The sequence below is a fragment of the Crocodylus siamensis genome, chromosome 2, assembly GCF_052110815.1.
Source record: "Crocodylus siamensis isolate JL-2025a chromosome 2, ASM5211081v1, whole genome shotgun sequence".
Taxonomy (NCBI): domain Eukaryota; kingdom Metazoa; phylum Chordata; order Crocodylia; family Crocodylidae; genus Crocodylus; species Crocodylus siamensis.
The window spans coordinates 267127881-267416238 of record NC_143396.1 but is presented as its reverse complement, the minus strand read 5'-3'; the positions used below and the strand labels follow the sequence as shown (position 1 = coordinate 267416238).

Here is a 288358-nt window from a genome sequence, read left to right as displayed (position 1 = left end):
TGCCTCTCCCACAGGTGGGGAGCAAGCTGCTGAGCTGCGGGTGACACCAGTCCTTCCTTCTCTGGTGATGGCACACAACCCTCCCCCCCCCACCCTCACCAGACAGCATGCAAGTGCTGCCTGGAGGGCACTGCCACCACAGAGGGAAGGCAAGGTCTGGAAGAAAAAAAAGACCCCTTGCCACTTTTTTCTTAGTGGATCCTGCCTGCATGAGCTGTCCCTGGGTCTCACAGTCTCTGAGCTGCACACGGCTTGGTGCTTCTCTCCATGGTAGTGCCCACCACCCCCTGGGACTGGTAGAGTGGGGTGCAAGAAGGCAGGTGCCCACTAGGGGGCACCACCACCATGGAGGGAAGGTCTGGGGTTCTCCACAGCTCAGGGGCCACTTGGCCCCCCAGCAGCTTGCCCCCAGCTGTGGGAGATGCAGGTAGGGATTTTAAAAAAAAACCCAACCCTGTTCATCATTGGACTTATAATCACGGTGACCTGACAAGTTATTTTTCTCTAACTTCTGAGAGATGCCCTGACTCTCATAGTTTAGTAAGCTGACTAAGTGTTGACCACCTCCTTTCCTTTTCATAAGCCTCTGAGAATTATTTGAGAACTTAAAGAAAACCGCAGAAAAGAGACCTCTCTACTCTCTCAAATATAGACAAGGTGAACAACAGGAACCTCCTGCCACTGAAAAATTATCATAAATCTTATAACTGTCACGTAAACATGGGAAAGGATGACCGATGTTCATTACACTACTCTCTAGACACAATGACTACTTTGTTCTCTCTTCACAGAATAGTGCCAAAGGAAGATGAAGCCCACCCTCTATGTATTTATATTAATTATTGCACTTCATGCTGTTGTCCACTGCAGTCACCAACCCGACCACCATGATGATGATCAGAAAGATACTGAGACCCAAGAGCCTTCTCCCCCGGTTGAAGACCATGAAAGTAAGGCCATGCCCTGTCACAAGATAGCCCCTAGCAATGCTGACTTTGCATTCAGATTCTATAGGCAAGCTGCATCAGAGGCAGCTGACAAGAACATTTTCTTCTCACCTGTGAGCATCTCCACTGCCTTTGCAATGCTGGCCCTTGGGGCTAGATCAACCACGCTGGCTCAGATTTTGGAAGGTCTCACCTTTAACCTGACAGAGCTTGAGGAGAAGGAGATCCATGATGATTTTCATCATCTCATCCACATGCTGAACAGTCCTGACAGCAAGATTCAGCTGAGTATGGGAAATGCAGTTTTCATGGATGAGAAACTGAAGCCACTCCAGAAGTTTTTGGATGACATCAAAAGCTTGTATGAAGCAGAAAGCTCTTCTAGTAACTTCCAGAACTCCTCAGAAGCTGTGAAACAGATCAATGATTACATCGAGAGGAAAACCCATGGCAAAATTGTTCACTTAGTCAAGGGTCTTGATGCAAATACTTTAATGATTCTTGTCAACTACATTTACTTTAAAGGTAAAGTGTGTTATGCAGATTTATATTCATTATAAAAAAACTTTCTGAATGTGATTGTGACCTGATCAAGATACATACAAGATGATGAAGATTAGAATGTTATTTTTCAAAGGATTGATGTATTCAACATTATCAAGCATATGAAATCCACTGCATTAAAAATGATCAGATCCAGAATTTTTTTCCAAAACAGGCTTCTGAAGTCCTTAGGCTTCCTAATAAGAATCCACACTATTAGAAATTCTAAGATTTCCCTTTGAAATTAATAGAAACTACAAGTGGTCAGCACATCTAAAATCTGGCTACCCATAGTTGATGCCTAAATATGGATGTGGGGAAATAGCTGTATGTGCCAGTGTTTGAAAAGGAAAATATTTTGCAATATATTTAGGGTAGAATGGAAATAAGCAGAACAATAAGTAATGAAGTTCAGATCCTCAAAGATATTTTAGACTCCTAACTAAATGGAACTTAGACAGAGGAAATGTTGTTGAGCAGCTAGGTCTAAGTCTCCCAGCAAACTGTTGTAACCATGTGCACGTCTGTGACATCGTAGCAAAAAACTGAGCTTGGTCATTTTTGTTTATATATTGGTATCTTGTATTGCCACATAATAGAAGACAGCAGTAAATAAATCTATTATTTGCAAAACCTGAAAGAAAATGGGGACAATTTCTTTAAAATTTTGGAGAATCTGGAACACCTACTGATGAGCAGCACTATAATCATTGCATGCTCTGGCAAGCTGTATGTCTCAGGGGCTATAAGCCAGCTGCAGATGGTAAGAAAGTAATTATAGGCCTGCTTAGGAAGACTGGGCCAGCTGATGAAGATAACTGGCTGGCCTAGGGGAAGTTAAAAGCTCCCTGGGAAGAGACCCAAGGGAGAGAATAGGCAGTGAGGCAGAGGCTGCAGCACTGAATCAGAGCAGTCTCTCAGGGTCTGGGGAAGGACTGCAGGGTATGAGTTAGCCCTTTATGGTTGCTGTCTCTGTTTGTTTGATGATTAATGTTTTTTGTTCTATCCTGTGGGGCAAGTTTTCCCCAGGAAATTAAAGACTGTGTTGTGCAAATGGACAACTTACTACAGTTGCCTATATTAAACAGACAACGCCATGCTTCATGTTCCAAAAATAGTATTCAGAACATATGAATGAATCATGATTTTAAGGCCTGGAAAACAACCTGTTGCAAACAAAATCTATTCAGTGGAGAAGTAATCACATCACAGCTATGAAAGCTGAATACAAACTGGCATCTTAGGCATCCTGTATGAAGTGTGGAGCAATTCTCCCTATAGCATTGATTGACATAAATGGAGACCTGGTGGCAATTTACTAGAAATTAGAAACAAGTGTAATCTATTTTAGTATAGTCCTCTAAACAAAATTAAACAAGACTGTGAATCACAGACATTGCCCTTATTTTTAGCCAAATTCATTGCCTAATGCAAATTAGGAAGTAAATGAAAAATGGCTAACTCAGAAGTTCTGACTCCAGCTTTGGTATAAACCTGATGCATGTCCTATAGCTTGTCTCATTACTTTATTGTGCATTAGTTTCTAACTCTGGACTGTGATATTCTTTCAGAAAGTATTCTGAAATTTAGTCTGCTGTTCTTTTTAAAGATTTTTCAAGTTCTTAAATCTACAGAATCCCCAAAACTTCTAGAAACCAAATGAGAGAAATCATCTTAACAGCTAATTTATTTATGGAGAAATTGACGCTATAAAATGTCAACTTACTTCCTTTCTTTTAAAGGACATGAAGAAAAAAACAATTATTCTGCTTTCCATAACATTGAGCATTTACACAAAAAATTAATTTAGTAATGAGATTATTTGTTCCTGTACAGTATCAAACCTATATATTTTTTATAAGTTGTTGTAAACAACAAAAATAATATGGTCTAGTTCTGAGGTATACAGGGCACATCTATATGTTTCGATATGGTGATGTTGCTATGGCATTGTGCTTTAGTATTGCCTTTTGAAAGTACTAAAGCTTGGCACAGTATGGGCTGTTACTGCACCATGCACGTGGCCCATGGTTAGATTTCACTGCAGCAGCGCACTATACTGGGGGAATATGCTGCTATGACAACATAGCTGGTGATCACATGCAGACCCACATGATCTACATGTCACTGTAGGGTGACATGTAGATGCTCCCACATTGTATTAATATTAGCCAGAGATCAATAGCAAAACATAGTTAATGTAAAGGGCTTTCTTAATAAATTCTGTAAAAAAATAAAAATAAAAATAAATCAAGCAATAAAAATATTATAAATAATAATTATAAGAACATAAACAAGGCAAATAACAATCATTATGTCAGCTTTCTGATGATATTGCTTGTGAAAAAGGAAACTCAGCCTATCATTCATATCTAGGGGGAATTCTGAGATTTGCAGTTGTTACATTCTATTATTTATTTATTTTTACAATTTTGTTTCATTTGAATCCATAATATACTAGAGAGTCTATTTTTTAAGAACTTGTGCCTATCCTACACAATCTCATTGGGAGCTAGATGCTCCTTATTTTATTCACCTGAAGCCACAGAAAGAAAGCAAATAAAACATGAGGAAAATCTCAAATGAGATACCATTGAAAAGGAGACATCTCTTGACCATTAGAAGCATGATCCATTAATTTTAATGGTGTTTGGATCAAGCCCTTAATACTGGCATGTTCTTCTACATAAAATTTTCCTTGGTGAAGCAATATTATCAAAAAAGGAGCAATCAGATGTAGAGCTTCCTTTACAAAGAATAATCAAATTGGGCTCCTATACACATGCATCAAGGCTATTCTGACATGCTGTATTTACAGTGTAATGGAGCATAATCAATTAATCGAGTCAACTGAAGCACAGTAATTACCGCGCTCCAGCAGACTCGAGAGTCACGTGTATTAGCATCCCTAAACTTAAAAATGGTGGCGGGGTGCTTTAACTGAAGCTTGCTCAACGAGCTTTAGTTAAAGCGCTCCCACCACCATTTTTCAGCACAGGGATGCTGATACATGTGACGCTCTAGGCACTTTAATAACAGCAGCTCTTGGAGCCAATCTAATTAAAGTGCCTGCACCCCGCTCTTGGAGCATGTCTTTAGTAATCAAGTGACTTTTATTTTTAAGAAACTAGACTAAAAATCTCAGGATGATTTCTTTCCCTTTATACAATTGTCATCAAGACTTCAAACAATCCATAACATTTTCAGCCAGAGATGGCTATTACATTATTGAAACAAAATAGCAAACAGGAAAGGAAACAAATCCCATTAGAAAAATAAGCTTTGAGTACTCGTTAATTTCCAAATGTGGCATTATTATACTTGAATCACTCTGGTTTATAATAATACATTCTCCTTCATAAAATAATGCATTACATTCTTTCTTTTGATCATCAGCCTACTGGGAAAAACCTTTTAATTTTTGACTGACACGGGAAGATGACTTTTTTATGGATGAGAACACAACAATTAAAGTGAATATGATGACCCGAGATAGTTGGTATAAAATTCACGATGATAAGGAGCTATCTTGTAAAGTGGTACAAATTCCTTACAGTGGAGATGCCGTAGCACTATTTATCCTGCCCGATGAAGGAAAAATGAAGCAGGTAGAAGATGCTCTTGTAAAAGAAACAATTTCTAAATGGGAAGCAGCACTTAAAGGAAGGTAACTGTTAACTTCTGCTTTGATTTCCTATTGTTTATACAGGAATCCACATTTGGGACAAAATTATTAATAATAATACCAGACAAATATTGTAATATAGCCCTCTGTAAAACAGAGATAATCAGGGACAGTTTAGTTTCTCCTTACTGTGGTGTAAAAGTGTGCATATATGCAGTTGCCAGAGAACAGATGAGAAATGGTGAAGTCCTTTTTCCATAACCACCATGATAAATTATTACCATACCCACACCGTTTCTGAGATGGGTCTTCTAATTAATTTTGAGCTCTAATATTGACACTGATAGAATAACTACTTTAAAATGGAGTTCATGGTATTTGCCTACTTCATAAAGACAGTAAGATGGAAGTCACTGATATTTGTAAAACAATGGTCACCAACCCAGGGATCCCAATCTACAGTTAAATCCTGGAGCCTCTTTTGGTAGATCCTGGGCTGGGGAGAGAGCTGGGCACATGTGCATGCAGACACCCACTATCCACAGCCCCAGAAGGGTCAATCTGTAGGGGAGGGAAGGGACTGGGGCCAGATCGAGGCCTCAGCAGTAAGTGCGACCCAGCCAGGATCAGGGGAAAGTAAGTGGGGACCCACCCTGGCCAGGTGGTGGGAGGATTGGAGCCCAGGGGTTTCTTCCAAGGGTGCAGGGGGCTCCCTCCCTATCTCTGCTCAGTTCAGTAGCGCGGACTCATGTGGGGGCAGCCCTGGCCCAGATGGGCCTGAGGAGATCTGGTCATCCAAGGGCACATGGGGAATGGCTCCCACCACTGGGTGCAGCCTGGCAGATGCACTGGGGGCCTGTACCCCACCACCTGTGTTTGGGGTGGAGTGGGCAGTCTGCAGTAGCAGCCACCTCATCCTGAGTACAGCTGGGGGGCCATGGGCCCCTGGGGCCTCCGCCAGGCTGCACCTAAGAGTGGGAGCCCCCCCCCCGCCAACCTCGTGCCCCTGGACTGTGGAGACTTCTAGACCTGGCTGGGCCGGGGCCCAGCGTCACATTCATCTGGCTGCCATGCACACAGCTCAATGCAGCTATGGCACAGAAGTGGGATCGGGCCCCAGCCTAGCTGGGTCTGGAAGACTCCACGGTCCGGGGGTGCATAGGATGGAGGGCAGGGTGGGGCAGGTGAGGTGGGGCACAGTAGATCCTGGGGTGACCTTTAGTTTCAAAAAGTGACCTTCACCATAAAAAGGTTGGAGACAACTGTTGTAAAGCTTTTGTAACTTGGATGGATTGCACCTTTTTCTGCAACACAACCCAGTGAAAGACAGAATAGTTTGGATTCTGATCTCATAGCAATTTTACACTAATGCCACTCCCTTAATATCAGTAGAGTAATCCCTGACTTTCCTGGGTCTTTGTGAGATATTACAAGGGGAATAAATAACACAACAGTCCCTTACAGTATAACAGAAGGTAGGACAGTGTGGTAAACTTAGACACTAAATAGTATGAAGAAGGAGGAGCTCTCTAAGGATACAGAATATAGAGGAATTTAAAAACAAAAGAAAAGGACATGGAGAGGGACACTGCTCAGAGAGGCATAAAGTGGACTGAAAAGATCAATTTTGCATTCAGGTTGTTTTTTTAAGTTTTTTTATTTACTAAGGTCCAGGACAGTTAAAGTGCCCAGGGTTTTTGTGCATTGCTGAAAATGGTTTTCAAATTGTTGTCCATTCCTTCTTTTACATGGGGATTATCCCACATAGCCAATACAGACAACAGAGGGGCAATGTAAGCAGGTGATAGCATATGTGATGTTGCTAGAGAAGCAATGGATCCTGGATATTATAGTTTATGTGTTTTGGACCAATGATGCATAGTCTGTGTTAATGAGGGGGCACAGCTTGCATCTGGGTCTGTAGCAGGGTCTGTTGAGTTGGTGAGTCAGAGTTCAACAGTATGTTACTGGAGAGACAATGTTAGAGGCTGGAGGCTACCAGTGAGCCAGGATGCAGTATTGAGACCGTATCTATAGCAGGGGTGGGCAAAATGCAGACCGGGGGCCGGATGCGTGGGGCCCCTAAAAAATTTAGAAAATTAATATTTATCTGCCCTAAGCTGCCTGTCATGCAGCCCTTGATGGCTTGCCAAAACTCAGTAAGCGGTCCCTGATCTATAGCAAAACATAGTTTAGTTCTTAGTACTGCAAGAAATAGGTGGGCAAACCCAGGAAAATCAGAGAAACCAAAAAATATATAGTAATTGGAAAAAATAGTTTGATGAGGAATGTATAACTATATATAGTGTACCCAGAGGATGACTTAAGTTGACAGAATTTGTGTATGAAGATTTTCATGGGAATATATCTATCAAGCTGGACCCAGATTTGACTGCCTCACCTTTTCTCCTGTTCCTGATGTCAACATGTTTTGCGCACATCCAAGGATCTTTTGCTCTGAACAAGAAGGGCCCAGGGCTTTGAAAAGCCAGTAGGTAACACTGAGAGGGTAGTTATCACCAAGCAGAGATGGGAATTGCTTAGTGTGACAGTATTTGATCATGCACCATTGAAGTCACAGCAAGCTTTGCCATTCATTTCAATGGTTGCAAGACAACGTTTGTAATGGACTGTAACTAAGATTGACAGGTATGTAACTAAGCAAAGGAATATGCAAGCTAAATGTCATGGCATAATACTTTATCTAACAATGAGCAACATTGATCCATTCAAGAATCTCCCCAAGGACATAGTGGAATTAAAAGTATTTGACCTGGATTGGATTAAGAGGTCAATGGGCATTAACCTGCATTGTCACAGACTAATACAGGGGAAACAGAAAAGATGGCCAAAGGCATTTTGCCATATCAATTTTCTTTGTTTCATTGCCATGAAGTGTGATAGACTGCAAATAATATACTCCCCATGGAACAGAAATGATGTTTTGGAAGGGAAGGATCTCCTCAACTGCACCTCAGCACAGAGGGGATTGAATAAATGAATTGGGGAAAAAATCATTTGTTCCATAGATGCGTGGTCTTTAATCCACCATATTGTTCAAAATGGGGAAAACACAGAAGTTACCATCTCTTGTTCAGCAACTGTAGAGGCTGAGCAGACAAGCAGGGAATAGGCGGTTATACTTTTCCCTTCATTATCCTGGAGCTGTTCCAAAGAGACTGTGTTCAGGCCAATGGTAGAAGTGGCCTCACTTATGTGGCTGGCCAACAGGAAGGAAGAAGACAATTTCAGCATCAAAAATCCCTGCATCCCATCCTTAGCACCTCCAGGACCACCAGGTTTCGCAGTGCCCTACTCTGAAGTGAATTTGCACTAAGACATGTTCCTTTCTGTAAAAGCTATCTGTGGTAGGGCCCTCCCAAGTCAACCTCACATTTCTCAGGAAATGTCCAGCTGAGAGGGTTTTAGACAGTTAGTTGGGGGTAGCTGTGCTGCCAAAAAAATCATCTAAATTAAGTGATTCCTGAATCTTTTCAGCCACCACGTTCTTGTCGGCATGCTTGGATGTTGTCTGACTGCAGTACTTCCCCATCACTTTGTGTTGTATTCAACAGAAGGGTCATTCTGCACATTCCAAGAGTGTCTGTTTCGGGCACCTATGACCTAAGTGTGATCTTCAAACGCCTGGGCGTGACCAATGTATTCAGTGACCATGGAGATTTGTCTGGAATCACTGGAAAGCCTGAGCTGAAGGTTTCTAAAGTAAGTTTATAATCAGAACCGTTGACCAGAGGATATCTCTGCAAGTAAATAGCAATGGCTTTGGACAGCATATGAGAATGGTCTATACAACTTGCAGTGGATTCACAGTATCCCTCATGGTATTTTTTTATGACCCCCAACAAACCTGGCATCGCATCTTATATCTGGCTACCTAAACCACCCACAAACCCTTGTAACAGCCAAGGACCATTATCCATAAAAGGCACTTTGACCTAATGGCACAGAATGGAAGGAGGTGTAAGAACTTCTACAGATGCTGTACACCAGCTGGAATTCACCAGTCAGATGTATAAGCGACCATTATGACTGACTTGCTGCACTAGAGTTGGCATGCAAAGAGATCTTTTTTTTTCTTTAAATATATATTCCAGCATTTTAAATGCCCTGATCCTGCCCCCATTGAAATCATTGTCAAGATTCCCAGGTTTATGGATTTAGGCAGGATCAGATATGAGAAAAACAATCTGTCTTGAATGAAGCAATATTTACACCTTCCTGATAGCAATCACTCATTTGGTGGCAAATCTGTAGTAACTTCATAATGGTTTTACAAATATTCTGAAGAGACTCAAATATAAAGAAAGCTATTTTATGCATTTCTGATTACTAAAATACTAGAATTAAACAGAAATACCCTGTACCAATAATCCCCACATTAAATAAACTTTGGCCAAAATTTACCGTGGGTGCCATTTGGACAATACTTCAACTCCAAAAATGTGGGGAAAACCAGCTAATGTTAAAATAAGAACTAGTTACAGTCTGAGTAATCTAAGAAGCCCTGTTACCAGGTTCCTTTCCCCCTGACATTGTTTAAGCTCATTTAATTATCAGAATTTTTTTTTGCTGTAAACTTACACTTCACGATAACAATTAACTAAAGTTTAGTTTCATATTTTGAAACCATTCTTCCACAGTAAGAAATGGTAAATAGGGGAGCACATGTTCATAAGGTCAGAGCAAGTGTGATCTGAAGAATGAAGCTCAAGCTTCTAAAGTTTTTGTTCCTGTTCCTCCAGCGCTTGCTTAATGCAGCCAGGCTCCCAATGAACATACTAAAAATGCTGTCCATATTTTCCCCATTGGTAGATGACTTCTCAGTTCATCTTCTCAAGAGTCCTGGGTTAAAGATACATTTCCATTTACTGCCCCCTGTGCTAAACCCACACCATAATGTTTGCTTCCTTTCCTTGCAGGCTGTTCACAAGGCTCTGCTGAATGTTCATGAGAACGGCACTGAGGCTGCAGCAACTACTGTGGTCGAAATAGTTCTTACTTCTCTTCCTCCTACTCTTAAATTCAGCAGGCCCTTCTTGTTGTTGATTGTTGATAAATATACGCACAGCATCCTTTTCATGGGAAAAATTGTAAATCCTACTGAAAATTAACTGTTCAGCTGGTGTACATGATGGTTAAATCCTCAAGTATTTTGCATGCCAGTTGGTCTTCATATCTATATCAAACCTTTAATTAACATTAATTTCCAAATAAATGCACCTGAATTTGATAACTCCTAGCCACAGACAGCTTGTTATTCCATAAGCCACTAAAAAGCAATTTGTGCAAAATATTATTGCTAACACCAAATTGTGTACTGGTTTGGAATTACTATTTTTAAGTGTCAGACAAGGTTCTTTGGGTAAATGTGATATCTTTTATTAGATCAACTATATTTTAAGTATGTAACTAACTTGCCCACCCTTGAAAAAACAGGGTAAATAAATACATCAAATAAACAAACTGAAGATTGTTGTGCCTGAATAACATGGAAAACTGTACTTTGGTAAGCTCTGATAATATAACTGTCTCAGACGTCAAGCTACTTAATCAAAGGACTATGAACTCAATTTAATGCTAAGCTTAAAGAGTTAATGGGATCATCAGAGATGTTAACAGTGTAATATTGAGGAGGAGGAGGATATTATATCTATATATTATCGACAGAGATCTGAGTTTTCCATTTCCCATGGAAAAACGGGGAAAAAGTGGATTTTCTCTTTTAACTGGGAAAAACATTGATTTTAACAGAGAAACACAGATTTTCCACTTTTGCAAAGAGCTCTCTGTAGGTTGGCACAGTTCCAGGTGGGGTAAGTGGGAGAAGGGCAGTTATGCACAGAGTGCCATGTGTATGTGATCACATAAGCATACAAATCATATGGGTGCCAGGCAGCCTGGAAAGCAGCTCCAATAGATAAGTCTGGCAGAAGGGGGAGGAGAACAGGGATTGAGGCCCCCATAGGTAGAAAGGAAAGGAGTTGGGAAGGCTTGGGAGTGGGGCTGCAGCCCAGCCGGGGCAGTGCATGGGGCTTGGGGCCCAGGCCCAGAATGCACAGCTGCAGGGCCTGGGGGGCAAGTAGGTTGGGGCCATGGACAGCTTGTTCAAGGGTGGGGGTTGTTTTCCCACTGCTTTGCACACTCCCAGGGAGGTATGGGGGGGCATGTGCCTCCCAGATTTATGCACAGGGCAGATGCAGGCTGTCTGTTGCAGGTTCCTGCTCCCATCCCTGCTGCCCTCCCCCCTGGGTCCTCTGAAGCCCAGCAAGAGGGACCCGGTGTGGCAGGGTAGAGCAGGCCTGGGCAGGGAAGCTCCTTGCAGCTGTGAGCCCCATGCCACCCTGGCAACACGAAACCTGCCCACTCAGCAGCAGTGGCTTGGTGGTACAGAGTTGTGTCCATTGCTGCTGCAGGGCAGAGAGGGAGCACCTCTCCAGGGCAATGTGGAGCTCCCAGCAGCAGCAAGGAACTTCCCTGCAGGAACCCACTCTGCCCTGTTGCACTGTCCCACCCACTGGGCCACAAAGGCCCTAGGGGGAAGGCTATAGGGCAGGGAGCTCAAACCCACAACGGACAGCCTTCTCCCACCATAGGGGATGGGAACCAGGCTCCGACCTCCACTCTGCTTCACTGCAGCAGCTCCCACCTTTCACAGGTGGCAGCCAGGGCTTGGGGATGGGAGCTGCGGGTCCCTGGTAGCTGGGTCCCCCTCTGGCATGACTGGCAGGAATAGGCTGTATTTCACTGCCAGTTAGTCTTTGAAGATGAGCATAATTTTTTCCAAAACACAGCAAATCCATTTATGCATTCATCATTCAGATGAACATATCTGCTACATACAAAGATCTTGTATTTTTTAAATATAAGAATTCTAGTCACAACTACCCAACGTTTTTGGAAGATGTCAAAAGTTTTTATGAGTCAGAAGCTTTTTGGGGTAACTTTCAGAATCCTCCTGAGGCTGAGAAGCAGATCAATGATTACACAGAGAAGAAAACTGAGGGGAAAATTGCCAACTTAGTAAAGGATATGGATCCAGAAGTTTTAATGGTTCTGGTCAACTATATTTTCTTTAAAGGAAAGTTGTGTTACAGAGATGCATATCCTCTACAAACAGAAGGTAGGAATATAGGTGTATGATCTAAAAAAAGAGCCTCTAATAAAGCTGCATGATAAACCATTTTAATGCCAATGAGAGTGCTGAACCTAAAAATACTTCCTTCTTTAGTTATGCTAAATCTTTCACTATATCATTACTGGTCAGTATTTATGTATCTAAGCATGTAGCATTAGACACTTGCCTAAGAAACATGGCTTCATCAGGAACACTGTCTCATACTTCATATTAGTATGAAATGAATTAGAACCAAAGGTGCAAGGTCATCTTATTTTTACTGCATAAGTAGGGAGGTAAAAAGGATAAAATCCACAATTCCATGCATATTCTTAGTTGCAGAGACATTTTTTGCAAGTGGAGTTGTGCAGTGCCCAGTGAATAGATGCTTGCATGTTTGGGTAATTTTCCAACTGTGTAAGTGCCACTACCCATGCAGTAAGCATCCATGCAGCTACTGAACGTGTGTCATAGCCTCCAAACTAGCAAGGAAGGTGTGTGGCTCCAGACCCAAATGTAAGTCTTGAAAAATGAGGGGGACCCATCCAGACTTCAGTTCTAATAGTTGAGTGAGGAATGTATTATTGACCAAGTGGGCAAGTAACCCAGATTTAAGGGTGCTTCCCCCTGCCCCGCCACCCAAAAAAAGTGTTTGAACCTGCTTCAGTAGCTAACTTATGAGTGTAGTACAGTAACCACCAGACAATAGCTTATCCCAGGGGTGGGCAAAATACAGCCCACAGGCCAGCTCTGGCCCACCAAGGGGCTTTGCCCAGTCCACAACGGGTCCCTCAAACCAGGCAGCATCCAGCTGTGGTGCATTCTGCTGGCCCCCGGACACACAGAGTGCCTGGGGTGGCTCCACAGCTAGACTGCCTTTCTAGGCAACACAGGCAGTGGCGGCTCCTTCCGCCTGCTGCTGCTGCTGGCCCCAACCCCTCAGCACCAGTGGGACCTGCACTGAACAACCCTGACCCAGCCTGCCCTGCCCCATGCCTGCTCCAGACTCACCTTCCCAGGCTCAGCAGCAGTGGTGTCAGGCAGAAACTGTTTCTCAGCATAGGGGAAAAGCAGGCTGGGGTGGGCTGGGGGCAGAGCTGTGTGCACAGGTTCTGCCTGATCTGCTCTGGCAGGGGTGAATCCAGAGTGGGCACGGGGCAGGGATAGGGCTGTGCGCTGTTGGCAGTGGCAGGGAGGCACTGCAGGGCACACAGGCTCCAGGCTGGGTGCGGGTGCTGACCGCCTCAGCAGGATGCATGCAGGAGGGCTCCCATGCATACCTCACCATACCCACAAGCCCATCCCCACAAACTCCACAACCACACACTCCCCCACATATAATCACACACCCCACAAACACCGCCCCCCACAAACATCATACCTCTGCCCACACACACACTTGTGTGCATTTGGGTGGACCCCCGCTCACTGCTATACACACATACCCCACCATGGCACAGACTCACACCCCACACACACAACCCTCCACACATACACCCCCAGCCATCCTCCCCCTCCACACGCCCTACATCCCCCAACACACCTCCACATATACAGCCCCAGCCATCCTCCCCGCCATAAGGCCCATACCCACATACACACCCCATACCCACCCACATCCACACATACACACACTCACAGCCCTCCACAAACCCCTTACCCACCCGTACCTCCCACACCCTCACAATATACAAGAGTAAGACTTCATTTTGAGCTATTACACAATCACCTATATATACACCACACAAATAAGGACAAGAATCATTTTTTTTAATAACATTAAAATATATTAAAGTCACTGTTTGATTTTTAGTATATAATTTGGGGGGGGTTCATTTCCAAGATAGCAAACCCCCTTCCCAAAATAAGTACTTCTGAGGGCAAGGGGGGGGACTTCCAGTGGCAAAGGTCAGGGGGTTAGGGGGAAGGATTTCTGGTCCCAAGATGGTGACTAGGAGGCAGGGCATCTCTCAAGGGGATTGACAGCTCACCAAAACTCATTAAGTGGCCCTCCAGCCAAAATAATTGCCTGCCCCTGGCTTATCCTTTGCAGTGCTTGGAACTGAAATATTGAGCCTTGCATTTAATTGCATAAAGTTGACAGAAGCCATGGAGAGATTCCTGCTCCATTGGATCCCAGGCCTTAGACAAAAACCCACAACCTTTCACAGCAGCATCCATCTCGCTTAGTCACAGATCCTCTAACTTCTTCACCTTCTCCTTGGCCCATATAGCTCCCTCTCTCAGCTGCCAGGTTCCAAATGAGGGTCACAAGAACATCTACAAAATGCATAGCCTGTGGTCTGGAGATTTAAATATCATGTAATGAAGTTGGAGAGATGTAGTGAATGAGGTGGACTAAAATATGGGAAATCTGTTACTCATGGTTTGTGCCACATAAAATTTCCTTTATACAAAAGAAGTCAAGGAAAGTTTTGCTATTGTTCAGATATAAAATAGTATCATATTTCATGACTCCTTCACTTAAAAGAATCTGGCTTATGTATGGGAATGGACTTAGACTAGCAGAGTTGGGAGATATCTTATTGCAAAATTTCATAGATTTCATAGACATTTAGGGCTGGAAGGGACCTCAGAAGATCATCGAGTCCAGCTTCCTGCCTCAGGGGCAGGAAGTCAGGAGGGGTCATAGGCTCCCAGCAAGATAAACATCCAAATGTCTCTTGAAGGAGTTTGAAGTAGGTGCTTGAACCACCTCTGGCGGCAGTCTATTCCAGACCTTAGAATCATAGAATCATAGAATCAATGAGTGGGGAGGGACCTAGACAGATCATCTAGTCTGACCCCCTTCCATGGGCAGGAAGGAGCACTGGGGGTGTCAGGAGTAATAAGGCCCCAGCCAGGTGCCTATCCAGTCTCCTCTTGAAGATTTCCAGGGAAAGTGAAAGCACCACCTCTCTGGGAAGCCTATTCCAGGCTCTGGCCACCCTTACCATGAAGTAGTTCTTCCTAATATCTAACCTAAACCTATCCTCCCTCAGCTTGTGTTCCTGGTGACTCCAAGGGAGGCCCTGGTGAACAGACTTTCCCCAAGTCCCTGCTGGTGGCCCCTGATAAAGTTGTAGACAGCCACAAGATCCCCCCTCAGTCTCCTCTTGCGGAGACTGAAGAGATTCAGATCCCTCAGCCTCTCCTCATACGGCTGGCCACAGAGGCCCTCAACCATACAAGTGGCCCTCCTCTGGACCCTCTCCAGGTTCTCCACATCCTTCTTGAAGTGCGGCAACTAGAACTGGACACAGTAATCCAGCTGCGGCCTGACCAGAGCCGCATAGAGGGGGAGCAAGACCTCTCGGGACCTGTTAGTGATGCCCCTGTTGATGTATGACAGGGTGCAGTTGGCTCTGCCTATTGCTTCATTGCATTGAGGACTCATATTCATCCCGGAGTCAATCCTGACTCCAAGATCCCTCTCTGCCTCTGTGCTGCTGAGAGGGTCAGCCCCTAACCTATAACCATAATGCTGGTTCCCTCTCCCCAGATGCAGCACCCTGCACTTGTCCTTGTTGAACTGCATCCTGTTCAGATCCGCCCAGTTCTCTAACCTATCCAGGTCTGCCTGGATGTGGTCCCTGCCTGCCGGTGTATTCACATTACCCCACAGCTTGGTGTCATCAGCGAACTTGAACAGGGTGATCTCCACACCCTCGTCCAGGTTGCTAATGAAGATGTTTAACGATTTCTTTGCCTCCTTCTTCCTAAGTAGGGACCAGAACAGCGACCTCCCTGCTGGGCCCCGGGGGAGGCACACCTGGGCCATGGGTTAGCGAGGATTTAGTTAGGGAGCTTCTGGAGGGGTTGGACGTATTCAAGTCAGCCAGCCTGGATGATCTCCACCCTAGAGTTCTAAAGTAATTGGCCGAGGTCACTGCAAGTCCCCTGGCACAACTTTACGAGCACTTGTGGTGCTCTGGTGAGGTACCGGAGGACTGGAAGAGGGCCAACGTGGTCCCCATCTTCAAAAAAGGGAGAAAGGAGGACCCAGGAAACTATAGGCCAGTTAGTCTTACCTTGATCCTAGGCAAGCTGTTCGAGAAAATTAAGCTGGTACACATCCAGGAGGGGCCAGCAGGGGACTGCATGCTTAGGGGCAACCAAAAGGGGCATCAGTGGCAGGTCCTGTCAGACCAACCTGGTGGCCTTTTACGATCAGATCACCAGATCATTAGACGCAGGGGTAGCAATGGATATAGTCTTCCTGGACTTCTGGAAGGCTTTTGACACTGTCTCTCACCCTGTTCTCATTAAGAAACTGGAGGGCTGTGGCGTAGACACCCACACAGTCAAATGGGTCGCCAACTGGGTGGTGGGCCGCACCCAGAGGGTGGTGGTGGATGGGTCCTTCTCAACCTGGAAGGACATGGGCAGTGGGGCTCCGCAGGGCTCGGTCCTCGGGCCCGCACTGTTCAACATCTTCATTAGCGATTTGGATGAGGGGGTAAAAAGCACCCTGTTCAAATTTGCTGATGACACTAAGATGTGGGGGGACGTGAGCACATTGGAAGGATGCAACAGGCTACAATCAGACCTAGACAGGTTACAAGGGTGGACGGACGAGAATAGGATGGGTTTCAACCCAGACGAGTGCAAGGTGATGCACCTCGGGAGGAACAACCAGCACCATACCTACAGGTTAGGGAACTCCCCTCTTGCCAGCACGGAGGCGGAAAGGGATCTGGGGGTCATCATTGACTCCAAGATGAACATGGGCCGGCAGTGTGGGGAGGCAGTCAGGAAGGCCAACTGCACTTTGTCATGCATCCACAGATGCATCTCGAGTAGGTCCAAAGAGGTGATCCTTCCCCCTCTATGCGGCACTGGTCAGGCCGCAGCTGGAGTATTGTGTCCAGTTTTGGGCGCCACACTTCAAGAGGGATGTCGACAGCATGGAGAGGGTCCAGAGGAGGGCCACTCATATGATCAGGGGACAACAGGGCAGGCCCTATGAGGAGAGGCTACGGGACCTGAACCTGTTCAGCCTCCAAAAGAGAAGGCTGAGGGGGGATCTCGTGGCCTGTTATAAACTAGACAGGGGGGATCAGCAGGCATTGGGGGAGTCACTGTTCCCCGGAGCACCACCAGGAGTGACCAGGAATAACGGTCACAAGCTGGCAGAGGGTAGGTTTAGGTTAGATATCAGGAGGCGCGACTTCACAGTCAGGGTGGCTAGGGTTTGGAACCAGCTTCCAAGAGAAGTGGTGCAGGCTCCTACCCTGGGGGTGTTTAAGAGGAGGCTAGATGAACACCTTGCTGGGGTCATTTGACCCCAGTACTATTTCCTGCCATGGCAGGGGTCGGACTAGATGATCTGCTCAGGTCCCTTCCGACCCTAGAAACTATGAAACTATGTTGAACAGCACTGGCCCAAGGACCGAGCCCTGGGGGACTCCGCTGCCCACACCCTCCCAGGTCAACATCAACCCATACACCACCACCCTCTGGGTGCGCCCCTGGAGCCAGTTTGCCACCCATGTGACCGTGCATTCATCAGTGCCGCAGTCCCTTAGCTTGCCCACCAGAATTGGGTGTGATACTGTGTTGAAAGCCTTCTGGAAGTCCAAGATGACATCGACTTCCTCCTTCCCATCTAAGCTCTTTGTTACCTGGTCATAGAAAGAGACCAGGTTAGTCAGGCAGAATTGGCCTTGCACCAACCCATGCTGATTACCCCCAACATCACTTCCCCTGCAGGGCTCCCACAAATGTGGCCCTTGATAATTTTTTCAAAGACCTTCCCCAGGATAGAAGTGAGGCTGACTGGCCTGTAGTTACCAGGCTCTTCCTTCCTCCCCTTCTTGAAAACATCCCTGTTTGAAAACATCCCCTTCTTGAAAACATCCCACATTGGCCCTTTTCCAGTCCTCAGGGACTTGGCCCAAGCACCAGGAGTCCTCAAACAGCCGTGCCAATGGCTCCACAATGACACCAGCCAATTCCCTCAGCACTCGCAGATGAAGGTCATCCAGGCCCACTGACTTGGACACATCTAAGCTCTCCAGGTAGTCCATAACTAGGTCTGAACTAACAGTCGGGGGACTCGCATCTGTCCTGGGCCTCTCTATGCTGTCACCTGAGAGCACCACATTGTCAGCAGACAGGAACACGGAGGCAAAGAACTTGTTGAAGAGTTCTGCCTTCTCTCGCGCGTCCGTCACCAACTGCCCTGCCCTGCCCTGCCCTGCCCTGCCCTGCCCTGCCCTGCCCTGCCCTGCCTCGTAGGGATCCAATGTTACCCCGAGACTTCTCTTTCTACCTATATACTTGAAAAAGGACTTTTTGTTATCCTTAATCCCAGAAGTTAATCTAAGCTCCAGTGCTGCTTTAGCCTTGCTCACCAAATCCCTACAAGCTCGGGTCAGGGAGGTGTACTCCTCCTTTGTCCCTGCCTCCTGTTTCCACCGCCAGTACACTTTTTTCTTTGCCCTCAGGCCAGCCTGGATATCCACACTCAGCCACAAAGGTTTCTTGGACCCTTTTCCTGCCTTCCTGTGCACAGGAATTGCGTCCTGCTGCATCCCAAGGATAGCCTCCTTGAGGAAGGACCACCTTTTCTGGACCCCCAATACTAGCCACCCCCTGGGCTCCAAGTGCCTCCCTGACTACTGCCCTGAGCACATCAAAGTTGGCTTTCCTAAAGTCAAGCATTTGCGCTGTGCTAGTTATCCTCCCCACCTTTCTCTGAATAGCAAACTGGATCATTTCATGATCACTGTCCCCTAGCCTCCCTTGTACTAGCACCTTCCCCACCAGGTTGTCCCCAGAGGCTAACACCAGATGCAGTATGGTTTTTTCCCTAGTGGGGACGAGTACCTCCTGCACAAAGTGTAGGTCCTGTATGCATGTCAGGAACCTTCGTGAGTGGCTAGACCTGGCCGACTGCTCCTCCCAGTTGATGTCAGGGTAATTCATATCACCCATGACCACAACATCCTTTGCATGCACAGCCTCCCCAAGCTGCCTCGAGAATTCCAGATCCAGCTCTTCCTCCTGATGTGGTGGCCTGTAGTAAATCCCTACCACCAGATCCCTCTCCCCCTGCTCTCCTTGGAGCTTGACCCACAGGGTCTCAGTTAAGCCTGCCTCTGGTCCCATTTGGAAGGTAGAACTGGTATACTGTTCCCTAACATAGAGTGCAACTCCCCCACTTTTTTCCCCTTGGGGGCTTGAACTGTAAACAAGTTATTCCTTATGTCCAGCCTGAAAGATTTTGTGACCGTTTAACCTTGTCATCCCCTGGGGTGCTCTGGTGAACAGATGTTCCCCAGATCCTGGTGGTCACCCCTGATAAACTTATAGGTGGCCATCAGGTCACCCCTGAGCCTGCGCTTTTCCAGGCTAAAGAGCCCCATGGCTCTCAGCCTGTCGTCGTAAGGTCTGTTTTCCTGACCTCTGATCACACGTGTGGCTCTCCTCTGGACTCTCTCAAGCTTCTCCACATCCTTTTTGAATTGTGAAGCCCAAAACTGGATGCAATACTCCAGCTGCAGTCTCACCAAGGCTGAGTACAGGGGGAGAATGATGTCCTGGGATTTGCTTGAGAAGCATCTATGGATGCAAGCCAGCATTTTGCTTGCTTTACTAGCCACAGCATCACATTGCAGGCTCATGTTCATCTTGTGGTCAATCATGACCCCCAAGCCTCTTTCTTCTGTAGTATTAGCCAGCATAGCACTGCTGAGCCTATAAGGATGCTGCAGGTTTTTCCTCCCAAGGTGGAGAACCTTGCATTTTTCAGTGTTAAACACCACCAGATTCTAAAATTTAAAAACTACAAAACTAGCCGTTTAAAAAGCAACTAATCTTCAGCTTGCCTACATCTTTCCTTTCCACACTCTTCTCACTGCTAAGTCTCATTCCCCACACCTTCATTTCAAGACAGCCACATAAGGAAAGTGGGTATAAAACCCTGGAGGGCCACAGTTCAACAGCAGGAACAGTGTGATAGCTTTGCTTTGCTCACCAGGATGCCTTTAAAGACAATAGCAGCCCTGTTTCATCCTTATTAGCAGGGACCCTGGTTTTCTCTTTAAAAAATATCTAACCAAAAATCCCAAAATCCATGTTTTTCCACTGATGAAAACATGGATTTTGGGATTTTGATAGATGAAACACCACTATATATATATATATATAGGTATCAATTTAACACAATGTTTTATTGATATATTTCCAATTTTAAAGAAACTTGGAAGCCTACCAGTGCCTCAGTCATTATAATAAAATAAATTCTAATACCTTTATATCTTGGTGTTTGATTTTAGTTTATATTACCATGGAAAAAACAAAATTCCCTTCCCCCTTTGCTCACCACAATGCGGGTCCAGCTGCGGCTATCCCTCTGCAGCTTTGAGGCACTGAACAACCCTGATATGCCAGTGCCCTGGCCCTGGCCCTAGCTATATCATTGCCCCTTATTCCCAAGCCACAGCCCCCTGGCACTGCTAGCACCACTCACTCCTGATCAACAGCCTCCTCCCCACACCCAGGCCCTACTGATGTCCCTCACTCCTAACCCACAGCCCATAATCCCTGCTGGTGCCCCTCATTCCTGATCTGCAGCCTCTTATCCCCACCAGTGCTCCCAAGCCACAGCCCACCTAGCCCTACCAGTGCCCCTCACTCCCAACATGCAGACCCCTTCCCCCCAGCCATGCCAGAGGGGGCCCATAGCTGTGCCCACCCCACCCTACAGGACTACAGGATGGTGGTCTGTGGGGATACGGTGGAGATGGTCTCCAGCATGTGATACAAGCAGGGCACCACCTCACACAGAATCACAGGCAGCAGCTGGAGCACCACATGCTGCCCTGAACCACCGACTGGGGCTGGGTCACAGTGGGGAGGACCAGTGCCATGCTCCACAGCAGCAGTCCACAGCCACCACACTCCATCCCACCGGGGCTACAGCAACTGAAGATCATGCTGGTGGCAGAGGAGCAAGTTCAGCCCTGGCATTGGCTAAAAGGAGACGGAAAGGAGGCCTGTGATACACTCTGCCCTGGGCTAGGGCTCCCTCACCATGCCAGGCCGGCTGGCCATGGGTATCGCTGGGTAGCATATCCCAGGCACTCTGCCCCTGGGAGTACAGGTACCGGACCCAGTGCCACCAGCCCAGCCACACAGCTCCCTGCCGCCCCTGAAAGACCCTTCCACTCCCTTCCCCCACTGGAGGGGCAGGTGCCACCAAGCACACCCTGCTGGCACCACTGTGGATCTGGATCACAAGCAGCCCTAAGCGCTGCCTTAGAACCCTGCCCTGATGAAGCCTCAGCACCCAGACACTTCACCAAGCACCAGCAGTCACCCAATCCCCTTTCTCACACACGAATACACACACAGGCCCCACACTTCTCCCCAAACCACCTGGACAGTCCCCAAGCCCTGTTCTTCCAACCCCTGCCCCCCGTAAACTTACCTACATCCAACTGCCGGGGCTGCTCCCACCACCTGACTTGGCTATATGCCAGCCACATGTATGTATGCACACACCAGCGCCTCCCCACTCCTCCCAGCCTCAAGCAGCTCCATACAAGCTGGAAGGCAGCAAAGCTGAAACAAAAACTCATGGTTTCCTGTGGCTTTCTCACCTGAAAAAGAAAATCTGCATTTTTCTCCTTCAAATGAGAAAATCCATAGTTTTTCCACAGCAAATACAGAACTTGGATCTCTGTTCATTAGGGCTGTTAACACTTCATACAACATGTCAACTCATCAGAAAAGCTGGACAGGACAAATATCTCGTGATGACTGAAATGCATTAGTGATTGACTCCAGATTACAACCTGGCATGTTACATTTAAATTGATCTGATAAAATATTAATAATTCTTTTCCCAATACATTCAATTAAATTCGTCTTTTTTTTGTCACATGGAAAAATCCTTTCCATACGGAGATGACTGAGGAAGATTATATTTTTGTGAATAGCAAAACATCTGTCAAGTAAAAATGATGCTTCAAAAACATGTCTTTGGTGTTTACCCTGATGAGACCCTATCTTGTTGGGTAGTTGAAAAGCCCTACAATGGAAATGTGGGTGCATTATTTATTCTGCCAAATGAAGGAAAAATGAAGCAGGTAGAAGATGCTCTGTTGAAAGAAACTGTGCATAAATGGGAACAAGCACTGGAGCAAAGGTAAACCTTTAACTGGTGTTATGGTCGTGTCCATTTTACTTAGATATAAGCTAAAACCCCTCACTAAGTTATTCTCCATGCTAAATTAAACAGTCCTTTCAGTTGTTTTCCAGAAACAGCTAATTGGTCATATGTAGCTAGTTTAAAATACAGCTGGTAAAAGTGTAACTTTTTAGCGCCTCCAGTAATGCAGCTAATAGAAAAATACTTTCCCATTATATCTGGGCAATAAGAGATCAAAATTATCAATGCTTGGTAACTTCAGTGAACCAGATGTATAAAAATATAGCAATAAATATATATATACACATATACATACATACACACATACATACACACACACTCATACCTAGTGCCCTGGTAATAATTTGCTGGTATTTTGTATTTCTTTTTAAACAGACAAATAGATCTGTACCTTCCAAAGTTCTCTGTCTCTGGCACCTATGAGATGACAGCCCTGTTGCAGAACATGGGTGTGATCGATGTATTCTCTGACTGGGTCAATCTGTCAGGAGTCACTGGGAATCCTGATCTCAAGGTCTCAAAAGTAAGTTTTTCCAACTTAGTGGATGCTCAGTGGATTTGCCTCTTCCCAGGTTTCATCTTTGTACGCATCCCCTGGATCATGCTAGGGAATGCTACAGTTGATCACAGAACTATTAGGTACAAGCTATCCAATAAAGTATGCGCTCATGAAGCAGAAATACATTAGGTTTCTCAGCTTTGCTTCTTGGCCTGTGCCCAGCACCACTTGACAGAAGCCTATGTTATATATGTTTTGCAATTTAGCGTGTGGAGCAGGGAAGACATGATTTACTAAAGGACACGCTCATATAACCCAATTCTGTTTCCACAGAAGAAATATCTCACTGAGAGAAATAAAGTCAGGAGGGTTGCAAATCATAATATGCTTGTTCCCATAGGAATAAATACTCACAGGAAGGGGCACAGAACAAAAAGAAGAAAATAATATATTTTCACCAATTTCTAAGATAAAATAATGAACTTTTAAATACAGAGCCTTGCTGTATTATTGGTACATATGTCAACCCATTATTGCAGTACATGAGCACCTTACAATCCTCTTTGATTTATACCCACAGCACCTTCCTCAGGTAGGGATTATTCTCATTGTACAAATGGGGAACTGATACAAGACAGCTCTAGTGACTGGCCAATTCACAGAAGAGATCTATGGCTCCATGGATGGATTTTGAAAAAGGGGTGTAGAGGATGTAGTGCATGAAAACATATAACACAACAACATTACTCTCCAGTTTAAAGGAAACCAGAAACTTTACTAAGAGCTAAGGGCCTAAGGCTGTATTATTTAGTTTAAGATTGAAGCAAAAAAAATTATGGGAATGTACATTTATTTGCTATATTATTTATTATGTATAAAACAAAAAATAAGCAAAAAATCAAAAGTTGGTGTTTTGTCCTATGTCTTTAGAATTAAGTGTTCATCTTTTTCAGATTCATAAAACAAAATCAAATCTTCCTAAGCATCTTGACAGTGCACCCAATGCTTCACTGAAAATTATTTCCATACCTAAGCTGACGTTCACCTGAGTAAATGTTTCCACACCTGAGCTAATATTTTAGCCACGGTTAAAAACTCGGCAGTAGGAACTAGATTAAGAGGAGCAGCTGACAAGCAGCAGAATTGCAAAAGAAAGAATAGCTTGAACTATTGTCTATGATGGTGAGACAACAAAGAATCAGGCAGTTTTCTTTGTGGTGTGAGGCTATCAGAAATCTGAATTATGCAGCTCAGCTCAGCCTGACCCCGCTACATATGAAGAGGAAGAGCTCTCTTCGAGTTAGGAGAATACTGGGAGCACAGGGCAGAAGTAACATTTTATACTATTGATTCAGTCCTCGCTCTGCTTGCTCTTTAAGGCTAAGTACACACAGTCAAAAATGGCAAGGCTGAATTGATTCAGTCTTTCCAGGTTACTCTAAGCTGCAGAGATTCAACTGAAACAGAAGTGAACAGACATTTACCTTTAATTCAGGAAATGTAGCCACATGCCCTGAGTGGCTCAGGCCAGAAGGTAGGGGACACTATAGCACAGCTCCCTGACACAGCCAACATGGGCTAGGTGTTCACTTCCTCCTCCTACTGCTCCTGAGGTTTCTGGGATTTGCAGTCCAAAAGCACAGCAATGGGACTCTGCAGGATTGCTTATTACTTCCTCTTCCTGCTTCCAGGTACCTCTAGGATTTGTAGTCCACAGTTGCTGCCAACAGTAATTTTGAGCTGGGGTTTGCCTGGGGTGGGGCAGTCCATCCTCACCTTGCAGACTGGGCTGTGTCCCCAGCTGGGCTTGCCCCACCCAATCCCCTCTGGAGCAGACAGTGCAGCCCAGCCCAGGGCTGAAAAACATGCTGGGATGCTATGATTTAAGTTGAACCAGAAAGGGGTCTGGGACAGAATTTTTATAACTGGTTTGGCCCAAATCACTTAAGTCTGCTATTACATTCAACCAGGTTTATCTTAAGCCAGTTTCAGCCATTTTGAAACTGATTTATGTGCACTGACTTCTGTTCTGTTACAGACTTATACCAGTTTCTGAACATATAAGGAGTTTCAGGCAGCCTAGAAACCAGCAAGGGTAGCTGGTGCTTGGAACAATGGGGGAGGTTGCAGATCACAACATACATTTCCACCAACCTCCTTCATTTACTGTCTGATTAATTGTATTTTGAAAGCAAAGAAGTATGACAATGAGGAAGGGATTTTTAAGAGAACACATGAAATAAAAAACTGGCAAAGCCTGTTGCAAAGGGCAGGATTGTAGAATAATGAATTATCTTTGGTGACTTACTCATTGGTCTCTCCTTGTTGAAATCTCTCCAGTACCAGCCTAGCTTTCTCCCCACCACACAATGACCTCCTCCAAAGACAAACCCCACCCATTAACTGACTAGTTAATTTTATTTTCCTTTGTAACAGGGTGGCTAGTTTTCTCTGCTTAAAAAAAAAATCACAAATTCTCTGATTAAAAACCCCAAATCCACATTTTTCAGCGATTCAAATGAAATGCCTTGTATGTATAGGTATCAATTATTTAGAACAAATTCATTTCCAGTATTGACAAGATGATTATTTTGGAAGCCTACTAGTGCCTCAATCACTATAATAACATAAAATCTAAATACCTATACATTCTGATAACTATGGGTTTTTTATCATGGAAAATCAGAGCTCCCTCTACCCCCTTCACTCACCAGGATGCAGGTCAAGATGCAGCTGTGCCCCCCACTCCCTACTGTTTTGTGGCACTGAGCAGCCCTGAAATGCTGATGCCCATTGTATGTCACTTCAAAGCCACAGTCCCCCAGCCCTGCTGGAGAGGCCCCACACCTACCAGAGCTATGGGGCCAGGGACCCAGGTGTGCAGCTCCCTGCACGCACCAAGCCCCAGCTGCTGCTCATGGGGGGTGGCAACTGCTGTGGCCTGAACAGAGTGCAAAGCCTGGCTTCCTTTCCCCCGTGGTGGCACAGATCCCTGCCCTGCTGCCCTCCTCCCAGGGGCCTCTGCAGCTCAGAGGGCAGGCCCTGGTGCAGCAGGACAGAGTGGGGTGGGGAGGCTCAGTGCCAGGAGCCCAGCAGCAGTGAGGGGCACAACTCCACGCCACCACCTCCATTACTGCCAAGTGCCTCTGAGATGCCTTAGCTCACCCGATCCGGCGCTTCGGGGTCGATCTGCTGGCGTTCCGGCTATCACTCCTCCTCTCCTTTAGGATACATTGCCCCACTTTCTAAGAGCTTTTGAAGGCACCTCTCAAGCACACCTCCCTCACCTGAACCCATTCTATGAGTGCCATCCTTGGAAATGCCACCACTCTGCCACTGCTCTTGACTATGCCTGAATCTGAGAGTGTGATAGCAGCGAGGAAGGCCGCTCACGTATTTGCTCATTCCTGTGTATGGCCCAGGAGCAGATGGGTGCGCCCCCAGGCAGAGGTGGGGAAGCAGTATTAATATACCCTTATGGAGCATATTCCATTGGAAGTATTAGAAGAAGGTTAGAGCATGATTTGATTATAGTTGTTGACGTAAGTACCCAGGTACTGTAGAAGGCCATTAACCAAAGAGACAGCAGCAAAACACAGCCCACTGTCTGAAAGTTGAAGGCAGAAGTTCAAACTGGAACCAAGGCACAGTTATTAAACAGACTATAAATAACTGGAATGATTTAATAAATGGGTGGATGCAAGAGCCCTGAGTGAAATTCTCTGGCTTTGGTTGTGGAAGACAACAGGCTGATGAATACAGTAATCCATAAATTATAGGGAAGCAGAGGAAATATAGCTCCAGGAGAAGCAGAATTTGCTAGCTGTAATTTTGAGTCTCCCTCAGTGAACAGGGTCCCTCTTCTCCCCCTCCCCACCACCCCATTATGAATTGAGAGGGAAGCAAAAGCAGAGAGGGAGACTGGTAAATGAAACAGTGATGAAGACCCAGCTGCCAACTCAGCAGCTTTAGTAGTTGCCTCACCCTGTACAGTTGAAGAATGATCATGGCTTATTCTTCAGGTAGGGACTTGCAGACTTCTGACCAGAAGCGTGAGTGCATGGGCCAGGGCCAAAATTGTGTGACCAGAAACTGGGAGCTCTTTTCTATAATGATGGGCCACCATGTTTTGGACAGATGCAAAAGTACATATGGAGCAAGAAAAAATCAAGCTGCACTGTGGCACCCCTATGGAACACAAAGGGGAAACTCACAACTGACCCCCAGGAAAAGGCAGAGCTCCTCAGCAATTACTTTGCATCAGTATCCCTAAAACCAGGTGAGAACTGGTCACCAGACTGGGGGCACAGAGAACACAGCAATGATAGTGGTCCTCATAAAATCAGTCCAGAACAGGTGAAGATACTCTTAGATCAATTGGACACTTTCAAGTTAGCTGGTCCAGGCGACCTTCACCAAAGAGTGCTGAAAGAGCTGGCTGAGCTCATAGCAGTGCCTCTGGCAAGGCTGTTCAAGGAATCATGGAACTCAGGAGTTGTCCCTAATGACTGGAAGAAGGTGAACGTGGCACCCATCTTTAAGAAGGGAAACAGGGATGACCCTGCCAACTATACACCAGTCAGTCTGACTTTGGTCCTGGGGAAGATTTTTGAAAAAATTGTCAAGGAGAACATCACCCACAAGCTCACATCTGGTGGGGTACTGAGAAGCAATCAGCATGGCTTTGTAGGGGGGAGGTCATGCCTGACAAATCTGGTGTCCTTTTATGACCAGGTAACTAACCACCTGGACATGGGACAAGAGGCGGATGATATCTACCTAGATTTGATACTTAGTATCAAGCCCTTTGATACTGTTTCCCATGAAATCCTCTGAGTTAAGTTGGAGAGTATTGGTCTAGATTAGGCTACAGTGAGGTGGGTTGGGAACTGGCTCTGCAGCCGATCCCACCAACTCGTAATTGATGGGATGGTCTCATCCTGGAAGGCTGTCTCCAGTGGTGTACCCCAAGGATCAGTGCTTGGGCCCATGCTTTTTAATATCTTTATTAATGACTTGGACAAGGGAGTGAAAAGTGCAAGGACAGTGAGGGTTTTAATAAGAGCACCAAGAATGCTGTGAGGAAGGCCTTGGCAGACTGGTATTATGGGCTGAACAAAACCAGATGAGGTTCAATAGGGACAAATGCTGGGTCCTTCATTTGAGTAGGAAGAGCTCTCTCCATATCTATACAATGGGTGGTGGTCCGCTGGCTGGCACTGCATCTGAAAGGGACCTAGGGGTGACAATTGACCAGAAGATGAATGTGAGCCACCAATGTGAGGAAGTCACCAGCAGAGCAAAAAGAACTCTGGCGTGCATCAGCAGATGTGCCACCAACAGAACCAGAGAGGTGCTCCTCCCCCTCTATTCAGCATTGGTGAGACCACAGCTGGAGTACTGCATTCAGTTCTGGTCACCACACTTCAAGAAGGATGTGGACAAGCTCAAAAGGGTGCAGATAAGGGCCATCCACATGATCAAGGGCCAGGGGGATAGGCCCTATGAGGAGAGATTTTGGGATAGTTTCATAGTTGGTAGTGTCGGAAGGGACCTGAGCAGATCATCAAGTCCGACCCCCTGCCATGGGCATGAAAGAATGCTGGGGTCAAACGACCCTGGTTAGGTGATTGTCTAGCCTCTTTTTGAAGAACCCCTGGGTAGGAGCAAGCACCACCTCTCTTGGAAGTTGGTTCCTGATCCTAGCTACCCTTACTGTGAAGTAGTGCCTCCTGGGCTTTTGTTTTAGACCAGTGGGGAAGCTGATAGAGATATCCCTGGCTAGTTGGTATCAGGGGTGGATTTGGGTCAGTGCAGTGGTCTATCTGCATCCTCCCCCACACTTTTCTTCTTAGTCCACCCAAACTATAAAGCCAACTGTTTGGCAGTGACAGTAGCATTTCTATTCAAGCAGTAATGAGGGAGTCAGTTGACTAAAGGGCTCATTATCGTCTGCCTGAGTGCTTATAGACCTGCTGGGAGACTGCTCTGACATGCTCTAGTTACACTCTGGTGTGCAGACTCGATTGGAACAGTCTTGATTAATCAAGTCTGCTGGACTCTGGAGTGTGCTAATTAACTCACTCCAGCCAGACTCTGCTTCTTGTGTATCAGTGTTCCTGTGCTTCAAAATGGCTGCAGGGACACTTTAACAAAAGCTTGCTCAAGAAGACACTGAGGGGGATGAGACTGTCTGAGTTGCTCTACTTAAAGCCCACCCATCACCCCAACCGCTGGAGCATATGCAAAAATGCCCCCTGAGTCCTGCTAATTTCTCTTTATACCACAAGTGTTAATGACTGTGGCAGGCCACCTTTGGGTGCCTGCTTGCAGCAGGGTATCTGTGGTACCTGCCACTCAAAGGGCCTGAGTAGGCAGCAGAGGCAGCCTGCAGGTGGCTGCACTCCCCAGTCAGGAGTCACATGGCCAGCAGGAGACTGCCTGATTGGGGAAGAGGGCTCAGCTGCTATAAGAGCAGGCTTGAGCAGCAAAGCCAGCAGCAGCTGCTGCAAGCAGTGGGAGGTAGAACATCTCTCAGTTGGAGCTGCTGCTCAGGACCATCCAGAGAACAGGGAAAGAACTATGGGGATGGCAGGAGGTTCCTGGTTTTGGGGAATGACTTAATACTACACTCTGCTGGGGCTGGATGGTATGGTGGGGCGGCTTGTGGCAGGGCAGCTTCCAGGCAATACAACACCTATGCCTCCCCAGAGAAGGGTGAGTATGGGGCACCAGAAAGCCTCTGCTCCTGCTACCTTGTGGGTTACCCTGTGGAGGGGAAAGGCCAGGGGAGTACACCCTGGGAGAAAGCACAGGGGCTCAGGTCCATTGAGTGGGGCCTATAGCAGGGTCCAGGTATGTCGACAGACCCCTGAGGCGCCATAGGCTAAGTTATGGGGACCCAGGTGTGACTGCTGAAAATTATGTCTGTGTGATAAAGGTGCCTGCTGAAGGCTCTATGAAGATTGGACCAAGTGTTTTTCTGTCACTTGTTCAGCTATTAAGCTATATGTTGTTGCTAAGAGCCTAATTCAAGTCTAAGATGTAGTAAGGCCTAGTAAATTTAGCAAAGCCTTATAGAAGTGATGGTAGGCCCTGTGGCGTAGTGAAAATTAACCTTATCAGAAGAAGGCAAGGCTTGTACTGCTATTGGTCAGTCTAAGGACAGTTGAAGTAAAAAGAATCTGAATGGCTGTAAGTTATCAGCATAGCTCAGAAGTTATAAATTGGATGGCACATCTGGAAATCATTTAGAAGGAAGATGAAGCTTTGTGAAAGGGACTAATTAGCTGCTGACCTGAATCAGTGGGCCCATGGGTCTCGAGGAGCCCAAGGACTGAATACCAGGGTCCTTCCTAAGACCCCTTGGACAGCACTGATCGGGGATGTCTGACTTGGCTGAGCTTTGCAGAAGAGAAACTTGTACATCAGGCATCAGAGGGGACTGCCGATAAGTTGCCAATGTGAATTATTATCGTCTGTCATTATCTGTCTTAGTATATTACACCTAGTTGTGTTGTTGTTAAGTCAATCAACCTTTCTTACCTTTCTACCCCCTGACCACACTCTCAATCCTGAACCCTCCGCAGGCGGCTGGGACACCAGGTAAGTCATCAGACTCCTGAGGCTCAGAGGCCCCAGTGACGGGGCAGACTGCTAGTGACCTGATGGCCATGTAGAGTAGGTCCTTAAGAGAGTTTGAAGGGCTGCACATGGGTTTACTAGACTAGCTTCAGCTGGCAGCGGTGTAGGGTAGGGTCTTAAGATGGCCTGAAGGACTGTGCACAAACTGAGTGGTATAGCTGGAGTGGACACCCTGGTAAGGGGGCGTGAGTTAAGGCCCAGGCAAGTCCGAGGATACTTGAAGCCTAGTTGGGCCAGAGCCCAGGTCATCTCAGTAAAGGGCCGGGGAGAGAGAGAGTAGAATTTGGATGCCATCTGCAAGGCACAGGACATGGTATAAGGGGAGGTTTGGAGTCGTGTAATATGCCCTTGGCATTGGGCTTTAAAATGGGCAGCCTCCTGCCTTACAACAACCTATTGTTTACTTCAAGACATGTCAGGAACGTGTAGGCGGGCAGGATGCCCAGACCGGGAGGTGGGATGGCATGGTGATCAACCCTGATAGTTACCTTGTTACAGTGACCCTCTCTCCTTCTTAATGGTCTCAGTTTCCACTATTCTAGTTAGACTTTTTTTTTTTCTGCAGTTTAGCTGTGTATTAGCTATTCTTTGTAATGTCTCATGTTTCACAGCCCTGCAGGCTAAAAGCCTTAACTCGGGTATGGTAATATTGGCTCAGGTGCAGTAATGACTGACTCTGCAGCCTGTAGGCACCTACACGACACTCTACAAGGCAAAACTGTGTTTTATGTGGTTGAAAGATGGACACTTAACTACAAGGACTAATGAAACATCTTTTGACTTTTTGCCTAGTTTGATGTGGCTTTTATACTTAATATATAATTTAGCAAATTAATGCACACTCCAATCAATTTAGATTAGTTTTGCTTTGGTCTTAAGCTAAATAATATTAGCAAAGCATCTCGTTTGGGATTTATGGATTTATATTTTAAGGCCTGCAGAGACGATCAGTCTCATCATCCTGTCTTCCTGTCCAACCAAAGCCATAGCATTTTACCCAAGCATCAAACTAAATCATTTGGTAAACTGTTCTACTCTGGTAAGTAAGCTGTGCCTTGATTCTAGTTTTGAATTTGACTGGCTTCAACTTTCAGACACTAGGCTGTATTTTGCTGCTGTCTCTGGTTCCAGGCCTTCTGTGTTCCCCATGTGGTACTTCAAAGCTGTAATCAAGTTACCTCTTAACCTTTTTAATACTTTAAATAAAAGAGGCCCCATAAGGGTATATTCAAACTGCTTCCCTACCTCTCCAAGAGGACGCTCTTGAGCATACTCACCTACCTGGTCCAGTAAGGTAAGTCAGAACACCTCATCCGCCATAATTGCATATGCATTTAAATGGGGCTTTCGAAGTGGTAATTACCAGGGATCCTGGCTTTCCCTGTTTTCTAAAAAAAACCCCATAATTTCTCTCTTTTAAACCCTAAAATCCACTATTAAAATGAAAGGCCCTTCTCTTCCCACCCCCAGCCCTGCTGGAGGAAGCCCCCAGCTGCCAGGGCTATAGAGGCAGGGACCTGGGTCTGTAGCCACCTTCCCCTTGCAGGAGGCAGTGGCTGCTGCAGTGGAGCAGAGCCCCCCGCTGCCTGCTGCCTGCCTGCTGCAGGCTCAGGTATAGAGGCAGGTCTACATCAGTGCGAACACTCCCGGAGCAGCAGTAGGGACCTTTGCTCCCCAAATATGTGCACAAGGTGAGGGCAGGCACAGAGCAGACGGCCTGCTGCAAGATCAGACTCCTGACCCTGCTGCCTTCCCCTGGGGCCTCCACAGCCCAGAAGGTATAACCTAGTGCTGCAGGGGAAAAGCAGGGCTGCACAGGGATCTCCTTACCTCTGCAAGCTCCATACTGCCCTGGCAAGGCATCCCCGCACGTGCAGCAGCAGTGAGAGGCACAGCCCATGCTACCACCCCTGCTGCTACTGTGCACACAGGGATTGCCTCACCAGGGTGGCTCAGAGCTTGCAGAGGCAAGGAGATCCCCGCATGGCCCTGCTGTTCCCTGCAGCGCCAGGTCACACCCAGGGGAGGGCAGCAGGCTGGATGCACAAACCTGCAGCAGGCCCCTGTCAGAACCAGAGGCCCCCGAAAGCCCCCTCCCCCATACAGTCCTGTGCAAGCTATGGGGAGTGAGTAACACCTGCCCCTGCATTGCAGCAATGGTGGCTCCAGCCCCTGGCCCCCAGCTCTGGCCCCAACCACCGGCTCTGGTCCCTGGCTCCCAGCTCCAGCCCCTGGCCCCTGGTCCCAGCCCCTGACTCCCACCTTCCGGCTTCAGCCTCCGGCCCCAGCTCCAGCCCCTGGCCCTTCAGTAAGTGTCCCATGCCGGACCGAGGTGACCCGCTAATGGACCGCTGCTCCTTAGAGGAAACATTGGTCCCCAGTCATGCAGCTGTCATCACGTGTATTTTTGGGGGTCATCATCCCAATGTTCTCATAATCACCGTGATCCAAAGCCTCCAGCTCCTCCTACTCCCCTGTAGTGCCAAATGTTTTGGTTGCCTGGAAAACCTTCTCTTTGGACAGTATTTGTGACAGCTCCTCATAAAATGAATATTTGCCTTTTTGCTCAGGCTCTCTTGTTGGCATCTTTCATCCGGTAAAAGTCACACTTCATCACCTTGATCTTCAGCAGCGCTGCTTAAGGTCTCCATTGTGGCCATGAAGCTGCATCTGCTCTGCAAGGTGCTTTTGTTGTAGTGACCTTTTCTCCAGCAGGCACTGGATTTGCTCTTCTCCCCATATGTCCAAGAGGTCTCTGCTCTGCTTTGTCCCAGTTGGGTCCCCAGGGGTTTGACTGAGGAGCAAAGGCAGTCTGTACCTTCCCTGAATGGCACGGATGCCTGCCTGTTCTTGGCTTCCATGGCTGATTGAAGGAAGGTCTGGCTTTAGTCAGGCTTGAAGGTTAATGCTCGCCTCACAAAACGGTGACTGTAGGACCTTATTCTGCCAATGGCAATAACCACCTTACCCTAGCCTTGGTGAGAATCTGAATTTTTGCAATGCAATAGAGTCAGCCAGCTGCACCCCACGCACATTAACAAAGCCTGAAAGCTGAATTGAGAGCCAGAAGTTGTGCTCCCCATGGTGGGGGTCTCCCCCTTCTTCACTAGAGAAGCAAACTGAAGCTATGTAAAGGGAAAACCTCAGGCACAGGAAGAGAAATTCTGTCTCGGGGCTTGAGACCTCTGTCCTTTCCCCTCTTACTTCTGTTTTTGTTTTTTCTGGGTTTTGAAAAAGATGATGCCATAAGGAGGGTATCAATCCCTGCAGCAGACTAGCCCAGGTTGGAGCCTGGCAGTTTTGCTGGTGTGCTCTGGGCCAGGGCTGAGAGGCTGGCATATTTTAGTTGCTGTTGCAGGTTCTTTTGGGTTCAGCACAGCTGTGTCACTGAAACCCAACTACATGTCTTACTGGCAGTTTTGACCACATAGGCCTTGAATGGGATGGTACCATGAGTGTATTCTTCCCTAGTACAGCTGAGCAGGAATAGGGTCCTAGCCACTGCTGGTCCCCTGTGTTGGGGACTGTAGTGTCTCAGAATGGATCCCCAGCCTATAGCCATAAGCCCAGGCCCTTCCTGCTGTTTCACAGCTGTTGCATTTCAGCCTAGCTGTGTGGGGCTGAACTCCAGCCATATGTTAACTGGCAGATTTGGGACAGGAGGAAGGTGGCAGGTGCTCAGGAGAAGGGTTACACATAAAAAGTTAATTACATGAATAAAGTTTGTTAATTTACAGTGGCAGCTGATGAGGGTGTAGGAACACACTTCTCCCAAGTGTACATGGCACCCTGGGGGGAGCTTGTGGGTCCCTTGGGCTTCAGAGGCTGTTATGTGGGGATTTCCCACCATCGCTGCTATGGGTGGAGGGGCAGGTATGTTACCCACTCCCCATGGTGCACATGGGACTGTGTGGAAGGGCTTTTGGAGGTCTCTGGTTCTGACAGGAGCATGGAGCTGCACCAAGACAGAAGCCACAGTCCCAGCTCTTCGCCTGACAGCAGCAGTGGTGGTAGGGAGCCTGCCCCTGGAGCACATATGGCGGGGCAGTTCCCCTCCTACAATGCTCCTGTGTCTTCTACTCTCCAGCACAGCTCCAGATGTGCTTACTGGGATGACACACTGGGGATCATGCCATCTGCATCCCCTGCCTCCATTGCTCACTCACTCCCTTCCTCCTTCCCTTCTTCCATGAAGGATGTTGTGAAAATGATAAAAAAAACACTGACCAAGTTGATTTTATTCTGTTCCTTTATTTTATTTTTCTTTATAACAAAGGACATGGCATACCCCACTTACTTGCATGCAACAGCGCCATTAGATTATGCAGCCTGGCACCCCCTGCTACCTACTCCACAGAACTACAGCAACGCATGAAACTCTTATGAAGCCACAGCATGCATATTCATTTTTAAAACACTTACCAAAAAGCACTAAAGTTAAAGCACCTTTGTATATGCATGTGTATAGATGCCCTAAGGTGCCTAGAAGCTTGTCTAACTAGGTGCTGAATGACCTACTGCCACTTAGGTAGCATAGAGGTGAAATGGGGTTGGGACATAAACTGCTTTAAACTTCGCTTCCCAATCAGCTACCTTCAGCATTAGACTATTGCCTGACATTCTTGTTTCCTTTCTCTGAAACCCAACAGGAGTACAGCAGGTTCCCATTCTTATTTTCCTTCCTTAAATTGCTGTCTGATTGGAGACTGGTTGAATGGAGATGGAAGTGAGAGTTAAGGGAAAGGGAGAGAAACAGGAGAAGTGTTAGGAGTCCAGGGGAAAGACCTTTCCTGTATCCTGGTATATCAGTAGAAGTACAGCTAGACAACAGTAAAAGTTAAAACCTACAATGCAAACATTCATACTTATACTCTGTAATGAAAGATAAATAATTTTGTAACATTATTCTGTAAACCTAATGGTTGCTCTACTGTTTTGTTTTGTTTTTAACAGAATAATCCAAAACCAGAATGAAGTTCACCTTTTTTTGTGTCTGTTGCTTGTTGGCCCTTCTATCCATTGTCAACACGTGCTTGGGCAAGAAGATGAAGTTAATGGTCAGAAAAAGACAAATCCCCCAGAGCAACATTTCCAGGCCAAAGGCAATGCAACAAGTGAAAACACGGCCTGTCACAACATAGCCCCAAGCAATGCTGACTTTGCATTCAGATTCTACAGGCAGGCTGCAGCACAGGAAGACGGCAAGAACGTTTGCTTCTCTCCTGTGAGCATCTCCACTGCCTTTGCAATGCTCATGCTAGGTGCCAAGAACACCACACTGAGCCAAACTCTGGAAGCCTTCGCTTTTAACCTGACAGAGATTGAGGAGAAAGAGATCCATGATGGTTTTCAGCATCTACTTCACATGCTAAACCAACCAGAGAGTGGGGTCCAGCTGAGCATGGGAAATGCCCTGTTTATAAAAGATGGGCTGAACCTACTCCCAAAGTTTTTGGAGGATGTCAAAAACTTTTATGAGTCGGAAGCTTTTTTGGGTAACTTTCAGAATCCTCCTGAGGCTGAGAAGCAGATCAATGATTACATAGAGAAGAAAACTGAGGGGAAAATTGCCAACTTAGTAAAGGATATGGATCCAGAAGTTTTAATGGTTCTGGTCAACTATATTTTCTTTAAAGGTAAGTTGTGTTACAGAAATGTATACATTCTACACATAGAAGGTAGGAAAATAGGAGTACAATGTAAAAAAAGAACATCTTTATTAAGGAAACTGCATGATCAACCATTTTTACACCAAAGAGGGTACTGAACCTGAAAGCAGTTCTTTCACTATATCACTTCTAATCAATATTTATGTATCTAAGTGTGTAGTATTAGGCACTTACCTGAGAAACATGACTTCATCAGGAGCACGCTTCAACACTTCATATTAAAATAAACCAAAGGTGCAGGTCATCTTAATGCTACTGCAAAAGTAGGGAGCTAAAAAAGAAATCCACAATTCCATGCATATTCTTAGGTGTAGTGGCATTTTTATGTGTAGAGTTGTGCAGTGCCCCATGACCGGATTTTTGCACACTAGGGCAATTTTCCAGCTGTATAAGTGACATTCCCCATGTAATGTGGACAGTAAAGCATCCACACAGTTACTGAACGTGTCATAGCCAGCAAATTAGCAAAGAAGGTCCATGGCCCTGGACCCAAATACAAATCCTAAAAAAGGAGGAAGCGGATCCATCCAGATTTCAGTTCCAATAGTTGAGTGAGGACTGAATTCACCATGGAAGCCAGAAACCCAGGTTCAAAGTAGCCCCCTTTCCCCGCAAAGGGGTCTGAGCCTGCATCACTCTCTGATTTCTGAGTATAGGGCTCTAAACACCAGCCACAGCTTATCCAATGCAGCCCTTGGAATTGAACCATTGAGCCTGGCCTTTAATTGCATGAAGTAGACAGAAAGCCAGACATTTCTACTCCACTGGTCCCAAGGTCAAGACAAAAACCCAAGGACCTTTCACAGCAGCATCCATATCGCTGAGTCACGCAATCCGGTCATGGGGCACTGCACAGCTCTACACATAAAAATGCCACTACACCTAAGAATATGCATGGAATTGTGGATTTCTTTTTTAGCTCCCTACTTTTGCAGTAGCATTAAGATGACCTGCACCTTTGGTTTATTTTAATATGAAGTGTTGAACCGTGCTCCTGATGAAGTCATATTGAGCAGAAAAAAGCATATGCACTCCGGCACAGGAGCATATAAGCACTTTCCAAAGTACTTATTTCCCACATAAGAGAAGTCAAGGGAAGTTTTGCCATTGTTCAGAGATAAAATAGGATCATTTTTCATGACCTAGGCACTTAAAAAAGAATTTTACTCATGTCTTACACATGGGAATGGACTGAGACTGGCAGAGGTAGAGGAAGTCTTACCACAAAGTTTAACAACTACTAAACCAACTGTTTAAAAAGCAGCTATTTTTCAGCTTGTCTGAATCTTTTCTTTCCACACCATTCTCACTGTTGAGTCACATTCCCCAAAACAACAGCCACATAAGCAAACTAGGTGTTAATAGCTTGGAGAGCTTCAGTTTAATACCAGCAATAACATGGTACCTTTGCCTTCCTCAGAGGGATACCTGTCAAGACAACAATATCTTTCCACTTCATCTTGTTAGGGCTGTTAACCCTTCAAACAACATGTCAATGTATCAGAAATGCTGCACAGGACAAATATATCATGACTGAAATGCACTAGCAACTGACTTCACACTCCAACCAGGCATGTTACATTTAAATTGGTCTGATAAAACATTAATCATTCCTTTCCCAATACATTCAATCATATTCTCTCTCTCTTTGTCCTAAGCCTTGGGAAAATCCTTTCTTTTAGCACACGACCCAGGAAGATCATTTTTTTGTGGATAGCAAAACATCAGTCAAAGTAAAAATGATACATCAAAAAAGTTTCTTTGGTGTTTACCGTGATGAGACCCTGCCTTGTTGGGTAGTTGAAATGCTCTACAAAGGAAATGCAGCTGCATTATTTATTCTGCCAGATGAAGGAAAAATGAAGCAGGTAGAAGATGCTCTGTTGAAAGAAACTGTGCATAAATGGGAACAAGCACTGGAGCAAAGGTAAATGTTTAACTGGTGTTATGGTCATGTCCATTTTACTTAGATATAAGCTAAAACCCCACACTAAGTTATTCTCCATGCTAAATTAAACAGTCCTTTCAGTTGTTTTCCAGAACTAGCTAATTGGTCACATGTAGGGACCTAACTAATTCAGGGTGACTGTCTCCTGATTTTGCGGTCCTGGGGTAGAACTGGGTGCCATTTTTGTAGGTGCCTCTGGCCAATGGACAGGGGAAATCCCACCCTTCAAAAAGATTGACAGATGGCCCAAAATGGAGGGTTGCTTACTAACGCAGCAATTTGAGCACGCTGGGGAGCCCCCCCCGCTTCTATGGGATGCTCCATCTGCTCCAGCATCTCAGCATTCACGAGCCACCTGCTATCTTAAGGTATATAGAAAAAACATTTAAACCTGTGCCTATATCCAAATCACCCAATCTTTCCGAATCTCTCCAAATCAGTTCAGAGGGTTCTGATTCAATTTGGTGAGATTAAATGGTCATCTGATTCTGTTTGGATTCAGAGATTCGGCCGCCAAATCAGGTCAAATCTCCACCAAATTGAATCAGGGGCCGAAGCTTCGCACAGCCCTACTTAATAATACAGTGGCAATTAATGACTTTCCTGGCATTAATCCCCTGTGAAAGCCATTAATTGCCACATTATTATTAAGCAGTATAAGCACTTAAGGACATTATTTAAAAGATTTTACTGTAACTGAATGCTAACCTTAAGACAGACAGTTCAGGCTGTGTATTAAATGCAAGCATGCTGCACTCAACCACAATGACTGGAGACGTTCTTTACCTCTGGGGTGAACACTTGTTCATACATTGGAGATGGCACATTCAGCTTCCACCGAGTTCATTGGAATGGTGAAGCAGTATCTTGCCAGGGCATAAAGATAAGGAACCCAGTCACAGACAGTCGCAGCATGCGGGCATGGACACAGGCATCTGGAACTCTGATAAAGTTTACACAAGCAGCACACTCATTGTCATTCTGTTTCCCCATCCCAGGTTTGTTTTCAGTAGCTGAGGGTCACAAATCAGTAGAGACACCTGGTTGAGGTTCAAAATGCAAATAACAGCACTAAGGAACAGGCAGCCAGCTCTCTGAACCACGGTGGCAGTGACAGGCATACCTGTAGTAATGGTTCAGCTTCCCAACTAGTGCCTAGAACAGCTCCCTTGTGCACTGGTTTTCACAAGGGAAGCCTGACAGTGCTTGTGATGCTTTGCCTTTGACCCCACTTATCCAGTCCACCACCTTGTTCCTGTGTGTGGTGGATCACAGGCCTTCAAACAAGGTCAGGAGCTCCATGAGCTCGGTGGCGCTGTCAGCCACAAATGTCACTTGATCTTGAATGCTCCTAGGAGATTTCAAAGCTTGAAAATGTACTTTGTGCTGGGTGTGATTTCCAGCTCCTAGCTCACAAACTCCTGATAATGCTGCACGTGCTTGGCTTGGTAACAGACCACATTTAACCACAAATTCCACTGAGTGAGCTCAAGCTCTGGTGCCAGTGGTGCAGGGGCAAATGAGTCCCCACTTTGACTGGTGATGGACTCCCTGTACCAGACCTCACAACCTGGATAAGACTCAAAGGCTTTATTGAAGGAAGACACCAGGCTATCCACCTCAGGGAACTGCATGCACTATATGTCACTTACTAGGGACACGATGTGTGCATTGCAAGTGACGGGAACAGTGTTGGGCAGCATTCATTGGAACACATCAAAAAAAGCCTTGCACACGTACATGGCATTGTCAGACAGGAATGCTGAGATCTTGTTAGAGCCTACACCATAGCTGACTGTGAAGGGGTCAAGGACGTGCGGGGCGGGAGCGACGCCGAGGGCGGCGGAAACCGGCCCGACTTCTGGGTCCGGGCAAGGAAACTGGCCCTGAGGTCTTCCCCTTCCAGGAACCCGGACACATCCGGGTTGAGACCTACCCGGGGCAATAAATGGAGCGCCGCAGATCCAGAGAGGGTGGCGGCAGCAGATCCGGAGGCAGCGGAGCTGGGAGCTGTGGATCCGGAGGCAGCAGAACCGGGAGCTGCGGAGCAGGAGGCAGCGGAGCCGGCGGATCCGGAGGCACGAGCGGCGGGTCCAAAAGCAGCGGATCTGGAGGCCGCGGAGCCAGAGGTGAGCAGGAAAAGTGCCGGCGGCAGGGGATCCATCCTGAGGCGGGTGCAAGCCGTCTGGCCATGAGGCAAGACCTTCTGGGGCGGAGGTAAGCCCCAACGCGACCAGAGAACACGATCGACGGGCGGCGGGGGAACGAGGACTCGAACACCGCAGGAGTCAGCGGGACCCGGCCGGAGCCGGGTACCGTAAGTACTATAATATAGGGCCCATCTCAGGCGGGGCAAACCCACCATGCCTGGGGTCTTTGAGTGGACTTAGGGGTGGACAGTCCCCAGGGCTAAGGGCAGGAGATCCCAGCCCAGAATCCGGAAAGGGCAACCGAGGAGTCAGGTAAACTCCGGCCCAGGGACATTGGGCCCAGAATTTTGCGTTGGACGACTATTTTTTATTCCTTGTTTTGCCTTTACGAACATTACAGGGGCTAACGCCCTGTAGGGTGGTCCGCCCAGGGAGGCGGCCATTCCCGGAGGACCAGGCAAGGGTGTAGGGGAAGAGGAGCCCTCAGGACCCCCTGGAGTTACTGAAGTTGAGGTGCCACTTCCGGACTGGACGTGCCACAAAAGGGTGAACCCCAATTTTCCATCAAGTCATGGCAGGCGAGATTGGCAGAGATGCAGTGCAGGCAGCTGACTCTTCTCTTCTCCAGGGGCTCCCTGTGAGGCGGGCGGCCGACGAAAAGGTAGCCCCCTCACACTGACAATTACCTTCACAATTGCTTGGGACTTAGTGGAAGAGCTGACAGAGGTGAGGTGGACTGGCTGAGTTTGAAACAGAGGCAGGTTCCAGTAGGTCCAGCCCCCACAGTACAAATAAAATATGCAGCATATAGTTGTCCTGAGGGTCAGTGGCTTCATCAGCCACAATGAAAAAGGAATGATACTCTGCCAAGGCAACCTTTGTAGACTCTACATGTAAAGCAATCACTGCAGGAAGCAATCCTGACAAAGCTTGTTGGCACACAGAAAACTGCCAGCATTGGGCACGTTTTGTTTCAGCTACTCCCTTATAGCTTGGGGTGATCATGTTTCTCCAGTGGGATGTTGGCCACCACATAAGCCTCCACAAGAGAAAATGCTGCCTCTCATGGTGCCAAGCTGCTTTCTGTGGTCCATTTAAACAGGGAGGATATGATTGCTTGCTTCTTACTCTGACCTTCAGCCACTGCAGCAGCCTTCCTCTTCATTTAAAAATACAGCTGCTAGAATTGTAACTTTTCAGTGCCTCCAGTACTGCAGCTAATACAAAAACATTTACCTATTATAACTAGGCAATAAGAAATCAAAATGATCAATACTTGGTAACTTCAGTGAAACAGGTGTATAAAAATACAGCCAATTTAAGTACCTAGTGCCCTGGTGATAATTTCCTGGCATTTTGTATTTCTTTTTGAACAGAAACATAGATCTTCACCTTCCAAAATTCTCTGTCTCTGGCACCTATGATAACCCTGCTGCAGAACGTGGGTGTGATCGATGTATTCTCTAGGAGGGCTGATCTGTCAGGAATCACTGGGAATCCTGATCTCAAGGTCTCAAAAGTAAGTTTTGCCGATGTAGTGGATGCTCAGTGTATTTGTTTCTTCCCATGATGTGTAGGTTTCATCTTTCTAAGCTCCCCCTGGACCATGCTTTGAAATGCCTCAGTGAAGCATGAGATACTTACGTATACAGATATTTTTTAAGTGTGGAGTTGTGCAGTACCCAATGAATGGATATTTTCTTTGCATGTTAGGGCAACTTTCCAACTGTGTAAGTGCCACAACTAACCAGGGAGTGAAGTGTGTGTTCAGCAAGCATCAATACATTCATTGTCTCAGGCTTCCTTATTAGTACATGCCCTGCACCACTGTAAGCTACACAATGAAGCATATATAATACAACATCAGTTAATTCATCCTCTCAGATTTACTGATTTATGTGTTTATAGATCCTTTCAGGGAATGGAGTGTGCAGATTAGGCAAGAAGTAATGAAGAACTTGCTAGCAGAGTCCTTTGATGGGGAAGATACCTTCTAAATAGTCCAGTCTTGCTTCCAGTGAGATAATTGGTGACTGATTGGCTGTGGCTATGGGGTAGCTGGAAGCCACGGGTTTTGCTCTTAACATCATCAGAATCTGTAGGATCACAATTAGGACAAGTTGGGCCCAGTGACAGAACCAGCGTTTGAAGGGACTGGAGCCCCAGAAAGAGACCAGTGGTATTGGGGTCCAGGTAAGGACGGCACTAGGAGAATCACTCCAGGCCTTGGGGGGAGGAGGAAGAGGGGGCACCTCCCAACCTAACAGAACATTTACATCAAGACATGGCAGGTGAGAAACCAGAGGGACATTCCAAGGAACTGGAGTGGGGCAAGATTTATCACAGCCTCACTCAGGGCCCAGTCCTATCACAAATGAGGAGATAAAATAATTGAATGGTAAAATGTAGGGAAAGTTTGCAAAGGTGAAGTCCGGCCCTATTTTCAGTATATTTGTAAACCTGTTACTGCAGTAAGTGACCGTCTCATAATGTGCTATTGCATTTATATTCACAACAGCCTCTTGAAGTAGGCAGGGAACTGATGCAGAGACAGGTCATGTGAATGCCAACTCACAGAGAAGATCCATGGCTCCATCCTTCCTCATATGCAGCAACACCTTCACCCATGAGCATCCTTCTGGGCAGAGTAGTATAGTGCCACTAATGCAAGTAAGGGTAACGCATCTCACTGTAAGTCTCAAGCAAATTCCCGCTCAAGGTGTCATTGGGATGAATGAAAAGGAATTTTCCTATAGCTCTAAATTGAAGAGTTAATGTTTGGACTATGAAATAAATAGAAAAATCTTTGAAATAGAATAGATTATGAAATTGAAGTAGGAAGCTGTATTAGACCAAGCCTTACTGGCGGGTCACTTACTTTGCACCTTTCCCTGCAATGTGGTTTCCAATATCCATATTGAACTCTCTTTGCTATTATCTGCTTGTTACATCTAAAGTTCCTTTGTGAGGTTGAAACCATGCTGAATGGGGGGGGATCTTCCTTTTTGGGGATGAGATGATAAGAGATATGAGGTGTGCATCTAAGGATATAGAAGTGTGGTAATGGAAAGAACAAAATCACCTCCAGTGGGGCATACTGCCCCATTGCTTTGCACATCATTTTATACTCTGCTATGATCTATGCTTCATTTCCTTGTAGGCTACTCACAAGGCTGTGGTGGATGTTGACGAGAATGGCACCGAGGCTGCAGCAGCAACTGTCGTTGAAATTACGGTAGGCGCCTCCAAGTACGATTCTCCTGCCATCAAGTTCAACAGACCCTTCCTAATGTTGATTGTTGAGAAAACAACCTCCACCATCCTCTTCATGAGCAAAATTGTGGATGCCAAAGTTGCATAGTTCAGAGGAAATCGTTGGATAAATACCAAAAAGGATGTACTCATCTTACAGTCTTCTTTATGCTAATGACTGCAAAAAAGCCATAATTTTTTAACATGCATTCAAAAGAAATAAAGCAGTAATGTGGTAAATCCTCACCTCCAAACATCCTAGTATTTGTGTGAATAGGGCACATGTGTTATAAGAAATTTTGGTTAGACCAGGCAGAGTGCAGGGGTAATGGCTGCTCATAATAACGTGTGAGGTTATAGATCACAAGATATAATTTTCTCAAATCCCCTGCATCCCACTGAAGATTGATCATATTTTTAAACAAAGAAATATGACAACAACTAGGGAATGTAAGGATGATACATGGACATATTTTTGGAAGACTGATGGAAAAAGGAAAGAAAAAAAAGAGTTATTTTGTCTCTTCTGTGACGTTCCATTTTTTGCAGTGAAAAAAAATGGGAAATTCCATGGCAACATGCAAGATGAGAGAATACTGAATTCATCTGTTGGTGATGTACTTTCTAGTTTCAATCTATACAACTCCAGTCCAGGTTTTTCCTACCAAACAGTGACCTCCTTCACCCACAGGCAAATGCCCTCCCACCAAATCAGTAGCCAATTCCAGTTTCCCTTGCACTTAATGACAACCTAACACCTACCCCAGATCCCGCCATCCAAACACCTGGCTCAGAATTATTTACAGAACATTTTACTGCATTTTACTTGATTCTAAGGCTTTGTTTTCTTCCTGTTGAAAAGAAGGAAAAAACCCTCATCTTGAAATTGAGTAAATATGGTAGTTGGCCAGCTAGTCTATATGCTGGTTAAATCTCCAGGTAGTGTCTATAACTTCCTGCTCACAAATAGTTTATTTCATTACCCACTACAAAGCAATCTATGTAAAGAGATTATTCCCAAACCCAAACTGTGATGGTCTAGAATTAAGATGTTTAAATAGGAAATCAACTTGTCTATCCCTGAAAAACAAGAGAAATAACCTGTTCCAGGAAGCCTATTTAATATATTTACATAAAGGTATCAAATAAACAAGCTGAGGTTTGTCATGCCCAAAGACTACAAAGACTAACAAAGAACCTGTGTCATACCAAAGAGATGGATAACTGTATTTTGGCAAACACTGTAGCATAAGACTCTTGGAAGTCCTGCTGTACAACCAAATGGCTTTGAGCTTCCACTGCAACAAGGTTAAATGTTAATTTGATCACTAGATCACACTGATAACACAGTTAAATCACAGAGTTCCTGGAGGTTGATATGGTCTCTGTGAATGTTATGAATGAGACCAATATGTCAGAGGTTCGAAAGAGTACTGGCAAGGGTTCTGAAAAGAACAGTAAAATGACATGAGATCTGAACATCATGCCTCATGATGAGCAATTTAGGGGATGTCTGCAGCTGTCATGTACCAAGGCACAGGCCGTCTGGCCGATGGTTTGCACAAGCTGTTAGCCAAGGTCCAAGGGATAGCCAGGATCCAAGCCAGAACAGTAGACAGAGCAAGGTCAGGGAGCAAGCCAGATCACATACCTGAGAGAGGTGAGCTCCAATAATCAGAGATATGAGGCAGAGACAAAGGTCAAAGTCTGAGCAGGGTCAGCAACAGGTGGTCAGATGTACAGCCAGGGCACAAAGGCAGGAAAACAGCGGAGCATCCCAAAGACAAAAGAAACCTTGTTGTCCAGACAGTTTCCCCAGGAAACAGGAAGCCTTATATAGACAGGAGGATACATTCGGGGACCGGGAGCCCCAAGCCAATCAGGGGCCAGTGGTGAAATGTGTTTTCCCAGTGGGGGACCCCTTTCCTTGCCACTCCACCTCTTGTCATGGACTATGGCCTGATAAGGGACTGAGCTGGTGCTTGGTCCCAGAGCCCCAGGGTTGATGGTCTGGGATGGGGTCCTAATAGCAGCACTCAAGCACACTTCACTCAGCTGCTTCTTGCTCTGCAGCTGCCAAATCTGGAAATTAAGCACTTTGAAGACAGCCTTCACCATGACTCTCAATCATGCTTTCATCTAAGATCTTGAGAGCAGTGATGAAAACCCCTTAAGCACAGCTGTAGTTCCTCATTTCTGAGACTCGCACATGGGGAATGGGACCAGGTAGGTGAGTGTGCTCAAGAGTGTGCCCTCTTGGAGAGGAGGGGAAGCAGTTTGAATATACCCTTATGGAGCCTCTTCTATTTAAAGTATTAAAAGGTTAAAAGGCGACTTGATTACAGCTTTGAAGTACCACATGGGGAACACAGAAGGCCTGGAACCAGAGACAGCAGCAAAACACAGCCTAGTGTCTGAAAGTTGAAGCCAGTCAAATTCAAAACTAGAATCAAGGCACAGCTTACTTACCAGAGTAGAACAGTTTACCAAATGATTTACTTTGATGCCTTGGTAAAATGCTATGGCTTTGGTTGGACAGGAAGACAGGATGATGAGACTGATCCTCTCTGCAGGCCTTAAAATATAAATCCATAAATCCCAATCGAGATGCTTTGCTAATATACCAGGGGCATTGGGCTATATTATTTAGCTTAAGACCAAAGCAAAAACTAATCTAAATTGATTAGAATGTCCATTAATTTGCTAGATTATATATTAAGTATAAAAACCACAACAAACTAGGCAAAAAAAAGTCAAAAGATGTTTCATTAGTCCTTGTAGTTAAATGTCCATCTTTCAACCACATAAAACACAATTTTGCCTTCTAGGGTGTCGTGTAGGTGCCTCCAGGCTGCAGAGTCAGTCATGACTGCACCTGAGCTAATATTACCACACCTGAGTTAAGGCTTTTAAACAGCTAAATTGCAGAAAATAATAAACAGCTAAATTGCAGAAAAAAGTCTAGCTTGAATAGTGGAAACTGAGACCATTAAGAAGGAGAGAGGGTCATTGTAACAAGGTAACTATCAGGGTTGATCATCATGCCATCCCACCTCCCTGTCTGGGCATCCTGCCCGCCTACACGTTCCTGCCATGTCTTGATGTAAACAATAAGTTGTTTTTTGTAAGGCAGGAGGCTGCCCATTTTAAAGCCCAAAGCCAAGGCCAGATTGACTTTTATTAGTAGATGTTTTGGATGGGGAATCCAGGAAAAAGATGACAAAGCTGAGATAGATCCACACATACCCATTACAGTGGTCCGCAATGTTGGAGGAAGTGGCTCGTAAAGAGCGTCTCAGTCCATAAAGTTCGATCATGGGGGGTCCTCTTTGGGTGGGGCGGGGTCGTCCGTGGCGGCGAAATCCTCTCGAAGTGAAGTGAAGCGGGGGAGGCAGCTCATGCAGCGGTGTTCTCCGGGTCCAGTCCGGCAGCAGCTCGTCTGGAGGGGTTGGTGTACTGGCGGTGGCCCGTGATATGCTCCACGTAGATGTCGCGGGACCAGCAGATGGTGTCGGACACCGTGAGGCAGCGCATCAGCTTGGCGTAGCGGCGGGAGACGCGGCAGGCGCGGAGGACGCTCTCGTTGCTGGGGTCCCAGCCTCCGAGCATCCCCATGATGAGCACGTCCACCGTCACATCGTAGCTGCGGCCCCTCAGGGTGTCGGCCAGCGGGGTGTACTTCTCCCTCCTACAAGCCCGGGCGTCGGTGAAGGCTTGGTGCCGGTTCTCGAAGGGGATGGTGACGTCCACGATCACGATCTTCTTGGCCTCGTGGTCCGTGATGACCAAGTCGGGGCACAGCTGGCTCTCGCAGCCCGGGACGCTGCGGTTCACAGAGATCTCCCCGCCCCGGCCGCGATGGCCCGCACCAGGTGGTCCTGAACAGCGTTGTGGCGCAGCTGCCAGGCTCTGGCATGCGGCTTGCAGCCGCACAGCACGTGGGGGAGGGTCTCCACCATGTAGCCACACCGTTGGCACCTCTTGTCCCAGTGGCCGAAGTGCACAGCCCCGTTCAGAGGCAGGCAGTTGAGGCGGGCGCGGTGGAGGAAGCGCCAGTCCGCGAAGCGCGTGAAGCTCCCACTGGGCATGAAGTGGTTGCTAGTGTCCCACTTTGAGGTGACATTGAAGACCTTGCCCTGGTCGGGTTTGGCCCTCAGGTCGCCAGCGTACTTGTTGCGGACAGCGTCCTTCAGGAACCTCTCCAGGAAGGTCCTCGTACGGGGCGTCATGGTGATGCGGTCGGCATGCGGGGCTGGGCGCAGACTGACTCCCAGCTCCCAGCGCTCCTTGGCCCAGGTCCAGGTGCAGCCAATGCAGCTCCTGAGGTGGCGCATGGCATTGCAGGCTCGGCTCCACAGCAAGGCAGAGTCCCCGCCGTCCCGGCTGAACTCACCCTCCAGCGAGCTGCTGAGCAAGGTGGCCAAGTCTTGTCCGGTGGGCTGCCGCCTGACCGTTTTGCGGGCGGTCTCCTCCAGGGCACTGGCGGCAATGGTACTTACCATGGCGTCCGGGCAGGTGAGGAGGCAGAAGGCGTGGGTGACCACCGCGATGTCGCAGAGGTCTCCCATGTGGGGCACGTTGGCGCCTCCCTGCCGGTAGGGGATGTGTAGGAGGACCTCATTGCTGGCCCACAGCGGCAGGTGCAGCCACATCTTGAGCAGCCGCCGGATCTCAGTGCCCACCTTTTTGAGAGGGGTCTTGGGGACCTCCAGCCCCTCAGGATGAATGCGACGCCAACTCCAAACCTCCCTTTATACCATGTCCCATGCCTCGCAGATGGCATCCAAATTCCACTCTCTCTCCCCCTGGCCCCTTACTGAGATAATCTGGGCTCTGGCCCAATTAGGCATCAGGTATCCTCAGACTTGCCTGGGCCTTAACTCACGCCCCCTTACTGGGGTGTCCACTCCAGCTATACCACTCAGCTTGTGCACAGTCCTTCGGGCAATCTTAAGACCCTACCCTACACCGCTGCCAGCTGAAGCTAGTCTAGTCAACCCAGGTGCAGCCCTTCAAACCCTCTTAAGGCTTCAAACCTTCTATAAGGCTTTGGTAAATTTACTAGGCCTCACTACATCTTAGACTTGAATTAGGCTCTTAACAACTCTACATGGCTATCAGGTCACTAGTAGTCTGCACCCTCACTGGGGCCTCTGAGCCTCAGGAGTCTGATGACTTACCTGGTGTCCCAGCTGCCTGTGGAGCGTTCAGGATTGAGAGTGTGGTCAGGGGGTAGAAAGGTAAGAAAGGTTTATTGACTTTATATGCCTGATGTACAAGTTTCTCTTCTGCAAAGCTCAGCTAAGTCAGACATCCCTGATCAGTGCTGTCCGAGGGGTACTAGGAAGGACCCTGGTATTCAGTCCTTGGGCTCCTCGAGACCCATGGGCCCACTGATTCAGGTCAGCAGCTAATTAGTCCCTTTCACAAAGTTTCATCTTCCTTCTAAATGATTTCCAGATGTGCCATCCAATTTATAACTTCTGAGCTATGCTGATAACTTACAGCCATTCAGATTCTTTTTACTTCAACTGTCCTTAGACTGACCAATAGCAGTACAAGCCTTGCCTTCTTCTGATAAGGTTAATTTTCACTACGCCACAGGGCCTACCATCACTTCTATAAGGCTTTGCTAAATTTGCTACATCTTAGACTTGAATTAGGCTCTTAGCAACAACATATAGCTTAATATCTGAACAAGTGACAGAAAAACACTTGGTCCAATCTTCATAGAGCCTTCAGCAGGCACCTTTATCACACAGATATAATTTTCAGCAGTCACACCTGGGCCCCCATAACTTAGCTTATGGCTCCTCAGGCCTCAGGGGTCTATGGACATACCTGGACCCTGCTATAGGCCCCACTCAATGGACCTGAGCCCCTGTGCTTTCTCCCAGGGTGTACTCCCCTGGCCTTTCCCCTCCACAGGATAACCCACAAGGCAGCAGGGGCAGAGGCTTTCTGGTGCCCCATACTCACCCTTCTCTGGGGAGGCATAGGTGTTGTATTGCCTGGAAGCTGTCCTGCCACAAGCCGCCCCACCACACCATCCAGCCCCAGCAGAGTGTAGTATTAAGTCATTCCCCAAAACCAGGAACCTCCTGCCATCCCCATAGTTCTTTCCCTGTTCTCTGGATGGTCCTGAGCAGCAGCTCCAACTGAGAGATGTTCTACCTCCCGCTGCTGCTGGCTTTGCTGCTCAAGCCTGCTCTTATAGCAGCTGAGCCCTCTTCCCCAATCAGGCAGTCTCCTGCTGGCCATGTGACTCCTGACTGGGGAGTGCAGCCACCTGCAGGCTGCCTCTGCTGCCTACTCAGGCCCTTTGAGTGGCAGGTACCACAGATGCCCTGCTGCAAGCAGGCACCCAAAGGTGGCCTGCCACAGTCATTAACACTTGTGGTATAAAAAGAAATTAGCAGGACTTAGGGGGCATTTTTGCATATGCTCCAGCGGTTGGGGTGAGGGGTGGGCTTTAAGTAGAGCCACACAGACAGCCTCATCCCCCTCAGTGTCTTCTTGAGCAAGCTTTTGTTAAAGTGTCCCTGCAGCCATTTTGAAGCACAGGAACACTGATACACAAGAAGCAGAGTCTGGCTGGAGTGAGTTCATTAGCACACTCCAGAGTCCAGCAGACTTGATTAATTAGAGCGTGTAATTAGAGCATGTCAGAGCAGCCTCCTAGCAGGTATACAAGCACTCAGGCAGACCATAATGAGCCCTTTAGTCAACTGACTCCCTCAATGCTGCTTGAATAGAAATGCAGCTGTCACTGCCAGACAGTTGGCTTTATAGTTTGGGTGGACTAAGAAGAAAAGTGTGGGGGAGGATGCAAATGAGAATTGCACTGACCCTTCATCCACCCCTGATACCAACTCGCCAGGCACATCGCCAGGGGAGGGGGCCACAGGAAGACGAAGAGACGCCATCCGAGCAGGACAGATGACAAAGGCAAGGTGTGTTAAGGTAATAAACAGGGGTCCAGACAGTCTCCCTAAACAGGGGGTGGCACACACAGTCTTGCAAGACCATAAATGCCTATATACCAACGCTTGCAGTATGGGGAATAAACAGGAGGAACTCACCCTCAAAACAGCCAGTTCAAACCCAGATGTCATAGGGCTAACAGAAATGTGGTGGGATTTGTCCCATGACTGGGCAGTTAGCATTAGGGGCTATAGGCTTTACAGGCGGGATAGAGAAGGAAGGAAAGGTGGGGGTGTGGCACTCTATGTCAAGGAACACTACGCATCCTCTGCCAGCAGAATGGGGTCAGAGGAAGGGCAGGCTGAAGTGCTCTGGGTTAAGATTCAAGGGGACAATGGGGAGAGCAATTTGATGGTGGGGGTCTACTACAGACCCCCCAATCAAGGGGAGGAGCTGGACCGGGAATTTTCGGGCCAACTTGCAGAGGTACTTAAGGCAAGGGATGTAGTTGTCATGGGTGATTTTAATTACCTGGATATCTGCTGGGAGGAACAGTCAGCCAGGACAGACTGTTCCAGGAGGTTCCTAGCTGAGATACAGGACCTCCACTTAATCCAGGAGGTGCACAGTCCCACCAGAGGAAATGCCCTGTTGGACCTGGTCCTGGCCACAGGTGATGACCTGGTAAGGGGCCTCCAGGTTCTTGACCACCTGGGCGACAGCGATCATCGCTTGCTGGAATTCACCATCCAACGGAGGGTGTCAAGGGCGTACAGCGAGACGGTAGCCCTAGACTTTAGGAGGGCCAACTTCAACAAGTTGAGGAGACTAGTGGGGGAGGCGCTGGGGTCCTTGAGGGCAGGGGAGCTCAGTGTCCAGGATGAGTGGTCGTTCCTTAAGGAAACAATACTCAGGGCCCAAGGGGAGTCCATCCCAACAAGATGCAAGGGGGGCAGGAGTGCCCGAAAGCCCCCCTGGCTCACCAAGGGCGTCTGGGAATGCCTGCTTGCCAAAAAGGCAGCGTAAACCCAGTGGAAGCAGGGTGCTATCTCCAAAGAGGAGTATACCTCCTCTGCTCGGGCCTGTAGGGGGGCTGTCAGGGAAGCTAAGGCAGACATAGAGCTAGGACTAGCGCTCAAGATCAAGGATAATAAAAAGTCCTTTTTCAAATACATAGGGAGGATGAAGAAGGTGCCGGGTAAAGTGGGGCCCTTGCAAAGTATGCTGGGCAATCTGGTGGTTGTGCCAGAGGAGAAAGCAGAACTCTTTAACCAATTCTTCATGTCCGTTTTCTTGTGCAGGGACTGGGACTTCCCCGCTTTGATGCCAGATGGACTCAAGGGGAATGCCTCTAGACCTCAGGTTGGGGAGGACCGGGTTAGAGAGCTTCTGGAGGGGCTGGTCGTGTTCAAGTCAGTTGGTCCAGATGCTCTCCACCCCAGGGTGTTGAGGGAGCTAGCTGGGGTTATTGCAGGGCCCTTGGCACGGCTTTACGAGTGCTCGTGGTGCTCGGGCCAGGTGCCAGATGACTGGAAGATAGCTAATGTGGTCCCCATCTTCAAAAAAGGGAAGAGACAGGACCTGGGCAACTATAGGCCCATTGGTCTTACCTCTATCCTTGGGAAACTCTTTGAGAAAATCCTCAAGGAGCACATCTGTGATGAGCCGGCTTCAGGGATGATGCTCAAGGGCAATCAGCATGGTTTCATTAGGGGCAGGTCATGTCAGACCAACCTGATTGCCTTTTATGATCAGGTCACAAAGGCAATGGATGCAGGTGTCGCCGTGGACATAGTCCTTCTGGACTTCAGCAAGGCCTTTGACACCATCTCCCACCCCATCCTCATTAAAAAACTAGGTGACTGTGGCATTGATGCCTACACAGTTATATGGATCGCAGATTGGTTCAAGGGTCGTACTCAGAGGGTGGTGGTGGATGGGTCATATTCAACCTGGGGGGAAGGGGACAGCAGAGTCCCCCAGGGCTCAGTCCTTGGGCCTGCGCTGTTCAGTTTCTTCATCAGCGATTTGGACGACAGGGTGAAAAGCAACCTGTTTAAATTCGCTGATGATACCAAAATTTGGGGCGAGGTGAGCACGCTAGTAGGGAGGGAAAGACTGCAACAAAACCTGGATAGGTTACAGGAGTGGGCTAACATAAATAGGATGTGTTTCAATACTGACAAGTATAAATGGAAATGGGAACCTCTCTCACTGAGTAGAAAAAGGCTTGTCTGGTAAGGTAGCATGTAAGAAAGGAAATTATCATTGATCCTATACAAGAGGAGTCTTGGGGAGTTGTCTGGGTCCAACAACATCCTATCCTCTTATATAAGATCAAGGCCCAGCAATCTAAACAGCACAGTTCACTGTAAAGTTGACAGGTCAGCGATGCTCACTTTATGGACTGCAGCTTCCCTCTCAAGCCCCAATCTCTCATTAGCCTTCCAAGGCTTTTGTTGGTAGTTTTTCATTATCTACGTTCTCCCTTGCTCTTAATCAAAGTCAAATGAGTTCCCACACAGCTTGAGTTTCATGAGTAAATAGCACCCCAACTCACTTTGCTGAGATCATCTCTTCCAATTTCTCACAGCCATTACCTCCACACTGTGCTCTGGACCCACAATACTACACTCCACAAACACTGCTGCCTGACTGGGAAAGTACCCAATTTCCTTCTACAAAATGTTGATTGTCTGAATTACCCATAATTTAGGTCTTATGCTGCTACTGTAAGCCTGTGGCCAGGACCCTGCTCTGCACAAAGTATTTATGGGAATGCTCTGTAACGGTTCTGTGATTGTTGTGCAGACCTCACTTTTATCATCCTTTTATGTGTTGTTACACCGGAGTTGATATCACAGGCAGCTGTGCAGAACAGGCCACTGGGAATTGAATGGGGTTATTCACCTAAGGAAGGGGCATTTTAGCAAAGACAATGGAAGCCTCAGCAACAAAGATAGATTTTAACAACTAGCAACAGGGATCAAACAAATCTGCTGGGGTTTAAGCTGCTAAAAAGGGAACAGAAGGAGAGAAGAATGGCAGGCAGCATGGAAGACAGAGGGCCCATCTAACTCCTGGTGGTGATAAGGACCCATCTGGGACCCTATATACCAGGGATGTCTCCTAAGAGAACAAGCAGGGGAAGAGGCTGTGTCTAGCTGTGTCTCCCTTGTGGGTTAAGGGCTCAGATGGGGTTCTGTCTGCCATGATTCTGTTCTGAAGAGCAGCAGGACAGAGGCTACTTGAGGCTGCTAGGAGAGGACCTGGAATCAGCAGCACTGACAGCTAGGATTCAGGGTCTGGAAGAAGCTAAATCATGCTTTCTGTGAAGGGAAGGAGGAGAGAGAAATTAAAAATGAGGGGGGTTAAGGCAGGTGCTAAGAGAAATTGGGTAATGTCACTGGGGCAAGTGGAGTGTTTAAAGGGGGACAGCAGAAAAGAAACTCTTAAATTTGTGACAGAGGGGGAAGAGGAAAGAATTTTACCAGGTGAAGAGGGAAAAGGAGATGGGGAGGGAGAGGTCACACTCTATGTTTTTAATTGTCTCTCTGAAGAAATTGGAAGGATCCTGTTCACATAAAGAGAAAAAAGGGCAAGGGAAAGTCACGAGGCTGATGCAAGAATATCCGTTAATAAAACTGCTGTAATTTACTATTACTCTGTTCATTCATTCCAGATTTGCCAGCAACATTTGTGCATGTTAGGAGACATCATGATTACTTTCCAGTACCTGATACTGCATATGGATTTTTTTTCATATACTGCACCTCTTAGTTTTTCTGGCTATTTACTTTAATAAAGGGGAAGTTCAGGCTAATTTGCACAAATACCAACACTTTCTGTATAGATTCTACAGTCTATTTCCCTTTAAAAATGTGGAATCTCCATTGCTGCACTGTCATTGGCTATTGCAGAGACACACTTAACACTGGCCCAAATTGGGGGGAGGGGGAAAGGGGTTTGCTACTTAGTGTTAATGTGTCTCTAAAAGAAAGAGGTTGAATAGCATCTGCTCCTAGACCCAGATGTCCTTCATTTCTAAAAGCACTTTAATCTTGAAGTGTTTCCAGGAAAGGAAACAACAACAACCAGCAGAGTCATCCGGTCTCTACTGTGTGAGCACCCCTTTGGCATTTGACCCTCCATATCCAGACAAACATTGCATCACTGTTTGTTCTACATCCTCTCTAATAACTTTTGTTTGCTGTCTTTAATGTTTAACAGTGGACTTCCTACAGCAGTAAAACAGTAGGGCAAGGAGCACTTTGAATAAAAAGAATACAGCAAGATCCTTTTGAATGTACTTAAGAGTACTGCAGTACTGCTATATTTTTCTCCACAGAGATGTCAGCTGTGAGATGTACAACTTATTTTAGGGGGATTATTTTATTGTAGTACTGGTGACTATATTTGCTCTATATAGTCCACTTAGACCTGTTCGGCAAAGTTGTTCTTCAAGCTATAGTCCACCTGGGTTTATGGAACCATTCTTCAAGCTCCTGATGACCCTTCACAAGTGGTTACTTTAGTGGAGATGGTCTTCATCATTAGACTGGAAGGGGTCTTCTGGGCCAATGTGTCCTGTCCCCTGTAGTCACAGGCAATCATTTCACTAAGGATTCCCTAAAACTGTCACTTCAAACTGTCACTCAAAGCAACAAACACCAAAAGCATCCTACAACAGTGGTTTTCAACCTGTGGTCCATGAATCTCTGGGGGTCCAAAGACCATATCTAAGGGGTCTACAAAAATGAAAGTAATCAATCAAACGTTTGTGAATACCAACACTTACAGTTCAAAGGGATCCATGCCTTCTTTTGAAATTTCCAAAGGGGTTTGCACCTTGATTCAAAATTTTTTAGGGGTCTGCCAATAAAAAAGATTGAAAATCACATACAACATATGCCTAGGTGAAAACAGTAGAAATGAGGGGATGGCCAGTGCAGACAGCATGGCCATGATACAGAATTTCCAAATATATGCTCAGAGGATCCTAAAAAGAGGACCGTGCTACAGAAAAAGACCAAACCTCCACCCGCCCCCATGTCCTTGTTTTTCTGACCTCTTCCCCTAAATGAACATAACAAAAAATATTGGCAAACCTTTGGACTAGATCAATGTAGTGTTGTAAGGTAGAGGTGACATATGCAGCCTCAGTGTATGGCAGGTAGCAGATTGGGGAAGGGGCAGGCAGCACAGCAGCAAATAGTACAGGGGGTAGAAAGCAGAGCAGTAGATTTGGCAGGGGACACAGTGCAGGGAGCAGAAAGCAGAGTAGCAGATTGGGTAAGGAAAGAGGATCATTATGGCACTTGGGGAGGGTGTGGAGCTTAATTTGTCGAAAAGGATAGCCCTCACTGTTTTAAGGTATATCCTGACTGAGATACAGGAATTTTTAGAAGATGTGAGACAATTTTTTTCAGTAGAGCTCATAAAGATCTTACAAGACTTTTGTGTAGAAAAGGCTAGTTGTACTTTAGCACTTGCTAACTGTTTGATTCAAAGCCTAACAGGGAAGCTAGATCAATACCCAGAAAAAACTGAGAGATGTGTAAGAAACACAAAAAGGAAAGCCCTTATGTTTTGAAACTCAAACCTTAAAAAGGATTTATTCCTTTAGGTCTGATATAGAAAACAAGCAAATGTTTATATAACTCTTCTGATAAACCTAATCATTATTGCAACACTGAAAGGCAATGGTTGGTAAATTAGATTGGTGGCTTCAGACAAAGCCTTTGCCCCTGACTTTTATTCTTCCATAGACAGCAGCCTAGATTCTCAGCAAGAAAGAATTAGGATTATTTAGTCTGGAGAAGAAAAGACAGAGGAGGGATTTGATCACTGTCTTAAAATACCTGAAAGACAATTAAAAGGGGATGGAGATAGAGTATTCTCTGTGGCTTTACAGGACAGGACTACAACTAATGGCCTCAAACGGCAATAACGGAAATTTTGGTTGAAGAACTTCTTCACTGTGAGGGTAGTTAAGCATCGAAAGAGGCTACCTAAAGGCTGTGGAACCTCCAGCCCAGGAAACTTTCAAGAGTGTGTTAGACAGACGCTTGACTGGGATATAAAATGTATAAAATGTACTGGAATGAGAGAGTACATTTCCATAAAATGTACTGGAATGAGTAAAATGTACTGGAACATCTTGTGTCTCTACACCTCATTTGACCATTTTGTCACACATGCTTATGCTCATTTATTGTACTTCATGAGGTCTTTCATTGTACATGTGCCTTCAAGCAGTGGGCATTGGGGATGGTGTTGCATACTCTGAGGATCTGTGCTTCATTCACAGATGGTTAAACCAATGGTACATCCCCACTCTTCACTAGTTCCTTTGGAGCATCAGACTCCAGTACATAGGGAGTTGATACTTCACTGCCTTTGCCATGCTTTGTCAGCCCCACGTGAAAAGGACTCAACCACTGGAATTTCCATTTTCTCTGTCAGGTATTTTCTTTAGCCTCTCATCCACATCTGTAATCATGTCTCCCTGGATGTGGCATCAAGAGGTCAGGTGCTTGTGAGGAACCTCCTGCATGACTTCAGATGTTTGTATGCTACAAGGTGGTCATACAGCAGGTGTCTCACACCTTCAGTTTGTCTCAATCATTCTATCCTCCTGGCCAGAGTAATGCTGGCCAAGAGATACATACTTCTTAGGCTGGTAGGCTTCAGACATCCTGTGAAGTTACGTGTCTAAAGAGGATTCAACACATAATTGAAGTTACACAGTGGAGCATTCAAAAATTAGAGAATACAACAGTCCTTTCAACCTTTTCTCTGCATCTGTCACTAACATGGTGTGTCGTCTCATAAATGAGTGGAGAGAAATACTTCAAAACAAGTATCCATTTAAGTAGCATAGCTTAATAATTTATTCTCATCGGCTGTTAAGAGGCATACCAGAGGGAATTGCCTCAATAGCTGCAGCCCACCTGGAAAATTCCAAAACCAGTCTGAACATATCAGCCAGAATGGAGACCAGCCAATGCACAAAGAAGAGTCTAGGTTGGCTAAGAAAACATAAGTGACCTTGGTTCTGATTCTGCTAATGACATAAGGGAAAAAATATTTAAATTAGCTGTCACTGCAGTCAAGCAGGGTTGCCAACCCAATAATTTTTTTTTACTGCAAACTTTTTACTGACAACCACAACTTTGTACTTTTTTTATTATGAATGATGTTAAACCCCTAAATTTGAACCCACTCCTTCTAACTAGAGCATGGAAGGAGGGCAGGACCTGGCAGAAGAGCTGCATTTATATTACATAAAATGTATATCAGTATAAACATTCATCAGTAAAAAAGTTTTGTCTGGAAAAAAAAGAATCTTGGGCTGGCAACCCTGCTACTTCATTACATAAAGCAAGATTTTACTTCAAACCAGTTAAGGGAGAGCTGACTAAGACTACAGACGGGTGTCCTCAGAGATGCACGAAAGGGACATAGATGCAGGTAGAGCCATAACTGTGCTACATTGGTGTAGAACACATGAATTCTCACAGTGGTAGATTTCCAGTGAGTAAGAACAGCAGGAAATACCACCATTGTAAAGGGAAAAGCAAGATAAACTATTTGTTTTATTTCTTGTGTTCTGTTCTGGAAGAGAGGATGCAAAGAGACAGGAAAATGAGTAAAGAACAATCCAGAAAGACAAATTAGTAGAACTTTGCAGTGGAAGAAGATGAATTTTAGACAGCTTTAACAAAAACAAACAACCACAGTTGGTTAAATTCTTCTATTAATATGAATGCAAAAGATATAGTGTTGAAGAAACAGATGAGGCCCCAGGAGTTTGCCTCTGGGACAAATATTGATGGAAGCAGAATGAACCCAGAAAGACTGTAAGGTGAATGAGATCCCAACCAAAGGCACAGATGAAGATTCCTGAAGTGTACAAAATGACTACAGTAGTGAGTGGGCCCAATACAGATGAAGACCTCCAAGGCAATGGAACTTAAGGTGGGAGTAACTGCAGTAAGACACTGGAGCTAGAGAAAAAGGACTTGCCAAGTGTAAGCAGAAGCAACTGGAGCAGAAGAAACCCTCAGTCTGTGGAGGAGCCAGAAGCAAAACACTGGGAGGCAGTATCAACTTGAGCAGGACAAGAAAGAGAGGCAAAGCTATCAAGATGGACTGTGAATAAAGCTAAAGAAAGGTTGAGGAAATAAGGTACGATTTGACTTTCTTAGTGATGGGGATGGCCTGAGAGATGGCCAGAAAGTTTACTATCTCCACAATTCCTAGAATTCAAAAAGAAGGAGGAAGTGTCAAGTTCAAGCTTCAGCTTTGAGGTACTGGGGTCATGCAGGGAAACATAAGAATTCCATGTAATTGAAAAGCTATAGAAAGATCAGATTAAATATGGCGTGGACCTGATATCTGAACCTAATATTGCTAACTCAGTAAAATTTACCACAGTCTTGGCAATGTGTAAGACCAAACGTGGTGGGCATTTGGGAGCTAGCCTTAATAATGGTATAGACATGAGCTCTCTTTGTTCTTATCTTCTTGAAACTTTGCATTGAAAAGAATCTGAACTATGGAATCTATTTAGCTATGATATTATTGTACTATATTATTGAATCTATTTAGCTGTGATATTATTGTACTTTAGATTGTCTGTATGTTTCTGCTACATGCATTAACCAATATGAGTTTCTCCAGCAAACCATGACACTTTTAATTCTTTTGGATGTTAGCCACTGTTTATTTAAAAATAAGTATTGTAATTTTACAATAAACTGTAATTAGTATTTCCAATAAAAAGGAAGAATAAATATTTTTAAGGGATAGAATTTTTCTTGATTGTAATAAAATAGGATCATTCTAAATGATACTGGTTAAAATTTTTCAAGATACCCCTGTATCTCAAATAGTTTAGAAAAATATCACAAAGCAAAAATTTCATTATGAAAGAAAGGATTTCACGTTCCCACCACTCTCCCAAAATATGCCTGTGTGCTACCCCCAAAAGTAGTCTGATCTGACAGCTGGAACAGGAAAAAATGTGTGAAATATTTCCCTGTCACAAAAATAGGATTTTATCACAATAAAACAATTATCCAATGAGTAAAGCTCACTTCTGGCAGAATCTCCTCTCAGGAGGATCTAAATGAAATGTTTCATTTATGACCTAGTTGATAACCCTGTGCAGGTAGACAGCTATTTGATCCGACTTCGGATCCAGCTGCTTCAGATGGCAGTGATCTGATCCAGAGCTCCAAACCAGGTTCCTGCTTCGATCTGGCCAAAGCAGCTCCGAAGCTTTGGAGCCACCTTGGAGATCCGGCCATAGGGTATAACGGGGAATCAATGAAATATCAGTGATAGGTGCAGGGGCAGTCTGGCTTCTGGGGCCCTGCACCTCCAGCTGCTGACAGGCAAAACTCGTGACATGGGTGACAGTGTACGTATTAAGGCACAGCGGGGTAAAAGCTGCAGGCCTGCTAGTCCCTGCTGTGGCCACGAAGCCTGCCAGCTGTTGAGGTGATAGGTGTGCAGGGGGGTTCTGGGGCCATGCACTCCTAGCTGCTGACAGACAAAACTTATGACATGGGTGCTTGTGGGACTGACTACGTCTTGGGGCAGTTGATTGTCTGTATTATTTCTTCTCCTTAGTCTCTGGTTTTGTAGGTGTTAACAAATTAATGAACAACGATTAATAGCTTGAAACCTATCACCTTGAAACTTGGCAGGCTTCATGGCCACAACAGGGGCTACCACCCCTGCAGTTTTCACCCCCCTGTGGTGTAACACATATACGTGACATGAGTTTTGCTTTCAAGAATTTAGGGTGCAGTTCCCCCTGAACCCCTACACTGATCTTCTTGAAACACGGCAAGCTTCATGCTCTCAGCAGAGGCTAACATCCCTGCAAGTTTTATCCAAATCAAACAAAAAACAACAAAGTTATAGATATTTCATTGATTCCCCATTTTATGATTGATTCCCCTTATGGCCGGATCTCCAAGATGGCTCTGAAGCTTTTCTGAACCGCTTCAGAAAGCCTAAAGAAACCAGTGCTTCAATCCAGAAATGCTGCTTCAGATTCCAAAGCATCTGAAGCTTCTTTGGATCCAAAGCACGATCCAAAGCCTCGCACAGCCCTACTAGTTGACTTGTGGAAAAAGTGCTTAAGAGGGAACACAATAGCAGTCTTCAAATACCTGAAGGGGTGCCGTAAAGAAGAGGGAAAACATCTTTCCTTTCTTTCTGCATAGAGTAGGACACAGAATGATAGCTTAAAGTTGCACTGAAGTGGGTTTAGACTGAATATCAGGAAACACTTCTTCCCTGTTAGAACAGTGGGACAGTGAGACTGCCTAGAAAAGTTGTAGACTATCCATCACTGTGGGGGTTCAAAGAGTTTGGACAGCCACTGATTGGGAATGATCTAGCATGTGTATTTTCCATACTTCTAGGCTTTGCTGGTTTCTGCATTGGGGCTGGGAGGGAATTCTCCCTCACCCCCTTTTCTGCTACCTGTGTCAGGGTGGGGGGTTTTTTAACCCTTCCTCAGGGTATTAGGTGTTGGCTGTAGCTAAGGCTGGGAAGTTTGACTGGGGTAAGCCAATGTTCCTGCTGGGACTTAAACCCAGGAAGTCCTGGCCCCTCCACTTAAGGTCAGACTGATCACCATATTTGGGGCCAGGAAAAAAATGTACCCCATGGGTTAGATCGCTATGAACGGTGGTGGTTTTTGCCTTCTGCTGTACTGGTGGGGGGTGGAAGAGCATGGCTGTCTTCTTGGGGTCTCTCAAGCATATATTAACAAAATTGGTAGCCATGGCCCCTCTGGTTTACCTTTGGCAAATTAGAGTGTTTGGATATGGATGATCCTGCTTCTGGCAGAGGGTTAGATTAGATGACCTACAGAGGTCCCTGTCAAGTAGGCAGGGATATTGATACAAGAGAAACTGTGGTGTTTTAATTAGAGTGGTTTCGAGTTTCTTGTGTCTCTTGTCTTCTGGAGGCCTTGCTCTGGTTAAGCCACTACAGTGCATCAGGACTGTCTCAGGAACTCTAAATACAAATACATGAGAGACCCAGGACTGCTCCTACCATAATAAACTGGAACAGCTTAGGCAGCTGAGATTCGTTTTGTTTTCACAAACTGAAACTAACCATTCCAATTCAGGAGGGACTGTTTTGCTTCAACAGTTTTTACTGGAATTAAACATTGTGAAATTTTAAAAAAGATAGGATTTGGAATTCTTTATTCCATGAAAAGTTTCAATATTTTGGCTTTTTATTCCAATCGGAGTTGAAAAAAAATATAGAAAAAATGGCATTTCCCACACAACAAAGATTCATTTTTTTCCGAGTAGGTGCAGCAGTGATGGTGTTGAAGCTGTTGGAGCTGTTGTGGTTCAGGAAGTATGGAAGAAGCCTAATATGTATTTTTTTCCTGATGCATAAATAAATCAATGTCCATTGGATAGCATGGAGATACAGGCTCCTCTACGACCATTATGGGCTCTTTGCGCTGATCTGTTCTTTAGGCACACTGTACAAGCCTTTATTTTCTATGTCATTATTTATGTGGGGCCAATATAGAGTGTAGCAAGAAACCTTTTTTTTCCCCTCCCCCCCCGTGAAGCCCCTCCATATGGCAAAACCCCTTTTGCAGTATTTGTCCCTTTTGGGGATGCTTTCTTTTTTCTACCTTTTCTTCCTTCCTCCTTATTCTTTTATATTATAGAATATAAGGTGTTCTTGTAATAAAAGTATAGTTTGCAGATGCTTTTATGGGTATAAAATAGTATTCTGCATCAGTATGTCCCTCCCCCCCTCATTGTATTTGGTCTATTTGTTGTATGTGCCATGGCATTTCACCCTTTTATGTTTTATATTCTATCCTTTTTAACTTTGTAACAAATGTACTTTAAAAGTAAGTTGCACCATGTAACCATTAGCAAGGGCAGGAATTGACCTGCAGCTTCTCTGTACTGAATGGGTCCCTGAATGAATCATGATTGATTGCATAACACAGTAGCTAGCCAGGATAACAAGTTAGGAGTGGCAGTTAACACCTACAAAACCACAGACTAACAAGAGGAAAGGATCAATACAGAGCCAGGAACTCCCTGAAACTTCACTGTTAAAGGTACAGAAGCCCTGGTTTAAACTAATCAATGTCAGAGACCAACTCTTGGGACTGAATACCCACCCCCTCGCCCCCCACCCCAGATCAACTGCTCCCAGAGCCCTATTTATCATGGCAGTGAATTAATCAAACTTCATCAACAGATTCCCAAGACTGCTCCTACCTGCGGACATGACCCCTGGGGCTGACAGCTGCCATCCAGCAACCACCAAGGGGGATGTCCCAGGAGGTCAATGACCCCTGCATTGGGTAAGCCCAAAAATTGGGGAGTCACCAAAGTCTGCCAGAGAGGGATAAAAGGCAGTGAAGAACGACCCCCCAATGGCACCCTCTTTGACCTGTTCAGCACCCTGCCTGCCCAGCCAGAAGGACCAGCCAGGGACCTGCTTTTGAAGCAACATTGCACTGAAAGAAGCCTCGATTGGCCATTCATGGCAGACTCCAGTGCTTGGGCATAGGTATATCTTGATGCCGGGTGCTTAGTGTTCCTAGCTAGCTAGCTAGTGTGTGTGTGTTTGAGGGGATCATCCCCAAGGTTTATGAATTGACTTTTGCATCTGTCTAATAAACTAGAATTTCATGATGATCCTGTGAGTTGGTCCTTGTAACCAACAAGAGCACCCCTTGCTCTTGTTTTGCATTTTTCAGTGTCTAAATGCCTCTCATGTATTCTGTTTATCATGTCTTTTTTTAGGACTGCTGGAACAAGTTGTGAGCCTTTGAACAAAATGCCATCCAGTAATGACAGCTCTTACTTGGACTAAGAGTAGGGGCTAGGTATATGTTGTCCAGCCGACCAGAACAAATAGCTGTTATCACTTTTTGCAATGTGGTGTCCTGAGCACTAGCTTCTGCAATTAGTGCCCCCATTTTATCTGTGACAGGAATCACTCTTTGATAAGATTAATACAATCATACCTCGGAGATATTGCGGGTTCAGTTCCAGACCACCGCAATAAAGCGAATATTGCAATAAAGTGAGTCGCACGAATTTTTTGGTTTCCCAGTGCATATAAAAGTTATGTTTACACTATACTGTAGTCTATTAAGTGTGCAATAACATTATGTCTAAAAAAAAATGTACATACCTTAAGTAAAAAATACTTTATTGCTAAAAAATGCTAACCAATGGAAAAATGGCGCTGATAGACTTGCTCGATGCAGGGTTGCCACAAACCTTCAATTTGTAAAAAACGCAATATCTGCAAAGTGCAATAAAACGAAGCGCAATGAAATGAGGTATGCCTGTATGTACTAAGTCTGAGTCTGGAATTCTGTCATTTTCCTTTGTGTCAAATGCTCTGGACAATGTATCTGCAATAAGTAGATGATCTCCTGGTGTGTACTGTATATCTAGATCAGGGGTCAGCAACCCCCAGCACATGTGCCGAGCATGGCTTGTGAGGCCATTTTGCGTGGCACACCACTGCCAGTCTCCTGGCCCTGGCCCCAACCCCAGCCCCAGCCCCTCCTGCCTTCTCAGAGCCTGAGGCTGGGAGACAGCCAGGGCTGGAGCAGGGAGGCAGCAGCTGTTTGCAGCTTCCTTGCTGCAGCCTACCCAGGCTCTGGGTAGCTCCTGATAGCCATGGAGCCCAAGCTGCCCAGAGCCTGGGCTAGTTGCAGTCAGGAGGGTCCAAACAGCTGCTGCCTCCCAGCCCCAGAGGCGGCCCCAGGCTCTGGGGAGGCAGCAGGTGCTGGCGATGTTCCCTGACATGCTGCCCTTCCCACTGGCTCTGCAGAGCAGTTTGTGGAACCTGGTGCAGCAGGGCACAGTGGAGAGGTGCACAGAAGCCACTCCAAGCTCCCTGCTGCCTTGGCCACACTTCCCCTCCAGGCAGGGGCAGCACTGCAGCAAGGGGCACAACCCTGTGCTGCTGCCCGTATGCACACAGTGCAGGCTTGCAGCAGCAGGCAGCTTCCCTATGCAGCCCTTCTGTGTGCTGCCACACCGAGTCACACACACCGTGCTCCCAGCCCTGCCGCTCTCCCCTGGGCCCTTCAGAATGCATGTGAGACCTGGAATGGCAGCACACAGAGGGGCTGCACAGGGAAGCTGCCTGCCTCTGCAAGCCCTGCACTTCCCTGGTCATACTTCCCATGTTCACAGGGGTACCACAGGCAGCAGTGCAGGATTGTACCCCTTGCTGCTGTCCCTGCCTACAGGGGAAGTGTGGCCAGGGCAGCAGGGAGCTTAGAGTGACAGGCAGCTTCTGTGCACCTCCTCGCTGTCTTCTGCCATGCCAGGTTCCACACGCTACTCTGCGGAGGCAGTGGGGGAGGGCAGCATGGTAGGGAGCACAAGCCTGCAGTGCGGACATGCCCTGTCCCTGCTGCCTCTACCCCTCCCACAGATCTGGAGGGACAAAGGTCCACCCCAGCCCTCCCCCCAGAAGTGTAGCTGCTGCCAGAAGCCAGCCCCACCCCTTGCCTGAGCCCACAGCAAGCAGTGGGGGAGCTGCCTCCTGCTCCTGCTGCAGCAGCCACAATCTTCTGTTGGGGGCAGGGAGCTGCAGACCTGGGTCTCTGGCTCCATGGTCCTGGCAGCTGGGGGCCCCCTCTGGCAGGGCTGGGGGTGTAGGGACTTTGGGTTGGGAGCAAAGGGCATGAGCAGGACTGGGGGGCTCTTGTGGGGGGACCCACACAAAACAAATACACAAGATCAAAGGTAAAATCAGAAGTTTCATTTGTTTTTCTGGCATGCCAGCACTCTGGCACCTTCCAAAGTAGTCATAGTGATTTTTTTGGCACTCCGGCCAAAAAACGTTGCCTACCCCTGGTCTAGATCATACATTTGCAATTGAAAGAAAAGTCTCTGTAATCTGGGTGGTATGTGTGATAACCCTTTCTTTGCTGTAGTTACCAAAGTTTTATGATCAGTTTCAGCTATCACAGGCTTCCCACAGATGAATATATGAAATTTCTTACATTCATATACCAGAGCTAAACCTTCTGTCTTAATTTGTGTATATATACACACTTTGACTGAGAATGTGCCCTAGATGCATATGCCACTGGTCTCCACCTGTCCCCATGTTTCTGAAGCAAAGCTGCTCCAATGCCTTAGAAGCATCTGTTGGCAATTTAATGAGTCTTTTAAGGTTATGGTATTTTAGTACCAGAGCTTTCATTATTTTTTCTTCAAGCTTTTTAAGGCAGCTTCATGTTCATGATCCCATATCCACTGAGCATTCTTTTGTAGGAGTCATCTAAGGTGTTTGGTCTGCTATACAAAGTTAGGTAGATATTTCCTTTCAAAATTGATCATTCCCAGCAATCTTTGCACGCCTTCCATACCTGTAGCAGTTGCATGTTCGTAATGGTTTTAACACTTGTAGGATCAATTTGTACACCTTTCTTGGGAGAGCTTATCTCCCAGATATGTTACACCTCTGATCCTAAATTTGCATTTTTGCTTCTTCAGTTTCAAACCTGCTCTGTGAGCTCTTTCTAGTGCCTTTCTTAGCCTCAAATCATGCTCTTCCCATAGTATTTTCCCAATGAATACATCAAAATAAACCATAGTTCCATCAAAACCTTAAAAAAAAATGTTGCACCTTTCTATGAAAAACTTCAGATGCAAAGCACAATCCAAAAGGAAGCCTAAGAAATAATACCTTCTGAAGAGCATGAAGAAGGTACATAATCTAGTGCAATTTTTTTCTAGGGGAACTTGCCCAAAACCCAGAAGAGGTATCCAAGGTGGAGAAATATTTAGCTTCTGATACATTACCAAAAACCTGTTCCCTGGTGGGAATAGAAAAATGTTCCCTTTTGATGTACCTGTTTATTTCCTCAGAAACCAGGCACAAAGATCCATCTTTTTATTATTATTATTATGACCAATGAATTATCTGTAGTAGTTGGTTGTTCTATTTTTTCTATTATATCCATGATAACTAATCTAATTCCTTTTTCAGGTTCTCCCTTAGTACAAGGGGAACAGTTCTTGGAGCTTGTATGGTAGGAGTATTTGGTTCTCTTAATTCTATCTTGTAGTCAGTTTACAGTTTCGCTGTGCTTTGAACTACATTATAAAACTCTTTTTCTATGTTCTTGCTTTCTAGTCCCTCAATGACATCTATTCTCGTAGGCAAAACTAGAGTTTTACAGATTCGCAACCTAAAAATTGGCACTAGGTTTCCTGGGACTGCTACAAAATGAACTTTAACTATACTACTCTTGTGTCTAACATGCAGAGCACAAGCACCCTTAGTTGCAATCTTGTTCCCATTATATGGTCTAAGTTTCACTTTCTTATTGTCATACTACACCGGTTTATTTTTCAGTTTTTGAACAATGTATTCTGGTATTACATTGACCTGTGCCCCTGTATTTAATTTAAAAGTTACCATTAGCCCATTGGTGTCAAGGGGATTGTCCGGTCCTCAGAAGAATGAACTTCTTGCATTGTGCCAATGAAGAATTCTTCCTGTTCCTCATTGTATAGAATATGTACTTGCTGTTTCTTGTGTGTTGTATCTTGCTCCTTTCTGCAAACTTGAATCTTTTGCATTTGTTGTAGTGCTTACCAAAAGCAGGGCATTGCAAGGATTTGTGGTACTCCCTACAGCATTTGCAGCTGACTATTGTTTCTTCAAGCAATTCTTTTTGGCCGCAACTTGCCTGCTTCATGGTGAGGTCCTCTTTCCTGTATTGTTTGTGTGTTGCCTTAGATTTTGGCAGGATTGAAATCCTGACGAGTTCAGCTTGTTCTGTTTTTTCCATCAGCTTCTGCAGCCTGGCATTTGTTATCTCAGCTGCTTGGCACATTCTAACTGCCTTTTCCAAATTAAACTCAGGATCCCCTAGCTGTTGTTTGTGTCTCCTTTTACCCTATACTGTTTGGTCTCTGGATCATCGACTCTTAAGTCTCCAAAGTTACATGTCTAGATCAGCAATCTAAGGTCTTTGACAAACTCCTCTATTGTCTGACATTCTTTCTGCTGTCTCATGTGGAAATTATACTGTTCAAAGGTTTCATTTTGTTCGGGTATACAATGTGCCTCAAACTTTTTTGTTACTGTGCCATAGCTTTTCTGTTCCGCTTCTGACAGTTTTAGGTTATTATAAAAGGAAAGAGCTTCTGGGTCTGCTATATTTAAAAAAAATAGCTACCTTGAGTGAAACTTCCTTCTCTGTTGCTTCACTGACCATCATATATATGGTGAAGCATTGATTAAATTTAGTCTAGTTTTCTGCTGCATTGCTAGAAAGCCTTAAATCCTCTGGAATTCTGAGATGCTCCATTTTTTTGTCTTTCTTTGTACCCCACTCCTGGTGCCATGCGCTGTTTTCAAAAGACCAAGGAGTTACGCTTATAGTTTGGTAGGGTAAGTGGTAGGGTCAGAAGGGACCTGAGCAGATCATCAAGTCCAACCCCCTGATATGGGCAGGAAAGAATGACCCCAGCTAGGTGATTATCTAGCCTCCTTTTGAAGACCTCCAGGGTAGGAAGTTGGTTCCATTTCCTAGCCACCCTGATTGTGAAGTAGTGCCTCCTGATATCTAGCCTAAATCTACTCTCTCTCAACTTGTGGCCGTTATTCCTCATTACTAAGGTAGTGCTTGGGGGAACAGGGTCTCTCCCATAGCTTGCTGGTCCCCCTTGGCCAATTTGTAGATGGCGACCAGAACCCCTTTTAGCCTTCTCTTGTAGAGGATGAACAGGTTCAGGTCCTGTAGCCTCTGCTTGTAGGGCCTGCCTTGCAAGTGGCCCTCTTCTGGACCCTCTTGATACTACCTATGCTGTCAGATGTGTCACTAATTGGCTGGAGAGCCGCACCCAGAGAGTGGTGGTGGATGGGTCTTATTCAACCTGGATGGATGTGGGCAATGGAGTTCCGCAGGGATCGGTCCTCGGGCCTGCACTGTTCAACATCTTTGTCAGAGACTTGGATGAGGGGGTAAAAAGCACCCTGTTCAAATTTGCAGATTACACTAAGATATGGGGAGAAGTGGGCATTCTACAAGGGAGGAATAGGCTGCAATCATATCTGGACAGCTTACAGGGGTGGGCAGATGAGAACAGGATGAGTTTCAACACTGACAAGTGAAGGGTACTGCACCTAGGGAGGAAGAACCAGCAGCATACCTACAGGCTGGAGAACTCCCTTCTCATCAGTGCAGAGGCAGAAAAGGATTTCGGAGTCATTATTGATGCCAAAATGAACATGGGGCAACAGTGTGGGGACGCGGTCAGGAAGGCCAACTGCACCTTGTCATGCATCCACAGATGCATCTCAAGCAGGTCCAAGGAGGTGATCCTCCCCCTCTATGCAGCACTGGTCAGGCTGCAGCTGGAGTACTGTGTCCAGTTCTGGGCGCCGCACTTCAGGAGGGATGTGAACAACATGGAGAGCATTCAGAGGAGGACCACCCATATGATCAGGGGTCAGCAGGGCAGGCCCTATGAGGAGTTGCTAAGGAACCTGAACCTGTTCAGCCTCCACAAGAGAAGGCTGAGGGGGGGATCTAGTGGACATTTACAAACTAGCCAAGGGGGACCAGCAGGCATTGGGAGAGTCCTTGTTCCCCCAAGCACTACCAGGAGTGACAAGAAATAATAGTCACAAGCTGGCAGAGGGTAGATTCAGGCTAGATATCAGGAAGCACTACTTCAGTCAGGGCGGCTAGGATCTGGAACCAACTTCCAAGAGAAGTGGTGCTGGCTCCTACCCTTGGAGTCTTTAAAAGGAGGCTGGCTGAACACCTTGACAGGGTGTTTGACCCCAGTACTCTTTCCTGCCATGGCTGGGCGTTGGACTTGATGATCTGGTTAAGTCCCTTCTGACCCTACCAACTATGAAACAGTGTGGGCCCAAGGACCAAGCCCTGGGGGACCCCAAAAATGAACCATCCACTACCACTTGCTTGGTGCAACCCTCCAACCAATTTGCAACCCATCTTACTGTGTAGGCATCGACACCACAGTTGTCTAATTTCTTAATGAGAATGGGGTGAGAGACAGTGTCAAAGGCCTTCATAAAGTCCAGAAAGACTAATGGGCCTGTAGTTTCCTCAGTCCTCCTTCCTCCCTTTTTTGAAAATGGGGACCACATTGGCCCTTTTTCAGTCTTCCAGCACCTCTCCAGAGCACCACAAGTGCTCCTAAAGCTGTGCCAGGGGTCCCGCAATGACCTCTGCTAATTCCCTCGGCACTCTGGGGTGGAGATCATCAGGAACTGCTGGTTTGAACATGTCTAGTCCCACCAGAAGTTCCCTGACTAGGTCCTCTCTGACCATGGGCCTGGCAGCACCTCCCCTGGGTCCATCAGGGATCCCAGTGGGGGGAATGCCTGGGTCACTGCTCAAAAAGATGGAGGCAAAGAAATTGTTAAAGAGGTTAACTTTGTCATCTGATGTGACCACTAGATTTCCTAGAATATCCTGCAGAGGACCTATGTTACCTGCTACTTTCTTTTTACCCCCTATGTATTTAAAAAAGGACTTCTTGTTATCCTTGATCCGGGTCGCTAGGCCCAGTTACAGCTCCGCCTTGGCCTTCCTAACAGCCCCACTACAGTCCTGAGCAATGGAGGTATAATCCTTCTTGGTAATGGCCCCTCCCTTCCACTGGGTGTACTCCTCCTTCTTAACTTTAAAACATTCCTGGATGCTTTTTGTAAGCCATGGGGGCTTTTGAGCACTCTTGCCCTTTTAATCTGCATTGGGATTGTCACCCTTTGGGCTTGGAGAATCATCTCCTTAAGGAACGACCACTCTTTCTGGACTCCCAATTCTGCTCCCCTCTGGGACCTCAGTGCCTCCCCGACTAGTCTCCTTACCTCTTTGAAATCCACCCTCCTGAAGTCCAGGGCTGCTGCCTTGCTGCAGGCCTTTGACACCCTGCGCTGGATGGTGAATTCCAGTAGGCAATGAACCCCACTGCCCACATTTCTCCAGGTCGAAAATGACCCATCCACCACCACTCTGGGTGCAGCCCTCGAGCCAATTTGTGACCCATCTGACTGTGTAGGCATCGGCACCACAGTCACCTAATTTTTTAATGAGAATGGGGTGAGAGATAGCTTTGAAAGCCTTCCTGAAGTCCAGAAAGACTATGTCCACCATGACATCTGCGTCCAACGCTTTTGTGACCTGGTCATGGAAGGCAACCAGGTTGGTCTGACAGGACCTGCCTCTAATGAACCCATGTTGATTGCCCCTAAGCATAATCTCCCCTGCTGGTCCCTTGCAGATGTGCTCCTGGATAATTTTCTCAAAGAATTTCCCCAGGACCGATGTAAGACTAACGGGCCTATAGTTTCCTGGGCACTCTCTCCTCTCTTTTTTGAAAATGGGGACCACATTGGCCCTTTTCCAGTCCTTTGGCACCTCGCCAGAGCACCACGAGTGCTCGTAAAGCTGTGCCAAGGGTCCTGCAATGACCTCTGCCAATTCCCTTGGCACTCTGGAGTAGAGATTGTCAGGACCTGCTGATTTGAACATGTCTAGTTCAACCAGAAGTTCTCTGACTAGGTCCTCTCTGCCCCTGGACCTGGCTGCACCTCCCTTGGGTCTGTCCAGGATCCCAGTGGGGGGATGTCCCTGTCCCTGTTCAGAAATATGGAAAAAAAGAATCTGTTAAAGCAGTTAGCTTTGTTGTCTGGTGCTACCACCGGATAACCAAGCGTGTCCTGCAGAGGCCCCATGTTGTTTGGTACCTTCTTTTTACCCCCTATGTATTTAAAAAAGGACTTGTTATTTTTGATCTGGGTCACTAGTCCCAGTTCCATCTCTGCCTTAACCTTCTTAATAGCCCCCCTACAATGTCGAGCAATGGAGGTATAATGCTTCTCGGTGATGGCCCCTCCCTTCCACTGGGTGTATTCCTTTTTGGTTTTGAGACGTTCCTGGATGCTTTCAGTGAGCCATGGGGACTTTTGAGCACTCTTGCCCCCTTTGATCCGCATGGGGATTGTCACCTTTTGGGCTTGGAGGATCGTCTCCTTAAGGAACGACCACTCTTCTTGGACTCCCAACTACCCTCCCCTCCCCTCCCCTCCAGGACCTCAGTGCCTCCCTGACTAGTCTCCTTACCTCAGTGAAATCCACCCTCCCGAAGTCCAGGGATGCTGCCTTGCTGCAGGCCTTTGACACCCTGCGCTGGATGGTAAATTCCAGTAGGCAATGATCGCTATTGCCCAGGTGGTCAAGAACCCGCAGTCCCCTCACCAGGTCATTGCCTGTGGCCAGGACCAGGTCCAATAATTCATTTCCCCTGGTGGGACTGTGCACCTCTTGGGTTAGGTGGAGGTCCTGTAACTTGGCTAGGAACCTACATGAGTGGTCAGACCTGGCTGACTGCTCTTCCCAGCAGATGTCTGGATAGTTCAAGGTCACCCTTGATGACCACGTCCCTTAACTTAACTGCCTCCATGAGCTGACCTGAGAATTCCTGGTCCAGCTCTTCCCCCTGGTTGGGTGGCCTGTAGTAATCCCCTACTGTTAAGTCCCTTTCCCCCTGACCCCCTTGTATACAGAACCAGAGCACTTCAGTCTGCCCCTCCTCTGACCCAGTGCTGTTTGCTGAGGATGTGTATAGCTCTTTGACATAGAGCACCACATCCCCCGCTTTTTTTCCCTTTTCTATCCCTCCTGTACAGCCTATAGCCCTTGATGTTTACCACCCAGTCATGCGTTGGATCCCACCATGTTTCAGTGAGCCCCACTATGTCCAGGTTAGTGTTAGCTAGCAGGACAGCAAGCTCCTCCTGCTTGTTTCCCATGCTATGAGCATTTGTGTAGAGGTATTTAAGGCCTCCTGGAGGTATATGTATCACCTCCCCTAATTCCAGGACTATCTGGGCCCCTGTCTCTTACCTGGGTAGTTCTTGTGCCCGTTGCCTGACTTGGCTGGGCTGTTCTTGTGAGTGTCTCTTGGTTCAGTGTTCCATGGCTCCCTCTGTCCTCATCTTCCCCCTCCCCCAACAAGCTTAGAATAATAACTATAGAATGATAACGCTCCCTTATTCAGAGAACCTTGCTTACAGCTCTGCTGCTCCCTCTGCAATCCCCAGGCAAATGTAACAATTTATACATAGCACTCTTAAAGGTATCCACACTGAAACTCCATTGTGTGTAATCCTTCAACTATTTTTCAGATAGTATACATTTTAGATCAGTACAGTAACTCCATCTCAAAACAAATCATTGGATGAGTCACACAGTTTATTATTCTATTATTATTGTCTAATAGTACAACTAAGCATACTTATCCTATGTGCTTACCCTGACTTTAAAGGCAAATCACAGCAAATTTAAAACTTAAAGATCAAGGTGCTACTACTTTTCAATAAGTACAAAAATGTCAAGACCAGAACATACATTAACCATGCAATATATGAGCGCTTCATGAAATGAGGATGTGAAAAATAATCTACCTTAATAACTTCATTCAAATGTATTACTTATGAACACAAATGCAAAATTAACCCCTCAAAAGCACCTTCAATAGTCATGAAGACAGCCTTTGGATTGTAATTTTGCAGTTTTACCTGAATTAACTGCTTAATCCTTCTGGATTTCTTTCTGAACAGTGACATTATTTTTCGTATTGCAAAATTCTCTATTTTTGGTACCTATGAGCTAAAAGATGTGTTTAGGAAAATGAATGCAACTGAAGCATGCAGCCCCCTCTGCTTGCCACTGCCTGTGCCTGAAACTGCATCCCCTCCAAGAGCACCAGCCATAACTGCCCCTACCACCTTGACAACAACAAGCAGAAGCATCAGCACCAGCATGACAGTCTCCTCCACCCCCATTTAACTTCCCACGCTGAGCCTTCCAGTGCCCAAAGAAGAGCTGGAGCTGGAGCTGGAGCTGGATCTCAGTGCCCTAGCAAGGGAAATTCTGGGGAAGGATTGGGAATCAGCTGAGTTTGTGCTCCACAACTCTCAAGTTTCTCCTAAATCCAGGTCTGCTTCCCTAGAAGGCACTTCAGAGGAGGTTGAGATAGAGGTTGTGGAGGCAAGCAGTTCAGCCAAGCCTTCTCCTCCTGTTGCTGTGCCTCTGCCTGCTGAGGAGGGAGAAAGTGAGGCATCTACACATGCACCCATACCCCAGAAGTGAGAAGATAGTGTGATCTAGGATCACTTTGAGCTGGCAGATCATCCCACATACACTATCTGCCTGCACTGCCAAGCCAGAACCAGCCAGGGCATGGGAACAAAACACATGAGCAACATGGGGATGCTGATGCATCTCCACATGCACCACCCGCTTGCCTTTGCTCCTCCTTAGACTGACACCAGCAGGAGTGTGCCCAAAAAGGAAGTCCCCCTCTTACTCCAAAGCCCCCAACCCTCCAAACCAGAGGCAGGCCACCCTGGAACAGTGGGGGAAAGGTGGACAGAAAGAAGGGCATGTTGCAAGGGCAAGCAAGATCACCCAGGGCATTGGGGAGATGCTTGCTGTTGATGGCCAGTCCTTCTCCTTAGTTAAGCGGCCAAGGTTCAGGGGCCTCCTACCAAATGCCCACATGCACCACCTTCAGCAAGACAGTGGTGCTCTCCCTGTATGAGGCATGCAGGGAGTATTTGAGGGAGGACCTGTGCACGGCAGATCTGCAGGTGGCCTTACACTTCACCTCAGATATCTGGAGGAGGCAAGGCGGAGATCATGCCTACCTCTCCCTCACAGGGCACTGGTGCAACCAGTCAGGCTGTTGGTGGGCTCTCCTTCAAGCCAAGGTGATGGATGAGTCCCACACAGCAACCAAGATCATGGGAGCCATGAACCTCTTGTTGCAGGGGTGGCTTGTTGGGCAGGGCGAGCTCACCTGTGGGTTCATGGCCACCGACAAAGGGGTCAATATGGTCAAGGCGGTCCATGATGCCAACTTTGTTGGCATCCACTATCTGGAACACAAGTTGCACCTCATTGTCAGGGACACCTTGGAAGGGGACAGGGCTGCCAGTGATGGTGCCAGCACCACCAGCAAGCTCATTTCCAAATGCAGGAAAGTGGCAGGCTACTTCCACCACAGCATCAAGCAGGGGCAAGATGCTGTGGGACAAACAAGCAGAGCTGAGCATCCCACAGCACAAAATCATGCGGGATGTGGAGACTCGGTGGAACTCTACATACCTGATGCTTGAGGCTGGTGGAGCAACAGAAGGCCATCCTTGAGATGGCCTTGCTTGGGGAGATTGGGATCAGCAGCCCCCTGAAAAGAACTGAGTGGAATACCATCTCCCAGATCTTGGTGGTCCTCAAGCCCTTCCTTGAGGCCACTGAGAGCCTCAGTGCTGCTGATACCCTCCTTAGCCATCTGAATCCCATAGTGAGGGAACTTCAGAGCCAAATAGAGAGCTCCCAGGTGATCAATATTCCTGGCTGGGGCAACCCACTGTCACCAGATATCCAGGCACTGGTGAGGTGGCTGAAGGAGGGCATCAGGAAATGGCTTGATCCCTTGTGGGCCAGTATGGTCCACGTGCTGGATGCCATGTGTGACCCAAGGGTGAAGGGCAGCATATGCAGCAGTGAAACCCTGAATCAGTGGATGGAGGTGCTGGTACAGAAAGTCAGGGAGGCAGAACAGTGGAGGCGGGGGGACATGGAAGAGGGGGATCCACTCTCCCATGCTAGCACACTATCCACCAGCCAGTCTCCTTCTCCACCACAGGCACTACCAATGCAGGCCAAGGGCATGGCTTCCATGGTGGGACCCAGGGGCACCAGACCCCACCATCAAGCAGGTAGCGCTCAGGCCTTGGTGGCTGCCTATCTTGCTGAGGACATGGAGTTGCTGCTGTGCGACCCCTTAGCCTACTGGGCAAGCCACAGCCAGATGTGGTCGGATCTGGCCACGGTTGCCCGTGAACACCTGTCCTGTCCATTGACTAAAGTTCTAAGTGAGAGGGTGTTTAGCATTCCTGGGGATGTAGCGACACCCCACCACACCTGCTTGCATTCTGGTTTTGTGAAACAGCTGGTGTTTCTGAAGTTGAACCACCCACTGCTGGAGTTCCCCAAGCTCCACCCACCAGCAGACATACCAAGCACCACCTTCCTCACTCTGTCTGTACCTATTTCCTTTTTTGTTTTAAAAAGGCCCATTAATGCCCCACTCTCAAAGCTGGAGGGGGCACTTACTGCATCACCAGCCACCAGGGGAAGAACATGTCCCTGCTGAGCTTCCGTGCCAGGATGAACTTGGAGGTATGGACTGGGGCTTTGGGGAGGGAGGAGACCTCCAGGTCCTGGGCGTAACCACTAAAACTGCACTCTGCCAGTTCCTGGGGGGCCTGGTGCAACTGCTGGTGGTGCAGCAGCCTCAGGAAATGCCAGGACTGAGAATCCCCCTGGTGAAAGGTAGGTAGGAGGCACCATAACCTCCAGCATGACCAGAGTCCTGGCTGGGGAAAGCCCAGACCTGTCACATCTTTGACAGGCCTGGGGTTTGTTGGTTGCAGTAGAGTTGTGAGGCTCCAGGTGAACTCAGCTTAGCTGCCTGGGATGCCAGCTTTTGAGCTGAAAAACCCCTTGTCAGGCTGAGGAAGCATCTGCAGTTAGTCTGTGTGTGCTGTTCCTGGATGGAAGGAATACTAAAGAAGCCAGAGGCTGGCATGCAATGCAGGCAAGAAAGCCAGTCAATGAAAAGGGGAATGGAGGCATCAGGGGGTGAGGGACAGGCATAGGGGGCAGGGGAAGGTGTACCAATGCAGGTAAAAGTGCAGAGGTACCTGGGGGGTCAGATGTCCAGCAGGTTGTACTGTGTCAGAATTCCACTGTCTGTATGGAGTTTCTATACCTAGGAGGCTGGTGAAGTGATGTTCCCACCTAGATAGGCCCACCTGTGGAAAAGTGGTTTGTAAATTCCGTTTCAGGATCAGGCCTGAGAGACTGGAGACAGAGTGGGTTTCTTGTGAGAAATGTGCCCCCGCAGGTAGTTGGGTATTCTTGTCTTTGATAGATTCTGGTGTGCAGTTAGTACGGGTACTGGAGATTGTTGGCAGGTTGTGTGTTTTGAGCTGTAGGAAGTTGTCTTCTGCTGATGAGGTTAGGTTAGCAAGGTTCAGTGCTTGTTTAAATTTACAAACCACTTTTCAGGGCCGGGCCTATGAACTTCACTTCATCAGCCTCATAGGTAGTAGTACAGAAACTCAGGGACTCACTATAGATAGGGGAATGCTGACACACCACAACCTACCAGACATCTGACTCCCTACCTACCTCTCTCTCCACTTTCACCTGCGCTGCTATATTCCCCTTCCCCCCTCTCCTTCAACCCCAGCCTGTCCCTCACCCCCGACGCTGCCATTTCCATTTTCACTGACTGCATTGTATGCCATCCTCTGGCTTCTTTATATTCCTGCCATCCAGGAACAGCACACACCAACTGCAGGTGCTTCCTCAGCCTGATGAAGGGTTTTTCAACCTGAAAGCTTGCTAAGATATATTTCTGTAACTATCATTCAGCTGGTCTGCCAAAACATACCAGATTAGATTGAGCCAAAGGAAAGTACCTTGTCTGCCAGTGCCATTTCCTTAGAACAAAACCCCTAGCACTTTACTGGAAGGATGCAGGGCCCTGGGCACATCTAAGCCCTGGGTCTGGGGCTGGCAGGGAGAGCTATCAGGCAGCTGGTGGAGAAGAAGCTCCTGAAGGAAAGGAAAGAAAGGTTCTAGTCTGTGAAAGTTTGGCTGCCTGAGATGCTGCTGGTGCTTCCGCTTATTAAGTTTTAGCTGTTGTCATTTAAAGTGGTGGACTGAACTGAGGCTGTAGGAGAGGAGGAGACTTCATTGGGGCACTCTACCATGTTGTGTAGGTGCCCCAGCACCAGTGAGGGCACACCTTAACACACACACACACACACACACACACACGCACACAAAGTTATACAGTGAGGGTGCACCTTAACACACACACACTGAAGAAGCAACTCCTGCAGGACAGGAAAGAAAGGCTCTGTCACAGTTCGACTGCCTGAAATACTGCTGGTGCTACTTTGCTGCTCACTAAGTTATTGTTAGTATTACCTGTTGTTATTTGAAGTGGTGGACTGGACTGAGGCTGTAGGGGAGATTGAGACCTTATTGGGGCACACTACCATGTTGTGTAGAGGCCCCAGCACCAGTGAGGGTGCACCTTAACGCACACACAGTCACCCATGTCACCAGTTTTGTTGTCAGAAGCCTAAGGTGCAGTTTCCCAGAAACCCCTACACCTGTCTCCTTGAAAGCTGGTAGGCTTCATGGCCTCAGCACACCTGCAGTTTTCACGCCGCTGCACCTTCACACACACACACACACACACACACACACACACACACACACACACACACACACACACACACACACACACACACACACACAGAGAGTCACCCATGTCATGAGTTTGGCTTGTCAGCAGCCTGAGGTGCAGTTTCCCAGAAACTCCTGCACCTATCTCCTTGAAGCTTGTGGCAGGCGTCATGGCCTAGGAAGGGGCTACCATCTCTTTAAAGTTCATCTGAATCAGACAAGAAAGGAAAAAGTTATAGGCAGCTTTGTGCTTCCCCATTATAGCCGTTGGGCAAAAAGTTGAAACTCTTAAACAGCAAAACAGTTTCCACGAAATGAAATGGAACAGCAGTTTCAAAATGAAATAAAACTCAAAATGAAACGCTTCCGTTGAAAGGGAAGTCGAAATGGAACAGTACCATTTCGCACAGCCCTAATCAAAACCTAAATAAATGGCCATAAAAACCTCTTAAATGGTCATAATTTAAATTTTCACCATTAAATCCAAGTGTCAATCACATCAAGATGAGTAGGAAAATTTACATCAATATTGGTCAGATATCACTATTTTAGATTATGCTCTGAAAGCTGTCTTTGCCACTGAAAGAGATAATATTTTTAATGAAAAACTTAAATAATGGAACAAGTGATAGCAGCTCCAAAGAAGAGCTTCAAATTATCGTACTCTGAATACCGGTAAAGCAGATGGGACTATTATTCCCTGAGGGTCTTGTTACAGAATGACTCAGATGCCCTATGAAACAGACAGCTGGGGAGATTATACTCCCACTTGAATGCTGAGGGGATTTGATTTTAAATACTCTCTCCCAACATCAATTTACTTCTATTTTCTCCAGGGAATTGTTTCCTACCACTAGAAAACAAAGCATCTAGATTTGTTCTCCCCATCTGTCCTAGGCAACTCTTTCAGTGTCAAGAGGAGAATACTTACCACCTCCTGCCTTCTCCAAACAAGAGATTAAGTACTGACTCCCTGATAAAGATGGGAATAAACTTTCCTAGCCATAGCCAAATACCTTGGAAGAAATCACAATACCTTCTCCTGCTGAGTCACCTTTACATGCAGAAGAAAGGTTGGTCCAAATTATTACAACACTAGCCTATGATATGGAACAGGTACATTCTAATCCATCTCACTCATAGACCCTTAGTGTAAACTCAGATCTGACCTTTATCATCTCCCTGTCTCACTTCCTAATCTATTACAATGAGGGTAATACAACTTCCATATCTCACAGGGCTGTGGTGAGACTGACTACAGTAAGGATTGGGAGGAGCTCAGATGATTAATGGCAGAACATCAATTAAGATAAATTCTATGTACACATAGATGCAAGTCCACCTTTTTCCAGTGTTGTAATTCATAGTTTAATAGTTGGTCATCAAGTGTCTCATGGAAACAGCCCTTTCAAAAAGTTTTCTGCAACTGCCTGCCTTACAATACAAAGTCGAGGGTGTGGCCAGCCCCGATATGTGAAGTGTTTCAAAAATGAAATATCTGAGACGCAGAGAGATGCACAGCCTCTGGCCTTGCACCCCAGCTGGACCACCGCAAACATCACCCTGGCAACATCCCGTAGTGGGACGCTCTTCAGTGACAGGGCATGACAGGCACTACCGTGTCTTGTGGGTCCATTCCCCTACAACCACTGGAGTGAGGGAGGCAAGAAGCAAGTGGAGCAAACTGTCAGCAAGTGTTTTCCTGTGTGCTATAGCTTCACTCTTTCAGAGCAACCCCCAGTAAGAACGGGGGGTGGGGGCAGTGTCCCCAGTGCTGAAAAGGAGTGCTCTGGTAGGGCAGAAGCAGATTGCACAGGAGAGTGCTCACCAATTTTCTGCCCCATGTTTCCTACCCTTGGGAAAAAGAGCACTGTAGAATGCTGGAAGACCCAGCAAGCCCCTGTTGCAGTACAAGCATGCAGATGTAATGGGAAGCACTTGCTGTTTTCTGCATTTTTAACACTTCCATCATTTTCAGCATGCTTCAAACACCATGTAAAAGTTCTTTTCCTTTAGTACAGGGGTCTTATACATATGGCCTGTCGGCTGGATTTAGACCACAAAACCACTTCACCCTGCCCACAGGGCACATAGAGGGGTTGGGATTCAGCCTGTTGGGGCTATTATGGATGTGGAGGAGGTGGGCAAATGCGTGACAGTGCCATTCACTCTGCTGCCACTGTCTTTCACCCCACTGCTGCAACAAGGTTAGGATCCAGCTTACAAGGTTCCTTGCAGACCAGATCTGGCTTGTGGCTCCATGGTCCAGATCAGCCTGGGGAATTGGTGCATTTGGCACCCCTACTTAGGGAATAAACCCTAAATGCTTGGAAGGGGCAGAAGTATGGCTTTTGTGTTCAGAATTTCCATTTTATCGTTCCCTCGAACATCTACCCAACCTTTGCCCTGTTTGAAAAACCACAGTTTGCACATGTGTTAGTAGATTCTTTGTTGATTTTAGCAGTTAAGTCCTTTGAAGATTCTGCTTTTGCCAAGCACACTCTATGCCAAGCCTTTAGTGGTTTGCACCCTCTTGAGCTTATCCACATCCTTCCTGCAGTGCGGTGCCCAGAACTGTACTCCAGCTGTGGCCTCATCAATGCCATATATAGAGGGCAAAGCACCTCCCAGGATCTATTGGCAACACATCGGCTTACGCACACCAGAGTTCTATTTGCCTTGCTGGCAACCTCATCACACTGTTAACTCATATTCATCTTCTGGTTGATTGTGATCCACAGGTCCCATTTAGATGCTGTGCCAGCCAATGGACCACCACCCATCATATAGTTATAGTGAAGGTTCTTCCTACCCAGATGAAGAACCCTGCACTTCTCCTTGTTAAAACTCATCTGATTCCAGCCCGCCCATAAAACCAATCTGTCAAGGTCATCCTGGAGTTTCCCCACAGCTTTGCATCATCTGTGAACTTAATCACTGAGCTTTCCACCCCCTCATTCAAGTCATTAATAAATATGCTAAAGAGTATGGGACCAAGCACCAATCCCTAGGAGACATCACTGAAGATGGGCCTCCAGGGTAAGGTCATCCCATTGATTACAACTCTCTGGGATCGGTCTCTAAGCCAGTTGTCCACCCACCTCACTGTAGACTGGTCCAGACCAGTACTCTCCAATTTAGTTGAAAGAATCTCATGGGAAAAAGAATCAAAGGCTTTACTGACATCCAAATAAATGACATCAACTTCATCTCCCTCAATCCAATGGTTAGTTACCTGGTCATAGGAGGACACCAGGTTTGTCAGGCATGATCTACCCCCGACAAAGCCAGGCTGATTACTTCTTAATATCCCACCAGTTGCCAGCTTGTAATTGATAGCCTCCTTAACAAATTTTTCAAAAATTTTTCCCAGGACCAAAGTTAGACTGACTGTTAGTTAGTCTGTAGTCTGACTTCAGTCCTGGGAAAAAATTTTGAGAGCGCCATACACTCAAACTGTGAATCATGGAAAGTTACAAGAACCTTTTCATATAATTATCTTGGCACTACTGGAATGTGCTTCAGGGTCGACATTTCCAAATTGCTGGTGCAGCTTCAAGTGCATTTCTCTTTGCAACACACAGAGGGAGATCTTCACAGAACAGACAGAGTCAGAGCACTGCAAACTTGCAGCACAGGGAGAAATTTAGAAGTATAAAAAGCGAAGTATAAAAAAAGCAGGGCAACCAGAAGCTGGGTCCTCCACAGAGACATTCTGGCTGCCAGAGCATCTCTATGGTTGCCCCTTCCCCTGGTGCTGAAACATGCAGCCGGCCAGGCCGTGTTTCAGCACCAGGGCTCTGGTGCAGGTGAGTAAAGGGTCGGGGAGGGGCTGGAGGAGGGGGGAAGGGACTGTGGGGGGGGACCCTGATGGCCCTGCCCACTCACTCAGCTCCGCCTCCCCCCGCCAGCCCCCCTGAAACCCCCGACCCCTTGCCTGCTCAGAGCTGGCACCTTGGACCCATCTGGCTGTGGCTGACCTCCTGGCCAGATGGGGCCAGGAGGACATGCTTTGACAGTTCAAAGCAGGCCACCACACCTGGAACATCTTCTGGGTGATAGCTGCCCAGATGGCCAGGCAGGGGGCACAAATGTTAGTAGTGTTGCACAAAGGCCAACCCTGCAACTGCAGTCTACTGTCAGCTGGCCCAGAGGGACAGATGCCTCTACTAGCTCTGCAGTCCCCATCTGAGTCTGGCAGGTACACAGCAGGTCACAGCCAGGCAGAAGCCCCCACTGCCAGACTCTCAGGGCTGCTTCAGCAGTCTAGTTGGCACAAAGGATAGTGTCCCCAGGTACCAATTGGCTGGGCCCCAGAAGCTCCTGAGAGCTAATAGCCCTGAGCTACTTGCCAGGGTAGCTTTTTATACTGTTGGGGCCAGGACAGGTGCTGGCCCCAGGCTCTAGCTCCCCCTGGTTGAAGATCCGGAAGGAGCCAGGCAGTGTTATTTTGCCCCTAGTGGCACAATTTGCTCCACAACAAAGTGCATGTCTGAACATGTGCGCCGAAGCACACGTTCAAATTTGCACCACTTCTATTTGAGCTGCTGCAAGTGCACATGCTTGCATGTGTGGATGCACCCAAAGAGAGCAAAGCCCACCCTAACACCTGTTTAACAGTTAATACCAGAGGTACCGGAGGTGGGACTCCACGTGTTCTCTGTATGCCAGAGGTCCTTGTCACCACAAAGCATCTCACAGCATTGTTAAATGGCCATAGGAGTGATTATTTATGTATTTAAAAGAACAAAAGTGATGATACAGTGTGAAAATAAAAAAAAAAAACACAGGTTGTCAGTTTCTCAACACTTTGGTAAAGAACAAAGTCTTTAGTTTCAGAATATTTTTTCTTGGACTCCAGCCAGACTGTTTTGAAGGGAATTCAGGTGGAATGACCCTCACTAGCATTATCAATTTGCTGCAGGTGAAACAAATATTATTAAAATCATGAAACATTCAGAGGATTCCAACAGTGAGTGACAGGTGCCAAGATTTTTACATTATGAACTAGTTCTAAACATCAACAATGCCAATGGAAAGCTTCCCTACTTAAACAGGAGAGACAGCTATCATTCAGAACTTCGCAGCATCCCGGGTCCCCAATTTCTGCTGCTCCACCCCTCCCCTCCCCCTGTGATTCCTTGTGGCTGCCCACACTATCTGTCCCATGGGAGCAGCCAGGAAAGGGTTAACCTGCTTGCCCAGTTACAAGTAACCAGTGAAGAGTCAGGGGGGGAGCCCCAAGGGGCAGGGGGAGACGGGCAGGAGCTGAAGGAGGACTGAGGGAGCTCCAAGAGGTAGGGGAGAAGAAGAGTGGGGGGGGGGGGTTCCTACCTTTCAGTCTTCCAGGCCCCTGCTGGCCTAAATGTGTGATTGTTGCATACTTGAGCTAGCACTAACACCGATCAACATTTGTGTGACTCAGTGTAAGGAGTAACAAGGCCCGGAGAAGCAGCAGGGTACGCCATTATAATTGTTACCAAAAGTTCCTCTTTTTTCCAGTGGGCACAAATCCAACAGGTAGAGTTTGTTAATTCAGCCATGATACTGAAGTGTTCTGGTGTAAGTCTTCATAAAGCCTCATGCACTTTTCTTCCCACATCACAGCAGCCCAGAGGGAATAGAGCAGAATGCTTACCAGCTGTTGACCTCCCACAGTTTATTTCTCAAATGGCTCTTAGCTGCTATGGCTAAGCATTCAAGCACTTGGTTCACCCAGAGCCTCACTTCAACTCTCAAGAGCATCTCCTTGATAGCAGACTTCTCCAAGCTGTGTTGTGTTCTAAGTAAGTTCCTTTGGCCAGAGAGGATCAGTAAGTCCAAGCTGCATTCTGCAGCTTACCCAGCCTCTGGCTTTTCATATGGATCCATGAACTCACCATAAGGTAGACAGAATCCAGAGCTGTGGAAGGAACAGCCAAGAGAATTCCACACCCTGTGCAGTTAACTTTGCATGTAGACCATAATCCACTATAGTGGGGGCCTGATTCTCCCCTGTTTTATACTTCGTGCAACAGCTGACACCAGTGCAAGCTGGGGGCAAGGCACTGTACAAGCAGAATACTAGGATTTGCAATAACTAGGGACCTACCTAAGTTGTGGTAAAACAATGGGTTTTTCAGAGGCCATTCATGGCATGCAGAGACAATTTTGCAGTCTTTTTTGGTGAGCCTCCCCCCGTCACGAGCACCACTGACTGGCTGAAGGGCCCCTGGAGTCCCACCCCTTACTGCTGTTTAACTAAGAGGAAAAACTACCTAAATATCAAATACCACATTCTTATAAATCTAAATATTAAATTTAAATCCAAATTGAAATACATTATGAATATAAATTTATACACAATATGAATTGTAACTGATATCAACATAATTTATTAGTGTTCTACAAAAATGTTAATAATACTAAATAATGCTAACCTTGATAGAAACAATTCATGTTAGTTGTTAAACACTAGCATGCAGCATCCACCAGCAGTTGCAGCTGACATCCTGTCTCTGCAGTGTGAACACTTGTCCATACACTGAGATTACACGTTCTGCATCCACTGAATTGGTTGGAATGGTAAGGCAGAGTATTGCCAAGTTGTAGAGATGTGGAAATTGATCAGAAACAGACTCCCAAAACACATTTACAGTCAAAGGCATCTGGTATTCTTTGACAAAGTTCACGCTCAGGCTCTTTCTGCTATCCAGGGATTGATTTCAGTAGCTGAGGAGCAAAAATCAGAAAAGGCACTTAGCTGGGGTAAAAAAAAGTCAAACAGCACTAAAAAAAAGGAGGCAGCTGGTTGTCTAAACCACAGTGGTAGTGACTGATTATACTCAATTTAACTTTGCAGCTATTACCTGGAACAGTTTTTGTCTCCATTGGTTTTCATGCTGATAGTTTGAAAATGGTTGTGATGCAATGTCTTCAGCCCAACTTATCAAATCCACCAGCTTGTTGTGTGCTTGGTGGATCAAAGCCTGCTGACTTGCAAACCATGTTACAAGCTCCGTGAACTGGATCACATTTTCAGCCACAAACTTAACTTGATCTTCAAGGTCACCCTGTCTTAAGAAATCACATAGTTTAAGCATGCACTGGATGCTGGGTGCAATTTCAATCTCCTTGCACACAAATTGCTGGTAGTACTTCATATACTTCGCATGGTAACAAACTGCATTAAACCACAAATTCCACCTTGTATGCTGGCTCTGGTGGAAGCGATAGTTACATGTGGATCCCCACTTTCATTGGTGATGGACTCCCTGTATCGAAGCTTATAGCCTCTATAATGTTTGAACACTTTTTACAAAGAGGAAACCAGACTATCCACATCAGGAAAACGTGCATGTCAGATGTCACTTCCTTTAAAAAACAAACAAACAAACAAACAAAAAAAAACCAACACAGGATTGTGTGCATTGCAGGTGACATGAATTGTATTGGGCATCATTCCATGGAGCACATCAGAGAAAGCTTTGCACATACACGTTGCATTATCAGACAGAAATGCTGAGATCTTGTTCAATTCTAAGCTGTAGTTTACAACAGCCTCCACTACAGCTTATGCCGTGGTAGAAAAAATGATAGATGTGAGGTGAACCAGCTCTGTTTGAAAAATAGGCAGGTCGTGGTTTGTCCAGCTCCCAGGTACAAATAAAATGTGAGGACCATAGTTATATTGGGCATCTGTTGCTTCCTCTGCTACAATCAAGACTGACTGAAATTCTGCCATTGCAGATTCCATAGACTGAACAAGTGAAGTAATTGCTCCTGGTAGATAATCATGACAAAGCTTGTTCGCACATGGGAAACTGCCAGCAGTTGGCATGTTTTTTCAACTGGCCCCTTAATTTAGGGTTATCAATTTTCTTCAGAGGAATGTCGGAGGCAGTACATGCCTCTGCTTGCAAGAATGTAGCTTCTCTTCCTGTCAAGCTACTTTCAGTGGTTCTTTCAAAGATGGAAAACATAGTTGCTTATTTCTTGCTCTAACCTTCAGCTCTGACTTTGCAGCATCCTTTTGATGGAAAAAATTGCGGTCCGTTTCTTGGAGGCCACTAAAATCACAGACACACACTCATTTAGCAGCACAAAAGGTGTATTTGCAAATAGGGTCAGAGCAGAGTCAAAAACTCAGATTACTCTGAATCCACCAAGGAATTTTTGCAGGCTGTATTTATCTTTTTCCTCCTGGGCACGTGTGCAGAAACAGGAACTCTTACAGCTCATTTCTGTTTCATACAAACATATATGTGGTTACATCACTACATCCATCACATGTATATTATAATTAACTACTTAAGTATGCAGGGCGGAGAGGTAAATATGCATCACCTAATTGAGCATGCTCAGAGAATACTATAGGTCACCAAGAGTTTAAACCCCCCACTTTCAAGGACACAGTCAGTTGAATTCCAGCTTCTGTAATCTGCATGAGAAAGGCTAGGGAGAAGCTGGGGGAGAGTCTGCGATTTAGTATGAGAAGAGCTGTGGCAAGGCTGGGCAAGGAGAAAAGTCCTTGGCAGTGTTTCTTTCTTATCAGGTGCAAGATGCAAGCTGTGCATTTCTAACAATACTCCATTTCTAACACTTTCACTTTATATGTGATTCAGACTCTAAATGCCTATCAATGTTGTTTTTCCGCAACCCATCCAGAGTCAGGTTGCACAATGAACAAAACAATTTACCACTATCTGCATGCAAGGTTCCTATAAGGAACTGCCTTACATCCTGAGCTGAAATGTATTTAGTTTTCTTGGATTTCTTTTCACTCATCATCTTCAGACTGCAGCATTGCTGCAGAATGCACATGGCTTCCTAAAAGATGGCACCAAAACCTTTTGCTTTCCTAACTGGAGTCTTCACTGAGTCTGTCACTAGCTCAGCCTCTTAGTACCACTCTCTCAAACGACGTACCCTATGGCTGCAGGGATTGCTTTGCTTGCTTTGTATTCTGTTTTTATTTTTTTCAGGCAATTCTGTGCAAAATTCTGGAAAACACCATTTTTGTGGCAATTGTGAAAAACACCATTTTTCATTGTTTCTGTGAAAACTGTGAAACTACAATTTAAGTAGGTCCTTATCAAGAACTGTATGAGGTGCAACATGAGGAGACGCAAACTCACTGCCCAGTATCTGCATGCAAATGCCAGTTCCTGAAAGGCAGACAATGTACAGACTCCATAATTCACTTGGTTCCTTTTCCTTATCAGCACCAACTTAAGAACAAATATTGATAGCTACATGCTGCCAGTTCTGAATGGAAATCATGGCATTGGTACTGAAAATTAAATAATAAAAATAAAGTAGCAAGCCTACAGGTTGTTTTTTTAAAACTAAGATCATTTTTACAAGCAGTAGCATAACATGGAGTGGGCAAGTAGTGCGCATGTTCCAGGGAAGGAGCAACAGAAAGCTGGGGGAAGGGCTGCCTTACTCTAGGGCTACTCAGTGCAATCTACCCTCTCTGCTGCCTGTGCACTGCCTTCCCTCGCTCTGTCAGCACTTTCCAGCTCCAGGAAGCTGCTGGCACAGCACAAAGTGTTCTGGAAACTGCAGTTTTGTGAACTAGCAATGAAGTTGTCTGCTGCCAGGGGAGAACTAATCTTGTTTTGCCACCAAATACCATACAGCATTTTCTGCCCCAAGGACATGGTTTTTGGTGGTAAAAAAATGGGGTGAAAGTTTTCTCCTGGCAGTAGCAAACCTCCACTGCCAATTTAGACAACTACAATTCCCATAATACCGTCCACTCTGTGACCCACCACTTGGCTCTCTACTCTGTTGCTGACTGAAAGGGAAGGGAGGGATGGAAGGAGGCCGGGGTGGCTGGCCAGGGTGTCTCTTTTCCATGCTACACTTCTATTTACATGTTAAACATAGACCTAGAATCCTGGAGTTTGCCTTAATCTGTCCTTGATCCCTAGAAGTAGACTCAAACATGCTACAAACCTACATTTTAAACATTTCCATTTAATATAGCAAATGTAGTGGGATTTACCCTTATAGTGCAGAATTGCTATAGCAATCACAACAACCATATACAATACCCTTTATAAATTATTTTTTAGATATGATGTCCCCAGCTATTTGTCTTTATTCATGGAAGAATGGGTAATTAAGGAGAATGTAGAACACTTTAAGAGGGGTGGACAAAATCCAGCCAAAAGGGCTGGATCTGGCCTGTGGCAGACTCCATTTCCCAGCAGGTCCTGTGGTGGCAGCTCCTTCTGGCTGCTACTGCTGGACCCAGCCCTGCTGCCCTGCACCCGCTTCTGTGGCGGGACCCAAGCAGGCAGTGCACACAGCTGGGATGGGGCTGTGGCCAGGAGCAAGACAGACAGACAGAGCTGGAGAAACCAGGATCTTGGGGTGCTGATAACATGGGGCCAGGGCTGGTGCAGATCCACTGCCTGCATGCCCCTGCAATGAACATGGGTTCTGTGGGCAGGGGCATGCATGGAGCAGATCATGGCTCAGCCCCAGCCCTATGCTGTCAACACCCCAATATCCCACCCCTGGCCCCAGAGCAGCATCCTGCCCATGTAGCTCCTGACTGGTTTCCATGGAAACACCAGGATCACAGGGCTGTAAAAGGCAGAGTTGTGATGCACTTCCTGTATTACCCTGCCTGTAGAACCAGGGTTCAGGCCTAGCCCTAGCCCCATGCAGTCACGGTCTCACGATCCCGGAGTTTCCATGGAGACTGGCTGGGTGATGGACACATAGTTGGGCAAGGACCCGCTCCTGGCCTAAGGCTGTGATCTTAGGGCAGTGACAGCACAGGGATTGGGCTAGGGTAGCATCGCAATCCACTCCCTGTACACCCCTGCCCATGGAACCCACACTGTCACTGCCCCAAACTCCCAGGGTCTCCCCAGCCCCACCCACCCGTCTTGCTCTTGGCCATGGCCCCATCTTGGCTGCCCAGTTGTGTGCCCTGCCTGCATAGGTCCTGTGTCCAGCAGTGGATGCAGGCAGATAGGTTGGGGTGCCCGGGCAGTGAGGCTGGGTCCAGCACTGGGAACCAAAGGAGCCATCACTGCAGAGGCTGCCAAGAAATGGAGACTGGCAATAAGCCAGGTCCAGCATTTTGCCCACCCCTACTTAAGATCCATGCACTGAACTAGAAATATAAGTTTAGTGAAAGGAAAACAAGCATTGTTCATCCAAGATAATAGGAGCTCTGGCTTGCTTAGGCTTTTTTCTTTAGGATCCTATCTATTACAGAGAGAGATTTTTTTCTCATTTGAGTCCTTCCATTGAACCTGATGGGAATATTGACATAAGCAAATTTATTGACATATGTAAATATTTGCAAAGCCAGAGGCCTCCTATTTATGACCGTGATTATAGAAATCCTTGGAAATGGAAGTAGGTATGGGCAAATCTACCTTAGAGCATGCATATGCAGCAAAGCCAGGTACCCAGAATAATTAGTGTTATCACTGTTTGCTCTGCATCATCCCTCAAGTCAAAATATTAAATGACCTAGTTAATGTTTTCTAGAGGACACACTGCTTTCATAATGCTTTTTAATGGTATAAATAGCAGAGCAAAGTGAAGGCCAGTCATGGTTAACATAGTGGAACCTTGGAGTCTGCCGTAAGTAGACATTCTTCAATGGGGACTTCGAATATAGAATATCTGTATTGCATGCAATTAATTCCATTCCCTGATTTCATTCTTTGGTGGTGTTTTTTTTCCTCTTTCTGCAGTGAAATATGTCTTCACCAACCTTTTCTAAAGACATAATAATAATATTTAATTTCAGATAGATAATATTCACAGATGGCATTCACGTAGACATGTAATATTCACATAGAGCTTTTTTATGTTTAAAGTACCATAAAGCAGTAACCAAGTAATGTTCATAACAAGGAGACAAGTATTATTACATGGTGTCAGTTTATTTAACAAGTTTTCCCACATAAATGTCTCGAGTATACCCGTGTTAATCATCAGGGGAAATCTCAGGCCCTGTTAAAATCAATAATAAATTTTCCACTTGATTTCAGTGGGGCCAGAATTTCATCCTGGGTCCCAAGGTCCATGTCTTCTCAGAATAGAGCATTCCAGAATTGGAGAACCTTGTCATTTCTTTCCTTCACTTGCAAACAATTTCTTGGAACTAATAGGGTTTGAGTATTGTAGCTGAAACAGTCCAGGAAATGTAAGAGCAACGGGTTTTTGTGATATTTTTCTTGAAACTCTGTATCAAGAGGGGAAGCAGCACCATCTGGTGAACAAGCTTGTGTATTTTCAGGGAGCATTTTTGCATTGTGCTCACCCTCAAATCTTTCAAGCTTTCACCTTGTATCATTTCAGATGGGAAGAACTTGTAAATGATGCAAGGTTTATCCATTACCATATACAGCTTTACAAACAGGCACCGAAAACACTAGTCTGAAGGTTGTGTTCAGAAATGTGTTTATGAGCTGCAATAAGAACTGTTATCTCTAGCCTGTGGAGTAATTGGCATTATCCAGGAAAGCAGTCACTTCTTTAAGAATGATAAATTTATCCCTGTCCTCCTGTTGGTTTGCTAGTGGGATTTTAGTAAGGTGGCCTCAGCTTGCCCTAGAGTTTTTTGACTGGGAAAGTACAGACTGCCCTTCTGACTGGAGACACCACCACAAAGGGTGTCACAAAGACAGCACTGCATGTATTAAAAATAAAATGTCCAACGAACCTCTTTCCTCCAAATATCACCATGTTCTTGTGCTGTTTTCTTGTTTCTATAGGAAGAACTACTTGGCAAAACCACCAGCATGTTGTCAATGATTAGCATTTAATTAGTGGGAAAATAAAGCAGAGGTGTGATGTGATTGATTCCCCCAGGGTCACACAGCCAGGCAGTGCATACTTAGAATCAGAACTAAGCAGCTCCTGACTCTCACTCCTATGTCACTGTCTAATCCAAACTAGGCACCTTAGCATAATGTCATGCTTTGAAGGACGTGGTCTTATGAGGTCAGAAAATAGGGATTATTTAAATTAGCTTTGTAAAACAGGGTGTTACCAAAGTGGTGTCAGCTTCATTGCATTTGAATTTTTGTAATATACAAGCAAGATTCTTTGGTCAGAAAAACCTTAACTCATGAAATCTGTGTACTTTATAAAACATTCTTGTTTAAATAGTGTCTTTCGTTATTTATAATCATCTCATCTGGCAAATGGCTAGACAAGTATGGCAGCCACAGCAAGCACAGAGCAATGATTCCCAGCCTTACTAGGGAAAAGGGCTCTGAAAGTTTACAAGATAAAGATTTTATACCAAAAATAAATAGCCCATGTAGCTTTCAAATCATACACCTGAATGCAGTAAGTTGATGCAACTGAAATATTTGCTTGGAAGCTAACGTTCCTTTATGGGGGAAACTATAATATTTTAATTATTTTTTTGCTAACTGAAATTTAAATTCACTTTTGCCACTACCTCCACATACTTGTTTCATGTCAAACTAATGGAGAATCAGAGCTGGTAGTTCTTGCAGCACCATTAGGTCTATGATATCGAACAGGTAATTTATAGTCTAAGTAGAAGTCATTATGCTCAAATATCTTTTTCTAATTCTAGCAATAAGTCCAAATGCCTGAAACCTACACATTTAGAGGAAAGCCTAAACTTCATTTTAAATAACTGCAAAATTAAAGGAGCACAAAAACCCCCTAATACTTGAAAGTGTCTGACAAAGCCAGACACATGACACAATCACTAACCTCTGAGGTGAAGCTTGCACCAATCAACAGTCCTTAAGAATTAATTTCACAATACAATTAAATTCATCCCATTTTAACTTACTCTATTTGCGGGGGTAGGAAGATTGCCCAGGAACATCAGCTGCTATATAATCAACTCTCTCTCCAAGACACAGTGCTGAAAAGAATAAGAAGTGACAAGTACCATTTTTTCCTGAGGAAATTTCCTGTGGAATATAAAACATAACATTCTGTACAGAAGCCTAAATATTTCTGTCAAAAACTTAGATACTGAGATTTGGAAATGCTCATGCAGTGCCATGTGCAAATTGTATTTTGAAAGCTTCATGCTCTGTTCTCCACTCTTGTTCCTACTATCTCTTTTATGATGAACTGTGCTTCCCCCCATCCTAGGGAGAGAAGGTATTTGTTATGGGAGATATGGAGAGCTGTGCTCATAAGACATGGAGAAACTGACCTACACATCCCATATCAGAGGGCTATTCCAATTGAAATATATCAATGTTTAGCTGAAATATTTGCATTGCATAAAATATTTCATTTTTCAGAGAAAATCAAAATCTTCAGTGGAAGGTTAACCCCAAGTTCCACAAAAACACGAACACGTGGATGATGGAAATTTTATGCCAAAGTTTCAATCTACACCTGGAGTTTCAATTTGCACCTTCCTGTATTCATTTTAGTGAATCCACTCCAGACTCCCCTCAAAGGCTTTTATTTTGACTCTCAAATTGTCTAGCACACTTGCACCTGGGACCCTCCTGTTTTGAATAATGCTTTAATGTTAGAAACCATCTCCAGTTCCAGCAGAACTGCCACCATTCAGACTGGGCTCTGTGTCCATACTGAATAAAGTGGCATCCATTGCATCCTCTTGGTGTTCTTTGGCCAGAATTTGATAAATACAATCCTGAATAACCTGCTTTGTTTCTTTGGCAATATCTCTCTCAGTTAAAGAGTTAGGTGGAAGCAGGAAGCTGAGAATACACAGGAGACTTGCAGGGGAGAAATAAGAACACTTGTAAGAGTTGGGGCACATAAACAAATGACAAGATCTCCCTTTCCATAGAGATGAGAGATGAATTTTCACTACTCTGTTTAAAAACACTTGGTAACAGATTTTTTTCTCCCCTCAGAATAGTTCTAAAGGAAGATGAAGCCAGACTTCTACCTATGTGTGCTGCTTGCCGGGCTCCACAGTGTTGCTCACTGTAGTCATGAGGATGGACATGATAATCATGATGCAAATTCTACTGAACACGATTCAAAACATGAAGGTGAAGCCATGGCCTGTCTCAAATTAGTTCCTAACAATGCTGACTTCGCATTTAGATTGTACAAGGAGATTACATTAGAAGAACCTAATAAGAACATTTTTTTCTCTCCTGTGAGTATCTCCACTGCCTTTGCAATGCTGGCATATGCTGCTAGATCAACCACTCAGACACAAATTCTGGAAGGTCTCGCCTTCAACCTGACAGAAATTGAGGAGAGAGAGATACATGAAGGTTTTCAGCATCTCATCTACATGTTGAACAATCCTGACAGTCAGCTCCAGCTCAATATGGGAAACGCCATATTTCTCAGAGAAAAGCTGAAACCACTACAGGAGTTTTTAGAAGGTATCAAAAACTTGTATGATGCAGAAGCTTTTACTGCCAACTTCAAGGACTCCACAGAGGCTGAGAAACAGATTAATACTTACGTTGAGAAGAAAACACATGGGAAAATTGTTGACATGGTCAAGAACCTTGATCCAGAAACTGCAATGGTTCTGATTAGCTTTATTTACTTTAAAGGTAAGTTATGCTATACAAACAGATGTTTATTTAAAATGTAAGGTTCAGATAACTGGTTGTGATCTGGATCTTAGAATCGAAGACAAGGAAAATCCAGTTTGTTTTTTATCTTGGTCTATTGTCCTGATATTACTTATAATATGATATGTATTATATATAATTTATAATATACAAAACAATATTATTAATCCTGACCTATTGACCTTGTAAACTGATCTAGCTTAACAGTTATCTCATCAAATTATTCCACTGTGATCTAAAATAAGTTCTTGTTGATGCAGAAATAATTTTTTTAAAACCAAAAAAATAATTGCCTGTCTGTTCAAAAAGTTGTGAAGATTGCCTACTCTAATACAACAAAGAGCATATTCCATCAGCCAAACAGACAACCAGTATCTTCCTTTATTTTGAATGCACATGGAGGTCCATGTCGCTGCTCAAAACGCATAATTCATCTGGAATGAAATCCCACTTTTGAGAGTGCAGTAATAACCAAATCATACACCACCATCCTCTTCATTTTTGGTGTAAGAATCCAGGAATGCTTATCCTACTTATCTGCTTCTTTAAAAAGTTGCATGATTTAAGGCTGGACTAATTTACCTGAGGCTCCTTAAGTCTCTTTTACCATGGAATTTAGGTAAATAGAACTGGAACAGACCTGTGGAAATCATCTTGCCCAACTCCCTGCTCATAGCTGATAATTTCTGGCTAAACCATCCCACACAAATATTTGTGTAACCTGCACTTAAAAACTTTAAAGAATGGAGATTTCACAATGTAATAATTTCAAGACTGCTGTCAAATCCCCCCTTACTTTTTCATTCTCCAGACTAAATAATCCCAGTTCTTCCAACCTTTCTTTATGAATCATTTTTCCTAGACCACTAATCATTTTGGTTGCTGTCCTCTGGACTCTTTTCAATTTTTTGCACTTCTTTCTTGAAGTGAAGAGCCTCAAACAGGACACAGCATTCCAGGTTAGACCTCATCAGTGCTGAAGAGAATGGAAAAAAATTGCTTCTTGTGATTTGGATGCAACACAGTTGTTGTTATATCTGTTTGCTATTGTGGCTGCTTACAGATGCAAAAAACAAACAAACAAACAAAAACTGTGCTTTACTTTAAACTCTGTATGCCCCTGTGCCAAGCCAATACATGCCCAGAAGAGACAATGCATTTGTTAGATCTGGCTCACCCAATGTCTGTATAGATTGGATGCTTCAGCAGGGCTTCTTTGGCACTTTAATAGCTGATTCAATTAGCTATTAGATAAAAGCACCACTGAAGCACACAATCCATACAGGCACTGTGGAGCCGGACTGAACTAAAGCGCTGCTTCTTCTGGTAAAGCACATTTTATTTTTTTCTCACATCTGCCGGTGCCCTATGTTTTTAACCAAAAATCCTTCTCAATGTACAGTCCATTAGACTATAATGGTCCTTTTCTGCAGTAGTGCAGCCTACTGTATTTTGTTGTTCCTTCCTAAGCACCGTACTATGCACTTGTTGTTCTATATCTTATTCTGATAGAGTAATATGAAAGTTACATACATTAGTTTATCCATGTGCTGTAGCAGCTGAGGAAGGTTTTGAGGACTTGAAAGCTCAATGAATGAGGGGAGGATCTGAAAAGTTCTCAAAATCATTACAATAGCCACATTATAATTCAATATGTATCATTACAACTAAATTCTAGAAATATTAGTATTTACAATAGAGTTTAGGTGCCCTGGTCATGGAGGTTCACCTCCTTGTCCTAGGCTCTGTACGGAGGCAAAAGAAAAGCCAGTATGTACCTCCAATAGTTGACTGTACCTTTGCTGTCATACTACAGTAAGTTTGAAAAACATGAATATTTTGTAGCTTTATCCAATAGATACCATGCTGCATAGGAAAGGAACTAATAATTCATATTAATTTATGGAATTTTACTGTTAGTGAATTTTGGAATTTTACTGTTACTGAAAATTACTGTTTAAAAATGCTAATATTATAAAAGTCTGTCAGTAACAGTTTATTCACGCTCTGATTGGCTGACAGAAACAGCCAATCAGAGCGCAAAGAAGTGTTCTGACAGAAGGCAGCCCGCTGCCATGAGGGTGGGGACACAGGACAGAGGCGTGGGAGCTGCCCTGCCATGGAGGCAGCAGCAGCAACAGAGCAGACGGAAGGAGAGGGGCAAGGCCAGCAGGGCTGGCTTCATTCCCCCACCCCCACCCTGGTCCTTGTAGGCAACACGGGGGCGGGGGGGGGGCCTGGGCCCAAGCAGGGGGGTGGGGAGGAAGCAGGCCTGGCCCAACATGGCTGCGGCAGAGGCTGGGGGAGGGAAAGAGCAGGCCTTCTGCCCCCCATCAGGGCCCACTCCTCCCCCACACCCCTCCCCTGTGTCAGCCCCAAACCCACTCCGCCCGCCCCCGAGTGGGCCAGACATGGTGGGGGGAGAGGGAGGGAAGCAGCAGGTGCACCATGGCATCAGCAGTGACAGGGAGTCCCAGGGCTCCATTCCCACCCACTCCCCCCCATCATTCTTGACGGGCAATTGGCTAACTCAGCATAAATTTCACCAGTAAGATTTTCTGCAGACAAATGCTTTTTGAAGATCCTGTGCATTTTTGTCAGTATTACTATTCATAATTTTACAACGGAAGTAACATTGATTTCATTACACAATTATGTTTTTATCTATAATAATGCAGTTTTAATATACTTTATGAGCCTGTTCCAGTGAACATTGACATCAGTCAGTGAAAAGCCCCCTCTCTCTCCCCAGTGTTAACTTCAATAAACTTCAGATCAAACAGTATGGCCATGATCTAGCTAAAGGGATTTATATATAAAACACTGCATTTACCGATAAAGTATATCTACAGTGAGTTCTCCAGAGCAAAAGGCAAATATGGACTGGGGATTTCAACTCTATATTACTCAAATAGATTCAAAATAAAGCAGAAAGTGTACCAAAATCTAGGAGAATATCCATTTTAGAAAAGTTGACCATTTATGGTCAAGTTACAACCCACTCCACAGAAGAACATGCTTATTTGTGAGTTTTTGGCAAATTGCATTCCTGTACTTGTGCTCAGGGGTGGAAGGGAGGGCATCTTAATTACAGTGGTTCCTGGAGAGCTGCTCTAATTAAAACACCACAGCTTCAAACGTATTAAGCCCCTGCATGTTTGAAAATGGCCATGGGATGTTTTAACTAAAGCTCATTTGATAAGCTTTAGTTAAAGCACCCCACAGACCATTTTTAAACCTGTAGGGGTTTATACACGTGACGCTGCATCAATGCTACAGCATTCTAATTAGAACACATTGAAGCATGTATATAGGTACCCACCGAGGCCAGCTTTTGCTCCCAGATTAGTGCACTATATATTGACTGTTGAAATTAATGGAAATGTAATGCATATAAGTATGTCTGAATGCAAAATTTGTGCCTTAGTAGGGGAGCCAAAATAGCCTTTAATTATCTTTTACTAAAGTTGATCATTTAAAGAAAAAAAAATCCTGTGCATTTATTGGTGTGAAAGCACAGATTCACATACATGCCCATAAGTTAGGCAAAGAAATGCAAGGATAGAGATATGAAGCAGCATTTTATAAAAGCAGCAAGAATTCATTGCTGGCAGGTGAAATAAGAAAATGACTGATTTGGTATTAGAACATAAATAGCATAGCAGATGTTGACTATGAAACTTGCTCATGACCAGGCAAAACTATTTCCACTTTAGCAGTAGCAAAAATCTTTAACATGGTAAACTTTGCTTTCTTCCAAATTACAGTACTAATAAATGAAAAGGGTTGCATTTTTACCACTATACAAAAGTCTTTCTACATCCTGGAGATTTTACTGTAATAAATGGAATAATACTCTGTGATTAAGGGACAGAGGGATGAGGAGTTAGGAGGTCTGGGTTCGGCTTCTGTCTTCTACTAATTTTTAATGAAACCTGTAAGTGACTTAGACACTCTGTGCATCACTTTCCCCAATTATAAAAAAAAATGTAATTAAAATGACTACTTTACCTCAGCAGGACATTTTAAGGCTTATTGCACTTCATCTAAATTTCTGGGGTGTCCAACTACCATTATAAAGATAAATGCCTATTATTAATGTTTTGTTGTAAATCAAATAGTCCATTATAAATGAGCTTCTGTATTCACCTAAACACACCACGATATCTGAGATGCACAAATTATACTGATTGTATGAGTAATTTCTTATTTTCACAGAATTTCACCTACATTCTATTTTTTTCTTTAAGGAAAGTGGAAGAAACCTTTTGCGTCAGAGTTCACTAGAGAAAGAGACTTCTTTGTAGATGAGGAAACAACAGTTAAAGTTCCTATGATGCACAGAACAGGCATGTTTTACATGCATTTTGATCATGATCTGTCTTGCACTGTGTTAAGACTTCATTACAACGGAAGTGCTACAGCATTTTTTATTCTGCCTGAAAAAGGAAAAATGAAGCAGTTGGAAGATGCTCTGGTGAAAGAAACAGTGTCTAGGTGGTCAGAGTCACTCTTTCTAAGGTAATTTTTTTTACAATTTATTATAAGAGATAGCCAGTTCAAAACATGGCACTGGTAAACAGTAGGCCTGTGTGAAGTGGCAAGTATTCAATTCGGATTCGACTGATTCAGAGGGACAGTGATTCAATTCAGTGATTTGAATCACTGTCCCAATTTGATTCGGTGATTAGGATCCAAAGATTCAGCGTCGATTCAGAGATTCAGCCATAAACTAAACAGGGAGCAGTCCTTGAGGAGGCTGGATACAGCTGCCTCCAGCTGGTAAGTTTGTTGTGGTGGGTGGACAGGGGAGGGGATGGAAGGGGTGTGAGGGGAGCAGATCAGTGCCCCCACAGTGAGGGAGGGATTGGGGCTGGGACAAGCTCCCCAACTGGGGCAGGGGGGTATGGGACTTGGAGAGGGAGACTATCGCCTCCGTGCGCCATCACACACCACCAGTCTGGGAGAGGGCATAGGAGCAGGAGTGTGCCTCCGGATCTGCATGGGGCAGGCTGGGCCAGGCTGCACTCCAGACAAGTGGTGGAAGGCACTGGGAGTAGGGGCTATGCTCTCTTGCTGCTCACCCAGCCTCCCAGCGCCTCCTGGACAAGCCGCGGCTTCGGCCTGGTTGGGCAAGCAGCGGCAAGCGCATGGGGGTGGGCACGTGCACCCGGATCGGGGCAGGGCTGATGGCAGGGGCTTTGGGGAATTTGAGGGTGGCTGCAGCCCACCCCCATAGCCCCTGCTCCACTGCGCTCTGCAGGGTGGGTGGAGCTAGGGCTGTGCTCTGGGCTGCGGCTGGGGCTGGCCACCTGGAGTGCAACCCTGGCTCCATCAGCCCCACAGAGCTCAGCCTGATAGTGGGCAGCTGGGACTAGCTTCCCAGAGCACAGCCTGGCCCAGCCCACCCTGCACAGATCTGGGGGCACATGCCCACTCCTATGCCCTCCCGGACCGGAGGTGCACTGTGGCAGGAGCCCCTCTCCCCAAGTCCCGTGCCTCCTTGCCCTGGCTGGGCAGTTTGTCCCAGCCCCAGCCCCAATTCCTCCCTCACTGTGGGGGCATTGATCTGCCCCCTGACACCCCTTCCCTTTCCCCTCCACCCACCACAACAGACTTACCAGCTGGAGGCAGCTGTGTCCAGCATCCTCGAGGACTGCTGCTTGTTTAGTCTAGGAACTAATTTCCAAATTGGCGCCAAATCTTTCCCAAATTGATTTGGAGGCTTCCAGTTCAATTCGGAGGTTTTAATGCATCTCCCAATTCAATTTGGATTCAGAGATTTGGCTGCCGGATCTGGCCGGATCTCCTCCGAATCAAACCGGCTACCAAAGTTCCACACAGTCCTAGTAAACAGAAGTGCAGGGGTTCTGTTTTTACTAGCTCTCAGTGACACTGAATCAGAGCTGCTCAGTGTCACCATGCATTATTTTTTTACACATGCCAACCTGCAAAATCTATCCTGGGCTTCCAAGATTTGTATTGGGATAGTTTTAACTTATGCATCCCAACCAGTAACAATTCTGCAAGTGACATATATTCAGTCAGTCAGTTGATGGTGTGAAGGCTGGAATGGAACCTAACTGACCCTCTCAAGCCTCTCAATTAATTTAGCAGGACAACTATGGCTCATGGAGAAAAAGTAAATTTAAGCTGACCAGCTCAGATGGAAGAAAAGAGCCATTGTTACAGTTACTTTTCAGGGCAGATTTGTACTTTGTTTACTATTAATGGCACATGCCTCTTTCCTAGAGAAGAAAAGTAAAACAAAGTAAAAATTCAGTCATGTGCCTGCAGAGCCCCAGGAAACTTATTCTCTAAATAAACTCTGATTTAGACAGTTTCACAGGAAAGACAGAGGGGAGGTGATACGCATATCATATTTTACTTACTCATTTTCACAATCTGATTAAATACTCCTCCTAAATTGGTACCTACATTGCAAAGTTTATTGCTCTGCAGGAGAGCTTTTGAGAGACACTATAATGGTTCAAGGAAATTCTGTTTGCTCCCACCATTAGGAATGATACCAGCAAGGGCATTTCATTGCTACTACCTGCTTGAGAGAGAAGACATGCTAACACTGTTAAAGCAGCATTGCAGATAAAGCCAGATTGATGTGTTCCTAATTCATTGAAGCTCCCCACTGTTACTGACCAACCATTTCACAACCTTTATTTAGTAAAATTTAAGTATTGCATTTGACAAACTAGCTGCAATTTAGTAAAGCATTTTATACATGCTACAGCCATCTTAATAAATGAGTTCAAAATGGTTTGTAACAGAGCACAGTCAAATAGATGAATGTGTAAAGCAAATGAACACTGGCTAAAGAAGAGTAGTTGAGGTATACTGCTAAAGAATAATATTGTCCTGGTGCAAAGGTTACAGGAAGTTTCTTATTACTCGGGCTCTGGCTCAGGCTCAAGTTCAAGATGAGAGGAGGAATACATTATAGTGAAATAAAGATCAGTATTACCACAGGTAGCATTTATCTGGTGTGCTGATATTCCAAGGGATCATTTGCTGGTGCTGAACTAGGCAGCTCTGACAGCAGAGGTTATTGGAATCAGTGAAGACAGAGAAATAATATAAAGGGCTAAGAAGAATACAGGGATATTGGGCAGCAAATTGGTTATGAGCCAGTAATTTGATACTGCAAAAAAGAAAGTCATTGTAATTCTTCATGGTGAACTCAGAAGTCTCCTGGATTACATGCAGCTTTGGCACAAGCCTCCTGACTAAAAACTGAATCAAAAAGAGATTGAGAGAGGTGGTGGGCTAGAACTAAAGGGCAATTTCAGGTAAATTGCATGAATTTCCTCTTTGTCGTGGGATTTTTTTTTAAGAAAGGAGGCTGTTACAACTGACAGTAAACCAAGCAAGTTCAAAGTGCCAGTGTAATCTTGCCAATGACTTAGACACTATTGATCAAGTAGGCAGTATAGCCTAGTGACACGAGTCAGACAGATCAGAGGCCAATGTGATCAGAGTAGTGTTGACCCACTTGGGTAAGGAAGATATGCAATTTCTGCTATGAGAGTCTTCCAGAGGATTTGCCAAATTGTACCTCTACAGACAAACTTGACTTCAGAACCCCCAGTAGCAATGTTGGGGTGATACACGTATGGTTGGTGTTGGTGCTAGCCTTCCCCTCTGGCTCAACCTCCTGACTAGAAGGCACTGCAGCTCATAGGTGCCACTTCTGAATCTACTGAATTTTGAGAAAGTACCAGCTTCCCCTGCTTTCATGTCCAACTACAGGACTTCCCTGCTCCCTAGCCTTGTCCCAGCCTTTCAGCCCCTTCTATGCCTTTCCTGGCCTGACTAATCCATCTACTCCTGGCCTTCATCCAGCTGCCCTCTAAGTGGTTCACTAGGCTGCTGGTTCCACTCACCTATTCCCTGTCCATGATACCCATCTTGTCTGTCTGCTCTCTTCTCTTGCTCACATTGATACCCGTTGTGCTCATCCTTTGTTTCCCTGCAGGGATTATCTACATCAGTGTTTGAAAGCACTAGCAATCAGAGTGACATTGAGTATTGTACATAAAGGACAGTGCCTGTTCACTGGGATTTTCTCTTAACAGTCACAGAAGCTGGTCTACCTTGCTCTTACCCGCATGAAATATTTAATCTTCTGCTTTGTTGTTTTTTTCTACAGCTCAGCATATCTGTACATCCCCAAATTCTCCATCTCTGGTACTTACCAAATAAAGAAACTTCTCATGAAAATGGGGATTACTGATGTGTTCACTGACAACGCTGACCTGTCTGGAATTACTGGGACACCCAACTTCAAGGTTTCCAAAGTAAGTATACAGCAGCAGAGGGTCTCTTTAACATCCCAGTAGAAAACATTTGAATTTTAAACTCAAGTGCAAATGCCATGTAAAAACATTGCCTGATTTAGTAAATCAGCTTGCACCTTATAGGCTAATTAAAAGAGGTGTGGAGCATGAACTTTCATGATCCCGAGCTCACTTCTCCAGAAACAACTTGGATACACTACTCTGTGCTTGTCTATTCACAGCATCTGAAGAAATGAGCCCAGGATCACAAAAACTCATTTTCTACATCTGATTTAGTTAGTCTATAAGGTGCAAATTGACCCTGGCTTCTGCCTGACTTCCAACTAACACAGCTAACTACTGCTTTCTGCTCATGGTTAGCAAATTTGAACCATCCTTAATTAGCAGTCACACTGGGCCAGGTTCATGTGGATGCAACCCTCTTCAGGTCACCAGATTTACATCAGGGATGACTTTAGCCTAACAAGAACATGGGTTTGCAGACTAGTACTTTAACCTTTAATGAACCAGTATTAAATTCATGAACTCTCTGGAGCATAAATGGATTCCCCTGAAGAAGAATGAGAGGCCAGAAAGCCTAATTCCCAAGAGAAGCTCCTAAACATATTTGGAACCTGCTTCTCATCTTCCTACCCCAGAAAAGCAGCACTGGAAAGCTGGCAAGCTGGGACATCTCAGTGATCTTAAAGGAGGTACAGACTGCATGTAAGGAGCGATGTGGCTTCCTGCTTCCCACAATAATACAACTCAAAGGAGAAAAGAGGCTAGGAAAAATTAAATCCAGCAGGAAGAAGAAAAAAATCAAAGGGTTAGGGGAAGCAGTTCAGATAAACATCTACCTTTTTTTGACTTAGGATTGGACACTTACAGTTGATGCTTACTTCCCCCCCCCAATCATTTTTTTTTCCATTCAGCGATCTCCATTTCTCTGTGTGTGAGACTAATAAAAACAAGTTAGCACAGCACAAGAAAAGTCAGCACCTCTCTTCTGTTTATTGGCCTCAAGGACATGTGAGGTGTTTAAGGCCTTATGCTGGTCCTTTTGGTTATGGATCAGCTTCACCCATGATCCTTTAAAAGCCATCCTTACAGAGATATGAGGGAGTGGGACTATTTTTCTGTGGATGGAAATAGTTACTTTGAGAGAGACTCTCTTTCACAGGGCAAAGCACTGTGCATATCCATCCCAGTTCACAGCTGATGTGACAATAAGCTGTGCATCCCATGGTCTTCTCTCAGTTCTGTCTTCCTTTTGCTCAATTCCCCCAGGACAGATCTTCTGAATGTCACTGGTTTAAAAGTGTTTGGATTACCTATGGTAAGCTCTTGTACTATGCCAAGAACTGCAAGGTGTGCTTTATTTCCCCACAGGTTGTGCATAAGGCCGTGGTGAATGTTGATGAGAGAGGCTCTGAGGCAGCAGCAGCAACAGCTGTTGAAATTATGCCTCTCTCTCTTCCCCCACCCATTGAATTCAACAGCCCCTTCCTAATGCTGATTTTTGATAGAGTTACCAACAGCACACTCTTCATTGGAAAAATAATGAACCCTAATGAACAATGAGTATGGAAGTACAGTTAACTCAGCTACAAGTTCTGATTGCTGTGACTGAATAAAGGAACTTTGAAACATGAAATAACATGAAGTATTTCTTCTTTTGTCGTTATGGAGCTTAAAGTTCTTTCCTAGTAAACACTGGTACTCAAACTTACTGTCAGTAGCTGTGGGTGCTGGAAAAGCTCTATTGACATAGGGAGCTCTGTTGTCAGATGTGGGAAGAAAAAGGTATTTTTAAATTAGGCCAGCAAAGGAAATCCTTTTCTGACTGCTCAGAATTAAGAAAAGATTTGCAAACTTCCTAGCACACAGATATTGCACTTGTATCACGTTAAAACAGAATCCTTTGCTTTAATTTTCGTTGTCAGTGAATGTTATGTCAGATAAAGTGGGAACAGTCTCGCTAACACAGAAAGCCTTGCCCGTACTTACTTGGTTCATTAGCATAAGTTCCAAGAGCAGAAAGCCACCACCCAGCCACTGGAGTGGCGATACACAGCTCCACTGCAGTTGCTGAACTGGAAGAGAGCAAAGTGCACTCTAGGAAGTCACCAGCTACGAAAGGGACTTCTACAGTGGGCAGAAGCTGTAGTAGTGTCTGTGCAAACCTGCTGCCAGCTACTGAACTTGAGCAGAAGCCTTAATTTGCCTTGCACAATGGAAGGCTGTCCAAAAAAACATAGGAACACTGAGTGAAGACTCAAAACATTATAGTTTACATCAGGCTTGTTCCATCCTTGTTACAACATAGCAAGAACGTGTTGGCCTGGGAGTTAAAAGAGTATGGGGTTAAGGAAAGTGAAGAGAAGAAAGGGGATTTTAGGAGGCTGAGGTCACAGGGAATGGGACCAGAGGGTATTGTACAAGTGTGCACACATGTATGTACTTAAAAATCTCTCCTACAACAAACCTTTTCCATTTATAGAGCTATTCCTGGTTCTTCCCTTTGGGTATACAGATCAAAGTAGAACAAGAATTATTAATGCAGTATAAAAAAGTTGTTCACACAAGATTCCTAGCCAAATGTTTTAGATTCAATAGGTCTGAATTATTCAGGTGTGTATTTGAACTTTAATCCCATGAAAGATATGCCCATCACTAGGCAACATGAGGATATAGTTAATTGGCTTGTAATTATTCAGGGCCTGGACCCAACTCATGCTGACAGACTCACAGAAAAGCTATATCATGAAATATATCACATTTCACCTGTCCTTTTAAAGGAGTTGAAAGTAAAGAGGACATAGCAAACTTCATCTGAGTCCCTTGGCACAGCTAAGTGAATATCTATGGCAGCTTTAACATGTATTGATTGTTACTATCCTCCAAAGGGAGATAAGGTCTGGCTGCTAAAAAACAGTGGCTGTAGAAACCACACAGTCACACACTTTCCTTGGCAACAGGCATGTTTCTGGGAGGAGGTGTAGGAGTCCCAATGGGAGTGCCCCACGTAGGAGATCATCCCTTGCAGTGGAAACACACAATTGATCAGTGAAATCAGGGTTAAATCTGCTTTGCAAGACAACCTCAGAAAGGCCAAAAATATAGTCTGTGAGTTCATGAGCAGGACAATACGGTGACCTTTTCTACCTGGTACATGTAAAACAAAGACTAACTGCTTTACCTTTCACAGTGCAGAGGAAAAGAATGCAATACTTGGACACAAAAAAACTGGACTTGAAGTGACATTTCAGCGTTATGTTTTAATGAGACACAAAAGTTAATGTCTCATTTACAAGTGAACCATGTGTCTAACTCTGCGTGTGTAATCTGTGGAGAGACGAGAGTATGAACATCCCTAACTGGGATTCCTGCCATCAACACTTACCATGATTGCACATACGCTACATAGTCTTGTTGGCTCCTTCTCATACTCTCTTCCATCTGTTAGAAAGGCATTCAAACTAGGTTCATTTGCATTAAGGCTGCTTTACGAATGGCTGCTACATATGCCCATTTGCCAAACCTCTTTGAAAGAAGCTGTTGATGATGCAACATTGCTATCTTGGATAGCTTATGTTACATTGTATCTATTGAGATCTCACTGCTAAAAATATGCCTTTCAGAGAAGCAAGAGACAGGAAGATAAGACTTATTTGTTTACTTAAAAAGCGATAGCTCAATTGAGCTAGATCCTCAGCTATTTATTTCAGCATCACAGCTTCCTTCATTTCAACAGAGCCAGACCAATTCACGTCAACCAGGTATCTGGCTAAGCTCATTTCAGTGGAGTGATTCACATGGCTCCAGAGCATGCAAGAAGGAAATCGGACCCCAATTCCTCTTCTTGTGACATCCACAAAACTAATACTACAGCCTCCATCATAAAGTAGGATGGAGAGGTAAGGTCATAATGGGAAAAAGGGGCATTTAAAGGGGGCAGGAAGAACAACAGTATCTAGGCTTTATAAGTTAGTTATTGCAAATTTCATAATGTTTTGATTAGTCATTTACTCTCCCACTTACAACATCCTGGTGTTCTGATCAATATAAGCCGTGCTCAAGGATGGAATCCAAAAATTCATTAAGAGTTCATCTTGCAGACCATAAGAACAAGTCTACATTTCTTTATGATAGAGACATCACTGTTATACCAAGAAAAGATATGTAGGGATAAAGGACTGTAAGGGGCCTCTTGGGTCAATAAGTCTGGACCCTCGCTGTGTTTTTGATTCTCATCCATGACTGCCTCCCTCCCAGAATTGGGGTTGAGTATTCAATGGACGGTCAGCTTTTCAACCTGCAGTGCCTTCATAGCAAAATGAAAGTTACCAAGACTGGCATCATCACCCTCTAAGTACGCTGAAGGTGCTTATCACCACCTGGGATTCTCCCTTAACATTGGGGATTAAGGTGCTCTATCAGCCTGCCCCAACACAAGCTGCCCTCCTCAAATTACCGTTGGTGGAGAACCCCTGGAAAATGTCAAGCATTTCTCATTCTTGGCAGTCACCTCTCCCAGTCAGGGAGAAATCAAACATAGGATTCACTATACCAATGTATTCTGTGGCAAGCTGCTTCACCATGTCTTTGGTGACCAAGATCTGTAGATGAAAACTAAGATCCTTGTCTACAATGCAGTGGTTATCCTCATATCCTCTATGCGTGCAAGATGTGGGTGACACATCAAGCCATCTTTGGTGCCTGAAATAGTTCCATAAGCATTGCCTCAGAAAGATCCTTCACATTAGGTGGGAAGACCACTGCACAAATGCCAGCATCCTCTATGCAGCTAACAACCAGCACTGAGGCAACGATCATAAAACATCAACTCCACTGGGCTAACCACAGTGTGTGGATAGATGACACTCACATCTCCTGAAGCAAGTCCTCTTCTCTCAACTTAGTCATGGTAAGAGGACCCACAGAGGACAGAGGAAGCACTACAAGCACACCCTGAAAGCATACCTTAAGGGTGGTATCAACCCTATAAATTGGGAAGTGCTGGCTGGTAACAAGTCTCAATGGTGCTGCACCATACATCAAAGAGAACCGTTTTGCTCAGGAAGCCAAGAAACAACAGAGGAAGAAGGAAAGTGCACAATATCCTGGTCAACAGTTGTGTACACCCATCTTCCCCCAAGCCACCACTTGGATATCTGTGGAAATACTTGCAGAGCATGGATTGGATTCCTCAGCCACCTTAAAACTCACCAGTAATCCCTTCTGAGTGCTGGGGGGATACAAAAACAAGGCTGACTTAGGATTTCCAAACTGTGACTGAGCAATGGAGATAGCGGGGGCCTGCTACAACACTGGCTGATTTTGAGAAACATTAGTATCAGAGTTAGGGAGAGAAGCCTGCCAGACTTATTTAATCAGGCAACAAATCCTGGTTTATTGACATCTTGCTTTTATTTTCCACTACAACATTCATTGGAGACAGGGTTGAACTGCAGACAGGCAACATATTTGACACAAAGGCAGCACACAGCTTGCTCTCTGCCAGTGCTTGTGTGGTACCATGTGATGTTCATTTATTCTGTTCTATTTAGTCTTTCTGCCTCTATCTTTTCCTTGCTCCTCCCCCTTCACCCCCCCCACGCTGCCTCTTAGCCCACTGACTCTTCCTGCAGCACCACAAAGCACACTTCTCATATGTGTTCTGTGCATTTCTACTGTGCACTAGATCTTTTCACAGCCTCCCACTCCCACACATTAACATTTCTTTCTTCCCACCTGCATGATGCCACTTGTACAGAAAGTGGATGCCGTCAGCTCTACTGCTGCACTGCCTACATTAGTCATTGTGCTTGCACACACGCCACTGTGGCATTTACATCGGGAAGTCCAACTTGCCCAGCAAGCAAAATATCTGATTGGCTCCCTCTACATCCCTTCTCTTTAAAGTACAGCACACTTACCCTACACATCTGAGAGCTAGGAGCACCATCAGGGCCTGAGGGAAAGGGCAGGGTTTTCAGTCCAGGCTCTCCTCCAATTTATTTCAATTCATTAATAATGGTCAGGACCTGGTTTTGAATTAACCTAAGGCTTGCAGTATCCTGGGGCAAGAGAAGGCTATTAGACCCAGCTCTGAGCAGGAGGCAGGGAATAGCTGTGTCATCCATGGTAATCCAGGAAGGAATGGAGGCTCAGTAAGGCACAGTTCCTTCCCAGCTCATTCTTTCTGGGAAGGGATTAAGGCACTTTGCCCCTTTTTAGGGTCCAATTTACTCTCCTCAGATCTGGCCAACCAGTCTAGGCCACACACAGGGGAACAGAGCCAAATCTCTTTCTGTTCCACTCCTACTCCATCAGCTAACTCCATGAAGGCAACATGTGCTGTAATGCATAAGATGGTTGTAGTCTAATCATCCATTTCCCTACTTGACTTGTTCCTTACACGCCCAAGAAGGGGCAAGGGATGCTTCAGCCCTTTCTGATTTCTTGTGCCTTTTCCTGTTTCATTATAACTGTTCTGCAAGGTGAAGTACTAAGTTCAAGGGCAGCTTCTCCATAGCCCAGAGCTTTTTAGAAAGAGATGGCATTGATGGAAAACAATGTGCTTCTAACAATGATTTAAGGCCCTGCATTAAGCCAACCAACTGACGTGACAAACATGACTCATGTCCCTAGCTCTTAGTCGTCCATACTTATTGCAGAATTCATAAAAACACAGGGATGCTTAGCATGGGCTTCTTAAGACTTTCCAGCTGAGAGAAAATGCAAATCTACCCAGAACTTCCCTTGCATAGTTCAGCAGAACTAAAACCAAGTGGTTTGAGAAGTTAAAAAAAGTGTACTTACTGCTTCCAAATTTTCAGCCCAAGTTTTCCTGGTTCCAGCTCAAAAGCCAAAGTGCTGAAATTCTATGAGGGACAGATCAAGAATCCACAAGCTGTAGAGCAACAAACTCTTTTTTGCTGGTTTGTTCTCCTGCAAAGTAGAACTAGGAAGGTTTCAGAACTGGCTAGCTATGTATCAAAGAACTAGTAGAGGACATTCATTAACATCTTTCAGTATGAAAATGCCCCCCACTTCTGCTCTTCCAATATTTCCATCATAGCCTGAATGACTTGTCTCAAACAAAAAGAAAAAAGACTTGGAGAAAGGGAGACCCTCGCTCAGAAAATAGGAAGCATGTAAAACCCCTGGCGGGGGGAAGGGACCCTAAGGATATGGTGGGCACATGCTGTCCTGACACCAGAGGGAGATTCAGAGAGCCTCTACCATGAAAGGAAAGAAGTGAAGGGATGCTCAGAGTCCCTGACAAGGGGAGGAGGATTTGGGGAACACAGACAGTATATATACAGAGGGCCTGGCATAAGTGAAGGGCAGTTGAGCTGTGAATCCCTAAATTAAGGGGGTGGGGGGCAGTGCATGGGAATGAAAGAATGAGCAAGGATCCCATAGGGTGTGAAGCCAGAGAAACCTGCATAAAGCATGAAGTGTGTGACCTTCTACTTCTCAAAAGGGGCTGCTTTTTCTCTGTGCAATGGCTCACAGAATACCAATGTATGGACAAATTTCCTGATACTTACAGAGAGAGCAGGAACAGGATGTGCTCATGGTGTTTGTCCAGAACTCAAAGTGCCATTCTGTTCTAGTACAACATGCATTCTAAATGCTGAAACACTGCAACTTCTGTAAAAGCCAAGATGCAAAGTGACCCTTTTGACTCTTAAGGGGGTCACTAATCACCATGTGCTTGGGTCTGTAAGGATTAGTTGCTCCCCTAAGCATAGGGGAATCATAGAATCATGAGTTGGAAGGGACCTAGACAGATCATCTAGTCTGACCCCCTGCCATGGGCAGGAAGGAGCACTGGGGGTAGCAGGGGTCATAAGACCCCAGCCAGGTGCCTATCCAGTCTCCTTTTGAAGATTTCCAGGGAAGGTGAGAGCACCACCCCTCTGGGAAGCCTATTCAGGAAGAGCCAGGAAGTCACCAGAACTTGAAAAGGGAGAGTTTCAGGCAACATAAAGTGCCCCCTTAAGGTTGCTGACATCCCTCTTCCACATTAGGAACACTTCCCCATGCCTTCCCTTTTGATAAGTCCCACTATCTTGCTTTCCCATGCTGGATCACAACTCTTCCCTCTAGCCTGGAACCAGGAGGGGACGGACATCAGTAACTGTGGGTAGAAATGAACAAGCACTGAGCCAGTAGTGTGTCAGAATGGAGAGAACTGGAGTAGTAGGACCTGCAGCAGAAGGGAAGGTATCTGCAAATACAAAATTCTATGCCTAGCAGTAGGTTAGGAAGGCTAGAAGTACTTCAGGGAGCATTAGGGCATAGAAAAAAAAGTAAAGCTGGCAAGAGCTGTCCTTCTGGGGCTAATGGAGCACAGGAGGGTCAGACCTTTCAGTGAAGCTATCCAGAGTTTAGGAATCTCTCCCCATTCTCTTAAATTGGTCAGAAAGTAACTGATAAGATGGGAGGCTAGCATGCCAAGACCATCACAGGAACGGAGGAAAAAGCAAGGAGCTCTTAGGGTGCGATAATAGCAGAAACCTGCAGAAAGAATTAAATAAGATCACATGCTGAATGCCTAAGTCTGGCTTCTAGAGGATTTCACACTATACAACATTATGAAATGCCTGCAATCTGCGTCTTTATCTTGGCAGATACCATCTGAGAGCAAGTATTCTGTTATTCAGTCACTAGCTCTTTTGCAATTTGACTAAAGGAAACACTGAAAAAGCACGGCCATCAGAAACAAGATTTGCTTTATCTTTGGTAAATGATGCTATCAGATTCAATTCAGTAGGTTTCAATGTTCCATTATATTATAATATGGGAATATTCCAAGGAGAATATATGAAGCCTAAGCTAAAGATTACAATAGATAATTTATGTACAGACTGTAGACAATAGTGTAAAGGTATATTATTTTAAAAGCTCTTTCAAGTTTAAATAACTATAATTCAATAAATCCAATCCAATAAAACCTGTGTGTGATTACTCATCCATTTGTTTCTTCAAGTCTGTCCAAATCTAGAAATTTGTAATTTTTTTTTACATCTAGAAATAAAGTCTCACCAAAATTTTGAATTTAGAACATTATTTGTAAACACGTATTATACCTAACACTTTTAAACTGTTTGTTGGAACATGTGCACATTATTGGTAATGACAGGTCACTAATATGAATGAAATTTATATTTCTACTTGTCTCTCAAGCAATGCTAACATTTATTTTTACATAAGACCTGGATTAAAATCTAATTCTGTTAACAATTACTTACATTTGAGGATTACTTGGACTTTAAAGAAACCATTCACCTCTTAAATGAGACCGTAGTGAGATAAATCTGAATATCATAAACATTCAATTAGTTGGAAATAGGATTGAACAACCCGCTTCAAAATGAGTGAAACAAAATCATCAGCAAAGCTAACCGCATTTTATCAGAAGATGCATGACAAATAGAACCAAGGAAGTGATACTTCCCCTCTATGCGGCATTGGTCAGACTGCAGTTGGTGTACTGCATCCAGTTTTGAGCACTGTACTTCAAGAAGGATGTTGACAGACTCGAGAAAGTCCAGAGGAGGGCCACTCATATGGTTAGGGGCTTACAGGACAAGCCCTCTGAGAAGAGACTGAGGAACCTGGACCTTTCCAGCCTCCACAAGAGAAGGCAGAGAAGTGATCTTGTGGCTGCCTACAAATTCATTAGGGGAACGCAGCAAGGGATCTGAGAGGCTCTGTTCACCAGGGCCTCTCAGTAACAAGGAACAATGGTCACAAGCTGACAGAGAGCAGTTTTAGGCTGGATATCAGGAAAAACTTAATGATAAGGGTAGCCAAAATTTGGAATGGGCTTCCAGGGGATGTGGTACTCTCCCCTACTTTGGGGGTCTTTAAGAGAAGGCTGGATAGGCATCTGGTTGGGTCATCTGACCCCACGACTCTTTCCTGTCTAGGCAGGGGGTTGGACTCGAGGATCTGTTGAGGTCCCTTCTGACCCTAGCATCTATGAACCACGTATCTAACTAAAGTACCATATTGAAACACTATAATGTTACCAATAATAAACAAAACTACTCAGTATTCATAAAACCTTTTTAATTGTTAGATCTTAAAGCACTTTCCAAAGATAAGTAAAAGGGTTTAATGTTTGTATATTCCCTATCCCTAAAATAAAAACAGTTGGGTTCATAAAATAGCATTGGGGAAAATTAAATAATTCCAGAGTAATCTCTCTACAGCGAAAAGCAACTCTCACACAAGACAGATTTCTGAATGGTACCCCACTCTCAGTAAAAAATATGGGCAAGATTCAGTAAATTAAGTGACGCTGTAAGGTAGAGGGTAGATTTCAAACAGGGCTAAAAGCTTAATTTAAAGCCACAAATACAAATAAACTGATGGTCACATTTAGACTTAGAAATTACATTCCAAGCCAAATGCCAGCATTTCATATTTTCCTTTCAGACAAAACACAAAATTTCCAATTAATTAAAAAAAATGGGAAATAATGAAGTAACGTAATCGCAGCATTTCTTTTCAAGAGAGTCAGAGTGTTTCATTTTGACTTTCTGATTTGGATTATTATAGATAAGTGATGAATGACATCAGTATGACAGCCCTCATATCAGCTTGATTGTAAAGTACTTTAACAAAGATGGTCACGATCATATTCTGTTACACAGATGGGAAAACTGAGGCACAAGGTCACCTGATCAACCAGTGGCAGAGCTGGAAAATGGTCAACCAACCCTTCCTTCCCTGCTCCCCCTATCCCCTCCCTGTCATATTTTACAAGTAGTTACTAATACTAGTTGATCCCCAGCACAAAACCATGATATATAAGATTGCACATTTTCTCTGATCTAAGGAGTACTGTGTTATGGCATTTACTCATTAGCAGTCAGTTGAAAGACTCCTTGATGTCCCAGGGGTTTTTTTATTGGTGGTTTTTTGTTGTTGTTTTTTTTTATACCAGTATTCTGGCAATATTTGTTTGACCTGCCATGCCAATAAGCCTTACTGAACTGTATGCGTTTCACTGAAGCACAAACCCTCCCGTGATCCCCTTTTCCCAATTCTCAGAGGGTATACATTAGGGCTGTGTGAAGCTTCAGTCCCTGATTTGATTCGGCAGAGTTTCAGCCCAATTCAGTGACTGAATCTCCCAATCTGAACCGAATCAGAGGACCCTTTTACCTCTCTGAATCAAAGCAGAACACTCCAAATTGACTCGGAGACATTCAGAAAGATTTGGAGATTCGGACATAGACACAGCTTTAAATGTTTTTTCTACATACCACAAGGTACCAGGAGGCCATATCTAGTTTAACTCTCTGTTCAAAGCAGGACCATCCCCAACTAGATCATTCCAGCCAGAACTTTGTCAACGCAGGCCTTAAAAACCTCCAACGATGGAGCTTCCACCACCTCTCTTGGTAACCTGTTCCAGTGCTTTACCACCCTCCTAGTTAATTTCCAACCTAAATTTCCCTTGCCGCAGGTTGCTGCAAGTTCCCATTGCTCCTTGTTCTGTCATTTGCCACCACTGGGAAAAGTCTAGCTGTATCCTCTTTGAAACCACCCTCCAGGTAGTTAAAGGCTGCTATTAAATCCCACCTCAGTCTTCTCTTCTGACTGTCGACTTGATTATCATTCCTCTGCTTTGGCCACAGGAACCTTCTCCTTTCTGCTTTTATATCACTGTTTTTGAAACAGGAGCTTATAGCCCAGATGCTTGAAACCAAACCTTTCTCTCTCATTCATTTGACCAATGACTTCCTGGAATTTTGGCCTCTTTCATCAAATCGTTTGGCTAGGGACAGAAGTTGCACAGAAACTGATTTAAGTGATCAAAAATTGGTTTAAACCTGTAACAGAACAGAAGCTCAGTGCACACAAACCAGTTTCAAAATGGCTAAAACTGGTTTACAATAAACCTGGTTGAATGTAGTACCAGACACAACTGTTTTGGGTCAAACCAATTTATCAAACTTCTGTCCCATACCCCTTCCTGGTTCAAGTTAAATCATAGCCCCCAGCATCCCAGCATGCATTGTAGCCCTGGACTGGGCTATGCTGTCTGCTCCAGGGAGCAGGGCTGGCCCTGTCAGAAATACAAGATGACCCTTGAGAAGCAGATGACCCTTGAGAAGCATATGACCTTTCCCTAAGCTTAAAGATAGCCTTTTGTTGACAGTAAGCAAACTTCTTCTGTGTTTTTTGTAACTCTGTAACAGCAAGCAAGAAAACAAAACCCCAAAGCTAGTGGAAATTCCCCAAACATGCGCACGCACATATTCTTTATGCTTAAGTATACCTATATTTGCATATGTATGACCTGTTAGTGTAAAAAGTGCTACCAAACTCAGATCGGGGGAACTCTGTCTAGTGGGCACTGAGTAACCCCTCTACAGAGAAATAAATCATCTTGCCGACACTCCCTCGTTCTCTGCCTAATTGATCGCGGCTAGGAACAAGCCCAGAGACGGGACATAGCCAGTGCTCCTTGGTGTATGAGCACACCCTTCGGTGTATGGGTGCTACACAGTACCTGGCCAATTTCCCCAACAGCCCCACCCCTCTGCTCCCTAGCTGGAACAGTGAGAGCTGGCTGACGGGGGGCAAGCCTGGCTGGGAATGCAGCCCAATCTGCAGGGTGGAGGGAACTGCTCTCCCCAGGCAAACCCCAGCTGGGGTCCAGGACCAGGAAGAGGGGTTAAGCACCCCTTTCCCCACCCAAACTTACTGCTGGCTGCAACTGTAGACTACAAATCCCAGAGGCACCTGGAAGCAGGAAGAAGTGATAAGCAACCCTGCAGAGACCTGCTGCTGTGATTGTAGACTGCAAGTCCCAGAGACCTCAGGGGCAGTAGGAAGAGGAAGTGAACATACAGCCCCTGCTGGTTAGGTGCTAGAGAACTGTGCTCTAGCCAGTCCAGCCTGCCCCACCACCTGAGCCACTGCGGGCATGTGGCTGCATTTCCTGAACCAAATGTAAACATGTGTTCACTTGCATCTCAATTTAATCTGTAAATCTTCATCTAAACTGCAAAGACTTAATCAATTTAGCCTCAGGCTTTTTGACCGTCTGTACTTAGTCTTTGTGTTTGCAGTTTTCAGCCCTTATGAACACCAAGTACAAGGCAGCCTGTGCATTTGGTATTATTGCTAATGCCTCCGCATCTTCTCCTCTTGCACAAAATGAAGAGAAAAACCATCAGACTTATACTAAGAACAAAGGATTAGAAGGGGCTTCCTGAGCCATGGAATTCAGTCTCCTGTGGTTAAAAGCAGTGTAACTTGAGGTGGGGAGGGGAGCAGCTGAACACAGAATAACACAGAACAGAAAAAATGTGGCTGCTAGTAACTTCAGCCAGGCTGCCCTCTCCTGCCAAGAGCAAGAGGAAAAAATATGTTTTCTGAGCTGGTAACTTGTTTGGTATTTTCCCTCAGCCCCATTTTGAGAGAACCCTTTTGTTTAAATTGTAGCCAGACATACTGATCTTGGATCTTTTTTCCCCCCACTTGTTTGATTTTGAAGTAGGAGATAGAACAGCCGAATTTAAGAAGAGCAAAAGTTTGCACGGGTCACTAGAATAGTAAATCAGAGTCGTGAATAGTACTGCACCAATTCTGATTGAGCTTGGCCTCATTCAGGCCCTGATTCAGCAAAGATTAGTACAAGGCTAATCTTACATTTCATTCAAAGACAAACACGTCTTTTACTGAGTCAAGAGCTCAGTGAAGATCTAACCCCTTCACTAAGAACCACACTGCCACAGATATTCACAAATACAGGCTGGACCCCAGACTACTTGCTTTGACAACTTGTGCCAAATCCAGCGGGTTATAGCCACTGTCATCCAGTTAAAATACTAACACAAAACTCTTGTGTCTTAATTGCTCACTCTGAACAAGTGCAGCTGTTGATCACTGCATTTACTTGGTAGCTTGCAAGTACGAGTGAACATTAATTTTCAAATGATTTAAGCACAGATTTTCACTGGTCCCTATAAGAAGTTCTGCTCCCAGTTCTCCTACAAACTCCCTAGGTGAGGTTTGGCAAGTGGTTTAACTATTCTGGCCCAGATGAGCAGCTGGTGTAAATCAGTTTAACACCATTGAAATCAATTGAATTAATCCAGCTGAGAATTTGGCCCTCTGCCCTGTATTACTCCAGTGCATAACACCTGTGAGCGAGGGACGTTAGGTAGGGGAAAAAAAACTTCCTTGCCTCTCGAATTCAGCTGGCCAAGTATGCAAACCAATGATGCCAATACGCTTAAGTGCTACATTTCCCCCCTTCATTAATGAAGAATGAGGTCTAATTTTCAAATAATGTCAAATCCATTTTAAATTTGGTGCTGAAATGTTGTTTTCGTGGGCAGAGCAAGAGACACAAATACAGACAAACTCTATGCCAGGCAGACAGGAGCAGTCAAACAGTAACAGGTCTCCAACTCATTTCTCCCCCTCCCTCCTGCCTGTCTTCTAAACTGACTCATCAAATCAGTTGCCTAAGACAACAATGGTGGACACAAGTCCAAAGAATGCAAAATTATACTCGCTTCTTATTTGGGAAATAAGGATTGTGATGACACCTGCTGGCTCCATGAATAGCAAACAACCTCTGTTCCGGCACCTGAATTCTGCTCTTTATTGTAAAGAGGAAATTTATTTCACTACTACAGATACAGTCGTGTGCCCAGTGAATGTTCCTAAGGAAACAATAAGGTGTTTGTACTAGCATGAAATTGCATTTTTTTCCAAGGGGACTGAGGTAATCTATATTTAACTATCTCTTCCACATTATGCAACCTTACAGTCTTGCTGTTCTGTCCACTTCAAATAAGCAAGCACCATAATCCACAGTGTGTGTGTGCCACTGGATTTTGTATCTGAAAATACATCTTTTGAAAAGAACCTGCAGGATATGATTGACCTTAGGTAGTTTGGGTAATTGTATAACCCCAAGGCCTCTTAGAAACTGGAACCATCTATAAGCAAGATACAGTTAAGAATTTGTTTCCAGCTGTTTCCAAAGATTATGACTACCTGTTGAGAAGAAACAGCATCTACCTTATAACTGATTAACTGGTTGAATGCTTTTAAGAGATAGCCTAACTGAATATATGGGTCTATATGTCATATTAACATTTCAGAGAAAAAACTTAGTTCCTTACAATCCATCCATATGCACCCACTAAATATTTCCCTCTGCTTTTGCTGTTTGTTTGGTCTAGGGAATGTGGCTGAGGCTCAGCCATGGTTAACTAATACATGTTACCCAATCCCTTACTCTTTTCCTAGGCTAACACTAAGCAGATCAAGATCAGTTTTAGGGAATCTTATTGCTGGTTTTGACCAGCTATATCAAGGTAAAAAATGTTAGCCTGCATCTTCACTAGGAAAACTCATTCAGGAACAACTGCTGATGACACAAGCCAGTAAATCACAAGCCAGAAAGGGAGTTGCCCCTGGTTGATTATGACAGGAAACATTGTTTGACAGAGGTAAAGAATAGGGCTCTCAAAACCTCTCATCAAAGCCCTGGCATAAAGGCAATTAAATGAGCCACAAGACTTTGGCCCCACCCTTTGCATTTGGAATCACATACTCTCACAGCTATTTGAGGTTAGTTTATGACCAGATTGACAGAACAGACTTCTGCTGGCATTAGTGGTGGCAATCTAGGGTACAAAAGGTATGAATTCATGAGTAACATACCCAGGGGCAGATCCAGGGGAAGTGGAGTGCTACAATCCCACCCTCCTTTGTTTTCTGGTCCACTCAAAGTTTAAAACCAACTGCCTGGCAGCGGCGGCAGCAGCAGCAGCAGCAGCAGCAGCATTTCTATTCAGGCAGCAGCAAGGGAGTCAACTGACTGGATGGCTCTTTACAAATTTACCTGATTCCCTCTAAGCTCTTCATTCTACAAGTGTTAACGACCCTCCCTTCTGGTATAACGATCTTTAATAGTTCCACTAGTTAAGTTATCCTTTCTTCTGCAATTCTGCTGTCTGTTAGCTGCTCCTGGTCACATACCTATTTCACCATCCTGACACTGTTTTTAACTCTAGCTAGAAACATTAGCTTTGGTATGGAAATCTTAGCTCAGGGGAACATTAACTCATGTGGAAATCATTTTCAGTGAAGCACTGAATACACTGTCAAGATGTTCAAGAAGATTTGATTTTGTTTTATAAAGCTGAACGATGTACGTTTAATTTTAATAGCTGCAAGATGAATGAAACAACACGTTTTGATTACTTTTTCATAGGTTGTTGTGTGTTTATAGACCATATTTGATAGCAAATCAAAGCACCTTCCAATGAAATTGAGTTTTTTTTTGTGGTTTTTTGTTTCAACCAAACTGAATAATAGAATTCTAGGCCCCTACTATATTAGTAAAGCTTCTAGTTTCTTTTCAACTGAAGAAAAAACATGTGTTATGTTATATATGATGATGTACCACAACATCTGCACCCCCCTTTCAAAATCCTAGATCCACCCATGAACATAGCTGTGCAGGCAGACACCCCCAGGTCACCAATTACACCAGCAAAGCTTTGCTTTCTGTCAGTGTAATTTGTTTTGCTCTTAGGGGGTGGGAGGCAGGAGGGAGACCTATGCTGGTATAAGGTACAGTTTTGCCATTACTTTATGTTCCTACTATGAGACCTGTGCTAGTGTAGGACTCTAATTGTCTATACCATGAAGCACTCCTGCTGAGGCAGCCTGTAAGAGTCTTGCCCATGTGCCAAGTGATACTTTATACCTTAAGAAGCTCCATCAAAATCAATTAAATCAATAAGGTTACTGAGATATAAGCACTACTCTGCATGGGGGAGGTACTGCCAGAAAAGGAGCACTCAGCAGGAGGGAGAGAAATACAATGTGGCTTCATGAATGACTTCGGAGAAAGACAATTCTATTGAAACAAGCAGAAACAATACACTTAACAGCTGCCTATATTTTCTAAGAAAACTGTCTGAAGTTCATATGGTCCAGAAAAGAGAAAGTTTACAGTTTTCCATTTCTGTTGAGAGATTCAAAGCCCCAGAGACTGCTTCATACCTTCTTCTGACCATAGTCACATCCTTAGCCTCTCAGTCTAAGCACTGCAGTCCTCATTCATGTCAAATTTCCACCAACACCAATGGGAGACAGAATTGTAGAGCAAGGGCAGGGTTCAAAGCTAAGAACAATGCTACTTTGGTTAAAGAGTGCAGCATGGAAATTGTATGTGCCATTCCCTTTCCCTTCCCATCATGACCTTTTTCATAGTTACAGTAATATACATGACAGCAACAGTATCTACAACAGTAGTAACTTTCCTTTACCTCTCCATGTCTCCTATATTGGATGCAAGTTGCTAGGGATTGGAAGATGTCTGGATCAGGCAGCAGAGGGGAAGAAAGGAAATAATATACTTTCAAAATGGGTATTTTAAAAGTTTTTATGAGGAGGTTGCTTGCAACATTGTTAGACTGGATTCGATCCCCTCCTGTAACTTGAGTTTGTAACCTTATTCTTGGTATTTGCGGGTTGATTCTTTCAGGATCCTTTAAGAATTGGGGAGCCACAGAATATATTTCTACCAATAATATTCTCTCAGCACAAAATTCTATATTGACACATGCCAAAAGGTGCCACCATTTTGACAGGCCTGGATATGTCTGTACCCATTTCATGCCTAAGCCAAATTGGTATCCTCAACTAGGCGTTTCCATGCCCTAGCTTTCCTGAGAAGCCCATTCCAATGGCAACTTGAGACCATGGTGAACACACTAGCTGGAGTCTGCCCCACATAAAACAAAGTGGCCACTCTCACATTAAAAAAATCCTGCTCCTGAAAGATGAGGTGATGCTTGTGTACTCCCTTTTATATTACAAACTAATGGTTAGAGTACTCACCAAGACTATGAAGAGCTGGCTACACTGCCCTCTTCAGCCTGATGAGGTTCACTTCTACATTTCTTTCCCTTACCCAGATAGTGTCATCTCTGCATGTTTGCCGGATCCTATTCACGTTACTGCAATAAAACCCAGAGATCAGCTGACAAGGTAAGATCAGATTTGATCATCTGAGATCAATGGAAAATACAAAACATTATTTTGTTTCTTTTAGATGGAACAAAATTAGGGACTGCCATAACTACCAGTCCCTAGGCTATTTTAGGTGATTGCAGTTTCCATCTCTATTGTTGAAATTGCTTCAGTGTGCAGAAGAGAATTCCAGGGAAACGTTATTTTGTTTCTTTTAGATCAATAAGATGTCTAGTGGAATATACCTCTCCCTGATTTTACCATTTAAAGGAAATACATCTTCCATTGTGTACTGATCAGTTAATTTCTAACAGACAAAATAAGACCATTATACTTTGGAATAGCAAATATTTGTTGAAGACCATCACTGGACAGTCACCTTCAACTACTTTTTTAAATGTGGTTGATTGAGAAAAGTAACAGAAGAGCTACTGGATTGGTAAGATATAATTGTTTTAAAATTTAAATATATATCATGGGAAGGAGGATTATAATGTCTGTAAAGTCTTAATGTGATTTTGGCATTTTAAACTGTAGTACATTTTATCTGCATTTTAAGTTTGGTGGAATATGAAATGATTTAATGTTCTCTTAGGGAAACCTTTTAATATAAGTTATTTTAAAGAAGAAAAACAAAGTTTACACCCATTCTTTTATTTTGCCATAATTTTTTTTTTTTTTTTATGAAATGCCTTTTTGGTTCTACAAAGTAAACTTTTTTGGGAAGGAAAAATATTTAGCATAAAACTATGCAAATACAAGCCTTATAATTTAGAAAAATGGCAAGATTCTTTCTAATTCTTCTATTTTCCCGGTAGGCCTGACTCATAACTTTTCTTTGTAATTCACCTTCTTAGGCGTGTTATCAATTTGTAAGCACAAAAGGCCTGACTGCAGTCAGTCAACTCTTGGATCTCCTGGTCACCCTGATCAAACCAGTCTTGGTGTTTCCTGGTAGAGAATCCAAGTGTTTCTCTGCAGGCACTAAAGCACTGCTGATATTCTCCCACTGTTGGCTGTTGATGTGCTGATGGAAGAGGTCTCTCTTGACTGGGTCCTCTCTTGATTAGGTCATTGACCTTTTGTAATAATTGTTTCTGCTTCAGACATCATTTGGGAACCAATTTGGGGGACATAACTGAGCAGATGAGTCAGTGACTGATCCAGCAATAATCAGCTCCTATGTAGGTCACGTGATGTAGACCGCTGCGATTCAAGTACAGTAGAGTAAAACCAGATTTTCAGGTTTATGAAACTATTTGCGCTTGGTCTGTTTGTTGTTGATCTCACTGAACAAACTATAGCCATGCCATGGTCATCAGGTTTGGTTCCCTGCATGAACACTGTGTGCCCCTGGAGGCTGAGGGGGCACAGCAAGCTCCTGCAGGTGGCTGTGGTGCTGTTAGCAGTGGAGCGGAGGGGTGGCGAGTGCCAATCAGTGGTTGGCAACCACCTGCAGATGCTGCTGGCAGTGTTGGTGGTGGCCAGGGGTGATCATGGACCTCACACAGACGTTGCTGGCAGTGTTGGGGGGGGGGGGGGGGGGCGTGTTGAAGAGTGGCAACTGCCTGCAGGCACTGCTGGCAGTGTTGACAGCGCCTTTTCGCAGGGGGTGCACTGCCATGCTCAGGGGGTGCACCAATGGTTCCCTGGAATCCAGGGGAGACCTGTGCGTTTGGTGTATTTGTCCTTATTTCTCCGTCCCTCTTTAATTTGTGTGTTAGAATCATAGAAAAGTGAGGCTGAAAGGGACTTCAGGAGATTTCATAGACATTAGGGCTGGAAGGGACCTTGGAAGATCATTGAGTCCAGCCCCCTGCCCCAAGGGCAGGAAGTCAGCAGGGATCATAGAGTCCAGCAAGATATACATCCAGATATCTTTTGAAGGCATCCAGAGCACATGCTTGAACCACCTCCGGTGGCAATCTATTCCAAACATTTGGGGCTCAGACAGTAAAGAAGTTCTTCCTTATGTCCAGTCTGAAACGGTCATGGAGGACTTTGTGACTGTTCGAACTTGTAATCCCTTGGGGCGCTCTGGTGAATAGACATTCCCCCAGATCCTGGTGAACACCCCTGATGAACTTATAGGTGGCCACCAGATCACCCCTGAGCCTGCACTTTTCCAGCCTGAAGAGTCCCATGGCTCTCAGCCTCTCTTCATAAGGTCTGCTTTCCTGACTTCTGATCATGTATGTGTTGCTCTCCTCTACACCCTCTCAAGCTTCTCCATATCCTTTTTGAATTGTGCAGCCCAAAACTGGACACAGTACTCTAGTTGCGGCCTCACCAAGGCCGAGGACAACAGGAGGATGACGTCCTGGGATTTACTTGAGAAGCATCTCTGGATGCAAGCAAGCATTTTGCTTGCTTTGCTAGCTGCAGTGTCACATTGCAGGCTTGTATTCATCTTGTGGTCAATCATGACCCCCAAGTCCCTTTCCTCCATAGTGCTAGTCATCGTAGCACTGCTGAGCCTATAAGGATGCTGCAGATTTTTCTTCCCAAAGTGGAGAACCTTGCATTTTTCAGTGTTAAACACCATCAGGTTCTCGTCCACCCTTTTCTTAAGCCTGTCAAAGTCAGCCTGGATTGCCCTCCTGTCTTCAGGTGTGAACGCTTTACCCCAGAGTTTGGTGTCATCAGCAAACTTGGCCGGTCCGCTTCTGACTCCAATGTCCACATCATTAATGAAGATATTTAATAGTATAGGCCCAAGGACAGAGCCTTGGGGGAACCCACTGGTCACAGGGCACCATGACGACTGACTTCCATCAACCACCACCCTGTGGGTCCTACCACGGAGCCAACTGCCCAGTCAGAGGATTGTGGTGTGACCGAGGCCAGAGTTAGCCAGTTTTACTAAGAGGTGATCATGAGATACCAGATCGAAGCCTTTTTTAAAGTCAAGGTATACGACATCAATCTCTTGTCCTTTGTCCAGGTGATAGGTCACCTGGTCATAGAAGGAAATGGGATTGGTCAAACAAGACCTACCCGCAACAAACCCATGCTGGCTATTCCTCAGGATGTTGCCATTGGCCGGCCTGTTAAGAATGGCCTGTTTGATAATCTTTTTTAAGACCTTCCCTGGGATGGAGGTCAGGCTGATGTGCCTATAGTTTGCTGGATCCATTTTCCTCCATTTCTTGAAGATAGGCATGACATTGGCATTCTTCCAATCATCAGGCACTTCACCAGAGCACCAGGCGTTCTCGAAGATCCATGCCAGGGGCTCAGCTACAATGCTAGCCATCTCCTTGAGTACCCTGGGCTGTAAACTGTCAGGACCAGCTGACTTGAAGGTATCCAGCCTCCCAAGCTGTTACTTCACAAGGTCAGTATTGATGGAGGGTAAGGAATCCCCCTCGCCCAGGCTTCCTTGTCCTGTAGTGGGCAGGGGCGGCCCATGGGACTGATGAAAGACCGATGCAAAGTACCCATTTAGCAAGTTGGCTTTTTACTGGGCGTCAGTAGTCCCATCTGGTTTAGCAGGGGTCCAGTGTTGCCCTTGCTTTTCCTCCGGCTCCCCACATATCTAAAAAAGGACTTCTTGTCATCCTTGATACTTGTAGCTAGTTGGGAGTTCCGTTGCAGCCTTAACTTTCCTGGTTTGCTCCCTGCAGGTCTGGACCTGTGCTGGGTATTCCTCCTTGGTGGTGGATCCAGTCGTCCATCCTTTGTAGGTCTGTCTTTTTTAGACGCAGAGGTCCACTAGTTTCCTGGAGAGCCAAGGGGGATGCTGTGCCCTTTTCATAGATGCATAGATTATAGAGCCAGAAGGGACCCAATGGATCATCATGTCTGACCCCCTGCTCCTGGCAGGAAAGAGGACCAAGGTGAGACAGCCCCAGCCAGGTTATTGTCAAGCCTCCTCTTGAAGACCTCCAAATTAGGTGATAGGACCACCTCTCTTGGAAGCCCATTCCAGACTCTAGCCAGCCTTATTGTACAAAAATTCTTCCTAATGTCTAACCTAAATATACTCTCCACTAGTTTGCACCCATTATACCTATTTACTCCCTGGGGCGCTCTGGTAAACAGCACATCCCCAATCTCCTGCTGTCCTCCCCTGATAAATTTATAGGCAGCCACAAGGTCACCCCTCAGCCATCTTTTATATAGCCTGAAGAGATCCAGATCGCTCAAACTCTCCTTATAGGGTCTTTCACGGAGACCACTAATCATGCGAGTGGCCCTCCTCTGAACCCTCTCCAGATCCTCCGTGTCCCTCTTGAAGTGCAGTGCCTAAAACTGGACACAGTACTCCAACTGTGGCCTGACCAATGCCGCATAGTGGGGGAGCATCACCTCCCTCGATCTGTTGGTCATGCATCTTCTAATACACGACAAGGTGCGACTGGCTTTGTTGATGGCCTCATTACACGGCTGGCTCATGTTCATCTTGGAGTCAACTATGACTTCAAGATCTCTCTCAGCCTCTGAGCTGCTGAGGAGGACATCCTCCAACCTGTAGGTAGGCTGGGAATTCCTCCTTTGTAGGTGGAGTACCTTACATTTGTCTTTGTTGAACTGCATCCTCTTAAGTTCCGCCCATTGATCTAGTCCAGGTCAGTCTAACTGCTCCCTGCCCTCTGGTGAATTCACTTTACCCCATAATTTGGTATCATCTGCAAACTTGGAGAGGGTGCTCACCATACCCTCGTCCAAATCACTGATAAAAATATTAAATAACACTGGCCCAAGGACTGAACCCTGTGGCACCCCACTGCCCACCTCCTTCCAGGCCAAGAATGACCTGTCAACCACCACTCTCTGGGTGCGGTCCCTAAGCCTGACTGTGTAGGCATCCACTCTACAGCCCGTTAGCTTCCCTATGAGAACAGGATGCCAAACTGTGTTGAAGGCCTTCCTAATATCCAGGTAGATGACATTGGCCTCCGCTCCTGTGTGAAGGCAGTGTGTGACCTGGTCATAAAAGGCTATAAGGTTTGTCAGCCAGGATCTACCTGTGATGAACCTGTGCTGGTTTCCTTTCAGCATCGTTTCCCCTGCTGGGCTTTCACAAATATGCTCTTTGATGATTTTTTTCTAGTATTTTCCCAGGAATAGAGCTAAGATGGACTGGCCTAAAGTTACCCGGCTCCTCCCTTCTCCCTGTCTTAAAAATGGGCACCATGTTGGCCTTTTTCCAGTCCTCAGGGACCTATCTGGAGCACCATGAGAGCTCAAATAGCCGTGCCAGCAGCTCAGCAATAACACTGGACAATTCCTTCAGCACCCGTGAATGGAGGTCATCTGGGCTGGCTGACTTGTACCCATCCAGCCCTTCCAAGCGCTCTTTAATTAATCAGCACTATCCTTCTGTGGTCTGGTGCCTTCTGGATATCTGTCTATACTCAAGGTGGGGGGATTGTCTTGGTCAGTAATAAGGAATACTGAAGCGAAGAACTCATTGAAGAGCTCTGCCTTTTTGTCTGGATCAACCACCAATTGACCTGATTTGTCCTGAAGGGGCCTTATGCTGTTCTGCACATTATTTTTGCTTGCTATGCATCTGTAGAAGGACTTTTTAAGGTCCTTGATTGTTGTAGCCAGCCTAAGCTCCAGTCCTGCCTTGGCCTGCCTGACTCCCTGCAATAGTGTGCCAGGGTGGTGTATGCCTCCTTGGTGGCTGCCCCTTGCTTCCACTGCCTATACATCTCTTTCTTTGCCCCCAGTCTTTCCTTAAGCTTCCTGTTAAGCCAAGGGGTTTTTTTTAATCCCCTTAGCCCCTTTCCTGTGTAAGGGGATAGACTTCTTTTGTGCCCCGATGATCACTTCCTTGAGAAGCTTTCAACCTTCTTGGACCCCCCATTAGCCCAATGCTCTTGAGTTCGGCCATCTCACTAACTAGGTTCCTAAGTTTACTAAAGTTGGCCCTTCTGAAATCTAAAAGTTTAGCATCACTGGATATTTTTCTCACCCTTCTCTGGATCGTGAACTCAACCAAGTGGTGGTCACTATCACCCAGGTTACTGTGTACCCACAGGTCCCCCACGAGATCATCTCCTGTTGCTAAGACCAGGTTTAGCAAGGTGCTACCCCTGGTGGGACTGGACACCATCTGGGTTAGGTGGAGGTCCTGCACAGTGTAAGAACCTCCTTGAACGGCTTGTTTTGGCTGCCTGTTCCTCCCAGCTGATGTCTTGTCTAACCTGTACCCCACCCCTCAATGCCTACCACCCAGTTGTGCATAGAATCCCACCATGTTTTGGTTAGCCAACTAGGTCATACTGTGTGCTAGCAAGCAGGAGTGCAAGTTCCTCCTGTTTGTTTCCCATACTCCTGGCATTTGTGTAAAGACATTTAAGTCCCCCCAGTGGGTGCTCTTGGTGTCCCTTTGCCTTGATGGCATGTGTTCCCCTAGTGCTTACCTGGTTAGGTCCGGTGCCTTGTCTGTGGCTTTCCAACCCTGGGTTCTCATCAACCACCGGTTCCCCATCCCTTGTCAAACCTAGTTTAAAGCTCTTTGGAGATCAGCCAACCTGCGGAGAATAGATGCTTACCTCTAGGAGAGAGGAAGATCATCCCATCCTAGGAAACCCTCTCCCTGGAAGTGCTGGTTGTGGTTACAGAATCCAAATTCCTCCTGAAGGCACCATCTCTGGAGCCACCAGTTGACTTCCCTGATACAGGCATCCTGGCGCTTTCAGCTATGGCCAACTGGAAGGATGGAGGAGAATACCACCTGTGCCCCTGACTTTCTGAGGCTGACCCCTAGCTTGTGGAAGTCCTTCATGATGCAGTCAGGACTCCTTCCAGCCGCATCATTAGTGCCCACATGGACAAGGACCATTTTTGCTGCCTTTCCTCTGAGATGGAATAGACTTTGCTTGCACTTCCAGGATCACACCTTTGAGGAGCAACCACTTGTCCTGAGCAACTCCCCTCCCCTTTGGGTTGTGGCCCTTTAGGGCCTCTCTGACGAGCCTCCTGAGCTTGTCAAAGTCAGCTTTCCTGAAGTCAAGACTTCTGTATTGCTGACTAAATTGTCAGCTTTATGGCGGATGTTGAAGGTGATCAGCTCATAGTCACTGTCACCCAGCTTCCCTTTGATCATTAGGTTGCTGATTAGGTCATCTCCCATTGCCAGGTCGAGCAGCGCTTTACCTGTCATCGGCCTGTCGACATCTTGCATCAGACAGAGCTCATCCACTCACGAGAGAAAGCTTTGCGACCACTTCGATTTGGTCGAGTACTCTTCCCATGAGATGTCTGGGTGGTTGAAGTCTCCCATGACAACCATGCACTGGGAACATGAGGCCTGAGCCAATTCCCTGGTGAACTCCTGGTCAAGCTCTTGATCCTGGGTTGGAGGTCTGCAGTAGACTCCCACCATTGTGTCCCCCGTGCCATGTTCCCCACGGATTTTAACCCAGAGGGTCTCAAATTGTCCACCCTGGGTGCCAATGTCAGCTTGCAGGGAAACGTAGCTCTCCATGACATAGAGAGCTACACCCCTGCCCCTTTTGTCCACTTTATCTCTCCTGTACAGGGTATAGCCGTCTATAACTGTGGTCCAGTCATGGGTGAAGTTCCACCAGGTTTCTGTTATCCCTATGACATCATAGTTATTTGGGTTAAGCAGGAGGAAAAGTTCCTCCTGTTTATTCCCAAGCTCCTGGCATTTGGGTACAGGCAGGCAAGTGTTCCTTTGGGGGCCCTTGCATGGCCCACAGCTCACTCCAGGGCTGGGGCAGAGGTGGGTTCCCTTAAGTACCTTGGCCTGCTGGCTTTGCAAGGGTTGCTCAGTGGGCCAGCAGTGGCAGTATTCCCCCCATCCCCTGGCGGGTCTAGTTTAAAGCCCAGCGGAGCAGGTCAGCCAGTCTGGCTGAGAAGAGCCTCCTCCCCAGTGGAGAGAGGTGGAGGCCATCCCTTTCCAGTAGCTCACTGCCTCTCTCACCAAAGAGCAGACTGTGGTCATGGAAGACCACATCATGGGATATTACCTAGTCCAGTCCCCTGCACAGGGCAGGACCACCCTTGTCTAAACCACCTAAACTGCTCTTTAAAGAGGTCCAAGGATGAATATTCTACAACCCCTCCAAAATACTGTTCCAATACATAACCACCCACAGAGTTCATAAGTTTTAAACAACAAATCTCACGACAAACATAGAAACTTCACTCAAACTTCAGGCTTGTATCAACATAAAATTTTATGCGAATTTCAGTTTTAGTGCAATAGTTCCACCCAATCATTTGAACTCTTGTTGGAAACTGAGCGGTTAGAGCATAATCATCAGTTCTGTACATGAACCTAGTTCCACCTCAGAGGACCTGCACAAAGATTACACAAGGCAGAAGTGGAGCAAAAAAGTTTGAGTGCCTTTTTAAAAAAAGTGAATTGCAATCTTCCTTCTTAGATGATGCAATTATATCACTGTTGTCACTTGAGTTAATAGAATTTTCTACCATACGTGCAGAAAATTAAGGAATATAGAGCACTGAAGTGAGCATGAAAAGTAAAATAAGACCACACATGATGTGCAAGTAATAGCACATATTTTATTTAAAGGTAAAATTAGATGGTGTGTTCTGTAACCTAGCTCAGTGTTTCTCAACCCATGGAACATATACCCTGGGGGTACGCGAGACATGGGAAGGGGGTACATGGGTGTTTCATTTTGAGTTTGGCCTGCCTCCCCACCTACCAGGTTGGAGGCATCTTTGCCTGCTCAGGCAAAAAGTTCCTGCCACCACACCTCCCACTGTGTCTGGTGTGCCAGGGCTTTCACTCCCCAGCATTAGTGTGCCAGGGGATAGGGAGGGAGACCCCGTGCAGGCTGCTATGCCCTGGGCCGTGGTCCACGAGGAAAAAGTGGGACTCGGCTTATGGCGGTGAAACTGGAAGTGCCATGGTGGGACTTTTGCCGCATCAATTGGCAGGGTGTACATAAAGTACCAAAGGTTGAGAACTGCTAACCTAGTTCACTAAATTTTTGATCAGCATAACTGTATATGGAAATAGATCATCTTACCTAAACTGAAGTTTCTGCTACTGGGACCGGTAGGAGCTGTAAGTACATGTACCTAGACAGGAAGAGCAGGGTCACACCATGGTCCTGTTGGCCAATGAAGAAGCATACTGATGAATTTTCAACGGAGCCATGGTGAACTCTCAGAATGGAAGGGAGATTCTACAGCACAATTCAGTATGAAGGGAAAAGCAGGAGGTGAATTCACATCCATCCTCTACTTCCAACCTCCAAAGCTCAGTGGTTAGCTGATCTCAACTGCTAGGAGGGTGTAATTCAATCTGGCAGTGAGATCCAGCCAGTCTCAGTTTTTACTTATTTGGAACTTGGGTATTGTTAAAAAAGGATAAAATATTGGAGACTGTCCTGACCCCCATTGAGTTTAGATTTAATAAGTGTATTATGGGCATGGAGGCCAGGTGCAGACATTACACTCATTCCAGTGTAGGTGGTCAGAAACTCATCTAAACCCGTAACAGAACAGAAGTACAGCACACACAGACTGGTTTTAAAATGGTGGAATCTAATCTAAGATAGACCTGGCTGGATCTAAACCACAGGTTTTCAACCTTTTTTTAAGGAGCATACCCCTTCTGGTGATGGTGACTGGATGCTTTTGTTCAGTCTGAAGTTTGTTCAGAAGTTATGCCATTTCTATACAAAGGCATTCAGATGGCATCAATTTTTTTCGTCTTCCTAGCCTTATAACACACTTTTGAAAATTGCAGTTCTAAGAAATTGCCTGCTGAACAAAAGGAAAAAGGAAACTGAAATTTTTTTGATAAGGTAGGATTCTACCCTGTATTATATTGGTAATAATTAATATATTGCTTCAGTTATTCGGTACATACAGCATCTTGACTTTGGAAACAGGAAAACTAGGCAAATTGGTGTTTGAAACAGCGTAGAAGAGCACAGGTTATGACTACCACTTTAAGGGGTCTGAGCAGGCAGTAAGCAGCCTGCAGGTGGGAGCAGGTCCAATCAGGCAGTCACATGTTAGGCAGGAGGCCACCTGATTGGTGGAGAGGCTGGGAGTGTGGGTATAAGGCTAGGGCCCAAGTGCAGCACTGGCAGTTGCTACAGGGGTCCAAAGGAATAACATCACCCAGCTGGAGAGCTCCTGGCTCCCAGAACAGCTTAGAGATTCAGGGTGGAAACTATGGGGATGGAGGAGGTTCCTGGTCCTGAGGCATGACTTAAAACTGCACCCTGCTGGGGAGAACGGTGTGGTGGGGCTGCTTGTGGCAGGGCAGTCTTCAGGAAATGCCACACCTGTGCCTCCCCATCAAAAGGTGAATATGGGGAGCCAGAAAGCCTCAGCCCCTGCTGCCTTGTGGGTGATCCTGTGGAAGGGAAAGGCTAAGGTGCACACCCTGATGGAAAAGCAGACTGGGTAGGGCCTGATGTGAGATCCAGGCTGGGAGAAGGGGGCCTGAGACAGGGCCCAGGCCCGCTGAGTGAGGCATGAGGCCCAAGGGGCATTAGGCCCAGAAGCCCAGTGAAAGAGCCAGGTGTTAAGGCCCTAGAAGGCAGGGTACTGAAGCCCCAGTGTGGGGCCCAGGGGCCCGGGTAGGTTTGAGGATGCCTGAGACCAAGTTTGGGCTGGGTAAGGCCAAGTGTGGCCCAGCTAAGGGGTTGGGGGAGTATTAGCAGATATGAATGTCAGCTGCAAGGCATGGAACACAGTATAAGGGAAGGTTTGGATCTGTTTATTTTGTCATTAACATCAGGGCAATTAAATGGGCAGCCTCCTGCCTGGGAACAACTTAAATTACATCAAAGGCATGGCAGGAGACACAGATGGGCAGACTGCCCTAGACAAGCAGGTGGGCCAGCATGTGGAGCGGCCCTGGGTCAGCCCACTTGTTACAAAGAATAATTTTGAATGTGGCCTTTTGAAAAATTTAACCTTATTATTCCAAGGCTGTAATGAACAGAGGAAACTTCTGCATGGATGTGCTTAGAAATCAGTTTGTGAGAGAATATATTTTTTCTAAATGTAATACAAGGGTCTTGCACTCTGTTCACTTAACACTGAAACAAAAGGAATATTTTCAGTCAGTTGATACCATTGATAAACCTGTCTCAGCGTTTGCAGGGTCTTACAACAAACACATCATTATATCAGCAAAGTATGAAAGATCAGGCAACCACAATACAAACTGAATAGGGATCCATCTGGAGGAGTACAGAGTCTGGTTTAGAAGGATGAAGAGTGAAATGGAATGAACAGCTGCAGACACTACATTACAGTGGTGTTGTATTCCCCTGCCCCACCAATCACCACCACCACCAAGGCTCAGTAGACACAAACTGTAATAAAGGTAAACTTTTAATTATTGTCCCTTCCACTCTCTGCACAGCAGGATTTTCAAAGAGTCTCCATCTGTTACCCCACATACAACTGTACCCTCCTTCATGTCTGTAGGAGTGAGTTCATCTACTGCTCCCACAAAAAGCATTACAAACGTCTTGCTCCTGCAAAGACGGCACTGCTGCTAACAGTGAAATGCGTCTAAAGATCATAGAGTCTACTCCAATATTAGAAAACACACACATCAAGTTACCTTTCTCTTGCCAAAACCCTGCTGCCCACCAATATAAAAACATAACATTTTGTATGAGTGGTATATAAGGAAGGAGGTAGTACTACAAGCATAATTAAAACCGAGTGTCATTTTTTTCTCCTTACTTCTACCTTTCCTGAATTTTTCCATGTGTGAACATAGCTAGTGAAAGGATGATACTGACATAATGAATCAAACAGTGAGTGTGAAATAGCAAAACATTTTTCAGCATCATCCTGTACTCCTAGCTGGAAAGGCTGTACTTTCTTAGCAAAATACCCAGTATGTATAAGCACCATTTTAATAAGAAGATCTCTAGAGATGAACACATGAGCAGGTTAATCCATGGAAGGTCAAGCTGTCCTGATTTTCAAAAAGGGAGAAACAGATGACACAACCCTATAACAGAAGTGGCCCTTACCCTTGCCACTTTGCTCCTGGTTTTCATTCATGGATCCATGCCCCACTGCTTTCCTACAAATAGATGCAAGAGAGCCCATTCTTGAACGGTTGTTACCATCATATTCTCACTTTTACTATTGTTACTTTGTCAATAAAACAAGGCTGTTTTCGCTAGCTTGAAGAGCTGACTGAAAAACTGAAGGGGGATTAATCTGCTTTGCCTTTACTCTCAGAATTTCTCCATAATGGGACTAAAATTTCACAGTAATCTTTTGACTAGTAGCAGGCTGAGATTCAGTTTCAGTTTTTATATACATGTTTTATACATAATGTACAAACAACCCCACGGTTATCAAAAGTCATTTCTCTCTCTGTTCCTTTTTCTAGATTTGTATTTGTCTTGGCAGTGCTCACCCACTTCAAGTAGAATTGAATGTACAAAGCACATCTGAAAATCAGATCCTGGATCTCAAATTTGAGCACCTCATTTGAAAACCTGGGCCTTTTGTGTTAAGTATAGCACGTTTTAAATGCAGCATGGAAAGTCAGACAAGGTTTCATAGATTTCATTGATTTCATAGACATTAGGGCTGGAAGGGACCTCGGGAGATCATCGAGTCCAGCCCCCTGCCCAAAGGACAGGAAGTCAGCTGGGGTCATAGGATCCGAGCAAGATAAGCATCCAATTTACTCTTGAAGGTGTTCAATGTAGGTGCTTGAACCACCTCCGCTGGCAGACTGTTCCAGACCTTGGGGGCTCAGACAGTAAAGAAATTCTTCCTTATGTCCAGCCTGAAACGGTCTTGCAGGAGTTTGTGACCGTTCGACCTCGTCATCCCTTGGGGCACTCCGGTGAACAAACGTTCCCCCAGATCCCGGTGGTCACCCCTGATAAACTTATAGGTGGCCATCAGATCACCCCTGAGCCTGCGCTTTTCCAGGCTAAAGAGTCCCATGGCTCTCCGCCTGTCATCGTAAGATCTGTTTTCCTGACCTCTGATCATGCGCGTGGCTCTCCTCTGGACTCTCTCAAGCTTCTCCACATCCTTTTTGAATTGTGGAGCCCAAAACTGGACGCAGTACTCCAGCTGCGGCCTCACCAAGGCCGAGTACAAGGGGAGAATGACGTCCCGGGATTTGCTCGAGAAGCATCTATGGATGCAAGCCAGCATTTTGGTCGCTTTACTAGCCGCAGCATCGCATTGCAGGCTCATGTTCATCTTGTGGTCAATGATGACCCCCAAGTCTCTTTCTTCTGTAGTGCTATCCAACGTAGCACTGCCGAGCCTAGAAGGATGCTGCAGGTTTTTCCTCCCAAGGTGGAGAACCTTGCATTTTTCGGTGTTAAACACCATCAGGTTCTTGTCCGCCCATTTGCTGAGCTTGTCCAGGTCAGCCTGGATCACCTGCCTATCTTCTGGCGTGGATGCTTTGCCCCAAAGTTTGGTGTCATCTGCGAACTTGGCCAGTCCACTCCTGACTCCAATGTCCACATCATTAATGAAGATGTTGAACAGGATGGGTCCCAGGACAGAGACTTGAGGGACCCCACTGGTCACAGGGCACCACGATGAGTGACTGCCATCAATTACAACCCTCTGGGTCTGACCACGGAGCCAGTTTCCCAGCCAGCGGACCGTGGTGGAGCCAAGGCCACAACTGGCCAGTTTGGCCAAGAGGTGATCGTGGGATACCAGATCAAAGGCTTTTTTGAAGTCAAGATATATGACATCAATCTCTTCTCCCTTGTCCAGGTGATAGGTCACCCGGTCATAGAAGGAAATGAGATTGGTCAAACAAGACCTACCCGCAACAAACCCGTGCTGGGTATCCCTTAGGATGTTAGCCTGGGCCAGTCCATCAAGGATGGCCTCCTTAATAAACTTTTCTAAGATCTTCCCCAGGATACAAGTCAGGCTAATGGGCCTGTAGTTAGCCGGATCCACTCTCCTCCCTTTCTTGAAGATTGGCACCGCATTGTCCTTCTTCCAGTCTTCAGGCACTACACCAGAGCGCCAGGAGTTTTCAAAGATCCGTGCCAGGGGCTGGGCTATGACACTTGCCAGCTCCTTGAGTACCCTGGGGTGCAAATTGGTTCCTTGGGTAGATGTGGTATCTTTTATTAGACCAACTAAATAGTTGCAAAGAACAATCTTTCCAACTATTTACTTGGTCTAATAAAAGGTATCACATCTACACAAAATGGCTACAACCAACAACTCTAAAGCATGGAAATTCAGGCACATTTATAATGAACTTTAGGTAGCACATTAAGTGGATCCATGCAAAAAATCTGGATCTCTCTTTTGTATTCATTTTAAGAATGGAAAATTCTTTCCTCCATTGATTTGATTTTGATACTGACCATTCAGGCTTCACATTTTTGGGGATGTATTTGAGGGGTATGTAGATGAGAGTTACATGATTGAAAGAGCCTGAAACTATTTGACCTCTCTCTGTTGCACATTTGTTAAAGGACATAATAAGCCCAGCAGTCCATAGAGCCAGCACGATTACAATAATGTTTCAGAGGGACATAATGGAATAATGTGGCTGGGTACACATCTCGCTGCCTTTGACTCTCCAACCCAAATAACTCGTAACTGGGTCAACTGTGGGCCATCTCTGGCACAAATATGGAGCAAGGCTTAAACTCATCTCTCTGGATTAGCAATGGAGATGCCTTCGCTTCTCTGCCACTCTGTTCTCCAACCTTACCCCTCTAGATACAAAGTACTTTTAATTAAAAAAAAATGTAAGAGTAATTTTTCTCCTTTTCACTTTCAGTCCTAGAAAGCAACTCACAGCTGGACTCCAACATGAAAGCGGGAATTTGTCTTCTTCTCTTATGGGAAATGTGCCTGGGAATGAACACCTCTTCTGTCGAGACAAGAATGCCAGAGGAGAACAAAGAACATTTCTTGTCAAAGAAACAGACTTTAAGCATTTCTGAAGAACGCTTTCACCATAAAAATATCCCAAAGCCATTTGAAGTGCAAGTCCCTTTAGAGTCCACTGTTTACAATGTCACTGAAAAGAGCACAAATTTTGGATTCAATCTCTACAGAAAAATAGCCATGCAACATGATAACAATGTTCTTTTCTCCCCTCTCTCTCTGTCATTTCTCATGGCTGCCTTTATGCTTGCAACCAAAGGGGAAACAAACAACCAGATAGTTCAAGGTTTAAACCTCCACCTTTTGAAGGACAAAGAGAATCCTTATCACTTGCCAGCTTTATTTAAACAACTGAAGGAGAACATCACAGCAAATGAAGAGTTTATTCTTCAGGAAGGTAGTTTTGCTTTTATCCAAAAGGATTTCTGTCTCAATGAATCTTTCCTCAATTTATCCAAGGAGTACTTTGACATGGAATTCCTGAGTGTGGATTTTAACAACTCCACACAGGCAAAGGAGGTCATAAACCAGAATGTTAACAAAATGACCAAAGGAAAAATCCAAGAGCTTTTTGACGATTTTGACATACATGCTAAATTGGTTCTTGTGGATTACATATTTTTCAAAGGTAAATATAGATTTTATTTTAATCTATAAAACTACCATTTATGAAAAGACCAGCGGTCCGACTTTAATCTCAGTTACATTAGTGTAACTACAAAGACATTCTGAGATTTGTATCACTACTCTATATTTGTAACTGAGATCTTAGACATGTCAGATCAACGTGTCATTGATACTGAGTTAGCTGCAAACTGGGTGAGTATGTATATCAGATACACATTCCAACTGATATGGTAATTCAAATACAAGTGTTTTAATTTCAGGAAAAAGATTTTTTAAAAATGCAATATTTTCCCCATCCTCTATTTCCTCTTTCTGTCCTCCAGTAAATGATTTTTAACAGTACTGCCAACATCCTTGAATGCTGTAGACCTCTATCCACTAAACAGCTGCAGCACAGAGGTAATGAAAACTTTTCAGCATGATGTTAATGTGTTTCAACCCTTTTCTAAAGGGTCCACTTCTAAGGCTTGAATATGTTGTTCAGTCTCCACAGAATCCATATTCTTCTTACCAGAACCTTTATTTAATGCCTGTTGTAATGGTGGCTATGACATGGGCATGTACTTTCCATGGGCTAAGGCACCAATTAATCTCTCAGACAGCACTTTGGCTAGGACACAGTACAGTTGCCAAAGACAGCATAGTGAAAAGAACCATTGCTAATCAGAAATATTGCTCACCCTTTTCAGAGTACAAGAGAAAGAAGTTACTAGAATCCTGAATTCCCTGTGCTTGATGAGAGAAATGTAGTCAATGAGCACAGTGCAGAGAGGTTCATGGTCTGAGGGGAGATATACACATGCCACAAACCAGCTCCAGACTGGAAGCTAGGGAGAGGCTGTCTCTGCAAAAATTTCTTTTCTCCACTCCAGGGAAGGGGCCACTTTTTTTACAGAACCACCAAAGCTGGATCTCACCGCCCAGATTAAATTGGTCCAGGATAAGGACCCTTCTGTTTTCTTTAGTGTCACTAATCCAACGGAGGCCAATTGGGACTGAATTCTGAACCCTGCAGCTTCCCCTGATTTAGGTGCTCTTTCTGATGGTATAAATCAGGCCAATGAAGCTCCATTTATGCTGTACCAGTCCCCTGAAAACACTTACAGTCAGGAGTAATCTCAAAGCTCTTCTTATGTGTGCCTGATGTCCAATCCTGTATATAGAGATCTCAGGACTGAAAAAGTGGCTTCAAAGGCTTAAACCATACATAGCTCCACAGGACACCAGAAGGCAGAGAACTCTCTCTTTCCTGGAAATCTTCTCCTGAAAAAACAATAGAGATCCAAAGTAAAGAGAGAAAGAAACAAATTGCAGGGCAGAAAACGCCAAGGCAGTAGTTCAAAGATTTCCACTTTTGGGCATGTTGAGGACAAGTGCCCAAAGACTGCTTATCAGATATAAAATCTATAAACTGCATCTAAGACAATTTAGGCTTCAGTAGATAGAAAACAGCACAGTAAATTAATATTCTATGAACTACGCAAGGCAGAGAATAACACATAACCCTAAGGCGTCAAAGTCATTTGGCCTTTTGCATTGGATGAATCACGCAGAGCCAGCCCCTTGGGTCTGATTGGACCCACGCACCCTCCCTCCCTGAAAGCCAGATGCAGAGCATGTGTCACCTACTCTAACTGGTCCAGGATTGCTCCACATGTGGCCATTGCTGTGGCCAGTCTGGGACCAGTGCTGGATGCAGCACCCACACCAAACTGGCTGAAGAAGGTGCTGCATGATTGCAGGTCCTGGACTGGCTAGGTTGGCGGGGGCAACCTGTGTGGCATGCATCCGGGGCCTGTGTACAGGGCTGGTCTAATGTGCACCATATGCAGTGTCGGTCAACTTCAGACTCAGGGACAGTGCAACAGCGGCCCTGCAAGCTGGGCTCTATCTATCAAAAACCCCTGACAATCTGCAAGTCAAAGCATTGTTTACAGTAGCTAGCACTTCCAAGTAGTTAAGGGTAATCTAATTTAGGAATGTGACAGCCAAGTCTTGATTTGGCAACATAGATAATCATGGCAACCTCTGCATTTTGGGAAGACATCAAGCAGGAATTGAAAGAAAACATCTTTGGCCACCATTGCTAATTCCAAAGCCAAGAACAAGAACAAGCCCAGTTTGGACACAGGCACTGGCAACCTCTATAGGAAATAAGTATCAACATATGCCTTCATTACTTTTCCTAATTTCTCCGAATACTTTCTCTATCATCAGACTTGCCTGACATCTTACCTTAATTGAATCCAACTGAACCAGATTTCATGCAGATCCCAAAGAGAGAGGATGATTCTGTCTAGATTAGAAATGAAATGTAGTGATTGGTATAATTGATAAAGATGATGACTCAGCCCACATCACAGTACTTCACAAGATAGCCCCTGTCAATGATCTATGCATAAGAATTTATGGAGGTATAACTTTTAAAAAGAGTGCTGAATAGGTAGAGTTGTCTTCCAATGAAGAAGGAACAATCAAGTAACAGGTCAACAAAGGAGGTGAGATGACAGGATTTAAATACAAGTAAAGGGATATTCATTCATTTTGAAAAAGTGTGGGTTACTGTCCACACTTAAAAAAGGGACAAAAATATTTGCTTATTTTTCCCTCTTTCTTCAGGGAGTGAATCAGTTCAAATTGGGCATCAGTGCCCTTTGCTATAAAGAGTTTAAAAGTAGACTTGCTAAAAGGTTGTCACCCATTCATTCCAAACACATAAGGCCCATGATCCTATGAGATGACATAGCAATACATATAAAACTTTTAAGAATCTCTGAATTGTTACCATAAGCAATTTTAAGTGTAAATAATTATTTTCTTTTTTTGTCCCCTCAGGCAAATGGCTTCACCCATTTAACGCTAGGCTTACAGAACCAGAGTTTTTCCACATAGATAAATACAGAAGTGTGCAGGTACCCATGATGTTCAAATCGGACAAAGTTGCCTCAACTTTCGATGAGAACTTAAGATGCACTGTGGTAAAACTTCCCTACAAAGGAAGAGTACACCTGCTGATTGCTGTGCCAGAAAAGGAGGGAGATTATGTTTCACTTGAAGACCACTTAACAGCAGAGCTTGTGGAGTTGTGGCTCAGAAACATGAAGACCAGGTATAGCGTTGCACAATTTGACATCCTGTTCATTGCCATTTCCTTTATATTTACTGTGGGGAAAAAAAAGTAAAGCAAAAATTATCTGGTTCCTTACCACCCACTAATACATTAGTTTCTGTGTGGAATCAACTGCATGTTCATAGAGGATGAGTCCTTTATAGCAAACCAGTCCCTGAAATGAAAACATTCATTAATCTATGAGTGAGAATGGTTTGAAAGATTAATTTAAGGCTCTGACTCACCTCTTGTCTTCCACTAAGAAATGCTCATTTCTGGCAAGTTACAATCCAGCCCCTCCAAGTCCATGCTTTCCGCAGTCCTGAATGTCAACTTAAATTTGGCACTTCCCTCAAAGTAGAGTGGTGAACCAAGAGTTTACTTGTGAATGGACTTCCAGCCTAGGCCATACAGACCTGTGTAGATACAGAAATGACATGGGTTGAATTATAACATTATTCTCATATTAAAATGAAGTTCAGTAGATGACTGTTATTCTACAGCCATTCTAAATTAATTCATACCTTGTATTCAAGTTACTATGCGGCTTGAATTGTCCAGTGACTGGCAAATACAATGAAGTAGAGGTTTCAACCAATATGGCTCTGAGTTTTTCATGAGGAAAGGAGTTTGCCTTGATGTGATTGACAAATTAGGTAGGTTCAACCTACCTAAATACAGATAAATTTCAACTTTCACCTTTTCTGTAGCGTGTTGCTGAATTCAATCCTAGCGTGGATTTCCAGCAATATTTGAAGTGTTCCTTACATGTTCATATATTCCTAGAACTAATGACTGTTTGTTGATTATTGTTACAGAAAAATAGATTTTTTCCTTCCGAAGTTCAAACTAGACCGGAACTACCAAATGCATAAACTCCTTCAAACTCTAGGAATTAAAAATCTCTTCACAAACCAGGCAGACCTGAGTCAACTCACAGATCAAATGTATGCCAGAGTATCACAGGTAAGTCTTACAAGTTCCTTTACCTTATGGGCATTATGTTGCTTCATATAATTTGTATTCAAAATTTCTAAAATAAAAAGATTAGGACCCCATTAGCCTACTTAACTATACAAACATGTAGAGCTAGATCTAGTTAAAAGATCTAGATGGAACTGAGGCACTGAAGTTCAACATTTTTATCTATAAAATCTTGCCCCCTAACTCTCATCATAGTCAAATGGTACCTCCTGCCTGACCTTAAATGTTTTCTAGAGTTCTGCTTCTGTAAATGCCTCAGATTGAGGCAGTTCAGAGTCTAGTTCATGCCTAAGCTTAGCCAAAATCCACAAACAAGGTACCTGAGGGATCAAATCTGCTAGGTATACTCAGAGAACACTTAAGGCACATTGACAAGATTGAGCACAACAAATAAGTTTTAATAGTTTTAAGATGCAGAGGGTGCCAATGGGGTGCCTGCCTTTTATATAATAATAAGATAGAACAGTGCCTGAGGCAGTAAGAGACGTTCTTAGCCTGAGAGGTTCAAACTACCTCTCTTGCCTTTTGGAAGACTAGGGGTGTGCAAACCAGGCCCTATTCAATTCTGATTCGGCCTGAATCAAGGACAGTGATTCTATTCGTCGATTCAGATCACTGTCCCTGATTTGATTCGGCCAAATCTGAATCTGAAGATTTGATACTGATTCAGACAATCAGCGATTCCAACACAGACACAGCTTTAAAATGTTTTTTCTACATACCTCGAAGTACCAGCACAGCTCATGAATGCTGTGACGCTGGGGCACATGGAACATTCCACGGGAATGTGGGGGGGCCCTCCACATACTTGGCAGCGAACCCGGAAGTGGACTGGAAGTACTTCCGGTCCACTTCCGGGTCCGCCAGGGAGCCCACTAGGAGGCCCCCCCGCACCTCCCCTGGTTTGGCAGTTGGCTGCAGGGGGACCCTAGGTGTCTCCCCCAGACCCAGGAGGCACCAGTTGCTGAGCCAAGGGGCCACGGGGGAACCCACTGTGAACTCCCCCATGCTTCTGTGGGACACTCCACAGATGTGCACCCCAGCATTGTAGTGTTCACGAGCTTCCTGCTACCTAGAGGTATGTAGAAAACACATTTAAAGCTGTGTCTATGTCCAAATCTCAGAATCTTTCCAAATCTCCCTGAGTCAATTCAGAGGGCTCCGATTCAAGCTGGAGAGATTAAAGAGTCCTCTGGTTCAATTCAGAGATTCGGCCACCGAATCAGGCTGAATCTCCACAGAATTGAATCGGGGCTGAAGCTTCGCACAGCCCTACAAAAGAACACCTTACCCACCATAAAACAGGCTTAGATTGCTGTTAGGATACCCTCTGCCTTTTGTGTTGATGCTGGGCCACTGTAGCGAGACGTATTCAGGACTTAGTGTCATGCTTCCTCTCTCTGACCTACTACGTATAGTATGTTAGAGCACTTGTTAAAGCACATGTACCTGCATCTAGGACTGCTTCTATATCTTGGATTATGCAGACACTGAGAATAAAAATGAAATAAAATGCCTTATTTTGGCTACTGTTAACCAAATCTTTAAGGAGGCAACAGTAGGAAGGGATTTCTTGCACCTTGTTCCCTAGCCAGGGAACCACCAGAATCCAGTACCTGCTAGCACCATGAGACACTACAAAAGGTATTTCATACCAGAGCTGTAGGTCTGGTATGTAGTAACCTTCTAAAGGTCATTGTAGGTGTCTGCTCAGGGTTATTCAACACGCCTGTATGGTAGGGTTAGAAGACAAAGAAGAAGATAAGAGCTGCTAAGCTCAGAAAAGGAAGAGACAATGGAGAGAGACTGAAATCTATTGAGGAACCAAGATGAGTCTGAAAATTGTGAGAGAACAAAAAAGATAATATGCAGGGACCATGACAAACAGAAGACAGAGGGCTAGTGATTCACACCAACTGCAGACTCAAGAAGAATCAACAAACCTGTCACCAGTGCACATTCAGATAGAAAGTGTGCTGTCTCCTAGGATCAAGGATGATACATGGACCTGATGCTGGAATAGAATCCTAATGGCCACTATGAAGAATCTATCAATCATCATCTAACTGTGGCCTTGGGTCCACCATGATCCACTGGCTGGGAAACTGGCTCTGTGGTTGGACCCAGAGGGTGGTAATCGACGGAAGTCAATCATCATGGTGCCCTGTAACCAGTGGGGTCCCCCAAGGCTTGGACCAATATTGTTCAACATCTTTATTAATGATGTGAACATTGGAGTCAGAATGACACCAAATTCTGGGGTAAAGCATCCACACCTGAAGACAGGAGGCAATCCAGGCAGACTGGACAGGCTCAGCAAATGGGTGGATGAGAACCTGATGGTGTTTAACACTGAAAAATACAAGGTTTTCCACCTTGAGAGGAAAAACTTTCAGCATCCTTATAGGCTCAGCAGTGCTACGCTGGCTAGCACTACCAAAGAAAGAAACTTGGGGGGTCATTATCAACCACAAGATGAACATGAGCCTTCAATGCAATGCTGCAGCTAGTAAAGCGACCAAAACGCTGGCTTTCATCCATAGATGCTTCTCAAGCAAATCCCAGGATGTCATTCTCCCCTTGTATTTGGCCTTGGTGAGGCCGCAGCTGGAGTACCGTGTCCAGTTTTGGGCTCCACAACTAAAAAAGGATGTGGAGAAGCCTGAGAGAGTCCAGAGAAGAGCCACGCGCATGATCAGAGGTCAGGAAAACAGACCTTACAATGACAGGTTTAGAGCTATGGTGCTCTTTAGCCTGGAAAAGCACAGGCTCAGGGGTGATCTGATGGCCACCTATAAGTATCTGGGGGAACGTTCGTTCACCAGAGCACCCCAAGGTATGATGAAGTCAAACTGTGAGACCATTTCAGACTGGACATAAGGAAGAATTTCTTTACTGTCTGAGCCCCCGAGGTCTGGAATAGCCTGCCATCAGAGGTAGTTCAAGCACCTACACTGAACACCTTCAAGAGAAATTTGGATACTTATCTTGCTGGGATCCTATGACCCCAGCTGACTTCCTGCCCCTCGGGCAGGGGGCTGGACTTGATGTTCTTCTGAGGTCCCTTCCAGCCCCAATTTCTATGAAATCGGAGAAATCCATATTAGAACAAAAAGCAGCAAAATTCAATAAAGGTGTCATTGGTAGGTGTTGCATGGCTTTGGGGAACCTCTTCGTTGGCGCCCTGCCCCCCAGTGACGTCAGGGTGAAACTTGATTCCAGTGCCCCCTAGATGGTGGCACCACCCCTTTTCTCACCTGCCACATCTTCAGTGTTATTGTTGGGGAGGCAGCTCCCTGCTGGGGGGACCCGGAGGGGTGTTGACCCTATGGGTGTCTTCATGGGGCTCCAAACCTCCCCTTTACCCCACCCTTACCACGTCCTCAGCCTGGGTAGATGCTGCTCCCCGCAGGTCTTCCCACACTGCCCACCTTGATAGGGTTGGGTCTTCCTGGTCATCAATTTTTAGGGGCCCATCCCTCATGTCTGGGTCAGCTTCCCCTACCGAGAAACTAAACCTGCCCTGTCCCGGGTCAAACTGTAACTGAAGAAACTCAACTGAAAATGACCGGCTTCTGCTGGTGGGCTCCCGAGATTCCCCCTCTCTGGGCCCTCAGTTCCTTGGGGAAGACTTGTCTGTCCTCTTTATCTTAATAGCCATGTGTACAGGCAACCGCCTTGTGTCCAGCCTTTACCGGCTCTTCTGGCGTCACCTCCCTGGGGCCTGGCTGACCTGTGGTCCCGTTGCTCTGCTCTCTCCAGCTGGCATCATCTACTTCCCCCTCCTGGGGGCTTGTGATTCCCTGTGTTCTGCCTGCTGTAAGTCTGGGGATGCCCGTGGGCCTGAGGAGCTGTCCCCAGCCCCGGCGTCTGAGCTCCAGGTCGGAGCCCCTCTGCTTCCTGGCGGTGTCCCTTGAGGCTGCTGCCTCTCACTGGGGCTCCCTTGGCCCTGTCAGCCCCTGAGGCTGCCTTCCACCTCACCTGTCTGGGTCTCCAGCAGGCACCTGGCTCCTTCTCATGGTGGCTGGAGCTGGAGCCTACCAGCTCCGCATCCGGCATCTCCCAGTTGGCATTCTTCTCCTCACTCCACGGCACCACCTCAGCTAGATCCCCGGCTGCCTTTTGAGCAGCCCGTGCTGCTCAGGAGCCATGGCCCCAGCTGTCACTGATATGCAGCTCAAGCAGCTGCAAAACTGCTGAACCTGCGTTTGTGTCAGCATCGGGTCTCTTTCCAGCTGCTACCTGTCTCTGTTCCTGTGGTAAGTATCAGGGCGTGCTGATCAGGGTCTGGTCCACGCTGTGGGGGGGGCTCCTGCCTCCCCTCTCACAGAAGACTATATAGAAATAAGAAAGGACAGCATGGACAAAAGCAAATCTTTGTGGGTCTTTGGGAAAGTATGGTAAAGAGGTGTTACTGAATTGGTGGGGATCCTCAGGGATATGAGGTGTTATTCAAGAAAAATAATAGTGGGAATTGTGCCAGCATGGGAGATTTTAACTACTAAAAGCTCTAACAGGAGCTCTGCAGACAGACCAGTGAGGTCAGAGAGTTCATTATGCATGCAGTGCACAGGCTAGGGGTGTGCAGCCATGCTGCTGCATCCCCTCTGGGTCTGCTCCTGCCTGAATACTTAAGCATTTCCCAGTACATTTAGACACAGAGGCTGCCTATATATGTGCCGATTTGCATTCTAATTATAATGCTCTAGCATCACCTCACCATCATGTGTATTAAGCCCCCACACATTTTAAAATGGCGGCTTGGGCACTTTGTTGAAATTTCATCTAATAAGACTTAGATAAAGCATTCCACGGCCATTTTAAGTGTGTGGAGGGCATTGGGGCTTAATTGGAGTAGATATCCACAAACCATACTAATTAAATTCCCTCCCCCCTGCCAAACTCCTGAGCATGTGTATAGGCATCCAGAAATGATAGTCAGCAGAAGCAGGAACTGAAGACATTTCCATACATTTTGTAAAGAATATCTGAAGACTGTAAAGCACATGCTGGCCAATCTGAGCTAGGCATGAAATCAGGCAAGGGGGAGGGGCAGCATTAAGTCCAAATCTTGACTTTTGGCTTGTTGAGGAAACAAGTATCTTGCCATGTTACAAAATAAGTCATATTACAAATCCACAAAATGAAGAATAAAAATATCAAGATTACACAGTGATATCATCTTAGGCTTGTGTAAGAAACATCATCCCCAGGGGACTTAATGTTCACAATCCTTTAGTTAATACACACAACTCCAGCACAACTGTACAAGAGAACCTCAGCAAAATGGGGGGAAAAATCTTCACCTAATCTACGCTAACAGAAATCAAATTAAACAGAACCTACTTACACTACTAAACTATGAGATTTAAAACTGAAGACATACTTTATCACTAGGCAACATACCTGAGCCTTCTACCAAAAAGTCTGATGAAAGCTATCCAAAATAAGAGAATGTATAAGAGTTGATTCTGAAAAGGGCCACCAGCAGCATAGGAGAGCACCAATACAGCACCATCCAGAACACCAATTATTAACCTGTCACAAAACTCCCTTTCCCTTTAACTTTGTTGAAGTATCTGTGCTCTTCAAAGGCCTGAACTTCTGCCCAGAGAAACAATCTGATAAGATACTGGTATGTGGAGAATTGGAAGAATTCTTCCACAGAATTTGCCTAAATAAATATTTCTACAACCAGGACAAAAGAACCTAGGATTACCTTCCTGCCACAACATAAGACAAACAACAACAAAAACCCAACTGGACACCTCGGAGCAGATAGAACCACATACTGCACTAGTAAATCAATTGAGCTAGCAAGAAAGCTAACAGCAAAATTCTCAACAAAAGCTAGGACCACCATAACCTCTCCCCTTTAAAGAGAAAAGTCACAGTCCCTAAAATCCAACAACAAAACAGTAAGCAAACCAGGACACAAAGAAGGAGCTACTGTCATCCCCAACTGTCAAGACTACATCAATGAGACTCTAAAGAACTCTCTCACATCAACTACTATAAAGATCTTGGGGAAGACATCACACGAGTATTCACTGTTGAACTGGAAATCAATATCAAATTCTTTGCATGCCAGCTTAAAAAAAAAATCTGTTCGTACTTCTCCCCCATTATCCCATCCCAAAAACATTTTATATGCTCCCAAAGTTTCATAAACAGAGGAATGTTGGCAGACCCATCATATCCAACTACATACAGTACCCTCACTGAAGAGCTATCAGAATTCATAGGAACCATCTTGAAACCTCCTATCATTCAAAGGCCAAGTTTTCTACAAGACACAACAGACTTCCTCAGCAAGATCCAGAACATCAATCCTGTCCTCGAGAAGACCATTTTTGCAACTCTGGATGTCACCAGGTACACAGTAATATTGCACATCCTAAAGTCATAACCGCTTACCTGAAATGCCACACAGACTACACTTGGTTGCAATCACAACCTATTACATAAGTACACTTCGTCCTCACCCACAACTTCACTATCAACAACCAACACTTCCTCCAAACCATGGCACACCTTTGGGCACAAAGATGCTCCACAATATGCTAACCTCTTCATGAGCCACCTAGAGGAATTTCTTGAAAACTGCAGCACCAAACCCTGCACTGCACCTGCTTTACATAGATGCCATTTTCATCACTGGAACTGAAAACATGGACTGGCGTACTGATTTTTACCATAGGTTCAGTTGCTGCCACCACTCAGTCGTTCTCCCTGCAATACTCCTATGCTAACATCAACATCTATACCAACACACTGTGATCTACATCAAAGATGGCACCCTACAAAACTATATGCAAAAAAAAGCCATGGACCACCATACTTAGTCCACAAAACCTGCAATTGTACCAAACATACCAAAATAGCTGTACTCTACAGTCAGCACACCTCAGACATCACCATACTGACTTAAAAAATAGTTGTGCCATCTACCTCACCAAACTGAAACTGCTTTTATCCAAGCCAGGGCACTTCAACAGAGAAACAGGCCATACCTTTGAAAGAGCTACCTAAATACCCACCAGCAACCTGCTACAACACCCCCTCCCCACATACCCTTGTCATTTACTGTCCCACATTTGAATGTATAAGAAAGATCATCAATTACAGCCAACACTTGAAAAGACAAGACCTTAAGAGAAACATGAGAGAAATATGCCCAGCCTAAGAACCAGGGATAAGACGTAGTGGTTCTTGAAATTAATCTGCCTGATGGGTGATAATGACCATCTTAAATGGTCTTGCTACAAACTACCCCCAGGTTACTGCATTTCTCTTTGTCTTTTAGCCACCTGATAATCTCTCTTATACCCCCATTTTATTTACATTGGAATTGTGCACAAGCCTTTGTTCCGTATCTTGTTTAGCTCTGCTGTATCTGCATTTTTTTAATCAGACCTAAGAAGGGTAGTGGCACCCAAAAGATCATCTGTGTCCCTCCCAACTATTTGGTCAGTCCAAACAAAAGATAATCACCCACAAAAATCTTTGCCAAAGTACAAATACTGAAGTTGTCCAACTACTTTCCAAAATATATGTAGAAAAGCTTCTTAAAATCTGATCTGACCACTAAAAAATTATGAGCAAAGTAGAGCATCTGTGCTGATTCATATTCAAGGCAATGATGCTCTTTGTAAGTACAAAAGTTCTACCCAAAAGCAATTCTGCAATGTCAGAACCACACTCTGAACCTCAGTTGATTCCTCTGCATTGAGGTTCACCACAGATTAGATGTTTGGAAATTTGAGAAGCATTCTCCATGTTATAAAATGAAAACACTGACAGCATTATATTTGTATTTTAGGTTATCCAAAGAGCAGTAATTGAAGTGGATGAGAGGGGAACTGAAGCAGCAGCTGCTAGTGGGTCAGCAATTACTGCATACTCAGTGCCACCTACTATTAAAGTGAACAGACCTTTCCTTTTCATGGTATTTGAAGAAACTTTTAAAACATTGATATTCATGGGCAGGGTGGTTAACCCTACAGAACTGTGAATAAAGATTATGGTTTCTATCTATGTCATGTACCAAATTTTATTTTTATTTTCTTTAAACTATTACATTGCATTAGTCAGAGCTAAGTATCTGTTAAATACATAAAATTAGATCAGAATAGCTTCCTATTTTAAACCAGCAGCAGGTCCTATTACACTATATTTTGTTAATGTCAGAGTACCCAGATTACCTCATTGAATCAATAATTGCAACAGAGATGTGTTCAAAAGCTATATGTTATTTAATACATTTCCTGACTATCTTCTAAAAGCCATTCAATAGTAGGCTTGAAATTGCTGATGGTACACTGAAATAATCAGTTAGAATCTTATGATTCTGTGAGCTAATCTAGCTATTTCTGTACTGATGCAAACTCAATAAAAGGATTTGGGTTGAAAGATGATGGTGTGTGTTTAAATTTAATCCCCCCCGAACAAGAGAGCTGCCATTTTACACAATTCATATCCCGGGGGGGGGGGGGGGGGGAGTATTTTCCATAGAAAACATCAAAATGAAAACAAAAATTCTTGTTTTAAAGTCAGTGTCAATATTCACATAAAGTACAACTAGGCTCTCAACCCCCAAAAACATCTTGTAGAACCACTATTAAAAGTTTTAGAAACTCAAGCCTGAATTCCCCAAATTCAACATTTTAACAGCAAAACTCTATTTAGAGGTAAACTTGAATCAAAGTCTTCAATTCAGATATATCAAAACATCCAGGAAGTTTGCATCCAAACACTGCAGGCCTGATCTTCTTCACTAATCGTATTTTCTACTACGAGGAGACAAATTGGGACCCTACTGTCATTTACCTTAACAGAGGTTTTACCATGTGCTTCATTCGGAACAGTCAAATCCTAAGAAGAGGATTTACAGGTTCTGCTCTGGAGAATTTTGTTTACATATTACTGTAATGGAAACAGTGAAAGTAAGACAAGAGTATTTAGCTCAAGGTTTTATTTACCTTTATCAAATGCATCTCAGTTTCTCATGGCAAGTGTATGCAGTCAAATAAAAGCACATTAAAAACTGGACTTTCTATTAAAAAGACCAAAATGTTCCCCCCCAAAAATCTCTCATTCTGTAGCTAGAAAAGCCAACTCTTTTGGTCTTACTTTGCATCACCTTCCTGGAATGACATTAATCAATAATATTATCTAGATCTCGTGGTGATGCACATGTTCAGGTTCTATCAAATCTGAACAGCGTTCTAAATCTAGTAGAAGGCCTTTAATAAAAAACAACAAACCTGCATAAGGGAAAACAACTCCATTCACAGACTAAAGAGTGAAATCAGAAAAGATCATTTTAAACTGCTTTGCAAAGACCTTTTTCAACATATGGATCTTCTTGTGGACTAAATACACAAAATGACAACAACATACAATCTACATATAGAACATGAAGCTTTACCAGTGGGCATGGAGCCACATGTAGCTTCTTCCTGCTGCTTCACAGAATTCTCACAATTTACAAGCAGTCTAAGCAGAACTCTTCTTGTTCAGATACTAAAAAGTTGGCCAAATGGGATATGAGGACTCTCCAAGATCATTCAAATTACTGAAAGGTTAGCTACAAAGATACAGGCAGATACAGAGATAAATCCATAAACATGGCCAGAAAGGAAGAAAGGAACAAGAGAGTAGTGCACACTTTTTTTTTTTGACCACAGTGCAGGACAGATATACTGAAGCAAGCTTGAGTAGCGGTCTTAGTGTACTCATAGTGGCATGGAGTTCAGCACAGGTTAGCAGTCCAAGTTTGCAGTGGGTTTTGTGCCCAAATTTTACCCTGGTGTGTGATTGGTATTAGTAGCTTAGCTACCTAGTATAAAGAGAAAGGAAAACAGGACTTTCCTGGTTTTCTGCTCTACCTTATGCCTGACTTTCCTGTTGAAAGAGAGACCAGTCTGAGCAGATCAAGAGGATGAAGCAGATGGCATCAATGACAAAGTCGCACAATAATCATGCCACTGCTGATCTCTGGATGTTCTGATGTTTGTGTGGCTGCATCAATACACCACATTGGTATTATAAAACTCAGAACAATACCTTAAAAGTCAGGCTGCAGAACAAACACTACAAACACAAATCACTAATGATTTATATACATGAAGTCCAAATACTGTGTATAAATTATATAAAAAAAAGAAAAGACCAAGCTGACCAAAGTTCAGATTTACTCTCTAACAAGCTAATAAATTTAGATATCACATGTCAGATCACTAGAAAGTCTTAATACACATTTTAGGTACTTAATACAGGAGAACAGTAAATCTGGCTTTACTGTTATTTTTTAAAAATAAATAACTTCTATAGTTAAATGCCTTTATTTCTCTTTAATTATAAAATAAACATTGCGAAAAAATAACATTTTTTCACAAACATGCAAGTATTGCATTGTCCTAGGTTTTATTTTGAGTAAATTAATCATTCATTATTTTACACTGTAAAAAGTAATCACACACACATATGCATTCACAAATTAGATCATCTTTATCATACACCTAGATTTAAAAAACAGATATTTTTTGATATCAATATAGTTATGCTGATTGCATTTTGAAATAGAGAAGCTGACAATAGCTTCATACGGTATCTCTCAAGTATTGGCATAAATAGAACTTCTTTTAAATAGAACTGCATGTTTTCACAGGCAAATTTTGCTAGAAACATAGCATTAATACAAACAAATGCTGTTGACAGAGCTGAAGCATGATAGCCTGAATAAACAGCTAATTAAAAACTAGATTCATCATTTTAAAATTATTAGATAAAGTGAAAATACAATCTGAAATACTAAAAATTAAAGTATTTATACAACAAAACCGCTTCTATTAAACAAAGGAAATAATTTTCATATTTAGAGGTATTTGCTCCTAAAATGTTTGGAAAACTTGTAAAGGATTTTTATAAACTTGTGTTAGAACTTGTAGCAAGACTACATTCAAATTCACAGCACAATCCTATTGCAGTTTATGCTTCAGGATAGCTGCTTATCAGTGCTTCCAGCTTTTAGTATCAACTAAATTGAAGATTCTTTAAAATGCGAAATCATTTCCCCATATGCAGACCAATTTCACCCATTTTTAACATCTATCAAACAACAGATGTTAGGAACTGCTAAAACTGTGAGTAAGTCCAATTAAGTTGAGGAGACCTGTATCCTAAATTCAAGAATCTGAACTACAGAGGCATAATTGAAGAAAAGAAAAACCTGTCTCTAGCTGCAGTAATTAAAGCACATAGCTAAAGTTATATTTCATTAACATTTCACTACAACATTGGAATTCTGCAACCATTACATTATTTATGTGATGATATTTTACAACTTAGGAATTTTATTTAAAAGATAAAAGGTTTTAACATTGCAAGATGCTTTAAATATCTCCTGTCCAGTTGTGGAGTCCCAGCCGCTGCTCCTGCTTTGTCACACAATCACATTGCTTCCAGCAGTCTTTGGTTTCCTTCCTTTTTTGTCAGATGATCTATGGGTTTGATTTTCTGTTTTTTCTTTATACAAAAAAGAGGAGATGTATGTAAAAATTTTTGGTGATCTATTAAAAATACTAAGTACTAATTCTTCATAGTAATGTGCTATTGCATGCAATATATTTTAATGGAATTATTAAGCAGCCCTACTTTGAAACAGCTGTGTGTGGCCCTCTCTCATTCATACACACATGCACATTTGCACACGCACACAGTAAATACATGCACAGTTTAGAGCTATTTTCACAGTAAGCGTATACCTTTCAAACAAGTCTTCTCCAGAAGGGGGCGGGGGGTGTCCGTGTGTGTGTGTGTTATTTATACAGGTATACCAGGGATTTTCACTTTCCCCCTTTAAAGAAGAAAATTGTGGATTTTCCTCTTTAAAGGAAAAAACTGCGGGAAACCAAGGGCTTACCCTCGCAGGCTGGCAGCCTTCCAGCCTACAAGGAGCTGCTTGGGATTGTGGGGAGTGGAAGGAGGCAATTGGAGGTAGGGGGGCGCTACATGTGTGCATACACACATGGCTGACATACAGCCATGTAGGGGGCTGGGAGCACCCCTGGGAAGCTGGATACAGGTAAGTCTACGGGGGGGGGAGAGGGAGGGACGGACCAGGGTTGGAGGGCCAGAGCTTGGAAACTGTCCAAGGGAGGGGGGGGAGGTCGGTCTGTCTGTAGTGGGGAGGGGGGGTGGCAGGTGCCTGACAGTTCTGGGGGAAGATCCCCAGGCGCCAAGGTTGAAACAGGGTAGGGGGCCCGAGGCAGCACTCCATGCTGCTGGCAAGCCCATCTCTGTGCTGCTGCCAGCAGGGCCCGCCCAGAGGCACCTGCTCCTCCAGTAGGAGAAGGAGGTGGTGGGGGGTGAGGAGCTGTGTGGCCTGGCTGGTGGCACCAGGAGCTGCTGCCTGTGCTGTCAGGGCCAGGGCAGGGTAGGGCCACCAGGACACGCTGCCCAGGAAGCAGGGAGGCAAGGCTCTGGCCAGGCCACCTGGCACAGTGCAGGAGCCCCAGCCTAGGGTGCGGGATGCCACAGGCATCCCCTCTTTCACCCTCAAGCCCACACCAGGGCTCAACTAGCTCCACTGCCGCCTGCACAAGCCAGAGTCACCACAGCCACAGCCAGCATGCTCTGGCCCACATAAGATAGGTCCTGAAGCCCCTTACCCTCCCCTCCTGCTGCCCACAGCATGGCCCAGGCCAAAGCCATGCTCTGCTTCACACTGTGGCTGTGGAGTATGGCGCAGCCCTGGCCCCACCCTCAGCCCACAGCATGGGGCAGTATGTGGTGCCCCAGCTGCTGCCTATGCTTCCTCATGAGGTGCACCTCATGCTGGAGGCCGTCCCTACCATGTCCTCACAGACCACCATCCTGTAGTCCACAGGGGCAGCTGGAGGCCTCCCTCCAGCATGCCTGGTGGGCAGGGCAGGGGGCTGTGGTTTGGGAGTGAGGGGCATCAGCAGGACTGAAGCAGGGTAAGGGACTTCAGGTTGGGAGTGAAGGGCACCGGCAGCACCAGGGGGCTGCGGATCTGAAGTGAGGGACACCAGCAATGGACACACGGCTGTAGGTTGGGAGTGTGGGGCATCAGCATGGCCCAAGGCAGTGGAGGACTGCAAGTCAGGAGTGAGGGGCACCAGCAGGGACAAAAGGCTGCATGTTTGGAGTGAGGGATACCAGGGGGATGGAGGACTATGAGTTGGGAGTGAGGAGCCCTGCAGGTCAGGTGTGAGGTACCAGCAGGGATGAGGGGCTGCAGGTTGAGAATGGGGGGCACTGGCAGTATCAGGGGGACTGCAGGTCAGGAGTAAGGGGCACCAGCAGGGATGTGGGGGATGTGGTTTGGGAGTGAGGGGCAATGGCATGGGCAGGACACTGGCATATCAGGGCTGTTCAGCACTACAAAGCAGTGGGGGACAGTCACAACTGGACCCAGAACCTGGTGAATGAAGAGAACGTGGAACTCTGATTTTCTGTGATTAAAAAAACCCAAAAATCAAACACCAAGATATATAGGTATTTAGAATGGATTTTATTATAGTGATTGAGGCACTGACAGGCTTCCAAATAGCCTTTAAAATTGTAATGAAATCAATAAAACACTGGTAAACTGATTAACTGTATATATAGTGGCATTTCATTTTAATTATGGAAAAAAAGAAGATTTTGGGTTTTTTGATCAGAAAATTTGCGGGGGTTTAAATCAGAGAATTTGAGTTTTTTAAACAGAGAAAACCAGGATCCATGATCCTGGACCATGGCTGGACCATAGCTGAACTCCTCCGAGTACCCAAGCAAGCTCATTTAAAAGTAGCTTGGATGCTGCTCTGCTAAACTCCAGTGTAACCATACCTTAAATTAGAACAGTATCATTTGAAAGGTGGGCAGAGAGGGAAAATGTATCTACTAGCTAGAGTTCTGTCAACTGGCTTCAGTATGTGAATCTGGCAAGTCTCATAACATTTCATTGCCTTAGTTTAACAAATCTGAAAAATAAACTACATGCCACTTCACAGAGGTCTTCTGAGGCTCAACAAATCAACCGATGCTCACAAAGCACAGACAATTATAGATCAACATTTCAGAGCTCTGTGTAAAATTTATTTTAGAAACTCATTATTAACATCTCTTCCCCCTCTTTTATCAAAAATATGTTTAAGACACCTTTCATAGAAATATGTATACTCCAAGTTATTTACCATGCCCATTTCACAGGAATGGAAATGTGGCCAAAACCAACTCCCACTAGCACAAGGAGCAGAAAATTATTGACAGAAATATGTACACAACTGAAGGCCAGACAGTATATTAGGGGCAGAACTGTGATCAGAATTCAGAACTCCAGTCTTAGCCTCAACAAACTAAGCAATGAAATTTGCTTTGAAAGTATGAATGATACTACGGTCAAATATGGATGCAAAGCATCCTTATTACATTTAATACGTTTTTTGAAGACTGATTATAGAGATCAGCATAAAATCCTGGCCCTAACAAGATCAGTGAAACGTCCCTGATTTCACTGGGGACAAGCATCTCTCATTCCTGCTCATCCCTAAATCACTGAAGTTAATCACAGATTTAATTTAATTGGAAATTACCTCAATTGGAAGCGAAACAAATCAGACACTATGTGCATGACCACAGACTACAAAACAACATCATTCTTAAACGCATTTTCTTTCTCTCTTGGGACTTCATTTTTATTGATTCCTCAATAAAGTATAGATACACAAGCTGTCTTATCTATATTTGAATCAATTTCCATGTTATATTACGTAGGAAACAAAATTTTTACGCTGGAAGAAAATTGCTTAACATCTTGAAAATGAGGCATCATATAAATGAAGAGAATAAAGCTAAACAACATAATAGTAGAGGATTAGATTCCTAGTGTTTATGATTCATGTCAATCTCTGTTCTAGGATGACTCATAATTTAACATTGCCTATTCCCTAGTAACAGTCAGATCTGCACATGCTTTTCTCTGAAAATTGATTTAAGTGAGGTATCTTGTGGGCTGAAGCACTTAACTGATGTTTTTGTGACTCTTCCACAGTTGAAAAATGTGTTTAAATTAAGTTCTTTATATTTTCTGTGATTCAGCCATGATAGTTACAAAAGAAGGCATCTTCAGCACAATTCATGACATTTTTCCTGCCTACAGGCTTAATCAAATCACATGGAAAGCAATGGCTGATTTTTTGCTAAACTGCAAAGAGGATGGAATCAAAATTTAAATGAGATGCATTTTGGATGTACATATTATTTTACAAAATTCAAAAGTATTTCATCTCTACATACACCTTTGATGTGGGACTAACAGGGAGCTAAATATGTTTGTACATATATGTTTGCTGTAAACTAAATATTCCAGTGCAAATTTTTGTACCCAAGCACCTTATGTGGATTTCAGACAGTTCATGGATAGCTACTGAAATGTTTCAGAGCAGTTTTGTGAAACAATGATAAATAATTACATAATAGTAAAAAATTAATAATTTAACATAATTAAAATATTGATTATTTAATTTTGTATGAAGTATTACTGTATTCTGGGAGCCACTGTTGTTTTTGTTTTTTTGAGGGTTTTTTTTGTTTTTTTTTTTTTTGTTTTTTTTTTTTACAAAAATATAAACAGTTTTGGCTTCATCCCAAATCCAAGTAGGAAAATACTTGAAATGTTGAGTTCAGGCAGATGTGAAATTCGTTTCCTGCCCATTTCTCTGTCTCCAGGCCCTTGACAAATTAGTTTATTTTCACACCTCCTCTGTGATATGGGGGGAGTATTATTAACCCCAAGTTACAGATCAAGAACTACAGTAGAGAGAGACTGAGATTAAAATCATTCACAAATGATGAGTGCCTAGGATGCTTTTTAAGTTAACATTATATAGAACTTTTTGTATTCAAAACAGTTTTCATTGACTTCAGTTACACTTGTGAGTGCTCAAGACCACTCAATTGGTGACCATTTGTGAAAAATTTGAGTTAAGTGATGTGGTTATTGGTTACAAGGAAACTGAGGCTTAGGCAGGGATTGAATCTAATTCTCCAGGACAATAGTCAGCTGTTTTAACCATAATATTGTAATTTCTCTGTCAAATGAGACAAGGTTCCTACAGACAAGTGTCTTTCTCACTAACCAATCCTTACTAATATATAGAGCAAAACCATTCTGTGCACTGAATGAGACAGAAATCTGATGGGAAAAATAGGTGTGGTAAAACATGAACAAGCATCACAAGACAATATACAGGAGGGCTGAGCTAAAATTGGATGCGAAACCTTATTTCTGACATTTCCTAACTTCCAAGCACTTGACATACATATCAACAGTAATTTTATTTTAAACATATTTGCATGTAATTTTGTAGGATTAAAAATGAAAGCAAACAGAAAATAAGAAATATAATTATACGGCATCACGTTAACACCCTCTTGGGTCATCAATAGTTACCACTGAAAAGACTTCTGTCAGCTAACTTCTTTAAATAAAATGATATATTTTGGTATACCAGAGGATGGTAAACTTTACTAGAGGGTCTCATGGACATTTCTGCTGACAGCTGAGGAACGGTAAAACTTGAGGGGCATCTTTATACATGCTCCAGGGTGGAGGGAAGAGTGAATGGGGGAGGGGGAGGAGGAACTTTAATTAGAGCGGCTCTTAAATTAAAGCAACTGCAGCGTCGTGTATATTTAGCATCCCACACTTAAAAATGGCAGTGGGGGCGTTTTAAGTAAAGCTCCTTCTATGAGCTTTAGTTAAAGTGTCCCGCACTGTCATTCTAAAGCACAGGGACACTGAATACATGATGCAGAGGCTGCTGGAGCATGCTAATTAGCACACTCCAACAGACGCAATTAATTGAGTGTGCTCCAAGATGTGCTAAGTATGGGTCGGAGCAGACGTCCAGCACCTATACAGGTGCCTGAGAACTTTGGGTTCTATCCCAGTTCACAATATGGAGTGCTCTAACAGGCTTCTCTGCCCTGGTACCCTGGGTGAGAATCATTAGTATGAACAATACCAGACTATTCTTAAGAAAATCATTAGATAACCATTTTTCATTTGTAAAGTAGAACACAGACTTTTGAATGTAAAAAACTTGAGCAGAGCCAGTGACAGATGTAATGCAGGGAAATAATGATCAGCACCCTAGCCCCTCAAACCAGATAGAAATACTGAAATACAAATTTATGGTATAGTATGCAAGACCACAATACAATCTTTAAAAAGCATATGAAGCCCAAGCATTTGCATATACCATCTCTCAGACCTAAGTTCAGGTATACACAAACATCTGAGCAAGGAAAACACAGTGTGACCATATAGACACAAACCAATTCATTCTGTTTTACAGGCTGTGACAAATTCCCTTTGAAGAGTCATGCTTAAGCATAGTCATAACTCTAGTCAATCACTTACAAGCTCATCTTTCGTGACTGGCTATCTTTATTCCCATTGTTTTTTTGATCAACTGAGTTAACTGAACTGCGGGAGGAAGTTGCTAAGGAGGAACTGGAAGGAAAGGCAACAGTCCCAATATTGCTGGTGGAACGAGTCCGGAATGAATCTTCTGTAAGAAAGAGATAGCAAATTAAACATAAATAAAACATATTGTCGCTGGGTTTAGTGGGTTTTGTACTGTGGTCTGACTTAAGATCGTTTCAGCAGTAAGTAAACTACTAATTAAACATTTCAATCAGGTGTGGCATAGTCTTTCCTTTATTAGTGTCAAAATACTAATGGCTTTGACACTTATTATATATTTTTGGGTAGATCCATGTGAAATTAATTAATTTCAAGGCCAAAATATATCTAGACACTTCTTTTCAAAATTGGGCCTCCCTTTCGACATCCAAAAAATGTGACTAGAAACACCTGACAAATGACTGTTTTAAAAAAAAACTCAGTCCAAATGCATATTCAAGTATCTACTATGCTTTAAACATGACTGTTTTAGCAAATGTGTAACACAAAGTAACTCAAACTAGAAAAATATGTTAAGAACTAATCAATGCAAAAATATGAACATTTTTCTTTATTTACTGAGCATTAAGTGTTTTTTTCTGGTTAATCTATAGGATTGCATACTGAATATTACTTGTGAAGTACTATTCAAAGTTGCTTAATTTTTTTAAAAGCTTAAAAATCAAGGGATCAACTAACTATTACTAAAGGTAACTTTAATGGTTTTGGATACTGAAATGACACGTTTAGCCACAGAACATATTTAGAATAGATAGTAGGAGTGAGAACTCATTCTTTCTGTTCACAGCAGCTGTTAGACAAAGGCAGACCAGCACACTTAATTTCCCTGGATTTCAGCAAAAGTTGTGACATTATGGCTGACAGAAAACGATTAGCCAAACTAGATAGGGTGGGAACATTGCTGGAATCATAAAATGGGGAAGATGCTGGTTAAAATGAAGGAGAAAACAGTGGGTCACAATGACATGTGAATTGTCAGGTTGGAGACTGGTTACTAGTGATGACCCCCTCACGGGTCAGTCTTGGGATCCATCCTGTTTTACAATTTTATTAGTGACCATCAAGAAGGAATTAAATGTGTGCTCATGAAATGTGTGGGTGACAAGCAATAAATGACAATATGGAGGAGTGGAGTAACAGAAAGGTTACCTAACTTAATAGCATAAAGTGCTAACTCAGCAGGGGCCAATGTTCTTGGCAGCTGCACAACAAGGTCAAACCCGCAGCACTCCAACCCCTTTCCCCTGCCCAATCTGTTGCTCTGCTTTCTACTTCCTGCCTTATGCTTCTTGCCCAATCTGTTGCTCTGATGCCTGCTCCTTGCCATATTTACTGCTATGTTTCCCACTACCTCCTTCATCTCCTATGTCCCACATAGAAAGGCTACCTGTGCCACTTGTGTCCCACATGCCCTGGGACTTGCCCCATGCTAAGCCATGCATTTAGGGCCCCCTGCATGGGAAAGGAAGAAATTCTCTTTTCTCAGGTAAATGCTTTGTGTCTTAGGGCTCTTTGGTATTTTGTTTATTGTTTACTTCCTTCAAAGTACCGGGCAGTGGCCACAGCTAAAGGTGGCAGTTTTGACTTGGTTAAATTTGTTGCTTTTGCCAGTACACAGAAACCTCTCATGTACCCAAATGAAGGGTTCTGTTCTTCTGCCCAGGGTCAAATAATCTTTCTTGAGACTAACCTTGCTAACTGGAATCATTATTTCTAGTATCCTGAGTCCACCGCTTAAGAAGTCTCCATCATCTGTTTATCTGTTTCTCAATTAAGTTCTTCTGAACTTTGTATCAGTGGGAGCCAATCTTTCCGTCAGGTGCAGGTGTACCACAAATTGGCCCCAGACTACGCCCAAGTGCCATTCCAATCCCTTTCCCTTACACAATCTGCAGCTCAGCTTTCTACTCCCTGCCCAAACTGCTGTTCTGTTTTCTTCCACCTGCCTAACCTGATGCTCTTTTTTGCTCCCTGCCCTGTCTGTCATTGTACTCCCCAATCTGCCACATGCCAAACACAGTCTGCCTGTACTACTTGCAGTGCTGTAACAGGGCCCCTACCCCATTACTAGAAGAGGGAAAGGGTCTGGCTGGGGTGCTTGGTCCTTTCCTCCTCTCTCAGTTTGTCCCCTTTTCTTTGTTGTTTTCCTTTTTTTTTTTTCCTACTCATGCTTTCTTTATGCTGCTGGAGTCAAATTAACAGTCAGAAAAGCCTGAGACAAGACAGCCACAGAGTCCAGGTGCACGGAAGTGCCTGATTGCCCAGGAAGTGGAGGGTCTGGTGACCCACAAGACACTTTATAAGCCCAACCCCCCAGCTAGAGAGGCAGTCTGACTGTAAGAGCTATAGTGAGCAGAGCTCTGGAGCTGAGGGCCCAGGGGCTGAACCAGGGCTATGAGGGACAGACTCAGAAGAACAGCCTAAGAACCCTTACTTGGATTGAGATAAGTACTCCAAGTCTTTTTCTGTTTTGTTTTTGCAAGCATCACTGCAGAGTGAGGCAAACCCAGCCAGGGTGTTTTGTTTGAGCTAGGGCAGACACCTGTGCGTGTGGTTTTCTATTTCATCCGATGGTTGTGGCTGTAAGGGGAATGTGCAGAGGCCACTGAAAAGAGTGCCTGGGGACACCGCGAATCTCAGACTTGGCATTAAGAGGGCGGAAGGCAGAGACTGGGGATAAGTAGAGGCCATGAGGGGCAAAGCCTGCTGGAGACAGAGTCAGGATTGGAACGTGTCCTGACCCATGTCCCCAAGGCCTGTGTAAGAGTCTCATGGGGCCCAGAACCGAGGTTACGAGTGCATGACTAAAGCTGAGCCAGAAGCTTGCAGTCCTGCGCAGTGGACACCAAGCTAAAGGGCACAGCAAGAGTAAAAGTGGGATGAGCCCGGGGGAGTTGTGATCCAGACAAAGCTCTCTTCACCCTTAGGGCAGCCTCTCCATCAATTTGCTGCATCAAGGCATGGTAGGAGAGAGTACGAAGGCAAGGAAACTCTGAGGAGACAAAGGGCATTAACAGGTAGGGACCCCTTAAGGCAGCTGCACCACACTGGCACCAGTAGATGCCCTACAGGCATCCCATGCCACAGGCTGGCTGCCCACTACTTTACAATGCTGCTTTTACATCCTTAGAATATACCCTGAAGGTATGGACCCACATACCCTTGAAGAGGCCTCAAAACATGGGAAGCTGCTGCTTGGAACTGCGCAGTAGTTGTTACACTGCCACTTACAAGTGTATGTTCCTGTAGCAATACAGGTGAGTTAAAAATCACTCTAACTTTGACCTTGGATGATACAGGGTAAAAGCTAGAATAGTTTTGTGATACACCTACCTAGGCTGGGTAACATAACCCTTTTAAAGCCACTTTTGGTGTACATTTGTCCATACTCTGAGCATTAATCTGGACAGATGCTGTATTTCAAATCCATGTCAAAATTTATTTCCATTAACCCTCCTACGACAAAGTGCCAATGATAGGCAAGTGGCTTGTAGGCATTACTAATATTTTTTTTTATTATTATTTTGACCTGAAAACTTGAGAATTACCAGCTGCATTCCAAATGGCATGCTCTCATCCGTTTCTGCACAACAGAGCCCTGATCTTCATCAGGGCTTATAGAAACTACTGTAATAGAAACAAACCAACAGTAAAATATTACTTACCACTAAATGGTAGTATAGAACCCTTTCCAACTCCTGATATAGAAGAAGAATATCCTGCTGCAGAACTTTTACTGAAATGATAATAAAAAAGATAAATTGCTTTGTATAGAGAGGAGTTTCTTTAAATTGTATATTCTGGTTTCACTGTAATATTTATGGTTCTAAACTTACGTGAATTCAATTTGACAGAAGGTAGTCTCTAAGGTGCCACCATGTCCTAAGTGGTTCAGAGAGGCACAGAATGTGTATGTAACAATCTACTACTTTAGCTAGGATCTAATGAAGTAGGCTGTTACCTATGAAAGTTCATGCCTCTCAAATAGTCTCTAAGAGTGACTGTACATGAGCACAGAGGCTTCTCCAATGTGCTGTAATTACAGCATGTTGAAGCAGACTCAATTAATTAAGTCTGCTGCAGCATGGTAATTATCGTGCTCCTGTAGCCTTCCGTGTCTCGTGTATCAGTGTACCCATGCTTCAAAATGGCAGCAGGGGCACTTGAACTAAAGCTTGTTTTATGTGCTTTAGTTCAAGCGCCCCCACCACTATTTTGAAACACAAGGATGCCTCAGTGCTTTAATTAGAGCCTCTCTTGGAGCCATTCTAATTAAAGCACTGCCTCTCCCCTCACCCACAGAGCATGTGTAAAAGGGCCCTAAGGTTCTACCCTATCCAACCTGCCAGACTTATTAACATAGCTAACCACCTCTATGCTTCATTAAATTTGAGAAATTGTTGCCTTTAAAAAAAATTAACTAATTTGCAGGTGGCTATCAAAACTGAAGAAAAAGTTGTTTTGTTTTTTAAATACAAGACAGAAGTTAAAGTACTTCAAATCAACCATAAGAATTTATAGACTCACATTTGCATTAAAATGATCTCTTTACTCAAATATAAAATTTTACTATTCAACTAAAACTTGCTGACTGAGGCCATAATTCAACAGAATTAAACACATGATTAATATTAAGCACATGAGCAGACTCATATACTCAATTATCTTGCTTAAACATGACCATAAGCATTTGTTACGTATGAAGAGAAAGCTGATATGCAATCCACATAAGCATGTGTCACAATAACAGCAGATGGGGCATGTGCATACAGTGGATAACTGCTGCACAACTGTTATCCCACTATCCTTGCTGGAAGTAGCCAGAAGAGATCAGGTTAGAATAACGTAGGTACAATGAGTATTAGGGGATAATGAGTAAAAAAACCCCCAAAATCTCAAGGTTTATTATGAGTTGTGAGATGAAATAGCCGATACATATGGAAGACTTTCCTACATTGCATGGACACAGCACTTTTATGACGTTACACCTCTTTTCACATGTATGCAAGGCAGTGGCTAACCAGATTTCAGGATACGCATGCATATCACAAGTAGCATGCATTTGATTTTGGGACTGAAATGTATTAGATAAGTAATTAAAAGTGAAGAAAGAAATACTTAGGACATTTGTCAATGTTGCCATATTTTGGATGCAATGCTTGAGTACTGAAAGACTGGCTTCGAACCAACTTGGATTTCTTGCCTTCTTTGCCTAAAACAAGTAACAAATATATTTTGAAAGGGAGACAATTATTGCATCTTTTAGGGGGATTATTTTTGTGGTGGGGCTAGTAGATAAGCACATCTTTTTAGTTTGAATCTTTTAGCATACATTCACTGAAGGATCAGAACAGTAGTACAGCAATAAATCCTAATTATTCCTCCCATCATGAACTACCAAACAGAACAAACATTAATATATTCCATATTAAGGGAAGGAAAAACACCCATTCTTCAACTGCATTACTTTTTTATGTGCACATGAAGCAAGATTCTGGCTCACCAAAGAAAACAGTAGCTTTGTCTGTTTTTTTTACTTGCATAGGAAAGGTGGAAGCATTCAACAAGAACTTTCTAAAGAACTGTTTCTTACTTGTTGACGGAGTTGAGCTTCCAGAAACAGAAAGAGGTATATTTTTTGCCAGAGCTGATGTTGTTTTACTGTCTCTACCTAAAACAAAGTCTAGTGTAAGTACTCCATTTTGCTGTGCAGCCTTCTTTTAAATAAAGAGGTAAAGCACCACACAATGTTTTGAGGCTGGTAGCAGCTCTGGAATACGATAGGCAGATAATTATGCTGCTTCAGGGTAGAATGTCATGGTGTTTCCTTAACAATATTAATCTATTTTGCATGACACATACCACCACCCTCTCAAAAAAATAAAAGCAAAAAGGAACCCACAAAACAAACAGCTTACGCTTCTTTTCGAACATTTTATCACTGATGTTGGCAGACCTTCCCTCATTCTGCTGCTTCTCTTTTTCTAATTGTTCCTATTACAAAAACAATGTTATTAATATAAGAATTTATACTTCACATATGTTGGAAGCCTCCAGTAATGAATGTGCTTCCAACTCACTAATCTAGAAATTAACTTAATACTTTTAACTGAGTCCTCTCTAATCAGTAGTACTTTCATACATCTATTGATGAATAGCCTCTAGAGCCAATTAAACAGCACTGTGTAATCTGAGCATGCTTTTCCAGTAAAAGAGATCATACCCAAAAACAAAGGTAATGCAACAAAGGTAATTACAAAGGATTCAGGAACTTCAGAGTTAAGGATCTACGTCATTAAAGCTTGTTAAATAATATATGCACGGTATGTCCTTTCAACTTTTCAAAGGACACATGAAACAACAAAGCAAACATTCTTCATATATTTAAGCTAGGTGAGACATTTTAAAGTAAAGCTGCTTTTGAATGTAGCAAGCACAGCTAAGGTTCTGAAAAAATCTTAAGAGTGGAAAAATATTCGTTCAGATGCCAGTAACATAACAGTTACTACATTTTTATTAAACTCTCATGAAGTGCTTTCAGACTGTAATCAAGCAGGAGAAATATTAACCAGAACAGTCACTGTTTGAACAAAAGGGTATGAGACAAAGCTGGCAGTGTAAAATGGAAAAACTATGTGCTTTACTGATTTTCTGTTTCTTAAGATGTATAGAAAATGTAAGGTCTGACTAATGAATAGTCCAAGGGTACAAAATCAGAGGTGGACAATATTTAATTTCAAAATCACACAATGTTGTTTAAACTGCTATATTTTCTCAAGCAACAAACTGAGAATTTAAAATTGAGAAGCCATTGTTGAAAACGAGGCAACTGAACTAGGTATTATTACTTGTATTTTGTGAAACTCAATTTTATGACTATAATACTAGCTGGCTTTATAACACACAGCTTATATAATTATATATCTATGCATCGATCAAGGTGAGTTTTGGTCCAATTATTATTTCCATTTGCTCATTGGGCCTACTCGATGAATAAGTATGATCACTGCCTTAAAGACTGCATAACATTAATTGTTTTGCTTCCTTGTAGCACACTTCATAATGTGTCATCTGAACCTAGAAAATTGCATTTTTCCCTTTTAATTCGTATTACCATTACTATCGAACATAAAAAGGTAAGTAAATAAATTTTCATTAACTCAGGGTCAAGGTTGTTCAAGTGCAATACCCACTGAGTTACTGAAATCAAGGAAATCAACTGTTTAGCTACTGCTAACATGCCTACAGACTCCTTACGATGCTCATACCCTTCTCAACTACCCAGACCTGCTAACATCCAGTTCTAGCACACATCCAGTTCCTCAAAATCACACCCAAGCATACCGCTTTAAATCCAACCTCAGAGAGACCAAGAGTATGTCTACACTGCACATTGCAGTACAATGTTAAAATAACCACTTAGCTCTAAATGGTTTGGGCACCAGAAACAGTCTAGCCATGGTAGCATGCTTGTCAGCGTGCAGTGTAAACGTGCCTAGAGGCATTTTCATCATCACTCCATTCTTTTATAATGGCAGCAGACAATGTGCTACTTCTAACCAGAAAGTTCTGTGGCCAAATTAAGCTGGCAGCACGTGGAATGTGTAGCTCTGGCTTGAGAAAACTAAAAATGACAGTATGAACTTGGAGTGAGATTGCTGGGGAGCATGTCAAGCTTGATATGGCAAGAATTTAACAGGGGACATTCAGAAGATGAGGGGTTGGGACTCTGCAGAACACACAGAGGCCTTGCCATACAAGGGGAAAATGAGAGAGCCATTTGGAATCTGGATTTGGAATAAGTAGGAATTAGTCCCAATCTACTAAGCATTGATTCCCAGGCAGGTACTGCTGTGCCAAAGGGGAGAAAAATCAGTTCACTAGTAAGTCAAACAAGTCCCTGTGTCCTCCTAGCCAGGCACTGAGCCAATCTCTCCCGTTAACTGAGCTTGTCAAGAAGTCTGTCCACCTAAAGGACATCTGCCTGGAACAGATGAAATGCAGAGAAAGTTGAACAGGGCAGAAAGGCTATTCGAGTCAACAGGGAGATGAAAACAGCTACAGCTCAGCATAAGCAGCTCAGTGGATAATGCAGAGAATAAAGGGAATTGTGTGGGAGTTGTGAACTGTATTGTAGGCAGAAGGTGATATTTCCAGGCCACTGCTGAACTTGCCATGATTGACTGAAGGAAAATCTGGTTACTGTAAATTAGGGCAGGTGTGCTAATATAGATACTCTTTTTTGTAAGTCTGTCAACCCCTCAGCTCTTCATGCACTAGACAGATTAAGAGTAAGCTAGCTCCTGAAGACTGAAGGTTGAAAATGGTTTGTTTGGTGTATGAGGATCCAGGTATGCAATAAGCTAGGTAGGGGAGTGCCAACAGCAGGAGTTCCTGCTTTTGCTGACAGTGGTAGTGAATCGCAGCAATTTCAAACCAGAGAAGCAAGAAGCACTCGTATTTCCCTGCCTTCCCTTCCATTAGTGAACAACTCATGAATACTTACTAGTTCTCACACTAAGCTTCCCCACTTTGGTGGGTGGCAGCTGTCACTGGCCTTATTTTATTTTATTTTTTTTAAACAGGGAAACCTGCAGCAGAGAGAGAGCCTCCTTCAGCTTCCTTGGCACAAAAGAAAATGTGTGGCATTAGTGTCTTTGCATATTGAAGCTGTATTTGAAATGCTGGAATATCTAATTATTCAGCTTACTATGTTACTGAGGTCTGCCAAAACATGAAGTTCCCCTGGAATATGTTATAGAAGTGTGCTGTAAAAAGTGCTTAGAATTTTTTAAGCTACTGCTTTTGCAAGTGGAAAATTTCTTGAAGAAATACAGATCTGTACTTCTAACTGACATGCTGTAATTTAGGTAATAATCAGGGAGAGGTTATTTTAAAGGCTTTCACCCTACTTTATAGTGAAAAATGAAACTGAACCTTTACTATGAATCTATTAGGGCTAGGCCACTTCCATAATATACACTTCACTCACACCCTAAATTTTTCCCCTCAGTAGCATACAATATTTAGCCACTATATATTACAGTAAAGCTGATATACTATGCTGAAAAACATACCATTTCCAAAAGAAGATGCTCTTCTCTCTCTTTTTCTTGATCCAACAAATCATTTTCATAAAACCTTTTCTGAAACTGGTTGAAGTTTAAAATAAATCAATAAAACATAAATAATGCCATGCTATATCTTGCAAGTAAGAAAATGAGTAGGTACTTACAGCATCCACAGAAATTTCCATTCTGTCCAGTTCTAACACTGTCTATAAAAATAAGGTCATTTGTTAGTCATTCTAAAGGCAACCAATAACTTATGTACCATTGTTACTCAAAATAGCTGTCAAGGTAGGAAAGCTTAAAATACTGACACTCAGAACTTTACTAGAAGGCCACTTCGATATTTTTCCCCACCAAGGCCCACTCAGATTCACAAACGAGGGGCAAAATTGTGCATAGCCCAAAGTATACTATGCTTAACTAAAGAACCATCACAGAGACAGAAATAGAGACACAAGTACTAGAGTTTACTTATTTCATAGATTTCATAGACATTAGGGCTGGAAGGGACCTCGGGAGATCATCGAGTCCAGCCCCCTGCCCAAAGGGCAGGAAGTCAGCTGGGGTCATAGGATCCCAGCAAGATAAGCATCCAATTTACTCTTGAAGGTAATCCAATTTACTCTGCGTTATTACACTAAGGTGGAAGCAGAGGAGTGTTTGAAATGATGATCTCCTGAAACCTTTAGAGGAACAGTCCTATTCATTCTGTTATCTGGTACATAGCAGGAGACAGAACCACAGTTCTATCAACTTCCTGCCTATTTTTCCCTACAGGGTGCACCTAGCATGCACCCCTGCGCAGTCTTAATCACATAGTGACACAGACCAAGTAGACTAAAAGTAAAGCAGTAAAAGTAAAGAAAGGAGGGGAATTATTACTTCCCCGTGTGGCTCTATTGGGTTAAACTACAATCAAGCCCTAAGAAATGTACCATGTTGCTAATACACACAGTACACACAAATTTATAGTAGTATTTCACAAATACGAGAAATCCCCTATCTGCATATTATAAGAACAGAAATAGAAACAGAACAGAGGAGAATATTGATACCTGTAAGATTCTTGCTTTTTTTTTTTTTAAATCAAGGCAAACTTTTCTTCTCATTTTATGCATACTGCTATTTGGGTAGTATGAGGTCTAGTGAGCAAGAAATTCTGACTCTGTTTTATTAATGGTACTTAAAGAAACCATGGGAATTATCTTCTGTTTTTAAATTCATCAGAAAGCACTATCTTGCAATGTGACATCATTTACAGTTTTAACTGTTCAGATCTATAAAACTGATTCCTGGGAGTCTTTAACCTCCTATACCTACCCCACAATAAAAACTGAAGCCATGAAATCAGTTGCCTTTAATATTCAGTAATAGCAACAACATTAAATGTTACTGGAAGACAAACATACTTACTCTTTTTACAATAGTCAGAACATCTTTATCTTTCTCCTGACACAGTAGTTTTCTTATACATAACTCTAACTGCTGTAGTAAATGTTTGTCTGTGGGAACCTTTAGAGTAGATTTCACTTTTGGCAACAAGTAACAAAGCTTCATTCTATAGGAAAAGGAATAAAGAATTTAACTTTTGATGCAGATCACAGGCAATGATTTCCTTCTATTGTTTAATAAAAGCTATAGCCAATTTGATTCCACATCATGCCTACTTTTATTTTGCAGACTAAATCTTAACCTAGTTTCTATAAAGTCCTTTGAAAATTAAACAGGCTGTAATATTAGCCATTATCAGGATTAAGAATGAAAAGCAAAGCAGAACAGTAACAAAAAGCAAATGAACTGTAAATATTTCCCAGCCTAGAACAAAATATTCTAAAGTACCTCACTGACCAGCAGTGTAAGTCCTATTTGCAAAAATCACAAAGGCCAAACTTTTAAAGGTGTTCAGTACGCAAGGAAGAAGACAGGATTTACAAAATTGATTCGATGCTTTTGATTCCCTCATGCACTTCAGTACTTTTAAAAATCAAAGCCTTAGGCACTTAGCAGGAAAAACAGAAAGACAAACACATATTCTGGTATAATTTGCACTAACTTTCTTTTAAAACAAACAAACAAATCCCCCTAGAATCAAGAATAGATACTCGCACAGTATGGGTACAGACAGAAGTGACAATTTTCACCTGACCTGGCCACAAAAAGCAGTTTATAGCTGTGACCAAACACAAGTGCAAGGCTGCAAACAGCTTAAAACAAGGCCAACTGGGTGAAAATCTGACCCCTCCTTGCATGAGGTATTGGAAAAAGATGTTATAAAATGTAGCATCTTTTGTAACTTGTGTCTGCAGAGCTCCCTGCCTGTGTCTGTTTTCAGAATAGGAGGGAGGAAAGGGAGCAGAGGGAGTTCAGTTTGTGGGTTTTTCAGCCTCCCCTGGAACGTGGGCCAGGTGTATCGCAGCCTCCCTCTCCACCCAACCAGAGGTGGTGCGGGGCTCCAATTCACCCACCCCACCCTTCAGCACCAACTGGGGAGCCCCAAGAATAAGTTCCCTCTGCTGCCTTTCCCTCTTCTATTCTGAAAACAGTGAGCAGTGGCAGAGAGCCTGGCCATTGTTATGGGAACCTGGTTGCAGGCTCCCAGCCTCAGCTACATTCCCCTGCTGCCTGGAACTAACAGTGAACTTCTGTTTGGTCTGGGCTAACCTTGTAACTCAGATAGTTTTGAAAAAATATTTCTGAGTTACATCAGGGAACTGCACTTCTCTCTTCCCCCTAAGTGACAGGAGAACAGATAATAGCTTGTTTATCATTAGTGAACTTCAATCCTGAAACAGACAAAACTTAAACTGATATAAACTTGCACCGACAGGCTGCATCCAGACAGGCATGGACATTTGGTTCCTCAGAGCCAAGAAGCAGGAGCACTGCTTCCCACTGCTTCTTGTCCCCAGAGAATGCCTGTGCCATACATACTTGGGTGCACAGCAGGTCACCCCAGGTGGGGTAGGGGAGGCTGGGACCAGCAACTGTGCTGGCCCCAGAAGCTTTACCTGAGGTTCTGGGGTCTGGGGAAGCTGCAGCCGTGGTGCTCCTGAAGCTGAGAGCCTGTCTGGCAGCCAGAGCACAGTTCCAGTGAGCCAGGGTCCGTACTGTCACCATGTGCACTGCCCTGCTTTTTTTCAAAGTGGGTCTTTTGGGCCCCAGGATCTGCTACAAGGTAGCAGTGCAAGAAACACCTGAATGTGCAGTGTGGGGCTGCAGACAGGTCTGCAGTGCCACATACCTCATGGCCATGCTTGTCTGGATGTGGCCACAAAGTTTTAAGCTTCAAACAATGGAAAAAGTGATCCCATTTCAGGGTTTTTATTTTTCTATCCACTATATTTTCATATGTTATAATGCTGATTACACCTGTATAAAAACACTTTAGTCTGTTCAGGGCCTATGACTCACTGCAAGACAATGGGAGATAAGAGTCTTAACAGAATAATACAACAGACAGCAACATTTTCAGGCTGTGGGCCGGAACAAACCAGCTTGGAGGATGGTAAGACCCACTACTGTTGGTGCTTCTTACCAACACAGCACTCCCCCATGTGGATACTTAGCGCGCCTATAAACAAGTAGCAAGGCTGCTCCAACACACTGTAATTACAGCACATTGGAGCAGACTCTATTAATAGCATGATAATTACTGCACTCCAGCAGATTTCAGTATCTCATGTATCAGCATCCCCACGCTGAAAAAAAGGCAACGGGGGGCACTTTAACTCAAGATCATTCAACAAGCTTTAGTTAAAGTGTCCCGCCACCATTTTTCAGCGCAAGGATGCTGATACATGAAATGCTGGAATCTGCTGCTCCTGGACCCACTCTAATTAAAGCACCCCTTCCCCCACCACTCCCAGAGTACATGTATAAAAGCCCTTAATTCTGTATTTCCAAAGTACACTAAACTAAATGATAAAAAGCATACTTAGTGCAGAATACGTATGTCCATACTGGAAATTAGTGAGGCATAATTAATTTCTTCACAATAATTGTTTTGAGATATTTCCCTTTATAGACAAGTCCTTAATCACTTTTGAAAGTTTTCCCCTTATGCTCTCCCTATATCATGCATAGCTGAAGAGCTTTATACTGTGATACTATGACCATGTCTATGTTCCTTCCCTCCAACCCCAGATCTGCCACTGAGTGCACTCCAGACCAGCAACTAGGGAGCATAAAGAGCTTGGAATCAGGCTTAAGCTCTAGAGTGCCCTTCCTTCCAAAGGTACAATCAGAGATACTCAGGGCCATGTTAACTGTTGGCCTTGGGTGTACCTCAAGAGTGGGAGAGAAGGGAAGGCACTTCTTTTCTTGGTGGAGAAGGGAAGCAGTAAGCATTGCCTAACATCTATTCTAAACACACTCTGCCAGATTCAGTCCCAAGAGTGCAGGATAAAAATAGAATTAGAAGGTAAAAGCCTAGGGAATAAAAGATAAAGAGGATGAGAACCATATTGAAAACAGAATTCAAGATCATCCCTGATAGATAAGTGAAATCCTACTGCACTTCAGATGCTCTAATATTTAAGGTGCTTACCTGAGACAATCATATTATATGCCGAATAAAGCTGGTTGACATGATAGTGAAAAGTGAAATATTATATCTATTTAACATAATATTACAGAACATGTAAAATACTTTGAAGCATGTTTTTATTTATTTGTAGCTGTTTAATATTCTCTCTGTAACTGTCTCTACTACTTCTTGTAACAGCTCACTACAGTGTATACATATGACTGAAACTAGACAGCATCGAAACACGGCTGCACTAAGTACATCTAATAAACTTACTTGCTCATCTGTTATTATTTTCTATCTTATTCCTTAGGCATTTTAACAGGTTCTCTTTTGCTGCAATTTGTACCTTAAGCAAAGGCTTTCAAATGAGCTGTCCACAATGACTCAGGTTTTCTTATTTTTTATCATCATCAATGTAAGAGTAATTTAAAAACCAGTAATATTTATGAGTTCGTATTATTCCTTCCAATGTGCATTATATTACATTTGTCAACTCTAATTGCATCCATCATCATGTTGCCACTTACCAGTGTTTTATCCTCTTTAATTAAACAATTTTGTCAGCCACTAATTTTGCCATGGCAAAATTCACCTTTTTACCCAGATAAAATACACAACAAAGACTCATATATGGAATCTGGAGCCACTTCACTCTGAACCTTTTACCATGTTGACAACTGATATGTTATTCCACACAATTACCACCCCACAGGCTAGCCCTGCACTACTCATGTGGCTTGCAAGATCAAATGGCTGGGCATCACTGACCTAGTATACTAAATAGCCATGACTTTCCTTTACAGGAGCATGCTTTGGAGTCTGTAATGCTTTAAAATCCATGGAAGTCTTAGCTTTGTTACTCAACACAATTAGAGAAGCCATTTCAAATTGCATTCATGTATGCCATGAAAATAAGACAGTTGCTCTTTTCCCATATAAGATATTTGTGCAATTGGTACAATACCTCACATTTGCTACTGGATCATGTGTAAGCTCAAGCACAGGTAGAAAGAAGTATTTACAAAAGAATGATTTGGAAAATAGTTCCATAATGAATTCACAGGTATCTAAAAAACGAAGTCTATTCCAGTAACTTTTCCCTTGGCCCAGTTCTGGAAAACAAAAAAACAATAAGTGAAAGCATTACAAAAGATTATCTGTAAAGTTTTCGATCTAAGCTAGATTAATTTCTGAGAGTCTGAGAAAGTGATTTTATGGATCATTACAAAGTGAACAAATCTGTCACAAGCCCTGTTATAACCAAACTATCTCAAATCCAGTCTCTAAACTGGCACCTGGACAACTGTTAGGTCAATGAGTATTCAACTCCAATGGGGCCAGGATTTTACCCTCTAAGTTTGATTAGCCAATGTAAATGTGGAAACTACTAACACAGCTGGTATATGAAACAGAGCTTCACATGCATTTCAGGCCATGTGCCACATACCACAAGCTAGTTTCAAACAATATCATTAATAAGGTGCCTTCATCCTTCTAAACTACTTTTGAGGGTCTACAATACAGATCAGAAAGCCTTAGGCTGCTGCTTTTAAATTATTTAAATCCTCTATAAATTATTCATTTGAGAACTTGAGATTCATCACTCTTTAAATTGAAGCCTCTAGCATTCTACTTTCCGAGAGCAACCATACTTTGCATAAAGTTGCAGCTTCAGCAATGAAAATATTGGATCCAAGCAGCGTGGACTGCATGATCTTTCAGTAGATTACAAATCGCCTGCAAAGTCTCAGTTGAGTATGTTCCCAGAAATTTTCAATATATTTTGAGTAATGCCTGGTCACAAAATTGATGGTCCTGTATTCCAAGTACTGTCCTCTCATGGATGATACGGGATATAGTATAACTTTAAAAATAATCCACTTTTCATTCAAATATTATTTGCCTTTCAAATAATCAAGAGAAAATGACAACTTACGTTCAATTAATTTCTGAATAACCTCATGCCTCTGTTCCTGTTTGCGATTATAGCGTAAGTAAACACACAGAGTACGAGCAGCTGCTTTTTGAACAGGTAGCACATTCTTAAAAGAAAAAGGAAATACAGTTAAACATCTTGAGTCAACTATAGGTATTTCTGAAAATACCATCATCTGCAATGACAGAAAAATAAGTGGGAGGCAAGGAATTTGTTGCAATATGTTTAACTGGACCAACTGTATAGGTGGAAGAAATACTGGCCAAGGTTTTGGGCAAAAGGCACCCTTCAAGTTGCTTTGTGCCCAATAACTTTTCCAACATCTCTCCCATCTACACAGTTGGTCCACTGAAATACAGCACAAAAACCCCCTTTGTCCCTCACACATTTTCTGGACCACCATAGCTATAACAACACTCCACACCACTAGAAATAGGGGCACAATTTTTTTAAGCCACTGGAAAGCTTGCCATTCTCACTTTAGGACTGAAATGACCAAACATTAAGTAGTCATTCCAGGCAAACAAAATACAGTCACACATGGTAAAGCAAATCAAGAAAAGTAAGCAACCACAGAATCTCTGACAAGCCTAAGCGATTTAGGCTTCTAAGTCCAATTTTCAAAGGAGAAGTAAAGCCCAGGTCTGCAAAAAACATATAGTGCCTTACTTCTGTTGATTTTCAGTGGAGTCAGGTACCTTGATGCTTTTTCAGAATCTGGGTCTTAAGCATCTTTGACACTTGAATCTCCCTGATTATTTCTGCAAATAAGACTTGTGCACAATTGTCATCTGAACAGTTTTGAAACTCTTGGCATATATGCTCAGGCTTACCTCTCATTAGGCTTTTTCTGAATGTGTGATGTTTAGCATTTGGCTTTATTTTCTTTCTTGTTCCCTTGCAACATATTCCACAATGTGGAATCTACATTATTTTTTTTCATTCTAAGATGAACAGCTGTTATGCATGCAGTTGAAATTCTTTGATGTCCACTCAGAGAAAGTACACTTACAAACAGATTCTTTTAAAATTATACTGCTTTGTAATTCAAACTGTTATCCCTTTTCAAACTTCTGGCAGTCACACAATATTTTTCAAACAGAGCTGGTTGAAAAATTTTTGGTCCCTTACCATTTCAGATCATGTTCTCCTGTTTTAAAAGTCTGAGGGTAGAAACAGACATCAGCTAAACCCCCACAGCTGATCCGCATGACTGGATAAAGCATGAATTGCCTGTTGTCCCACACTGAGCAGGAGTCCAGTGCGGGACAATAAGCAGTGTGTTCCCCTTGCCTGGGAATTCCTTGCATCAATCACTGATCTGCACATCCTTGCCAGAACTTGTGCTAACCTGTGCCTCATATGAAGGTGCGGATCAGTGCAGATCCTGGTGAGGAGACACAGGAGCCAGAGAATCCCTGGCATCCCATGCCTCCACAGCAGAACCCACACTGAAGCACAGGACCTGGCACAGGTCCTACCATGGACACAAGGGCTCCGGGAATTTCCCAGGTCCTGTATCAGATATTATATGGATTTGAAATAGAAGACAATTGATATTGTGTGTACATATATGTACACACACTACATGTGTATGTGCACACACTATATTTATATTACATTAGTCATTCTGAAGCATCAAAAACAAATATGAAAACAAAATGAGCTTGAGGCTCACATTTGTCATAATGATTGTCAACATTCTGTGCAGAAAACGGTAATAAATCTGATCACTCGATATGATATGAGGCAGGCATGCATATTTTTGTAGTAACTTCTCATGAGTTCTCCACTTTAAAGAGGTTGCTGCTCTCTGTTCTGCTGTTGTTAGCGCTGGAATCAAGTCAGGGACAGTCAATAACTAAAATATAAAATAGAAATATTAGAAGAATTTAAAATCCTAAGTCACCAAGACACATAAATAATTGAAGCCTAAAATGAATTATACAAATCATGAAAACACAGGGCTGGAAAGAACCCCAGGTTCTCTTGGTAATATCTTTTATTGGACCAACTATATAAATAGCAGAGATGTCAGATGAACTATCGAGCACAAGGTTCCTTGCTGAAGTCTGAGAAAGGAGGAGACACAGCCTAAGCTAAATGCCAGGTAAAACAATGATGTTGGTTTAACTGCATTACATAAAAACAGAGAGAGGTGGTTAGCCATGTTAATGTGGAGTCAGGCAGAAGGCCAGGCAGGGTGGCACTTTAGAGACTAATCAGTTGATAGGCATAAGCTTTCATAGGCAGCAGCCTACTTCAACAGATGCTAAAACTCATATGCTTTGAAATTCATCAGTTTCACAGAATCTGTTAAGTACGCTATCACTTTAAAGCAGATACTTCTTTGCACCAGTTATTCTCAAAGGCGGCATTCTGTCCTACCTAATTAAAAATAGTTGAAAGTAGAAGCAGGCTTTAAAACTGTGAAGCAGAGACAAGTTACAGTTTTACACTATTTCCCAAGCCTTTCTATATTCTAAGAAACATCAGTCCAGTTGAGTTCCCAAGCCACAAGGAGGGCAGGATAGTTACTTCTCTTGTCTTGCATTACTCTTGCTATGTGAATTTACAGTTTTAAAAAGTGACTTATTTATGAGTTTCTATTTATGTAAAATATATTCATCCATTCATGGTCTTAGGTAGCCTCTGCCACTAGATTACAAATGTGCCCCAAAATATCAATAAATTTTCCTTCAAAACACTCTGTGAGGGGTTCCCCATTCTATGAATGAGGAATCTCAACCCTCAAAAGATTAAATTAATCATATAAGGTGGTCTTCTTACCTGGTTGGTCAGATGGGCAGTCTGCTGGCAGTCCAGCTAGTGGCCCCAATCAAGCACCTACAGTGGGAGGGGCAGCAGACACCATCTGATGCCACTAGGGGAGGAGGCGGCCCCAACCCAGCCCTACAAAGGGGAAGGGGACATGGCCTGGCCTCACCAGGGTAGGGAGGAAGGGGTGCATAACCTGGTTCCAACCCATTACATGGGGCTTGGGAATTTAGCAATGGGGAAGTGTGGCTGTATTAATGGCCACTGCTCCCCTACTGCCAAATTCTTTAACCTGTGGGGAGCCCCACATGCCAGATGGGATGGCTCCACGGGCTGCACTGGGACCATGGGCCACAGGCTAAGCACCCCTGATCTAATGCAGTGGTCCTCAACTGTTTTGGACTTGAGGCAACCCTCCATAAACTTTTGTGAATTGAGTGACACTCAATTTTAAAACCTAAAACCTAATGTACATATTACAGTGCTTACCTCCTTGCAGAGAGGCTGGGCAGTGAGGGTGGGGAATCATCCAGGCATGGGAAAGTCTAAGCCTGTGTTTATCTACTTATCTGCTCACATATCGTGGCTTACCCTTCAAAGGATCTGGTAAGCACCCCAGAGTGCCCCAGCAGCCTGGCTGAGAATCACCGGTCACAGAGTAGGGTCAGTGGTAAAACAAGAAACTGGACCCAAGTGTCCCAAGTCCTGGCTCAATGATGTGAAAAGCAAGAACCACCCTTTCACCTAAAAGCAGTTGTTTAAAAATGGCAGTTGTGTGCTGTCTTACTCATGTGCATACATAAATATCCATTAGACATAAAGCTACTCTCTGAGCATGAAACCAAGTGTTCCAAGATGCACGCACAACTATTGTTCAAATTAGTGACTTTGAAAATGTGATCCATTTTGTAAACAATGTTGTATTTAAGACAAAAGGTAAGAAGTTTCTATTTTGTAGTGGACATAAAGGCTTTCAAATTTCTCTCTCTCTCAGAAAACATACATACAGGACTACGTTCCAGACCTGCACTACATATACAAGGAGGGAAAGAAGAGAGAGCAAGAGTAATTAAACAAATAAAAATGGCAGGTTTCAGATTTAGCATAAAAAGATCTGTTCCTGTGCCCTTGTACAGTCTATACATAGACTTTGGGATTCAATTGTGTATTGCATATGTAAAATAATTTTACTATTAGCCCCATTTATATTTAGATACTCACCTTGCTTTCTGATCCACTGTTTTCTCCAACAGTAGTCATAAGTTCAAGGATTTCAGGAAGGTGACCTATTAGTGCATCTAATACCTATTTGAAAAAATGCAAGGTAAATCATGTTTGTACATTCACCTGGCCTGGTCTTTCTCTCACACAATTAAAAGCTAGTATGTCTCTACTGACTCCGTGCTGTTACTGCTACATTACACCAGTGTATATGCAAGGAGAATCAAGTCCACTTTTTTGTTTGTAATGATGAAATTAAAGTTCATGGGCAATATTATATATAAAATGGCTGGAGTTTCAAATTCAGAAAAATAAAACTATAACCTAGAATTCTACCTACATTATGGTCAGAATGTTATTCAGAATACAAGATATTTAAACAGTATTTTCCTCATGAAGCCCTGCATTTCATAGTTTTGTAAGAATTTCAAATACAAAAAAGGATGACTACTTACTTGAATACAAGATGAGGTCCCCCTGTTTAACACGGGGAAAGAGCCCCTTGTATTCAATTCAAGTGCAAGGCACCAGGAGGGGGAGGCAGCTGTTGCAGCTGACTCAAGGTTGGTGTTGGAGCCAAAGCTGATGCCTGCTCCTTCCCACCTCTGCCTCCCCCCACATCAACACCCCAATCTCCCCATTTCCCCCCTGCCTACCTCCTTTTACTGAATCGCTACCCTTCAGTTCTGGCAGGGCTCTGGACTCTCTCCAGCCAGCTACAAAGCATAGTTGTTCTGGCCTCAGTCTGTCCTGGTAGCAGCAGTGGCAGGGGCAGCAGCTCTGATCTAGGCTCTGGCTCCAGAACTTGGCTAGAGGTGCTGCTGCCAGAACAACTGTGCCCTCCCCTTCCTACACCCTCCCCTCCGCCAATAGATCAGCCACACACTCTCCACGAGTGCCACTCTGATCCCTCTTCCTTACTTAATATGCTGCTCTGTTTTCTGTCCTGTGCTCCCTGCCTGATATGGTGCTCTGTTTTCTACTCCCTGTCCTATCTGTCACTGTGCTATCTGTCCCCTCCCCAAGTCTGCTGCATGCCATGCACAGAAATTGCCTGTGCCACTTGTGGTACCCATGCCTAGACTAAAATATTACACAACAAAGTAACCAGTATGGAAAGCCTGGGACATCTAAAAACTAAAACTACAAAGATCCTATTACGTGTACTACAGGGACGAATCCTAAATCAGGTCTAGACATCTTCATCTCCATCTCCATAGTCCAACTCCAACTTCTGTTACACAGTTAACCATAAATGCAACTGTTGGGACTGAGACACTCTTTTGGGTGCCCAACTTAACATGCCATGAAAGCCTGATTTTTTTATGTTATAAGCACCTTCTTTGGAAAAAGTCAGATGCTTTTCAGATATGTCAACCTAGATACTCAAAAATTGAGACTCCTCCTCCCCCCAAAAATCACCACCTAGTTTTCAAATTGTGACTCAGGGTCCTACATAAAACCTGAGCCTAGATGCTGAAATAAATCCAAAGAAGTCAATAGCACTTCCTGCTCACCACTGAGAACTGAAATTATTTAAGCACCTTACCAGACCAGGACCCAATCCATCATTTTTTTCTCCCTGTAATCATTTGTCCACTTCAATATAAAACCATGTCTCATGACATTCCTGCAATATGGTTAGAGTTTGCCTGTATATAAAGCCTACGACAATAAAAACCTTAGATGATTTGCCTGAAGCTTCCAAGCTCTATTCCAAGTACTGCTCGGAACACAATGTCTTTAACCACTGATATATAAAAATTAAATTTCTCTGGGTAAAAGGGAGATTTTAAGTGAAACAACTCCACCCTCTTGGATCTTAACACTGATCCATTGCTTGTGTGGGAGCAGGGTACACGCTATAAGTCTCCACACACACTATACATCCCAAAGCAGAACTTTTTAAAATGAAATTCTGATAAACCTGATAAAACAGGGTGGCTTACTTAATTTAAATATTATAGGTTTTCTCTACTCTATTTCAATGATCAGCCCCTTCAAAAGTATCAAGATAATGTTCAAAGAGTATGAGGTATGCCAAAACTACATCCTTGGCACTCCTGGGCTATAACATTCTCAAACCACTGACTCCCATTTTTGCATGGGAGGGGCAGCAGCGCGCTGTGGCATTGCAGGATAGCGGATGGCAGCAGCCACTGCTGGCTGACCAGAAATTCTGGTTAATGGCATTTCTGGTTAGTTAAATGCCAGGTAACAGAGATTTTATTGTACACACATACAGGAGCAGTTAGAGCAGGATGACCTATGCGTGACACCTCCGATTAACACCAAGGACGTAGCACAGAAATAATTATGTGAAACAGAAGTAAAAGATAGCGATCATTTCATGTATTTATTATCATAATGCATTACATTATATTGGCCTTAAGCATCAATATAAACAAATGAAGGGAAGAGCAAATAAGAGTATGTTACCTCCAGTGACTCATCCTGTAATAGCGTTATTAGTTCTTTGTGTATTGCATACACACCCGAATTTAAAATCTTAGCAACCTAAAAAACCAGGATGCACAAACAAAAACATACTTCAGTCTGAAGGAACCATAGCAGTTAAATAAGGTATATTTTAACAAGGTTGGAATACAAGACAAGGATGAAAGGCAAATCTCTACTGGCAACAAACAAGGAGTTATGTACTTTCTTACTGTTAGCCTAAAACACTGCTTATATAAGTAGTATATAAAAATGAACACCCAAGCTATTGTCTAATTGCAAAATATACCATTGAGATTGGATTAACAAGGGCTTTTTCTAATTTCTGAGTTCCAAAAATATTTTTAAAAGATACCACTGAAGATACCCAGAAAAAAAGTTTCCTATACATTGTCACTATCAGTGGAATAGTCAGCCTGCTGACTTGAAATAAAAGTCAGTTTAAAGTGAACTGCAATCCTGAGGCAGGCCTCTCTGACTTTTGCTGCTGGAGCTTCCCACTGCTCAATCTACATCTGTGAACCTTTTTTATTAGAATTCATAAATCATATATAGTTTTGTGAAAAGCCTGATGCCAATGTCTAAACAATTAATACTGTACTGTAGAATAAGGTTCTGCAAAATGGCACCATTCCATTTTGACTTGTGTTTTGACAGAACAGCGCTCCATTTCGAATTCTGTTTATATTCGAACCCACTGTTCTGTTCTGTTTCATCTAAACAGTTTCGCCATTTCAACGCTGTTTTGACGTTTCATCCATTGGCTATAATGAGGAAGTTCAAAACAGCCTATAAACTTGGTCATTTCTTGCCTGCTTTGTACTAAACTTGCAGGATTGGCAGACCCTTCTGAGGGCATGAAGCATGTGAAGTTACAAGGAGAGAGCTGCAGGGAGTTTGGGGAAACTGCACCCCAAAGTCGTGAAAGCAAAACTCATGTCACGTGTATGTGTTAAGCCACAGTGGGGTCAAAACTTGCAGGTGTGAGCGCCCCTGTGGAGGCCACAAAGCCTGTGAAGTTTCAAGGAGATAGGTGCAGGGGTTTGCAGAAAACTGTACCTCAGGCTGTGGACAAGCAAAACTTGTGACATCTGTGAAATGCTAAGGCACAGCAGGATGAAAGCTGCAGGCCTGCTAGTCCTTGCTGTAGCCACAAAGCCTGCCAGCTGTTAAGGAGACAGGTGCAGGAATTCTGGGTTCTGGGGCTCTGCACCTCTGGCTGCAGGCAGGCAAAACTCGTGACACGGGTGGATGACAGTGTGTGTGTGTGTTCAGGTGTGCCCTTCCTGGAGCTGCACAACATAGCAACGTGCCCCTGTGAGGCCGCCTCCTCCCCTACAGCAGGTTGTGGTTCAGGAAGCACTGCAAGACATCCATTCAGTTCTAGGGGAGATTATCGGATCTTTGGTGTAAAATAATGTAATATTGAGAACAGGGGATTGACCTGATGGTGTTATTGACTACCCTGAAACTGTACAGAGATGTATCCAATAAGGATACGTGTATATACCAATATGCAGATAGTGTGTGTATAAAATACACACCATCATTAACACAGTGATCCTGTTACTATCTCTCTGTCTCTATACATGGGGATAGTGATATAGATATTCATGTATCCTCCTTGCATATAACCATATACTAGTGCCTGTAGTTAGTACATATATAACAGGTACAAGCACTAGGTCACGAGTTTTGCCTGTCAGCAGCTAGGGGGGCAGGACCCCAGAACCCAGAATCCCTGCACCTATCTCCTTAACAGCTGGCAGGCTTTTTGGCCGCAGCAGGGACTAGCAGGCCTGCAGCTTTCATCCTGCTGCGCCTTAGCGCACACAGTAATCACCCATGTCACAAGTTTTGCTTGTCCACAGCTTGAGGTACAGTTTCCCGCAAACCCCTGGACCTTGAAACTCTGCAGGCTTTGTGGCCTCTGCAGGGGCTTGCATGCTTGCAGTTTTGACCCCACTGTGGCTTAAGACATACACGTGACATGAGTTTTGCTTTCAAGATTTTGGGGTGCAGTTTCCCTGAACCCCCTGCAGCTATCTCCTTGTAACTTCGCAGGCTTTATTTCTTTAGAAGGGTCTACCATTCCTGCAAGTTTCATCCAAATCAGGCGAGAAATGACAAAAGGTAAAGGTTGTTTTGAGCTTCCCTATTATAGCTTATGGGGGAAATGTCGAAACAGTGTGGGAACGGCAAAACGTTTCAACTTGTCTCGTTTTGTTTCAAGGCTGTTTTGACAATACCCGTTTCATTTCAATTTCACTATTTCAATCTCAAAATGAGTCAAAAGCGCGTCGAAACAAAACTGGCGGCGAAATTTCACACAGCCCTACTGTAAAATAACAATGCAAGAGAAAAGCCACAATGGATCTGACATCTTAGCCATATATGTTATATCACAGCTTCCTTCAAAGATTGGACTTTGATTCATAGTCAGACCAAGCATTTAACTCCAGCTAAGAAGAAGGTTATTTACTTCTTCTAGGAAAAAGTTACACAGAATTCATCAAATATATGCCCAACTTGCAGTAACACCATAAATTACTTATAGCTGGCTGACCTACCTATATTTGATTATTTATGGTGGCAATACAAGAACTTAACCAAAACTGAATATACACAACATTTTAGTAAAATTTCACCAGTTCCATTTACAGAACTAAAACAATTTTGTTGGCTATATTCAATCATCATTTTAAAATCATATTGGAGTTAAAACATTCATATAGGATTTTGCTGAATTATAGTTCTATGTATAAAAAGACAACTGCTAGCTTGGATTATTTCTTGTTAAAGCAACACTGTGAAAACAAGAGAATAAGATACTGTGGTAGAATCTAAAGTAAAACCAAAGTAACATTTTCAACAAGGATAAGAATACAATTGTCCCTGAATAAGTTATACCTAAATCACAACTGTCCCTGAATAAGTTATACCTAAATTTAACCTGAAATAAAAATATCCCAGAATCAGCATACATACACACCGTCCTTCTAATCAGAATTTTAGTGAGCAGCTGAATGCCATGACGCTTTTCTGCCATGGATTCAATCATATAGTCTTGGGATACCTGTACAGGTATACTTCACAATATCCTGGGATAAGCTATTACCGCCTGTTATCCAGGAAAGTTTCTTACACTTTATCCTGGGGATAAATGTGACATCTGTTTGCAGCCCACATAACTTACACCCTCAGACTCATTTGGCCATCAGTAAAATGGTGATTACAGCAGCTAACTCCTGGGTTGGCCTGAGACGCATGTTTACAGTAAAGAATGTTGAGCTCATCTGGATGAATCCCCAATATGCAGATTTTTTTAAAGGAAAAAAAAAAGTCAGGAATATTTACAAGACTATAAACAGATGCATATAATAAAACAATACAGCAGCTACCTGAATCCAAATGATTAAAATGCACATACTTCTTTCATTTCTATACAGTTTTAGATCTTGGCATCCTAAATTCAATGTTTAGCTTAGGCCAGTGCTTACAGATATTTTGGCCATTCTGCCAGTTAGTGCCATATCCCATACAGCTCTAGAGAAAGGCATCAGCATTAGGCCAGAAGCAGCAGCATCTTTTCCCCATCCTTGTCTCCTTCACTTCCCACTCTTCTCCTTGTATTTATCTAATCTTCAACCAAGTATTTGTATCCCATATTACAAAAAAGAAAAAGAAACCAAATAATACAAACACTTCTCTTGATCTCAGTTATTTTTAACTAAGCTAAAATACCAAAAATGAGAACTTAGGCAGAGTACCATTAAAGAAATGTAATATAAAAAAAAGCCAACTCATAACTGCAGTATTAACAAAGAAACTTTCTGGACTTACTTCATAGAAGCCAACAGCCATAGTATATCTGACTGGCACTTCAGGGTCATGACAAAGACAGAAGAACGTGGAGTATAGTTCCAAATGGAAATTTTTTGGATCCACAAAAACAATCATTGCCTATGGAACAAAAATATGTAATCTTTAACCCAAATGGATTAATAAGCCAAACTGTTTGGGACTTCAGCTAGCTCAGGGATAACTTCTCACCTACGTCCATGCTGTGACCCACATGCATGGCTGCAGAACACTTATGAAGTGGCTGATTGCACAACAAATTGACCCTCACCAAATAAGGGATCAGAAAAGGCAATCCACTTTGGAGCACTTTAGGGAGCTTGTATTCCCTAGGATTAATTTGTGCCACAAATCGGTGCTAGGCTGATGCATCCCAACTGTGCCCTGGGGGCTGTCTTCTGGACGTGCTGCTTTTCTGAGGACATGAGCTAACCAACAGTTCCCAAACTCTGACAGATTGTGCACCACCAGTTTAAAATGGTATAGCCTTAAGTACCACCAGCAACATTTTCAGGTCAACCTTGAGTACCACTAGCAAATTTTTGTCATATAAAGTAACTATAATAAATCTGTTAACACATACCACTGACAGGTTGTCTGCATACTACTGGTGGTAATCATACCACAGTTTGGGAACCACTGAGCTAAGTGATGCAGTGTACAGAAATTTACTACTGGATAAAACCCAATAGTATTTTAGTATTTACTTTCTTCTTGCCTAAGAATGCCAATGTAGTGAGACAGTTACCATATGCAGTCTCCTGAGCCCCTCGTAAACATAGCATCACATGTAAATTTCTTAATTACTTTATCTCAGGCAAATGTAGATTACATGATGAACTCAATGACAGACTGCTTTAACATGCTTAGACTGCTTCCACAACTACATACCTATATGTAGCTACCAAGCACATGGTCCCATTTCTCGTTTAATTCTACCATACTGTGTAGAATTTTACACATTTTCTTAATAAGGTTTTAAAGTTTCCATGAATTAGCTGAACTTTTGATATGAGTTTTAAAACAAACAAAATACTTATTTGGGATACAACAAAGCCAGTCTGAAACTGCAGACATAACAGGGCTGTGTGAAACAGCTATGTTTTGTTTTGGTTTTGGATTAGGCCATTTCAGAGGATAGTAATTTGTTTTGGTGTTTCAGATCACTGTCCCATTTCAATTTGGCCAGCTCTGTTTTGGAGTTTCAATGCTGTTTTGGCACTGGTTCAGAGATTTGGTTCAGCCGGGGAGAGGCAGGCACAGCTGGGCGGCTGCGGGTTCTCCCATGGGTCCTCTGACTGGACCGGGCTCTCCCTGGGCAGGGGGAGCCATGGGAGAAGTCCCCATGGCTGCCCTGCCCGGCCCCAACCCCTACCCAGCCACAGCCTCCCAGCACTTAAAAAAAACAAAAACAAAAAAACAAAAAAACCTGCACTCACCAGCTGTAGCAGCAGCAATTAGGACCTCTGAGAGCTCGTAGGCAGAGTCCCCCATGCAGCATGGAGCAGTGTGTGTGGGGAGGGGGGGGCGGGGGCAGCAGGAATCATCCCTGCCTGACACCCACATGGCAGCTGCCCCACGGCACAGGTGCAGCACAGCAGGGCGCTGTGCATTGTCTGGGAGCTGGGGTCGCTGCAGTCTAGCACTGCTGGGCTCCAGCTGACACGTGGGGCCACCCCAGCTCCCAGACAGTGCACGACGCCCTGCTGAGCAGCACTGTACCCGTGTGATGTAACAGCTGCCATGTGGGTGCCAAGCGGGGGGGGTAATCCTTGCTGCCCCCCACTGTGATGGGGGGGCTCTGCCAGCAGCCCCTGGAGGCCCTCATCGCTGCTGCTACAGCTGGCGAGTGCAGGGTTTGTTTTTCTTTTTTTTTTTGTGGTTATTTTAAATGTCAGGAGGCTGAGCCGGGCAGTGGATGGGACCAGGTCAGGCAGGGCAGCCATGGGGGCTTCTGGCACGGCTCCCCCCCACTCAGGGAGAAGCAGGTACAGCCGGAGGGGACGTGGGAGAAGCCCCCATGACTGCCCTGCCTGGCCCCAGCTTCTCGACACTTCAAAAAAGCCCTGCATTTACCAGCTATAGCAGCAGCAAACAAGGCACCTGGAGGCTCATGGCAGAGCCCCCCAGCACAGCACAGGGCAGTGTGGGGCAGTGGGGATCATGCCCCGCCCCAGCACCTACAAAGCAGCTGTCACATCGCAAGGGTACAGAGTGGCTTGGCAGGGCGCCTTGTGCTGCCTAGGAGCTGGAGCCGCTCCAGCAGACAGCCAAAGCCCAGCAGCGCTCAGCCCCAGCTCCCAGACAGTGCGCAGTGCCCTGCCAGCTGTGCTGCACCTGTGCCAGTGGGCAGCTGCCTCACAGGTGCCAGGTGGGGAGGGGAGTGATTCCCACTGCACCGTGCTGTGCAGGGAGGCTGTACCACAAGCCCTCAGAGGCCCTGATTGCCACTGCTACAGCCGATGAGTGCAGGGCTTTTTTTTTTTTTGAAATGCCAGAAGGCTGGGGCGGGGCAGGGCAGCCATGGGAGCTTCTCCCACAGCTCCTCTGGCTGTGTCCGCCTCTGCCCTGGCAGGGGGAGCTGCAAGAGAAGCCCCCATGCCTGCCCTGCTGAGCCCCATCCCCCCCTCGCCCAAGCCTCCTGGCACTTTAAAAGGAGGACTGTGGGGTTGTGCTGGACTTTCTCTGGGGTCACCTCCTAAACATTTCCAAAATGTTTCAGATGGTTTTGTTTCATTTTGGAGATGTTTTGGAGCCTTCCATTTCAGATTTCAGATTCAGTGTTTCAGGCACTGAAACACCTCCAAAACAAAACAGTTGCCGAAATTACGTGCGCAAAACTTGCATTTACTGATATAAAACAAAAAATTACTTGCCACATCCCTTGGCACATTTTTAAAGCCAACATAAAAATAATTCGGTGATCATTTTAAGTACGAATACATTTTGGTTTAAATGCAAGTTCAAACATTCAAAATAGAAAACAGGCTAACAGAAGCTGTAGTTTTAGGCATCAAGATCTCATTTTTATATATACAGGTTTAACTTTTAATATGTATGTATATCTTATGCAGGGGCAAATCCTGGAAAGCCAGTTCTACAGAACACATGAAGGTCTCAGTAACTGGAGACCCAACAAATATAATTCTGCAGCTGTTGTTTCACTGGCATTGTACAAGGGCTTTGAGGGAACAGTATATCGGAAAGGATGAGACCAGTTTCTTGATCAAAATTAAGCAAAAGTTTCTGTGGTTTAAAACATTAGCAATGAGCAAGGCGTTCTTGCTTGCAGGTTTTTAAAGAGAAGCCCAGTTTTAAGCCAGTTTACTTGATTTTTTTCACAGGGGTTATGATATGGGTAACTACGCACCCAATTTAATTCATAGAGAATACCATTTAACTTACTGGAAAGTTGTAAGCACAATTCTTCCTCACTGATATATACTTCTTTTCCTGTTCTAATGTTTGAAATTGTATCTGATTATCACTGTGTCCATTTTCCTGCTGCAAACCCAGCGTGCAAAGTTTCTTATAAAATTCCAAAAATCGCAGATGTTGCTCCGGAGTAAAAATTCCTTTAAAAAAAAAATATCAATGCTTAAATCATCTCACTGCTCCAAAAACAATCTTATAACTGTTAGACTGTGAAATTAAATAATTAGCTTAATCCTGCTCAACAGGACTTCAATGGTAACTATTTCCTCACTTCAAATGCTAAAAAGAAACAGCAATTATTAAAAAAAATGAAACTTGCCTATAAAAGGAGGAATCTCTTATTTCTGCATTGTGTGCACATATGTGCATGGTTGTATACACACACTCATATATATATACACACACACACACATACAAATATATGTAAATATACACACGATACAGAGAGAGAGAGCGCAAGAGAGAGAGAGCGCGCGTGTCTCTACACGGATATTTCAGAAAATAATATCAATTTTGAAATAAAACCATTGCACATGCGCAATGATCATTTACTGGACCACATCACTTCTCTATAGAATAAGTAATGGGTGCATTCAACAATGCTGTCAGGGTTCCCCACTGTGATACAGTTTCCCAACTCATTGCATACAAAATTCTTTTGTTTCAAAACGGCCATTACTTCTGTAGATTTTAATACAGATCCAGTTCTAGAGAGAGACAGTAAAGGCATTTTATTTGGAAGGATTGTAAACCAGGAAAGCAGGGAGCAAACCAGGAAAGGCAAGGCTGCAACTGAACTCCAACTAGCTTCAAGCATCAAGGACAACAAAAAGTCCTTTTTCAGATATGCGGGGAGCCGGAGGAAAAGCAAGGGCAACGTTGGACCCCCGCTAAACCAGATGGGGCAACTGACAACTGACGCCCAGGAAAAAGCCAACCTATTAAATAGGTACTTTGCATCAGTCTTTCCTCAGTCCCATGGGACGCCCATGCCTGCTACGGGACAGGGAGATCCAGGTGATGGGGATCCCCTACCCTCCATAAATGCTGACCTCATGAAGGAACACCTTGAGAAGCTGGATACCTTCAAGTCAGCCGGCCCTGACAATCTGCACCCCAGGGTACTCAAGGAGCTGGCGAGCGTCATAGCCCAGCCCCTGGCACGGATCATTGAAAACTCTTGGCGCTCTGGTGTAGTGCCCGAAGACTGGAAGAAGGCCAATGTGGTGCCAATCTTCAAGAAAGGGAGGAGAGTGGATCCGGCTACCTACAGGCCCATTAGCCTGACTTCTATCCTGGGGAAGATCTTAGAAAAGTTTATTAAGGAGGCCGTCCTTGATGGACTGGCCCAGGCTAACATCCTAAGGAATACCCAGCACGGGTTTGTTGCGGGTAGGTCTTGTTTGACCAATCTCATTTCCTTCTATGACCAGGTGACCTATCACCTGGACGAGGGAGAAGAGATTGATGTCATATATCTTGACTTCAAAAAAGCTTTTGATCTGGTATCCCACGATCACCTCTTGGCCAAACTGCCCAGTTGTGGCCTTGGCTCCACCACGATCCGCTGGCTGGGAAATTGGCTCCGTGGTCGGACCCAGAGTGCTGTAATTGATGGCAGTCACTCATCATGGTGCCCTGCGACCAGTGGGGTCCCTCAAGGCTCTGTCCTGGGACCCAACCTGTTCAACATCTTCATTAACGATGTGGACATTGGAGTCAGGAGTGGACTGGCCAAGTTTGCCGATGACACCAAACTTTGGGGCAAAGCATCCACGCCAGAGGATAGGCGGGTGATCCAGGCTGACCTGGACAAGCTCAGCAAATGGGCGGACGAGAACCTGATGGTGTTTAACGCTGAAAAATGCAAGGTACTCCACCTTGGGAGGAAAAACCTGCAGCATCCTTATAGGCTCGGCAGTGCTACGTTGGATAGCACTACAGAAGAAAGAGACTTGGGGGTCATCATTGACCACAAGATGAACATGAGCCTGCAATGCGATGCTGCAGCTAATAAAGTGACAAGAATGCTGGCTTGCATTCATAGATGCTTCTCGAGCAAATCCTGGGACGTCATTCTCCCCTTGTACTCGGCCTTGGTGAGGCCGTAGCTGGAGTACTGCGTCCAGTTTTGGGCTCCACAATTCAAAAAGGATGTGGAGAAGCTTGAGAGAGTGCAGAGGAGAGCCATGCGCATGATCAGAGGTCAGGAAAACAGATCTTACGATGACAGACTGAGAGACATGGGACTCTTTAGCCTGGAAAAGTGTAGGCTCAGGGGTGATCTGATGGCCACCTATAAGTTTATCGGGGTGACCACCAGGATCTGGGGGAACATTTGTTCACCAGAGCGCCCCAAGGGATGACGAGCTCGAACGGTCACAAACTCCTGCAAGACCGGTTCAGGCTGGACATAAGAAAGAATTTCTTTACTGTCCGAGCCCCCAAGGTCTGGAACAGTCTGCCAGCGGAGGTGGTTCAAGCACCTACATTGAACACCTTCAGGAGTAAATTGGATGCTTATCTTGCTGGGATCCTATAACCCCAGCTGACTTCCTGCCCTTTGGGCAGGGGGCTGGACTCGATGATCTCCCGAGGTCCCTTCCAGCCCTAATGTCTATGAAATCTATGAAAATATCTTTCAAGAAAATGTTAGGTACCCAGTTTGCTTCCATGCTTGCCTCAGCAGTCTAGTTCAGGGTCACTATTCTCTAAAAGGGGAATGTTATTCTAGCATGCAGTGCTTGGATAAAGTCCTCTGCATAAACACAAGCTTTGGGAAGTTGAGGACTAAGTTTTATGAAACAGCTTGCTCAGGCCAACTGTAGTACATCAACTTTTATCATGCACTGAAAAACTAATTGGGCTGTCTCTACACATGGTAATCTACAGTTACACAGTAGGGCTGTGTGAAGCTTTGGTAACCAATTCGATTCAGAGGAGATTTGGCTGATTCAGCAGTTGAACCTCCAAATCTGAACTGAACTGGGAGACCCATTAAAAGGTCTGAATCAAATTGGAAGCCTCCAAATTGGTTTAGGGAGATTCGGAGATTCAACCATAGACTATACAGGCGGTCCTCGACAACACTGGACACAACTGCCTCCAGCTGAGAAGTCTGTTGTGAAGGGTGGAGAGGGGAGGAAGGAGCATGGGAGTGGACGGCAGATCAATGCTCTCACAGTGAAGGAAGGGATTGGGGCTGGGGCTGGGGCAAGCTGCCCAGCTGGGGCAGAGGGGTGCAGGACTTGAGGAGGGGGCTTGAGCCACTGTGCACCACCGTGTGCCATCTGTCTGGGAGCTGGTCTTCTGGTGGCCCAGAAGGGCATGGGAGTGGGCATGTGCCCTCGGATCTGTGCAGGTTGGGCTGGGCCAGGCTGCACTCCAGGAGGCTAGCCCCAGTCACCCGCCACCAGGCTGTGGTCTACTGGGTGGGTGGACCCAGGGCTGAACTCTGGGAGGCTAGCCGCAGCTAGTGGCAGTTGGGGCTAGCCTCCCGGAGCACAGCCTGGCCCAGCCCACCCCGCACAGATCCAGGGACAAACATCCACTCCCATGCCCTCCCAGACCAGCAGCAAGAGCTGCTGGAACAGCCACCAGAAGAGTAGCTCCCATGCCAGCGGGACATAGTAGTGCAGTGGCAGAAGCCCCGTCCCCAAGTCCTGTGCCCCCCCCCCCCCCAGCTGGGCAGTTTATCCCAGCCGCAGCCCCAATCCCTCCCTCACTGCAGAAGCATTGATCTGCCTACCACCCCCATGCTCCTTCCCTCCCACCTTTGCCCACCACAACAGACTTACCAGCAGAGGCAGCTGTGTCCAGCATCATCAAGGACTGCCTGTATAGTCTATGGCTGTATCTCCAAATCTGAATCGGCCAAACTGAATCAAGACAGTTATTTGAATCACCAAATCGAATCACTGTCCCTCTGAATTGGCCAAATCTGAAACAAATATTTGCTGCTTCGCACAGGCCTATTACACAGGGACCATAAACAGGACTAACAGTTTACAAGTGAAAGCACCAATGTGAAGAAGCAAGAAGCACCAACATAAATGTTCTGAAACTGGGTTCCTTTCCTTATGTTAATGCAGAGGGTAATGCTTAATGGAAAGTGTTCCGCATTTTTAAGTTTTCACTGAATTTCACTGCTAAATTACCAGATTTTTTTTTATTGAAGTTATTTTTTACTGCTTTACACCCGTTTTTCAGTGTAAGTCAATAAAAACTGATCGGGGGGGGGCAGTGGTGGCAGCCACACACGGAGTGGGGGTGAGGGGAGTAACAGTGACCAACTGGAGGCTGGGGAAGGGTGGCAAGATCTGCTGCCTGGGGACATGGGGCTCCTAGTTCTGACCTGGGCAGGACAGGAGGGGCTGCAGGAATCACTCCCAGGGCAGGCGGGTCTGAGCTCCACCCAGTAGCTCTGGCTGCAGCCCTGATCTGGGCACTGGGAGCTACGAGCCCTGCTGGGGGGGCAGACAGGAGAGCCCCGCCCTGCTCCCTGTGACAGGTGCTGCACCTAGCTGCTCCACATGGGACCGCAGGGCTGGAGCCACTGCCCAGGGGCATGGGGATCCTGGCTCTGACTGTGAGCAGGGCCAGAGGGGCCAGCACCAATCCCAGGGTCAGGTCCTCCCCTTGTGTCCAGCCACACACCACTCCCCACTTCCCCCAAGAGTCCGGGCAGCCCAGCAGCAAGCTGCTGCAGCAGGGGGAGGGGCTCAGCACAGCCTGTCAGTCACTCCCAGGGCTGCAGCAGGGAGCAAAGTGGGGGGAGCTGTCAGTGGGTGTAGGGAGGCATGGCTCTTGCTGCTATGTGCCCCCCAGGAGGGCTGCATCAGGCTCTTCCCAGGGGGTACATGCCCCTGAATCTGTGTGTGGGACAACAGCTCTTGTCCCACGTGCAGATCTGGGGCCATGTGCCCCCAGGGAAGAGCCCAGTGCGGCTCCTCAGTCCGCAGCCCTCCGGGGGGCGGGGGGGCACATACCAGCAAAAGCCACCCCTCTACCCCACACCCACTAACAGCTCCCCCCACTTTGCTCCATGCTGCAGCCCCAGGAGTGGTGGATAGGCTGCGCTCCACCCCTCCCTCCGCCCCTTCACTAGTCCCTCCTTCCCTATTACTATTTTCCCTGATTTAATCTGTTTTTTTTTCTTTTCTTCCTTTTATCCTGTTCTCAACCCGTTTTTTTTTATGTTTGGGAGATAAACCCTGAAATATTCCTGGAATTTTTTTTTTTTTTTTAATAAAAACTGAAAATGTCAAACACTATTAATGGAGTAAGCAGAAGCACACTTGTGCTCACTCCTACAAGGAGTCTAGGCTGCAACTGCAGGAGCAGAGAATCTGAGTACTATAAAACCTCTTTAATTCTCCCTCCTTACTGGCCTGCATTTCAGGAGATACAGAACAGCACTTTCTTTCTAATATGCCCTATTTTCAAAGGCTTCCAGTTTAACCATAGTGAGATTACAGACAGATGCAATAATTGTACTGATATCAAAAGATAAAGATATAGAAGATGTTACCGGCATTGTGATTCTGTAGCAACACAAGTGTAGCAAAACCATTCCAACTTTAACTCTGTTTCATTCAGGGTCAAATCAGAGCAATTTAGCTAAACTTTTACAATTACAGCATCATGGCAATGGGACAGCTAGATCCTAACCCCTGATGTGCAATCGTGAGCAGCAGCTTCCTTCTCTTCCCCTTCCCTTACCCTTTTAAAACAGCTAGGTATGCTTGTCCAAACCCCAACACACTCCACTTGCAGGAAAACTAGGTATCAAAATGTTAAGATAAAAGTAGACAACTTCTACGAGGTAAAGAAAAGAAATCTAATCTTTATGAATCTTTATGCACTACATGGCTTTAGAAGTTATTTGTATTAATTATCATTCCACTTGAACTATTTCAACTATCTAGGTTATATCACAATACCACAATACTTAAAGTCCCTCTTATTTTTAAGATTTTTTTTTAGGATCATACCATATAGTCCATTACACAGTTTCCCCAAATGGAAAGACAAAGAAACAAGAATAGATTCATCTGCTTTGAAGGATTTTTCACAGAATGATTTCACTAAGGGGAGCACAGTTTGACTCCTGTCATCTGAAAGACAAAACAGATTTTCAAAGTTAGCCATTCTCATTTAAACATCTGAAACACAGCACACACATTTTCCTGATAAAAATTGTAAATAATATCTTCTAAATTGTTTGGGAATGATATTTAACAGGCAGCCTTATTTCAGGAAAGTAACTAATAAACAGAATAATAGAAGTATTAGATTTTGCCTTTTTATTTAAAGAAAATATTTCATTTTGAAATTGACCAACATTCTTTAAGAAAATGGGCATGGAATTTAAAATGGAGGAAAGGTTCAAAACCAAAGCAAAAGATTTAGTGTTTGATTAGATGTGTTAAGCCAAGCCAAAACATATTGTCAGACAAATAAAAATATATTTTTTCCCATCAAGTTAAAAATATATATTTTTATTTGAAGACCTCTGGTACCTCCCTATATTCTAATTCTTTCCTAATACCCAATGACAATTGCAGAAATTATAAGTTAAAAGAAAAAAAAACAATCAAAGTCTAAAGTTGACAGCAACACTTATTTTTGGACTGAAGAGACTTTACAGTCTATTATTAAACTTAATAGTACAAATGCTAACTGTTAATCCTTTTGTTGATGTTTTCCCCAAGCTACCAGATTTACCCAAATCCAAGGTGACCTCAAATTTAAGATGACTGCCAATAATTAGATTTTATACACAGCAAGTGACAGACAAAGAAGCAGCAGGGCAGAAAGCAACTTGACCCCTGCCCCTTGTGCCTCATCCCCTCCCCCCCAGAGCCGACCTCTCCCTGCCACCACTACAAGGAAGCCCTAGCTCCAGCTCTGGCAATGGGGAACAGAACACATGGTGGCTCCAGCCTCAGAGACAGTTATCACAATGGCAGCTCTGGCCCCTGGCCTGAGTAGGGACCAGAGCCAGAATGACCAATCCCCTGCTGCTATGCAGGCCCCCACATGCTTCCTGCAGCATCATATGGTCTCCCCTCTGCTCCATGGCTGCAAGAACTATCCAGGATCTGGCCAGGTGGGCAGCTACACCTCCATCCCCATACTTGAATCCAAGAAAAGGATTCCCCCCACCATAATACTGAATTGGGGCGGGGGGAGGGAGGGGAGGGACCTCATAATGGATTTTAGTAAATGAAGTATATTATTTTCTTTATTCAGTTTTTGATATGGTTAGTATTTTGATTATGTGTATTTTGATAAGTCATCATAAACTCAACAATATCTGTTCCGCACTCGAGTTCCAGAAAGGTGTGGTAAAGTCAGGAAAACAGAAGTGGGAGCGGGAGCAAGAACAAGAGCTTTTGTGGAAAACGTTCAGACTGGAATAAAAAGAAAACCCCACATCTAGAAAACTAAGAGCTCTGTAATGAACCGTGCTGCTGGATCACAGACAGCATACTCAAGGATACATTTTGTCTAGTTTTTTTTTTGTTTTTTTTTTTAGCTCACTTCGTTTCTTTGTAGACGCTACCTGCAACTCTCCATGGATGACAGAGGCAATAGAGCTAATTATATTTGCCTTAGCAACACTAACGATATGGAACATGGCTGGAGAACACTGCACTCCCAATTATCCAGGTAAGATTCCTTGAGGACTGTGCCCACAGCTGCATGTTAGACAATGACTTAAGACTATGGATTATTCAACCCTGAATTGAAGTAACTTAGGTGCAGAACTAGGAAGGTGCAACTGGAAGCATGTGCCCTCCCTCCCTAAAGAGCTAAATGAACTTGCAGCAACAGATGAGAAGTCTAGAATTTAGTACCGCTCACTAGAAGAAAAGTGCGCTAAACCTTGGAAAAACTGTAAGCATGTTAAATATTCTTGTCAACAACTCTTTGCTAAAACCAAACATGAACACAACACACTCACAAATACTAAGGGATATGCATATCTTTGCAAACAGGAAAATAAAAATTCACTTATGTCAATTTCCAAGCAAAGTCAACATGAGCTGCTGGTGTACAGCGCTTCTATACAGTGTGTATGCATGTTCAGTGTACCAATATTGGGTTTTAAAAAACATGGAGCAAGATTGTTCATAGAATCACAGAAGTTGGGTCGGAAGGGACCTTGTAGCTCTTCAAGTCCGACCCCCAGCCTGGACGGGAGAAAAAAAACTGGACTCAAATGAGTCCAGCCAGGTAGGCATCAAGCCTCTTCTTAAAGATCCCCAGGGTAGGAGCCAGCACCACTTCCCTTGGAAGTTGGTTCCAGCTCCTAGCCACCCTAACTGTGATGTTCCCTACTCTAAAAATGTATTTACTGTATTTAGCATATATCAGAATAAGAACAGGTTAAAAAATATTTAACTTTACAGGAACAGATAGAAAAAAAATTACCCCTGGCCTAAGCTTGCTTTCCCATCCACACCCCCCACCTCCCAGTCAACAACAGTTTTAATTTTCACCAGAGATTCCATTCCCACAAAGGGAAAAACATCCTCTAAAGTGTGAATCAGACACTGGGCAGCTCTGCCCTGGATCTGCGGGCTGCCCAGTGCCTGGTCTTGATCTTCAGCTGAGTGCTGGGATCAGGCCCAGGCAGCCCCGAGTCCCAGTTCAGGGATCAGAATGGAGATAGCCACAGAATCCAGGGCTGCCCAGGGCCAGTGCCAATAATCAAGCAATTGTTGGCACCAGGACCAGACAACCCTGGGTCTAGTTCAACCCATGTCTGTCCCCAGCTGATGCCAACAAATCAGCTGGCTAATTCTCAGCATGGGCTGGGACAGCCCTAGTATAGAACACAATGCATGCCACACATATGTAGCTGGTTTGCCATTTTATGATGCCACAAGTTGTCTGAATGCATGGCATGTTGTAATTTATGATGTGATAAACACATTAATCATATGGTAAATGTAATGGCTGCCAAGAATCTGACAGTCCGATGTACGTATAGACAAGAAAGAGGCAGGGAATTAAGTGTAGGGTGTCTACTGCTTTACATATTTTTATAGTCTTGTAAAATAAGTTTACCACTTCTTTGTGGGGATGAGAAACAAGGGTTCCCAAACCAGTAGAAATTATTATTTACAGAACTTACAGACACATTCTCATTCATTAAGATGCTGAATGTCATCCACACTCACATTTTTTTACATCTTTATCATATACACAAAGGTAAGAAAGGAAGATTATTGGAAGTTTAAACATTTCTAAAGATAAACTTAAATAAGATGGACTTATAAACCTATTCTCAATGTGGTCAAAACCACTGTAGAGAAAGGGGCCAAGACTTGAGCGAAAACTGAAAATTCTGGAGGTGAAGGTTAGCAAGTGACCTCTTGTAAGTTCATACCACTGAGGCCCAGCTGCCTGAAGCAAGATTGTTATGGTCAACTTTGATTTTATTTTCTTTAATAATGACCACAGAGATAGGAGTTTGCACTGCAGGAGGAAAGCTCTTGCTGGCTTCAGTTAGAACTCTATCATATCTGATAGGGTAAGAAGTGGTTATGTATTGATTGCCAAATCTAGATGGGTAATTAAAGAGAAGACATATTCTAAGCTTTCCACTCTCTCCTGCTTGGATTTGCCTTTGATCAGCCAATTGTCAAGACAGTGGTAACAATCACCACCCTGAATATGGAGCACCATATTTATTAGCTCAGTCTCCTCAAGTTTGAAACAGGATAAAGACCCCCTTTGTTCTTCCGAATAAAAAAAAACACCTAAGCCTATAACTTGTACTCCTACGGTACTACTTTTATGACTCTTAAATGAAGCTCCAAATGGAGCAATGAGGCCACATCTTTTTGTGAAAAATTCAGTGCAAGTCAGCTCATATTTTAGAGCAGTATAGACCAACAGCATAATTAAGGGTCCAGGCACCAACTTGAAGACAGCAACAGTAGGTAAGCCAGTATGGGTTTTTATGTAAAGTCTAATTTAACGGTAGATTTGCAAAGACAGAAAAAAGAATCAACTAGTTATTTTTTTTAAGCTGAAAGTTAGCAAATGATAATAGATTACGCTGATTTGGACACTACTGATTTTCGCCTCACTACCAAAGGCAGTAAAAGGAGCTGAGGAAAATGTATGGTCACTCTGCCCTTTATGCCTATGTATAACAGCACAAAAGAAAAAGGGTATGGTCTGGCCAATGGAAACTTCCACTCCAAAGACACTAATCTTGTGTGCATGAGGCGCATGAGTTCCAACAGTTGGATTTACACCAATATATACTTGAAGGCAGAATACACAACTGTATCAGCACCTAGTCTACCATATTGTATTTGGTCTGCCATACTGCAAACTCAAATGTTCAGTCTTCATCTGAAGTGTTTGAACAATCATGTCTACATTTGACCTCCTCCTTCTACCCAAGTTTGTCTAACTGCTCTGTTAATGCTCCTTACAAGTCTTTTACCTTTACTTATTGCTTCTCCTTGCCAACCCTTATTCACTGAATTAGTCTTTTTATAGTACATTAAAGAATTTCCCTTACTTCATTCAAGTTCCTTCTAGAAATTTCTTCTGTAAATGACAGTGCACTTATAACAAACATGAAGTATGAACACACCATTTTGAGATAATGATCTGCAATACATATCTAGTGGATACTGACTAGAGCCAGATGCTGATACCTTTACTCACAGTGAGCTGTAGCATACTCTTAAGTTCTTTCAGTGAAATCAATAGAAGCACTCAAGAAATAAATTAACCAACCTGAGTAAGAGTATCTGAATACTGGCTCTTTGGAAAGGGACTCTGTAATACTCTATGTTCTAAACAGAGTTGAACAGACTTATAGCATTTCATAAAGAATGATAACAATCCAACATTCCTATCAAATGCAGAGTCATTTTGCTCAGCCAATTTATTCTCCCCAACAGTATGTTAGAGTACGCTGTTTGACAGCTGGCTCACTCCTACTTGGAAGATGAAGTACATGAAGTCTCACGAGGCACGTAACAGACAAAAATAAAGAAAATGAAAGAAATATATAATTTTAAAAAAAATCTTAATAGCGTGGATAGACCACAGAGATGTAAAAGCATAGTTGTAACCTCATTCATACATTAAAATTCAATTCTATAGTCCAGAAAACTACAGCAAAACTGTGCGCAGCAGGTCTATCTATGAGCTTACCTGCATCAAACATTTCAAGCAAATTAACTAAAGTCTCGAATGCTGCAAGACGCACGCTGCTCCCTTCATCTCGTGCTAATTCTACTAATTCAGGAAGTACCACATTTTTTGTTAGTTCTGTCCTGAAAAGCAAGAAAAACATTAGGAAAGACGTAATACTAAACTGCATCTGTAATACTAAACACAACCTTCCCTCAAAATATCTCTCTCCTGAAAGCTTATATTACAAAATAATCACTATTCATGACTAAGAAAATTGTATATATTATGGCATTTAAAAAAAAACAAACAAACAGAAATCAAACATTTTAAAATTTTACTTTGAACAGATATTCAGGAACTTCTCAGGGCAATAAAAAAAGCACATTAAAATGAAAGTAAAGAGATCACATGACATCACCAGAGCAGATTGCTGCCCAAAGCTAGATCTCCATGGGAGAGATGGCGCAATCCACAAACACAGCTGATCCCTGACCCCCCTAACTCCCAAAAATCATTTCCTCTGTTTGTAGAATGCATATCCCAAGTACAGGGATCAACTTGAAAAGCTATTTCCCAGAAGAAACTCACTGGAGGATCCTTATTCAGAACAACTCACAAGGTTTGCAGAACCAAAGCTGGCTGCTGCGCAAGGAAACAGAACAGGCAGAGCAACAAAGAAGAAAGACAAAACAGCCCCTCTGACCAGAGAGGACTCTGGTGAGTTCACCTCAGAAATCAGAGCTTTAAAGTTTTCTATGGCAGCAGAGTTTAATAAAATCAAATCAGAGATAAAAGAAATTGACAGCAGGGTGACAGACCTGGAGATAAAGGTAATCAGCCATAAATCTTCCATATAAAATAAAGATGAATGGAAAAAAGAAGAGAAAAGGACCTTGTAGAGAAAACTGAGATTACAGAAAATTGAGAAAGAAGAAATAGCAAACAAGAGGATTCCTAGAAACTGCAGAGAAGGGATATCCATCAGAGTATAAAGCAAGTATTCCACTCCTTCCTACAGATGAAAACAAATGGCACCGACAGATATGACAGTTTGTTACACAATTGGCCACTGAAAGTGCTCTACAGTCATGCACTGACAGACATGCATGGATGCAAAGCACTTTAAAAATGCTGGATCACGTAACAATCTGAACCCTCATTACATGAGGTTTCAGGTGAACACACTCAAAAGCCCAGCTCTGCTCCTGGCACTGTCTTCAGAATGGGAGGGGAAGAAAGGAAGGGAGTGAGTTTGGTCTAGGGTTTGACCAGGCAGTGCTAGAAGGTGGGGCAGGTGAATTGGAGGGGGGGGGGACCTCCAATCCACCCAGCCCCTCCACTCCACAGCAGGCTAGGGAAACCCTAGAATAGACCTCCCTCCCCTGCCTTCTCCCCTCCCCTCTCATCCCAAGATAGCATGGGAGCTTGGAGAGAGGTGTGTGGCTAGGAGACAATTGTTGTAGACATTCAGCCTCTCTCCCTGGATGAGCTCTGAAGTGGAGCTCAATTACCTACCCTCCTAATACAACAGTGAACATCTGTCAGGTCAGGAGGGTTGGTCTAACTCATGGCACTTTGTGAAGTTCCATGAGTTAGACTGGGAAGCTGCATGTCGGTCAGCACCCAAAGGCAACACTCCTTGTAGACAGGGCACAGAGCTTTCTACACTCCCTTCAATTCAAACAAAGAGACACGGCACTATGTTTACTCCATTTTGAACAAAAGCAACAGATTCTGAAGAAGATGAGAGACATCTAATCCTACTCTGAAAGGATATAAAATAAGTGGTTCACAACTTGTTACAGGAACACTAAGGAGAAGTAATTGAGTGAAATCACAGCATCTCTCAGAGAAGCAAATTTAAGATACAGATGGGTTTTTCTTTTAAACTTATCTTTAAACATCAAGAACAGCCATATGTTTTGAAGGAGAAAAAATATTATGTTAAAATCCTTGAGAAACTAAACTTAATGGAAAGCACCCTAGAATCTCAGCCTGAGAGCAATACAGACAATGAAAAGCAACACCATAATACTGAATGGCAAACTGTTAAAGCTCAGGGGAGTACAAGGGCAAGGAGACTTGAAGTTACAAGTCTAGGGGTATTCAAGAGGACCCAAGACTGAATAATAGTATGCAGGAGAAGAAAATTAAATATGAAAGAGGAAACAGGACAAGGGAAAAAAAGAAGAGATAAAAAAAACAGCAATTTTGTGACCCAAAATACATTTGGAAAATGGGAAAATTCTAATGTTAAAAGGAAAGGGTAAGGGGGTGGTGGTGGAGTATAAATAGTACAACATGGGAAGAGCCTGGGGAAGGCCTAAAATATGGCACTGCATGACTACCTCTAGAAAACAGTATCTGATGAGCTATCATACCATACTCCTCTGGGATGCGATTCAGGAACCTCAAAGCAGAGCTAGCCTTAGGGGTAGGAGATGTGGGTGACCACCCAAGGCACCATGGTCAGGGACATGTACACATTCACAGCAGTGCTCTTCACCTGCCTCACCCCAGCTGATTCCTGTCCCACGCAGGAGGAGCAGTGCCCAGCCCAGCCTGCCCCCTGCCTCCAGCCTCTGCTCAGAAGGAGCCATGCCAGGCAGATGTGGGTAGGCGGTGCCTGCTCTAGTCCACTCATCTTGCTTCTGCACAGCAGCAGCGGTGCCTTCCTGCCTGGCACACCATGCCAATCCACCTCCCTGCTGGACTTCATCCCATGCCCCTGGCTGTTTTCCTCTGCCCGCAGCTGCACCACTGACTTGGGGGAGGTGGGGGGTGAGGAGGTGCCAAAACAGAAGTTTACACAGGGTGCCATTCTCCCTAAGGCCAACTCTGCTCCTGGTAAGGAGTTCAAAACTCAGGTGTGGATGGATTAAATATTCTCTTCCATCTGAGGGACAGAGTGAATCCCCATATTTTATGAAAAAGAGTAAAGGATAAAAAAAAAAAAAAATAAGGATCATTTGGGATCCAAAAGGGAAGGAAAACAGACTGGGTAAATACTGAGTATGGGGAGAAAGTGAGGGAGACTAAAGGGCATTTTAAAAAATGGATAGTTTGAGGTAGAGGTGCACCGATATATCCGTCGCATATCAGATCAGCACTGATAAAAGGAAAATTAACATTTTTAGCAACTGGCCTTTTTCAGTTGGTGTAGCTGATAATGCCACTGATAAATGCCGCATGCATGCGGCCAGGAATGTGGCCCAGCAGCTTGGAGAGCAGCATCTGGCTGGTAAGTTTGTGAGAAGGAGAGTGGGGGAAGGAAAGGGTATGGGGGGTGCAGATTGAGGCTCCCATGGTGAGGAAGGGAGTGGGGCAGAAGCGGGGCAGGGACAGGCACTGCCCAGCCAGGGCAGTGAATGTGACCCCATCAGGAGCGGGATGTAGCCATGGGTGGCTCATCCGGGGGTACAGAGTGGGGTGCAGCTCCCCACTGCTGTGCATAACCCCAGTGGAAGTATGGGGGAATGTGCCCCCCCAGATCTGTGTGTGGGGTGAGAGCAGGCTGCCCACTGAGGGCTTGGAGCCAGGGGCTGTGCTAGCCTCTTCTCGGTGGGAGATGGGCCAGGGATGGGCTTACGGCAGGTAGAGGCGGTGCTGGGAGGGGGGGCCTACGGAGTGGACTATAACCAACCCAAAAATTGCCATAGCTGCCACTCCCAGCGCTGCCACCACCCACCCTGAGCACAGCCCGGGGCCAACCCCACCCCCCCGCCATCACAAAGAAGCTGGTGCAGCCCCCAGCCCCAAACCTGCAGCCCACCTCTACCCCATGAACAAATCCAGGAGGCACATGCCCCCATGCTTCTCCCAGGGATGTGTGCAGCAGCAAGGAGCCCCTGCCTCATGCCCACCTCCTGGATGAGCCGCCCACAGTTCCACCCTGCTCCCAGGGTCGCATTCTCCACCCTGGCTGGACAACACCTGCTCCTGCCCCACTCCTTCCCTCACCATGGGCCTCAATTTGCACCCCATCCCCACACCCCTTCCCTCCCCTACAATCCTACACCCTTACAGACTTGCTGGCTGGATGCTGCGCTCCTAGCTGCCATCTTGCACTCCTGTAAATCAGCTATCAGATCTATATTGGCTAATATGGCTGGTTAATTATCAGCCATCAGTATCAGCCAAAAAAATCTTTATTGATGCACCCCTAGTTTGAGGAACTAAACAAGGAGAAATGGAGCTGGGTATAAAAAATGGTTGGGGAAGTGAGAGCTTTAGTGAATAAAGTTAATTTTAAGGTAAGAATGTATCAAAGAATACAAAGGGACCACGACATTATTGCAGGCATAATAAATAGGCCAAAGATAATCTAGATATGCATTATTTCTTATATTATAAAGAAGTGTGGGCAGTTCCAGCTAATAGATTTCTATATCTAGATACTTGTGTACATATGTACACACACACACACGCACACTTTCCTTAGCTAGTAAGCCAGTGTCTCTAGCCAAAATAAATATGAATATTAACGTATAGAAATGTATCAGTATAGTGTTACAAGAATTGATGTATATTCTTTCTTTTGTAAATATGTAACAACTACAACCTCATGCAACTCCTGTGTATTATTTCAGTGTTGGAGTTCTGTTTCTGTATCTGCCTAAATAAAAACATACGCTGTGATAGGTGGAGGCACATGGAAATGACTTGTCCCTGAAGGTCATAGAGGAGCCTGTGCCGCAAGCTAGCATTATCCATAGGGAACAGCAAAACTGACTTTCTGGCCCAATACTAAGTTTGTTTTTTTCAAAGCCAGTTCTAAGAAGTGAGCAAAAAGATTCTTCTTTCCACTACCTGTTGAAGGTAATCCTGGCAAAATGAATCTAAATATCTACTGCATTTACTGCATATCTACTATGAATCTTTCATTACTTTGGAGACTGAAGGGGAAAGATATATTCTTGGTATGGAATCACCTATATACAAAGTTGGGTTAGTCTGAGGAAGAGGGAGAGGTAGAAATCCATTTCTCTGAACAGCCAAATGAAATGTAGATCTCCAGGTAGAAGTGTTGTCAGTAATGATTATTTGGTATTTTTTCAGGGCATATCTTGCCCCTGTCTATATGAGAGCAAAAATGTCTCTTGAAATTGTATTAATACCTGAAAGGAGTGGAAGAGAGTCAGTGTTCTGCCTTCCTTCCATGTCATGTTTGCTTCTTCCAGATATTAAAACTTCTGTATTTTGGCTTTTTATAATAATTAAGAGGGTTGAACTGAACAAGACCTGAACTTAATCCTTTTTTTGCTCCGTTGGGAAAGCTTTTGGTCTGATCTTTGGCTGATATGGAGCGACACAAAAGGTGAACAAGTTTATGCCAGACAGGGATTCAGCTTTTTACATTTATGCCACACAAAAAGGGAGGTAATTTCAGGCAAATACCATGTTATAATTCAGTATCAAACCATGTGAGTGCTAACCAATAGGACAAAACCAAAATTATATAAAGATGTTTAGATATTATTTTTGTGTAAAGGCAGTTTTTAGACTTGAAGGTAGAATAAATAAGTATTGTAAGTACCAGAGAAAAACAAAACATCATAGGGTAGCCTTAATAAAAGGAGCCAAAAAAAAAAAAAAAAGACTCTCACTACACTAACTAAACTGAAAACAGTTGCCCATTTGCACATCAATGCAAATTATTGTTTCAAAATGTTCAGAAATAAGTACATGCAAAGCTACATGAATCCAGCCACTACAGCTTATTGAAACAATTCATAGCAACAAACCAAGAAGTACTTCAGTACCAGTCTGATTAAGTGATAACAACCAGCTAATCATTTCTATAAGATGACCAGGAAATACTGTTTTTATGAAATACTGTAATTATGAAATAGGTATCGCTAAATGGCAGAGAAACATAAGAAATTAATGCTGTTGTGCCCGGTTGCAATATTTGCATAAAGACATGGATGTTTCTTGTTGTTCACTTGCTTTATTCCACAATGAAACAGATAAAGTTGTATTTTTCTAAATATCAACTATTGTACAGTTTTCTGTTAAATCACCTTTCTGAAGATTGCTCATGGTTTTGTTCTCCCTAGTCAATTGTCTTTGCACAATATGCAACCCTTTCTGAAAAAAAAATCAATATCCTTTTTATAACGCGTCTAGTTTTGCTTAGGCTAAAGGTAGTATCATCCAACAGGATGAATTAATTCATTTTTTTCTGGAGTATGATTTAATAGCCCCAAAACACCTGCCCTAAGTCACCAAGTAAAAATGGATTCCTTTCTCCTCAGCCATGCTTCATTCACCAGCGTTGAACTGCATAAACTGAAAAAGTGGGAAAATAAATGTCCATCTTTTCCATCAGACCTGACATAACTACCTTGGATTTGACACATCCAAATACCTTCCCCTGGCATCTTCATACTAACTACCTTGAGCCCCTCTCAGCCAGGCATCAGCAACTCTGATTTTTGTGCCTGCTTTTATGGTTAATGCATGGAAAAGCAGCATAAAATAGAGTATGGAGACAGCTACTTGTGATGTCATACATTTCAAAATATAAAAAGCAGATTTCCTGTCACATGTTCATAGGTAACACCTTCACTATATAGTAACACCACAAATTCAAAGTGTTACTCATATCACAAAATGATATTGCTGGACTTCCACCCCCAACAAAATAATATTTTACAGTAGTGTTGTAGCTTATTTTGAATGGTAAATGTGTCAAGAGACTTGGTAAATAAAGCTGTAGAAAACAATGGAAATGCAGAGGTGCATTTCAAGCGAGAGAGAAGAAATGGAATATAAGGAACAAAGTGGATCAAGAAATAAATGAATATATAAGCTGGGATACAGAAGGGGAAAAAAGATTTCAAATAAAGATGAAGGAAGTTAGAATAGCAGACAAAAGGAAAACAGGTAATTCGGAACAGGAAAAATAGCTGGAGCAAAAGAGACATTTTCAAACTGTGTGTTTGCAGTTTTTTGTTTTGGTGGCAAAATGATACACTTAACTTGAAAAATGCTTTAAAGAAATGGGAATTAGAAAAAGCAAATAATAGTTTATACAGGCTTACTGCTTCCAGAAGATTATGTGACCACCTATTTTTATTAATTCCTACATTTTCTATGCAATCATTTGCACTCTTAAAAGCAAAAATACTTATGGTAAAAATGAAGTTTAACAAAACTTATCAACAAAGAGTGTGAAGTGAAGGTTTCATACTTAATTCTATAGTTACAACACTTATTTTACTTCACTTTACTTTTTCACAGGCCCTAACACCCACTCTGCAAATACGCTGGAAACGCAGCATGGAAGTTACTCCAGGGGTTGCCACTGCCATCAGTATTAAGAACTCCATCTCAGGAATGTTAAGAATACTATTTTTCCAGACCAGTGATTCTCAAATCACAGACGCACAAGACATTTTTAAGATGATGCAGAATGCTGCTCAATATTAGCACTGTTAGGTGTGCAAACACTTGCATGATTTACAAGACAAACCCAGACATTGCAAACAAGAATCCAGAGTGTTAAAAACAAATCTGACTTGTTGCAGCCTCTTGTGAGTTCTTTGCAGTAGAAGAATTGCTCTATTATTTTTCCATTGCCAAAAAATGAGTGAAAAAGTTAAGAGCTGTAAATTTCTGAGGGTCACCTTGAGTCTACATAGGTTGAGAACCACCGTTCCAGATATTCAAGACTGAGACAGTGCCCTGTAAGCTTTAGCATGTTAGTTCCACAAAGTCTTCTCAAGTCCTACAGTCATACACATTAAGAAACAGGGGAGGGTTTCAAGCTTAAAGAGTTCCTCCAGAATACAAATTTACTGTAAGTGGGATTTGTATCCAAATTACAGTACTTTAACATTTACTACATGCCAGTGGAACCTTTCCATTGACTTGAAGTGGCTTTGGATCAGGTCCTTTTTCAAGAAAAAATAAACCCCTTTTTGTTTATATGATGGGTTCACTTTACTATAATTCACAAAAACAGCTTTGTAGTGGGGAATATCTATGTACAATTCATTGAGAAATCTCTATGCAGGCTCAGTATCAAATTATTTAAATTGCAGCTATCCATGTTTCAAGTTACAAAGCATTTTTATACATATATATTTACATTCTGTAGCAGTATACAAATTCTGCTCACCCTATTCCTTGAGCTATATGTTCCAGTTGGCGACACATGCAGGATCGAACTTCATATTCTACATCCTGACAGAGTGATTTTACCAATGGAAGAATTTCCCTTTTAATACTAAAAATAAGAACAATTTAAATTAACATTAAGAAAAAAAAACCCTGTAAAATCAATTTGGCTTACATAAATGATTCTAATGGTTCTCAGAACTCAAAATTTTACTCTTCACATATTAGCCTTTAATATTTATCATCTTTAACAGCAATTATAGCAAATAATATTATGAAGGAAAGGGCAATATAAAGAACTATTTTTACACTTATAATTATGAAATTTTATGGCATTTTGGTTAAAGCAACATACTGTAAGCTAACACAAAAATAATATTAACCACATTCACCATAACTTACTAATACTTAAAAAGTTTTTCATAGATTTTAAAAGTGCAACTTTTAATAAAAACACTTAATAACCAACTTCAGTGCAATTTTTGGGCTGCTGGCATAAGAATGCATATATGCAATTATATACATTAAAATGCAAGCGCCAGTTATTTTTTACATCAAAGTGCTTGCAAACACCACAAAAATAGAGGCATAAGTGGCTGTTTTGTTAACTTAGAAATTTAAGTGAAAACAGTCCAATCCACTGAACCAGATATCAGATTAATCTATACAAGTGTCCACCAAATCAGATAGGACGCTTCAAAATCAGCATGTACACCCTGTGCTGTTAAACAGTCCTCTGTCACCTTCCTACTATATGATGCAGGACCTGCAATTATAAACATAATCCACAATACTTGAATAGACACAAAAGGACAGAACGTCCAAATTGGAGGATGAGAATCGCTGAAGCTTAGCCATTATTTAATCTAAGTAGACATCTACTTAAATTGCACAGGCCACCAATTATTTTTGGGCAGCCTGCCAATTACAGGCACTTTTCATGCTAGTGGCACATTTTTTTTCTGTTCCCCCTCATGCTGCTTGCTCATTGGCCAAGAGCCCAGCAGCATCCCCTGCCCTCACCAGTTTCCATCCTCCCCACCCCGCCCAAACAGCAGCTGCAAGTACATTCAGCATCCAAAAGTGGCTACTGAAAAAGAAAAAAAAAATCCTGTTAGGGGCAGGAGGCTAATCTGTTGGAGTCAACACTGGATCGGGAGCAGGAAGGGGGATTACTGTAGGATAGGCAACCGTAGAAAACAAAAACCAGGCTCCCAATTTCCCCTCCTGCCCCCAGGTCCTGATTCCCCACCACCACAAGCTCCAACCATCAGTTTAACCCTGACAAGTCTGCACAGCCTGCTCCCATCTCCCTCTCCCACTAAGCATACCCATGTTCCCCATGACCCCAGACTGGCTAAGCACTGCAGCACTGCCGGACCTGCCACCATCTGCGAGAAGAGTGCCTTCAGGGTAGGGCTTCACATGATCCACGGCAGAAATGTACTTTGCTCTGTGGACTGTCTTCTCATTCCTCCTGATGTTAAGTGCAGCAGCCAGCCTCAGTGTGCTGTATGTACTGTCTCTAAACCTTTCTGGTCTCCTGCTCTGCCCAGTGATTGGGCTAATCAGCATGCTGACTGGCTCAATCACTCAGCCTGGCAGAGAGATCCTGTACTTTCCCTGGGGCCCCTGTGCTGCAAGGGAAGGTTTCCTGTGCTTTCATGTGTTCCCCACTTGTTGTGGCTCACCTCCAGTAAGTTTTTCAACCCACTTCCCCAGGCTGGAAAGGTGTTTTCCTGCTCTTCAGGAAAGGTGGGGGATTTCCTGCTTTCCCTGAAAAATTTGATTTAAGTAGATCCCTACTATAAGATTTTTTTTCCAGATTGCTCAATCCAAACTGAAGAGGCTCTTTAGCAGTTTGCCTAACTGCAGAGTGGGAAATCATTATTAGCAAACCATTAATTTGTAAACATTACAGCCACTAAGATACACTAAGGTTGCTTGCAGACATTTTTTAAAAACCACAAAAAACCAAAAACTTTAAACTCAGTGTGCTCCCACACCAAGCCCAACACATGCTCAAAAGAGGCAGTGCATTAATTGAACCTGACTTGCTCAATGTCTGTATAAATCAGACACTTTAATATGGGGGGAGGGGGCATTTGGTGCTTTATCTAATAAAAAATTGAATCAGTTGTAGTTAAAAGCACCAAAAGCCCCTCTGAAGCACCCAATCTATAGAAGAAGCCAGGTCGAAGTAACATGCTACTTCTTCCAGTAAAGTGCTTTTTTAAAAAAAAATCTGCACGCCATCTAAAAGTCTCCCTTGGGCAATCTACTAGGATTTAAAATAAGCAGAACGAACAATGGTTGAAGTTAAATCTTTTACTTCCATCACTTCTAAAGATGGGAAAGACCCCAGTGAAACAGAGGGCAAGGCACACTGGATTTGTACTGCAAGACTGATCTATGTAGCCCCTATGTTCTTTGGCCCTCTTTGGCTAGGGACAGACATTCAAAAAGCCTGAGCCTGAATTGATTCAATCTTTGCAGGTTAGTCTAAGCTGGCTAAGCAAAACCAGTTTGTAACTTCACAGACACCCCAGATGTGAAGGCACATGCCTGCCATGGCTCTCAGATTAGAAGCTGAGGGGGGGGGACCAGAGCAGCCCTCCCTCTCTTCCAGAATGCTGAGCTGATGGGGCGTGGCCAGGCCCGGGCAGGACACTGATTAGGGAGGGGTTCCCCTGCCTCCTTACCAGCCCACCAGAAAAATAACACCACAGTGTTTATGACCCCTACCTTAGTGTTTATCACCCCATTAAGAAGAGAGAGGGATATTACCAGCTACCTGTTGATTGTGCCTTTGTCCCGTCTGCACAGAACTGCACAAACCACAGCCAGCATGTGGTCTGATAGCTAATGCTATGTGACTGCGAAAGGCAGAGAATCCGTGCTTAGCAGAGAGTGGGAAGTGGGGGGGAAGGGGGGCAGGGAAGCAGGAGAAAGCCAGGCAGGCACCTGCAGTCTCTGCCAGAGCTGCAGCCAGGAAGCAGAGATGAGGGCCCAGCTCTGCTGTGGAGCAGAGAGCCCCACCCAGTTCAGAGACCATGCCAGGATGCTGGGGGACTCTGATTTAACTTAAACCAGTAAGGAGTCTGGAACAGACACTGCATAAAGCAGTCTGACCCAAATCAGTCAAGTCTGATACTACATTCAACCAGGTTCATCTTGAGTTGGTTTCAGCCATTTTCAAACTGGTTTATGTGCAGTGAACATCTGTTCTGTTACAGGTTTAAACCAGCTTCTGATCACTTAAACTGGTTTATGTGTAATGTCTGTCCCTAGTCTTTGGAGTTTTAAAATAGCATTCTGATAGATACATAAAAAAGAAATCCTGTGTATATTCTAGATATCATTTAAGAAACTAAGCATCTTCTTAGAAAGCAGAAGGAAAAGACGTCTTCCGGCTGATATGGCAACTAGTGCTATTTTGGGAAAAAACTCTTGAAGATTAACTTATTTGTATGCAAGGTGGGGGACTACATCATCTTATGTTTTTGCAACAGGGCATCACTCCTGAATGATGCTACAGCAATACCAATAATGAAAGAAATTCAAAGATGCAGCATGAGGGTTTGTCGTAGTCCTATTCCTCTAGCAAGAATATGGATCCTGAAAAAGAGATGCTTTAAAATGGAAGAAAATAAAACAGGATAGTGACACTGAAGTTTAGGAGAGGTCAGAACGAAAGTTCAGTTCCTAAGGAAAATGATCTCATCTGGTAACTATCTGTGAATATTATAGATTAAATATTTTTAATCTGGCTTTAATGATAACACTTATGATAAGCAGGTGGATCCATCTGCTGTGTTCTCTTCCACTGATCTAAATGTACTACTGTATATCCAAATTATGTTTGTGATGAATTGTTCCCACAGTTTCAGAATTTAACAATAAGAGTACCAGAAGACAGATCCCAATTCAAAATTTCTCAACCCAACAGGGCAAATTTAGCCTCGACAGGGTTTTAATGTGCACTGCCATGATCAATTCCAATAGATGGTATGCCTTCCTACAGCAAATATTTGACCCAATGTCTTCAAGAACAAGAGAGAATGAGCAATTTCTTGAAAGTTTTTTACTTCAAGAGATTGCTTTGAGAACAAGCTATCTTCAGAAAATTCTCAGAATCTAGTTGTGTAAACAGAGGGTGATTTAATGGACCTTCTATCATAACCAAAACTTTGAAGCAATAATTTATATACAAACACCCCAGGAACTAAAGGAGAAAGGGAAAATATGACTATGGTGACAGTACAATTTCCACAAGGAAAGCTGAAACCAGTCAGAAAAAAGAAATTAAGATAAGAATTAAAGCTACTGGAATGTGAAGACACACTTCCATAAGGTTCAATCCTGCAACTTACCATGGCTCCTGACTATGAGCCTGCTGGAAAGATCCCACTAGATGGAGACTGCTTAGGTGTCATACATTATCCAGGTGTACACGATTCTAAACTATAATGCCAGGATCAAGGCTGCTGTATTATTTCCCTAATTTTGTTTTCAAAATAGGCCTAGTAAAGGAAAGGGATCTTCAAGTCTACCAGTATTGGGAAGATTTCAGAAATATCTAGTAACACTCTGCCAATACTTCTATTAATCTGTTAATGAGTAGGAGGGTCTTAACATTTCAGAGCATCCAGAAATCATGGTAAAAACTGTCACGATTCCCTGATCTCATACTAACAGGTTTTTAAATGACCTGAAGCTTAACTTTAATTTGGGACAGACAAGACATCAAATGATGAGTAAGGATGGGCACTCTACCAGAAGTATCCACTGGATAAAATGAACAGAACCTAGAATTACAAGGTAATTGATTAGTAACTGTTTGTACTGCTTTATCTGAGTATGTGCAAATATTATTGCTGGTGGTAATAATAAATGTATGGTAAGTTTAGAATCATGAGTCTCACATCTCTACTCCTGCCCCCGTCCCCCAAAAAGGAGTCTATTGTCCACATGGAGACAGAAGTATTACAGCGGTTTGATTAGTTTTTCTAAGAATTTTTATTTCCAAGACCCAACATTTGAAGGATTTGAATCTCTCTGAAATTCATGACCCCTGAATGCTTAAAATAAAGCAAAAGAGCATTTTTGTCCTATGTTGCAAACCCTTTTGACATTGGAAACTTGCTTTATGGCTGCACCTAGTTTTCCAAAAGACTTATCTTACGAAAATTAGCCAAAACTTGACAGAAGTTTTATTTGCAAGTACATTGCCATCACTTGACTGGCGCAAGAATGTGCATAGGGAGACTCATGAAAAACAGCAGGATGTGAACATGCTGACTTCTGTGGCCTACATGATAAACCTGGTTTATAACTAACTAGTAGCCCAGTAGATGCATTTATAAAAAGAAAAACATTCTATATTTAAGCTTCATAGACATGCAAATCTACTTTTCTTTTTATTGCCAATATCCATTAAAAAAGACATTTTTTGTTAATTTTCATAAAATATAAAACATACATACAATCTACTTACATATGAGCTTCAAATTTGTTAGCTAATTTTCCCAATATTTTACAACTAACTAAGCGGGACTGAAGTGTTTGGGAAAGCTGTGCCTTGGAAACAAGTGGATTCAGGATCTAAAATGAAAAACGGGAAGACAAAAACTAATCAAATAGTAAATAATGATTTTTCTGTTAAAAAAGTGTAGAAGTATATGCCACAATGGCCATTACTTTTCCCATGAAATAGGGTAGCTCCAACAACAAAACCACATGTATCAACAAATTATTAAGAACTCTGTATTTTAATGTTTAGTACTAACTTGACTATGTTACATTTGGATTCTGGTCCAAATTCTACTTTATGATTCACCCCACAGTTACAGTCATTATAATTTTACATCTGTCTGCTTATGTTTTTATTTAGAGAATGAATTATATAAGCATATTTAAAGATCCTCTCTATGTGAAAATTCTGATATGATGTTAGATCATTCCTTGCAGGGACAAACACAGATTAGGAAAGGAAACCCTTTGACACGCTTCCTGGGGAGTTTTCCCCAGAACCACCATCTCTGACACTGAATTTAGAGATACACTCGCCCTCTAATATGTATGTTAGAGATGAATAGAGAAGAGAATCCACTTCTATGTGGAGCAGGGGAGTCACAGCACTTCTACTGAAATTTTGCTAACATTTGCTAAAAGATAACATGGTTGCCTCCACGACCACAAAAGATTATCTGTGAAGGAAACCAAAATTAATGCAATGTGCCTGGTTGTTTTCTCTCTCATCCATAAATCCCCACTAAGAAATTCAGTTCCACTCCTCTGCCACAGCTTATTATCCAACGTTTCTTGGAAAGTCGCAGTAGAAGATAACAAACAGATTAAGAAATGGAAGCAGTGCAGCAGAGGCAGCCATTTTGTCTTTCTTGATGAAATAAATGTTGAGATTAGCCTGACGTTTCCTTTTATGACAATATGAGCAAATAAGCAGGGGATGATCCAGGTTAGAATTACCATAGAATACGTTTCCCATTATAATACCCTGTCATGAGACAAGTTACATTTGAAACAAGTTACAATAAATAAATATACTGTTTAACTGAATGATCGTAGCTCTCATAATATGCCAACCAGCTTCAATTTACTTAGCAAAATATAGCCTTTTCACAATTGTTGTTGGAAATCTAATCCACTTACAAAAAATAAAAATAGAAATTGTTCTGTATAGGGGAGAGTGTTATGGGAGCAATTCATCTTTAAGTGTTTTGTAAGAAAAAACTAGAAAATAAAATAATATTTCCTTTAAGCAACATTTTAAATACTATTTTACAGAAACACTTTGGGCTCTAAGTGCTTCGGGTTTGTTGGCCTTTCACCCTTTAAAAAAGATTTTTTTAATAAACAGAATTCAATTTAATAGAATACATTTATGATTGCACAAATTATCATTTAACATAGTACACTGCTAATAAATTTATTACATGCAGTGAAAGACATTCTCTACCTCAGAGATTTTACAGGCTATTAGCCATATTTTATCTACACAAAAACTGAGTAGTTGAGCTGAAAGTAAAGGAGTTTGATAAGTAACCAGGGAAAGAATTCCTGTCTACCCCAGAGCCACACAGCATGGACAACTAGGGTGTTTGCAGGGCTAACCTTTGTATTTGGCCCATTCAGAGGAACCCAAGCCCACAGTAAATTTCCCTTACAGTATTTAGTGCAAATCAAGTTGTTTTAGGTTATTCGTACAAAATGACTCTTATTTGTAAATGAGGAAGAATGTTCTGCCATTCTGAAAATTAGAAACATATGCACTCCAGAAGTATACAGTTGAGAACAGCTAATTTTAAAACGCTACAGCACTTAGGATTTTTCCTTGCTCAAAGCTGAAAATCTTAAGATGACCTTTCTAGGTATCCCCAGCATATTCACGTTGTATATTTATATGGCCTGAGTTTAACAGGTGCTGACTCATCGTTAATCTTATGGAAGTAAATAGGACACACAGATATTCCACACTTCTGACAATATGAACATTATTTAAAAGAAAACATTTAATCTATTCTCCAATAATGCATCTTAAGGTGGGGGGAATCATTACCTCATGTCTGATGGTTTCTTTTGGCAATGTTTCTACCACAGCAAGAAGAGTCTCCAGCCATGCATTGCTGACACCTGTGAGATGCAGACAGACTCAATATTATGTTATGTGTCAATTTTATGAAACTACTTCTGGCATGATGCATTCATTCCTATAATCAGCTAGCTATCAGTCTGATGTTATAACAACACTGAAAAAGACATACATTCTACCTATTTGCATTTACTCATCTGAAAAGCAGATTTTGGCCAGAATTCTTTGCAAGACGACAGGAGAATTATCTTATGATTTCTTTTAGGAAAAGAAGTGTGATTTCTTTACTTAATTTAACTTTTTTGCTACAAAAGATTTTTTATTTTCCTGTATTATGAAAATAATATATGTTTAAAAAATAGCTTCCCTGAATCTTTACATTACTAGAGAAATACTGCAACCCTTTACACTCTGCTTACTAAGGCAGAGTTCACTTTATTCACTGGAAGTTCAGACTGAGCAAGAACTTCAGGATCTGGTTCTCCAAACAGAAAGGAAGATATTTGTTTACAGTAAAATGAAGGAAACTTTAAGCTATGTAAGTAATGCTCTATACTGAGAACCTTCCATATTTTATGTCATTTTAAAAACATTATCAATTAAACTCACAAACTGGCAGTGATTGCATGCATTGCTTGAAATAGTACTGTACAGTCACTAAGGAAACAACGCACATAGAACCAATTAGTCATCAGCACAGAACCATGACCCTGACCTGAATCCCTGTGTTCCACATTCTGTAGAATGATGTGTAGGAAGGAGTGGGAGTAGGTATGAATGGACACTGAGTCCTCTTGCAGAATAGTCAAAAATGAAACAGCAGCTGTTAACTGCATTTCCATCCCTGCAACATGCAGGACTTCCTGTGTAATAAGAAATTATATTAATTTAAATGGTAATGAGAAAATTCCAACATTTACCCAGGTCTTAGGAATCAGTATATAAAGTTACTTCTGAAATAAATTGTTTGGAGATATTCTAAGCTCTTTTAAATTACACTTTCAGTATCACAGAAATCATAACATGAAAATTTTAAGAGCAATAGAGTAAATGCTTAACACTCAATTGTTAGGCAAATGGAACATAAATTACTATTTCATAAAGCTTTTTAAGTTTTGTGTGACTTGATCAGTTACTTCAATGTTCAGGTATAGATACTTCTTTTATGCTCAGAAAAAAGGTTTCAAAACTAGCCACCCAGTTTTTTTTTTCCAGTTGTTTGTATTAAGTTAAAGGGAAATAAATATATATTTGTTTTTACCTGAGTAATTATACTGAAATTGCAGGAATTAATTTAAAATTTCTTCCATTACCAAATGACAATGGGCAAATAAAATATATAATATATCAAATTAATACACTGCTGCTTTTTATGAAACGTATTTAGAAAGTTCTGTGTTTACCAACACTTAACTTTATCGGGCACCAGTCTTATTTACTAGATTTTGGTTCAGGGTACCTATTTGAGAGTTAATAATAATAACTATAATAATAGGATAGCATAAATCTAAACAAGTGTTGGTTTGTAAATAGCGTTGAAAATTAAAATGAAAATAAAGGTCTAAATACACCTAGGGATTTCAAATGTATATGTATATAACACCAGGCTTGCTGTGCAAAACTCGAGTTATTACACTTAATGAGTATGTACAAAGAAAAAGAATGAAAAAGTGTTTGAATAAATCTCAGGTTACAAGGGATTTTAATGTATAATTCTGCTACTAAAACATTTTATATATATATATTTCACTAATGAATCCAAACCCTAATTTTTTTCACTCTCTAGATCGGTGATTCTCAACCAGGGTGTCTGGGGTGCCGCTGGGCCTTTTGAAGGGTACTGTGAGCTGTGAGGAGATAAGCGAAGCATTAGGAGATAAGCAACTGAACTAAGCAGATACACGTAGGCTCAGGCTTACCCCTGCCCAGACAACCCCTCATTCCCACTTCCAGGTCAGTCTGCAAGGAATCAAGCACTGTAATCTATAAATTAGTTTTTGAAACTGGGTGCAACTCAATTCACATGAAATGGGAGGGTGCCTCAAGTTCAATGAGGGGTGCCTCCAGTCCAAAATGACTGAAAACCACTGCTCTAGACTGACAGCTCAATCTTCCAGTTGATTCTTTCACAGCTGCTTAATCTGTCTGTCTTTTAGCATACAGGCTGGGAGTCGAGCAATATCACCACTAGACTATATTTAATAGAACACCAAAAACAACCTGATTTTTCAGTTAGAAAAAGGAAAACATGAGACAAGACTTATGCTACAATAAACCAATCAGTAATAAATTCTATTATAAAAGCCCAAGTCTGTCTCTCTGTCCATAAAGCTTTATTCATGCTCTGATTGTCTGTCTCGGCAGAAGGAGATGACAGGGACTCCCCTCCCCTGCTCCTTGGAGGCAGAGGGGAACGACAGGGACTGGAGTGCCGCCATAACAGAGGTGACGGAGTGGCGGGGGGGGGGAGGGCAAGGCCAACACTGCTGGCCTCTCCCCCACTCAAGTCTTGTTCTTGGAGCCAGGGGCCGGCACCCCCTCCCACCCAAACAAGAGCCAGCAGGGAGGGGAGGTGGCAGGAAACAGGGGAGGGAGGGGAGCAGGAATGGGACGGGGGGGGGGGGGTTATGGTCCAAAGAGGCAGGGGGGGTAGAGGAAAAATGGACCCGGCCCCGGCCCCAGCCCTGGCTCAAGGCAGGGGGGAAGAGATGCAGGCCTCAGTCCCTGCCCGACCCTCCCCCTCATCATTCTTGCAATTGGCTAGTACTTCAAAAAAGGTAAGATCCTGGATTATGATTATATGTCAGCTACCATATGATGAGGTAGTTCATTTTTCATTTAATTTTATGCAAGATAAAAAAAGTCAATCAGGTTATATATGCAAATGAGTATAGCTGACTTCAAGAGAAAAAACTCTTCATCTCTCGAGACTTGACTGTAGGTGTTATAGCTATGGATGTTTCTACTAGGATGCCTACCATCCAAGTAAAATTAAACAGCACTGGGAGGCTTACCAGGATAATAAAATATTTGTCTTCATTACTAAGGGCAGGCTGCATGCCTTTGTTATCATAATAGGCCCATACTGTCACTGTAGGAATTTCACTGCCATAACTTGGAGTACTGCCAGGGAACCATGTCAGTGCAGCTAGGGACAGAAGTTACACACAAACTGATCAGAAACTGGTTTAAACCTGCAACAGAACAGAAGTTCAGTGCATATAAATAGCTTTCAAAATGGCCAAAATTGGTTGAAGATAAACCTGGTTGGACTTAACGGATTTAGGTCAAACCAGTTTATGGAACTTCCTTCCCAGACCCCTTCCTGGTTCAGGCTGACTCTCCGTCACCCTGGGTTATGCTGCCTGCTCCAGTGGAGCAGGGACTGCCTTGCCCCTCTGCTCATTAGCCTGCTTCCTGCCTGTATCCATCAGCCATAGGGATAGACTGTGCAGAACAGGAGAACAGACCCCCAGATCCTCCTAGCCAGGGTCTACACAGCACATGGGGAAAGCCCATGTGGTGGGGCCTTTTCCATCCTCAGCAGCCCTCTCCCTCCCCCCTCCCCACTGCTTCAGCCGCTACCACAGGAGGGAGCAAGGAGTCCTCATCCCATGCATCCCAACATAGAGGCACCGGGAGCTTCTACCTTGGGGGGTTTCCCCCCACCCCAGCCTGGGGAAGCCCCAGAGAGCTGAGGGGAATTCTTCCTCTCCCAGACCCCAGGGCTGCTTCTCTTAGCTGCAGCGGGTCTCAGAGATAGCCCGGGGTAGCCTTAGGGAATGGAGGGAAATTCTCCTGCTCATCTGAAGTGGGTTTTACCTGAGCTAGTGCAAGTCTGAGACAAAACCTTTTGCAGGGGAATGGAAAAATTTCCCTCCATTTCAAGGCTGCCGCAAGCTGTCCCTGAGACTTGCAGCAGCTAAGGTGAGCAGCTCTGGTGTTCAGTAGGGGAAGTATTCCCCTCAGTTCCCTGGCGGACCCTTAGCTGTGGTGGGAAGAAGCCCCTCAAGGCAGGAGCTCCCCAGTGCCAGTGCCATGCAGCATGCTGGGCTACATGGGCAGGCACCTGGCTGGAAGGATTCCTCCTCTCTCCTTCCTGGGGCAGCAACTGAAGCAATCAGCTGCTGGGAAGGGGGATGAGGGGAGCTCCCCTCAGCTCCCTGGGCTGGGGAACCCAGGCTGGTGGAGATCTTGAGGGGGAGGCTCCCCCAAGGCGGGCCAGCAACTGGACAGGGGGCTCCTCAACCCCCTGTAGGGGAACAGCAGGGAACTGGGAGCATATACTATAGAGACAAATCTAGAATGCTTGTCTGGCCTGGCAATGGCCAAAAGGCTGGAAGAGGTGCTCTAGCACCCCCCTGCTTACTTGCCTGGATCAGTGCAGGCCTCCCCCTGTCTTTCCCAATTGAAAACTGAAGGTCAGTTCAGTTGGTTATCAGTTCAACCTACACAGCTTAAAGGAAGCTGCCTACATTGAATCAATTCTGCCTCAGGCTTTTTGAGCGTCTGTACTTGGCCTATATAACTTTATAACAGCATGGTGCTGGGCTCAACACCTCTTGGGGATCTCTCTCAACATTATTAAAAAACCTGGAGCAAGAAAGAAACAAAATGGTGTCTATAAGGCTTAGAGAATGTGTATCAAAATACAATCTACAGAATAGATCGAGTTCCTAGATAATGGTAGGTTTTTCAAAGTCAGTACAAATGCTGCCCCTCTTAGAACTAATTTGGAGGATGCACATTTTATTTTTGGCCCCAATGGCAAAAATTAGGTAAAGTTAAGATTCTTAATCTATTCAAGCATCCTAAGGAGAAACTAAAACAGTGCAGTACAGAACATCCTATTTTTGCTTTCATCTGACACACTTTCCACACTCAATATATTTATAATTCTGGAACAGACAGTAACTGGGCTGACTTTGGCCTATGGGACTGTACAGTTTTGCAAAATTGAGAAACCAACATAGATTCTGTTAGAACAGAGAAGAAATTAATTCACTTTTAATTCATACACTGGACACACAATATAAACAAGGTTACTTACCAATAACTCAAGATTCCAAATAGATAGTCTCCTCCACAGATCCATACCTTCTGGATAAGCATGTGTGAGAACACATTCTCTGGATGTGCCTCCTCATGGACCTCGGGAGACATTGAAATGTAAATTTCTAGACTGCTTAAACATGTGCCTGAATTGACGCCTGCACTGAGAACTGCAGAGTTCCACCTATGAAAATATATTGGTCTTCCATCCCCACTTCAGTTCCACAGACTTCAAGTAGGAAATAAAAATGTAGGATACAAAGGTCAAAGATAAGCAAGTGTAGATCTGTAGAGGAGGATACCCATTTAGAGAATTATGGCTACTAGTAAGTAACTTTTTTTTCCTAGTCAAGGGATGGAGCCTGAGATCACAAATTCACATTCTCTGGAAGAAAAAAAAAAAAGCACTGAGAGGGTGTACCTACATGTGCAGATAATGCGATACAATAAATTCTGGAGCAGTTTGCGCTGGAGTAAACTGCTCCCAGGTACAGCATCTACATGGGCATCGAGGACAGCAGCAATTTGAACCAGGGTGGAGCAAGCCCCTAGCTGGCTGGGCTGAGAGGGTGCATCTTATGCCCGTGGTCAGCATCTACACATGCATGTCAGCACAGTAAACTACACTCCACCACAAGATAGCACTATCCCGACAGTACTATCTTACAGCAGAGTTAATTATTTTACTGAGGCCCAATACAGGAACGCATGTGATGTTTTACTGTGGAGTTAATTAGTCCACTCTGCAGTAAAATGCATGTATAGATGCACCCAGAGTGGCTTACAATACTCACTGGCTATAGTAAAATGCCCTAAACCTAAGGACAACTTAAGTTCAGGCAGCAATAGAAGAAAATGCAGAATGTGTTTTATGTTCCTTAACAACAGAATCATCTCAAAAGAATGCTGTAAGTGGAAGTGACCTATAAACTGTATGTTGGTGTTGATATGGCAAGATTTTTTGATTAAGAACCAAAAGAAACAAGATTTAGAAAAATTACAAAAGAATGGAAGTACAAATAATTTAAAATGGAGACTGAAGTCACATTAGAGAGCAAACAAGGGTTAAAAGCAAGCCCAGCACCTCCACCCCTCAAACTGTAAAAGCAAAACCTATCAATGCCAACTACAGATTACTAATTGACAGGCAAATGAGGTAAAAAAAAAATTTAAAGGGAAATAATTATATTTTGAAATAGCTTTAGAATGGATTAGAGAAATAAAAAGGTAAATGAAATACAACTCTGAAGCAGAACCTATGCCTATTCAAGCTTTTAAATACCAAAATACTGTCAAACTTGATTATTTGGGGATTAATTTCTGAAGGAAGATACAGAACCTTAACTGTTAAGATAGGCGAGGTGAGTGGCTGTGGAGGTCTGAAACAAAACAAAAACAACACACAAAAAAAAAAACCAGCAGAATTTTAATCTACAACTAAAGCATTAAGGAAAGGTTCAGCTAAATATACACTTTCAAACCTAACTAAATCAATAACAACAAAAGGCTCTTTCTGGTGATACAAAAACCATGGAGATTAAACAGGAATTAGACTGTCAGTGTCAAATAAAAGGAGTCATTTGCTGCACAGAATAAATACTGAGGAGTATGTCTAAGCCTTCTCTTAATCTGCATTTCAATTATTACCAAGGTTCATGAGGAGGTGCATGCAGATATCCAGAAGGTGGGGATCTACAGAGGAGAAACCCTTTACAAGGTATCACTGCTTTTCAACTGTAGAGGATGCACAAATATTTCATATGCATGCCTTGATGTTAAAATTCCAACGATGCCCAATACTGGTGATTAAACAAACACAGACACTCCAAATGCAACCATACGCTTAATCACTTAAACAAAATTAAATTGACCACATCCTTTAATATGTCAGCCTTAAAATGCCTGTGGTTAGTTGTTTTTAAAAAAAAAAAAAACTTTAAGTAAAAACAGATTTTCAAAAGAAAAAAATTCCACTTGCTTGCAAAATTCTAGAACTTATATATACAAGATTATCAGTTTCTGCCAGCCAGTGAAGATAATGTTTTAAATATGCAGCCACTCATAATTTTTCTTCCTCAAATACTCTTTTCTCAGTTTGTTTTATCCATAGGATCCACAAGAATAATTTCTGAGAGTTCTGAGAAAACTGCAATACACAAAATGAGAAAATGAGTGTCCTGCACAATGAGAACGAAGCAATGAAGGCCAAGTACCTATTATTTAGTATTCATTGAATTTCATTCTTTTCATTTTTTATCTTAATCTAAATGTATAAAAAGGTGCTTATGTCCCATTACCCTATTTTACAGATGTGAAATCAAGGAAAAGGGAGATAAATAGACCATCTGACTACTTTTGAAGTGAGAAGACACACACTAATCTCAAATGGAATTGGATTACACTTTTGAAGATGATACACATTTCTGTGCACTTTTGAAGATGATATACATTATCAGCAGTGGTATTTCTTCAGCAGAAGAAAGATTAGGAAAATAAAATAATAATAAATAATAAACACAAGCACCTGTCCGTGCTAAGTATTTACTCTAAGACCACCACATATTAAAACCCAAGGAAAAAAATGGGAAAACAAAAGGTTGTTTTATTTTGTTTTTATGTTTAATGAAGTAAACCCAGGGGAGCAAATAAGCCTTTAAAGAAAATGCGTATACCAGAAGTGACAGAAGTCAAAATGTTCACATATATTTAACAGAGTTTAATTCATAAAGATTAAGGCCAGAAAGGGCTATAAGATCATCTAGACTGACACCCTCATATCACAGTCCATTGAATCTCACTCAGTTATCATTGTATTTAGCAAAACTTGTTTGACTAAAATATATCTTTCAGAGGAGAATTCAATCTTTAGACTTGGAGAGAGAAAAACAGCATGAGAGAATCTACCAGTTCCTTTCAGTTTGTTCCAAAAGCTAATCAATCATCCTTACTGTTAAAAATGTGTACCTAATTTGTATTTAGATTTTGTTTGGCTTCATTTTTTAATCATTATCTTTTGGTATTTCTCTCTGTAAAAGTAAGCGCCCTATAATAACCAGGATTTTCATCCCATGAAGCTACTTTCACACTGTAATCAAGTTCTCTCTCCATCTTCTTTTTGATAAACTAAACAGATTGTTCTTTGAGAAGTCTCTCACTGCAAGGCATTTTCTCTGGTCCAGAGTAATATGCATCTGTTCTTTGTCCTGTCCAATTTTTCAATGTTGTTTTAAAAAAACCTAACACTAGAATTATAAACACTATTCCAATACCAGTATTATCAATGCCATATACAGAGGTAAACATCATCTCTCTACTCCTATTCACTAATCTCCTGTTTATATAGCTAAGGATCACACTGGCTTTTCTTGCTACAATATTTAGCTCATTCAGCTGTTTGTTCACTATGTTCCCTAAATTGGAAACAACAAAATCTTGTTTTTGCCACATATAGGCCATGTCCAGATGAGCATGGCTGTGCGTAAGTTGCGGTGCCACACACCACACATGCAACCATTCCACACACTGCTACCTTGCAGCGCAGGGCATTTTTTTTGACCCAGGGAAATCCTGGGGATAAAAGAAACCCACGCCAAAAGAAGTGGGGCCACACACGTGGCAGCAACGCACGCCACCCTAAACTGGAGCCTACTGGGTCGGAGCCAAATTTTAACTGCCAGCCAGGCTCCCAGCTTAAAAAAAACTGCAGCTACAGCTCCCCAAGGCCCCCAGGACCACAGGTAAGGTTGCTGGGGCCAGCAAAGTTGCTCAGGGTAACCAGAGCGCATGTCACATGGGTGTTTCCTGGGAAAAAGTAGTGGTGGTGCAAGGTGGGTCGCTGCTACTTGTCCCCAGGGAAACAAATAGCCATGCTCGTCTGGACACAGCCATATAGACACAGTAATTCAGAGAGTTAAGAAGCTAAAGCAATAGAAAATAAAAAGCAATAACACTGAAGAGGCTGGTGCAAAGTAGCTTTGATTGAAACAAGAATCTCAACTGTATAATATCAAATTAAGAAAAAGAAAGGTGGTTATTTGCATCACACCTTAATTTCAGGGGATCTCCTACTTTCAAAGCATATAATTGGATCAGGAATATCTCAGATCTTGGATTCAGTATTTTAAGTAGAGACGTCAAAAACTTCCAAGTCATTAGGTTAGTTTAGAAGCAGGGGTCTAAAATGAGACAGAAGTGTGCATGGCAGTAACAGGAGAAACTGTGGTAAATGTACAGGCTTTTCTAGTGCTTTGCATTCTCAAGTCACAATTTCTCATAGAAATTTTATCTAAAATGTCTATTAACCTGACCTTACTACTAAACCTGATGCTGGAACCACTGACTCAGCGAGTCTTTAAACAGACTGACAGCCTATTTTATTCCTCAGTTCTAAACATATTTGTTTCAGTAGTCATTTGTTCATCTCAGAATCAGAGAACAACAGTTCCTTCGCACAGATCTAGGGACAGAATACCTATGGGACAGACAGAAGTTCAGCTCCAGCCCATAAGTCAGAACAATTTTTGCAAAGTACTCCGAGTTACAGTGTTACCCCAGACCAAACAGAAGTTCACTGTTGGTTCCAGGGGGCAGGGGAATGTAGCTGTGGCTGGGAGCCTGCAGCCAGGTTCCCACAGCAACGGCCAGGCTCTCTGACAGTGCTAACTGTTTTCAGAATGGGAGGGGAAAAGGCAGCAGAGGGAGCGCGTTCTTGTGACTCCCCATATGGTGCTGAAGGGTGGGGTGGGTGAATTGGAGCACACCCCCATCTTGGGGGGCTCCAATTCACCCACCCCACCCTCCAAGGGGAGAGTGAAATCCCCCCCCGACTGAACTGCCTCCACTCCCTTTCCCCCCTCCCGTTCTGAAAACACTGACAGGCAAGGAGTTTGGCAGACAAGTTACAACAGACACTACATTTTGAAACATCCTTATCTGATACCTCATGCAAGGAGGGGTCAGATTTTCATGCAATCAGCCCTTTTTGAAGCTGTTTGCAGCCATGCACTTGTGTTTGGTCAAACCTATAAACTACTTTCTGTTGCCAGATCAGGTGAAAATTGTCACTTTTGTCTGCACCCCTAGTTGACAGGTGATGCTCAGTATTAAAGGCATCCCTGTATTGTGAAATCAAATGCATTTCTGATTACAAATGTGTATTGGAGCATGCATTTATGTATATTAGAGGATAATACTTGCCAAGTAATCATGTTCTGGACTGCATAAATTACAGAGCAAGTTTTGCTGATGTATTTGTTCTTGCTTTTTTAATCTGGACACCTTACAATGAACTAGCTGGATCTGTGCCCCAGAAGCAAAGAATGATATTACTTTAAGTTCTGAGAGGCAAGGATTTCTTAGGGTGGTATTTTTTATTGGACTGACTATTGTAATTAGGATACAGTTAGACAAGCTCTCCCAAAGTGCCTTACAGTTTAGTATACTAGGAAAAAGAATGCATTATGACACTATTTCCACAGGCAATATGACCACTGCTTGTTGGTCTTTATTTTTCTTAACATTGCAAGTGTAAAGCACCAGGCTTAAGGAGAGGTAAAACCAAAGGGAGGTTTATCAGCACAGCTTAAGCAGTTAGTCTCTATAAAAGCTCAATAATCAAAGGAGTAAAATACATAAGATACATTACCACTTATTAGATAGAAGACACTGAAGACCATTTTTCCAGTGTCTGATCATCTCTTGAGGCTGCAGGATGCAGCACCCTGAGGTACCTTGAGATCCTTTCAAAGGTGCCAAGTGCCATTCAGTGTTAGTGCTGTTAGGTGTGCAAACATGATTCACAAGATAAACCCAGGGACTTCACACAGGAATCCTATTATCAAAAACTTTGACCTGTGGTGGTCATTCAGAGTTCTTTACAACAGAAGAATTGCTCTACTATTTGTCTATGGTAAAAAAGGGGTAAAAACTAAGAGCAGGTATTTAAAAAGGTTGAGAACCACTGTCTTAAGGTAATAAAATCTATTCTGAATTGGTCAACTACTTCAAAAAGACAAAAGCACTCACACACTCTCCCTCCTCTTACCCCTTTCCCCAATATGTCCTTGGAGAATAGAAGACCATTTAATGAAAATGTCGGAAGATGTAAGTTCTACCATTCTACTCTCCTTGCTATATTACCCATTATCTTCAGCCCATTGCTGAGCATGTGACATAATGGAAAATACAGAGAAACAATTGTTTTTACTTAATTTCTAAAAAGGTTCTAAGCATGACAGTATTAGGTGGATAAAAAGACTCCTAAGAGAATATAGAACCCTTCCATTCAGATTAGTATGTAGTTATTTCCATCTTCCCAAAATACATAATTTCAACCTATTTCTTAGTGAAGAGTTCCCTAAAATATACATAACATGAAGGCCACCACTATAAATGAAACGTATCAACAAATTTCACTAAATTAAAACCAAAAAAAGTTACGTACATGAAAAAGTGGCTTCTGGTTTCTATAGAGTCCCCTTCATATCATGGATGTTTTGGACTACCAAAGCAACATGAAAAAGTAATTTTTTTTCTCCCTGTTTACTAACTCATTCTGTGAATATACAACTTCAACTGACAAGACCTTCAAACTGACAAATCTCATGCAACTTCTAGAATATGCATATTTGAAAAAGGGCCTTAGAAATTTATCCTCAAAATTAGGGTTAGTCACAAAATTACTACAAGTGTCCCAAATCAGATCTTCAAAACTAAGTTTTCCAAGAGTGATTCTCAAGACAATGTTGTATTTTTCCCCATCCAAAACAAACATACCCCCCACACACACACACAGGTTCATGACCAATTAAATCTGAATGCACTGGCAGCCATTATAACCTAGACAATACACCTACACAAAAGTGATCTGTAGTCTAGTCTCTATCACTTTTTGTCTCTTTTTTGGGGGCTATCTTTAACCATCAGGAAAACATTAGAACCAGAGTGAAGTACAAATGACCACTGCAATTTCACACAATCTTCAACACTTCTGAATCCTCTGGAACTCACAGTACCAGAATCTTGACATTCTAAAATGTGCTTAAGTCATGAGCTTCTTCCTCTTAAATCATCGTTATTTGGGGGAGATTCTAATAATAGAAGTGCCAAAGGAGTATAAGTTATACTAGAATTTACTCCTGATCAACTCGCTTAAGAGGAACTCTGGAAATCTTGCTTCCGTCAATTATAAATTTATTGCATGAGCAAAAATCTTATTATAAACAGGTTCTAAAAGTCAGTGTGCCCAGACAGATTGCTGAATATAAAAAAAAGTATCTCCACCTGAGAAGTTACTGATTAGATATGTCTATCACGTTCAAAATCTCTGCAGCTTCAGACAGAGCAAGGAATATTTTCTACCTGCATTTCAATGGAAGCCTCAAAGAACCTGATATTTTTAAGTCAGCTGAGTCCATAACAGTGACAACTCTTATACTCTTTACAAGATTAATATATAAAAATCAATCAGTAGCATAGTTTTTGGTTGTTGAAAGAACTTATATTCATCACTGTTAAATCAGCTCCATTTGACTTGACTTGAACATTTACTTAAGTATGAGACAGCAGGTGTCCAATTTATGTATTATCTAATCCAAGGCTTAAAACAGTGAAAAGCAGCAACTAGTTATGTTAGACTTAAACACAGTATAGCAAATAATAGAGTAAAATCTATTTTTTTAAAAACAGATCACCCTATTTAAATTGCATGTTAGGGACCAAATTCTAATTAGAAAGCTGTGATTTTCATAAAAACAGATTCAATTGCAAAAAAACAAAGTAAAAAAGTTTGAGCTTGCTAATTGTTTCCATTAGCAGAAATAGGAACCAATGAAAGACATGGCAAATATATCCCATCATTAAAAACTCCTAGATACTGTTTTTATAGCTGATTCTACCTCAACTACCCCAAACTGATTGAAAAGCAGTACAAGATACAGAACAACACCTTTAAAGCTATGCTACCTGCCTGAACTGTAGCACATTGGGGCTTCAGATACACTAGCCTGCATCTTAACAGGTCTTTTCAACTGTGAAAGACTAACTGAAAAACACACACTTTTTTTGTACATCAGTATACATCCTTGCTACATATAGATATGGTTATCAGGTTGTTACAGCCATGATGGTTGAAGGACTATGCAAGAAGCAAAGTTTGTTTGGTGATGCCTTTTATTGGATCAGCTATGTAGTTGGGAGCATAAATACCTACTTTTATTTTTGCCGAGGGGGAGAGAGGAGTGGGGGCTAAATTGATGGTTCCCACCTCTCCTCCCCCCCAGAACCCCTTGGCAGCACGGCCAGAGAAGAGCCAAGTGGAGCCCACAGAGGGGTAGGGGCGGATGTGGGCTGCCTGCTGCAGGCTCAGGACTCCCTGCCCTGCTACCCTCCTCCTCCTCCCCAAGAGCCTCCACACTGCCACCACCCCTGCTGCTGCCAGGAAGGCAGGTAAAGCTCACCATGGTGGTGTGGCTAGCACAGGCCTCCCAAAGAGAAAGCAGCAGGACAGGCAGCCCCGAGTCTGCAGCAGGCAGCACACATCTACCCCCTCCCCACGCACATACCTACACGATGCCCCCTGCATCCCACTCTCTGCAACTTCTTGCAGGCTGGAACTCTGCCAGCCAGCAAAGGGAAACCTGTCATGTTCTGTGTTTTTCCACAGTGAATGGAAAAGGTCTGGAAAAGAAGTAGATACAGCTCAACTGTATATCTTTCATTTGCTCCTTACTTTGTTTATAGTCATGTTTGCTCCATTGGTTTATTGCCCTCCTGCCCTTCTTTAAGGGAACATTTAATTTACATAATGGAGTTAAAACAATTATTTGTTTTACCTGGTATTTAACTTAGGCTGTATCTACTTTCAAGACCTGACAAAGGGCATTCTGTGCCCAAAAGCCCCTGTTCTACATATGTAATTAGTCCAATAAAAGAAACTCCTAAGCAAACCTTGCTTCTCATGCATGCCTTTACCATAACTAATTACAACTTATTAAAGCAGTGTTTCTCAAACTGTGTTCTGTGAAACTGTGGAGTTGTGCAATAGGTCATCAGAGGTTCCAAAGAGGTTGGGGGCAGCGATGGAGTGAGTCAGGAGGCCACTGCTGGACCAAGATGCCTGGCTCCACGTGCCTCATAGGATAAGGGTAGGAGTTCCACAGAAGTGATATGAAGAGCTTCCATGACTTTAGGAAGTTTCAAAACTACCATATTAAAGGGTTTTGAGTGTGCCACCATGATTCAGAAAGCTAAAAGCAAAAAAAGTACAACTCCAAAGGGCAGCAGGAAAACTCTTGACGTTTCTCTCACAGAAAATGGAACATGGTTAAGGAAATTATGTATACCATTATGAACACATGGGCAAATATACCTCCACAGGCTAGCTAACAATGGTAAACTTTACAGTAACCAGCTTTTTTTTTACTCGTTAAAAAAGAATGCAGAACTGTTAAAAATTTACGAACATTTTCCTGAGGAAAAAAAAATCTAATAATTGTGATGACTGATGAGTAGCAAAAATCTACAATTCAATTATATATATGCAAACTGCTAATGAAAATCAATACAGGTCATTTTCTCCAAATTCCCATGGCAGAAACATGATCTTCACTGTTACCATACCATGTTTCAGCTATTGTATTTACAGTATTAATTTACTGATTACAATAATTTTATTAACAAAAAAAATCTTGTTAATTCAAATCTTGGTGCATGCCAACTTACTCTGATTTTTGGCAAAACCCTCCGAAGCGTCTCTGCAGGATTCTGTCGCATAAGGACTGGAAGATTTGCAACCACACTTGTTCCTTGGATATCTTGACCAGAGCTTACAAAAAAAGGAACAAAATACACATGCATAGTTTTAAACATCATAGTTTTAAGATTAAACATGCTTAGTTCAGAGCTTCGGAAAGAGAACAACTACTATTCACAAAATAACTTTTTTGCGTCCAGGCTTTACGTTCAGCTATTTTCTTGAAACTATAAAGAGGTAACATAATGGAAAGCTACACTAAAGAATAACTTCCACTACAAGCATTAAAAAATAAATAAATAAATAAATAAAAATCAAAAAATCAATATTTCTATATGGAATATCCCAAGTATATACCTCAGGAAAAAAACAGAAGTTATTTTAAAGAAAAGATATTTCAATATGTCAGGGCTGCTTCCTAATAGAGATAATGACTTTGAGTGAGTTGCTTCTTAACATACCAGTGTGCAGAGAATAAACCCAACGGGTAGGCCCTCTGAGCTTGTTGTAATATGTAGGCATGTTCAAGGTTATGGGCCAGTTCCAAAAAGGACAGAGATGCCTAAAGTGGGATTTAGGCACGTGAGGTCAAATTTGTAATCCTCAATATCCCAGCTCATCTGTCATATAATCCTTGGGGGACCAATACTCCACAAGGAGCTCCCCAATTGACATTAATATTTCCCAGGTGACCACATTTTCAAAACTGTCCCAGTCTTTGCAGGTATGAGCAACTGGTGCCCAAGCTCATTTTGCATCCAGAAACAGTCACAATTCCCTGAGGAGCTCAATCACTGAACACACACCAACTGATTCCTGCTGCAGTCCGTTCTTTTTCTTAAAACAAGGCTGTACCCAGTGGAGTTTGCTGTGTGTTTCGGATCACATTTTGGGGGTGCCTAACTTGGAGAGAGAGTGTAGACAGTCTAGACACTTAAAAGGTTCTGGGCTCTACTCTTAGGGCCAGATGCCTAAAAGTTAAATGCTGCAAGCTCCTTCCTTTCAGGAGCCCAAGAAAGATGCATCTCAGAGTGTGCAGCTTTTTTTGACCAGCAGCAGTCAGTAAGTTACTAAGTTGGTGAGTTTGACAGTCTGTACATGCAGTAACACAAAAAGAAAATGCATCTGAGACAAGTGGGATATGTCATGATGCTATTTTTAAGATTCCATAGATAAACAAGGAAAGACAGAGAACTGCACATGTGCTGGAGAGACGGAAGACAATAGTAGAATATAGTACGGATGGAAAATACATTACAATCTACACATGGCAGAAAAGTATGTTTTATTTTTTTTAAAGATTATTTACATACAATAAAACAAAGATTAAGCAAACAATAGTTGAATAGGAAAAGCTAGATTAAATTACACTGCTTAACTTTCATGACAACAAAACACCTTCAAGAAATGCACAGAATAGTACAGAGAACAAAGCGGGGGAGGGGGAAATCAGAGAAAAAAAATGAAGGGGAATAGAAAACGCATGGGAAAGGAAACAGAGTGATGGCAACAAGAAGAGGAGGCAGGGGTTAGAATCAAGATCTATCCAGCAAGAGCGCTGCTGAAAAACTCCTAAAATACTGGACTCACCCACCAGAGGAAATCATGGATACTCAAGTACCCAATGAGAAACTAAAAGGCTTAACTCATGCTAACAATTTCTTATTCAAGGTTCTGTAATCTGTTTTTCTGAACAAATCAAAGACAGTTTTAAATAACCAAAAAGCTCAGTCTCACCCAGGTGCACTAATAACAAACAGTTTTTTGGAGACATAACCACAAGTAGTTTCCAACACCACATCATCTAATGCATAATATGACCGAACAAATACTTATAATACAAGAGAATGATTTCTTATGACGGAATCTTTTATTGGACTAATTGTGTAGTTGGGAGAAATTTGAAAAAGCTTTTGAATGCAAGACATGTCTTGTATTTGAAAGTTTGTCTCTCTCCCAACTATAATTGGTCCAATAAAAGATATCACCCTGAGAAATCCTTGCCTCTCGCATAATTTCTGTACCATCGTCACTACAACTTATCTCTTGCACCATCTTTAAATTCATACAAAGTCCCAATAGTCTAAAATAACTTCTCTATACTATACCCTGTCCCAACAATCATTTTGGTAAGACTGCAAATTTATTTAAAAATATAGTAGGCAAGCATCAACCCTCTGAATTATGGTGCATGTGTAAGAGGTCTAGTCAGGTGCCTGATCAATCTGCCTGTATGGAATCCTGTAACCATCACACCAACACCTTCAACACGTACACCTAGGCAAGAGCATGGAGAAGTAGAAGCTGTTCAGGACCTACTATCTCCACCTTTAGACCACTGAGACAGAATCCAAAGGCCAGACCCGGTCCAGATGTTTAGCTAATGGTTGTAGCTTCTGCCAGAGACAAACAGATAAGAACTGCTGCTGATCCCTAACGCCACAGCAAGGGCAGGTTTTTATCAGAGTGATATCCCTTAGCCTTTCTCCGATCAAAAAGTACCCACAATATAGCAGGGGCTAGCGGTTTTGAGATGTCCTATACACACCTTACTCTGGAGGTTGAAACCTTGTGGTATTTTATAAGAGCTACCTGCCAAGTAGCATCCCCTGCCCACCCAGCAGCAGCAAAGGGCACAACCCCATGCTGCCACACCCACTCCTGCCAGGCACGCAGGGGGCATTTTGTCATGGTGGCACAGAGCTTGCAGAGGCAAGGAGCTTCCCCACCCTACTTGGCTCTGCTATGCCATTCCAGGTCCTGCAAGCTGGGCTAGAGAGACCCCAGAGGGAGGGCAGTAGGCCAGGGAGCCCAAGCCTGCAGCCCATCCGTGCACAGATCTGTGAGACATGTTTCCCTACATTCTCCTCAGGGAGTGCATGCTGTGGCAGGGAGCCAGCCCCACCGCAGCTCCAAGACAAACCATCTGCAGCTCCATCCTGCTCCCTGACGGGGCCCTGTGGCCGCGTCTTCCAGGCCCCAAGCCCCACCATCAGGACGCCAGCTGGGGTCATAGGATCCTAGCAAGATAAGGGTCCAAACATTTCTTAAAAGTGTTCAGAGTAAGTGCTTGCACCACTTCTGGAGGGAGTCTATTCCAGGCCTTGGGGGTCAGACAGTAAAGAAATTATTCCTTATGTCCAGCCCAAAACCGTCTTGGAGGAGTTTATGACCACTGGATCTTGTCATCCCTTGGGGTGTTCATGGTGAACAGGCATTCCCCCAGATCCTGATGTCCCCCCCTTATAACTTACAAGCTGCCACCAGGTCACCCCTGAGCCAGCGCTCTTCCAGGATGAAGAGTCCCATGGCCTTCATAAGGCCTATTCTCTTGCCCTTTGATCATGCATGTGGCTCTCCTCTGGACTCTCTCAAGCTTCTCCACATCCTTCTTGAATTGTGGAGCCCAAAATTGGATACAGTACTCCAGCTGCAGCCTCACCAAGGCCGAGTACAGCAGGAGGATGACATCCTGAGATCTGCTTGAGAAGTAGCTTTACCATCTGAGACATCGCATTGGTGGCTCATGTTCATCTTGTGGTCAATCATGACCCCCAAGTCCCTTTCGGCCATGGTGCTAGTGAGTGTAGCACTGCCGAGCCTATAAAAGTGCGAAACGTTTCTTCTCCCCCCCCCGCCTCCAAGGTAGAATACCTTGCATTTATCCATACTGAATGCCATCAGGTTTTTATCCGCCCACTTTCTATGCCTATCAAGGTCAGCCTGGATCACCAGCCTATCCTTGGGTGTGGACGCTCTACCCGAAGTGTGGTGTCATCGGCGAGCTTGGTCAGTCCACTTCTGACACCAGTGTCCACATCATTAATAAAGATGTTAGAGAGTACGGGTCCAAGGATGGAGCCTTATGGGACACCACTGGACACGGAGCACCATAATGATTCACTTCCATCAACTACCACTCTCTGGGTCCAACCTCAGAGCCAATTCCCCAGCCATTGGACTGTAATGTAGCCGAGACCACAGTTGGCCAATTTTTTCAGGAGGAGATCATGGGACACCAGATCAAAGGCTTCTTTAAAGTCCAGATATATGATGTCAATCTCTCCTCCCTTGTCCACGTGATACATCACCTGGGCATAGAAAGAAATGAAATTGGTCAGGCAAGACCTACCCACAACAAACCTGTGCTGGCTATCCCTCAAGATGTTGCCATCCCCCAGCTTGTCTAGAATGATCTCTTTAATAATTTTTTCCAAAACCTTTGCAGGGATTGAGGTAAAGCTGATTGGCATGTAGTTCCCCAGATCCTCTTTCCTCCCTTTCTTGAAGATAAGCACCACGTTGGCCTTCTTCCAATCTTTGGGTACTTCACCTGAGTGCCACGAGTGCTTGAATACCCTTGCCAATGGCTGGACTATGATGCCTGCCAGCTCTTTAAGTACTCTGGGGTGCAAGCTGTCAGGACCAGGCGACTTGAAGGTGTCCAGCCTCTCAAGGTGTTACTTTACAAGGTCTACACAGATGCTGGGTATAAATTCACCCTCACCCTGGCCATCCCGCATCATGTTAGACAGGGCGGTCCCTTTGGGCTGGTGAAAAACCAATGGAAAGTGATATAAAACAGGTTTGCTTTTTCCTGGGTGTTGGCTGTCAGTTGTCCCACTTGGTTTAGCAGGGGTCCAATGTTACCGCTGCTTTTTTCTGACTCCCCACATATGTGAAAAAGAACATTTTATTGTCCTTGATACATGTAGCCAGCTGGAGTTCAGTTGCACCCTTGGCTTTCCTGGTTCACTCCCTGCAGGTGTAGATCAGTGCAGAACATTCCTCCGTTGTGGCAATACTGTCTTCCATCCTTTATATGCCTCTCTTGTTATATGTAGAAGGTGCATGAGTTCCCCGATGAGCCAAGGAGGTTGCCGTGCCCTTTTGCTACCCTTCCTCTGAGATGGGATGGACACCCGTTGTGCTTTCAGGATTGCTCCCTCAAGAAGCAACCACTTATCTTGGACTCCCCTCCCTGTTGAGTCATGGCCCCTCAGGGCCTTGACAACAAGCCTCCTGAGCTTGTTAAAGTCAGCTTTCCTAAAGTCGAGGACTTCTGCTGATTGATTTGCTTATTTATATCCCACATTTTTTATACAGCTTTCCCGTAAAATACTTGGCCAATATTTTTAAACTATGTAATCTAAAACCCTCTCTTTAAGAATTAAGAGTATTGTTACAATTACACTTAGCACAGGTTATACTTAGATCGTAGTAAATATTAACATGACCTGATTAGAAAGTTTTCTAAGAAATCACACATTAATGCAGAGGTGGGTAATTATTTGGGCTGAAGGGCCACTTAGGAGTTTTGGTAAGCTGTTGCTGGGGCGGGGGGTGGGGGGAGGGAAGGGAGTACTAATCTGGCCCAGCATGGGGGGTGAGGAGTGGGATGGAACTGATCCCCATCCAACCGCCAGTCCGTCCACGCCACACACACAGCCAGAGGTGCCTGATGGAGCAGGCAAACAAGTCTTCATGGAGACCAGCCCAGGACCCCCACAGGGCAGGGCACATTTGGCCAGGTGGATGGGATGGAGCCATGGGCAGGCAGGGAACTGGCATCTATTGCACAGATGTGCAGGGAGGGAAACTCAGCTCTGCCCTGAGCCCCAGCCTTACACTGTCATCACCCTGCGATCCTGGCACTGCCTGCCAATCTTATTCTAGGACGCTGCTCCACACTTACCCACAGCCCCATCCCATCCACCTGGCTAAGCACACCCTGCTCAGCGGGTTCCTGGGCTAGTCTCCATGGAGACCATGCTCACCCACCCACACTCCAGCTCCATCCAGTGCTCCTGGTTATAAATGTGGGGCATATGGGCCAAGGTACCAGGGCAGCAGAACCTGGTCCAGCTGTGGCAGCCGAAACACTAGCAGTGGCAGCCAAGCAGAGTGAGCTGTTGCTGCAGGGGCTGCCAGTAGGGATGTAAATGTTGCTTAAAAAATTATCCATTTAACCTCCTCTAATTATATTGATTAAATGATTAACCAATAACACACAGCAGCTCAGACAGTTGCTGCTGGGAGCCACTCCCAGGACCCTTTGTGAAGCGGGGGCAGGGGGAGGAGGGGGCAATGGCAAGCCCAGTCAGAAGATTCAGACCACGTTAAGCCTTGCTCTGGGAGAGATGTAGCACTTAAGAATGAGCAGCTAATGGTTTAATTGAGAAATCATTAGGCTTCCTGCCATTTTCCTCTTAACCTCACAGGCTATGGGTAGGGACCTACCAAAATAGCAAATTTCACAATTTTCACAGAAACTAATTGGAGTGGGGGGGGCTCCACACTTTTGCCAGGCTCCCTGAAAGATATATATTACTAAAAATAAAATGCTGGCTTCCTCTGGGGAGCCAAGAGTCCTTATGGCTGCTGCACAGTTCACCAGGAGGAGGAGGTAGAAGGGAGATGGCTACCACCAACCACCACTGACTGGCTACGAGGACCATCTCTCATATGGCACTGCCCATCTCCACCAATCATGGTAGGGGGGAGAAGGACCATGACAGACAGTCCTTCCTGACAACTGACCGTGAGGGGCAGGGCCCCTCAGCCAGAGGCATGGTGGGACCCGCCCTGTTCAGTCAACAAAAATGGCCGCCTCAAGTTAGGTAGACCCCTAACTGGGTTCTAGTCCCTAGCTCCTCGTCCCTCTGCCTTCCCACCCTTTGCCTGCCTGGCCTGCCACCTTCTGGGGCACCGTGCAGCTTCCCTTCCCTGCCAGACTGTGCCCCGTCCTGAATGAAACAATAACTGACATTTAACCTTTCACATCCCTAGCTGCTGGGAAGTGAAGTCAAGCTGCCACACAGCCCCTGCCCCACTATGTGCCCAAGGCTGGCAGGACTGGTTGCACATGCCATGACCTAGGGTGTCCCCTGTGCCTGGGCTGGGTGGTGCCAAGGGACCCACTGTGGGCCAGACAAGCTCACAGGCCATATTTCTTTCTCCAACTCTGCGTTAATGTTTATTACAATTTGTATTTATGATCTAAATATAGACTGTAGTACTGCAAAGTCTTGAACTGGCTTGGGTGCAGTCCCAGGGCTCAGACCAAAAATCAGCTGATTCTCAGCCCTGGGACTGCAATGCAGCCGGTTCCAGGCTCTAGTGTAGTGTGGAGGCTGGGAGCAATACCAGCTCAGTTTTAGACCCAAGACACATGGGAGCCACTTCAAAGCTCCAGAGCAGTGCTGGGGCTGGGAGTGACACCAGCACCTAGCCCCACAACACAATGAAGCTAGTCAGTGCCAGGGCTGGCACCAACTTCAGTGTGGTTCCAGGACTGGCAGTGAGACATGAGACCACAGGAGCCAGTCCCAGCCCTTAAACAGGCTCCTGTGCAATGCAGGAGCTGGGACCAGCCCTCATGCCATGCCACTGTCACTCCTTGAAGCCTGCCTGCAGCCTTTACACTGCACTGGAGCCTTGAACTGGCAAGGCATCAGTGCAGTGGGAGTGGAGGCAGGGAGAAAGAATGGAAGATGGTCACCCTTCCCCCACCACCTCAGAGTTCCCTGATCATATTAACTCTATAGAGCAGTCCAACATTAGCTCAAAAGATGTTAGGTAAAGGATCTGGAGATACTCCCCTCCGGAAATGCCTAACTTTACTATGCCATGATAGCAATTAACATGTGCTTCACTACTTCAATGCTTGGACACTAGCAGTGTAAGTGCAATTATCATGTGCTAAGTTCAACATGTAACAGTACCCTAAGGTATGTGCTTAACTTTATTATTACATGTACTCCTACCAATTTCATAATAGATCCCTGTGGGAGTGGAGTTAAGTATGTGTGTGAATGGACTTAAATAAAGTAACTGATTTTAGAAGGTGCCAACCCTTTCATCTCCCTTTTCACTTCAATTAGCACCAACAGTATAAAATAATTAAAAACAACATTAGAATATTTAAACCCCTACCGTACCCTATAAATACCATATGCCATTGGTTCTCAGCTGTGAAAACTTATGAAGGGGGCTACAATACCAATATGGGGTGAAACTGCATGTGCTTGTTTTCAGGAAATGCCCCAGAGGTGAACTAAGCAATGGCTAGAGCAGAAAAGCCAAGTGCCTGCATTACATTACGCAGAGAGGTTTCTACCACAGTTGGCTCCAACATGCCTCATGCTCTGCCACCTAGTACCCATCTCCAGGTTCTGCTGCCACGGGGTGAAACTGTTTCACTCACATCCAGAGTGCTGCCAAATTCAGAAAGATTTAGGGAGGCAGAGCCTTGAATCTAAGAAGTTTGAGAATCACTCTTCTAGTCAAAGGCAGTAGACAAGTACTGGAAATAATATTCATCTGATGTCTTTAAGTTTATAGTAAATAGAGAATACATTTTACATTTGTTGAGAACAGTAGCCAATATGAAACTAAAACTAATTACAGACAAAAATCAGGTAAAACTAAGATATATTTGTAAGAGTGACAAGTCACAGGTGACGTTTTTTGTCAAGCATGGCTACTTCACATTTTCACATATTGTTTGTTGCTTCTTATTGAGACAGCCTGGCCTGAAGGAAGATCCTTTGGGTTGCAGGGCAGCAAATCCGGCCTTTAATTCCCATCCATAAGAATTACTTGATGAGTGATCTTAATACATTGTAGGCTCATAGTTTTAGTCCTTCCATCTAACGTCCTCATCATTAAAATTGGACACAATAATTGCCTAACTGCTTCACAAGGTTAAGGTCTGAATTAATTTGTACTGTACTTCAAATATATAAAAGCTTTACACAATTGTCCTTTTAATTACACAGAAGTATTGAATGAACATGGGAACTGGCTGGCCACCAGCATATTTCACTTCCATCACGGCAGCAATTTTAGGAATGCTAAGCGTAATTTAAAACTTTATTTTATATAATTCAGATTTTTATCATCATCTGAGCATTTAGCCAACAACACTGAAATACTTACAAAATTCATAATACCAGAGTATTCGAATATAATAAAGTACTTAGTCTGTCTGTCTGTCCATAACACTCTTGGAGTACTCTGGTTGTTTCAGTAACCAATCAGAGTGCTCCAAGAGCGTTACAGACAGGTGGTGGCAGTGGCAGTGCACCACCATGATGCTGGAGACTGAGGGGATGGAGTGGGGGGGAGGGGGCGAGGCCAGTGCTGCTAGTCTCACGCCCCACCCCCCAAAGAATTGAGATGAAACCTACAGCTAATTATCATTTTAAATACCTAAACCTCCACTAGGATGTCAATGTCTCATCTGCAAATGTTTTCTGCAAACAGTTGTCAGCAAGTTTTGAAAAGCCAAAGCTGTTTCAAACCCATTGTTAAAATCCATTCAAAATTTGTGAAAAGTATATTAGAGAAGAGAAAGTTTAAAAAAGGCAATGTTAATAAAGTTACCCCCACAATGTTTGTAGAACAGATGGTTAAGCCCCAATTTAAAAACAAAGAGCATCCAAAAAATCTTTTAAACCAATGAAAGGATGATATTAAATTGGCTATTGCAACTAGGTTTACTTGCTGATTAATAATTTTGTGCTGTTTACAGCTTGTTGAGTTTTTTTACGCAATAGCTTCATTATTTTAGTTAATAACACTTTATTCCTGTGCTGATCTTAATATGTGTATAAAATAGCTTTGTAGGCTTATTAAAGTTTATCACATTAATGGCACAATTCCAAGCAAATCTTAAAAGAACCAAAAGCATTACACAGCTGAAGGATAATGATTTGTCTCTTCAAATTCAATAGTTAAGCAGTCAATACTATGGGAAAATACAACCAGCTTTGTGAATTAGAAATTTATAGGAAAGCAGGACCTTCCCCTTTAAGTCAGAACTGTTCAGCTGTTTGGCTTGCTGCCAATATAGAATTTGAAGCAGCAGGCATTTCAACACCTACACAGCCTGTAATTTTCCAACAGTGGAAGATTTTTCTTCTATTACTATTGAAGAAGCTGCTCTGTGCATTCTCTTTTCTTTAAATATTCAGGTCTCTGGGACTGAACTGAAATATTGCTAAATGTTCAGATTAAAAGAGTTTTACCATTATATAGTGTACCTAACTAAATACTAAATAGTTATTTCCTTCAGAAATTACTGTAAGTTCACCATTACAGAGAAACTATTCCTTTATTAATAGCACTGAATACAGAAATGCTCTTCCAGAACCCTATACTTAAAAGCAATTCAATGTACTCTCTTTTGTGTGAGCAAAGGTTCATGCAGAAATTATCATTTATGTACAAAAATTCAAAACCAAGTCATTTGGTATTTTTCCCATTTTTCTTCAGCAGTTTGAATCCCATCCTGCAACCACATCACATGGAACTGCAGTAGGAGACAACGGGGATGGTTTGCAGGTTTGGACCCTTTGCTGAAGATAATAGACTGGACAGCAGCCGATGCAAAAATTGTGAGCTTGGAAGTTCTTCGGAAATAAACGTTATCTAAAACAATTCAATACTGAAGGCAATTATGGAATCCTTGCTAACGCTGAATAATACTTAAAGAAAATCCTGTGCGTTTAAGGACTTGCCATAAATAAGAGGGAAACTAACTAAAGCAAAAAGAAATAGGGAGCACTTTAGCAGCAGCAGAAGTTGATTATCAGCAGGGATCCAAGTTTTCCATTCACCACAGAAAAACATGGTAAAATCCAGATTTTCTCTTTTAAGGAGAAAAACATGGGCAACAGTGGGTTTCCCCTTGCAGGCTGGTAGAGTTTCAGCCTGCAAGGGGTTGGGGTGATTGGGAGGAGGGCAGTCAGGCACAGAGAGCTATGAGCATGCACGCATGCACATGGCCACCAGGCAGTCTGGAGAGCAGCTCCTGCAGGTAAGTCAGGGAAAGAAGGGTATTAAGGCGCCTATAATGAGGGAGAGAGCGGGGCAGAGCTAGGGCTAGGGCTAGGGCTAGGGCTGCTGCCCAGCTAGGGAGGTTTGTGGGGCTTGGGGCCCGGGGCTGGAATACAGTCGCAGGGCTCAGACAAGGAGCGAGAAGAGGTCATGGGCAGCTCATCGGGGGGGCAGGGAGGGGGACTGGCTCCTCACTCCCGCACACACTCCTGGGGGGGTATGGGGGCACATGGCCCCCAGATGTGTGCACAGCAGGTCCAGAGGCAGGCTGCCCGCTGTGGGCTCAGGCTCCCCACCCTGCTGCCCTCCCCCCAGAGTCTTTGCAGCCCAGAGAGCAGAATCCAGCATGACAGGGCAGAGTGGGGTGGGGAAGATCAGTCCCACCACCATGACCCCGTGCCACCGTGTCCCCTGCCTGCCTGGCAGCAGCAGGGTGGCAGTGCAGGGTTGTGTCCCTTGTTGCTGCTGGGAGGGCAGGGGATGCTTGCCATGGCAGCAAGGGGCTCATGGCAGCAGCACTCAGCTTCCCCGCCCCGCTCTGCCCTGCTGTGCCAGGTTCCACCCACTGGGCCACAGAAGCCCAGGGGCAGCAAGGCAGGAAGCCCAAGCCCACAGCAGGCAGCCTGCACTCCCCTCCCGCTTGATGGGCTCTGCTCTGGCCATGCCGCCTGTGGGGGAGGGGAACCTGGGCTCTACTCCACTGCAGCAGCTGCCACTTCCCACATGCAGTAGCTGAGGTTGGGGGTTGCTGCAGGGGGTAGGGGGCTGCAGACCCAGGTCCCTGGCTCCATAGCTTTGGGGGCCAGGTCCCTGATTCCCCTGCAGCTGAAGGCCAGTAAGGCTCAGGGAGGCTGGGAGCTGTGGGTAGCGAGTGAAAGCCAATGGCATGGGGAGAGCACTGACATATCAGGGCTACTCAGCACCACAAAGCAGTGTGGGGAAGACAGCTGCAGCTGGACCTGCGTCCTGGTGAGCAGAGGGGGCAGGGGGAGCTCTGACTTTCCATGATATAAAGCCCAAAAGCAAACACCAAAATCTAAAGGTATTTAGAATTTATTTCATTATCATCGAGGCACTGGTAGGCTTCCAAATTGCTTTAAAATTGTAAGTATATCAGTGAAACATCATGTTCAACCAACACACATACTATATATAGTGACAATTAACTTTAATCACAAAAAAAAGTGTGGTTTTGTGGGTTTTAAATCAGAGAATTTGTAATTTTTAAAACAGAGAAAACCAGGGTCACTGAATTCATAGGGATCCGGATTTTCTGTTCATGGTAAAACGCATATTTTTTCCTTTCCAGGAGAAAAAACCACACATTTTCATCTTTAAAGAAGAAAAACACAGGAAGTGGTAAGGTTTCCCCTTGCAGACTGACAGAGTTCCAGCTTGCATGGGGTTGGGGGAAATGGAAGGAGGGCAATCAGGCAGGGGCCACCATGTGTACAAACATACATGCACATGGCATCCAGGCAGCCTAGAGAGCAGCTCCTGCCACTCCCCACAGTTAAATTGGGGGGGAGGGGCCATGGGGCTTTGGGCCCAGAGCCAGGAATGCACATCCGCAGGGCCCGGATAGAGAGGGGGACGGAACCATGGACAGCTTGTCCGAGGGGAGGGGGGTACTGGCTCCCCACCTCTGCACAAGCTCCTGCAGGAAGCTGTCCCTCAGATTTCTCACAGGCAGATACAAGCTGGTGGCTGTGGGCTCAGGACTCCACACCTTGCTGCCCTCCCCCCGGGGCCTCCACAGCCCAGCAGGTAGGACCCAGGGCGACAGGGCAGAGCATGGTGAGGAGGCTCAGTACGACTGCCAGGAGGCACCCCCTGCCTGCACAGCAACAGTGGGAGTGGTAGAGCAGTTATGCCCCCTGCTACTGCTGGGTGGGTAGGGGGAGAATCTCCATGGCAGCATGGTGTTTCCAGCCATGGCACCAAGCCTCCCCACTCCACTCTGCCCTGCTGGGCCCCACCTGCTAGGCTGCAAAAGCCCCGGAGGAGGGCACTAGGGCAGGGAGCCCTGAACCCATTGCCACAAACCCACATCTGCACATGGGCTCTGCTCCAGCTGTGCAAGCTACAGGGGAAAGCTGAGATGTGCACTCTGCTCCGGCCACAGTAGCTACTGCCTCCCATGGGCAGCAACCAGGCTTCCGGCACTACCAAAGGGGGCACGAGGCTGAGGACCCCAGGTGCCTGGCCCTGTAGTCCTGGCAGCTGGGGGCCTCCTTTGACATGGCTGGGGGGCAAGGGGCTGTGGGTGGGAAGTGAGGGGCAATGGCATATATGGGCTTCTCAGCACCACAAAGCATTGGGGGGGCAGAAAGGGCAGCCACAGCTGGACTTGCATCCTGGCAAGCGAAGCGGGCAGGGGGAGCTCTGGTTTTCCATGATAAAAAACCCCAAATCAAACACCAAAATGTAAAGGTATTTATAATTTATTTTAATATAGTGATTGAGGAACTGGTAGGCTTCCAAGTTGCTTTAAAATTGTAAGTATATCAATGAAACATTGTATTCAACTGATATATAGATATATGTATATAGACAGTAAAGTAATTCAACTTTTGCAATCAATAGGCCACCTTGCAAATTGCACAATGCTGTCACAGTCAACTGTTTGCCAATTTGACACTATTCTTACAGGCTGAGTAGAATTCTACAAATCTCACAAACTAGCAATTATGTAGTCTACTAACCTCTGAAATACCAATTCCAGTTCAAGACAGAATGGTTTCTCAAAGGCACACCAGACATCTTAGCCTAACTTTCTTATGGGGAAAAGAACATGAAAAGGCAAGACCAGAAACACCTAAATTTCAACAGCTCTACAGGATACCAGCCTGGACAATGTATATAGGACCAGGAATACAGATGGGGCCTGCCGCATAAATTGAGGTGCTAGTCCCATAAATTGAGACTTTCTAGCCAGGAAGTATGGCTAGAAAGTCAAGCCAAATTTCAGAAGAAAAAGACAGCTATCCTTGGAAACCTATCCATAAAAGTCCATAAAAACATTTTCCGTTACATAAAAACATGGAGTTACTGCAGCTTTAAGCTCTGTGGCAAGAAAAGAGCTAGGACAGCCCTGAAAGAGGAGGATCATGGTAGTGCCACCTGCTGTCTCAGCAGAAGCACAGCACTGTGCATGCACCAAGCTTTTACCAGGTTTTTGCCAGTCACTGGAGCCTGCTAAACCTCTCAACCCTCTCTAGCAATGTGCTGTTCCTGGGTTCCTAAGTCTACCCCTACCTCTAACAGCTGTTGGCATTGAAGGTAGAAGGTGGGGGGGAGGCAGTGTGGCCAGGATGGAGCTGAAGGCTTGGAGGGGGATAAGCAGTGGGTGAGGATCTGTACTGGGACAGGGGAGCAGGATAAATAGGGGGTGCTTTTGATGGTGGTAGCAGGGTAAAAAACACTGATGCATTCACATAGAGCTTCCAAACCAAGATTTTTTTTAAATGACAGTAAAAAGCACACAAGTTAAAACATCTGTCAGTTAAAAAAAAAAAAAACATTTTCAACACCAGCTCTGATAGAGTATTCATAATCAGTACAGCTGTGTGAAACAGCACTGTTCCATTTTGACTTGAGTTTTGAGGTTTAGATGGAACAGCATTTCATTTCGAATCTCACATTCATTTGTAACTGCTGTTCCCTTTTGTTTCATCGAAACAGTGAGGCTGTTTCAACGCTACTTTGACGTTTTGCCCATATGCTATAATGGGAAAGCTCAAAACAGCACTGCCAGTCCTCCCAGGGTTGCAGGCCCCTGATCTGAGGGAAGCCGGGTACTGCCACCGGGGAGCTGGGGAAGGGAACTGAGCCTGATAGCTCAGTTCCCCTCCCCAGCATTACAATCGGGCTGAGTTCCCTTCCCCAGCCCAATCGTAGCAATTCGGCTCAGGTCCCTTCCCCAACCCGATCGCAGAGCTGGAAAGCAGAACTGAGCCCAGGCTCAGTTCCCCTCCCCTGGGCTGTGATCAGCTTCCCAAAGCCCAGCCAAAGAAGGCGGGGAGAGCCAGGGCTGCGCTCCCGCCTAGCTGAGCCACATGGGGCTGCAGAGCCGCTGGGAGCGCAGCCCTGGTTATTCCCTGTCTCCCACCACCTGCCTGTTGGCTGCTTCAAAACTCAAAATGTTTCAATTAGCTTCGTTTCATTTCAAGGCTGTTTCAAAGCCCTTTGTTTCAATTCAGTTTCACTGTTTCGAGCTCAAAATGAGACAAAACAGTGTAGAATCAAAACAGCCGGTGAAATTTCACACAGCCCCAATGATCAGCCACGTGCCACAGAGTCAACTGTGTTTCAGTTGGTTTTCCTCCTTTCTCCATAAGATCCACCTCTGGGCACTGGTACAGAATGCTTACAGAAACTAAAAAAAAAAATTAAAAAAAATCTATTTTTAATAGCTGCTCAGTATGAATGCAAAACAAGTTTGTGGGCTTAGTCAAATTCCTGGTGTCCACTTAAAAAAATAAAACAAATTCCTTACACCATCACAGCTGGTACCCCTTCTTAATTGCTCTCACACTCCAGCTCAAAACACTGGTAGAAAAAAACTGAGTAAGCTTATACTCCCACTGTTTTTTTGTCAATATTTATGACATTGTTTTTCCTGGCTTATATGTCACCTCCTTAAATGTTAATATTTGCATACAATTTCTAAACAACATTCTACAAGATCACACATCACCAAAAGTGTCTAATGCAAGATCTTTCAAGGTGCCTCAAGTTAACCTAAATGTACTCCTACTATAGTCAATATTATAAAAACCCTATACAGAGCCGACAGGGAGTGTTTTTGAAGAGTCTAGCTTTTCTGAAGTTTACATACTTCTTGGCCAGTGTAGTTCATTTTAAGTGGCTAGAACTGTGGTGATCTCTACATACAGCTTTCATTCCAAGTTTATGCTGTGAAAAGTCCTTATTTTTGTAATTCCTACTTTGTCCCACATACATAGATTTAAGGACCACCCTGCTAAATGCTAGGCCTGTTAAATTTCTATGCATATATATCAGTGAGAAGTAAAGGGGTTTAATACCTTAAAGGATTCAGCCCTTAAAAGGCACTGCTCAACAACAACTTCCTCTCCAAGTTTTAAGTTCCCACTTCATAAATTATATGTGTTGCCAAGGCAAACTAGAAATGCAGATTAATATCATCAACTGTAGGCAACCAGTCAGCAAAGCTCTTTCAGGTTGTATAAGGACTAGTTATTGGTTATCTTAAATCTACCCATGGTCTTATGCAGTCTTTGTTTACTACTAACTTCAAGAATCTGATTTTACTATGTATATTTGCTATATAAGAGGAACATCATAGCGTTAAAAATCATAAAATGGAACTTGCCATAGTATAAGTAAACTAATGCCTAACATTACTGTAACCACTCCAGAGATTTGGGGGGGGGGGGGTTGTGTTTTTTTTTTTTTTTTTTTTTTTTTTTACAAGTCATACTTTTGAAAGCACTTCGTACTCAGTTTCCCCAGTTGTTTGCAACAGGAAAAAAAAGCTTTTAAAATGTAGGAACATGTGCGTTTGTTAAACCAAAAATACTGACTGTTGCGGTACTTGAGACAAGTTTACCTATTAAAAAAGGTACTATATATTTCCAGCTGAGTCTGTCTTTAATATAAAAGGAATTAGTATTTTCTGTTTTTTCCACCACTGCAATGCATGTACGAAATACAGCAGTTCAGCTTTCATGTCAGGAAGTGTTATCTCTGCTCAGATTTTAATTATAGCTCTATAAATACAGGTGATTATGTAACAACAGTAATAGATGTCTGATAATTATTTAGCAGACAGATTATACTGAGCATATTAAAAAAACCTGGTCCCATGGAAGGATCTATCATTTAAAACTCATTTCCCTTAAAACTAAAACCCAAGCAAAGAATGAGAAACTTGAACAGAAGCAGAACTACAAATGGAGTTGCTGACACTGGCATATATATTAGCAAGATGACTTTTCGAACAGTACAGTTACCGAAGGACACTAAATGTGCACATTATACTCTATCATGTCTTTAGTTTCTTAATGTAACTTGTATTGTCTGGAGACAAAAAATAGCATCCCAAAGTGTTTTCTCCAAGAAAAATCACACACACACTTATTAATGTTTGGACCTCTAGGCTGCAGCTTCCGTAACAACAGCATGGGTGTAAGAAAGAAGACATTGTAACACTGATTTCTGGCTGCTAGAACAGCTTGCTGTGGCCATAAGCAGCTGAGCAAGAGCCCTTACAGCTGCTCTGAACTGTTCTACAATAAAATGACCCGTTTCTGCTTATACACATACTTAATTGTACTGACTCATGACTGTTCACATGTGCAACATTAAAACTATGTAAGCATCTCCAAGATTGGTGTTCAGACGGTTCTTTCTATTCCACAGGCGGGCAATTATTTCAGGCGGTGGGCCACTTACCGAGTTTTGGCTAGCTGCTGAGGGCCACATGGGTAGCTCCATCCCTTGACAGGTGCCCTGCTCGTTGGTTGCCATCTTTAGACTGAAAATCCCACCCCCTTAAAATGTGACCTTGGCCACCAGAAGTCCCTCCCCTTGCCCCAGAAGTACTCCTTTGGGGAAGAGGGTTTGCCATTTTATGGAAAAAAACCAAATTATATACTAAAATCAAACACCCATAATAATATATTTTAATTTAATTTAAAAAAATATATTTCTGTCTTGATTTGTGTGCGATTGTGCTGTATATGTAAAAGTGACTGCATAATAGCTCAAAATGCAGTCTTACTCGTATATTGTGTGCGGTGGGCTTGGGTATCGGGGGGCATGACTGGGTGGGTATGGTGGTTTGTGGGGATGTCTGTGTGTGGGTATGGTATTGTGCATATGCGAGCCACAGGGTGCAGAGCAGCCGGAGTGCAGCAGGAAGTGGGGAAAGCAATGGCGGGGTTAGAGGGGTGAGTGGAAGTGAGTGGGAAGCGGGAGCAAGACAGGATGCAGAGAGGCAGGTGCCTCCCTCCCAGGGCTGCCCTGCTGCCTGTACATGACTACTGGCTGTAGAAGCTACAGCCCAGTGGTTGGGAACCCCTGGTCTATAAAACCAGACTAGGCTGTGCCAGCAGGGACAGGGGGGAGGTAGCCTGGCTCCAAAGAGCTCCTGCTGTCCTGCTCTGGGCCTCGCCGACCCTGGCCCCAGGAGACACCAGTGTGCACCCCGTACTTCCATCCAGCTGCCATGTGCCCGCTCACTCCCAGTCCCCTCGCCCCAGCCCCACAGTACAGGTGGGGACAACCATAAGCAGCCCCAACCCTGTGCAAGCCACACTTGCTTGTCCAGGCTGGACAGCAGCAGCAGGGAACATACTGCTGCTCAGCGCAGGGAAAAAGTGCTCCCCCACACCGCTCCACATGGGGGCTGCCCTGCCTCTCTGCCATGTCACCAGCACATGGGGCAGCGGTGGCAACAGAGAGTAGGCACAGGCAGCCCCGCATGGGCTCCAAGTGGCTGCCACAGCGAATGCTGGCGGTGGGGGGAGGGGCACTTTTCTCTCCCACTCAGCAGCAGTCTGTTCCCTGCCACCACAGCCAACCTGGGCCCCGGACTGAGCAGAAGCAGCAGTTGGGCACAAACTGCTGCTGGAGCGGAGGAAAGCATGCCCCCTACCCTAATTGCCGGACAGCATTTGCTGTGGCTGGTGCAGCTCCATCACTGCCAGTTCCGTGCTGTCCACCATGGCTGCTCCACACAGTTGCTGCTGCTGGGCAGCTCACAAGTGGCAGTGTAGGAGTGGGGGGGCACTTTTCTCTGCCCCAGCAGCAGTTTGTGCCCAGCTGCTGCTGCTCAGCCTGACAGGCAACCCAGAGCCAGCATGGGGCCCAGGCTGGCAGCAGCGGCAGGAAAAACTGCTGCTCAGCAGAGGAGAAGAGTGTTCCCCCACCCCCCCGCTGCCAGCACTCCCTGCAGCAGCCACTTGGAGCCCATGCAGGGTTGCCTGTGCCCTACGGGGCACTGGCAACGCGGTGGAGAGGCAGGACAGCCCTGCATGAGCTCTGGCCAGCTGTAGCAGGGAGCAGCAGTGGCAGGGGGCACTCTTCTTCCCTGCTGAGCAGCAGTTTGTTCCCTGCTGCCACTGTTCAGCCTGGACGAGGAAGCACAAGGTATGCGATGTTGGGGCTGCTCACGGTCACCCCTGCCTGTACTGTGGAGCTGCGGTAGGCAGGGCTGGGAGCGAGCGGGCGTGCAGCAGTTGGACAGGAGCACAGAGCCCATGCCAGCAGGGCCCAAAACGGGGTGGCGGGAGCACGGGGTCTGGCTGGCAGGGGTTCTATGAAGCTGGGCCAGCTCCCCTCTCTTCTTGCTGGAGCAACCCAGCCCGGTTCCATAAATCCCTGCCAGCCCACACCCAGCACTCCTGCTGCCCCACTCTGGGCCCTGCTGGCACTGGCCCTGGGGCACCAGTGTGGACCCCACATGCCTGCACACTTTCACCACCCCCCACTCCCACTTTCCTGCTAGCCTCCCTCCATTCCACTTTCCCCCTTCCCACCTGCATTCCCCACACCAGCACAGAGAGGCACGAACAGCCCCAGGCCAGAAGCCCCTGCTAGGCAGGTGCAACCAGGGTAGGCCTTGCAACTGCAGAAGCCTGCCATGGCTTCCCCTGGGTCCTACTGCCCCAGGCTCCTGTCATCTTTGACAGGAAGCTTGGGGCAGATTATTAAATTTTCTAAATTTTTTAGGGGTCCCACGGTCAGGATAGAATGGTCTAGAGGACCAGATCTGGCCCACGGGCCGTATCTTGCCCACCCCAATCTATTCTATCCCCAGGTTTGATACACTGCCAAAGTAGCATAAAGCTACCCTGACTGTCAAGCCCCTGGTTCTGTAACAAGCATCTCACAACTGGAAAGAAAAAAAATTGTCACTGTACTTTTAAGGTATATAAAATTATGGTTTAAATAAGACAAAATTAAAATGCTGAAACTTCATATCTCATATAAAATCCTGGACTCCCAGTTGCATTTAATCATGTTTGCTTTTTTACATATGAATTCATAACACACTTCCATTAACATTTCTGTTTTTCCAAAAGCATTTTCCACTCTTTATCTTCTGTTTCTTTCATTAAATATGCTTGTAAGTTGTTCAACACTGCATCATGATAGAATTTACATGAGCTTTCAAACTTTGTAAAAATAACAATAAAATAATTTTCAATACCCTGCTTGCACTACCAATTACAACCGGTCTGATTCGATTTGAACAAGACTGGAAACCACAACATAGCTATACAGTACAGTAGTTATGTATTCATAGTTACCTTGTTTACCAGGATTAGTTTGCTCAGTTGAAGTTTCTTATTTCTTTGTTTTCCAACTGAATTGCCAAACAAAGAAAAGAATTCTAATTTAGATAAATGGCCATTCTGTGATCCTGCCAAAGTAAATGTACTACAGTAACCTCATTCTTCTTAAGAATCATCAATTATCTTAACTAAGATTAGACATTAAATACTAATCGGTAATATTAACATAAACCCTAAATTTTAAGAAAATCTTCAGGAGTATAAATAAGACAAATAGTTTAAAGAAACAATTTCTTACACTACAACTCAACAATTCTATGGTGGCACAGAAGTCTCATAAAAGTCTTTGCTACTAACAAAAAGTAGCTGCTTAGTTGATTTACAACATATTAATTGCTCTTTGTGGTGCTAGGTTTAAAAAAAGAAATCAACACAATATTTTTCATACTGTCTACCATATTAGCATAAATAATAAAAATCAACTTATTCATTCCAAGATTAAAATCACTGCAACATCCAGGTGATATGACAGCGATCTCTCAGCCTATTTATCCACTCTTCTCAATCCTCACTTGTTGAGATTTACTCAGAACTTAATCATAACTTCCATTTCTGATGGGAAAAGGTATTGTTCATATATTACATACTAGATATTACTAACACCTGAGAAAAAGTACCAGCAACATGATTTGTCAACATGAAAAAAATAGGGTAAAATTAAAGGCTGGTGACCTCTCCATAGACACTAGCCAAATTATAAAGCTATAACACTACACACACACACGTTTCTTTGCAATTTCATCTAGATACAGGCTCCTCATTCCTTCTACGTAGTTAAACCAATATGCTTCATTCCAAGGGGTGAAATTTCAGATGTGAATTAAAGAGAACCTTCTACATAACTTACGCACTGTACAAGGCAGGGGTGTGCAAAATACGGCCCACAGGCTTGATCCAGCCCACCAGCTCATTGGATCTGGCCCACAGGCTGGTACCCACCAATTAACCGTATCTGGCCCCGCCAGCAGCTGCCCCTGCTACACTCTGCATGGGGCTGAGTCCCTCCTGCCTGGGGCAATATGCTGCACTTCCAGCCTCTGCCACCAGACAGCACCGGCCCCATCCACCAGGCACAGCTTCTGGACAGGACTGTCACTGCTGCAGCTGCCCAGGGAACTGCTGGGCTACCCTAGCCTCCAGCAACTCCTCCTGTCCCTGTCCCCAGGTAGGAAAGGGAAGCTGTAGTGTTGAGAGGAGTGGGAAGGGCTCTGCTTGCAATTCACTTTGCTCCTGTTCATGCCTGGCTAGACAGGGAAGTGTGTGGATAAAGGTGGGGTGTGAAGTAACTCAGCTGCTCCCAAAACCACGCTGGACAGGCATGGGACAGGCAGGTGAGGTGGGAGCAGCAGCAGCACTAGCCAGCATGGCCCTGGTTCAGACCCACTGGGCAGGACAGAACAGGCAGGTGGGGTGGGAGCAGCAGCAGAAGCCAGCATGAGCCTGATGCAGCCCTGCTGGGCAGGCACGTTTGACTTAAGCAACAGGAGCCAGCACAGGCTGGGCTGCAGTCCTCCCAGGCAGGTGTGGGACAGACCAAGGGTGCCAGGCTCAGCTGCCTGTCCCATGCACAGCAAGCCAGGCAGGCAGCGCCAATCCCTCTCTCCCCAGCTGTGGAGGGGCTGGGCTCAGCCATGTTACAGAGTAGGCAGGGGGAAAAGCAGGGTGGGGGGAAGCCCCCTACACGCACACATCCAATCACACCACACACTTGCACCCTATCCCCTCACATACCCCATCATACCCACACACATCCACTCACACCCACATCATACCCACACATGCATTCAACACTGTCCGACACTCCTCAACCACACATCCCACACCTCTCCACACACGCCACACCTCAACTATATCCACACCCCACCCACACCTCCCAACCATACATCCCCCCGCCACAAACACCCTCTACCCCATCACACAATATACAAACAACCCTCCCCCCTCCTCAAAGAAGTACTTCCTGGACAAGGGGAAGAAACTTCCAGTGGCAAAGGTCAAGGGTTAGGGGGAGTGACTTCCAGTCCTAAGATGGCAACCAGGGGGTGTGGCACCTGTCAAGGCTCAGGGCTACTGTTGCAGCCCTCAATTCCTCACCAAAACTCAGTAAGTGGCCCTCCAGTCAAAATAATTGCCCATCCGGAGGGCAGGGAGCAGCTGCAAGCAGACCTGGACAGGTTAGACAAGTGGGCAGAAAACAACAGAATGCAGTTCAACAAGGAGAAATGCAAAGTGCTGCATCTAGGGAGGAAAAATGTCCAGCACACCTACAGCCTAGGAAATGACCTGCTGGGTGGCACGGAAGTGGAAAGGGATCTTGGAGTCCTAGTGGACTCCAAGATGAACATGAGTCGGCAGTGTGACGAAACCATCAGAAAAGCCAATGGCACTTTATCGTGCATCAGCAGATGCATGACAAATAGGTCCAAGGAGGTGATACTTCCCCTCTATCGGGCGCTGGTCAGACCGCAGCTGGAGTACTGCGTGCAATTCTGGGCGCCACACTTCAAGAAGGATGCGGATAACCTGGAGGGGGTCCAGAGAAGGGCCACTCGTATGGTTAAGGGCCTGCAGGCCAAGCCCTACGAGGAGAGACTAGAGAAACTGGACCTTTTCAGCCTCCGCAAGAGAAGGTTGAGAGGCGACCTGGTGGCTGACTATAAGTTCGTCAGGGGGGCACAGAAGGGAATTGGTGAGTATTTATTCACCAAGGCGCCCCCGGGGGTTACAAGAAATAATGGCCACAAGCTAGAAGAGAGCAGATTTAGATTGGATATTAGAAGGAACTTCTTCACAGTTCGAGTGGCCAAGGTCTGGAACGGGCTCCCAAGGGAGGTGGTGCTCTCCCCTACCCTGGGGGTATTCAAGAGAAGGTTGGATGTGTATCTAGCTGGGGTAATGTAGGCCCAGCACTCTTTCCTGCTTATGCAGGGGGTCGGACTCGATGATCTATTGAGGTCCCTTCCGACCCTAGTATCTATGAATCTATGAATCTATGAATCCCTGGAATAAGGTGCATTTTAGTGTCTTTTTCAATCCATGTACTATACCAACATTATTGTTTGTGCGGTGTGACGAGGGTATATGGGGGGGGGACTTCCAGGCAAGCAGGTCCTGGACTCCGCGGGCAAGCACGGGCCAGGGCTCCCCTCCACTTCCAGCTGAGTCCCAGGACCTGTGCAGAATGGAGTGGCGAAGGCAGCTTGCTCCAGCGCAGAGCTTCCTCTGGTGCTGCATGAGTACGGGAGCTGCAGGTGAGCCATGCAGAGCTCCAGCAATAGAGGTGTTTGCATCTCACCCCCACATGCAGTGCTGGGCAGAGCCACAAATCACTGGATGCCAGCACCTGTGCAGGGCACAAGCACCCCACCTACTGCTGCTAGCAGTAGGGGCTGCACACCATGGGGGGGGGGGGGCAGGGCAGCCCACACCAAGCTCCCACTGTCCCCTGGGCATGGGCTCTGCGCTGCCATCAGCCCCACACTCGCTGCTCCCACCCAGCTGCAGCTCCTCTGCCCCCACCACTTCCCTGCCTGCTGTCTGGAGTGAGCAGGACACCAGGGAAGCCAAACAGACCCTCTGGCAGCTGCAGCAGGTGGGGCCGGGCCCTTCTACGCACAAGGTGGGGAGCAAGGCACAATAGGGTATGTTGGTAGGGGGCGTATACGTAGGCACCTCACTCACACCATCATAGGTGCAAGGGCTGAGCAGGGTACAATTTGTTATTGAGTGCTCGTGGGCCATATGGAAGTGGCTGGCAAGCCAATCCAGCCCATGGGCCATATTTTGCCCACCCCGATCTAATCCAACCCCTCCCCTCAAAGCGTCCTTTCATTCATCCTAACTATAAGCAATTCCCTCACAAAATGACTGTAGAGATGATATAATTTTTCATTATGGGCTTAACTCCTGGCTGGGGTCTTATGACCCTGCCCACCTCCAGTGCTCATTCCTGCCCATGGCAGAGGGTTGGACTAGATGATCTGTCTAGGTCCCTTCCCACTCATTGATTCTATGATTCTATGAACTCATTGCCTATGGAAGTCAATGCGAGTCTTTCCAGAGGCTTCTAGGGGCATTTAATTGGACCTAGCCCCACACATTTCAAATCTCATGAGTGTTTCTTCAGTCAAATTCTATACAATCAACTGATTTCATTGATAAATCCAGATCCTCTGCAAACAGAGAGGGCTGAAAAGCATCTATATCTTTGGGCATTTTTGTCATATCTGCAGCAAGCACAGAATATAGTTTACATATGTACAGGTAACAGCTTTGTTTTAAAATTCATTTTACCACAGGACAATAGTACTATTTTCATCTGAAAAACAGGTGATAGTTAAAAGTTCATCTGATAGTTAAAAGTTTTGTTAATCATGCAGGTGCAAAGTCATTAGTTGTGGATTTGATGATATTTCAGAGACAACTACTGGTAGAAGATATTCTTCTTTTTCCTCCTCATTGCCTATGCAAAGTGGTCTACTCTAATCAGTCTACCATACTGGTATAATCAATCACATTTATCACCACAGATTTTAGGGGACAACAAGAATGAGGGACAGTACAAACACTTAGTAGATGAGCTTACAATCTAAATAGTTAAGATAGACACTGATCCTATGACCCCAGCTGACTTCCTGCCCTTTGGGCAGGGGGCTGGACTCGATCTCCCGAGATCCCTTCCAGCCCTAATGTCTATGAAATCTATCTATGAAATCTGAATAAGGAAAAGGTTATAAACATACCAAAAGAGTGAACAAAGAAGGTGGCAGCAACTCCAATGCTAATGTAACTGTTTTTGTCCCTTTACAGCCTACTTTAAGGAACAGAATTGAACTGATCCATTGCAACTACTTCACCTGTCTGTTTTTATCCTATCATGAGTCAAGCTAAGTTATAGGAATTTAACCCCAAATGAAATGAGAGGTAAATGCTGCCACAGAGGGTTTTATAGGTCCCGACACTGTAAAACCACATGTGCTACCAAGCTGGGAGCACAGAGGGATTTTACTCATTCCCCAACCCTGGGGATCCCAGGGTCCCTGTGCTCCAGGACCTGCAAAAGCATGTGTGCTGCCTAGCTAGGCAGCACACAGGGTTTTTATTCGTCCTCAGGTTCAGGGACTGTGCCCTATACCCTAGAGTTACCCCATGCTGGATGCTGATGCTCAGCTCAGTGACAAGATCTGTCATGAACCAGCCCCAACTGGACACAGGTTCAACTTAAGTGTGATACAGAGAAACCATAAAGCTGGTAAACATTTTATGCAGAATAACTTTGTGGCTCATTTACACCTTACTTACTTGTGTGTGGGGCCAGGTTACTATTTAAGGTGCGGCTAGCCTGTTAATTTCAGGGACCAATTACGAGAATATTTCCAGTTTTTTGGTGCATTTTGCAGTCTGTACTTAGCTTTGTGCTGTCATAGCTACTACTACCAATACCTAAGCTAGCTAGTTTAAATCCTGTACACAAGATGCAGTTACTGCAGTGACTACGTACTTGCAGCAAGTTATGCTTCCTTCACATTCTCCATTCTTAAGGCTAAATTTTCAGTCATAAAGCTAAGGAATATCTTTCATCTCTTGGAGATCCAACACAGTATCACCCATCTTTTGCAAAACCGAAGACAAGACTTAAGTTGCAACGGTGAAGAAGTCCATCATAGCACACTGCAAAGCTGTCCAACTTCTTAGCGACTAAAGGCCATATATCCCACAGGCCACACCAGTGGGAGCTACACACTGCAGGGGCTGCACTAATGAGGTCTATGGGCCCCCCAGGCTGCATGCCATGCACACGTACAGGCAGGTGCTCCCCAATTCCCACTGCACTTTGCAGAGGCAGATGGGTGTTCCCCCAACCCCCACTATACTGCATGCAGGCAGACACTCCCCTAACCTCACTGCAACACAGCCAAGTGAGCACTCCCACCTCCTACCCCTGTGCAGCAGAGCACAGCACCCCACACCACTTGTGGCTCCCTGTGGCACCATACTTTACAGGCACTTCCACCTGCTACCTCACTTGAGCCATGCTGCCCTACCCAGACCCTGAATCTGAGTCTGGCAGCAGAAGATGTATGGTCGTGGGATATTGGTTTTCCATCACTGAGAAGCTGGACAGCCTTGCAGTGTGCTATGATAGACTTCTTCACCATTGCAACTTAAGTCCTGCTTGACTTGGGCTTTGTAAAAGATGGGTGACACTGTTGAATCTCTAAGAGCTGAAATATATTCCCTTGTGTTAACATGCAGCCATGGGCCACCTTGGATAGTATACCCTGACTCTAAATGAAACCACAAGAGAAATGTTTATCTGTAGAGCAGTAGTCATCAACCAGTGGATCTCGATCCACCAGTAGATCTCAGACCCTCTTGGAGTTCTGGCGTGGGGGAGCCGAGTGACTGTGTGCATGCACACACACACCCCAGCCCAACAGGTCAGTCCGTGGGGGAGGGAAGGAGCAGGGGCTAGAATGAGGCCCCTGCGGTGAGGGACACTGTTGCAGAGACAGGAGCAGGGGTAAGTTGAGTGGGGTTCCAGCCAGATGGGACTTACCTGCTGGGGAGGCGTGCCCCCAAACAATTTTTTCCTCCCTCTGCCATGATTTGCCTGCCCCTCCTTTCCTCCCCACAGACTTACCTTGCTAGGTGGAGGGGGTGGGGTGGCAGCAGCGCACAGTAGATCTTGGGTTGCTTTTAAATACCAAAGGTGATCTCCTACTTAAAAAGACTGGAGACCATTGCTGTAGCATGTATACCATTATAATTTATCTAGTGTCTCTGTACAAAGGCCTAAGCTGCTAATGATTATCCCATGTATGTATGGAAATAGGCTTCCAAGGGAGGTGGTGTTCTCCCCTACCTTGGGGATCTTTAAAAGAAGGCTGGATAGGCATCTGGATGGGGTCATCTGACCCCAGCACTCATTCCTGCCTAAGCAGGGGGTTGGACTTGATGATCTGTTGAGGTCCCTTCCAACCTTAGCATCTGTGAATCCATGCATCTATTTGCCTTGATCTTCTTAAAAATGTCCCTAGAACTTGAACTAACTTTCTTCCAGTTCACATATGCAGTGGACAAAGGTCAAATTCTGATAAATGTTTAACACTTAAAAAGGTTAAGAACCACAGCTTTAAACCAAAAAGGACTGGATGGGACTTCAGAAGTATTCCTAACCCAACACGTTACCCAAGGCCTGCAGGCTAATATGCTGGTCAGGTGAGGACTCAGAGGGATGCAGTCACACCCTCCACTAATTTCTGATCCACCCAAAATTTAAAACCAACCGCCAGACAGTGCCAGCAACATTTCTATTCAGGTCACAGTGATGGAGTCAATTGACTTCATGGTTCATTATAGTCTACCCGATTCCTTCTAAACTCTTCCTTCCACAGATGTTAAGGACCCAGTCTTCTTTTTTTTTTAATAGGTCTGAATGTTTTCCATAATCAAGTTACACTTTCTTTTGCGATTCTGTGAGCTGCTCCTCTTAATGAAACTCCTATTTCACAGCCCTGCACTTTTTTAACCCTGGCTAGAACATTAAATCAGGTGAGGAAATAACTTTCAGTGAAGCACCGGATGCACTGTAAAGATGCACAAGAAGATTAGAATGAAATATACATCTCTTTCAGATTCCTATAACAAAATCTAATTACAATGGAACTAAAGGAACAATACATTTTTATTATTTTTTGCTGAGTTGGTTGTGTTTTATACATAATATATGATATACCAAATTAATGCACATTCCAAAAAAGTTGCATTTGTTTTTGCTTTTATCTTAAACTGAATAATATGCTCAGGTCTTAGGGCTATATTAGTAAAGCTTCTAGTTTCTTTTTATCTTCACAAAAACGTGTGTTATGTTATATGCAATAATGAACCATGCCATCTGCCCCCTCCTTTTCAAAATCCTAGATCTGCCCATGATGTTAGATCCCATTCTGCTCCCAGGACCACATACCACAAAACTAAAAGGTCTGTAAACCTTGCAAAAAAAGTGGATGCCCCTTGTATAAAACTGCTTCTTGTGCTGTATGAAAGCAATACAAGTCTCAAGTTCTGTTTTTAAACAAACAAACAAACCATCTTGGCTTCCCACTTCATTCTAATCACTTTAAACCTGAAGGTAGGCAAAATACAGCCTGCCAATTGATTTTATCCAGCCCGCGGGCTGGCAGCAACACCACACAACAGGCCCTGGGTGAGCTGTGCTTGGGCCCAAGCCTCTGCTGGCAGGTGGCCGCTTCAGCCTCTACTCACACTGCAGGGGACTCTGGACAGAAGCAGCCCTACCCACCTGCCTGACACTGTGTAGTGGCCTGGGAGATGTAGTTCAGCCCAACTGGAGATGCCTGAGTAGAAACAGCCCTGTCTGCTCACCCAGCACTGCACAACACCAGCAGAGGCCAGGGCCTGAGCTGCTGTTTATGCCCACTATACTGCATAATGCCTGGGAGATGCAATGCAGCCACACAGGCCCTGGGTAAGCTGTGCTCAGGCCCTGGCCTCTGCTGGTAGGCAGTGTCCCAGGCCTGTGGGGCCAGACTGCATCTTCCAGGCACCACGGGAGACGCTGGGTGGAATCAGCCTTGCCTGCTGGCCTGGCACTGTGTAGCAGGCCCTGGACAAACTGCACTTGGGCCCCAGCACCTCCAGGTCTACCCACTGTGCAGTGCCAGGTAGACAGGCAGGGCTGCTCCTGCCCAGCCTCCCCTGCAGCACCAGAGGCCAGCCTTTGCCTGTGGGGGATGGAGCCTTCCCACAGGTCTCCATGATGTCCTGTCTCACCCACCCAGCAGTCAAGCGCCATCTCTCCCCACCTAGTTGTGGATGCAACCAGCAGGTGCTGGCTCCAGGCAGGGTGGAGCCCCAGGTAGGCTGCAGGGAGTGTGGGTGTGGCCCCAGGTAGGTTAAAGCTCCTACTGCTGCTCTTGTGCCAGCCCCAGCCCAGCTGCAGGGAGTGAGAGAATGAAGTTAAGCGGCCCTCTGGCCCATCTCTGGGTGGGAAGCACCCATTTCACCAGGGGTGAGCAAAATACAGCCTGCAAGCCGTATCTGGCCCGCAGAGCCCCTAAAAAAAATTTAGGAAATGAAAATGCATCTGTCCTTGGTTCCTGTCAAAGATGAGAGGACCCAAGGGCAGTAGGACCCAAGGGAAGCCCTGGAGGGCTCCTTCAACACCAGGGCCTGCCCAACCCCGCCCCCCAGCCAGCCAGAAGTCCCAGCAGGGGCTTCTGGCCTAGGACTGCGTGACTGCCCCGCACCAGAACCTCAGGCAGGTGGCGGGGAAGCAGCTGGTGCTGAGCGCAGGAGAAAAGCGGCCCCTTGCCCGCCCTGTGCTCCATGCTGCAGCCACTCGCAGCCTGCGCAGGGCTGTCTTGAGCAGGCACAGGCAGCCCCACATGGGCTGTGAGCAGCTGCAGCATGGGGCACTGGCCATAGGGTGGGGGAGGGACCACTTTTCCCCCCGCTTGCTCAGCACCAGATTGTAACCCGCCCATGCAACCAGCCTAGGCCCTGCACCAACTATGGGCTCGCCCGTCAGGGCTGTGCATGGCAGCAGCAGCTGCAACTCCCCTGCTTGCCACACTGGGCAGTGTTTGCTGCTGCTGCCCAGCGCATGAGCTCCAGGTGGGCAGCAGCAGCAAACACTGCCCTGCGCAGCAAGCAGGGGGTCCAGAGCTGCTGCTGCCACACACAGCCTTGACAGACGAGCCCAGAACCATGCAGGACCCAGGCTGGCAGCGGGGGCAGGTTACAAGCTGGTGCTGAGCCCGGCCAGGGAAAAGTGGCCCCTCCCCCACCCCATGGCTGGTGCCCCGTGCTGCAGCCACTTGCCACCCACCTGGGGCTGCCCTGCTCAAGACAGCCCCGCATACACTGTGAATGGCTGCAGCAGGGAGCACGGGCCACAGGGTGGGAGACAGGCTGTTTTTCCCCATGCTCAGCACCAGCTCCTTCCCTTCCCACAAACAGAGGATCAGGGCTGCACACCAACACCTACCTGTACCACAGGGCGGGGGGGGGGGGCACTGGGAGTGAGTGGGTGCAGGAGCAGGGCCTTCACGAGTATAGGGTCCCAGCTGGCAGAGGCTCTATGGAGCTGGGCCAGCTCCCTGCTCTCCCTGCTGGTGCAGCCCATCCCAACTCCACAGACCCCTGCCAGCCTGTGCCCTGCTCTGGGCCTGGGACTTTGGTTCCAAGATGGTGACCAGGGGCCAGGCCACCTGTCAAGAGGCGGGGCTACCCATGCAGCCCTCGACAGCTTGCCACAACTAGGTAAGCAGCCCTCTGCCCAAAATAACTGTCCGCCCCTACAATACGCTGTAGCCATCAACTGACTACACTTATATACCCTCATCCATCACAAGCCACTACAGATCAAGGATAGCCTTTCCCATAGCAAAGTGTGAATCACTTTATATTATTTCCATATCCTGCTGCAAAAAACACTCACATTCTGTTCAAAAGTAAAGAGTTTTGCTTGATACACGTCCACATTAGAAATCAATGACGTTCCACTACTTATTTACCCTACATAAAGTGGATTAACAGAAAAGGGCCTTATCCAAAGCCCAAGAAAATTAATGGGCTATTCTTGATATCACCAGGGTTTGAACCAAAATCAGCATAACAACCAAACAAATTGGAATAAGTATTTTAAAACTTCCCTCATCTCTCTCAAGGGACCGCACTTACATAGACTTTAACTGCTGCTGATGAGGCCTAAACAGAGCAATTATAACCATTTTTATTTGATATTTGTAAGATTCCTTCAAATTTAAAGAGATTTTTATTTCAATCATCTAAACTGTGATTTTTAATATGATTGATGCGTTTGGTGTGGGTCATAAGTGACCTTCTATAAAACTACCATCTTCACACATACTGCTTAGTAATAATTTAAAATAATGAGTACCATTATCCCAAGAGGTGCAATAAAAAAAATAAATAAAGAACGGGCAGTTACCCTCCAACCCCATATACTAAATTTAGTTTGGAATATTCTTTAATATATTATTATTTCCTTGATTAAGCTCTATTGGACAGGTCCTTCAATAAAACTATACCGATTTAAAACATCTGAAGATCTGGCTCACCCTTTTAGTGTGTCAAAATTAAAACTTTTCTAAAGCAAGATAAAGCAATTAAAAAAAATGTCCAGTGACTGATACAACATGAAGCAGTTTTAGGACTGAAAAAGACATTGCAGAGATGACCAGAAATACTATGAAAATATATTATTAAAAGGTATGGGTCAGTTAATGGTCTAGGACACCATGAGGTAGTAAAAACAAAAAATTACAATCAGGTATAATACCAGTACCTGTAATTTGGGACCCGATTTGATCTTTTTGCTAGTGAATTTTTAAAGGCAAAATTTAATTAAATAATCACATCTCCTTGGGTGCAGCAGAAGTGGAGGTGTCTCAACCACCTATGTACCAGAGCCAGATGTTCCAAAGAACTAATGAGGAAGTGGGCTTTGGCACTGGCTCAGGCACCTGTGGCACAGAGCCTCAGGTTATGCCAGTGGTCACCAACCCACAGATCCTGATCGACAGGTCGATCCCACAGCCTCTTTGGGTTGATCCTGGGCTGGGGGAGAGCTGGGCGCACATGCATATACACACGCATGCACACACCCACCACCCCCAGCCCCAGCAGGTCAATCTTTGGGGAAGGGAAGGGAAGGGAAGGGGGCCAGATCAAGGCCCCTGTGGTGAGCAACTAACCATGTGGCCCAGCCAGGAGCAGGAGTGGGTTCCCAGCCCAGCCAAGTGATGGGAGGATTGGAGCCCAGGGGGCTCCTCCAGGAGTGCGGGGGATCTCCCTGCCCATTTCTACAAGGACAGAGGCAGCTGCCACTGTGCCTCAAATCCCACTACAGCTGACCATGTGCAGGCATGGCTCAGTTCAACAGCAGGGACTCGCAGGGGGGGCGGCCCTTGCCCAGCCCATCTGGGAAGATCCAGTCTAACTTCAGTGCATATAGACTTCCTGAGTGCCATGAGTCGACAGAAGGACCACAGAATATTTATTTGTGGTGCTATAGATATAAATGAGACCTGAGAGAGTGCCTGAGTAATATAACAGAAATTGATATTTTGCACTTATATCATTCAAAGAGTCTCGAAGCTCTTTAAATATTTTTGATGAAGCAATCCTCCTAAAGTCATTGTGTGGGAAAACAGAGTGTATTTTACAGATGGGAAAACTGAGGCAGTTTAGAAACATGTAAGTTCACCCAAGCTCAGAGAAATAATCATCCAAATTACCAGGAGTAAAGTCCAGGACTCCTAATATTGATTTTTCTGCTCATAAGTTAATTCCAAATAGTGGAAGTGTTACGTGATGGAATTGAAGGAACAGTTTTGTATCTACCTATAACACTTTGTTCATGCCAAAACTCATCCAATGATTATGAAATCATGTTATACAAGAAGAAAACACTTACAGTCCAACAAACACACAATCTAAAAATGTACTCACGCTGTACCTTTAAAAAGCAGTTACATATGTTTTGAGAAGCAACATGGGAAACAGGGATCAGTTAAACAGTTTGCAAAAGAAAGAGAATAGATTTAGTTAGTCATCCTCCTTTTCCTCAGGTTTTTACGCAGGGCTGTGTGCTTGACGCAATCCAAAATGGCAATATTAAAAAAGCCAACTTCAACCTATTTCATACTCCAAAAAATAATCCCAGGTCCCTGAATATTATGTATTATAAAAGTATGTGTACCCCAAGCCAAAAAAAAAGATTATTTAATAAAACTACAAAAAAGGGCTTTACTGTTTATAATTACTAGAATTTTAGTGCAAGCAGCATTGAGTCAGTGACTCATGCTTTGCTTTTTAATATGGTCATAAATCCTCCCCCTCAAAAAACTCAGCTACAGTATCAATAATGAAAGCAGCATCTTCTCTGCCTTTCTAGCTAAAGCCAGTGGTTTCTTCTACATACCCCTGCATGGCAACATAAGCAGTACTTAACAAGCTACATACATTAAAAAAGTAGAAGCCCTTTCCTTTTTCCCTTTCAAATATTTGCTATCTGAGATAACATTATCAATTTGTTTTCACAATGAAAAGAGTTAACAGTTTTAAAGCATTAACTAGCTAATACACATCATATTCTGTTTCTACCCAGTCTTTTAGCTGGGTAGCTTACTATGGTTTAGAAATATCCCTAGGAGTCAGAAAAGTTTCATCACCCTTTGACAGACAGGGAAATAGAGCCACTAAATTCTGCTTCAAGATTTTCAAGGTGCTGATTCCAATGAAAACTAAATGATGCTGAGCACATCTAAAACTTAGACCACAACCTAGGCTTTTTTGAAACTCCCATCTGGTACAAAAAGCTGATCATCCAGTTCTGCAGGCACAATCACTTGCAAGCATAAAAACCAACAAGCAAAATAAGGAGTCAAGTCTGAATATTTATATGATGATAAAATCCAAGGTAAGTTCACCTGGCATATAAATACAGTTGCCAAAAAAAAGAGTCAGTGCTCATACTGCTCACTAGTTTTCAGCAAAATGTCATTCTGATTGAATTAATACTGTTGAAGGCCTTATTTATATGATGAACTGTGCATTTAATCCTTTGGATTTTTGGTTTCTCTTCCCAAACACACAAAGGGCTAAAGCCATGCCTAAAGTCTAGATCGGGGTGGGCAAAATACAGGCTGCAGGCTGAATCCAGCTCGCGAGGCCATTCAATCTGGCCTACGAGGCCCCTAAAAAAAATTTAAAAATAAATATTTACCTGCCCTTGGTTCCTCTCAAAAAATGACAGTAGGACCCAGGGGAAGCCCGATGGGCTCCCACAACAGGAGGGCCCAACCGGCCCTGCCCACCCCAGCTGGGAGCCCCAGTACGGACTTCTGGCCTGGAAGCACATGGTTGCCCCGTCAGCACTGGAACCTCAGGTGAAGGGGAAGGGAGGGGCAAGGGAGGACCCTGGGCAGGGAAGGAGCCCAGGGAAATGTGGCCCAGGGAAAAGCTGAGCACAGGCAGGGGGGAAAGCAGCCCCTCACCTGCCCTACAGCCGGCACCTCGCACTGCAGTCACTCGCAGCCCACATGGTACTGCCTGTGCCTGCTCTGGACAGCCGCGCAAGCAGCTGCAACAGGGAGCGTCGGCCATGGGACGGGGGAGGGGCTGCTTTTCCCCCGGCTCCTTCCTGGCAAGGATGAAAGGATGAAAGTGGCTCCTCCCCTGCCCTTTGGCCAGCACCCCATGCTGCAGCCACTCACAGCCCATGCAGGACTGTCCGGAGCCCAGGTGGGCTGCGAGCGGCTGCAGCACGGGGCCCCAGGCACAGGGCAGGCAAGGAGCCACTTTCCCCACCCACCACACCACCCTGTAATCCGGTCCCACTGCCAGCCTGGGCCCCACAACGGCTCCAGCCTCGCCAGTCGGGGCTGCGTATGGCAATAGCAGCTGCGGCCCCTCCACTTGCCACACCGGGCAGTGTTTGCCACGGTCACCTCTGGGCTGCCCAGTGGGCGAGCTCTGGATGGGCAGCAGCAGCCAACACTGCCCGGTGCAGCAAGTGGGGGGGCCACAGCTGCTTCTGTTGATGGGCAAGCCGGGAGCCAGCTTGGAGCCTAAGCTGGCAGCGGGGCTGGGTTACAAGATGGCTCTGAGTGTGGGGAAAAGCGGCCCCTCGCTCACCCCATGGCCAGTGCCCCACACTGTAGCCACTTGCAGCCCACGTGGGGCTGCCTGTGCCTGCTCCAGACAGCCCTGCGTAGGCTGCAAGCACCTGCAGCAGGGAGTGCTGGCCATGGGATAGGCAAGGGGACACTTTTTCCCGCACTCAGCACCAGCTTCTTACCTGCTGGGAAGCAGGGGTCGAGGCTGTGCGCTGCCTCCTGCCTGTACGGGGGGGCTGGGGGGCATTGGGTGTGAGTGGATGCAGGAGCCAGCAGGAACACGGGGCCCACACTTGTGTCCCGGGGCCAGTGCCGGCGGGGCCCAGAGCAGGGTGGCAGGAGCGCAGGGTCACAGCCGGCAGGGGCTCTATGGAGCCGGGCCAGCTCCCCCCCCACCCTGCTGGTGCAGCCCAGCCCAGCTCCACAGACCTCTGCCAGCCTGTGCCCTACCGGTGCTGGCCTTGGGACACTGGTCCCAAGATGGTGACCAAGGGGCAGGGCACCTGTCAAGGGGCAGGACTACACATGCAGCTCTCGACAGCTTGCCAAAACTGGGTAAACAGCCCTCTGCCCGAGATAATTGCCTGCCTCTGGTCTAGATCATCCCTAGCTCCTCAGGGCACAATTTATTATTCAAGCACAAAACAAAGCTATTCCCCTGACCAAAGTAAGCAGCAAAACTCCAAGGCATTATACTTGCATCAGTCTCTCTCTCCCACCTCCAACACACAGCTCCATGCATTAGGGCCTGCCCACTTACTTGTACCTCCCCCCACCCCCAACAACTTAATAACATTGGATAATCACTCCATTAGTCTCAGATGGGATGTAATCAAGTAGTCACAGGCAAACCTGGGCCCAACTCCTCATTGGCTAGGGGCAGACATCCAAAAACCCTGAGCCTGAATTGATTCAATCTTTGCAGGTTAATCTAACCTGTGTAGCCTGAACCAAGAAGCAAATGAACAGACAGACATTGCCTCTGCACTGAAGAAAATGCAGGTACATGCCTGTAGTGGCTCAGGCTAGGAGCCGGGGAGGACATCTACAATGCACCCTCAGCTGCAGGGAAGCTGTGCTGGGGGCATGTGACCAGCCCCGGCAATAGCCTTAAGTAAACTGGCCAGGGAGGGGGTTTAATTCCCCCCTCCATGTCCTACAGACCTGAGCTGGGGTCTGCCTGATGCTCTCCCCTCACTGCTGCAGCAGCAGACACAGGGGCATAGCCAGACACTGGTCAGCATGCCCCCTCCCCACTTCCCTCAAGGCAGAGAGTGGATTTATTCCCCACTCTGCTCCTGGGGTTTGCCAGCCCTGGCCACTACTGCCAATCACTCTGAGTGGGGTGAGCACCAGAACAAGCTCCCTTCTACCAGATGCTGGAGAAAGGGGGGAAAATAACCCCCCTCCCTGACCCCTCACCGAAGGGGGCCCTGTCAGCCAGCCTCCGACCATCCCCCCATCCCTGCCGCTAGAACAGCAAGGGGGGAGCAACCCTGATGGGGGCAGCATCCTCTATTAGGGCTTCCCAGAGTGCAAGGCTCTTCCTGGCGGGGGGGGGGGAGGGGGTGGAGTGATCCGAGGTACCACAGAATACATGGGGCAAGCAGCGGTACTGGGCTCAGAGGGGGACCATAGCCCACCCAAGTTCCCCCTAGTGCCACTGCCACTTACCCCACTAAGTCTGCAGTATCTATGACTGCTCCACCCGCAGCGCAGCCCTGCTGCTGGAAAGGCTTGCACTCTGGTAAACCATGAGAGGGGCTGTTGCCTCATAACAGTCATTCCCCCATTGCCAGTCCAGCAGCAGGGATGAGGCACAGCCAGAGGCCAGCCGGTATGGCCCCCTTAAACAAGAGGAGAAGGGAGGGTTATTTCCCCACCTCCCTCCAGCATCTGGCAGAGAAGGCAGGGAGGAGGCTTAGTCTGCCACTTGCCCCGCAGAGGGAGCAATCGGTGGTAGGGAAGGCAGATCCTAGCAGGGGTCCCCCAGAAGCAGAGGGGCACAGGGGGGAATAAACCCCTCCCTGCCCCCTCTGCCTTGGGGAGCCATGCCCCCACCCTTGCCACTCTGGCAGCTCAGAGGGAGCACCAGGCAGACCCTGATACAGGTCCGCAGAATAGGGAGGGGGGGGAATTAACCACCCCCCTAACCAGTTCACTTCAGGCGACTGCCAGAGCCACACCCCTACTGCTGGAGCAGCAAGCAATGCCTGCTATGTCCATGCTGGTGGGATGGGGGAGGAAAGGGGGAAATAAACCTCTTCCCTTCCCTCTTCACCTTAGGGGGGCCAGCATCTGGTCACGTCCCTGCCCCACCCCACCCCCACCAGCTAGGTAGCAGAGGGACAGGGCCAGGGCTGCAGAGCATGATAGGAGACTCTGGTTTTAACTTAAACCAGCAAGGGGTCTGGGACAGAAGTTTCATAAACCTGTTTGAGCTTAATCAGTTATGTCTGATATTACATTCAAACAGGTTTATCTCAAACCAGTTTCAGCCATTTTGAAAAGTTTAGTGCACATAAACTAGTTATGTTCTGTTATAGGTTTAAACCAGTTTCTGCTCACTTAAACCAATTTATGTGTAACTTCTATCCCTAGTCTTAAAGAGTCAATCGTTCTGTGATGCTCTTCCACAATCCACAGTGTAACAATCATAAAAAAAAAGTCTCCATTTAAACTCCTTAATTTACTTTGCATAAGTTAGGTGATACTCATCCACTCAAAAGCAAAACTAAATGTACACTACTCAGCTACAAAGTTGGATAGCTTTTAGGGAAAAAATATGAAAATGTCTAGAGAACCTCAACAAGATGCCTTTTGAGGTTCCTCCGAGCCCAAAATAAAACCTCACCAGAAGAGTCTGAAGAGCTGATATATACTAATTAAATTCTTGCAAGAAGCAGGGATTTCTTAGGGTGATATCTTTTATTGGACCAACAATGTAGTTAGAAGAAAGTTAGACAAGCTTTCAAATAAATGCAAGACATTCTTCTTCAGGTCTTGTCCTTCTCCCAACTATGTTGCTGATCCAAAAAAATATATCACCCTAAAGAATCATTGCCTCTCACATAATTTCTGGACCATCATGACTTTAACATCACTCATACTACTGTAACAATTAAGTTATTCAAGCTTCTGATGTAGACCTGGCTGGAGGGTCGCACCCAGAGAGTCGTGGTGGATGGGTCGGTTTCGACCTGAAAGAGTGTGGGCAGTGGGGTCCCGCAGGGCTCGGTGCTTGGACCGATACTCTTTAATGTCTTCATCAGCGACTTGGACGAGGGGGTGAAATGTACTCTGTCCAAGTTTGCAGATGACACTAAGCTATGGGGCGAAGTGGACACGCCGGAGGGCAGGGAACAGCTGCAAGCAGACCTGGACAGGTTAGACAAGTGGGCAGAAAACAACAGAATGCAGTTCAACAAGGAGAAATGCAAAGTGCTGCATCTAGGGAGGAAAAATGTCCAGCACACCTACAGCCTAGGAAATGACCTGCTGGGTGGCACGGAAGTGGAAAGGGATCTTGGAGTCCTAGTGGACTCCAAGATGAACATGAGTCGGCAGTGTGACAAAACCATCAGAAAAGCCAATGGCACTTTATCGTGCATCAGCAGATGCATGACAAATAGGTCCAAGGAGGTGATACTTCCCTTCTATCGGGCGCTGGTCAGACCGCAGCTGGAGTACTGCATGCAATTCTGGGCGCCGCACTTCAAGAAGGATGCGGATAACCTGGAGAGGGTCCAGAGAAGGGCCACTCGTATGGTTAAGGGCCTGCAGGCCAAGCCCTACGAGGAGAGATTAGAGAAACTGGACCTTTTCAGCCTCCGCAAGAGAAGGTTGAGAGGTGACCTGGTGGCTGCCTATAAGTTCGTCAGGGGGGCACAGAAGGGAATTGGTGAGTATTTATTCACCAAGGCGCCCCCGGGGGTTACAAGAAATAATGGCCACAAGCTAGAAGAGAGCAGATTTAGATTGGATATTAGGAGGAACTTCTTCACAGTTCGAGTGGCCAAGGTCTGGAACGGGCTCCCAAGGGAGGTGGTGCTCTCCCCTACCCTGGGGGTATTCAAGAGAAGGTTGGATGTGTATCTAGCTGGGGTAATGTAGGCCCAGCACTCTTTCCTGCTTATGCAGGGGGTTGGACTCGATGATCTATTGAGGTCCCTTCCGACCCTAGCATCTATGAATCTATGAAAAAAAAAAAAGGAAGAAATTTGCTTGAAAATGGAAGACAATTCCTTAAAGAACAAGGAGTCTTCCACTACCTCTAAACCAAGGGTGTCAAACACAAGACCTGTGGGCTGGACCCAGCCCAGTTGCTTGATCAACCCCATGTGCCAGCCCAAGGCCTGGCCCTGGTCCCATGCACTGCATGGACTAGACTCGATACCACACACCCTGCATGCAGCAGAAGGAGGTGACCTCAGGCCCATACTATATACAAAATCCAACCACACCAGCCCTATGCACTCTGGGACAAGTCCAGATCAGTCCATGCCGAACCACTGTGGTGGGCCAGTCTGGCAGTGCACGCTGTATCCCAGCCTCCTGTGCCATATGCAGCAGGGGCAGCCAGTCCAGCCCTACATACCACATGCAGCACGTGCCAACCCTAGCCTGCATGGAGTTTGCACTATGTGGATGCACAGGCTGCACCTGGAATTGCACATAGCACAGGCTACATAGGTAACCCTAGACCAACCTCCTGTGCTGCCTGCAGTGTTGCAGGCAGTGTTCATGCTGGCACTGGCATGCAAGGTCAGCATGAGGTACCTGAACAGCAACCCCTGGGGCCAGTGCATGCTGCACATGAATTGGATCCATCACTGCATGCCCTGAACAGGTGGTCAGTGCTCCAGCCCACAGAACAGCCAAGAGACCTTCATCAGGCCTGCGGAGTCAGAAAGGTTTGTCACCCCTACCGTAAACAAATATTTAAGAGTCCTGAAAATGTATTAAGTGGCACAACAAAGACCTTTTAGAAGCATTAAAGACAAATTCTAATTCTCATTCCAAAGCATCTTCCTGATATTTCCAATACTCTCTTGAAAGGATGTCGGACTAACCTCGCCATATGCATCTTAGGAGATGCTGGATAAACAAGATTTGCTTCATAAGCCAGATTCCCATCTCATCCCTTTGTATACTCCCCCAATTTAAATATCTTAAGTCTCTTTCTTATTTTTTTCTTATAGCTTTTCAAGGTTGTTTTTGAGATGTACATCTCTGTTACCACATTCAATCCAAAAAAGAAAGCTTTGGGAAGAATATTTGAGGAAAGTTAAAATTACAGGACAAATGAAGGCAAAATTGTAGCATCTATGCTTACCAGAATAATTTCTCAGGAAAAAAATAAGACTGCTTCTCAGTAAATATATGGGTGGCGCACAGAAGTTATTAAATCCAAAGCTACAAACTCCAGCCCTGAACTGTGAATCTGTGCAAAGTGGTTCTCAGATGGCCTGCCTTCTGTACTTGTTCTGCAGGTTGTCTATGAGACAACAGGTATCATATCACCTCTGGTCCCAGGCCAAAGAAGTATGTTTAGCTACAGCTAATTGTGCCTCCCATCCCACCACTCCCAGCCCAAACATAAAATGGACAAAAAGAACAATTTTAACTTAGTTTCATAGTTTCTAGGGTCGGAAGGGACCTGAGCAGATCATCTAGTCCGACCCCCTGCCATAGCAGGAAAGAGTACTGGGGTCAAACGACCCCAGCAAGGTGTTCATCTGACCTCCTCTTAAACACCCCCAGGGTAGGAGCCTGCACCACTTCTCTTGGAAGTTGGTTCCAGACTAGCCACCCTGACCGTGAAGTAGCACCTCCTGATATCTAACCTAAACCTACCCTCTGCTAGCTTGTGACCGTTATTCCTGGTCACTCCAGGCCATGCTCGGGGAAACAGTGACTCCCCCAATGCCTGCTGATCCCCCCTGACTAGTTTATAACAGGCCACGAGATCCCCTCTCAGCCTTCTCTTGTGGAGGCTGAACAGGTTCAGATCCCGTAGCCCCTCCTCATAGGGCCTGCCTTGCTGTCCCCTGATCATGCAAGTGGCCCTCCTCTGGACCCTCTCCATTCTGTCCACGTCCCTCTTGAAGTGTGGCGCCCAGAACTGGATGCAGTAGTCCAACTGTGGCCTGACCAGTGCCGCACAGAGAGGAGGATCACCTCTTTGGACCTGCTCGAGATGCATCTGTGGATGCATGACAAGGTACAGTTGACCTGCCTAACTGCCTCCCCACACTGCCAGCCCATGTTCATCTTGGAGTCAATTATGACTCCAAGATCCTTTTCCGCCTCCGTGCTGACAAAAGGGGAGTTCCCCGACCTGTAGGTATGGTGCCGGTTGTGCCTCCCCAGGTGCATCACCTTGCACTCGTCTGTGTTGAATCCCATCCTATTCTCATCCGCCCACCCTTGTAACCTGTCTACGTCTGATTGTAGCCTGTTACTTCCTTCTAGTGTGCCCACATCCCCCCACATCTTAGTGTCATCAGCAAATTTGAACAGGGTGCATTTTACTCCCTCGTCCAAATCACTGATGAAGATGTAGAACAGTGCGGGCCCGAGGACCGAGCCCTGCGGAACCCCACTGCCCACGTCCTTCCAGGTCGAGAAGAACCCATCCACTACCACCCTCTGGGTGCGGCCCTCTAACCAGTTGGCGACCCATTTGACTGTGTGGGCGTCTACACCACAGTCCCCCAGTTTCTTAATGAGAACGGGGTGAGAGACAGTGTCAAAAGCCTTCCGGAAGTTCAGGAAGACTATGTCCACTGCTACCCCTGCATCTAATGATCTGGTGATCTGATTGTAAAAGGCCACCAGGTTGGTCTGACAGGACCTGCCACTGATGAACCCGTGTTGGTTGCCCCTAAGCATGCAGTCCCCTGCTGGCCCCTCCTGGACGTGTGCCAGAATAATTTTCTCGAACAGTTGGCCTAGGATCGAGGTAAGACTAACTGGCCTATAGTTTCCCGGGTCCTCCTTCCTGCCTTTTTTGAAGATGGAAACCACGTTGGCCCTCTTCCAGTCCTCCAGCACCACTCCTGAGCACCACGAGTGCTCGTAAAGCCGTGCCAGGGGTCTTGCAATGACCTCGGCCAATTCCTTTAGAACTCTAGGGTGGAGATCATCCGGACCGGACTTGAATATGTCCAGCCCCTCCAGAAGCTCCCCAACTAAATCCTCACTAACGCTTGGCCCAGGTGTGCCTCCCCCAGGGCCCGAGGGGGACCCAGCAGGGAGGTGACTGTTCTGGTCCCTACTTAGGAAGACAGAGGCAAAGAAATCATTAAACACGTTAGCTTTGCCGTCTGGTGTGACGACCAAGTTTCCCAATGTGTCCTGCAAGGGCCCCACATTACCTGGGACCTTCTTTTTACCCCCTATGTATTTAAAAAAGGACTTCTTATTGTCCTTACTCTGGGAAGCTAGTCCCAGTTCCATCTCTGCCTTGGCCTTCCTAACTACCCCCTACATCCCCGAGCAAATAGTCCTCCCTGGTGATGACCCCTTCTTTCCATTGGGTGTAAGCCTCCTTTTTAGCAAGGAGACATTCCCAGATGCTTTTGGTGAGCCATGGAGGCTTGTGTGCTCTCCTGCTACCTTTGATCCTCGTTGGGATTACCTTCCTTTGGGCTTGGAGGACTGTCTCCTTAAGGAGCGACCATTCTCCTTGAACACCTGGCTCCCCCACCCTCCGGGACCTCAGCGCTTCTCCAACTATCCTCCTTAGCTCGCTGAAGTTTGCCCTCCTAAAATCTAGGGCCGCTGCCTTACTGCATGCCTTTGCCACCTTGCGCTGGATGGTGAATTCCAGCAGGCGATGATCGCTGTCACCCAGGTGGTCGAACACCCGTAGCCCCCTCACCAGGTCATCACCCGTGGCCAGCACTAGGTCCAACAAGGCGTCTCCCCTGGTGGGACTGTGCACCTCCTGGGTTAGATGGAGGTCCTGCACTCTGGCCAAGAACCTATGTGAGTGTTCAGACCTGGCTAACTGTTCTTCCCAGCAGATGTCTGGGAAGTTCAGGTCACCCATGACTACCACATCCTTAGCCTTCACTACCTCTGTGAGCTGACCCAAGAATTCCTGGTCAAGCTCTTCTCCCTGGTTGGGAGGTCTGTAGTAGACTCCCACCATTAAGTCTCTTTCCCCTCGACTGCCTTGTACTCTAACCCAAAGCACTTCAGAGTGCCCCTCCCCTGACTCCTTGCTAATTGACGAGGATGTGTATTCCTCCTTAATGTACAGTGCCATGCCCCCACTTCTCTTTCCTATCCTATCCCTCCTGTACACCCTATAGCCCTTGACATTCACCGCCCAATCATGCACTGAGTGCCATCATGTTTCTGTGATCCCCACTATGTCCGGGCTGGAATGAGAGGTGGACATACAATGTACTTGCGTACATTTTAGCTACTATAATTGTATCCAAAATTATGATGAATCTCTTGTATTAAAAAATAAATCCTCAACATGCCCCTGAATAAAGAAAAGCTGAGAAAAACAGTTGGGCGATTATCCACGTAGAGATGGAAGGCCTGCCTTAAATGCCAGTGAGATACAGCCTTCCTAGAAAATACGCTGGCCATACCGATCAATTTAAAGCACCAGAATAAGTGTTCTGGCTAAAGCTGTAGATTCATGAGCAATGGGTGAGGACAATAAAATGGAAAAATTACTCTGGGGAGACCAAATTAACATTATAGCTCACTAAAGTTGTGGTCAATTTTGCTCAGTTGTACGTTATTTAAATGAAGGTGTTATTATTACCATAGAAGCTACGGACATTTGAAAAGCTCAAGGCAGAATCGATGCAAGTTATGCAGTTTTCTGTAAATGGCATAGTTTAGATCAGTAGCGAACAGAACACACATTCGCCCTTTGGTGGGAAAGGGGACTTGCGAGGGGGGAGGCAGCGGGACAAATCTTAGACTGGATTCTGCCATTTTTAAACCAGCCTGTGTGTACCAAACTTCTGTTCTGTTATGGGTATAGACCATTTTTGTGTGATAAACTTCTGCTGTGTTATGGATATAGACCAGTTTCCAATCACTTATGCTGGTAAAAGTGTGATGTACACAATCCAAAGGAAAGAAAATGGTATGAACAGTTAACACTTTCCTATATGCAGTACATTAAAAGCAGAACTGGAAGAAAGATAAAGAGGTCTAATTACAGTCTTCATCCTCAGGACAAAATCATATCTGCAATAAGCAGGAACAACTCCCTTCATGCCTGCTTATACCCACACATCATACCTGAATCTGACCTTTCCACCTCATCCAACTGATAAGCACAGTAAACAAAGCTAAAACTGAACAAAGAACCTTGTACAATATACTTTTTAATTTGGGGATTAAATCCATGTTGTACTAAGCTCCTATGAACAGTCAAGACAAAGAATGCAATGACTAAGAAACCACCTATTTGTTGTGACCAAAGGGTTCAGTTAGGCCAAGGTGTGCATTGTAATCCATTTACATTACAGGGATAAAGGACCAAAGTATCTTTAGCAATAGTTAATAAGTTTAGTAAAGCACAGCAATTTAATTTGCTCCTGCTGTGAACTGAGATGACTGACAAGCAATGACTCAGCTAAGCTGTACATTACATGATCAGAATGCACAGCTATCCAATATTAACAAATAAAGGAAAATTCCTGATACAACCATTATCAAGACATAGCAGTGAGCTTTATCATTATGTGCAATTTTTAAAATCCTTCTTAATATTAACCTTTAGCATGCTAAACTTTCTTTTAGGTGGAACCACTGGGTTGCATGAAATATTAGGTGTTACTTGATGTAACACAAGATTATGCTCTTCTATGAACAGGACACCTTTTACCTAGGGGCTGGTTAGAAATACTCAAGCAGCACTTTTTGTCCTTTTCTTCACTATTTGTCTTACTCTAACTCATAAACAAAGTCATACTTTCTCTTCATAGAACAGGTTTCACCTGCATGTTCTACCAGGAGTTAATATTCCATAAGAAAGAAATAGATGTTCTTAAAATGTACCTTCCATAAGGAGTTCAATAGGGTTATTAAAGAGAAGAGCAATTTTAGGAACTCTGACAGCCACAAACAAGGAAGTTTACTTAAAAGATGGAGCCATAAAATTCAGCTAACCCATATTTCCAAATGGTGAGACAGCTAGGTAGCAAAAGACAGAGCTACATCTCAGACTGGCGAGTTCTGTTCAAAGGCTGTTTGGAAAAAATTAATGTGTACTAAAAGAAATCTGAAGTGTAAATTTAAAATGTCACTGAAACATGAACTATTTAAAATGCAACGGAATTTTATCTTATTACACATCTTGAGTGCTCCCATACCTGTGGTTTCTAGAAATCAATAGTTTTTTCTATTTTCCAATTAATAAAGTATTTGTTAAAGTCTTCTTCTGAGAAATAAGCCCTATCTTTCAGTGTTCCAGCAGCATAAATCTTAGGATTTTAAACAATTTTAAAATTTTCAACCTTGAGATTCTGGAGTACCTTACAGTTTGACAGGGCATTTTTGCCACTATCTGGAATTTACCTGTTAATTCTAATAAATGTCCTTGCAACAGAAATGCAAGGGCATGAAAAAGTTTTATTTTCTTTCCTGACTTATATTTCTTTTTTGTTTTATCGCACACAAAAAAAACTTTGGATGAAAACTTAAGGTGGGGGTGGCTGTGTCACTGTTCCATTGCTCAAATTTCAATGTTGATGATTCCCTTACTCAATAAAGCAGTAAGTCTCAACCAGCATACCACAGCAACCTGGGGTCCCTTGAGATCTTTTCAAGGGTGCCATGGGGTTCCATGAAGTGTTAACACTATTAAGTACACAAATATGACTCATAAGATCAACCAAGAGAGTTCAAATAGGAATCCATAATGTTAAGAACATTCTGACCTGTTCTGTTCTTTCTGAGTTCTATGCAACAGAAAAAATGTTCTAATATTTTGCTGTAGTCAAAAAAAAACAAAAACAAAAAAGTCAGGAGCCAGCATTTTTCGAGGGGTGCCTTGAGATAATATGGGGCGTCTCGAATCTAAAAAAGTTGAGAATCACCGCACTAGAGGAAGAACTGCCTGAGAAGAGGAGCTCTATTATTCTTATCTTTGTGTTTCAGAATTTTTTTGAAAGAATGCAAAGAAAAAGTGCTCCAAATTTAAATAGGACAACTGTATTATTCTAACTCACATTATAATAAATCATTGTACAGAGTTTTTTTTTAAATAAATAAAACTACTAGCATGCACGACAACCTCTACATAAATAAAGTCCAATAGAACTGATCAACCTTAAGAAAAATGTAAATTCCAGTAATGATTTCTCAAATCTTCGGATTTCTGTTTACTTGACACCAAATTAAGTTTCAGAACTACAGCAAAAAAATTTGAGCCATAAGACTTGACAACTCTAATACCAGTATTTAAAGATGATGTTTAGAGATTACTATCTGGCAGATTAAATAAAAACTAGCAAAATTATTTCATGTCTCATTCCTAATTACTATAATATAACAATCATAGGCATATATCACATCTTTGAATATCAGTTCCTGGAGCTGTGGGGTAATGTCATAAGCGCAGCTCAATAAAGCAAACGCCTACCATGACAATGAGGTCATGCTTGCAAAGTAAAGCTATAAAATATGAATAAATCACAAAGAATCAGCAGAAAACCTAAAGCTATAGCTCAGAGGACTCATACATTCCTCTGTGCATCATGATAAATGGGGCATTAACTCCAAGACCACTGCTTGGGCAACTTCATCTAACCTACTCAGTCAAGAAGATACCTAGACACAGAAAAGTCCTTGCTGACACCTAGTTTATCTCCGGGGGGGGGGAAGCAGGGAAGGCAGCTCATCTCTCTCCATGGGCAACTTGTGCCTCCCAAGTTAGGGGGGCACCAGATCGCAGACATGGGGGGTCCCCCAGCAGCCAATCCCCGAGCCAGCAGCAAAACCAGAAGTGCATTTCCGGTGGCACTTCCAGTTTCGCAGCTGGTGCTTCCAGGGGGTACACAGCCAATCTCAGGGGGTGCACGTACACCCACATGCACCCCCTACACATCACCAAAGTCTCTATCCTACGACAGGGGATGGAAACAGGCCCAATGCAATTGATGTCTGCCTGAGTGGCCCTTTTCCTGCCATCAGCTGTAATACGAGATGGGTCTTGGCACAGGAAACATCATGCTGTGGTATGTGTATCACTCCATATTGCCTTATGCTGGACCTGTTTTTAATCCTCAGTATCAGGAAAGTTTAAAGAAGTATAAGCTAGGTGCTGCACAAAGTGGAATTTATACCTCAAAAATGGATTTCCTTCCTCTCGGTCATTATGAAACACAATGTTTGGTGATAACATGCTAATAGAAGTACTTTCAGATTTGCCAAAAGTGCACAGCTTTGATCCACTCTTTGCAAAAGTATCAGTTCCTGCCCAAATTCCAACAAAGGTCATTATATTCTCTCTAAGCTCCCCTGGGAACATTCCATTAAATTTAATATTCTTCACTTCCTGTCAAATTCCTGAATAGTTCTTCTACTCCTTACTTTCCCAAAAAAGTGTTGTAAGTAGTATAACTAGACAGTGTTTCCAATTGCAAAAATATTATTAGGTAAAAGGTTTTATAGAAGTGGGAAATGAACCAGCAGTCTGTTTTTTATGGAAAATAATATTAGTATATATTTACAGTAGTATATGTACAAAATTGTATGTCCACTGAGCAGTCATCTCAGGATGAATTGTGCAACTGTTAAAAATATAACAAAGTGAATATCAGAACCTAAACAAAAAACAGCATAGCAAAACCAACATCAGCCACCTAATTTATACATCCAAATAAATGGACCAGGAGTTAAACTTTGATATCTTTATACTGCAATTTGCATGTGATCCCTGTGTGGATTCCGTCATGTAGGGATGAAAAATCTCCATGTGTATCAAAAAGTCTTCCATTAATAGTGCTTCTGTAAGCCAGGCAGGTGTCCCATGTATTGGAACTGGCCAAGTGCTCTTCCTCTAATCTCACAGATAGTCCAAGAGGCTCAATGACAGGGAAAAAAAGCATCCATACCACAACCTCAGATCCCTATGCAGAAACTCCTCCTCACAAAAGCAGTTTTACAATGTATACTATATCACATCCACCCCATTCTTTTGAGGATTCTCAGGCAAATGCAAGCAAAGGAGGAAGCTGCAACAGTTTTTCCTTTCCCTTCTACTCAGTATTTAGTTGTTTCTCTAGAGCAGTGTCCTGCCCTTGTCTCAGGGCACTTGAAAAAAGTTTCTCTTAAAGACCTCAGTATCTCTGACTTTCAGGGGCCAAAAAGTGGGAAAAAAAAAACCACTGTTACATTTTGTTACTATTTCTATTGGCTCCTCTGCTGCATTTTAAGAGTAGCAAAGGTAAATTTTTAGGAAAAATAGCAGCTCAGAAATAATTTGAGAGACATGCTCTATTTCTAGACTTTTGTTTCGCTAACTTCTTATATAGGAATTAATTTGCATAACAGAACCAACATCAGCCACCTAATTTATGTATCCAAATAAATGGACCAGTAGTTAAACTTTCATATCATTTATACTGCAATTTATAAAACAGGGAAAAAAGATAAGCTACAATCACGTAAGTGCCTAAGAAAATAAAGGAACAAAGAGAAAGAAGGTTTTTGTAATGTTAATATTTGCTGTTTCCTGGTAAAGCTAAGAGGATATTTTGCTACTGTGCTAAATGCTACAATTGACTCTTTCAAAATCCTGTGTAGGCACCATAGTCACAAGTTAGGAAGTCTAGATATTGCAGCAGTGTTGCCAGCCCTCAGGATTCCACTTGCAATATTTGGAACTTATCTTAAAATTCCAACTCCTGTATTTAGATGCTTACATAAGAATTTCAGCTTTCATTTAAAAGATAATTAGTTGCTAAACCTCACAAAGCAGGGAAAAGCTTGACAACATGAGGTCTAAAGGTTAAAAAGCAAGCAGGCAAATAAAAAACCCAATTTCATTCTTTTAAAATCTTATTATTTTTTACAACTTACGGTGAGGCAAAACTCTGAATGGATAAAAGCTGAGGAAAATTTGAGAATACTCCAAGTGATCTGAGATGACAGCATTAAAATTATGACAGTTATTGTGTTTATACAAACATACCAAGTTCTAAGAACTATTCTTTCTCATCTGTAAAAAATGTTTTGATTATTTTGCATACAATATTCTTCTGTGTTAAATACTTCAAGAAAATAATATTTCTTGCCATTTTTTTTTTTTTAAGGTGATGCTTCCTGCTGCAAAGTATATTCCCCAAAACAGTGCATAATTAAATCATCCAACTTGATAACACATTATTTCTCTATAGTTTTGAATATGACAAAAATGTCAAGGCCTGGAAGCTTCCAAAACTAAGTAGCATAAACAAACAAAAGCAGCTGAATACAATGCATGCAGTAACGTAAGATAATTAGAAAAATATCACTGAATGCTTCAGAAAACAAGCCACAGACCACTATGTATACAGATGACTGATACTTCCCCCCAAACCAAACCAAATTTATCTGGGACAAAGAACACAACATTTTACTATTGGCATTAACCCTCGGAGGAGTACATTGCAATATTTACAGACCATTATAAGAAAGTCATTAGTTGTGCACAGCACTGTCATATAGGCTTGCATTATCACTATTTTACAAATGTAGAAACAGCTTTCTGAATTCTGGTACCTTCAAGGATCTGTGCCCTAGCCTTTCACTGCATTTCCTATTAGGTGTCTACATCACATTTATTTCAATGGAAGTTATCCTCCTAAATACCTTGAGTCAGTTGCCCAGGTCCAAGGGACAATCTCTTTCAGGGATGATTGCCAGAGGTTAACAACAACCTCATCTGCAGCCACAACCTTACTTCATCAGGCCTTACTGAACTTAAATTATCACTGTAAGCACAGGCAGAACCAGTTATTGAAAACCTGATTCTCCAAACTAGAGTGAGTGCTCAACCCCAGGCTGGGGAGCCAGGTCATCCAGCCCATGGGGCTGCCCACAGGTCCAGAAATTTGGTGACGGGAGCTGTGGCAATTAGCAAATCACTGCCCCTCCACCAAATTTCCAAGATCCACATGACTGGATCAGGCCTTTGCCACTATCCACCCAGATTGGACCCACGGGCCAAATCCAGAGTATGGATAAACCTGGCACCGCTCATACAGCCCATCGGGTGAAAATGTTGGGCACCACTGCTCCAAACCAATGCTAAAATATTCTCCAAAAGTCAGAATTTTAATTTTCTACAGTGTGCATGTTCTCAGGAACTATTTGCATAGTGAGAGCTTTACCTCCAATAATAGTATTTTTATAGCAAAAATTGTCCTTTTGTAGAAGAACACAGACACATAACAGACAAAGTTTCAAATGATTTGGAGGTAAAAGAAAAAAAAAATGTTCATGTTCATTGCACCAAACTGTAATTACAATAAAGCAACATCCTCATGAAAGTAAAATGTTACCATAGGCAATTTTATGTATATTGCAATAGTACCTTGAGACCACAGCCAGGGATTGAGGCTTTATTGTACCGTGAGTTATATTCGCATATAATGAATAGACAAAACTACAGAGTTTATAAAACAAATATAAGATAACAGACAACTAGTGCAGAGAGATAAACAGATCGGGAGAGTGGGGGGGTGACAAATACACTAGATGTTCAGAAAAGTGTTTTTACAAATTGTGACAACAAGAAGGGAAGACTATGTTGTTAAATTTATGAGAACAAAGTGAATGGAACATCATCACAGACATAGTACAGAAGAAACTCAATGACAGAAAATAAAGCAAGTTATGCATCAGAAACCCTTAGATAACTAAAAGGAAAGTATTACTCTTCCCAAGAAAAGTGACAATATATTTAAATATAAATTAGTGATTTGGTACCAAAGGACTTGGGAGAAAGGACTCTGAAAATCAAAACCGCTCCTCTGAAACACAAAAATAATCTCACACAGAAGATTATAAAAACTGTAAAACGTAAGAAGGATTGCAGTGAGAATATCCAGTTGCTGCTCTCACTCTTAAAAATACTTATTATTAAGTGTTCGTATCGCTGTAGCACAATACTCCTCAGCCAGAAGCTGTACGAGCACATTACCACTAAGGGGTATACCCTTTAGTAGTAGTCTTTAGTTGCAGAATCAAGGTCAAAGAAAAATCAGAGACACTGTGAATGATAGGGCAGGAAGAATGCAATCATACCATCAGATTTTGATATACCCCTAATTAAAAAACCCTTGACACCTATTTATTAGATAGATACATAGATAGATAATGAATCACGCATCTCCACCAAGCATTCACAGCCATCATTAAACTGACTAATTTCTCATAAATATCAGTGCCACTAAAATGGATCTAAAGGTGAGAGTTTTATGAGGAAAAGGCAGTGGAGTCTTTTAGATAAGCTAAGCGAGTATGTTTTATGCACTAGGGACAGCATGGAATAAAGCACATACATATCTGTGCAAGAAGCTGACAAATGGCAGAAGAAAGCTTACAGCACTGGCAGAGAGGAGTAAGTGGGGGGGAAAAAACGTGACATAATAGATAAAAATGCAGAGAGAGAGAATACTCCTCCTAGTATAGACTGATCCCACTTCAGCTCTGGGGCTGATGGATTATAATCAGACAAAGAGGGGCAGTTTTTCCTACAGTACTGAATGGCAAATGCTTACACTGGAGTAATGCACACCCCTGAGAGTTTCAATGCAGAAAGCGATTCATCCTCTCGCAAAAGCTTATCAAGTAGAAATGAAAGTAACTCTCAGGACTACACCCAGGCAGATACACAAACTTCATTAAAAGGAAAAGAATGCGTACTCAGAACAGCTATTCAGGTAGTAAGAAAGATGAGAAAGTCAAGGAGAGTGCAAGCTTAGGCTGAGAAGCAATTACTGGCAGTAAGATGAAAGATGCTCAGGGGAACCTCTTTTTTACCCTTTAACCAGGCAATGCTCCAGTACTGACATACTGTTGGAAACATGACCTTTAATCAGGAAAGAAACAAAAAAATTTGCCACAATGCAGTAAAGAAGGGAAAAGACTGCCAACTGATACAAGATAAGGAACTAAAACCTTAAGTACTACTCTGGCTCCAATCCTGGTTCCGCTGGGCTTCAATTAGAGTCAAAAGGACTACTCATGTATGCAGGGACCATTCTGCATTAGTACATGTTTCAAGATCAGACCTTTAATAATCAAAAGATTGAAGCTTTAAAAGATGAAAAAAATATTATTTGAAGTAGAGCAGGTGGACAAAAGTGTTCCTCTAAAAATGCTGCCAACACAAAAAAAAAAAATTTAAAATCAAGACCAAGCACAGACTCATAGGAGTACTAAAAATAGGAGAATAGACCAACTGGAAAAAAGGTTGCAGCTGGCTCTCCAATTACTGAGTATTGTATAAAAATGTATATTCAACTCAAAATCCTACAGGACAGCTTCTCCTTTCAAAAATGAAAGAAATGACAACTGCAGCAAAGTCAAAAGAGATCCTAGTTTTTAAAATGTAAGACATGTAACAGTGAATAGTCATTTATGGACCTAGAAAAAAGGGAGTGCAATGAGAAATAAGAAAATGTTTAAGCATTAAAATCACTATTACAGAGTCATTTCTTTGGACTGCAAAACTGAACTCTACCAGAGTTTCTTTCTTTATGGGGTCGGGACAGATGCAATTAAGTCAGATCAGCTTCCCCGTCAGTATGCTGTATGTTCATGCTCTACAGCAAACGTGAAGTCAGTGAAGGATTGCTCTCATTAAGACCAGCATCCAGTGACCCTGATAAAACCAATGGCAGGAGGAAAAAAAAAGAAGTGTAACTCAGTGGTGGTGAGGGCCATTTTAGGAAAGGTACGCTGGTAAGTCTGTAAGGGCATCCCTATCCAGTGTCAATTGGTATAAGCTTAACAAAAAGCACTAAGCAAGGATACATATTTCCTCTCTGTTCTTAAGGTACCAACAAGAAAAATAAAGCCATTTTACCAACAAAAAGAAAAAAGGCTGCCAAGCAAGGAGAATGAAGTCTAACAAAGACGGGTTGCATGCAAGGTGGGCAGCCAGATTTCAAGAGGCCAGTTAGGAAATACCTGAGCAGGTAAACAGCCCTCTCAATATCATTGAGTTCTTCGTCCACGGTCAGCCTCTCTATTTCTTCTGGGGTCTGCCAGGGGGAGACACAAGGCACAAGCTGACACGGCCTGACAGCTACTGTCCTGCTTTCGGCTTCTTAGAGCGCCCCCCCCAACCGCCCCAGAGCCGGCTGCGGGCATTTCACTAGAGGCGAGACTCGACAGAGGAGCCGGAGCTGGGGCCGGGGCCGCGGCCGGGGCGCAGGGCCGAGCCCGGTCCTCAAGTGCCCGTAACCCCGCGCTCTGCCCCGCCCCGCCCCCAGCCCGCTCCCTGCAGCGGCCGCCGCCCCCCGGCGCAGCGCTACCTTGAGGCTCCTGCGCACGGGCCGCTCGATGATGGTCAGCTCCTGCAGGTCCTCGATGTAGCCGAACAAGTTGCCGTGGCCCGGCTCCATGGCGGCGGCCGGGACGGGGAGCGGGAGGAGGAGAAGGAGGATCGGCCGCAGCCAGCCGGCCCCACGCCGCGCTGCGCCGAGCCGCCCTCACATGGCGCGTGGGGCTGGGGCGTGGGCCACCCCCGGCCGACGCGGCGCTGGGGAGGCGGGGGCTGAGCAAGCGACGGCGCGAGGCGGCCCCGGCCCCGCACGGAAACTTTCTGGGCTGCCTCAGTGCGGGCGGCACCTGCGGGGAGTGGCGGGCGCCGGCATCCCCCGCCCTAGCGCGGGGCCAGGGGCCATGCGTGGGCGCTGCCTCCTGTCCCCGCCGCCGCCGCCGCCGCCGCCGCTCGACGCCCCACAGCAGCGGCGCCGCCGGTCGTCAGGGCAACGCAGCGCTACAGCAGCCGCCGCGGGGCAAAAGACCTCCCCTCGCGCTGCAATTCCCGAACGCGCAGGCGGCAACACGCCCGGCCCGGGCAGCGTCGCCTCAGCTCTGCCAGTCGCCCGCGTGCACGCGCAGGCCGCGCTTCTCCCGCGCGCCGCGGTGCCGCCCCCTCAGGCGCGCGCGGGCCTGTGGTGCGCGCTCCCGGCCTGCATCGGCTCTGCGGGAGGCAGGAAGCGCCGCCCCCCAGCGCGTGTCCGGGCGCTGCCCGCAGGGTGGCATTTCGCGTCTCACACACACCCACACACACGGTGGGACTCTTCACGTCTCACACGGTTTACACACACACACGCACGTTGGAACTCTTCACATCTTGTGGTTTCCACACATGCAGTGTTGGGACTCGCGCACGCGCTCTCAAGTACACACACACCCACACGTTGGGACTCTTCATGTCTCTCAGTTTTCACACACACACACACAGTGTTGGGACTACAGGGCTCACACTGTCTCTGTCTCTCTCTCACATGCACCCTCACATGTTGGGACCATTCACCTCACAGTGATGTTCACCTACACTGTCGCACTCCAACTCTCTTAAAAACACACACATTAGGACTCTTCGCATCTCAGTTTTCTCTCACGTACACGCACAATGTTGGAAGTCTTCATGTTTCACAGTTTACACACATACGTGTTGGGACTCGCTCTACATCTCACACAGGGTTTTCAGTGTCTCCCCCACACGCACGCACGTGTTCACACAACCTTCTCATTCCCCACCCCTCTGGCACAGATGTAGTGTAAGAAGAGCCCACGCTATCACATGGCCATTCATCCTCAACAGCAAAACTGACTACCCCCTTGCAGGGTTTTTTACCCCTCATGATGTTACCCGGGAGTGTCAGCACCCAAAGTTGAAAACCAACTGCCTGGCTCTGGCAGCAACACTTCTAGGCAGGCAGTGCTGAGGGAGTGCATTGACTTGATGGCTCATAATTGACCGGATCCCTTCTAAACTTCACTCCAGGGCTGTTACGGGCTGCTGTTCTTTGCAATGGTCTTGATGTTTGGCCAGTCAACCTAGCATTTGTTCTGCCTGCTGCTGTCTGTTCACTGCTTCTAAGCTCCTATTTTGCAGACCTACAGATTGATTTCAACTCATTCCAATGAAGTTATATGTGGTTTTGCTTAGCACATTAGTAAAGCTTCTAGATTATTTTTAACTGGGAAAAAAGGTCTTGCTATGTGTGATGAGGCACATCACCATCTGCACCGCCCTTTGTGAACTTCTAGATCCATGGGGGATGGGCTCTCCCTTAAACTCCGAGTGCGCCCTCTCCTCAAAAACCCCCCAATATCTGGTCTATTTCAAGACAGAACTATTTGAATGAACTCATTATTTCACTGCATTTCTAATAGGTTTTAATAGAGACTGGAAAACATCTCTGTTAATAATGCCTCATCATTTTTTCTCTATGTACTTTCTTCTCCTTCACTCAATAGAAGTTGCGTATACTTAATTATTCAATATTTACTATGGATGTTTGGTTTGATTTCTGTACTCCCAAGTTACAGTGGAATTCACCATTCAACCTAACAGATTCAGAGTACCTTTAGGCCGGGGGGGAAAGTATTTGCTATTAATTTGAAATAATTACATCCCATTTTTACATGGACTAATGATGAATGGACAAATTAGCAGACAAAAAAGCAATTACAGAAAAGTTGTGTAAATATTTATAAAACACTACCATCCTGACTATAAGATGACCCCTTAATAATTAGATTCTATGTATGGAAAACAGAAATTTGTTATAATTTTCCAGGTATAGAATCTAATTACTGGGGGGGTTGCTTAGAATTTCTCCCTCTCCCACTACTACATCAGAGATAATAAATCTGGGGAGTTAAATGGCACCTTTTCCCTCTGCACCACCAACTTCTCCCTACAGCTCCTTCCCCCTCTTACAGTCAGACCCTTCTCTCCCTGAACACATAGAAGTGAGGAACAAATTTGAAAGGCTCATGATTCATCGTATGGCTCACTGAGCTGAGCTCCAGCAGAGTCAACAGCATTTCAAGCAATGGTGGCCGCACAGCTCAGCACTGGTCAGTCTGTGCATGTACTCCAGACATCCTCCCTTCCCCCCACCACACACAAAAGGATTAATGTGCTAATTAGTCCCCCTTCCTCCCTCCCCCCCGGCTCATGGTGTTCTTGTCACAAGTCCTGAAATCCCCCAAAATGTATATATGGAGATGAGACACTGGACAACCTGGTCCAGCTCCACATCAAGGAACGGGAAGACAGGGGAGTTAGGGCACAATAATCTTATGCAAGAGGCTGAGAGAGAAGGGGACACAGGGATTCTTGGTGAAATACTTGGGCCCCTGTATGGTGATGTCTGCCAGACATTTACAACTGGCAAACAAACAGGGATCACTGGAAATAGGAAAGAAAGACACAGCTCAGCTGAAAGAGGAAGAGGAAGGCAAAATGTATTCAATGTAGTGGCTCACCATGACTTGAAAGAGAGAGTTGATGCTGGATGAGAGTTGGTCCCATACATCTTACTCAGGTAGACTGCACTAATCTATCTTTGTGGTCAGTTTCCATTTGTGTTTGCCCTATATATGGGCTGTGTGTTTTATACTTATGCTCAATGTTGGCTGTATTTAAGCAACTTTATAGTTGGTTTCCATTCTTGTGGACATGCTACTTTTGGCAGCAGTTTAATAACAATGTATTTAATGAGGTTTCTTTGTGTACAACTGTGAAATGACGGATGACATTTTCCTTTACTGACTGGAGAAAAAACCCTGTCTTTCATTTGAGTACATACAGTCTTCAATATATTTCTGTCTGTTTTATATGTGGTTTATAGGGATATGAAACATACTACAGCACTTGCTACTGAACACAATTCTGACTTATCAGAGTAGTCCCACTGATTTCAGTACAACTTTGTTGAAAGTAAGAAATAACTCAAATGATCCAAACAGTGACAAATAGCAATAGGAGTTATAAAAAAAGGTCTTGCCTACTTACCTCTCAGTAAATTTTGCTTAATATAGAATGCATTGATAATTTCCAAGATCTACTATTTTTATGTTCAGGTAACAGTGTTAAGGTGAGTTGTGCCCTAAATTTTACCTTATTTTTATATCTTGTGTGTTAGCGAAGCTGCATTAATGCTGATTTATCAAATAATAATTAACCAGTCCTCCTGTGATGTCCGTAAAATAAAGTAAATGGGATCAACTCTGTTTTCAGCTACACTGAAAAATCTAGAGTATGTTTATTTACTTCAAATTCACAGTGGAATACCAGAAAGCAGAATCCAGTCTAACACTCGCATCTCAAGCACTCACCAGCCACAGTGAAGTAATAAACTATTATGCAGTATATGCATTAAAAGACCAAAATTTACAATAAGGAAACTGTTTTCAATGTCATAGTTATCATGTATTATAACAAAGAACAGTGGGTAGAAATGTTTTGACTACACTCTTTTAAGTAAAGCAAGCTATCAGGCAACAAATACAGTACAGGTGTACTTAGTTTAAGCCCTTTTTCATGACATTAATTAATTAGCCCAGGAAAGAAAATAAACCATTTTATACAGTGTTCTGTTCTAAAAAACTGCAGTATTGTCACATGAAGACTTCAGCTGCTGATACAGTATTAAGGAAATATCTTCAAACTCCAATCTCAATTAATTAGGCCAACCTTTCACAATCTCTTACACATCCAATTTTCAGTTACTTCAGCTTGTAAACCCTTATGAACCTTACAAGATCTTTGAGACCAGGAGTGTTATTCTTTTGTTTTTTGTATTTGGAGCTCATTGGCTTTGAATAATATTAGGCATTTCCAAACTCAGTTTTCAAGACTAAATTGAAGACCTGGGTTTTTTAATTTGTGATGTAGTCGATTTGTTATTTTACTTATATTATAAAATATGGTGACTGATTAACGAACAGACTCTTAAAAAGATACTTAAATTGCCTAAAGACGTAGATAGATGCTGAAAGTACCTTTTACAATTTTGATCCTTATAGCATTTATAGGACTGAACTATGCAAATGTAACTCCGATTAACTTTAAAATCAATAGTTTTGTAAAAAGACTGCATAAACAGTCTATAAATGTGAAAGACATAATATAATAGATAATATCATAAAATACATGCCAGGCCAGAATGAACGTCTAAGCGTGCTTTAGTCTGGCCGAGGTAAATAAGCACATCTCTTATTCTGACCAAAACCCTGTATACTTGCCATAAACAAAAGATAAGGTGGATATTTTTGTTCTAAAAAGCTCTAATAAAAAACAAACATTTTTCCTGATTCTGAAATCATCTTCCTTAATAAGCCGTTCTTCTCACTCCCCTATCCCTTGCTGACTGCATTGGAGGCTTTGGACTTTTTACCCACCCCTGCTACTTCCATCTCCCATTTTCTATTCATTCTCCTCTTCCCAGCAACACGCTTCATTTCCCCGCACCCCTCCTTCCCCTTAGCTGTTATAACAGTTTCAGGGATGTCTGTTTTGAGCAATGAACTTATTTTTCTTTTGTGTTTGTCACCTTCAGTATGAATTAGAAAATCCATTTTGAAACAGTAGATGATTGTGTCTAGGAAGCTGAAGCAGAGCCATCAACAGCTTTGTGACTTATTGCTGGAAGAGGGCTTTATTTTTAACAGCTTTGCCAAATGACAGGGGTTAGAACATAGGACATCCATATAAAGTGTGAGAAACTGCATTTAAAGATGACATGTTGCCTAAGAAAAAGGGGGCTAAAACAGATACCACTAGAGAAGGTAGAGCTGGAGGGGCTTTGCCAACCCATAGGGACATGGACAAATAGGCAAGGACTCCCAAACGTGATGACAAATCTGAAGGCAGAATTCATTCAAAGAGCTGTTGTTTTGCATTGATCTGAAACTTTCCTATGCTTCCTAACAGTAAAGTATTATATTTCAAAACTTCCTCTGCAAACCCTGTGTTCATTACTTTACCTGTCATACATCTTCAAGAGAGTTACTATAAAACAGAGCACCCACAGAGAAAAAGAGTACTGAGGAAGCATATATAAGCAGAATGGAGAAGTTTTAAAATCTCAACACTGGCCTTGAAGCCTGGCATAGTTGCAGTGACAGCTGTCTCATGCCATTTCTCATCTGTAGATACATTCGCACCATTTTGCCTCCGATTTTGATATCAGGTTCTTTCTCTCAACACTCAATGACTTCAGCCTTGACCTCACCCTCTTCCCTTAGTTTCTTTGCTTCAGCTTAATCTTGAATCTATTCCAAACTTGCCAAACAGTCAGTCACTTTACCTTTGACTTCTCCGACACCAAGATGTCACCCCACAGTCTTTCCTACATATTCTAGGCAAAATTGTACTCCTAGAAATAATACGTCATCAAAAAAACAGCATTAGGTTTCTTTACTCTTGGAAGTTGGTTAAGACTAAGGTAGGAAGACCTATAATTTCCCGATTAACTCTTACTGCAGAATAAAAATTGTCCACATACAGACTGCCTTGTTCCTGTTTAATTCAATCTACTTTCAAAGCAAATTATGGTGAATCTGAACAAGGCTCTCCTATTCCAGATTGAAACCAGCTATGCATTTACAAAGAAACAGCAATTCCTAAGGAACTCTATATGTAGGCAAGCCTTTAAGAATAATAAACTAGAAGAAAACATAATAAATATCTGGGTATATTTTAGACTAATACCTAGAAGCTAGGACGTATACGTCTTCATAAAAATAAGAACACTACTTAACACATTTTCCAGTTTGTTGCTAAGAAACTACTGCTTCATACTTTTATTGTCATTTGCAGAAGAATTTCTGGTTGTTCCCTTGCCGCTTATGTCAACTGATTATAAATAACCAAAACATATCATTTAAATTATCACCTGTATAGCTGGCCTACCGTTTTTGTTCTACCGTATCGTCTGATACATTTTTTCTTAACCTCTTTTCTCTTATATTGTATTTTTGCAATATCACTCAAAATACCTAACATTTTCTTCTTGTTTTTACACACTATAATATTTCTAAGGATTTTTATTTACTTGTTGCCTCTCTAGAGATCCATTACCAGACCCTAATCAAGCCCTATGTAAACTGTAATTCTGCCTAGTGCTTTAAAAATCACCTGGAGAGGAGGAAATGGATGCACTGTCTTTGTTTACCAATTAAAAATATAGAGAACAACAGAAGATTACATTTGATGGAAGTAATTTTACTAAAGAAATACCATACATATCAGTTACTGTGTTACCTGTTTTTACAGGAGGTCTCCCCTAGTGCTCTTGTTGAAATCAATGGCAAAAGTCTCAGTGGTACACTATTAGGCCTACACAGAAGCAAATTGACAGTATAACCCTTAAGTATAAGAATATAGTGCCGGAAGGCATCTCCTAGACAGCATCAGATCCCCTCTTCTGTAATGACAAATAAGTGTCTTTTCTAACATTGAACAAGCTCCATCGTAAAGCTTTACTTTCTGGCTGTTCCAGAACCTCATTGCTCTGACAGTTAAAAACCTGATTTCTAGCCTAAATTTATTCATGGCCAGTAAACCGCCATTTGCTTTTGTGCCAAGAACAAGTAGTTCTTTTCCTCTCTACTGCTACCCTTCCTGGTATATCTATAGAGAGCATTCATAGCCTTTCTAAG

At 44.3% G+C, this 288358-nt stretch overlaps 4 protein-coding genes, 1 long non-coding RNA gene and 2 pseudogenes across 16 annotated transcripts; 3 read left to right on the top strand and 4 right to left on the bottom strand.

Moving 5' to 3' along the window:
- The first annotated feature begins 798 nt into the window (after positions 1-798).
- Positions 799-10494, top strand: LOC149872157 (alpha-1-antitrypsin-like; annotated as a pseudogene). Its single transcript, XR_016440589.1, has 4 exons — positions 799-1472; positions 4887-5157; positions 8691-8838; positions 10056-10494. The product of XR_016440589.1 is annotated as an alpha-1-antitrypsin-like (transcript).
- A 36411-nt stretch (positions 10495-46905) lies between these two features.
- On the bottom strand, positions 46906-48160 carry LOC149872156 (uncharacterized). The gene is given in 3 exon segments (XM_090034656.1): positions 46906-47031; positions 47151-47440; positions 47443-48160. Coding segments are annotated over 3 exon segments (1134 nt in total).
- A 36090-nt stretch (positions 48161-84250) lies between these two features.
- LOC149872155 (uncharacterized) lies at positions 84251-86661 on the bottom strand (annotated as a pseudogene).
- A 2761-nt stretch (positions 86662-89422) lies between these two features.
- On the top strand, positions 89423-103376 carry LOC149872154 (alpha-1-antitrypsin-like). Its single transcript, XM_090034997.1, has 5 exons — positions 89423-89487; positions 92742-93404; positions 97676-97946; positions 101590-101737; positions 103109-103376. Exons 2-5 carry the CDS (start codon positions 92759-92761, stop codon positions 103298-103300), a joined length of 1257 nt encoding a protein of 418 aa, XP_089891123.1. The 5' UTR covers positions 89423-89487; positions 92742-92758; the 3' UTR covers positions 103301-103376.
- Positions 103377-119759: 16383 nt separating this feature from the next.
- On the top strand, positions 119760-147743 carry SERPINA10 (serpin family A member 10). 5 transcript variants are annotated; one of them, XM_090033938.1, is made up of 6 exons: positions 120176-120200; positions 132102-132223; positions 134502-135239; positions 138074-138347; positions 139166-139313; positions 147154-147743. In XM_090033938.1, exons 2-6 carry the CDS (start codon positions 132148-132150, stop codon positions 147343-147345), a joined length of 1428 nt encoding a protein of 475 aa, XP_089890064.1. In that variant the 5' UTR covers positions 120176-120200; positions 132102-132147; the 3' UTR covers positions 147346-147743. The 5 variants fall into 5 exon arrangements, with proteins under 5 accessions (XP_089890067.1, XP_089890065.1, XP_089890064.1 ...); XM_090033940.1 differs by lacking the exon at positions 132102-132223 and adding an exon at positions 129471-129528 and having other exon boundaries at positions 120184-120200; XM_090033937.1 differs by lacking the exon at positions 120176-120200 and adding an exon at positions 129474-129528.
- Positions 135260-138757, bottom strand: LOC149872153 (uncharacterized). Its single transcript, XR_016440365.1, has 3 exons — positions 138593-138757; positions 137474-137534; positions 135260-136501 (listed from the first exon to the last, which is right to left on the bottom strand). It is a non-coding gene; the product is annotated as an uncharacterized LOC149872153 (long non-coding RNA).
- Positions 147744-147880: 137 nt separating the features above from the next.
- PPP4R4 (protein phosphatase 4 regulatory subunit 4) lies at positions 147881-281908 on the bottom strand. Of its 7 annotated transcripts, XM_090033929.1 has the most exons (25): positions 281203-281904; positions 280856-280929; positions 227805-227907; positions 213748-213895; positions 213000-213073; positions 210918-211024; positions 205422-205529; positions 197315-197436; positions 192115-192237; positions 186092-186261; positions 182669-182788; positions 178808-178885; positions 176369-176452; positions 174048-174230; positions 172370-172475; positions 171398-171545; positions 167319-167463; positions 166070-166111; positions 165912-165986; positions 162753-162828; positions 162428-162505; positions 161953-162046; positions 160500-160570; positions 156769-156919; positions 147881-150860 (listed from the first exon to the last, which is right to left on the bottom strand). In XM_090033929.1, the coding sequence occupies exons 1-25, from the start codon at positions 281290-281292 to the stop codon at positions 150836-150838; spliced, it is 2595 nt and encodes an 864-aa protein (XP_089890055.1). In that variant the 5' UTR covers positions 281293-281904; the 3' UTR covers positions 147881-150835. The 7 variants fall into 7 exon arrangements, with proteins under 7 accessions (XP_089890055.1, XP_089890056.1, XP_089890057.1 ...); XM_090033930.1 differs by lacking the exon at positions 165912-165986 and having other exon boundaries at positions 281203-281905; XM_090033931.1 differs by lacking the exon at positions 162428-162505 and having other exon boundaries at positions 281203-281901.
- Positions 281909-288358: the final 6450 nt, after the last annotated feature.

Bases quoted from the DNA above. Each gene is read 5' to 3' on its own strand.
- LOC149872154 (XM_090034997.1), top strand. From the start codon at position 92,759: ATGAAGCCAGACTTCTACCTATGTGTGCTGCTTGCCGGGCTCCACAGT. The intron at 97,947-101,589 runs GTAATTTTTTTT...TTTTTTCTACAG, and splicing joins TCAGAGTCACTCTTTCTAAG to CTCAGCATATCTGTACATCC. The intron at 101,738-103,108 runs GTAAGTATACAG...ATTTCCCCACAG, and splicing joins CCAACTTCAAGGTTTCCAAA to GTTGTGCATAAGGCCGTGGT.
- SERPINA10 (XM_090033938.1), top strand. From the start codon at position 132,148: ATGTACAAAGCACATCTGAAAATCAGATCCTGGATCTCAAATTTGAGC. The intron at 132,224-134,501 runs GTTAAGTATAGC...TTTCACTTTCAG, and splicing joins TGAAAACCTGGGCCTTTTGT to TCCTAGAAAGCAACTCACAG. The intron at 139,314-147,153 runs GTAAGTCTTACA...TTTGTATTTTAG, and splicing joins TGTATGCCAGAGTATCACAG to GTTATCCAAAGAGCAGTAAT.
- PPP4R4 (XM_090033929.1), bottom strand. From the start codon at position 281,292: ATGGAGCCGGGCCACGGCAACTTGTTCGGCTACATCGAGGACCTGCAG. The intron at 213,074-213,747 runs GTCAGGGTCATG...TGCATCTCACAG, and splicing joins TGTGGAACACAGGGATTCAG to GTGTCAGCAATGCATGGCTG. The intron at 156,920-160,499 runs GTAAGTAATATT...TCTTTCTTACAG, and splicing joins TTCTATACTACCATTTAGTG to AAGATTCATTCCGGACTCGT.